General features: G+C 47.6%; 1 protein-coding gene across 2 annotated transcripts; it reads right to left on the reverse strand.

The window, feature by feature from the left end:
• Positions 1-2,972: 2,972 nt before the first annotated feature.
• On the reverse strand, positions 2,973-135,583 carry COL5A1 (collagen type V alpha 1 chain). 2 transcript variants are annotated; one of them, XM_058818444.1, is made up of 65 exons: positions 135,434-135,583; positions 109,776-109,943; positions 104,505-104,718; positions 103,770-103,932; positions 79,166-79,297; positions 77,253-77,399; positions 76,890-77,138; positions 73,915-74,067; positions 73,586-73,642; positions 69,789-69,830; positions 69,529-69,591; positions 65,234-65,308; positions 64,523-64,615; positions 61,477-61,533; positions 60,752-60,805; positions 60,062-60,115; positions 58,452-58,505; positions 57,367-57,420; positions 56,772-56,879; positions 52,791-52,844; positions 51,113-51,157; positions 50,038-50,091; positions 49,536-49,580; positions 48,302-48,355; positions 44,985-45,029; positions 43,722-43,775; positions 43,500-43,544; positions 42,799-42,852; positions 42,183-42,290; positions 41,709-41,762; positions 39,254-39,307; positions 35,256-35,300; positions 34,929-34,982; positions 33,908-33,952; positions 33,207-33,260; positions 32,662-32,715; positions 30,680-30,733; positions 29,217-29,324; positions 28,961-29,050; positions 28,561-28,614; positions 27,866-27,973; positions 26,632-26,739; positions 25,489-25,542; positions 24,782-24,835; positions 24,527-24,634; positions 23,663-23,716; positions 23,473-23,580; positions 23,289-23,342; positions 22,860-22,967; positions 21,829-21,882; positions 21,626-21,679; positions 20,783-20,836; positions 20,284-20,337; positions 19,512-19,619; positions 19,057-19,110; positions 18,907-18,960; positions 18,002-18,109; positions 17,499-17,552; positions 16,895-16,930; positions 16,086-16,139; positions 15,493-15,751; positions 14,993-15,105; positions 12,586-12,654; positions 8,053-8,286; positions 2,973-5,447 (listed from the first exon to the last, which is right to left on the reverse strand). In XM_058818444.1, exons 1-65 carry the CDS (start codon positions 135,531-135,533, stop codon positions 5,301-5,303), a joined length of 5,523 nt encoding a protein of 1,840 aa, XP_058674427.1. In that variant the 5' UTR covers positions 135,534-135,583; the 3' UTR covers positions 2,973-5,300. The 2 variants fall into 2 exon arrangements, with proteins under 2 accessions (XP_058674427.1, XP_058674425.1); XM_058818442.1 differs by lacking the exon at positions 12,586-12,654 and adding an exon at positions 12,710-12,778.
• Positions 135,584-212,535: the final 76,952 nt, after the last annotated feature.

Consider the following 212,535-nt stretch of genomic DNA (forward strand, 5'->3'; position numbering starts at 1 on the left):
TAAAAATAAAAAAAAGGGAATTGTCTGGCTGGAAAGCCAGGGCAGGTAATTTGCAGAGGCCCAGCTCCTGGGCAAGGTGTGAAGAGAGGAGACACATCTGACTTGCACTGCTTCAGCTTTTCTGGGCACTCTGTAGATTAATTTACAGGTGGTGCTGAACTGCCAGAAGCACCTCCAGCTCACTTGTTTTTCCTCACAGGAAGACATAAGACAATTTTTTGTGTTTTTTTTTTTTTTCCTTTTCCCAGAGCTGTGGGTCAGATCAATTCTCCTTTTTGCTTGAGACATTAATAAAAACAAACCCAAGCCAAATCCAGCCTGGCTGGGAGAAGATGCAGGACAAAAAGCAGCTGAAGGACAAGAATAGCTCCAGCTCCTTTGAATGCCACGAGAGCCTCGCTCTACCCAACAATTTGCATATTTTCTCCATGCTAATTCATGCACAATCCTCTCCCCTCCTCACTGCAGCCTCCCACTTGGTCCTGCTGTTTCTGTCTCTCCAGGAGAGCTCTGGTGGCACTCAGGCTGCTCCATCCTTTGTATAAAACACCCATTCACAGCTTCCCTTCTTGTTTGCCAAAACTCACCTAAACAGGGAGGGGATGCCCAGGATCTGCTCTCTAAATTTAACCAGTGCCAACGCTCCTTTTCTGGCCATTTTTATTTTTACCAGTCTGTTGTAAACACAGGGTTTGAGGAGATGGGGGAAGAACATCTCTTGGAGAGGCGACAGCAGCAGGAGCATCCCAACCAGAGCTGTGACATCCTGTGGAGAGCAGGAGCTGTGGTCCCAGTGTGTCCCTGAGGGGCACAGGGAGGGGGACAGGGCAGGGCTGTGATCCTGTCCCCTTCCCCAGCTCCCAGCAGGAACTGGGATGTGCTGGTTTGTGCTGGTGCAGCCTCAGGTCCAAGCCAGCTGTGTTTGGTGAGGGCCTCTGGTCTCTGTTCTCCATCCCACTCCTACAAATCATGTGGGATGGGCTCCTTTAGGGACAGCCAGCGCTCCACCTGTTAGATCACAAAATTCTTCAGGCTGTAAAAGACTTTGAGATGATGGAGGGCAACAGAAGCAAGGCAAGGGAATCCAAGTTAATAAGCAGGGAGTGACCGGTCACAGAGCAGCACGAGGGGCTGGGCCTCTTCCTCCAGAGCAGGGCTGAAAACCAGAGCAAAAAACAGTTCCCATGTCCCAGGCAGACAGCAAATCCCACCCCAGCCCCTGTTTCACACCTGGCAGCAGTGTGGGAAGCACATGGACACATCTTCCTGCAGAACCAACAGCGAGGGGAAAACTCTGCAGGTTTTACTGGCTCTCCTCACACAGCAGGGCACAAATCCCAGCCCAAAGGCACAAATCCCAGCCCAGGGCACTTAGAATAAAACCTCATGTGAAAAATGTGTATTTTGTGATTGGTTTTTCGCAAATATTACAATGAATATTATGTGTTGTGTTAGAAAGGGATGCTGTATTAATTCCCTTAAGCAGAGTGTTAAACACAGTTTTAGTTATAAAAAATGTTGAAATACAAACTGCGCTGCGTAGGCTACTTTTTCCAAAGAAAGGACTTGCACTGAGATAGCAGCCACAGGACACCTGAATCTTTCAGAGAAAAAGAATTTATTGCTCCATTATCAGAAGAAATGAACTTCCTGCCTCGAAGGCACTGCCCATGGAACTGGGGCTGATCTTCAATTTCCCTTTCAACCCACCCCAATCTGTGACTTGGGCTCTTTCTCTGAACACCTTTGAAGATCATCACAGACCTTCTGCATCCAGTGAGTGAAGGGAAGAAGCTTTTGGGACACAGAGCTTGGCTTGGCCACCACAGAGCTGGGCTGGTGGCCCCTGACCCACCTGCAGAGCTCCAGATGTCACCTCCTGAAGGTCCAACATCCCTTGGAGCAGCAGCAGCAAGCAAGGCTTGTTTGGAGAAGCTCCTGAGGACCAGAGTGACTCAGATCCAGTGGCAGCTACTGGTGGAGTTTCCCACAGTGAATTCCAGAGGATCCTGGAGTGAAACCTGCAGGAGAAGAAGAGGAGAGGATGAGCAAAGTGTCCCCTGTGGTGTTTCCTTCCACACAGCAAAGCGCTGGGGCCAAGAACGGGAAATTGGGGGTTGAGGAGCTCACCAAGAAGCTGGAATTTTTTTTTTTTCCTGAATTTGTCTTGGGATGAGAAGATCAATAAGAGAAAAACTCCTCTGGTGAAGTTTCTGCTGCTGTGAAGAAGGTGAAGAGCTGGTGGCTACACAATCTTCTCCTCCACATCCAACCAAAACCAGATTGGATTTTTGCACTGGAACTTCTTCTGAGAAGAAAGAAAAAACAACAAAGAAAATATTCCAGGCCTGGAATTCCTCCCCACGATGGGTTTGAGTCGTATTTTACAGTATTTCTTTACCTTTAAGCACTTGCACTGCAGCTCTGATGAACTTTCCAGGCTCCACAGGGCAGGGGGGTTCTGAGGAAATCCCGCTGCAATCAACTCCAAGAAGAGATTCAACATCACGGGGGTTTAGGTGGAAACAGTAAACTTGATTTATTGAAAAAAAAAATCTATTACATTTATTCCTTTATTACACAGGTTTAAAATATTTAAAAATAGCTCTTATGGGCATTACACTTAAATTTTATGACATGTTTATTGGACTTTGAAGAAATGTACAATACGGCATTTGACACTATATTTTAAAAAGGGCCTTATGTACTAAAAGTTTGGGGTTTTTTTTCCATAGGTTTTATTTTTCTTATCAACATTTGTTCAAGTCAATATATATTAAGGGGAAGAGGGAAATAAAATTACACAAAAAGAAGGTCTGCAAATACAAGTAGTAATTTTATTGCAATATACCGTAGCTAAGTGGTCTGGGGGGGATTGGAACAGTTGGGAGCTCAGTACAATTACAACACTGTGGAATTCAACAGAGGAAATTTTTATTCTTTTTTCTTTTTTTTTCTTCTTCTTCTTCAAGCAGAGAAATCAAAAGGAAAAAAAAAAAAAAAAAAAAAAAAAAGCTCCCTTGATGAGAAAATTGAGAAAATTGAGAACAGAATCCCATGACTTGGGCAGACACACACACAGGTGTGGACAAATATCAAAATATCAGAAATATCAGGATATGGCTTTGCTGGGATGTGCAACCTTTCCTGCCCTTCCCGCTGTTGCCAAGGTGACTGAGAAGCTGAATTCCTTATTTATTATCCTAAATTCCTTTTCACTGCTCTGCTGCCCAGAGTCTGCAGTTTTTAGGGTAGCACCTTTTGGGTTTTTTTTTTTTTTTTAATTCCCTAAAGTGGGAGAGAGAGCACAGGAGAAGAAGGGAGAGGGATGGACACAGCTCCTCCAGGCCCCAAAAGCACCCCTGGCATCGCCGCTCCCTCCCTCGGGTGCTGCTGCTCTCAATTTGGGCAGGAGGGGGGAAAAGACATCATATAAAGGCTTTTTTCACAGTAAATGTGATGTCTTTTCCTTGCTGGTGAAAAATCCCCCTTGAGCTGAACGCTCCGGGCCAAAGGATAATAATAATAATAACAATAATAATTTATAAAAACCCCACCTTGCAACGGCTATTTTCCAGCTGAGAGACCTGAAGAAGGAAAATGGGCAAGGAAGGGAAAATAAATGGGAAAAGAAGAGGGTGTCAGCACGTTGGGAGCCGTGGAAGGAATAAGAAAGAGTGGGAAGAGCAGGAAAATTGCAAATTCCCCGGATTGTTGGGCGGGCAGCACCCCCACGGCTTCAGGACACCCAACATCTACATAAATTAGCACCACAAACGTTCAGCCACTGAGGACAATCTGCTCTGCTTCCAACCAGGAAAAGACGTGGATATCCTTGGGAAAACCAAAAAATAATAATAATAAAAAAAAATTGTAAGGACATTTAATTTTTTTTTTTTTTTTACATGGGCGCATCTAAGGAAGGAGAGGAGCAGGATTTGGACAGAAGAGATAAGAAGGTGCCATGCATTTATCAGCAGCCAAAATCTGCCTGAAAGTGCCTAAAAAGCCAAGTGGGAGATTGGCCAGTGGCAGGGTATCCCCAGTGTTGTGTCAAAGTTATCAGATAGCACCACAGAGATATGTAAAAATAACTATAAAAAGCACCTTTTTTTTCCTTCTTTTTTTTTTTTTAGTTTTTTTTTTTATTTATTTTATTCTTGATATTCAGAGAGGACAAATGGATTTCCCCTGCCACTGGGATCTGCCACTGGGAACGGATTCAGGTTTAATTCTTATCATTTTAAAGGAATGCTGAAAGAAAAAAAGAAGAATTAATTTAAAAAATGGGTGGTTAAGCAAGTGAATGAGAAGGCAGAGACTCAATGCAGATCCTGCTTTTAGATTAGGGGATTTGTAGGGAATTTTGTTAAAAAAGTGGCTTTAATTTCCTCATTTGGAAAGGAATCATTCCAAAAGGCATCTGTGGCTCAGGGGGTTGGTTTGCACCTGATCCTGGGGGAAATTCCAAGGCTCCAGATCCCAGTTTGGGGCTGGGCAGAGGCACAAGTGGGGACAGGAGCTGCTGTCTTCATTCCCAGCTGGAAGCTTGGCTGGGATGGGGTGGCTTCAATACAGACAAGGTCACTTGCATGGTTTGAAGGCGGAAACATTCCAACATTTCAAATAAAATACGACACAAATATTTACTCACAAACATACAAAAATAGAAGCACCTTTAAGACAAGGCAAAGAGATGCCCAGCGTGACCTTGAGTCAGCGCTTTGGAAAACGCGGAGTGAGGCAAACTCAGCGGAGGAAACATGGAAAATTCTGGAATTGGCCATGCTGGAGCTGATCCAAACCTCGTGGAAGGCAACAAAACTCATCAGAGGAGCTTCAGATCCAGGACTGCCAGGACTTCAACATCGAGGAATTTCAAGTTTTTTCCATTTTTTTTTTTTTCCTTAGTAACAAACAGACGCTTCCTGGTGAGAAGAGGAAGAGGAGGAAGAGGAGGAGGAGTTTGCTGGAGGTGGGCTCAGCTCAGTGGCAGCAGCAGGGACAGGGCCAGGTCTCCGTGTGTGGCTGTTGGTCATGAGATTCCATATCCATCCTGGGCATGGCTGAGGGGGGCACAGAGGGGCTGGGGCAGAACCAGGGACACAACAAAATAGGTGGGGAGGAGGAGGGGAAAAAAAAATAATAACCCATCGCTGTCCAGTTTCAGACCGTGCACGTGAGGAGGAATTCTTTTTTTTCTCCGTTTTTTTTCCTTTTTTCTCTTTTTTTGTTTTTAATTAAATGGCGCAATGAGGTTACGAGGTTGCTCATTTGGAGACTAGGTTCAGGTGGCTCTTTTAGCCCAGGAAGCAAGCTGGTCCCACCTCGAATCCAAATTTCTGTGCCGCTTCTCCGAAGTCATTGAACATGATGTCGACTATGGGCACCTGCTCCACTTTGGGCGTGTTGATCTCCAGGATGGTTTTCTGGTAGCCCTTCCTTGCCTGGAATGAGGGAAAGAGGAGCTCTGAGGATGCCTCCAAGCCAACATCAGCACAACTGAATAATCACCACTCTGCTGGGAATGTGGGGGTGATTTTTGCTGGGAATTTTTGGACCCAAATCAGAGTCACCACCACCCAAATAAATTTATTTGCATGTTTAATACACTGAAAAACCCTTGGGAGATGCCCAGAGCTTGGAGCAGAAGCAGATCACGACATTCTAACTCTGGTCCAGCACATTTCCAAGCTACAATGGGAGCCTGGAAAAGTTTGGGCTGTGGAAAGATTGCTTTCCCTCCCCCAGGACACACCTGGCTTGTTGGGCAAATGGTAGCAATTTAATATGAATATATCAGTGAAAAGATCACATTTAAAGTTTGATAGAATTCACAAGGTGTTGCTGTCTTTTTATCATGCCTGGTGGCCACGGAGCTGTTTCCAAAATATAAATAATTATTAGAGGAGCAGAAGTACCCCCTGAGGGCATACAAAGCTGCACAAACAAGAGAATTTATGGAGCAGCTTTGGGTTCTACCTTTCCCTGTGATTTGTGTGGCTTGGGAGAACAGGCTGGAACACAGCTATGAGCAAGGGCTGGAAGTTCAGGAAAAACATATTCAAATTATGGGAAGAACATCAGCCCTGGCCTCAGCGGTGGCTCCACCACAGCAGGACCTCTGTGGCAACCCTGTGTGGGGCAGCCCAAACTCATCTCCACAGGGTAGGGCTCAATCCTGGAATAATTCAGGATGGAAAAGACCTTTAGGATCAAGTCCAACCATTAACCCAGCACAGCTGAGCCCAGCAATTGGATGGGTTGCAGTACTCACTCCCAAAAAAGACATAAAAGCACCTCTAAACTCCTGGTGGATTTCTCTAAATTCCTAACAGCCTTTTATGGGTCTAAGAGTCAGACTAAAAATCATCTTTAATGTCGAGAACCAATTGTAAACCCCAAACTCCTTTTAAGTAAATAGATAAATCTCAAATACCCTGCCTGTGCTTTGGGCAGCACGATCTGCCAGGGTAAAAGATCATTCCAATTTATCTGCCCAATAGGTGGAGGTTTTCAGGAGGCTCACCCCCTTTAAAATGTGCAATAGGTGCTCCTCCAGCAAGCCTGAGATTCAGGAAGAGAAGGGAGGAGAAGGCCCTTTTTCCCAAGGATGTTATGTCAGCAGGAGACACGAAAAACTTGAGGACAAACTTCTCCTGAGTGTTTCCAGAAGGGGGCTGGATGCCCTTTCCCTCTCCAGGAATGTGTTAAAAGTTCTAATCTGATTTTCCTCATTGCTCCATCAGTAAAAAAATCTGTTTGTGCCAGAACAGAAGCGTTTCAATCTCAAATTACACGAGGAGCTTTTTCTGTCAAACATCTCAATCTTTCTGTCCCGTGGGCTCCAAGTGCTGCAGTTCCAGAGGGTGGGAATTATTCATGTTTTTACACCAGCAAGCTGGGGCTCAAAATAAATGCATGCAACACCTGCTTTGCCAAATTTTTATCTCCTGAGGGCATAATTTTCAGAGTTTAAACCCAAATCAAGCATCCAAGAAGAGTTAGAATTAAAGGGAGGACGTGAGACACCTTGGGAAATTGTGGCTGTGCTTGTGCACCCCATGAGCAGCACAGCCAGAGCCCTCCTGGCGCTGCAAAAACAAAAATTCCAACCAAACCCTTCCTGCTTTGCCTCCCAGAATTCCTGAAAGCAGTTACAAAGATCTTTGTCAAACCCTGCAAATTCCCAACCCCAATTTTTAGAATTTCTGAAAGATCCTTATCAAACCTTGCAAATTTCCAACCTGAATTTTCAGAATTTCTGAAAGCAGTTAGAAAGATCTTTATCAAACCCTGCAAATTCCCAACCCAAATTTTCAGAATTTCTGAAGGCAGTTACAAAGATCCCTATCAAACCCTGCAAATTCCCAACCCGAATTTTCGAAAGAGAAGATCCTTATCAAACCCTGTAAATTTCCAACCCAATTTCCAACTCCAGTTTTCAGAATTCCTTAAAGCAGTTATAAAGATCCCTATCAAACCCTTCACATTTCCAACTCCAATTTTCAGAATTCCTGAAAGCAGTTACAAAGATCCTTATGAAACCCTGCAAATTCCCAACCCCAATTTTCAGAATTCCTGAAAGAAAAGATCCTTATGAAACCCTGCAAATTCCCAACCCCAATTTTCAGAATTCCTGAAAGCAGTTACAAAGATCTTTATCAAACCCTGCCCATTTCCAACCCAACCTGGCGCCATCGCTTGCCTCTTCCATGTGAGGAATTGGGTGAGAGCAAAACACCAGGGAGGCTTTTAAAAAAGCAAGCAGCACTTTCAGGCAGATAAATTGGATTAATCAGATTGATTTGACTCCTGGAGGTGCTGCAGCTTCCCTTGACTTCCAGCAGGATCGTGGATTCCCATGGAATAATTTATTTCCAACTTAGGGAAGAGCACGTTGGTGTCTCCTGTGCCAAGGACAACCCTCAAGCACTGAGAATTTGGGGGTGATCTGCTCTGGGGAAGGCAGTGCTGGCCAAGCAGGGGAGGGCACAGAGGTGTCCCCAAGGTGTCCCCAGGGTGTCCCCAGGGCCAGGAGCCCCCACGTACCGCGCAGCCGTCGAGGGCAGGTCGGATGTAGGGGTTGTTGTCGTAGGACATCTCCTCGTCGTTGGAGCCCAGGAAGCGGATGGCCTTGTCGTAGCTGTTGGTGGTGGCATCGTGCCAGGCCACTGACTGGTAGCAGTTGTAGGTGATGTTCTGGCGGGCCGAGGCGCTCAGCAGACGCAGGAAGGTCATCTGCACCACCCCGATGGGGTTCCCGTCAGAGTCCACGTAGGAGAGCTGGGAGAGGGGACAAGGGACAACACTGGGCAGTGAGGGACAGGGAGACACAGCTGGGGGCTCTGAGGGACACCAGGGTCACCAACACAGACTGCTCCGGAGGGACACCAGTGTCACCATAAACACTGCTCCTGAAGGACACCAGTGTCACCATGATATGCTCCTGAGGGACACCAGGGTCACCAACACAGACTGCTCCTGGGGGACAGCAGTGTCACCATGGATGCTGCTATTGAGGGGCACCAGTGTCACATAAACACTGCTCCTGAGGGACACCAGGGTCACCATGACATACTCCTCAGGGACATCAGTGTCACCAACACAGACACTGCTCCTGAGGGACACCAAGGTCATCGTGACATAGTTCTGAGGGACACCAGTGTCACCACAGACAATGCTCCTGAAGGACACCAGTGCCACCAACACGGACACTGCTCCTGAGGGACACCAGTGTCACCATGGATGCTGCTCCTGAGGGACACCAGTGTCACCACAGAGTTCCTGCTCTGCTCACTCAAGAACTTTTTGTTCTCCTGCTGGATGGGGTGAGGGTGTGAGCAAAAAATGAAATCTTAGGAGGGCAGGCAAAAATAGACAAGGGGAATTCAGCCCTGGCTGCAAGAGGGTGAGGATTTGGGGATATGTCTCAAGTTTAAGCCAATATTGAGTGTATTTCTCCAGTTTTTGAAGAGGAGAGAAGGTGAGTTTCTGTGAGGGTTCAGGGCTTTATTTTCCTGTCCTGCCTGACACAAATTTCTGACTGCTGGGGGTGTTTTGTTCTGCACACTCTGGGGTATTTTCCATTCATTTTTCCTGGAGTTTGAGCAATCCTGGCACTGCTGGTGATGACTGGGGGCTGCCCTGGTTGGAAAAGCTCAGCTCAGGTAAAGGGAAAATAGATTTGCTGCCTTGTTGTGAGCACAGATTGCAAATCCCAGTCTTGCACACTGGGATTTGCTCCATTCTGCCCACCAGGCTCCTTTTTCTCCCATGGAGGAGAATTTATTCCTACAAAAAAAAAAACAATTATCGAAACCCAATCCCAGCACTTGGGGGATTCAGGACTTTGTGGGACTTTCACAGCCCACAAAATGAGTTTTTGCAGGTATGAAGTGACTGTGCTTGAGGTGGCATCTCCAAACCATTGCCCTGGATGGACTGAGGGTTTCTTTAGAAACAACCAGGAACAAAACCCAGGCACCCAACGTGGATCTCCTCCAGGTGCCACCAACCCTCGAGTTGTGGTGCAGGCTGCAAACAGTAGAAGAGATTGGTTGATAACCACAAGAAAACACTGAATGGAAAGAGATAATCCAAATAAACAAAGATACCAACCGGTTTGTCAGGATGCTGCTGCACTGTCCTCCTGAGAGTTAAATGTGACTGACCAGGAGAGAGCCACGCATGCCAGGAGGAGCTACCAGAAAGCCACCAGCACGTGGAAGGAAGGGGACAAAAAATGCCAAGGATTTGTCACACACCCAGGGTGGCACTACTGAGCTGCAGGACCTTTTTTTATTCAGTTTTATTTCAAACCAGCGCTTGTTTTGCAGCCTGGATGCCTTTTAAGAGGTCTTTTGTTGTTCAGGCTGTGCAGATTTGGTGAAGCCCTGTCCCAGTTTTCCAGCTGGAGCCACTGGGAGCTGGTTTTGTGCACAATGTTTGGTCAGTTTGGGAAAATTCAACATTTTCCTTTTTTCTCTGTGCTGGGAGGTGTCATGTGGCTGAGAGGATGATGATGGGATGGGATGGGATGGGATGGGATGGGATGGGATGGGATGGGATGGGATGGGATGGGATGGGATGGGATGGGATGGGATGGGATGGGATGGGATGGGTGCAGACCTCGTTAGAGCTGCTGGGAGTTGTGTGTAACACACACAGAAAACATCTGCAAGCCTCTCATCCCTCTAAACACAGCTTGGCTGCATCCTGAGGAAAGGTAAGGAATTGGCTCCAAGGGCTCTGTAGAATTGATTAATGATGGTGTGGGAGCATCAAACCCAGCTGGTTTGGTTGTATTTCATATTTACTGCACCCCTCTCACTCCAGGTGTCTCCAGAAGAAAGGCAGCATCTGCCCAGCTGTGCAACCCCAGAATTTATAAAGAGATCCTGACAGCACTGGAAATCTTCCCCTCAGCTTTGGGGTTCCCCAAGGGTTCAGCCCCTCAAGACACCAGAACCTTCTCCATGGACTAACAGGAGCAGAGTTACACCCAGGGGTGTAACTCGAACTCCCTTTGATTCTGCCATTCCACACACAAATTTCAGCTGAGGCAACTGTCTCCTCAGTTTACCAATCTCATGGTTCCAGGCAAAACTGAGGCAAAATCAGAGCTAATCTTAAAATAAATAAATAAAGATATAAAGAAATAAACCTTTTATGGCCTGTGTGTTTGACTGTTTTGTGGGTCCTCCACATACTGGTGGCTTTTTTTATTTTTCCAAATAGAAAAAGCAGGACAGGTGAAGAAAAAAAAAAAAAAAAAAAAAAAAAGAAAAAAAAAAAAAGGCAGGAAAATGACAACACAAAAGGATGGAACAAAGAGCTCCAATAGCACCAGAAATGTTTTTATCTGGAAAAGAATAAGCCCTAAGCTCTAGGCTGGCAAGTGAGCCTCTAAGAGAGCTGGGAGAAGGAGAAGCAGGGGAGATGGAGAAGTGGAGGCACTTGGAACATTAACTGATGAAGTGCTCTGTAATTAAGCTATGAGTAGCTGCCCTCCAAGGAGCCAGGAGGCTGAAGCCTTGGCTCTGCAGCCTGATTTGGTGATGCAGAGAAGCCCCAGAAGCCGTGTCCTCCTCGAGGGCAGGAACAGAGCAAAATGTGTTTTAGTGGCGATGGAATGCGGCAAACGTGGGAAACAACCAGGGCTTGGGTTGTTTGCCCTTTAAGGTGGAAGTTGGGTCAGGAACCCCTGCCCTGGGGAGGGGACAACTCAGTGGGACACAGCAGAGCATCTCCTGGCCCTGGTTGTGTCCATGGAATATTTGCCTGTTCTCACATTCTCCTGGTTTGACTGAGCTCATGTGCATCCCACTGATTCTACAGGAACTGATGGGCCAGGGGACATTTCTGGGGCTGGAGATACAAATCTGACATCCCAGCACTGGGACTCTGTGCATGTCCTGTTACCAGATAAAAAAACAGAGCTTTTCCTGGTTTATGCCTTGTTTGACCTCAAAACAGCTCTTCCCCCATGAAAAAACAAAATCCTTAATTGTGACTCAGTTAAATTCCTTTCCACTAGGCTTGGCTGGAAATCTTCCTTTAAATAAATGACTTTGGTTCTCCCAAGCTCTGGGGTCAGCATGGGAGTTCCTAGAGTGGTTCATCTCCATATGGGGACAAAATTCACCCTATGGGGCAAACCTGTCCTGGAGAGGCCAGAGATGTGCAGATTCACCCCCTGACAGCTCAGGGCAGCATTTTAGGGATCTCTCAGCTCTGGGGGTAAGGCTGCACAGCAACAAGGGGACACCAAAAATGGGGACTGGGGAGGAGACAGCAACAGCTCTCCCTGTGGGATGGAGCATCCCCTGTGGAATGCAGTGTTCCCTGTGGGATGCAGCTCTCCCTGTGGGATGGAGCATTTCCTCAGGGATGGAGTGTTCCCTGTGGGATGCAGAACTCCCTGAGGGATGGAGCTCTCACTGTGGGATGGAGCTCTCCCTGAGGGATGCAGCTCTCCCTGAGGGATGCAGCTCTCCCTGTGGAATGCAGCTCTCCCTGAGGGATGCAGAACTCCCTGTGTGGGATGCAGAACTCCCTGAGGGATGGAGCTCTCCCTGAGGGATGCAGCTCTCCCTGAGGGATGCAGCTCTCCCTGTGGGATGCAGCTCTCCCTGTGGAATGCAGCTCTCCCTGAGGGATGCAGAACTCCCTGTGTGGGATGCAGAACTCCCTGAGGGATGCAGAACTCCCTGTGGGATGGAGCTCTCACTGTGGGATGCAGCTCTCCCTGAGGGATGCAGAGTTCCCTGTGGGATGCAGAGCTCCCTGAGGGATGAAGAACTCCTGCAGGGCTCTGTGCAGACAGAGCTGCTCCAGGGTCCCCAGGATGTCCCCAGGACACCCCCGTGTCCCCTTCTAACCCCGGGCAAAGCTCAGCTCCCCAGGCCCCAGTCAGGCAGACTGGAACAAAACCCCCCAGAGGCTTTGGGCTCTCTCTCAGAATTCCACCTTAAACACCTCCATGTGCCTGGCAGGGGGGTTAGTCCAGCATGCAGGGGCAGCAGCGTGGCCATACCAAAGCAGGTGCCGAGCTCTGATTCAGGGCCAGGGTTAGCCACTTACCAAGGACCCCCGCTTGTATTGACTATACCATGTGGAAGGCTGTTCTTTGGGCCAACGAGCCATTTTACTCTGTAAAATATGACAGGGGGTTAAAGGAAACAGCAAGCACCAGGATGCTTCTTACCAGTTTACCGCGCTTGAATTCACTGAACCACGAGCCTGGGGTTTCCTTGGGCCAGGAAGTAATTCTAGCCTAGTTTGTGGACAGCAAGGAGGGAAGAGAGAAAGAAAAAAAAAATATAATCAAAATTAAAAAGTTTACTTTCATTCCAGAGTCTGCATGTCTTATTGAAATTGTCCAACTTGCTTTAAAATGTTTTTTGTTTTAATTTTATACATCAGTAATGAGAGCAGAAGGTGGCTCTGAAGCAGAGAGATGGAGTGGTGCTGCTCTGGCACCAGCCTCCCTTGCTAAGGGCTGTCTCTGCCTCCTGGGAACTTGGGATGCAAATCCAGCAGTGGCAGGAAAATTAAAGGGAACGACAGAGAGGGAAAAAGGAAGCATGGATGGGAAAAGGTGCATTGATCTTCGTGTGGAGGCCAGCACTGGTGCTGGAGAAGCCTGGTGCCTCTCTAATGCCAAATCCAGGTGCTGTGGGGCTGGGAAAGGCAAAGGATGTGGTGAAGGAGAAGCCTCTGCCTGCCTGAGGTGCTGGACACACAGGATGGAGCTCCAGGTACCCACAGGGGTGACCTGGACAGGGAATCAGCCACCAGAGCATCCTTAAGGCAGCCCCAGCTCAGCAGCAGAGCCAGAGCACAAGGAAGGAGCGTGGCTGCTCCCTCATTTGTGCTGGAAACCTCTCCTAAAGCAGCAGCCCAGCTGCAGTGACTGGAGACTGCCCTGCCCTTTGCAGGATGGCAGCTGCAGAGCAAATCCCAGAGTTTGTGCTGGGGGAGGATGGGCTGAGAGGAGCTGTCACAGACATCTTTCTATGAAAATCCTTTCCTTAGGATTTTTCCTCCTGAGAAGCTGAGAGGCCTCAGGAACAAATGCAAACAATGGTTATCTGCTGCTGTGGAATGCAACAGGTGCATCTGTGATTGGTCTCATGTGGTTGTTTCTAATTAATGGCCAATCACAGCTGGCTCAGACAGAGTCTGGGACAGCTGCCTTTGTTATTCATTCTTTTCTATTCTTAGCTTAGCTAGCCTTCTGAGATGAAACCTTTTCTTCTATTCTTTTAGTATAGTTTTAATGTAATATATATAATAAAATAATAAATCAAGCCTTCTGAACATGGAGTCAGATCCTCATCTCTTCCCTCATCCTCAGATCCCTGTGAACACTGTCACAAGGAGCCTCAGCTGAAACTCTGCTGTGCCTCATCACAAACCCACCCAGGGCTGAGGTGGTGCCTGTTTGCATCCCTCTGGGTGGGAGAAGTTTTTTTCTTATGGATCCCAGCATGAAATTTGTATTTGAGGAGTGCTACAGCTCCACAGAGCCCCTCACTGAACCAGCACAGCAGGAGCTCAGGCTCCCTGCAAGATCATGGCCAGACTCTGCTTTTTGAGCTGTCAAATTTTGAGGAAAACCACAGCTCAGTGATGCAAAGCAAGAGGAAATCCATCTCCTCTTTAAACAGCCCCAAGAAAAACTCAGGCAGGATTTATGTGGCGTGTGCTTTGTGCTGTGCTGACACACATTTCTGGTGGATGAAACGCAGCAGGAGAACAGCTCAGCTTTGTCACAGCTGGAGCACAACTGTGACACTGGCACAGCTCCCCCCAGGCTGAATTGTTGTGTTTCTGCTTGGCCAGTGCCACAGCTGGTCCCCAGGCAGCAGGAAGAGCAGCTCTGCAAAACAGAGTGCAGGAATACAGGACAAAAATGATGGGTATGGCTGAGCTAAGAGCATCATTACACAAATCACTTCATCAACCTCGTGCAGCGGTGCCAGGCAGAGCTCCGAGCCTGCCTGCAATCATTTAGGATCATTTACCCACAAGGAACAGCAGGAAAAATGACAGGAGGGAAACATTTATCTGCCCTGACTGGAAACACAGGGAGGGGAGGGGAATCAGTGGTACTTGGGCATGCAGGGCTGTGGGAGGGAATGAGTTAAACAGAGCTCCCAATTCCTGCACCAACACACACCCCTGCCTTGGACAGCAAAGTCCAAAAAATTAAGGTTTTACCATTTATTATGGTATAATAAATTATACCATTTATTATTATTGCCTGGGAAACCATCAGAGGTTTGGCCCAAACCACAGTTTAAATCTGATTTTCTCTTTGTCAACACATTCCATGTTATTGTAGAAGGTAATGTTGTGTGACAAAAGAACATTCTGGATCTTTGATCCTTCCTTGCTGCTGCTCAATTGTCTGCCTATGAATAGTGATATCAGGAAATAATCTATCATAAGGATAGAGGGGAAAGCAAAGGTGGTGAGGACTTACTCCTTCAGATTTCTTATCAGGGAAGATGCAGGTCTCTCCACCAGCTGTGAAATTACAGTAAACTTTGAAAGAGTCCCTGGAACATCCTTGGTTGGGATCAACCCAGTATTCACCTGCATGAGGGGAGAGAAGGGAAGGAAGGATCAGCTCAGAGGGCACCTCAGCAACCTCCTCATCTGGGGTGTTTCCCCTCTCATGGGTCATTATTTATATGTAGTTATAAATAATAATTCTCATGGGTTATTATTTATAAGTAGTTTTTGAAAGCTGGTCATGCTCTGGTGCCAGCTGAAGATTTTCCATCCCATATCCCCATTTTTAGAACAGAACATTTCAGCTGGAAGGGTTGTCCAGTGATATCCAGTCCAGCTCTACATAATCCTTTTCCACCAGCCACATCCCCCATGGACTCCCCAAATTCCTGCTCTCCCACCCCTCACTTCTGTGTGAAGCTGCAAAACGCCCAGAATTCCCTCCACTCCCCCTTTCCTGGGACACACCATCAGGGAAATCAGGGTGGCAGAGCTGCAGGTCCTTGCAGGTGCGTGCTGGGTTGTGCTGAGTGCCCAGGGGATGCTTCATCTGCTCGATTTCCAGTTTCAAGGAGTTCAGGGAGCCAAAAATCTCCTCCATGCCATCAGCATAGTCCATGTAGTTGTCAGCATTGCCATCATCCAGCAGCTGGCTGGCATCAATGTTCCTCCTGGTCCTCTTGGCAGCTTGGATGGGCAGGGGCTGGATGACTTCTCCAGGAGGACCCTGATTTTTGGGGAAAAAAAAAATACAATTTCTCATTCCATTGGGAAAAGGACATGAGAGATGGACAAAGCAGCAACATCCCAAAATACACATTGGATGTGGAAAACAGCCATGGATGGTGCTGAGAAAACTTCTGGCTTCAACATTTTCCACCTTCCATTGTCCTCTTCCCATCAATAATTCCTCCCTTCCCATCCTTTCTCCCTCCAAGAGTTTCCAACCCATTGCTAGGATTGGAAAGGAATTTTTCCCCTGAGATGTTTTTGCTTCCCAAATTCCAGCCTCCATGAGGTCTGAACCTCATTTCATCCTTCACTTTATGGGTTCTACTTACAGGAGGCCCTGGGGGCCCAGGAAGACCTGATTCACCCTTGGGACCTGTGGGACCCTGGATGGAAAAACAAGGGAAAATCAGGGGTCACTCAGGAGAATTTATCACATCCCAAACATTATTTTAACTAATGAAACTTCATTTTTGTCCCTTCAGGCACACAAGAGGAGTCTCCCTGTATCCACATCCCCAGAAAATGATATTTTTGGTTATTTTTGGTGTTTAGGTGAAAGAAAAGATCAAACACCTGAAGTTACAGTCAGATTTTTCTTATGCTTCCTACAGAATGCATAAAATGCATAAAATCTTTAACTCTCCCAACCAACCCAACACTTCTGCAAGTCAAATAAAATCCTCAAATTAATAAAACATCGAATTCTGGATGTCTGGCAAAAAGACACTAAGAAGTTGCCCAAAAAGAGGCATTTTTAGCTGCCTGCACAGCAGGTCTGCACCACGAAGCTCCAGAGTCTCATTTCTCGCCGAGTTCTTCACTTTCCACCTTCCCACCTCCCGCTTTTCACGGGCTATTTTTAATCCCCTGCACCCTCCAGCAGCAGGAGAGTGCTTAGTCCTTTTCTCCTCAGGACTGAGCACTGGATTGCTCCTTGTGATCTCTGCTGCTCTGCTCTTCTGGGAAGTGCAGTTGTGGCACCCCAATTATCACTGCTGGGCTTAGGCAGCCTGCAAAGGCAGACTTTGCTAAGTCCTCTCTGCTAATTGCATTCATTTTGCTGATGAGGGGAGGCCCAGCATGTCCTGCATTCAATAAAAACCCCTCAGCCTCTTCCTTTAGCTGTGTCCATACTCACTGATGAACCTTTAGCACCTTTGGGACCAGGTGGACCCTGTGGAGAGAGAAATACAGAGAGGAGTCAGCTTATTTTCAAGCAGAGAGTTCAGAAAGGGAACTTTCAAAAAATTTTACTCCCTTTCTATTTCAATTTCCCCCATCCACTTCAGCTGGGTGTTGCTTTTATTTGCCAACAGACAAAAAGCTTTTGTGGCAGAGCTCCACACTCCTACTCCAATGGTGACTGGGGAAGCTACTGGGAGATTCCTGGAATGTGGGAATGTGTTCAAACATCCAGCTGGGCACCCCAGGGTAGCACAGGGCATCTGGGCATCCAAAAAATGATTAAAATCAGCAAAAAAGGGCGAGAAATCCCTATGGGATTGTGGATATTCTAAAAGAAAGGGGGAGGGAAACAAGGTAGGACGATTTCCCTGTGCCCATCTCCCACATCACTTCCAGCACTCCTAGAACTTATCCAAGGGTTTTTAAAGGGTTCAGAAAAAGAACCCCATTGTGGCCAACATCCTCCTACAGCCAGAGCTGTGCTGGGCACTCCTGGGAGCACCAAAGTGGCTCCTGAGGGCTCCCAAGGAATTCCAAGGTCGCTGGTTGTCACCTACCGGTAATCCTGGGGGCCCTGGAGGTCCAATGGGTCCAGAGGGACCTGTGATACCCTAAAAGATAACAAGAAAATAATATTAATCTGCAATTCTAGCTTAAAATTACACAGCCAACCCCTGCTCAGAGGTGAGCACCCAGTTTTGGGGAATTCCAGGTCAATCTGGAGCTTTGCCAGGTTTTCAGAGCATGGGCAAGGAATCCCTTATCTCATTTATGCTCACACTTTTAAAAATCAGCCCTTCAGATGAATATTTCATGGCACCATCCTTCCAAGTCTGTTCAACTCTTTCATAGGACCCTTGAGAATCTGCTTCCCACTAAAATGGGTCATTTTGGAGCAAATCCATGTTTCACACACAGAACAAACCAGATTAACACAGGAAATATCCCTCAAAAACTGCCAAGGATCTCGTGCCAGGGTTGCCCATCTCTGCTCTTCTGCACCTCCTCGAGGGTGCAATGCTCCAAAGGATGTTCCAGGAAGGTTTTAGGGAATATTTACCTGCTCTCCTTTGGGTCCTGCTGAGCCCTGGGGCCCTGGGAGGCCTCTGTCACCCTTTTCTCCCTGCTCTCCTGGTGGTCCAATGAGACCAATTAAACCTGGGTGGCCCTGGGGGAAAAGAGCAGATGTTAATTAGGATTTGTGACTGGAGAGAGCAAAGACATTTCTAGATCCAACCCCAAATGTCTGAGTGAGGTGAGAGGAGTTTGTAGCAATCCCTGACATGGGGAAGTGGCAGAGTGGACAAAAATAGGAGATTTTTACAGCAGAAAATGCTACAAATAGAGAAAGAACCTCTGCACTGGAGCAGCTACTCATTCCCTGGGGTTATAGAAATATATATAATATATATAATATATATAATATATATAATATATATATAATATATTATATATATTATACATATAATATATATAATATATTATATATATTATGTATAGAATATATAGAATATATATGATATATAGAATATATAGAATATAGAATATATATGATATATAACATATAACATATGACATATGATATATGATATACAATATACAATATACAATATACAATATACAATATAATATATAATATATAATATATAATATATTATATATTATATATTATATATTATATATTATATATTATATATTATATATTATATATTATATTATATTATATATATATGAGAGAAAAATTTATAGGGTGGAGAATCACCCCAAAAATGAGCCAGGGCTCTGCACCTCCACAGCTCAGCTCCTTGGGGCACACTCAGAGTGTTCCAGCTCATCTCTGCAGCTGTCACTGGGGCTGGTGACACTCCCCAGCCTTGTCCTGCCCACTGCAGGACCCCTGGGCAGTGCCATTTGTCCCCACACCCCAGCAGGGACCAGGCAATGGGATCCTGAGTGGATTCTCACCTTCTCCCCTTTAGGACCAGAGTCTCCTTTCAGACCAGGCAAACCCGGAGGGCCCTTTGGGACACAGGGGGAGAAAAAAGAGAGGATGAATTCATGTCACACTCATTGATGCAGCTCAAAACCTCCTGGAATTGGATGTTCTGGACGTACCATTGGGCCTGGAGGACCATCTGGGCCAGGGGATCCCGGGAGACCTTGTTCACCCTGAAAAAAAATGCAATTTCCTCATTCTCAGTGACAGCAGTGCTCCCAGCTGGGAATATTCTGATTATTCACCTGTGCCAGGGAATGTTTGTACTGGCTTTTCACAGGTGGCAAAAGCAAAAGGATTTCTGTTCCTTCCATGCTCAAATCTCTGCTGGAAAAGGGACTTTGTGGGTCAAGGAAAATCACTCCTGGTGAGTGGCTGAGGACCCAAGGTTCAAATGAAACATGTGGGAGATGATATTCACCATTCCATTACTCCCATGAAATCTTATGAAATCCCATGAAATGTTTTATCTGCTGTCAGGCATTCCAGCCTGGACAGAGCACTGGGAAATGCACCTTGCAGGCAGGTGGGACACAGGAACAAAGCTGAGCTTTCTCAGGCTGGGAATACTCACAACTGGGCCAGGGATCCCACGGAGGCCATCGGGGCCAGGCTTCCCTGGAGCACCTTGGGGACCAATGGGTCCAGTCTTCCCAGGAGGGCCTTCCAAACCAGCTTCCCCCTGGATGAAGAGGCAGGGGGTTCAATTTGTGTTGGGACATCAGAGGATTTTGTGACAGGGTGCCAGGATGTCATGGAGTGGATGCAGATCCATGCAAAGCACTGGAAATGAAACTTTCTGCTCCTTGATTTTCCTGCTGTTCCCTCCACCTCAGGCACTCTCCAAACTCCTTCAGTTTCCAGCCTTGCCTGAATTCCAGCAGGAGCCACCCTTTGGCTCTGAGCCCTCCTGGGTTCAGGGACACCCCTGCATCCACCCATCCTCCCTCCCCTGTGCTGCCACAAGGAGATCTGTAATTTCCCATCCCAGCTCCATTTCCCCAGCACTCCCACCCAAACAATCCCAGCCCATGAATGCTGTGTTTGCCCTGGGAAAGGACACGGGGCTCTGCACACCCCATTATTTACAACACATTATAATATGTGCTGCCAAATATAGCACTTGCATGCTCCAAACCAGGCAAAACATTCCCGTGACCTTAGCAAGCCCTAATTATCTCCACAGAGCTTGTTAAGGGCTGAAACATAAGCTCAGATTTGAGGCCAGTGGCCCCAAATCCAGGCTAATTTGTTGTAACATGCAGCAAAAATCAACTCCCTGCCTTGGCAGAGGGAGATCCTCTTGGACTAGCAAGGACACAAGTGAAATCCCATTCAGCTCTCACCTTGGCTCCTTTCTCTCCTTGCCTTCCTTCAGGACCAGCTGGACCAGGAGGGCCCTAAAGAAAGCCCAGAGTAGATGGGAAACACAATTAGATGTTGCTGATCTGTGAGGGTCTGTTGGAATTTGCAAAATTATGCTGCAGCCCCAGGGAAGGAGGCAAAATGGAGACAAATATCCCTGAAAAGCTTTTTAAATTAGCTCCTTGCTAAATGAATCCCTGGGTTCCGCCAGCAAGGCAGGAAGAGCAGCAGTACCTCATCCTTGGATTTTCTTTGGGCTGTTAAAAAAAAATCCATGGGATTTGCTTGGCAGCTTCCCATCAATTTCCAATGGCTGTGGATGGTGCATCATTTTATTTTTTTTTAATTATCACTTTTTTTTAATTATCACATGTTTTACACAGTATTTACACAGCATTTATTGTAGGCTTAGTAACAACACGAGTTTTTAAAAGTTAATGGAAGTGGTTTTGGGAAAATCTTCCTAAAAAACCAACTCACCCTTTTTCCAGGTGGTCCAGAGGGGCCTGGCTCTCCTGTGGGCCCAGGGGAACCCTGCAGGGAGAGAGGGGAGGGGAACAAGGCATGAGTGCCACACCTATGGATGGAGGGATGGATGAATGGATGGATGATGGATGGATGGATGATGGATGGATGGATGATGGATGGATGGATGGATGGATGGATGGATGATGGATGGATGATGGATGGATGGATGATGGATGGATGATGGATGGATGGATGGATGGATGGATGATGGATGGATGGATGGATGGATGATGGATGGATGATGGATGGATGGATGGATGGATGGATGGATGGATGGATGGATGGATGATGGATGGATGGATGGATGATGGATGGATGGGGGATGGATGGATGGATGGATGGATGGATGGATGATGGATGGATGATGGATGGATGGATGGATGGATGGATGGATGGATGATGGATGGATGATGGATGGATGGATGGATGGATGGATGGATGGATGGATGGATGATGGATGGATGGGGGATGGATGGATGGATGGATGGATGGATGGATGGATGATGGATGGATGGATGGATGGATGGATGATGGATGGATGGATGATGGATGGATGGATGGATGGATGGATGGATGGATGGATGGATGGATGATGGATGGATGGATGATGGATGGATGGATGGATGGATGGATGGATGGATGGATGGATGGATGGATGACACAGGAAGGAATGAGATCCTCAGTGGGCAATTCCTACTGGGAAATTCTGGTGGGAATGAGAGGCTCAGTGTCCCTGGAGCTGGCACAGAGCCATGGGCACTGTGGGGAACAGCTCTCATCTCTCCAGGTACTCACAGTCTGTCCAGGTTCACCATCATCACCTTTGTCACCAGGAGGACCATCTTGACCCTAAAAAGAAGGGAAAAAGGAAGAAGGAGATGTTTTTAGGGTGTGAATGGTGCTGAGCAGAGGAAATGCCACGGGAGCTGCTGGGAATGAGCAGCAGAGTTGAGTTTCACCACCCCAGGAGGAGGAAGCTCTGTGAGACCAACACTTACAGCTGGGCCAGGCTCTCCAGGAGGACCAGGGTCACCAGGGAAACCAACTGGACCCTGCAAAGAGAGAAGAATATTCCCAAATCAGGGATGTTGCACCTGGAGAGCACCAGTGACAACATGAGGAGCCACCCTATGGAGTAAAACCCCAATTTGTACAACCACAACCCCTCTTTGGAACTGCAGCGTTTTCACCCTGCTCCAGCCACTCCAGATCTGCATCCTGACCACCAGAGCTCCAGAGACAATGCTGGCACTTCCATCCCAGTTTGTCAGAAATCCTCAGGCTGAGTGACAGCAGAGTCCTCCAGCTTTGGGAACGTGAAGATTGGAAGGTTTTGCTTTTGCAAACGTGTGACATTTTGCACAGGAGGAGCCTCTCAGAGCATTTAATGACTGAACCACTTCAGCATTCCTCCCCATACAATGTCTGTCGGGTGCTTCACATGATTCCAGGAGCAGCCTGCAACCCATCACAGATATCCCAAATCCCATCTGTTCGGAGGGATGACTAAACTCCCCTGCCTCCTCTGCTTCTTTGTGCCATCTTGCCTTATCTCATCATCAATTTCAGGCATCAGAGGAGCCTGCAAGATAAACCCTGCGCCATTGTGCCCTGGTAAAATCAGCAGAGCTCCACTGGCTCCACCAGAGCTGTAGAATCAGCAGCAGGGAGCTGGGTGTGCAGGTACAGCTCCCAAACCCCATAAATCTCCCTGATCCTATTTTGGAAGCTCTGCTCTGGTGCAGAAGACCTTGGAAAGCCATAAACACAAAGTGACCCTACTGCAGCTCCTCTGATATTCCTGATAGCCTGCAGAAAGCCCTGATAATTCCAGTATTTCTGGGAAATGTGGTGCAGCAGGGTCTTTCCCTCATCAGCACCCTAAGGAATGGGGCTGAGATCATGGATCACCAGAGGAACAATTCCATGGCTAGGAAACGAGTTTAAATTTCCACAGATGTCTCTGGGAACATCTTTTCATGCAGAAATCTCTGCTGGCAAGGCAAGGAAAGATTGAGGGGGTACTTACAGGGCTGCCTTTGGGGCCATCATCACCTGGTGGGCCTTTGGGGCCAGGTGGACCAGCAGCACCAGAGGGACCTGCTTCCCCCTTTTCACCTCTTTCACCTTTAGGGCCCTGTAAAGGACAGAAAACTTTTATTATCAAGGAAAAAAAAACCCAAACACACTGATCTCTAATTATCCTTTAATCAATTCTGAGCAAAAGAAGCTCTATTTGTGTCTCCAAACACAAGGACATGATTTAACAGTCCCTTCCCACCAGGACTGAGTGGTGTTCATGGTGTTCAGCCGTGGGTAGCCCAGATTTGGTGACTAAACGTGATCCTATAAATATCCAGGAACGTGGCAATGTGTCATCAATCCCCAAATCCAGGACAGGGCTGGCTCAGTCCCTGCTGTCCCATCCCCATCCACATCTCTCCCATGGGGCACTCACCGGCAGGCCAACCTCTCCAGGGAGACCAGGCTCACCAGATTCCCCAGGTTCACCCTACACATGGGAAAAAAAAGGATGGAAATATTCACATTTCTGCAGGGGGATGAGTTTTCTGCTGGCACAGCAAAGGCTCTGCATGAGTGCTGCAGCAAACTCCTGCTTCAGGCTCCTCAGGGTGCTTTACCTTCTCTCCTACTGCACCAGGGTTTCCTATTCCTCCAGGAGGACCCTGTGGACCGTCTGCTCCTGGTGGCCCAGATGGACCTCTGGGTCCTGGTGGGCCTGGTGGGCCCTGAGAGAGAAGGAGGACAAATTTCAGGTGGGTTTCTCAGAGCAATGTCAGTGAGGAAATAAGAAATTTGGAAGCTCCTTACCATCTGCCCAACATCGCCCGTTTCTCCCTTCTCCCCTGGCGGTCCAGGCAGGCCCTGTGGAGGTGCAGAGGATGAATTTTAGCAGGGAACATCTCAGGTGAGCCCCAGCTCTCACCACCCTAAATGTAAGAGCCTGAATGAGAGATGTGGGACTCCAGGGGCTCTCCAAAATGCAGTTTATTGTATCCACGAGTTACAGCAGGCCAGGGTCATGGTGACAGAGCTGTGCCCACAGCTGTCAGCTCCAGCTGCAGGCAGGCCTGGAGACCCTGAGTTTGGGTTACAATGCATTATATAATTTTCTTTTGGCCATAATGCATTATATACTTTTCTTTTTGTTACAATGCATTATAGACTTTTCTTTGCTGAGCATCTTAATACAGTAGAACCAATCTATACCTTAACTTTTACCTATAGCCCATCATAACTACTATAATTACCACATTCATGTTACCGTTCTCCAGTCACTCAAAGTTAGTACATTACACTTTAAGCTAGAAGTTGTTTTTCAGTTTTCTTGCAGTGGAAGATTCTGAGACCTTTTTTCTATTTGCAACTTTGCTGCCTTGTTTGCCTGTGCTCTCTTCCTGCTTGGTAAAAACATTTTCTTGTTTGGGGTGGGTTTATCCTTTGCTCTAAGCCATAAAAACCCCTTCTAACTCACACACCCTTTGCCTCCTTGGTTATCCAGTGAGACTGGCTCAGAAATTCTTTTCTTCTATACCAAAACTTGCTTCCATCTCTATTCCTTCTTCATATTCTACATTCAAAAATCTTTCTGCTAAGCACACATATCTGTGAGACTTTCTTGTCAAACTTCCATCCTCCCCAACACCTAAACCCTCCCTGGATTCTGCAAATTACCTGCAAGCCCACAGGGCCAGGGGGACCAGGGAACCCTCGGGGTCCTTCATCACCTTTCTGACCAAAGAGGCCTTGCTGTCCTCGGGGCCCGGGCTCTCCATCAGCTCCCTGCAAGGACAGGCTCGGGTCAGCCCAGGACAGACGTGGGGACACAGCAACCCCACCCCACCTCCCCCTGCTCCTCCTGGGATCATCCCAGTGCTTCCCAGGAGGCTTTTTGGGGAAAAAATAAAAGGGATTTTTGCTAATACTCACAGCTGGACCAGGCTGACCAATTGGGCCCTGGGGACCAGTGGGGCCTGGGGGACCCTGTGACAAAAAAAGAAATGTCAGTGTTAGGAGCAGAGTGACAAGTTCACCAGGAAAAGGTGAATTCCTTCAATCCTCCATTAAAACTGCATTAATTCCCAAAAGAGAGATGGGGAACAGGGTCAGGTGTCCCTGGACACCCCAGCATTCCTCAGACTCCTCCAAACACATTTTTGCTGCAGCAAAGCAATGTCAGCACTCAGCCCTGACTCCTGGGTAACTCATGTTCCTCAGGCTCTGGGCAGCACCAACAGGGTGTGGAACTGGAATTACCACAGAATTACAGGATGGTTTGGGCTGAAAGTGACCTTTAAAAATCACCAGGTCCACCCCTCTGTCATGAGCATAGACATCTTCAACTAAACCAAAAAGGGAACTTCAGCCAAAGACCCAACTTTGATGGCAACATTGCTCATGTTTCACAGATATTTCCATGCTAAGTGGGTGATGTGGAAATATCTCAGTGTTCCTGGGAGCTGGAGGCTCCCACTTGAGGCTCTCACTCTTTTTTTTTTACATCATGTGGGTATTTGATGAAGCACAGAAGATGAATCAACATTAGAAAATGATATAAATTTAATTTCTATTTCCAGCAAGTCACACAATGAACCAGACTCAAGAGAGGCAGCTACAGCAGAGTCCCCATCACTCACCTGCTCCCCCTTGTCACCTTTGCTGCCCTTCTGCCCAGGCTCCCCGATCTCACCCTGCCAGGAGCAAAGGGACAACATTAATCCATCAATCCATCACCACTTCCACATCTCAGCAGCCCTGAGGGGCTGCAGCCTCACCCCAAATCCCACAGGGGCTGGATCGGTGAAGAATTCCAGAGATTTGGCCACTCCAGGTGCAACCAAACCCTTTTCCACCCTACAATTCCTCAGCTGCCACGCCATGCATGAAGCTGCATCCTGCAGACCCTTTGAGCAGCCACAGGGATTTGTCCCAGCTGATGTTTCCTGGGAATTCTCCACTCCAGAGGGGCTTAATGAGAGAAGAAATTAATTTGGAGAGGCTGAGCATCCATGAGCAGGCACCTGCTACAGGTTTGGGGGAGCCAATGCGGATTTCAGGGAATTTCTGCATCCTGCAGACCCTTTGAGTAGACATGAGGGATTTGCCCCAGCTGATGTTTCCTGGAATCCTCCACTTCAGAGAGGCTTAATGAGAGAGGGAATTAATTTGGAGAGGCTGGGCATTTGTGGGTAGGCACCTGCTACAGATTTGGGGGAAGCAACCTGGATTTCAGGGAATTTCTGCATCCTGCAGACCCTTTGAGCAGCCACAGGGATTTGTCCCAGTGTTTCCTGGGAATTCTCTGTGGGAGAATTCCCCCTGATGTTTCCTGGGGGGAATTCTCCCTGGGAGAATTCTCCCTGATGTTTCCTAGGAATTCTCCACTCCAGAGGGGCTTAATGAGAAAGGGAATTAATTTAGAGAGGCTTGGCATTCATGGGCAGGCACCTGCTACAGGTTTGGGGGAGCCAACGTAGATTTCAGGGAATTGTCCCAGCTGATGTTTCCCGGAATCCTCCACTCCAGAGGGGCTTAATGAGAGAGGGAATTAATTTGCAGAGGCTTGGCATCCATGGGCAGGCACCTTCTACAGATTTGGGGGAGCCAACCTGGATTTCAGGGAATTTTGTGGCTGGAAGATCACACAAGCCCCATCTGCTGCTGCTCATCCCACGGGACTGTGAGTTCCACAAAATGCCACCCAAGTGTGGGGTGCACCACGGTGGAAACGCTGCCCAGTTCGTGCCAGAGTGACCCCGGGCAGCAGGAGCTGTCCCCACCTTGTCTCCATCCTCTCCTGGAGGTCCAACAGGACCCGCGGGGCCCGGCAGTCCCACGGGGCCCTGGATGCCATCCCGGCCAGCCGGTCCTTGGGGACCCTTCTCCCCCTGGAAGCAGAAAAACAAACAAACAGGTCACACCCTCCAACCGAGCCATTACAGCCCATTAAGGTTTTATTCAGCTGCTAATGGCTCCTGGCTGGATGTGCAGGTACAGCAGAGCTGATATTTCATCTGTGCTCCTTGTCTGAAAGGAGACAAAACTTCTGTCTTGAGGGATAATGAAAAGAACAAGCAAATGTAAGCAGATCACAGCTGCAATTTCACTGCTACAGCAACGTAATCTGATTTAATCTGAACCCTCTGCCATCCCTGCCTGGATGACAAACAAGTAATTTTTACTCCCACCAGCCTGGTTTTGCTGATTCTGGTTCTGCTCCCTCCCTGGCTGCCGCCCAGCTCAGGGGGGTTCTCAGGAGGTCCATCCTAAGTTTCTGGACAAATAAAACCACCTGAAACGAATAAAACAATCTCTGTGTCAACATCTCCTTGTACTCCTTTGAGCAGGAGTTTTCAATCAAATTTGTTTGTTTACAGGAACTGAACAGTGAATATTTTCCAGTTTCCCCATCCATGATTGAATTGCATCTGAATCCTGGGTGCTCTCCTCTAAATAAATTAGATGCCACATAAATTGCCTATTCATCCCTGCCCTGAGTGACACATGCTGCAGGTACTCAGCAGGACAGATGTTCCTAAAACGGATTCACCAGGAAATTCTCCCCTCTGGATCAGCTGCTGGAGTTTCTAACAAAGCAGCAAGCATGGCTGATAAGCATTTCTGATTTCAAAGAGCCATCATCAGAGCAGCCTGACATCAGCAGTGCACCTCTGGCTGCTTCTGCTGATGGGGCTGGCTCAGCTCTCTGCCCACAGGCCTGGCCCTTGGCTGATTGTCACCAGGAGGTGACACAGGCTCTGGCACCTTTTGAGCCCCCAGGCATTCTCCTTGCCTGAGGACACACCAGTCCCTGGGGTCACAGCCATGCTTGACAGGGGTGGCACCTGAGCAGCTGACATCCAGTGGTTTGATGTGCTCAAGATGAGAAAATTCCTTCCTAGCTGAACTTTATATCCTTATTTTTTAATAATTTAAATCTCCACAAGCACTGGTTCCACGCTCAGCTCCCTGCTGCACACGTCCCCAACTGTTCATCTTCATGCTGGTACTTACTGGAGCTCCCTTTTCACCTGCAGGTCCTGGAGGTCCCTGAGGGCCAGGTCTGCCTGGCAATCCTATAGGGCCAGCTGATCCTGCAGGGCCACGTTCCCCTGGAGAGCCCTGTTGGGAGGAGGAGGAGGAAAGGAGCTTTAATTGCAGTATCAAGCTTCACCCATGCCCAGGCAGAGAGAAATCCAAGCTCTTCATCCATGGGATAACTGCCACATGAAGAGTTGGTACCACCAGCCTAAAGGGCCCTGCAGATTTTTTTTTTAATTAAAATCCCTGGAAGGGCTGGATTCTCCTCTGGATGGTGCAGATTGCTCAGCTCCTGGGGACACATAAACAGCCTGGAACAAGAGCATGAGCCACTTCACAGCCAGCAGGGAGGGTTGGATGATGAATGATTCCTTCCAGGAGGACAGCCCTGAGCAGGGATCTCAAGTGGAGAGAACTTCCAGAGGCAAAGCAGGTGGATTAGAAACAAAACCCTGGATGTTCTGAACCCCTGCAGCTCCCTCAGCCTGTCACGTACATCCACAGCTGACCCCACAAATGACTGAGCTGTTCCACGCAGGGCTTGTAAAATAAAGGAACATGCAGGGAGTCGTCAGGAAAATCAGGATAAAGCCTGGAGCTGTGACTAACCCTGGCCTGGCCCTGCCAAGCTTGTAAATGGTGCTGCCTGCAGGGACAGGGATACTCACGGCTGGGCCTGGAGGGCCTGGGGGACCTTCATTGCCTTTCAGCCCTGGAGAACCCTGGAGGAAGGAAAACAAAGTCAGCTGGGAATTCACAAACTGGAGCAACTGGGAATTCACAACTGAGGAAGCTGGGAATTCACAACTGGAGAAACTGGGAATTCACCACTGAAGCAGTTGGGAATTCACAACAGGAGTAACTGGGAATTCAACAGCTGGAGCAACTGGGAATTCACAACTGGAGTAACTGGGAATTCAACAACTGGAGCAGCTGGGAATTCACAACTAGGGTAGCTGGGAATTCACAACTGGAGAAGCCGAGAATTGACAACTGGAGCAGCTGGGAATTCACAACTGGAGCAGCTGGGAACTCAACAACTGGAGGGACCCAGCAGGTTCTACTCACAATGGGGCCAGGGAGGCCTCGTTCTCCAGGGAACCCTCTCAATCCAGGAGGACCATCCTTCCCTGGGAGGCCAGCAGGACCAGGATCCCCCTGCAAGGACAAGGAGAAAGAGCTGAGGATCTGCTCATTCCATGGAGGCCCAGCTCATCTCCTCAGCCTCCAGCTGGGACAAGGCAGGAGCTCCATCTCTTTTCTGAGTTATCCTCTCCACGTCCAGGGAGGGACAGGCAGCAAGGAGGTGAATTCCAGTCCCTACCTTGGTCCCTTCTTTTCCAGTGAGGCCAGGGAGGCCTTGTTCACCCGGGGGGCCTGGAGGGCCTGGGTGGCCTCGCTCACCCATGGGCCCAGTCTCACCAGTTGGGCCCTGGAAAAAACCAGTCAGAGAAAACGGGGTGGGTGTTGGCAGAACAGCTGAGGAAGGGAAAAGTGCAGGGTGGGATGGAAGAGGTGCCTTCAGTGCCACCAGAAATCCCTGGAGACATTCCCCCTCTGGCATCTGCTCTGGAAGTCTCCAACATCACTCACAGCAGACTGGAGGCACTGAGAACCTGTGAGTGAGCCCAGATTTCACCCAAATGAGATGTCACCACCACAACTATTATGCTTAGCTTTCCCTTTTTAATTGAAAACTTCCCAAGCACTCTCCAAGCCTGCTGATTCCTGCTCGGATGGGGCATAAATAATGCATGAGGCTCGCTCTGCCTGGCAATTACCGCCTGCCTCCTGCCCTCCGAGGGCACTCAGGGTGACAGATGTCACACAGGGCTCGTTTTTAGGAGGACAAAAGCCACATGCACAAAGCCACGGCGTCCCTGCCCCCTTGGTGGCTTTGGGGACAGGGCTGTAACTCATGTCCTGCTGCAGGGAGGGCGCTTAGAGCACGCAGAGCTCACTCAGCAGCCACAGATCACAGCAAGTGCACCCAGCAGAGCCCCACCAAATTGCCACCGAGCCTAATTTGCACTCGAGAAGACAGACACAGTCGTCAGGGGATTGCCCCTAATCAGGGAATTTACAAATCAGGGGCTTTATGGTGTCATTAAAGAGGACAAATTAATTGCTTTCTAATTAAGGAGCTGCTCCCCAGCAGCTCAAGGAAGAAGGCTCGACCCAAAGCCAGTCCTAAGCTCAGTGCAGGCTCACTGGAAATTGTGCTTGTTCGAGGTGACTGAAAGCAAACCAGCCCAGCCCTGACAGAACCTGGCAGCCCTGCAGATGAAAGAGGGATGATTTTCCTCACAGTGACATGGAAGAGCACTCTGGCATCACGTTTGCTCTGCCCTGACCAGCAGCAGCTGCTCAGCCCTTGGACATCTCATTTAACTCCCTGGCTGCTGCAGGTCTTTGAGCTGGGATGTGGTTTTTGAGATGTTTTGTGCTTTTCAGCTGGGTTGTGTTGTTTAGCTGGATCGTCTTTTTCAGCTGTTTTCTCACCCTACTCCGGTTTTACACCAGGGTGGTTGTGCTGAGCTCACAGGAACCACCTCATTTACGTTTTTCTAAACCCCATCCCAACCCCAGCTCACGGGAACCACCACATTTACATTTTTCCAAACCCCATCCCAACCCCTCAGCAAGGTGAGCTGGGGCCATGGAAGGGTTTCACACCTGCCTCAGGAATTTCAAAGCCACCTGCCAAGGCTTTGCCTTCCCTGGAAAAGGAGTCCCTGCTGCACAAGCAGTAAGGACCACAAGCAGGGGTGAGCATTTGCTTCTTACCTGAGGCCCTACAACACCAGGGGGGCCTGGAGGGCCAGTCTTGCCTTGGAAACCCTGTTAGAGAAAGGGAAAAGACAAAGAGGTGACATTTCTGTGAGGGTCACACTGCCACCAGCTGTTCCTCCCCCTGACCAGGGCGGGCACCAAATGAAAATGAAATAAAAAATCAAACAGAAAGTTGGAAAAATGTCCTTGTGCATTTAGAAAGGGTGAAACAGAGGAAGAAGAAGGGATTCTCAAAGCTCAGCCCTGCTGTTTGGATGGGGCTGCTGTGCTTTGGCCATTTATATGTATATCTATAAAAATCTGTTCCGCTCATAAAACCATGGAGGAAATGGCAATTAAAAACGCCATTAATGGCTATTAAATGGCTCTTAAAATCAGTGTGAATTTCTTCATGCTGAGCAACTCTTAAAAGCTGTTTCCCTTCTCCTGCTGCCCATTCTGGTGCTGGTTTAGGCTTGGTTCTGTCTCAGCTCAGCTCCCAGAAGCTCAGGAACAGCTTAACCCACAGGGGCTGAGTGAAGTTTTATCTCCTCCATCAACATTTGCTGAAAGGAAGCACAGCCCCGTTTGTCTGCAGAGGCTGATGAGCAGGGAAGTCTCCCTGACAGCTCCTTCCAATGGCATTTTGAAGAGTGACAACGAGCAACTCTCACCACTGCAATTGTTTGGCTCTCCCAGGCTACTCCTTAAAAAGCACATTAATTATGGTTGTTACTCCAGCCTGCTGACAAGCTTGAGGAATGGCATTTAGGGCGCACGGGCTATTCTCTGCTTGCCACAAAAGAGGATCAGATAAATCCCATGCCAACGCTAGCCTGTCATGCTTAAATAACTCCTCCATGCTATTCTGGCTGCCTGCAGATCAGAAAATGTCCTGTCACTGGTGGGGAAATGGCAAAATATCCTTGGGAAATGAAGGTGCAATTTAAACTCTTATCACAGACAAATATTTAGATCATTTCTGTGCAGGACTTTCCTTATTAACCTGAAGAAAGGGCTTTCCTTTTGTACTCTGAGCCTTGGGCACAGAGGCTTTAGAATTTGTCATGCTTTTTTTAGAGCCAATCTTTGCAAATCTAATATGGCCAAATATCTCAGCATGCCTGTTTGCTGCTGAATGGGAACTTCAATAAGGGGAAGTGTTTGACACAGAGATTTTAATCTTGCACAAAGATGCACTGCACTGACCAGGCTATTGATGTAGAAAGAGCATTTAATTCATTTTTTTGTTTGCTTCTCCCCTTGCATTTTGGCACTGTGAGGGGGGAAGGGACAAAAAGGGGACTTCTCCTGCCTGGGTGTGCAGGGGAAAGTGATCTCTGCAAGGTGGATGGCACAGGTTAACAGAGATTCTCTTTCCTAGGAGAGGCAAATTAAGGAAAACAATTAGGGAGAGCTTTTAGACCCCAAAATGATTAAAAGATCATTCCCCATTCACTCCTGCAGATCTGGAGGTTGATGCTTTTGATTGCAGTCTCAGAAGGTGATGACAGCAGGTGCTGTCAAAGCTCTCATTGCTCCCTGCACCTTGGATGTCATGGAAAACTCAAGGAAGACTCAATGTCAGGCTCTGGCAGGTGAAAACTCTTCACCTTTAAGTTAATCCCGACCTGAGGACTTGGCTCAAAAATACCTCAAATCCCCCTTGGTTTAAAACCAGCCTTGTGGCTTGTAAATAAACACCTGGTGCTGGGCTGAGCAGTGTTTGCACTGCCCTGCTTAGCAAATGCCAGGCAAGTTAATTAAATTGTCTGAAAAGCTGAGGGGGAAAATGCATCATGTGCAAAACCTTTTTAATGCTCATTTGCTGGGGAAGGCAGTGGGGAGAAATGGGCTGCTACCCACAGAGCCAGACCCTCAGGGACCCCAAACACCCCAACCTGGGGCTGCATCTCCCCAGCAACACAGGAGGCTTTGGAGAACCCAAAATGAGCCTCTGGAGTGATGTCCAGTCTAAAGTTTTTTTGGCTACTTACAGTTTCTCCTCTCTGTCCAGGGTGCCCAGGCAATCCATCCTTCCCAGGAGGACCCTGTGGGAGAAAAGCAGCATCACCAAGTGCTTGGCAATAAAACTGTGCCAAACGTTGAATCAGCCCTGTTTGAAACATCCCAGCAATTTCGCTGGGAAATGGAGCTGCAGACCCTAAAATCTGCACCCCTTTCCTCCTCACACCTCTCCCAAAGGATTCATCTCACAGGAGATGCTCAGGAAATCACTCCCAAATTATTTCTGAGGTCCCCTCAGTGTACAACAACTGCAGGGACAGCAGTGCTGTGCTGTCCTCCATGTCCACAGAGGGAAAATAAAGCACAGAACAGGCACAAAAGATCCCAGAGATCCTGAGTCAGTAGGAAATGAACATTTATAATCAGCTGCAATTGACTTGGCTATTTAAAATCTGAAACCATGGGGTTGTTAGCAGCATGTCTCAGTGATGCCTTTGCTTGGGAATTTGTCAGGGAATCAGCTCAGGCTGGGTGGGAAAGGCTGGATTATCCCTCTAGATTTTGAGTTACTTACAGGGGGCCCTTTTGGTCCAGGAAATCCAGTTGGTCCTTGAGGCCCTGGTGGTCCCTGGGATGAAAGACGAGGCAGAGAAGTTGGTTAAGGAATCTGCAACCCTTGATATGAAATATTACAAATATTACCTCTGTGTGAGCTGCAGGTAAGCACAAAGGCCTGGAATGGCAAATGCTGGGTGGTTGTGTAGAAAAAAATTACAAACAGAACAAAACCCAGTGGGGAAATAAAAACCAAACCAGAATTGAGGCTAAAATCATGAAAGTCTCATTGTTGGAGGATTTCCCACCTGATTGTGATGTGGAGAAAGCAGCAGGAGGTTCCAGAGAACCACATCCTCCAGAAAATGCTGGAATTCTGACACTGCAGTCACCCAGGGGTGATTTGTCCCTTCTCCCACAAGTGATGCTTCCACAGGACACCCAAAGTCCCCCCTGAGCCTTCCCTGGAGAGCTCAGACAGCACCTAAGGCCTGGAGGTGCTTAGGGGGCCTCTCTCCACACCAGCATCTTTCACCTTGCATTTCTAACCAGAATTTTCCTTTATTTTTCCTTTTGCTGAGCTGCACCCTGGCTCCTGCCCACTCCTCTCTGCTAACAGGGCACCCAGGAGGATCCACCTTGCCAAAAACCCCTCAAACCCTGCAATCCCAAATCCTCTGCCAGAGCCTGAGCCCTGCTGTGCCCCTCAGCTCATCTTACCCTTTCTCCAGGAGGACCAGGGGGGCCATCACCACCAGAGTTGCCCTTTTAGGAAGAAGGAAAACAAGAGAACATTTAAAAAATATCAAATTTAACATCACAGCTTCTGTATGCCAAGGCTTCAGATGGCACCAAGCCCACGGTGACACCACACCCCAGCAACTCCCCCAGGCCTCTCTAATAATAATAATTTTGTGGCAGGAACAGCAGCCAGTGACAAATGAGCAGCTGCTTGTTCCCCCCACATCCCCTGATAAAAATCCTGGGGAGATTGGGATATTTCCACCACACAGAGAGATAAATGCCACCTTGAAGAGGAGGGATTTATCCAAAATTCATGCCAACACAAAGCCCAGAGGTTTGTTTGTAAATAAAAGCTTTGTTTCCATCAAGCCTGGTGATCAGTGCTCAGGTAATCAGTCAATGCCTTGGGGCTGGTTTGGAGAGAAATCCCAAATTGGAAAAATCCCAATCCTGGCTCAGCAATGGGAAGGCAAAACTTGCTCCAAAAATGGCTCTCAGGGGGTTTAAACTCTATTTAAACCCCAAAAATGAGGGGCTGGGGAGGTTTAGGTTGTGTTGATGTTGGGGTTATGTTGGTCTCCAGTTTGAGAGAGCCCTCACAGTCCTGCTGGCTCCTGGGCCAGCACATTTCCACAAACTGGGACATCCTCTGCAGCTGGGTCATGGAGCTGGGAATGAGCCTCAGGAGGGCTCAGCTTTCCCAACCCCATGGAAAAGGAAAGGAGGGAGATGGGGGGTGATGGATCAGCTGCTCTCCACACCAGCACTGCCTGGGGCACCACCCAAAAGGCTCACACACAGCCCCAGGACCTCTCTGCTCCTCATCTGCCAGGAAAAACTCGCAGCAGCTTCACCTCCACCTCCTGATTCTTGTATTTATGTGAATTTACAGCCTTTGGGCAGGGCTGGACAGTGATCCCAGACACCATCTGTTCTCTGAGGGAATGAATCTCTCCAGGAGCAGCATCTGAAATCCCTTCAAATCCCCAGGCCTTACCTTAGGGCCAGGCTTTCCAGTGCTTCCCCTGGGGCCTCTTTCCCCACGTGGACCCTTGAAAAGACACAAAAATTACATTTGAGGCCTTTCTGAGCTGCCTGGAGTCAACAAATCATCCCAGCAGCAGCAAGGGCTGACAGGAAAATCATCAGAAAGATTTAAACCACATTCAGTGGAGACACCCAGCCCCAAATCTGTGTTCCCCTGGCTCAGCTGCAGCTGCTGAAGGCCAGATCCCCCCTCAGTGAGGACACAAAGCCCATCCCAGTGTCTCTTTGGCCAGGACAAGGTTTTGAAGGACACAAGGATGAAGAACTGGCTGCTCACCGTGGGACCACGCTGCCCCCTCAGACCTGGTTTGCCAGGGGTGCCCTGGAATGGAGAAGGAGAAGGGATTAGGAACCCACAGCAGAGCCTGTCACACACACACACAGCCTCAGGACCTCTCTGTTCTCATCTGCCATGAAAAACTCAGCAGCAGCCTCCTGATTCTTGTATTTATTTGGATTTATAGCACTTGGGCAGGTCCGGAGAGCGATCCCAGACAACATCTGCTCTCTGAGGGAATGAATCTCTTCAGGAGCAGCACCTGAAGTCCTTTCAAACCCCAAAATGCTTTCAAAGATGAGGCCACCCCCTCAGTATCCCAAAAACCCAGTGAAAACCTCTTTAACTCCACCACCCAACACCTGTAATCCCTTTTTCCCCACTGATCCCTGCTCCTGACATGGGGCAGGGTCCTCACCCCGTGCTCCAGGGGTTGCTGTGGGGTTTGGAAGGTGTGACACAGATTCCTGTGGGCTTTGGGAAGGTGTGACACAGATTCCAATTAGGCTGCCCTCAATATTTCCAAATCTTCCCCAACTCAGAGCTAAACAAGGAATTCCAGGCGTTGTTTGGCAGCAGCTCATGAGCTCTGACAGCTGCACTCGGCTCCCTGGGATAAACCCTGCCATGGAAAAGGCACAGCCTGCTGCAAATAAAGCTGGCAGCACATTAAGCTGAGCCTAAAAGCAGAGGAATGGCCTAAAAGCCCAGTTTGGGCTGGTGTCAAGTGGCCAAAACACCACAGAGAGGTTTGATTTTGCCCTGGGGTCCTGCAGGGTGCACCAATTGCCTCGAAAGGAAACCTTGATTCCTTGGGTGCTTAAAATATCCCTTTGCCATTTTCTGCCCCAAATCCATCACCTCAGAGTCTGCTCAGCTCTGACACTCATTAACCAGCAGAACATAAAACAGGAGCTGCAAAACTTTCCCATCAAAACTTTCCTGCAGCTGCTAAAATTAGTCTTGCTGAATCTTCCTTGCTCTTGCAGCTCCATTTATTAAAGCCTGCTGGCATTTTTGTTTTTTTTTTTTTTTATTTTTTAATTAATGACAAAATTCACTTTAAAATATTCCAGCTGGTTTTGCTGGAGCTCTGGGAGGCTAAATTGGGAGCAGGTGCGGAGGAGGGGGTGCTGCCTCCCCTCAGGTAGCCCCCCACAATTCTATTTTTAAGCCAAATTTCCCCCTGCTTATTGCTGTCATTAGTCATGCATTCATGTGCAGTTGCAAAGGATTTATATTCACTGTAAATATACACAGACCTGTATTTGTCAAACAAGGATTTTGACATGAAAGGCAGCTAAATTCAGATTATTTTCCAGGCACAGGCACACCAAGAAATAAGTTGGATTTGGGGAGCTCTGTCAAACTGGGCAAGCAGGGAAATCTATTGCTCCCTTCTAAAGGGAGAAAACAGCTCATAAAATAAGATTTATTATTCATGTTTAAGTATTGATTTCATGAGCAGGGCTTGAAAAGATGCTGAGCCCACCTGGAGCTGAGGAGGGGCTCTGGGGGGATTTAATGGGTCAGGATTCTCCAAAAGCACCGAACAGAGAACCAAAAGCTGCTTTGGGCTGCAAGGGACATTAAAGTTCAGCTCATTCCAAACATCCCCATGGGCAGGGACACCTTCCACCATTCCAGGCTGCCCCAAGCCCCATCCAAAGTCACTCCAGGCTCCTTTAAATAGATTTATTCCTTTAAATAGATTTATCTATTCTATTAGATTTTATAGATCTTTCCTGCAATTTCCCACCCAGTTCTGCAAGGCCACCACCAGTTCACCCCAAACCTTCTCTTGTCCAGCAATCCCAGTTCTCCCAGCTTTGTCCCACCCTCATCCTCTAATCATCTTCATCCCCTTTTCCATCCCCAATTTTACCTTTTCAGCCCTTTTTTGTACAACTGAACATCCACGAGCTGAAGTTTTGTGTTTGGGGATGTTCAGCACCTCAGCACTAAAATTCAGCTGCCTGTGCAGGTCCTGCCCTTCCACCTTTGATTTTCACCTTTTTTTTGAATTATTTAACAACTTGGGAAGATTCTCTGTGCTGCTGGAACATCAGGCTGAAAAACTGAGCTCCATTTCAGCAGAGAAATGTGGGATTTGCATGATTTTGGCCACACAAACCAGGGAATTGAAGAGCAAAATTGGGATATTGTGATAAAGAAAAGACAAACAAATGATTTGGGGTTTTTGCAGCTCCAAATTGAGTTATTCCACATTGAACTGCAGGGAAAAAAAATTAGAAATTTTATTTCTTGGCTCCATGTGAACACATTCATAAACCAAATAAATTGAGTGGTCTTAGGAGAAGGAGAGGAGATTTATCAAGTCTGACTCAACAAGGCTTAAATTAACATGAGGACTGGAGCAGAGTGACCCCAGCTCAGCCTATAATTCTGTGTATAATTGCTTTTCTCTTTTTTCAAATGGGATACTTGGGAGGAAAAAAAAATATAGATGGATAGCAAAGCTGTTACTGAAAATCAACATTTCTGCTAGTCTTAAATTTCCAAGCTGAGCTCCTGTTGCTAATGGAAAGATTTGTCCATGAAAATCTCTCTCTTCACTGATAAAGTGAATGCAGGTTGATTAATTTGGTATAAAATGGTAAAACCCATTGAAAAGGGAAAAAAAAAATTAAAAATTGGAATTACCATGAAACAAATCAATGTTTGAAAGGTTAAAAAGCCATTTTTAATTCCTGAAGTGAAGAAATGTGTGGCAAGCCAAGGGTGTAACTAAATATCCTCACTACCCCCATTAAAGGCACAGAGCTCATTGGGAATAAAAGTGAGGGAAGTGCTGATTTTTTGCCATTTCTTCTCCTCTCATGCCTTGGTTCTGAAGCTGGGCCCTTTCCCATCAGATCTGCTCCCTCCCCACCCCCTTTCAGGCTGGATAATGCCAAAATTCAACCCTAAACCCCCTCAGGGTTTGTTCGAAACCCAGCAATGCCCAGCTCCTGGTACCTTCCCCACTCCCTGGAAGGTTTCCCATCCCCTCCCAGCTGGGTTTGATTCCATCCCAGAATAGAATCATTCAGGGATGTGCAGGGATTCAAAGCAGAACATCCCTCCCCTGCTCTTCTACACCCCCCCAAAATCCAGCCCAGGGGTTTTACTGCTGGATATTTGAGAAGGAAGGGGGTAATTCTGAATTTCCTGCCCAGCCAGAGCAGAGGGAGGGATGGGGATGAGAATTTGTAGCTCCAAATGAAATGAAATGATAAAAAAAGGGGGGTGGATAGAACTCAAATTGCAGTGGTGGGATATTAATGCAGTGCAAAGTGATTTATATTTGCTGGGCTCCTCTCAAAGCTGCCTGTTAGAAGTCATTTCTATTTAAATGAGAGTAAAAAGGAAACTAATTCCACTTGCTGTCCTCACTCCCCCTTCTTGTCACTGTGACCGGAGCTGGTGCAGAAAATGACTTTGTTTGTATCTGAATCCTTTAATTCTAGCATGCTCTGCAGCAGATAAAAAATAAATCAGTATATTTAGACAATTCCCCACTCTGAGAGAAGGCTGTGGAGGTGGGGTGAGAGGCAGAGACAAGGCTGGGGGATGAAACCCCCTGATTTTCAGGGTGTCTCTGAATTTTGAGCAGCTTATTAAAAGCACTGAGAGTGTTCCCAGCCATGCATTTAGAATTTCAAGTCGGGTGAAAGATGGTTCTGGCTGCTTCTGAACAGACTCAGCCATCTCTAATAATTACTGTTAATTAAAGAGCTCTTTGTGCCCTGAGCAAAGTCTGAGCAAAGGATTCAGGTTCAGAGGAGCCTCTTAAAATATCCTGAGGGGGAAAATTCCCTGAATTTAATTGGGAATGTGCCATCCCCAGCATCCTCCTGTCCTGCAGCAGGAACCTCACCCTGGGATGAGCCTTTTTGGGCAATTCCTGAGTGGGAAAACCTCTGGAGCAAAGGAATGGTCCCCAAATCTGTTTGTAGAGGAAGAAATGAGTGAAGCAGTGAGGGTGCAGCTCTTACCCTTGTGCCTTTCTCTCCGTTGGCTCCTGGGAATCCTGGGAATCCAATGGAGCCCTTGGGGGGAGAGCAGAGAGGGAGGGAGAGGCTCAGGACACGCCTGGGGCAGCTCTGGGCATCCCCAGAGCTCCCAGCCCTTGTGCCCTGAGCCTCCCTCCAATGACAGCAAAACCAGCAGGGTGCCCTCCAAAATTCAGTTTTCTCAAAAAAAACCCCACCAAAACCAAATACCCATGGCTCATTAGCAGTCACTACAAAACTCTGAATTTTGGGGTGCCCTCTGACATTCAATTTTCTCCAAAAACAACACCAAAAGCAAATACCCATGGCTCATTAGCAGTCACTACAAAAAGCTGAATTTTGGGGTGAAATTCAATTTTCTCCAAAATTCAATTTTCTCCAAAAAAGCCACCAAAACCAAATACCCATGGCTCATTAGCAGTCACTACAAAAAGCTGAATTTTGGGGTGAAATTCAATTTTCTCCAAAATTCAATTTTCTCCAAAAAAGCCACCAAAACCAAATACCCATGGCTCATTAGCAGTCACTACAAAACCCCAAGCCCACGGTTGTGATGGGAGCCCAGGCAGGATTTTGGATTTTAGCTCTTAAGTCACTGAGGTGCACATGAAAATTTAACTCCTGGCTTGTTCCTGTCTGATGCCAACGCCTGGAGAATTGCTGCTGCTGCTTTTAAAATATGGATTAGTCCAAGAAAATGCAAAACAAAACCACCCCCCCAACCTTACTCCAGATATAAAATGGAAATTAAAAATAAACCAGCCCCACCACAAGCAGGAAACAATCTCTTGCAGATAATTCTGTCTCCAGAATAAAACAAGCTGGGTTTTTTTTTAAGCAGGGAACATGAATAGTAAAATACCATTCTTACAAAAAAAGTTAACAAAAACAGAAGTTCCCAAAGCCTCCAGGGCATGTGAAAACTGAGCTGGAGCCTGAGTCTATGGAGTGGAATTCAGAGTTTTAATTTAAAAAAATGCCTTGGAAATGGCCCGAATGGAGGTGGGTGTGGAGAGAAGCTACAAAGAATGTTTGCAAATATGCAAATGGCAGCTTTCTTTTCATTTCAGGGAGACCCTGAGTCATTAGCTATTCTCCTTAATTAATTAGATAATGCTATCTTGGAAGATAAAAACCCCAATCCAAGGAGAAGGACTGAAATGCCTTTCAGCAGCAGGAAAGCTCCCAGGAGCCTTCCCTGCACATCCCAGCCCTTCTGCAGCTCTTCCCACCACTTTGGGACCCAAGGCATGCCAGCCCCTGAATTCCAGCAGCTCAGGGCTGGCAGCTGTTTTTGTCCATCCCTATTTTTGTCCTGCATGAGTGGGAAGGAGGGACCTCACCCCACAAACGGGGGCTGAGCTGGGCTGTGTTCCTGGGCTCCTCATCCCATCATATCCCATCCAAAATTCCTCATCTCATTTCCATCCAAACCTCTTCATCCCATCCCAAACCTCCCCATCCTATCTCATCCAAACTTCCTCATCTTCCTCATCCCGTTTCCATCCAAATCTCCTCATCCCATCCCAAAACTCATCATCCCATCTAAACCTTATCATTCCGTCCCATGATCTCCTCATCCCATCCCATCCCATCCCTCCCCATCCCATCCAAATCTCCTTATACCATGCCATCTAAATTTCCTCATCCCATCCCAAATCTTTTCATCCCATCCCAAACTTCCCCATCCCATCCAAATCTCCTTATCCCATGCCAGACCTTCCCATCCCATCTCATCTCATCCAAACTTCCTCATCCCGTTTCCATCCAAACCTTCTCATCCCATCCAAACATTCTCATCCCATCCCATCTAAATCCCCTCACACCATTTCCATCCAAACCTCCTCATCCCATCCCATCCCATCCCATCCCATCCCATCCCATCCCATCCCATCCCATCCCATCCCATCCCATATCTCCTCATCCCATCCCAAACCTCCCCAGCTCATCCCATCCTATCCAAAGCTCCTTATCACAACCCAAACCTCCTCATCCCATCTCATCTAAATCTCCTCATCCCATTTCCATCCAAACCTCCTCATCCCATCCCATCTCATCCAAACTTCCCCATCCCATTCCAACCTTCTCATCCCATCTCATCCAAATCTTCTCATCCCATTTCCACCCAAATCTCCTCATCCCATCCTAGACCTCCTCATCCCATCCCATCCCATCCCATCCCATCCCATCCCATCCCATCCCATCCCATCCCATCCCATCCCATCCCATCCCATCCCATCCCATCCCAATATTCTCATCCCACCCCATCCCACCCAAATTTCATCTCATCCCATCCAATCCTGAACTTCCTCATCCCATCTCAAACCTCCCCATCTTGTCCCTTCCAAAGCCCTTCATCCCATCCCATCCCATCCCATCCCATCCCATCCCATCCCATCCCATCCCATCCCATCCCATCCCACCCCGTGCCCGTTACCTTGGGGCCCTGCCTGCCCGGGTACCCAGGCAGTCCTGGCACGCCGAGTTTTCCCTGGAAAAGAAGGAAAAGGGAGTGAGAGCCTCTGGGGCAGCAGGAAGGGGGGATGCCAGGGGCAGGGAGGAGCAGGGCAGGTGGAATTAAACTGTGAGGGAATCCCAGTGGGGAGATGCAGAGTGAGCACTGTAACTATGCTGGGAACCAGTTAAGAATGGCTGGGATTTTACTGGAATTTATTTAAATTAACATTTCCATTTCTCCACTTATTCCCCTCTGATATTTTTATTTAAAAATAACCCCAAAGAGACCAAAGCCTCAATGGGGCTGCCCTAAACCCACCTCCCTCAGGCCTCCCTTCACACAAAACTCCCACAGCTCCTCTTCCCCATTGTGCCCTAAAACTGCCCACACCCCTGAGACACCCAAAAATTGTGGGGTTTGGTGTAAAACACGGAATTCCCATCCTGGGCTCACCTTCTCTCCAGCAGGACCAAGAGGACCTGGATCTCCATTGGGGCCAGAGCGACCTTTGGGACCTTCGGGCCCATCCTCACCCCGAGGGCCAGGGGGGCCAATTTCCCCCTGTTAATTACCAGAGAAGCGTTAATTAGACAGGCAGGTCCTAGATCCTGGCTTTGCTGGCAGCAGATATTCCATGGAGCTGCTCTGGGAGAAAGCTGGGCTTCAGCAGGAGCCTCAGGGAGATGAAATTGTGGGTGTCACCAAAATCCCACAAAATTCAGGTGTTATCCACAAAATTCTCCCATCCACACTGGGAATATCTCCACCAAACCAGCCTCCATCCCTCTGATTGGAGCCCTTTCACCTTCCTTCCCTTTCGCCTTCACTGGATGTGCAAAGCAAGCCCTGGGAAGTGTTTGAGGGCTGAGCTGGGCAGCTGCAGGGTAATTATGGGAATTATTGGGAAATCTGAGCTGTTGACATGGATTGTGGCACTGCCAGCTGCAGCACAGGGGACAGCAGTGTCACTGTGTCACACAGGGAGCAGGAGACGGTTCCATGCTGGGAACAGCCTTTTCCTGGCTCACCAGGAGCTGCTGGACTGATCCCACAGGTCCCAGACTCTCACCCGGTCTCCTTTGATGCCCATGTCACCTTTGAAGCCAGGGAAACCATCTTCACCCTGAAAATGGAGAGAGGAAAAATCACCCAAGGTGTAGAGATGGGGAAAAAAAAAAGAATTAAAGTTTTTTAAGCGTCACTTGTTCAGGGAGGACAAACTGAGGTGCACACATTGCCTTTCCCAAGTCCTTGGAGTGCACAAGCACCACCCAAAACCCCAAAGAACTCCTACAGTGCCCCCAAAATATGCCCTGCATCCCATCCTGGCTGCAAGGCAGCACCACAAACAGCCCCAAGGTGAACAACAGGACCTTGGCAGCACTGGGAACCAATTATTTCTGAGGTAGAATTGGTTTTATTCTCGTGAAGGAGGTTTTGCACCTGCTCCCAGGCAGCCTCCAGGATGCCGCAATATTTCCTTCAGCCAGGAAGGTTTAATTGCAGATTAATCAATAATGCATCTCATCCTAAAGCTCATTCCCAGAGGCAGTGAAGACATTTCCCAGAAAGTTTTAAAGTTTGGGAGATCCCAAGCTCAAACTGCTGCTGAGTTTCTGGGGAGAGCAGGGATGAAGGAAAGGTGCTTAGTTCCCTTTTTTCCCCAAGAAAAACCCTTTGTGCAGGAGAAAACTTCCCAGGGAAGATCCAGTTGGATCCATCTACAAAAATGTTCAGAAATTACAGGAACAAAACCCAAACTGAACTCACCTTTTCCCCCTTGGTGCCTTTCAAGCCACGAACTCCATCTGCTCCCTTGAGAGAGAAACCAAGATGTTACCAGGGCAGGGGTAAAATTTAGAGAGAAGAAATGAAAAATCACCATTAATTATGGTGATTTCTGATTTCTGTGATGTTTAATTGTATCTCTGCAAGCTCCAGGCCAGGATGGAGAATTCCAGTGAGCTGGACATTGCTCCTGCATCTCCTTACCTTGACTCCACGGGGTCCTGGATAACCAATGGGGCCCTGAGGACCTGGGGGACCCTGAGGGGATGAAACGAAAACAAAGAAAAACACATCTTTGAAAACAAAGAAAAACACATCAAAAACCAACCCAAAGGTGCAGTGATGAGGAGAGGGTGTGGAAAACAAATTTCCTGTTTCCCACACGTGTAGGAATGGCAGCAGCACCTGAAAACAGCCCCCAAAAGCCCAAAATAATCCAAAATTGCCCCAAAACATCCCAGGGAGCTGCAGGAGCATCACCTGCAGCAGGTGGGGTGGCAAAGATCCATCCAACATGAAAGGGAGGATGAGGAGGGTCAGGATGGAAACAATTTGTTAGAAAGGGGATTTACACACAAGGTATGATTTGTGGTTTGGGTTGGACAAAACCAGGGAGGAGGAACATGTTCTGTACTGTAAGAATGTTCCACCCTGTTTCCAAAAATATAAATATAATTCTGGAAATAGATATAATTTATATAAATATATGTCAAATATATAAATAAATATAAAAATAGAAATATTATAAACATAAGTAAAAATATAAAATTATAAATATATATTATAAATATAAAATATATATTAATATATATTTATATAATAAATAAATAAAAATATATCATATTTAATATCTAATTTTTAAAAATATATTTAAATCAAACTTTGGTGATGATCACAGACAGGAGGGATCACCCCCAAACCATTTTGATTTCTCCAGAGGAAAGGTTGGAATTTTCAGCCTCCTGTGACACCAGGGGTACAAACCCAGCTGTGGTTGCGCCCAGCAGCACTCTTGGGCTGAACTCTGACTTTTGACAAGTGCAGTGCTGTCTGAGAGCCTGGCTGCACCAGGAATGCAGCTGGCAAATCTCCTGGACAGACAGACAGACAGACAGAGCAGTGCATAATTCAAAGGCTTTGGCCTCCGGCAATAATCTCAAATATATTGTTAAAGAGCAACTTGGAGGTGGAAGGGAGGAAAAAAAAATCTATTTTCTACATTGCCTGTGCCACAAAGGATATTTATTTGTGTCAGTCAAGAGCAAGCTTCCCTTCTCAGGTTGGGTTCTTGGTGTGGGCTGCTCTGCTGGCCAGGAGAGCTGGGAGCAGCTCACAGGGGACACCCAGAGATAAAATCTGGGCTCAGCTTTCAGATTTCAGCTGGGTTTGCTTCTCAGCACCTCTCCTGGCCATGCCTGTGGAGCTCCGTCTCCACCCAGGTGCCCTGAGGGATCTGTGGGCACCCACCTGACTGCCCTTCTCTCCAGGAGGACCTTCCTTGCCAGGGTGACCCTGTGGATAAAAGAAACGAGAATTTTGGGGTTTAGAATACATTGAATTGTGGAGTTTAGAGCACATTGAATTTTGGGGTTTAGAGCACATTTATGTTGGGGTTTAGAGCACATTGAATTTTGGGGTTTAGAGCACATTTATGTTGGGGTTTAGAGCACATTGAATTTTGGGGTTTAGAGCACATTTATGTTGGGGTTTAGAGCACATTGAATTTTGGGGGTTTGGAGCACATTTATGCTGGGGTTTAGAACACATTGAAATTTGGGGTTTAGAACACATTGAAATTTGGGGTTTAGAGCACATTGAATTTTGGGGTTTAGAGCACATTTATGTTGGGGTTTAGAGCACACTTATGTTGGAGTTTAGAGCACATTTAATGCTTTGGTAGCTGTGATTTATTTCTCAGAGAGCAGCTGCTCCCCAGCAAGCTCCTACTGCCACAATTGGCTTCCTGGAGCCACCTTGCTTTTCTCAAAGGGAAAAGAGCAGCATTTGCATCCTTGGTGCTTTTCCACCTGGTTATTTCTAATTTTCCCCTCCAGCACCTCCCAGCAGAGCAGCACGAAGCGTTCTGGAATATTCTCTGCACAGCAGAACACCTGGGGGAGTTCAGCAGGAAAGCAGCACGGGGATTTTGATCAGATAAACAGATAAAATCCTGGTGGCAGGAAATTGTGAAGGTCACAAGGTGCCCAGACTGGTCAGAGCCCCTCATTAAGTTCCTGATTTGTGGAGTCCAGAACCAGATCCCATGAGAAGTGCTCAGCTAACCTGCATCCCTGCCAGCCACAGACTGGCCAGCATTCCTCTTGGCATGTGATGCTGAATAATTCAGCATCCCAAAGTTCCCAACATGTTCTCATCACCTTTATGGCCTTTTTCTGGGGTGGAAGGCAGGGAAAAATCAAAGTGTGAATTGCCCCAGGTAGAGCTGGGAGGGTCAGGGAGAAATGGGGAATGCAGGAAAGAGGTTTTGAGTGGTTTCCCTACAGCTGGATGCAAAATGGAGCTGGAAAATGGGATGGAATATGGGATGGAAAATAACTTTTGATTTGGTGTGAAAAATTAATATTTTATGATTGGCTTTTTGCAAATATTCAAATGAATATTATATGTGTTGTGTTAGAAAGTAATGCTGCATTAATTCTCTTAAGTAGTGTGTTAAATATAGTTTTAGGTTATAACAAAATGTTAAAATAGAAATGATGCTATGTAGGATATATTTTTAAAGAAAGGACTGTCACTAAGATAGCAGCCACAGGACACCTGAATCTTTCAGAGAAAGATAATTTATTGCTCCATTATCAGAAGAAATGAACTTCTTCCTTGAAGGCGCTGTTAAGTTTATGAGGAAGAAGTTGACAGTGCCCAGACAGAATCCTGTGTTTGAATGGAATTTATGCATCATGTATGAGGTGTATGAATATGCAACAGGTTATTGTTTTTAAGGGTTAATTCACTGTTAACGTGGCTCCTTTTCCAGGCTTATTTTGCCCAGAAAAAGGTGGACCCAGACTGTCCATAACTCTTTGTTTCTACTGTCTCATATTGTCCTAATCCAAATTGTCCAAATTATTATTACTCTAATTGTATAACTATTTTTCTAACCATTTTATTACTATTAAACTTTTACAATTTTAAAAACAAGTGATTGGTGTTTTTTACGTTTGGCAATATCTGCAATATCAGTGACCCCTAGAAGGGTACTCACTGCACCCCTGGGTTTGTTCAGGATGATGGGGGCACACCCAGCTGCTCTAAAGCCATCCTGCACTTTCTGGTGTCTTCACTGAGCTCTCTCCTTTAAATTCACAATTTTCTACCCATATAACAAAGAAAATGATGAGCATTTTCCATCATCAGTTTCAGAAGGGAATGGCAGACAAGCCAGACTCCCTGAGTTTAATAAAGGAACAAGATGACAGCTGTCACTCCTCCAGCAACAAAACGGGGGAGAAAACTCAAATTTCAGTTTCTTCTGTGATTTTAATGGCACCAACAACACCAGGACACAAAGGATCCCTAAAACCACTCCTGCCTTCAGCTCCAGGATGAACCTGCAGCAGCATTTCCAAAGCTTTGGTCCAGCCTGCACTAAACCATCCCCATTTCCACTGTGCCCATCTCCTGAGATCACAAACTGATGAGCAGCTCTCCTAGAGAGGCCCTCAGGGATTTTCAGGGATTTTCCAAGACAGATTTCTATAAATAAAACCCTTTTTGTCCTTGGAAAGAGCAACCCAAGCCCACCTGTGGGAAAGGTCCCTGCCCATGCACAGCCACTCTGCAGCTCTTCCACAGCCTCCAGGCTGCTTAAAAATAGAATTTCTCCAGCAGAAGCTCCCTGGAGGCTGCTGCAGGAATTTCACATCAAAACCTACAGATTTAGAGATGTTCTGGGCTTTGCTGGAGCTGCTCTGTTGACTCAGCTAACAATTGTACGGATGTTCCAAGTGCCCTCTGTAGGAATGACAATCCCAGGCTGGGAAATGCAATTTTTCTTTTCTTTATTTTTAATTTTTTTTTTCTCCTCAGGCCGTGCTCTGCATTTACAGAATGAAACAATTTTTGCAGGGTTTTCTTTTCATTCTTAAATGAATGTCTCTCTGAGATGGGTAACAATGAGATGGGGTTGAAAGGATTGGTGATTGTTTTTTTTTGAGACTGATTTTGACAGCGAGGAGAAAAGGATGTTTAAAGTGGGATTAGAGAATGGAACATTGACAGGGAATTTCCACCTGTTCTTATCACCCCTGTGAAACCCAGGGCTGGGATGGGAATAAACATCCACAGAACACAGGGAAGGAGCAAGAAGAAGGAAAAGAGAGGCCTGAAAGGATGGTGAGAAGTACCTAGGGTGAGCAGAGCTGTGATGGAGCTTCCCAAACTGACCCCAGCCTCCAAGGAGGGTGAGCTGACCTTGCAGAATGTTTTTTGTATATTAAACTTTTTTTCTTCTAGATTAAACTTTTTTTTCTATATTAAACATTTTTTTCCATATTAAACTGTCTTTTCTTACATATTAAACCCCATTTCCATTCTACGCTCTCTTTATCTCCCTTTTAAAGTGCCTTCATTTCCATTTCAATAAAGTGCCCTTTATTTCCATTTTAAAGTGCCTTTATCCCAACCAAAAAAGCTTTTCTTGTTTTCACCCTTCCCATTCCCCCTCTTTGGAGCTGTGAGGGGCTCAGATCCCAACCTGGGCTCCCATTTCCAAGCCCAGGGTGGGGAGAAGCCCCAGGAGGAAGAGGAGGGAGAGCAGCACTTACCGGGGGCCCATCAGCACCAGGCATGCCAGGGAGACCAGGTTTGCCCAGAGGGCCCTAAAACCAAACACAAAATCAGTCAGAGCCTCCAGAGCATCAGAAGGGGAAAGTTCTTCTTTAAGTCCTGCAAGTTGTAGAGCTCTTGGAGGAAACTTTTCCTTTTTTAAATCCTGCTGTTTCCAGAGCTCATGGGGGAAATTCACCCCCTTTTAAAATCCTGCTGGTCCCACAGCTCTTGGCGGAAATTCATCCCCTTTAAATCCTGCTGGTCCCACAGTCCTTGGGGGAAATTTTCCTCCTTTAAACTCTGCAAGTTCTAGAGCTCTGGAAGGAAACTTTTCCCCTTTTAAACCCTGCTGGTCCCAGAGCTCTTGGGGGAAAGTTCTCCTCCTTTAAATCCTGCAGGTTCTGGAGATCTTGGAGGAAACTTTTCCTCCTTTAAATCCTGCAGGTCCCACAGCTCTTGAGGGAAATTTTCCTTCTTTAAATCCTGCAGGTCCTACAGCTCTTGGGGTAAATTCACCCCCTTTTAATCCTGCTGATCCTAGAGCTCCTGGGGGAAGTTTCTCCTCCTTTAAACCCTGCTGGTCCCAGAGCTCTTGGGGGAAAGTTCTCCTCCTTTAAATCCTGCTGGTCTTAAAGCTCTTGGGTGAAATTTTCCTCCTTTAAATCCCACTGGTTCCAGAGCTCTTGGGGTAAATTCACCCCCTTTTAATCCTTCTGATCCCAGAGCCCTTGGAGTAAAGTTCTTCCCTTTTAAATCTTGCTGGTCCCAGAGTTTTTGGAGGAACCTTTTCCCCCTTTAAACCCTGCTGATCCCAGAGCTCTTGGGGTAAGTTCACCCCCTTTAAACCCTGCTGGTCCAAGGCCAGCACCAGCCCCATGTCAACAGCCAGAAAATCAGAGGCAGAGGGAAAGGATCCATGGGCTCTCCCCATTATCATCCCACTCAGACTCCCAAAACCCACAGAAAAAAAATCAATTTTCAATCCTCTCCTCATGTTTTACCACAGGCTGCCTTCAAAATGTTTCTCCTCAGAGGGGAAATGAATGCAAATATGATGAATTAGAGGTAAACTGAGCTGGCCTGAGCTCTCCTCTGTCTGGAATGAGAGCATTAGACTTTCATGGCCACGGCTGAAAACAGATGTTGCACATGGGGCAAAGGAGCAGCTGAGGGAGCAAAAGGCAAATCCACAGCTGAGGGAGGGGAATCCAAAGCTGAATTTCAACTCACTTTCTCTCCTGGGGGACCGATGGCGCCTTGTGGACCTGGAAGACCCTGTGAAAAACCAAAAAAAAAAATAATTAAAATTTAGGACATTAAAGCAAGTTATTCCTTCCAAATGCATCTTGGCTCTGCATTATTTTAGTGCATTATTTCCCCAGCTCCATTCATTACCAAAATGTCTTGTGGGGGACAATAAAATGTCAGGGATGCTCTGAGGAGCAGGATTCCCTGAAAGCCATGGGAAAAGCCTGGAGATGTGCATTGTTCACCAGGAACTGCACAGGGAATGTTAAACATCCCACAGGATGGGATTTGCCCACCTGGAGCTGCTCTGGCTGTGCCACAGCCAGGTGAGAGCTGGGGGATCCCACTCTGGGAGGGTTGGAAGGGAGATTTGGGACTGGAAATGTTTCCTCAAGCCAAATCTCCCCAAATTCTGCTCCCCTTTCTGGTGCTGAATCCTCCCCCCTGTTTTTTCCCAGCTGTGGAGAAGGAGATTTGTCCTTACCTGAGCCCCTGGGTTGCCCTGCTGTCCTGGGGGCCCTGGCTCGCCCTGAGGGCCCTGTGGGGAGACACGGGCAGGTGGGAAAGGTGAGCTGGAAGCACAATTCCTGCATCTCCCGCCAGCTGTGTGCCTGCATTCCCACTGCTGGATACACCTGGGCTGGATCCACACCCTCCCACAGCTCCCTGAGCCCTCTCTGACCTTCCAAGAGCTCCTGAATCAGCTTTTCCCACTGGGAAAGGGAAGGGGGAAGTGATTTCCTTGCACATTCACTCTTCCCCAAGGATTTCCAGCCCAAAGGAGCTGAGCAAGGCTCTAACACCTCCTGGTCTGTGTAGCTGTGATATTTTCTGAAAAATCCCTTTGCCAGGATTTTTCTCCTGAGGAGCTGAGAAGCCTCAGAGGAAAAGAAAAACAATAATTATCTGCTGCTGTGGAATGCAACAGGTGCATCTTTGATTGGTCCATGTTGGTTGTTTTTAATTAATGACCAATCACAGTCAGCTAGCTCAGACTCTCTGAGAGTCACAAGATTTTGTTATCATTAATTTCTATTCCTTTCAAGCCTTCTGATGAAATCCTTTCTTCTATTTTTTTTAGTAGAGTTTTAATAGATCATTTTCTTTTAATATAAATAATAAAATAATAAATCAGCCTTCTGAATCATGGAGTCAAGATTCTCATCTCTTCTCTCATCCTGCGAATACCACCACAGGTCTGCATTTATTCTCAGGGAATCCATCCCATCCCATCCCATCCCATCCCATCCCATCCCATCCCATCCCATCCCATCCCATCCCAGTTTTTTCCCCTCTCTGTTTAATGTCTCTATTTTGATATTTATTAGCTCAGCACTCATCTTGAGGAAAATGTTTCATCTTTCATGGAGAAATAATGTGTCATTCCATCAGAAATTACAATAAATTAACATCCATTTGCTGCAGGAAGATGTTCCTGGTGCTTTGATAGGAATCTAGACCAGGCTAAAAAGCAATTAGCAAATGTAATCTAAGAGAATTTTGCATTTTGCCCTACAGAAAACCTGAACTGCCTGTAAAAATGTGCAGGGAGGACTTACCACATTCCCTTTGGGACCTGTTGGTCCATCCATGCCAGCCACACCCTTTGAAAGGATTTAAAAAACACAGCAGTAAGAAAATATCACGTTATTTCACACCACAAAAGCAGGGAAATTGCCATAAAAATACTAAAAATAAATCAATAATTCCTTTGGACCACGTGGAAAGGGAATAATTTCCTAAAGGTGTTTGGTAAAGCAGCAAATTCCATGAATCCAGGTAAATTTCTAAAGTAATTTTGGTGCTTTTCTCTTTGGTTTAACTAGTCTGGGAGGCACAGGCAGCATCAGGCTGAGGCAATCCTGGCTGGATTGCATCCCACAAGCATGGAATGGCAGAGGAAAAAGGGGAAAAATCCCTGACAGAGCTGTGCCAAAGCAAAATTCAGCTGGGACTGGCACTCCCTGAGCACCTTCACTGAGGGAGGAACATGGAGATGTCCCCCTGCCACCAGTTCAGAATCATGGGATTGTTCAGGTTGGAAAACAGCTCTAAAATCATCAAAAATCATCAAACCCAGCATGAACCCAGCATCCAGCCATGTCCCCAGGTGCCACATCCATGTGGGCTTTGAGCCCTTCCAGGGATGGGGACTCCACATTCCCTGGGCACTGCTTCACAACTCCTTCCAGGAAGAAATCTTTCCTAATCCCCACCCAATTTTCCTCTCATCCTGTCTCTTGTTGCTTGGCAAAAGAGCCTGATCCCCCTCCCCACAACCTCCTGCTTGTTGTAGAGAATGAGATTCCCCTGGCCTCCTTTTCTCCAGGATTGTCTTTTATTCTGTGGGGTGCAACATCCCATCCATGGGAGATGAGGCAGTTTGGGAGCAAACCCTGAATCCTCATTAAACCCCAGCAAACCCTGAATCCTCGTTAAACCCCCAGGAGCTCACAGCAAAGTTCTTCACATCCCAGGAGGGCTGAAAGGCCACAGAGTGTTCCCCATTAAGTGCTGACCCCTTGAGCTTTGGGATTGGGGTTTTAAGCTCTGGGATCCCAGAGCAGCAGAGATTTAGGGACAGCCCCTGCATCAGCACTTCCAGGGATGAGATCTGCTGGACAAAATCCCACATGCTGTGGACTGGAATATGAAGGAACTGCTTCAGAATAAGCACTGACCCCAGGAGCTTTGGGGTTGGGGTTTAAACTCTGGGATCCCAGAGCAGCAGATTCAGAGACAGCACTTCCAGGGATGAGATTTGCTAAATAAAATCCCACATGCTCTGGCCTGGAATATCAAGGAGTTGCTTCAGATTAAGCAGTGACCCTTTGAGCTTTAAGGTTTGGGATCCCAGAGCAGCAGAGATTCAGGGACAGCCTCTGCATCAGCACTTCCAGGGATGAGATCTGCTAGATAAAATCCCACATGCTCTGGCCTGGAATACGAAGGAGCTGCTCCAGAGCCCTGAGGCAGCAGTCAATAGCAAAGGCTCTGTGTTAATAACTCCCATCCCTCCCCTCCAGCCTGACAAGGAGTTCATATTTACTCAGGTGGGGCAAATCTGCCCTGCACGGACGTGACACCACTGAGGATGGGGGGAAATCAGAGCCACCAGCTCCTTTGGGGCTCCACTGCTTTTCACTGCCCAGATGTGGCCAATTCTGCAGCTGGAGGATCAGCTGGGATGGCTGAGGTTGGGATTTTGTCTGGAAGGCTCTGGAGCAGGGAACTCACCGGGGGCCCTGGGGGTCCTGGGGGTCCTTTGGGGCCTAAAAGTCCTCGGGGTCCCTGTGGGGGAAAAAACAGGGTGAGAATTCCCATGTGAGGATGAGCATCACACTGGACATGGACACAGCAGGGTTTTGGAAGGACCTTGCAGGGATTGTAGCAGCTTCCCTGAGCTACAAACTGGGAGAGAAATCCTGTGGGCAGAGAGCCTTCAGTAAATAAATATAAGATAATGGAATGGAATATAATGTAATGGAATATAATGGAATAGAATATAATGGAATAGAATATATAATATAATATAATATCATATAATATAATATCATATCATATCATATCATATATAATATCACATAACATAATATGATAATATTATTATATAACTATATAATATAACAATATTATTATAATATAATAATATAATTATAATTAATAAAAATTAATATCAATAATAATAATTATATAATAATGATATTAATGATATTGTTATTATTATTATTATTAGTAGTAGTAGTAGTAGTAGTAGTAGTAGTAGTATTAGTATTATTATTATTCTACAGGCATTTATTCCTTGGGTTGGAACAAATCCCCCTTGAAGCAATTAAAAAAAAAAATTAATTTAATCCTACTCCTGGATTACCCTGTAACCCACACTCTTTGCAGCCAAGTTATTCCATTCCTCATTCAAGCTCCTCTGTTGTTGCTGTGTTACCTGAGCACATAAATGCTTTTAAGAAGTTAATAAGCCATAAGTTATTGCTTGGACATGTGCTAAGGAGATAGCTGAGTTGATTAATCTTTCCCAGAAGTTAATCAGACATCTTGTCTATAATTTAGTTCCGGCGAGTCTGTAAATGCCAACCCTTCCTCTCTGCTCTGAACTGTGCCCAGCAATTGCCATCAATTAATCTAAGGCCACCACACACAACCAAATCAGGGGTTTTGGATGAAATGATAGAGAATGTTCTTCTCACAACAGAGGAAATGCATTCAGGGTGAAATCAGCAGCCACACAGAAATCTGCAGGCAGCAGGAGCAGTTTGCATTGCCAATAAAGTGAGAAATACTCAGTGTTAGGGGCAAAGTGCCTTTTCAGAGCATTTCATTGACAGCCTCTCTGTTTGTTGTTTTTTTTTTAGTGGGATTCTCCTTGAAAGCATTTCTGTGGCTTGGTCCAAAGGGTTTGTCCAAGCCCAGTGAGATCTCCTCCATCCTTCCTGACACCAGGAATTCCCAGCTCCTCCTCAGCTGCTCTGCAGCACGTGGGCTCCAAACACTGACAGAGAGCAGATTTAGGAACTTCTGTGCTCTGGCAGCAGGATATTGACCCCACTGAAGTCAGATAGAAAAGTCTCCCTAAGCTCAATCCTGCCAGGATTCCACCCTGAGGTTTATCAGGAGTCACTGGCACTGGTGACAGTGGTGGAGATGCCACTGCCCTGAGATAAAACTCTTTTCTTAATGGAATTTGCTATGAACACTCACAAAAAATGTATTGTATGTTTATTTACCACATCTAATTTCTACCCCAGCCTGATTAGCTCAATCCCAAAGCAGAGAGAAGGATACAGGCAGGAAAAATATGACATTAATCTGAGTTTCATATTTATATTTATGATATTTTTCTGAGCAAGCAATGAGATTTTATCTTCATTAAAAAAAATCAAACAAACTCCCACCTTTGTAGGAGTGAAAATAAGTGAAAATTATTAATGAAAATAAGCAAAGCAGAGTCGTTCCAGCACAGCCACTCTCAAATTGTTCATGTGGAGCTACAAGCTGAGCTCAATCCCCTGGAGGATCTCCGGGCAAAGCTGCCCCAGGAGATCTCCAGGGATTGAGCTCAGCTTGTAGCTCCACATGAACAATTTGAGAGTGGCTGTGCTGGAACGACTCTGCTTTGCTTATTTTCATTAATAATTTTCACTTATTTTCACTCCTACAAAGGTGGGAGTTTGTTTGATTTTTTTTAATGAAGATAAAATCTCATTGCTTGCTCAGAAAAATATCATAAATATAAATATGAAACTCAGATTAATGTCATATTTTCCTGCCTGTATCCTTCTCTCTGCTTTGGGATTGAGCTAATCAGGCTGGGGTAGAAATTAGATGTGGTAAATAAACATACAATACATTTTTTGTGAGTGTTCATAGCAAATTCCCATTAAGAAAAGAGTTTTATCTCAGGGCAGTGGCATCCTCCACCACTGTCACCAGTGCCAGGTCCCGAAACTGAATGGCAGGGCAGGGCTATAAACTGAATAACAAGTGGATGGGGTTTAGCCAAATCAGAGCTCCTCAGATGAACCAGAAGCAGCAGAAGTGCCACCCTGTAACCACACTCTGCAGCCAAGTCATTCCAGCTGGGAATTCATGAAGGATGACCTGGTAACACCAATGGATCATCCCAAAAATCCCTCCAGACTGAGGTTTTATCATGGACAACCCGCACAGCTCAGCAAGGCTGGCAGAGGTTTCCATAAATGCACATTTCTGAAGGCTTTGGGTCATCCAGCGGGAGGATTTCTGCTCTCCTGGTATTTTCCTTCCATTTCTGCCTCTCTCACCAGATCTAACCTGGCATTGCTGAAATCGGTGACATTGGAGCATCACATGGAATAAGGAAAACACGGCGGGAGAATTGGAATTCCTGCAAAGGGAATTGTTGGAAATCCCAGCCCAGCCCCTCCTGGAGCCTTTGGAGTGGAAGGAAAGGGATGGGAGCACTCACTGAGAGCTCACTTTAATCACAGCCCCTTCCACAATGAGGGGAACTCTGGGATTTGTATGGATGGAGCTCCTTCCCTGCCACGGAGGGAAGAAAATCTTCCTGATTGATGGGCAGCTTTAACTGCCTGCCCAAATATTCCACAGCCTCCTTTGTATGATGCAGAGAGGGCTGAGGAATTAAAATGAAATGTCACAGGGTTACTGGAATAGGAGCATCACATGGAATAAGGAAAACATGGTAGGGGAATTTCCTCCCTCCTCTCCCATATCTGCTGGGATAAAACCCCAAAATGATCAAATTGTGCTTCCCCTGGGTTATTTTTCACCCCAAACCTGAGGCTCCCCCTTAGGAAACCAACCCATTGGAAACCTTCCTCCAGTGCTCATCACTCCCTGCTCTGCTCCCTGTCCTGCCCTCTTGGAATTTTCTTTTTCCCTTTGGGATTCTGACTCTCCTCCTTCCCCCTCCAGCTTTGCTCTGCTCAACCTCAGAACCCCTTACAGCCACAATTAATTAACCAACCCTCCCCAGGCTGTGGAGAGTGATAATCTGAGCTTTGCAGAGACACCAAGAGCCCAAAGTGGGAAGAAAACACCATGGAAGGGGATGAGAGCTGGGAAATCCACACTGGCTCCTCAGGTTGAACCACACACCTGTGGCTTCAGCATTTTTCAGCTCTCCCCTTAAACCAGAGCTGGGATCACTCAGTCTGGGCTTTGCTAAACACCTTCTGGCTGAAGGAGAAGTGAACAATTCAATCTCTGATTCCTGCCTCTGTCTGGAATTTCTGCTCCCCAAATCTCACTGCAATCCTCTGGATTTCAGAAATTCAGAAGCCATCATTTCAGAAGCCATCCTTTCAGAAGCCAGCATTTCCTCTGGATTCCAGAAATTCAGAAGCCAGCATTTCCTCTGGATTTCAGAAATTCAGAAGCCATCCTTTCAGATGCCATAATTTCCTCTGGATTCCAGAAATTCAGATGCCATAATTTCCTCTGGATTCCAGAAATTCAGAAGCCATCATTTCCTCTGGATTTCAGAAATTCAGAAGCCATCATCTGCTCACTGTGAGCAATAATTTACTCCCTGTGCTATTTCCTTTTTCCTTTTAACCTGAGTTCTTTTTCCTTAAAACCTGACTTTCCTGACCAGATCTTTAAAGGCAAATTCTCCTTTCCACTTCAATTCCCATCTCCCTGCCCTGTTTCCCTCGCAGGGAAGGCTCAGGGACTGGGAGCTCCTGCCTGCTGCTGCACCTGCTCCTTGTTCCCAGGTTTTCCTTGGGAATTCCCAATCCCAGGCACACTTACCCTCTCCCCATCCTCTCCAGGGGCCCCTGGGGGGCCGTGGGGGCCTGGCTCTCCCTGCCAAAAAAAAGCAGAAAATGCTGCAGAGAAGGTGCAAACACTCTGGCAATGGAAACCACCAGGGAATGGGGATGAACCAAGGCATGGATTTGAATTTTCTGTCTGTGCTGGAGGTCCCTGTGCCCTCAGAGCTGCCACTCTCTCTGCTCCAGGGAGGGGAGGGACATCCTGCCAAAAAAAACCACTTTCCCCCATTTTTTCCTCCATTTTTAAATTATAAATTGCAATTTCAAGCAATTTCCACCCTGTCCAACAGCAGGTTTTGCCTCTTGCTTTGGGTTTTTAGATTGCATTGCATTAAGGTACTTTTTTCCACCCCATCACAAGTTGGAGCAGCCCCAGAAGGATCCTGCAGAGGGATTTTGCAGCTCCCTGGGATGTGAGGATGCTGTGACATCCCACAGGGTCCTTCATCCTCGCCTGTGCCTCATCCCAGTCCCTCCCAGCCTCCTCCTCCTCCTCCCACAAGAGGAAAAACACTCACCCTGTTTCCCTTCTCACCAGGCAAACCAGCCAAGCCATCAAAGCCTCGGTCACCCTGAAAGCAAAACCAGTTTAAAACACATTTTAAACCAGTTTTGAACCATTTCAAACACATTTCCAGCTGTATTTGAGCACCCTTCCTGTTTATTTCCTTTCTGTGTCGAGGAAGGATGAATTTTCTCCCTCAGACATTCAATCTTCACCTTCCATCAGACCAGGGATGATCTCAAAGTTATGGATTAAAACAAAGGAAAAAAACCAAAAAACCCTTCAAGTCTGTAGTGGTTTTGGTTTGTTAATTTGAGATTTTGCTAATTTTGAGATTTTTTTGCATGGTGTGTTAATGAGTGTGGTGTGTTAATTATTAGTGTATTTATTTTTTGTTGTGAGGTAAGATAAGCAGAAAGATAAAGTAGGTTTAAAACTTTAAAGGGTATAAAGAAAACTTTATTAACAGTAACTAAAAGAGAGAGTAATGACAATTAGGATAAAATTAGGGTAAAATTTGTTATTATCTCATGTAATTGTCATTTGGAGCTAAACTCTTCCCTCTTCCCCCAGCTGAAATGCTTTTCCATGTGGATTTCCAGCACAGCAGCTTCTTCCCTGCTTGATAATTCTGGCAGATCGCAGCAGAATGAAGGGATTTTGTCTCCAATAAAAAAAATTATAGTGGGGATTAAAATTCCTCACCATTTCCTCACCTGCTTAAGAGGTGGTTTTTGGTGCTTCTACTCTAGAGACTTCCCAGCCACTTGTTCTGTTTGTTTTTTCTAATTGGGATTCTGAAGTGTTTGTTCTACAACGGCAGCATATTTCATCCAGCAGTTTAAAAAAGTGGCATTAAAGAAAACCCCAAAAAACAGGAAAAGAAAAGGGAAAATTGCTATTCTGCCTTCCAGGAGTGTGGTTAACTTCCCTTCCTTAACCTCCACATTCCATGAAGACTTCTTGTCTTCACAGGAGCCTCTGGACCAGCTCACAACCTCATCCAACCAAGCTGGGCTCCTTCTCCGTGGGTCTCTCCGCTCAATCCTGCTGAAGAGAAGGTGCAAATTCCCAAAATCCATAAAAACCTGGCCCTACCTTTGGTCCTGTCTGGCCTGGCATCCCCCGGGCACCGTCACTGCCAGCTCGTCCCTGCAACACAGAACACCAAAGTCAAATCCAAAGGGTAACACAGAACCACAACAGGGTTTAGCTAAACCAGAGAGAGGGTTTATTTAACCCAGGCAGCTCCTCCTGGTGAGGGAAAAATCCCTGTTTTGTGTTTGAAACAACATCCTGGGGTCAATGAGAGGTGGGACATAAATGGCAGCAAAGCCACTTCCCTACATGGGCCATGGTCGTTGGTTTTATGTGAAAAAATAAAATCTCCCAGCACATTTGAAGAGATGCTAATGGTGATGGCTGCAAATTAAAATGAGAGTTTCTGTTTCCAGGAAGGCAGAAGTGGGTCACACACGAGACTTGCTGGTTCCTTCCTCTGGCAAGCTGAGTCATGGTGAGCCAGAGGGTGGCGTGAAATAAAAATCAGAATTAGGGGTGGAAACAGAGCAGGATTTACACCTGATCCATTCTTGGGACTGGGTTCTGCCAGGACCAGGGACTCCAAGCTAGTTTAAAGCATTTGTGCAGCTGCAACCCCAACACCAGGGAGCCAAAAAAAACCCAGGCTAAAAGAGTGGGATGAGCAGCTTTGAATTCCCCCCACACTGTTCGGATTTTAACTCCCATCCTTCTTTGTGCCCTCCCAGATTTTAACTCCCATCCTGGTTTCTGTCCTCTCAATTTTCAGTTCCCATCCTCATTTTCATCCTCCCAAACTTTAACTCTCTTCCTCCTCATGTGTGTCCTCACAGATTTCAACTCCCATTCCCATTCATGTCCCAAATTTTAACTCCCGTTCTCATTTGTGTCCTCCCAAATTTTAACTCTCATCCTGATTTCTGTCCTCCCAAACTTTAACTCTCCTCCTCATTTGTGTCCTCCCAAATTTCAACTCCCAAATTTGTGTCCTCCCGAATTTCACCTCCCATCCTTCTCTCCTCTGAGATTTTAACTCCTATCCTGGTGTCCTCTCAGATTTTAACTCCCATCCTTGTGCCCTCCCAGATTTAACTCCCACCCTGATTTGTACCCTCCCAAATTTTCACTCCGATCCTGGTTTCTGTCCTCCCAAATTTTAACTTTCCTCCTCATGTGTGTCCTCCTAGATTTCAACTCCCATTCTCATTTGTGTCCTAAATTTTAACTCCCATCCTGGTTTCTGTCCTCCCAAACTTTAACTCTACTCCTCATTCATGTCCTCCCAGATTTTAACTCCCATCCTTGTCAGATTTTAACTCTCATCCTGATTTCTGTCCTCCCAAATTTTAACTCTCCTCCCAAATTTCAACTCCCACCCTTCTCTCCTCTGAGATTTTAACTCCTATCCTGGTGTCCTCTCAGATTTCAACTCCCACCCTGATTTGCACCCTCCCAGATATTCCCTCTCATCCTGGTTTGTGTCCTCCCAGATTTTCCCTGCCATGCTGGTTTGTGTCCCCCAGGACACCCGAGCTCAGCCTGGCCGCTGCCGCCTCTTGCGCAACGCCCTCGGTGCAGAGGAATGGGAGGAATTGTTTGGCAGCAGGAGCAGTTTCCAGCAGGAATTGCAGCTCCTGCCTGCTCAGCACAGCTGCCAGGACACTCACCCTGCGGCCTGGCTTCCCTGCAGGACCGGGAGGACCTTGGATGCCTCGTGGACCCTGCAAGGAATCAAGGAGAGAGGAGGAAATGTCACCTCAAGGAGGAAATGTCACCTCAAGGGAGAAATGTCACCTCAAAACCCAGAGATCAGTGCCCACTTCAGGCCCTTCTGGGGCTTTCAGGGCCACCAGGGCTCCAAAATAAGTCCCTGGAGCAGAGCCTGTGGTTCCAAACACACAGGGAAGGCTCAGGGCTGAGCATCTCCAGGCAGGAATTGTAGGTGTTGATCTATGGGGAAGCTTTGGCAAGCAGGTGGTGGAGATGAATCCCATAAATCACTTCTCTTGCCATCAGAAAATGGGAACTTTCCCTCAATGCAGGATGTGAGGCTTGGAAGAACAATATCCTGAGCATTTGTGAATTCTCCACACTTCAAATTATCTTTTATGTACAAGACTCCTCCGTGGGTGTCCTTCCAGGAAGGAAGTTGCAGAGTTTTACACTGCTGGCTTCAAACCGTGTCCAGAGCCTGCACTCAGACACTTGGAGGGACATTTCCATGCCAAGCACGTGTTCCCACAGCCTCCTGCTCCCAGCTGGCACGGGGTGACTGAATCCCTGCTGCCCAACAGCCTCTCAGACAGGACTGGCTGCTCCAGCCTCGTTTCTCCAGCTCCCCCCAGTTCCACACTCACCTGAGGTCCCATTTCTCCAGCTTCTCCCTTCAGTCCTCCACTGCCTGGGGGTCCCTTTGGACAGAGAAGAGGATTTATTAGATTTTTGCTCCAAGAGAGCCAGAGAAGAAGATTCCACATTCAGGAAAAGCCATTCATGGATCCAGAGCCCACAAGGAGCTGGAGCTGCTGGGTTGGCTCCATCCTCACCAATTCCATCACTCCCCAGCTCCATTCCCTCATCTTCATCCTCACCAAATCCATTACTCCTCAGTTCCATGTCCCCAGTTCCATCTCCCAATTCCATCATTCACTAGTTCCATCTCCCCAGTTCCATCACCCAATTCCATCCCACCAATTCCATCCCCCAGTTCCATCCCTTATCATTTCCATCCCCCAGTTCCACCTCTCCAGTTCCATCCCCATTTCCATCCCCCCATTTCCATCCAACCATTTCCATCCCCCAGTTCTATCTCCCCAATTCCATCCCCCCAATATCATTATTCCCCATTTCCATTTCCCAATTCCATTATTCCCCATATCCATCCCCCCAATTCTACCCCAATTCCATCTCCCCAGTTCTATCTCCCAATTCCATCCCATCATTTCCACCCCCACAATTCCATCACCCCCCATTTCCATCCCCCAATTTCATCACTCCGCAGTTCCATCCCCCCCAATTCCATCACTCCCCATTTCCATCCCACCATCAGTCCCCATTTCCCTGCCCCATTTCCCTCACTCACCATTGGGCCCGGCCGCCCCGTCAGCCCCATGGGTCCCGCTGGTCCCCTCAGTGCCAGCTGCAACAGAAGGACAAACAGGGCTCACCTTGTGACAAAGCCACCACTGAGCCACAGCCACAGCTCCCTCCACACCCACAAAGCCCTGGAGCAACGTCCACATCCCCAGGGAATCACAGATTCCATCCCACCCACAATGGGCAAACAGCTTCTCCTGGCCCAGATTTGCTGTGCCCCATCCCTGGTGGGGTCCAAGGCCAGGCTGGGACACTTGGAGCCACCTGGGGTCATGGAAAGTGTCCCTGCCCATGGAAGGGCTTGGAATGAGATGGGCTTTAAGCTCCCTCCCACCCCAAAGCATTCTGTCATTCTATGAAAGCCCCTGGACTGTCCATGAATCTGCTGAGAGGACATAAATATTTATGGCCTCACTTCAATTCAAGAGAAATTTTTTTCTTTATTGTCCTGGTGGTTCAATTTTAGAGGAATTTTTCCCTTTTTTTTCTTTGGTTAACATGCTCCAAACTGTGCTCCAATTCAAACTGAACACAGGGGGCTTTTAGCTCCATAATTAAGGAGTCGTGTTAACCATGCATCAACCCAGTAATTTCCACGGTGGGAAATGGAGCTGGGCCATGCTTTAAAACATCCCTCAGACAATTTGTTCCCTCGTGACAATCCAACACTTCCAAAGAGTTGTAATTATCTGTGTACTCCAGTAATTAAAATCTACCCAGTGACTGAGCTTGGAAAGGCAGAAATATTGCACAAATGCTGGGTTCTGTGGCATCTTTTTACAACACCCCATTAAAAGGGAGATGCTGTGAACCACTGCTGGCTGCAACTACATTCAGTGCCTAATGAAAGACAAATTTTAAGAGGATAAATCAACCTAATAATGCAATTAACGGCAGTGATAATGAGAAAAACAAACCCAAAATAGGAAAAGGTTATGCTTGCTGCAGGACCCTCTTTTCCAATCCTGTAGTTCCATACAAAAATGACGTTTATTTCCCTTCCTGCATCATGGTTTTCAGCCAAAATGTTGAAGTTCATGAAAAAATTGATTTTTGTCCTTTCTAGAAATATTAAACTTTTCATCCATAGTCCAAAAGTTACCCAGGATTTATTTGAGTTTTAAATTTTTTTCCCCAAACATGAAAATTTAAATAAAAAGGGACTTTGAATGAGGGGAGGGAGACTATTTATTTTTTGGTAAATCACAATTTTCAGCAGGGAGAAGAAAAAATAAAAGAACAAAAGCAGAGAGCTGGAGAAAGGAGATGCTTCTCATGAAGCATTTCTCAGGTCAAACCCTCTATTTCCCAGGAAAATAAAATGCTGATGGAAAAACGCTGGGCAGGCTGGAAATTAAGACTGACACGGTAACACCAGGAACATAATCCAGGATATTATTGGCAGCACAAGGTTAATGGACAGGAAAATGCAGTGCCTGGGAGGATCAGGACTCTGCCTGAATCTGTAAAAAATCCAATCCAGCTCCTTTGGAAAAGGATGGAAAGCAGAAAACTCCCAGTTAAGGCAAACACCTCATTAAAAACCCACCAGGGGCAGGTGCCACCCATGGGGGGAGATCCCAATGGATTTTACCCCATATAAAGGTGAAATAAATTGAGTTTTTAGCTTATTTTAGCCCCAAAAAATCTATGTTAAAATCTGCAGACAGCTCAGAGCAACAAGGCAGCTCCAGCCACACATCCCAGCTGCAGCCAGATGTGGGCTCTGGAGCTGCCCCCAAATAAAACAGCCCCAAAGCTGTGTCCCTTTGGGAATTGCCACCCTAAAAAACGTTCTCCTTCATGGCAAGGGTGTGTTTGCAGCAGAACTGGGTCCCTTTGGGGCAAACAGAGCAGTTTGGGAACTGTGGGGTTCCCAATCTCTGCTTTTTAACCTCAGCACTCAGGAAAGCTCCCACAAGCACCAAGGGAGAGCAATTTCAGAGCTCCACTGGCTAAAAGTGAAGTTTGGTTTTGAAGAGATGAGTGCAGAGCCTTCCCCACTGAGGTGTCCATCCAGGCAGGGAGCAGGAGCTGTGCTGGGAATGTGCCAATCTTGTTTCACCAGAGAGCCAGGGATGATGATTTGGACATCAATCAATGAGGCCATCCGAGGAAAGAAACGTTCCAGGGATGGTCACCATGTATTCCCAAATAAATACATTAAATTAGAAATCTGCCTGGTGAGATTCTGGGAGCAGATTCTATATGTGACATTGGTTTCATTATGAGGATTTACTGGGGGGAAAAACATACAAAAATAAGAAAATGTTTTGAGCACAGCTGCTCATAGGGACCCTCAAAATACAAATATACAGGTCTGCCAGAGGTCTGCAAGAAATTAAAGCCAGCTTTCCATCAGCTGGTTGTAATTAAAACCCAAATCATGCAGGTGCAACCCAGTGACAGGTAAGAGGTTCCACCACCAATATTGGGGACTGTTGAGGATTTTTTGGAGGTTGAGGAGTTTTTGTAAGATAATGGCCACATTCAGCTCCAGATTTAACTCCCACCCTGATTTTTACCCTCCCAAATGTTCACAACCCAGCCTGCTTGTTGGGATAATGGACATATTCACAAACAATGGATAATGGACATGTTCAGAAATGGGGTCCGTATATCCTTGAGAAAGGTACAAGAAGAAGAATCATCAAGACTCAGCAGGTTTGTCAGCAAGTTTGAGAAAGTGAGAAAAAAAGAGAAGCCATGGATGGGCCAGACAACCACAGCAAGACGCGTGAAAAATTAAAAGATCCAATCAGCATTCTAATTTAGATGTGTGAACAGCTAGGATTAACCAATCATGTATTAGCTAGAGATGTGTGGACAGTAGACACTTATTATAAATACAGCTCTTTTGGGGATAATAAATCTGGCTTCAGTGGATCACATTGATCATGGTGTGATGTCCCATTCCCGATCCTCACACGGCGCAGGGGCCGAGCGTGGTCACAGAGGTGTGAGGGGTTCATTGTGCCATTGCAGGCGGCTGCAGAGAGCCGTGGCAGGCACTCCCAGCTGGCAGCACTCACCCTGGCCTGCTGCAGGATGGCCTGGGCCTGTGCCTCCTGTGCCGACACCATGGGTCCCTTGGAGCCGGCGTCGCCTCCGCCGCTGAAGCGGAACTGGGGGAACAAGGTGGGGACAAAGCAGGTCACAGCTCTGTCCCTGCAGCCTGAGCCTGAGCAGCTCCCTTCAGCATGACTGCCCTGAGCCCATCCCAGTCCATCCTAAACCCTAAACCTAAGCCCATCCCAACCCATCCCAGTCCATCCCAGCCAAGCACAGCCCATCCCATCCCATCCCATCCCATCCCATCCCATCCCATCCCATCCCATCCCATCCCATCCCATCCCATCCCATCCCATCCCATCCCATCCCATCCCATCCCATCCCATCCCATCCCATCCCAGTAACCCCTGGGCTTGTACTGTGCAGAGCCAGGATTTGGACTCAATAATCCTGGTGGGTCCCTTCCACCTTGGCATACTCCATGATTTTTATCATCATCCATCACTTCTGGAAATTTAAACCTGTCTGTGCTTTTGACTAATTAAGGAGCTCCAGTGCTTTGCAAAAAGTCAATTTAAAACAGGAACCATCCAAATCCATCTTTTCCCTCAAAGAAAATATGTCCTTGGGGTAAAGGGGATGGGAGATTTCTGCAGGAAGGGGCATCAAACAGCAGCAAAACCAAGAAGCCTGACTCATTTTAATCCCTTTTTAGTTCTGTTTGTACTCACAGGCAGCATAAGCATTGTCCCTGGTGGTCCTGGCAATCCATCTGCTCCTGGGAGACCTGGGCGTCCAGGTGGACCCTGAAAGAGGAAGAAATTAAAATAAACTTCTAAAATATCCTTTTGGTTCTGTGCATACACTAACAGCTGTGGTTATCTCAGGATATTGTCATGACATGGATTGAGTTGGTGGGAATCTCAATTTTTCTTCAATTTTCTGAATTCCCTCCTGTCCCATCCTGCCCCAGCTATTTCCAGGGTCTGCCTCGTGCACTTTTGGAGCAATCCAAGTCCCTGCCATGCTCCAAGATAACAGAATCAATGTTTAGAGTTGGATCTGTTAAAATCTATTAAGAAACCCAAAAATAGATGAAACTTCCAAACTCAGTGAGAGAGAAATGGAAGGAGATAAATTAATTCCTGCACGCGTTCAATCAGCCAGGTCGTTTTATTTTTCTCTTTTCTTTTTTTTTAATTTTTATTAGTTTAGTCCTTTGAGGCTCCTTGCATTGGAATGGAGTGATCCTGTCAGGGGCTGTAAATCAGCCCAAATCCATGGATCTCCACAGAGAGGAGGATCATTAACAGGCACTCAAACAACAAGTGGGCAGTCAAAGATCCATTGATGAAGCCATAAAAAGTCAAATATGGCAAATTTTCCCTGGTAAAAAGTTGAGGTTAACCCATATTTCCTCCTCATTCCAGTGATCCCATATGCAAATGAGGGTGACATCAATGTGTGTGGCTAATTGCAATTTTCACAGCTGTTTAAGGCAACAGGGATTTGACCACATCCCAGCAAGGCCAAAAAAGCCCCAATGCTCCTTTTGTGGCCAGCAGGTTGAGATTGAGAACTCGGCTACTTCTTTAGTTAGGAAACATCAACGATAAATCAATTTATAGGGAGCTGACTCTCTTGGAAGGGCAAGAAATGAATATTTTTGTAGTTCTTGCTCTTCTCAACCTGCCTGCAGTGTGTTCAGATCCAAAGAAAAAATGTAAATACAAATCTTGGGCATGGGGACACCAAAAGGCCAGGAAGTCCTAAGGCCACCCCACAAAGGAGGTGGATAAAGGTGGGAAAGACAAATAGACAACAAAGTGCCTAAAAACCAGAATATTTGAATAAAACAACCCAACAGAGCACCAAACCAAAGGATTTGGTGCTTTACCCTTGCCCCACACCCTTCCAGCAAGATCTCCCCACCCCACATCTCTCTGCTCCCCCTTGTTCCATGTCCAACTTCCCAATTCCCTCATTCCCTCCCCTTAAAACAAACCCAAACCACTCAGGCCGAGGTTCCCAGCAGGAATCAGAGCCCAGCCCTGGTGGGTGAGGAGCTGCCCCAGCCTGGCCAGGGCTGTGCTGTCCCCAGCAGGGCTGGCCCTTGTCCCAGCCCCACGAGGACAAGGCCTGCATTAACAACAAGGCCCCGCCATGACTGGCCTGGATTAACAACAATGCTGCTCCCAGGGCTGGAGCAGCAGGAAAACACCAGGGAAAATTCCAGCAGTGCCCAGGAGGGCTGCAGAACTCTCCAGAACATCCATTTCTCCAGGCAGGCTTGACATCCACAATTTGCTGAGCCTGGCCAACACCAGGGCCTTCAACCCCACTGAGATCCCACCCCAGACCCTTCTATTGGAGCAGAAATGGCACAAATCATTTAGGCCAGCCTCGTTTTGTATGATAAACCTTCTTTTCTCTCCCTCTCCTCCTAGAACTCCAGCCCTGCCTGTGATGGAGCAGGGCTGAGCTTGTTTATCTCTCCTGACAAGTGTTGATGCAGTGCTTTTATCCATAAATGCCTCTTTTTGTTTCAGGCTGGGTGGGGGAGGTCTTTTCCTGGTGGAATGGACCAGCACAGGGGGGTGAGCAATGAAACACAGGAAAATCAAACCCGTAAAGCACTTTGGAAATTTAAATTCATGAATGCCGGGAAGAAATGCAGCCTGCCAGGGGCTGGGTATAAATCTGTGTGCCTCTCCTTATGGAAATGGGGATTTGCTGAAATACAGCAGCCAGGCATGGATGGGGACTGCAACTTGCATTTGAAATGCAAACCCTGGGGTAACACTGCCATGGAAGGGTTAAACTGAAACCTGGGGGTGTCTGTGTAGGGTGCTGAGCCTCAGCATTCACCAAGTGTGCCTCTCTCCCTAGATGGTTGAAAACCAGAAAATTTTGGTCAGAAAATTACATAATAGGAGATGTTTATGGCAGTTTTGGGGGTCTCTGAGTTAAGGGAGCATTTGGAAAAAGCACAACCCTTGGAAGCACTCAGAAGCCAAATCAGGATTTTTAGTGATGCCTTTTAGGGATCCTGTTGCACTTTTGAGGTGCCAAACTGCTCAGGGGAGTGATTCCCTTGGGATTCAGTGACTGATGGCTTTGGAAGGTGAAGATATTTTGTGATGAGTCCCAGAGTACCCAGACACCCAAATTTCCAACCAAACTCGGGCTGGGTGAGGGAGCTGCAGTTTGCTCCAATGCTGCAGCTCACCCCCTTCCAAACAACACATTTTCCCACTTCCTTCCTCCCAGTATGGAGCCCCCATGGAACAGCTCCCTGCTCTCCTCAGTGCCATATTTCCTCCTTCCCACTGCTGCCTAAGTCATCCCAAAGCATCCTGAGCCCTCTGGAGCCTCCCACACCCAGGCTGCTCCTCCGCTCTGCTGCTGACACAAACTCCTCTCTGCCTCCTGATCGTGCAAGAAGCTTTAAATAAATAAAGCAAATAAAGCTCTTTCTTCTTTTTTTTTTTTTTTTTTTTTAACAATGAATAAACCAGAGCTAAATGAGTGTTGGCCAATATTAACAGAGCTGACTATTGTTGGGCTGTTAATTCATTGCACCTGCCTGAGAGCAGATAAAAAATCTCTTTATCAGATGCAGGCAGAGGGAATGTTCCTCACTGTACCCAGGGAAGGGTCATGTAAATTCATGAGCTACACTCTCAGGGTTAATAATAAACAAATTAAAAGAGGAGCTGCTCTAATTGAAAAGGAGGGTTTTAATATAGCTCCTGTGAGTTCATCACTTCTCTCTGCACCCTGTGCTGGGTTGCACTCTGCTCTGGACACTGCTGCAGCTGTCCTAGAATGCAAATTATTCCTCTCAGAGTGACTGCTGCTGCTTGGCTCTGCAGGGCTGTTCCAGAGGAGCTTGGCCAGCAAATATCTGCATCTGCCTGGACACATGACAGGAGGAGTGTCCCTGTCCCCAGGGCCAGCATCCAGCCTGCCAGGAATGCAGCAGGAGAAGGGAGAGCTGAGCATCGCAGGATGGAGACAGGGATGAGGCCACGGGGAAAACAGCACCCTGGGAATATTCAGAATTCAAATGAGGATTTTAAGGGTTCACCCTGGACCACTGAGAGTTGCAAACCAAGGCAGGGATGAGGCCACAGGGAAAACAGCACCCTGGGAATATTCAGAATTCAAATGAGGATTTTTAGGGCTTGCCCTTGACCACTGAGAAATGCAAACCAAGTCAGGCAGGGAAAAACAGCACCCTGGAAATATTCAAAATCCATACGAGGATTTTTAGGGGACCACTGAGAGATGCAGACCAAGAAAGGGATGAGGCCACAGGGAAAAACAGCACTCTGAAAATACTCAGAAGCCAAAAAAGGATTTTTGGAGCTTGCCCTGAACCACTGAGAGATGCAAACCAAGACAGGAATGAAGCTACAGGGGAAAACAGCACCCTGGAATTATTCAGAAGCAAATAAGGATTTTTACGGAATAAGGATTTTTACTGAGAGATGCAAACCACGCCCAGCTCACCCCTCTCTGTGAGTCCAGGCTGCAGAGCTCCCTGTGTGGGCACAGTGCAGGGCCACAAGGGTTAAGCCAGGCCCAGGAGCCCCCAGGGCTGAGCCTGGATTGATTTCTGAGCTGGCAGGCAGAGATGGATGGAGCTCAGGCAGGGCCCCTCGTCCTCAATCATGTCCCAGGCACCAGAAATGGGATTTGTGCTCCATCAGCAGCAGTGCAAAGCAGGGAGGGTCCTCCCAGCACTGCTCCAGGGGAAAAGGGGGAGTGCAGCAGCCCCAGGGACCAAGGAGGCAACAAAGAACCTGACCTAAAACAAAGGCAGTGCCCAGGCTGGGGACAGTGCCATGGGAATGCTCCAGCACCTGCCCTGCCCTGTATTCCCAACCCCTTTGGGAGCTGCTCTCAAAGATGAACGGGATTTTAACAGGATTTTAACAGGATTTTAAGGCTCCAGGGATACCCCACAGCCCCACCAACCCACCCAAACTCCAGCCAAGAGGAGAAAGCCACGGGCACTTACCCTCTCCCCTGGGTCACCCATCAAGCCCACGGGTCCAGTTGGTCCTGGAGGTCCTGGAAGGCCCTGGCAGAGAAAAGGGGGAGAAAAACCTAAGCCACAAAAGAAAATGTGTTATTATTTGTAGCAGATTTATACGAGCAGCAGGAAAAGCTCTCTGTTTATTTTTTGCACCACAAAATCCACCCCAAAGCTCTCTCTGTGCACGTGTATGGCAGATGGGAGCACCAGAGCCCAGGGAGCAGGGGGAAAATGCCACTTACTGCTGGGCCTTCAGGACCTGGGGGGCCTTCCACCAGCATTCCCTGAGCAAGAGGAAGGAAAAAAAGGATTAGACACATCCACAAAGTCATTTTGTCCACAGGGAAATGCCCAGTGCTTGAGCTGTTCTTAAATATTTCAGCTCTTGCTGCTGCATGGAGACATCCCAGAGCTGGAGGGTTTGCACTTCTTCTGGATGACCTCTCCCAGAGGTGCAGAGGATCATGGAAAAGCCAAATAATGTGTAATTAAATCCCAAATAATGTGTAATTAAATCCCAGCCCTTACTGCCAGCATCAGCCCCAGCACAGCATCACCTGCCCCAGCATCACCTTCCCCTTCTCCCTTTGCTCAGAGCCAGGGAAAAAGCAAATCCTGGACTTTGTCCAGCCCTGATGGTGCTGGAGCTTGAGGAAAAAAAGCTGTTCCTAGCCCTAAAGAGCTTAACAAAAAGTTAGCAATCAAGTTGCAAGGTGGTTTTAAAGTGATTTTTTCCAGCAGGCTGCACGCTGTGATTTCCTCTGTGAACGTAGGAAATCGCTGTGTGGGAAAAATTCTGGGATATTGTTACTGCAACCTCCTCAATCTAAATATTTTGTCATCACTTTAGATCAGATCTATCATGCACTCAGGAAAATTAAGGTTTGGGTTGTTTTTTTTTCCTCTCATGAGTATGTTAAAGTCGGAAAGAAACTCCCAATCCACCTGGAAATGTTTTTCAGGGGAATGGTTTGGGAAGAGCTCTGTCCCTTTTATCTCTGAGATAAAGCAGCTCAGGTGGAGTCAGCAATTCCCAGCTCACCTGTGGCAAACAGGGACATTTTTCCTAAGGGATGGAATCCTGTAAAAATCTGTGGATGAGCAGCAGGAGCTGCTTTGGGGTCACCCCAAACTGTTCTCAGGCTCTGGTGCCAAAATCCTCAGCTGACCCCACTCCAGCCGAGCTGAACGAATCTGAAATGTCTGCAGGAAAATCCAGGCATTCCTGCCCCAAAACCACACTCCCATAGCCCAGAGCAGCAAAAAATAACCCAAAGCAGCCTGCCATGACCCAGCCCTGCTACCATCAGGGGTTCTGCACCAAAAAATGCTCGGCCAGCTCCGTTCTCTGCCTTTCCTGGTGTCCACACTCATCACCACAGCATTTCAAATCTTGCAGCTGGATGTGAGGGGGGAAATTTCTGCTGCCACCGCAGGAGAGGCTCTGCAGCTCCTCACCAGGGAGGAATTCAGGTCATGGTCATGTCCCTTGCAGCTGCAGCCATGGAAATGTTGCACTGGGTGGGAATTAGGGGTGAGTTCCGCACGCCTGTCCTCAGGGAAAGCCCAGAGATCACAGCTCATGGACACCCCAAAATGATGGATTTTGGATGGATCTTCTTGAGATCTCAACATCTGGACACCCCAAATCCATCCTCCTTGAGATCTCAGCATATGGACAACCCAAAATCCATCCCAGGATACAGGCACTTCAAAATGATGGATTTTGGATGGATCTTCTTGAGATCCCAGCATATGGACACCCCAAAACCCATCCTTGTTGAGATCCCAGCATATGAACAACCCAAAATCCATCCTTGTTGGGATCTCAGCATATGAACAACCCAAAATCCATCCTTGTTGGGATCTCAGCATATGAACAACCCAAAATCCATTCTTGTTGAGCTCCCAGCATATGAACACCCCAAAATCCATCCTTTTTGGGACTAGTGGTGGCACACTCTGGTGTGACAGGTTCTAAACTAGTTATTAATCAGGGTGCAGAGAATCCCAGCCCACACAGGAGCTTTTTGGGGTCCTGCTGTGAGCACACACAGCACCAAGGCTCTGCTCCCCAGCACGCTCCTCCCAGGGAGAAGGGTCAGGGATAATTGGCCCATTTGGGATGCAAACATCCTTGGCATCTTCCCATATTTATCTGCTGGTTTATGTCGAGCTGGGGCTTGGGGACATCTGGAGATTGTCCTTGGCAGGAAACCTCCTGTGTTCCCATGGATGTTCATCAATGGGAACAATGGAAACGTGGCAGGGTTTAGGGACAGCACCAGTGGGGTGATCCCTTGAGGGGGGCAAGCCAACCGTGGATTTGGGATTGTCCCAGGGGAAAACAGGGTTCCACTTCAGACACCACCCACAAATGAAGCCAACATCCCAAAACCAGCCTGAAATCCTGCTGCAATTCAGAGGCGCTCAGCGAACCCTCCCTAAAGGGGAGCACCGGGGTCCCCCCAAAAGGACAGAGAGCTCTGACGAGGTGCCAGCAGCCTGGTGACGCCACAGCTGGGACATCTGGGATCCCTGCATCTCTCCTCTCCATCCCTCCTGCCCCTGCCCTGCCCCGCTGCCTCCAGCAAGTGTCAGCACAGAGCAAGGATTGAAGGACAGCTGGGTTTGAAAGGCAAGGAGTAAAAATCCACCAGAATCCAACTCTGTGCTTGGGTTTTATTTCCCTTCTCCTGCAGCTCCCATCAAAAAATGGAAAAAAAAAATAAAAATGAGCTAAAGAGCGCAGCAAATCTGATTTTCCCTGCTCAAGAGGAGCTGCACGGAGAGAGAGAAGGCAGCATTTGGTCTTGTTTACTTTCTGGCAAAAGCCATCCATGCTCCAGTGTTTTGAAATAGCAAAGGCGGCCAAATTCTTTCTGGATGATTAAACTTAACTATTTTGTTCGCTTTGTAGCTTTTCAGGCTGGGTTTGTGCCATCATCTTTGTGGGGTCTGGCTTCCCCCTTCCCACCCCTCTGATAAGGAAATCGCTGGCTCCTCCTTTTGTTTGCAGAGTGAGAGACCCAAAAAGGAAGAGGAGGAAGGAAAGGTCAGAAATGTTTTTGAAAGGGGGTTAAATTGGAGTTTTGAAGCCACGCTACTGCACCCCAGCACCTGCAGAAATTTCAGGTGAAAGAGGAAAAGGAGGAAAAATTAAAAGGGAAATAATGGCCTGAGGATGATGGGAAGTGCTGTGCTGGCCCCCTGCCAAGGAAAATGAGGTTAATTGAGCTGTGGGTGTGCAGCCAGCAGGAGCTCAGCCCACAGGGACAGGGATGGGGCAGGTGGGTGTGAGGAGCTGATCCCCAGTTCCAGCCTGGGAGGGGCAGGAATGGGGCACCTGGGCATCCTGGCATGCAGAGAGGGGAAAAAATGGGAATTTACCAAGAGCTTCTTGCTCTGCTAACAGGAACCCCTGAGCCAGCCCCACCACGAGGCTCCTTCCCCACCTTGGGGTGCTGTGTTGGGCACCCATAGCTTTTGCAGAATGCAGAGGGCACAGACAGCTTGGAATTGTTCTTTAGAAGGAAAATCAACGTCAAAATCAGGCCAGAAATACAAAGGAAAAGGGTCCTACACACAGTGGGACTGTGGAGCTGGTGCAGGAGCAAACCTCTCCACAGCTTTGTGCTGCAGGGATTTATTTTATATCCCTTTTATTCCCACAGGGATAAAATTATTCCCATTGGAGGCACAATTAAAGGCAGCCCCAAGCTGGGAGTTCAGGGCAGGATACAACCTGGATGCCCCCAAACTCCTGAGGGATGAGAGCTGCCCCTGCCCAACACTCCAGTCCCAGGTTTTGTTTTGCTAAACGAGAGATTTCATGGGAATTCTTGCACTTCCTCCACAATTTAGGTCACTCCTTGAAGCTTTAAAATGAAATTATATAATTGCAGTGGTTTAGATTCAATGAACAGGGAATTCTTTCAGGGGGAGTTTTCCTCCCAGCTGTTCCAATGAGAAAAAAATTGTCTGAACCTTTTCCAAGGGGGATAAAACCAACAAAACCCCAAACTCAGGTGTTCCTTACCGGCTCAATGATGGCAGGTTCCCCCTTCTGCCCCTTCTCACCTCGGGGGCCACCGATCTGTGGGACAAGGGAAACACAAACCAGACAGTCAGAGAGGACATTGCCATCATCATCATCACCATCATCACCAATCCCAGCAGGAACTGGAGATCCTGGCACAACCCTGCTGAGGTTCCTGCAGGAAACACCCAGGGCAGCTCCTCTTTGTTTAAATACAACTTTATAAATAGGTGGGTGAATCCTTTTTGTTGCACTAATTCTGCTCTAAATTACGGAAGGACCAACATTTTGAAGCAGAATGTTTCTGGATGGAGCAGAGAGCCTCTCACCCCTTCGTAGATGGTGTCCTGGTTGGCTGGCATGCCTGGGCCAATGTCAGGAGAGGCTGTCCGGTCGTAATAACTGTCATAATAATTCCCATCATATTCCTTTATGGTTTCCTCAGTGAAATCTTTATCCAGGTCATCCCCTCCTTGAGCAGCCTGGAGAGGAAAGAGCAGCAATGGGTCAGGCTGGAATTCTCTCCATGCTGGAATGTTAATTGTTGTTAGATTAAGGGAGTGATTTTTGCAAAATGAGGATGCTTTTTAATAAGACTGACAAGGGGAAAACCTGGGGAAAAGTTAAATTCTGGAATTTTTAAGTCTCCAGTGACTTCTCCAACAGCAGGAAGACAGATGGGAGAAGCTTCATGTCAAATACACACTCTGGCTTTCCTTGGGATTTCTTCACTGATCCCCAGTAAAACACTGTGAGTAGAAAAACTGGAGTGAGGAAAACACAACACGGCACAAAGCTCATGTCAGGAGCAAACTGCAAATGCCTGAAGGAAGAGGTAATGGAAGTTTCAGGCTCCAAATCCTCCTCATCTCTCCCAGCCGTGGTGCTGGAGACCCTGGATTATCAGGGCCAAGGAGTCCCACATCCGTTCCCAGATTTCAGATGCACACCAAACCCAGGATGTGTCACTGTCAGTGTCCAATTACACAGGAAATGTGGAGAAACCCCAGTTCACTTCTGTGGGAGCCTCCTGTTTGTTTAGTCTGGGATCCAATCTGCGCCTGGGCCCATCCAAGGAGCAGAAAGTTGTTCCAAATCTGATGCCTCAACCCCCGAATCCTCTCAGAATCCCTTCAGATGCCACGGAGCACAGCAAGGACATCCAGACAGGGCTCAGAATTTCCTTGCTGCTCTCCCAGCAACCTGGCAGGCTCAGCCCTTTGGCACCCCTGGCTCTGAGCAGCCCTGCAAAGAACAACATGTGCTGCTGAGGTTTATTTGGTTTCTTTCCTATCCAGGTAATGACCAAAATAGTCCAGAAATTGAATTCTTTCCAGTGCTTCCTAGAGAAATAGCTCCTCACTACTACGGATTCAAAGTCACTTCAGTGTCATCACAACTTCCAGACTTCTCTCTATGCCAAAACTGTTCAGGATTCATAAACATGAACTTCTGGGTCTAAATTCAGGAGGTTTTAAATTAAGATTAAGCCTAGAACTAAGGTACTCACCAGCCCACCTTCTCTTATCTCTGCAAACACCAACTAGCCTTGACAGAAATTATAGTTTGGCAATTATTTAATTAGAAAACTTGGAAAAGTCAGGATTATTTTTCATTTGGGCTGGTTCAAATGGATCTGTTGCTGTCACCCCCCTGCTTTTATCCTGGCTGAAATATTTCACCTGGTTTTGCACTTTGAAACCTTAAAACCTAATCTAAAGAAAATCTCATCTGCCTCAAAGGCTTTGAGGATAACAGCAAATTGCATGAAATGAATATCAGAAATGTCTGGTTTGATCTTTTAATTGAGGTCCTCAGGTCTATTTGCATGGAAAGATGATATTTGGAATAAGGGGGCAGTTCCCTGCCTGAGCTTTCCTCCTCTATTTCCTTTCCTTAACAACTAAAATGGCCCTTGAAGCCTTTTCTTCTCCCACTTTTTTATTTAAGGCCCCTCTATCCAATCTTTAATTTCTCTCTCTTAGAAATCCAAGCTTGGCCAAAGATTTCTGGCTCTTGGTCAGGAAATGGAAAACTTTCCCATCCATGGGTTCCCTCCTGTTGTCTCCCTCAATTCCTGGAGCCTTTTCCTTTTCTCCCTGTGCATAATTTTGGGCTCTCCAACCTCCTCCTGCACATTTTGGCTGGACTGGATCCCTGCCTGTCCTTGGATCTGCACCTGCCCCATTCCAGCTGCTCAGATCTTTGCTTGGACACTTTCCCTGACACCTTTTCCCTCAAATTTCCACCTCCAGGGATCCTGGCCAACCTTTGCTATCTCTTTTGCCAGCCTTGAATTGTGACTGCCCCACAACAAATAAAATCTCCGCGTGAGAAACTCTCCCCATAGCTTTTCCTGGGATTTGGAAGCTTTACAGAAACATGGAATAGTGTGGGCTGGAAGAACTTGAAAACTCGTCCAGCTCCAAACCCTTGCCATGGGCAGGGACATCTTCCACCAGAGCAGGTTGCTCAGAGAACAATTCCACATGATCCCACCCTTGATTGCCATGCTGCTGCTCCTGGATAATGAAGGATTTGCCCATTTAATGCCATTATTTCCTTGCTCTGTGAGCTCCACAGCTCCTAAAAAATTCATCTCAGTCTCACCAACATTCACCTATTTCAGCATCAACATAAAAAGCAACAACTGGGCAAATCCTAAGCACAGGAGGGTCTGGAGTGCAGCATTTCAGCTGGAGGATATTGAAGTGTGGGGAGGTAAAAGTTCAATTTTCCAGCAGAAAAAGCTGTGGGGTCTGGGCTGATCCCAGCTCTGAGCAGATCCATGCACACAATAAAGGAGTTGACTCCAGGTGGATGCAGCAGTTTTGGAACCAAGGCTTTGTCCCAGTGTTGAAATTGTTTTTAAAAAAAAAAACAAACTGAAAAACATAAAAATGCTTTTCAGTGGAAATGGCAAAATGAAAAATATTGATGTTGTGCAGCAAATCAACATTTTAAGGATTTATATTAATAACTTCGGGATAAAAGGCTTTTACTGAGATTTTAACAGCAATCCTCATTTCTCTTTTTGTCAGACAACCACTTCACCTGAGGAAATGCAGATGTCAATATGAGCAGCTTTTTCCAGTGGAATAATCCTTAACCAAATTCTAAATATCTGCATTCCCCACCCTGAAAAATGTGGAGCGAAAACATTTTCCAAGAAACTTCCTCTCCCTGCAGCTGCCTGAACCACTTATGGATTTACCATCTGGCTGCTCCCGTCTCCTTTGCTTCCAGGACTATGAAACAACAGAATTAATTAAAAAAAAATTTAAAATTAATGAATTAAAATTACATCAGTCTCATTGTAGGTGACGACAGTGCTCGTGGGGAGCTCAGCTTCCACTGCATTTTCAGTGAGGCCACCCTGGGGATCGATTTCCTCGTTGTAGTTGATGTCTTCATAGGGCATGGGAGTAAAATACTCCTCGTTGATGGTCTCGTAGTTGTACTCATCAACCAGGGGATCATCCACTGCTCCATCCTCCTTGGCCTGCTTCCCGGGGTTCCCTCTCTCAGGGGGCGCTGTGGGAGCTGGATTATCCTGTTAAATGTGGGAAATAAAGCACCACAATCAGAGGAACAAAACCATTCTGTCTCATCCTCCCCTCTCACAAAGGTTCAGCACCCACACCCCTGCCAGGACCTGCCTCAGTACCTGCTTGGTTTCGGGTTTCTCTCCAGCAGCCACTTCAGGAGGGCTGGGTTTGGTGGTGGGGCTTTCTGGTTTGACAGCTTCGTCCACGTCCTCGTAGTAGGGGTACTCGTAGTAGTAAGTGTCACCTTCTCCCTCCCCGTCCGTGTACTGCAGGGAGAGGAGGAGAAGCAGGGAATGAGGGGGGAGCACCCAGCGTGTCCCTACCAGCTCCTGTGGACATCACAGCTTCACACAGCGAGCTTAGGTGGGATATCTGGGAGGAATTCCTCCCTGGAATGGGTCACCCCGAGCAGCTGGGGCTGCTCCATCCCTGGAGGTGTCCAAGGGGATATCTGGGAGGAATTCCTCCCTGGAATGGGTCACCCACAGCAGCTGGGGCTGCTCCATCCCTGGAGGTGTCCAAGGGGATATCTGGGAGGAATTCCTCCCTGGAATGGGTCACCCACAGCAGCTGGGGCTGCTCCATCCCTGGAGGTGTCCAAGGCCAGGTTGGACGTGGAGCAACCTGGGATCATGGAGTGCGACCCTGCCCTGGCAAGGGCTGGAATCTGATAAGCTTTAAGATCCCTCCAACCCAAACCAGTGACTTTACGATATTTTTTCAACCTTGGATTGCTGAAACCTCCCAGACCTGCCACACCTGACCCCTTGAGAGGAGCAGAAAGCCCTCGAGCCCCGCGGCCGCTCCAGCACCATTTCTGCACTCACAACACCTCTGTGACTTTCCAGCCACCCCAGGCCTGCAGGCTGGAGGCCTTGGAGGAGCAGATCCTTGCAGCCTTGCCCACAAGGCGTCAGTCACTCGCTCTTCAGCAGCAAACCCAAACAAAGGCTGGTTCCAGGCGGGCACGGCCCCGCTCCTCGCCAGCCCAGCGCTCCCTGGCAGCCGGCGCGTGGAGGAGTTGTTCCTACATGGAGCAACACAGCCTTGGGACAAGCCAGCTCTTGTTGGGCTGCTGGCTCCAAAAGAGGAGTTTTATTTTCCTGCTGCCACAGATTTCCACCAAAGTGCTGTTTTGTTTGTCTTATTTATTGTTTCTGCAGAAGCGCTGGCGGAGCTTGCCTGGGGCTGTGCCTCGCCGTGAGCATCCTAAAGCCCTGCTTAGGTGCTGGATTAATTTAATCCCAAAGATAAACTGGCAGGGCTGATGGCATTACTGGTTCGTGGGGATTCCCTGACCCTGCAGGTCTGGGCTCAGCTGAAAGCAAATCAGCCCAAGAGGATGTCAGGATGCCAGACAGCAACTGCAGCGAGCTGAGACTTCTTTAAAAAGGGCAAAATTCAGGTGATGCTCATTAAATTCAGCCACACCCAGGCATTTCTGATTGGGCAGCAAACATACAAATGCATCCTGCACCAGCCTTTTTTATTGTTTTTCTTTTTTTAAGGAAAAGGCCTGTGGTGAACCCATCATACAAAAATTATTGGGCCCAGCAGCTCCTAGGGATGACTTGGGAGCATTTCTGCCAAAATGAGATTAAAAGGAAATCCAGGGGAAAAATGGCTCTCCCTCCTTTAACACCTGTTGTTTCACAGAATATTGAGTAAGAACTGTTTAATCCTTTTACAAGTCCAACAGCATAACGGGAAATTTAGAAACGGGTGCTGGTCTGGACAGGAGTGGAGCTGCCAGGGAAGGTCAATAATCCCCACTTGGCTCACGTTGTCTCTCCTGTGTTTCTGAGCTCCAAAAGGATGTTCCTTTCAGTCTCTGGAAATGGAAGGAGCTCAGAAAGAAAGAAAACTCCCAAGATCCAAACCCAGAACGTGCAAATCCTAAAAGCAATCCCTGTTTTGGACGTTGGAGACAAGTCGTGGGGATGCTGAGCGGGAGGAAGGAGCCACGTGTTTGAGAGGCTGAAATAAACCCAAATGTTGGTGGTTACACCCAAAACCATCCCCAGAGACTCACGTATTCATCCTGGTTGGGGTCCTGGGACTGGGGGGAGTCGGGGATGGCGGTGTCACAGTCGGGGCTGTAGTGCTCACAGTACTCCAGGGCCGCCCGCGGGTCCGCCACGATCAGGAGCTGCTGGATGTCACCCTGCAGGGAGAGGAGCACAGAGGGTCAGGGATGGGTGCTGCTGCTGGAGACACCAGCCTGAGGCTGCAATCAGAGCCAGGAACACAAAGAAATGGAAAGCAAAATATGTGGCAGGGCCATTTTCCTGACATGGGCACATCCCCTGGGATGAGCCAGGGGGAAAAGCTCCATGTCCAGGGAGCAGCTGCTTCTCTTGGGCTGCTTCACAAGGTGTGACCCCACTGTGCTTCATCCCCAGCCCCAAATCCACCTCCCCAGAAGACAAATCACCCAGTACCACAGCACTGACAGCCCCAAGAAAGCCAAGTGCAGGAAAAATAAAAACAAAAACTAAAGGTGTTCGTATCCCCTCCCAAATCAGCAATACAACAACTCCTTTCCACCTGGTCCTGTCCAGGATAAGGTTGGATTTACACCTCATGCAGAGTCACCCTGGCCAGCCCCAAAAGCTGCTTCTTGGCCTCAAAACTACTCTGCTTCTCCCACCCCACCAGCTGGTCTCACATCACCCCCTTTTTTTTTTGCATCTTTCCTTACCTCAATGTTCCACCCACAACAGACACAGCCAGAGATTAGAAATGCATCTGATAAACCCAGAAAAGAGCCAAAGGGAGGCTTTTTTATACTCAAACCCAGGTGCAGAGGAAGCTCATTAGGCACCAGGGCTGGTTGATGGAGCAGCTGCTCCCTGAATCCCGACACAGCCACAGCCAGAAGGTCAGAGCAGAAATTGCTCTGGAGTTTCCTAAAGAGCCACCACGCTGCTCAGCCACGGTGCCAAAATCCAGTTCATTCAGCAGACAGTTACATAAGACTTTACTACTTGGATGCTTAGAGCCGATACTTTAATTAGGGGAGGGAAAAAAAATCTTATTTAATAATAGACAAACATGGATAAAGCATCAGGGGGAGAAGCAGGAGCCTTACAGCAAAACTGGGAGGATGATTTGGGCAGTAATAGGAACCAGAAGCTCCGAAGGGAGCCTGGCCAGACTGGCAAACAGCCCTGTGGAAAAGGATATTTTTGAAATTTTGGGCCAATTCTGCCTTGGTGTGACTGGATCATGGATGTATCCCCCCAAAAAAGGGAATGCTGTTCACATTTTGGGCAGAGATCCACTGGGACAGGAGCAGCTCAGAGCTGCCTGGAGCTCCCTCCTCCCTTCCCAGGTTGTCTCTTCCCTCCCTGCAGCAGCTCAGGAACATCTGGGCACCTCTCAGACCTACCCCAGCCACCCTTCAAAGAGCATTCACTGAAGCTCATTAGTCATTGTTTCCAGCTAATAACCTTTACAAAATTAACAGAAATGTCTGCAAAGTGGGTTTCAATTTTCCATTTTTAAAACAAGAAACATCTTTTCTTTCCCTTTCCCTTTTCTTTTTTTTTTTTTTTTTTGTTAATATAAATCCAGCCCTGCCATTACTAATCCAGCTTTTTCTTTCACAATGTAACCACCAAAACTGGGCTTAGATTATTGGGGAAATAAAATACTCCAAGATTGAAATTTTTTATTTTTGTAGAACATTTCCTTTTTCCAAGCAGCTCTGGCCACCACCTGCCCATGGGACCCATGGGGAAATTGGGCCATGGTAGGACCCCCTGAGCTGGGGGTCCTGGGGGTGTTATGGGGTTACTCAGGCCATAAATTATAAAACCATCCCTGTCTGCAAAGGCACTCCAGAGCTCCAAACCTGTTCCTTTGGAATTCCCTCCAGCAGGGAATACCCAACCCAGCCAAGGCAATCTGTGGCTGATGTGAAAACCCTTCCAGCTGCTATTTCTGCCCCCAGCACCTCCCTGACACCTCAGCTAAGCCACTTGGGCCCTTCTCTCCCTCAGGTGCTTAAAGCTCCCAGTTTTCCATGGGAAGTGCCTGGCATTGTTGGGATAAGCTGAAATAAACCAGCCCCAAAGCAGACCTGGGACTTGTCTCCAAGAGGCAGGGGAGGCTGAAAAAGCTTTTTCTCCCTGATAAGGTTGGATTTACACCTCATGGAGAGCTGATAGGCTGCGTCCCATAAGTGAGCAGGGCTGGAGCTGCGTTTCCTCAAGGAACAGATAAAGCAAGGAAAGGCATCTTGGCTAAACACAGTGCCAAAGGTTAAGCAGAAGAGAATTTGCTAAAGCTGGGTTTGTTTTTAGTCTCAGCTGATGGCAGCTCCTGAGCTATGCATGGGGAACAAACCTTGATCCCAACTCTGCTTCCCTGCAGGAGCTTGGGCATGTTCAGCCTGGGAGAATATGGAAAAAAACCACCTGAAATCCCTGCAGAAAACTGAAGATCAACACACCCAAGGACAGCGTGGGCCCCACAGCTTGTGCTGGGTGAGAGGGGGAGGCTGAGCAGGGGAAGCTTCCTGCTCATTCTGGGTCAGGAACTTGGGGAAATCAGTGCATAACTGAATAAATCTGGGACGTGGGGAGCGCCAGGAAAAGGCATCAGACGGCTCCGTCAGAGCTCACCACGCTCCACAGACTGCTGCTTCCCCTCTCCTTTTCAAAACCAATCACCCTGCCCAGAGCTCATCCTTGCCTTGTTCCAGCCTGAAAAATGCAGGAGAACCAAGGCTGAACCAAGGCAAAACCCAGGAGAACCAATGCAAAACTCAGGAGAACCAAGGCTGAACCGATTCAAACCCAGGAGAACCAAGGCTGAACAATGAAAAATCCAGGAGAACCAAGGCTCAAATCATGCAAAATGCAGGAAAACCAAGGCTGAACCAGTGCAAAACCCAGGAGAACCAAGGCTCAAACAATGCAAAACCCAGGAGAACCAAGGCTGAACCAGTCCAAAACCCAGGAGAACCAATGCAAAACTCAGGAGAACCAAGGTTGAACCAATTCAAACCCAGGAGAACCAAGGCTGAACCAAGGCACAACCCAGGAGAACCAAGGCTGAACTGATTCAAAATTCAGGAGAACCAAGACTGAACTAAAGCAGAACCCTGGAGAACCAAGGCTGAATTGATTCAGAATCCAGGAGAACCAAGGCTGAACCAGTTCAAACCCAGGAGAACCAAATTAGGGACAACTGAGAGCCCAAACTGGGAGCACCCAAGGCCCAGCAGAGAGGCTGAGCAGCTCAGGGCAGGGGGAAGGAGCAGAGCTCAGCCCATTCATCTTTGTTTCACTCCCAGCAAGCACCCAGCACTGGGGGATACCCTGTGCTCACACTTGTAAAAAGCAGCCAGGAGTAAAAACCTTGTTAGCCAGATTCCCAGTCAATTGACCTCATCCCTCAGCAGCAAACAATAAAAGGGGCTAATTTAGGCTGCCATAAAAAGCCCCACTATCTGCACCTCACAAAAGCCGCACAAAGCTCTGCTGTCAAGAGCCCCATTTCTGGGATTTAAAAAGCAACGTTCAATGGAGCCAGCCGCGCTGGGAGGTTCGGGAGCCTTTTGTGTCCTCTCCAGTGTGCTGCTGCTAATAAATCGTGCCCAGGGATCCAGGGATCCTGCCTGGCAAAGGGGAGCCAGCCCTGCTCCCATTCCACCCTCCAGGGTCCGTTTGTTTCCCTGGTTTGGTCACAAATCAGCCCAAAATCTCCTGCCCAGCTGGATTTTTGCAGTGCTAACAAAGATCCTGTTAATCCATACACACAGATCTGTGTGGGACAGGGTTTTCCAAAAGAGACAACTGAAAAATGCACCAATAAAGTGGTTTGAAGGCCTGACCAGCCCAAAATCCCATGCCCAGCTGGATTTTTGCAGCTCTAACGAAGATCCCATTAATCCACATGCACAGTTCTGTGTGGGGACAGTTTTCCAAGAGGGACCACTGAAAAATGCACCAATATAGTGGTTAAAAGGCCTGAGCAGCCAAATCAAAGACTTGTTTTCAAGTAATGAGTTATTTCAGGCAGGGAGCAAGACAGAAACACTCTGGTGTTGCTTTGTGGAAGTCACCAGCAGCGTCCTCCAGCCACCCACACAGTGGGTAAAGTTCTTTTTTGGCCTGACAATGGGTTGGGCAAAAGGCTCAAGGAAGTTCTCCAGTGACTGCAGCACTTGGTAGCATCCAGAGGCTGAGCTCAGTTGTGTTTTGCTGGCTTAACAAAAAAAAAAAAAAAAATTCAAGTGGAGAGTAAAAAATTTCAAGTGGAGAATAAAAGATTCAATTTTTTTGCCTGCCAATAACCACAATTGTATAGATTAGGAGAGGCAGTGTTTAAAAAAAGGGATAAATCCCACTTTGGCCTTTATTCCTAAAACTTTTGGTGAAGAGGAAGAGGCAGGACAGCACATTTCTGAGCAGGACTGTGAGCTGTGAGGGTTTCATTTGCTCCACCAGACAGATGGAAGTGCTAACTGTCAGGACCAGTAAGATCTGCCTGACATTTATGGTAAAGCCATTTATGCCTGATGACTCATTTGCTTTATGGATTAAGTTCCATCAAAGCCAGTTTAACTCAACTCCCCAGCCAGCTCCCAGACAAGGCTGGAAAAGCTCTTTCTGGAGCATTTTTTAACACTTATTCTATATGCTTGCAAAAAAAATGTCACATCACTTCCAATGACATCAACTTCAGGAACTCAGAGGAATCGTTGTGGTTCAATGAAATAAAAAAAACCCAGCTGGAGAGGAGGATCAGAGTGACTTCATCTGGCACTGGCTCCCTAAATCCTGGGATTCTTCAGGGCTCCCACTGATCATTAACTGGACTCGGGTTAGGGCATCACCCCAAAACTCTGAGATTCAGCATCCCTAAGAGAAAATCCTGCAGGATTTTGGAAACTCCTGCATTTCAACTGGATAAACACAGGCCCAGGGTGAACACTGATAATGTAAAATTTTCCCAATTATTTGGAATCACTGAGGTTTATCCTGCCAAACTCCCTGACTCCATAACCCCAAACCCAGGCAGAGAAGGGCAGGAGTTCAGTGCAGCTCCAGGATGAAGTGGCAGCTCAAAAACCCCTAATCCCTGTCTTGGAGCCAGCCTGGCAGCCCTCAGATGTTCCACTTGATAAATCCTGTCACTGGCACTTCCCATGGATTCTCCCAGCCCAGCTCCAGCCTGGGGTGGTGTTGGAGACACCAGCAGGCCCAGGAATCACCACAGGGAAACCCCAAAATTCAGAGGGGCTGGAGGTGCTCAGAGCATCCCAGAGTCCCTCCTTTAATCACAGCAGCTCCAGAAAAGCAACAAAACTACAGTGAAGGGGTCAAAAAAGCCTCAGCATCCCCCAGTCCCTGTCCCCATGTCCTGAGCCCTCTCCTGGCCAGGCACAGACAGGAGTGACCCCACAGACAGAGCAGCTGGTGCCTGAAGAGCCTCCTTTGGGCACTGCAAAAAGGGAAGGTAATTGTTGAAAGTTTGGCTAAATAATAATAAATTTATAAAGGTAAAGCTTGACTCACACAGAGCCGTGACTCAGCTACACATTCCTGGTGGTTTGTGTAAACCCAGCTGGATGTTTGTGTCCCCATCCTGCTCACAGGGGCTGCAGGGCTGCTCTGGGGTTACCCCAAGAACAGCTCCTGCTGCTTTGGGCACTCAGACAGGAGCCTCTGCCCAGCCCTCTTTGGAAAAACAGGTTTGATTCCGCAGAGCAGGGAGAGAAGTGTCACCAGCACAAAATGTGGCACCAAATTCTCTCAAGGGATGGGAAAAATTTCTGTTTTTCACTGCATCTCTCTGTGGGGACTCCAGTGAAACTCTGGGATCTTGGCTGAGCCTGGGCTGGGGGTGCAGCACCGGGCTTAGGGTTTCACTGGGGTCCCCACAGAGAGATGAAGTGAAAAAGAGAAACTTTCCCCGGCCCTCCAGAGGATTTAGTGCCACATTTGTGCTGGTGAAACCCTGAGCCCAGTGCTGCACCCTCAGCCCAGGCTCAGCCAGGAGTATCCCTGATCCCTGATTGAGTTTCACTGGAGTTCCCACACAGAGATGCAGTGAAAAAGAGAAACTTTTCCCATCCCTTGAGAGGATTTGATGCCACATTTGAGCTGGTGAAACTCTGAGCCCAGTGCTGCACCCCCAGCCCCATCCCAGGCAGGACCGTCCCTGATTTTGGGCTTGCAGAGCATAAACTCTGCAATTATCACAGCCCACGAGCTCTTCCCCTGCCCACAGCAGCAAGAGGAGCATCAGCCCTCTGGCTGGGTGCTAATTAACCTCTCTGCTAATTGCCCAACCTTTGTGTTTTACAGTCCCAGGGAGGAAGGCAATTTTCCATGCTGTGAGGATCCCTGAATTCTCCGTTCCTCCTGCCTGCTGGGTTGGAAGAAACAAGGCAGGAAAATGTTGTCCCTTCCTTGTCCCCTCCAGGAGAACAAGGCTGAACCAGTGCAAAACCCAGGAGAACCAAGGCTGAACTGATTCAAAACCCACAGCACCTCTCCATGCTGTCCCCAACTCCCAGCCCTGCCCCAACACAAAACCAAATCCCATTTTTCCACCCCTAACTGCTGCATCCTTGGATCAGCCGCCTCGTGGCTGTTTAAAATTCAATTAAGACTCATGCCTTAAAATGAGGAGGTTTTTTGGAGTAAAGGGCTGCTTGCAGAGCCCACAGAACACTTCAGGTCTGTCTGTGTGTGCTATCCCAACTCCCAGCTCTGCCCTAACACAAAACCAAATTCTGTTTTTCCACCCCATAAGTGCTGCACCCTTGGATCAGCAGCCTCGTGGCTGTTGTTTAAAATTCAATTAATCAATTCAGTTCAATCCTGCCTTAAAATGAAGAGGATTTTTGGAGCAAAAGGCTGCTTGCAGAGCCCACAGAACACTTCAGGTCTGTCTGTGTGCTATCCCAAACCCAAGTGTGGAGCAGCTCAGCAAGGACTCCTCACTGGAAGGGAAGGACAAGCCATTCTCTGAGAGGGGAACAAAAGCCAGATGGCTTTGCTAATTCTGGAAAGCTCTCCTGAAGGTGCTGTCGCTCTGCCAACACCCAAATACCAGCCAAGGACTCCATGGCAGGGCAGGAGGCACCACCACAAGCTCCATTTCCAGGTGGACACTTCCCATCCCAATCCCAGATAACCCCAGAATCAATAACCCTAAAAAAACACAACCCTGAGCACCCCAGCAGTTCATTTTTCCAGTTTTTTTGTTTTTTTTTTTTTGGTTTTCCAAGCTAGAAAAGGCACTTTGGGAAGTTTTGGGAAGGGTACGGCATCCTTCAGCAGGGCTGGCAAGGACAGCCCCTCCATGGGGGGACAGAGCCAGGCTGCAGCTGGGATTTCCTGTAGAAAATTAAAGATTTAAGGTAGGGAACACAAGCAGGAAAAAGTGGAGAGAGGTTTGAATGTCCCGTCCCTGCATCCTGGGCCAGGCAGGGGATGTGTCCAGCTGTCCCCTGACTCATGTCTGGGGCTCCAAACCACCAGACGTGGGCTGTGTGCTCCCCTTCAGAGCACAAAAGTGGCTTTTTAGTGTTTTTTAAGTGTTTGCTGCAGGGAATTCCACCAGAGAGCAGGACCCACCCTGAGGAAAAATTATTCTGTGGCTTCTGGTTTTCCTCCTGGCTGACATTAGCCCTGAGAGCCTGGTGGCATCACCACTGCAGCCCTGTGGGGCCAAATATTGGCAAGGTTTGGGTTTTCACTTCCACTCTGCTTTCCCCGCTTCTCGCTTTCCTTTACCCCCCTGCTTTTCACTTCCCTTTTCCCCCTGCTTTTCACTTTCCTTTTTTCCAGGTCCTTCTTAAAACTGGATTTCTCTGCAGTTCACCTCAGTGGGATTGGGGAGATGCAGCCAGAGAAAAGCAGCCAAGCAGTGGGGACAGCAGGAAAGGGAAAAGGCAGCCAAGGTGCCTTAAAAAAACAACAAAGCTGCTAAAAAACACCTAGAGAGAGAGATAGCCTTAAATCAACAACCTGCTCAGCCACTCAGCTGGGCTATTTTTATATATTTATGTCTGTTGAACAAACCACAATTTATCTCCTGGGGTTTTTGGGTGCAAAACAATCAGTTCTGGCCACAGAAAGCAGGATGGGGCTGCAGGCCCAGTCTGGAAGGGTGGCTGGGCTGGGAGAGGGGCTGCTGGGACAAAAGGCCGCTTTATATTCCCTCCTTCCCTCCACCCTGGCCAAGCACTGTGTGCTAGCACAGGCAAAAAATCATTTGAGAGGCAAAAATAATAGGAGAGGCAAAAATAGGAGAGGTTTCTGCAGCTCTTTTGCAAAAAAAGGGGGAAAAATAATGGCACAGTTCAGGTTTTTGAAGGGCAAAGAATAGAAAGAAAGGGAAGAAGAAGCCCCTGCCAGTCCCACTTCTCTCCACCCCAATAAAGAGAGAACATCACAATAGGAAAATGAAACTCGAGAGCAAAGCCAGCCTTTACATTTGCAAAATGAGCAGTTTTAAACTTTTTCTTTTTTTAATTGTGTGCTCTGAGCAGATTGCCTGAGCCCCCCCAGCAGATCAGAAACACATGTGAGGAACCAGCAACCTGAACCACAGGTTTTTACTGAGCTGTAGTTCAGGTTTCATCCCATTGAAGTGAATATTTTCCCTCTGCAGCAGCAGCTGTGTGGTGGGTGACCCTCAGAGGGGCTTTGCAAATGTCCCCATGTGCAGCTGCCCCTGTTGGGTGTCCCTGGGTGCTGAAAATCCTCAGGGATCTCAGGGATGCCATCACTGCCTGATTGAGGTTCATTTTGGCTCTCTAATTCTGGATATTTGTCCTTGTGACACCTTCAGATGTCACCTTCAAGCAGTGCTGACTTCAACCAGCTCCTGCACTGAGAGAGGGAAAACACCCAGATTTGGGAGTTTTGGGGTAATTCTGGGGGATTTCTGTCACTCTGAGGGCAGGACTGGGGCTGGGTTCTGCCTGGGTTATAAACCCCACACTGGATCTGATTTGGATCTGATTAACCCATGCACAAACCAGGCTTGACTGGAAGAAAGAATTGCTCTGCTGGCTCAGTTCAGAGCTGCTGGCCAAAGCTGAACCTTCCATTTCAGGGGGAGAAGGGAAAAAAAAAAAAAAAAAAGGTAAAAACCCACCCAAAGTGCCTCAGTTTCCTTTGGCTGCTCCCAAACTGCCATGATCACAGCAAAGTGTTTCACCAGCTGCTCCCCCTGCCCAGTTTGGACTGAAAAAGGGGAAACTGGGTTCTAGGAAGAGCTGGAAGGAGAGAAAAGCAGCTTTGGGGTGTGCTGGGCACAGCCACAGGGAAGGGGATGCTGAGCTCAGAGCTGGGGTAGGTTCAGAGCTCTCCTTTGTGGGGTTTTATGGGGCCTCCAGTCCCACCCAGTTAATTTTTAACCCCTACAAGGAGCTCAGATTGGACTGGATCTTTCCCTACAAGAATCCTACTCAGAGCAAAGACTTGGAGTAAAGCTGTTGTAGGCATTTCCTAGAGGGAAGCATCTTCACCAAAGGAGCAAAAACCTTTTGTAAACCCAGTTTGCAGCTGCTCACCCCTAAATATTCACCTCATGGGCACCAGAAACCTGGGGGAGTGATTTCATCTGAAGCTTTAAATTCAGCCATGAGGAAGCTCTCTCTTCTCATGAATTCATCAGGATAACCCTGCATTTTTTTGGCTGCTTTCCCCCCAAAATCAAGCCCTGGGTGATCCCTGTGTGCAGCCCCAGGTGTGTGTCTGTCTGTCCCGATAATTCTTCTGTCTGATGGCTGATTTCAATCACTTCTGACAGGGCAAAGAGGCTCAGGATAATTAAACTGCTATAAATGTCATGGAAACAGACAGCTCAGGAAAAGAAACCATCCCAGAGCATTGACTGTGCTGAGCTCTCCTCTGATCAGACCAGACACACACCAACATCTCTTTAATGTCCCCAGCACCCCTTCCATGTCCCTACCAGCAGCTGAGGCAACCACAAAGCACAAATTAGAAGGGATCCAGGCCTGGCTAATCCCAGAGCATGTCTGAGCTTCCCAAATTCCCACAGCTGCTGGAAAAACATGGGCTGAGGCACCACAAAATAAGCACTTCTCCTTGCCTTTGTGCCTATCCATGGAAAGAAAAAAACGCCAATTCTCCTCAATTTTCCAGCCCCAAACAGATGGAGGAAGGAAGGGAGCATGTCCAGCTCTCAGCTAACAGATTCCAGCGGGATTTCAGCAGATCCAAGGGATTTTTTGGATACCTGTCAGCAGATCCAGGCTGGCACTGCCACCTCAGCTGAGCCTTTCCAGTGGCTGCTCCATCTGCTCAAGACACTTGGGATCATTCCTGCCCCTCCAAACTCTCCCTGGAGTTATTTTTTCAACACATTTGGGATCATTCCTGCCCTTCCAAACACTCCCTGGAGTTATTTTTTCCCCCTCTGTGACCACACAGCAGCCTGTGGCCCTCTGTGATTTCTGCCTTCAAACTCCTCATTTGGTGGCTCCCAAATCAGCATTTCTGTCCTTCTGCACACAAATTACAGCCCCAAGAATAGAGGCCCCACAACCACCACGTGCTGAGCTCTCACTGCTTTTCCATCCATCCTTTATGGTGTGGTCCCTGCACAGCTGGTTTTGCCTTCTCCCCCCTCCAGAGGATAAATTCCTAGTGGGAATTTAACTTTGAAAGGAATGCTTGAAAAGCTGCTCAAAACTGAGTTTTTAGGGTTGTGTTAATCAAGGCACCTTCCATCTGTTTATAATATTAAAGCCACCCCCTGAGTGGGACTTTATAGCAAGAGATCCCTCAAAATCCCCAAATCCATCCCTCAGATACCTCCCCAGAATTCAAACACGGAGGTTTTTTACCCTTTTTTGTAGTTATTCTCCATTCCAGAGCTTTAACAAACCACCAGTGTGAAAAACCCCCTCAGCAGCAGTTTTTCCAGCAGTTCCTTCCCATTATTTTCCAACAGGAGCTGATTTGGCTCAGGTACATTCACACGGAGTGGTTTTGTTCCCTAATTGAAGCATCAAGTCAGATTATGCTTCTGAAGCAGCAAATGAGACTATTCACCAAAAAAAATCTCTTTATCCTTGCTCAAAACATTTGCTTGCCTGGGTATGCTTATGAAGAATAACTCAGGGAGCTCCTAAAAATGGGATTTTGCAATTTTAGCCTCATCTTGACAGTCAGGAAATGAAATTTCCATGCAAGGACAAAGCAGTGGGACAGGGTGACACAGTGGTGTTGTCCCTGAGAGCCACCCTGAGTGTCCCATGTGCCAAGCAAGGCTCAATCCCATGGACAGCATCCCAAAAACCTCATTTGGACCCTCTGGAAAGCTGCATCAAATGATGGCCTGAACATTGTGGGAGGCATTTACATAAAGGAGGAGAGGGTCAGCCTGACCTTCAGTGTCCAGCGTGGAAATTTCAAATAAAAAATACAAAGAAAAAGAAAAGAAAAATCCCACAAAAGCCCAGCCCAGGCCTGTGCAAACTGAATGGGGCCAAATGAATGGCTGGCATTGTGTGCCCTGCCGTGCCAGCCCTGGAACTGGCACTGAATAAAGCTGGGATGGGGGAGAGGATGGGGCCAGGAGCAGTTCTGAAAGCATCCCCTGGTTTTGTGTGAGGGGTACCCCAAAGGACACCCACACTCAATACCCTGCCAGCCTCAAAAAGAGATTTTGCTCCATTTTCCTCATCCCACTCATTAGGGATCCCTGGAAAAAACCCAAGGCCCCATTTCCCCTTGTCCTCCACTGCTCTCTGAGCACCAGGTAGCCTGGGCTGTGCCACCACTCTGTGTCACCTTAGCAAGGTGAGATCCCCACAGCCTGGCTGCTGTCCCCATCTGAGCCATCCTGTTATCCAGGCTGTCCACAGAGTTTCCTTGGAGAGGAAGCTACAAAAACTCCCCTCAATTCCAAATTTGAGGCTGCCCAGCCTTCCCACAGCCCAGGCTGTGCCATCACTCTGTGTCACCTTACCAAGGTGACATCCCCACAGTCACTATCTGAGCCATCCTGTTATCCAGGCTGTCCACAGGAAACTGCAGAGTTTCCTTGGAGAAGAGGCACAGTCTGCAAAAACTCCACTTAATCTCAAATTTGAGGCTGTCCAGCTTCCCCTTGGCACAGCCTGAGGTGCCAAAAATCCCTTTTCCATCTGGCTCAGGTGCCACCACTCTTTGTCACCTCACCAAGGTGACAAGATTGCCACAGCCTGGCTGCTGTCCCCAGCTGAGCAGTGCCCTCTTACCCAGGCTGTCCACAAAAAAACTGCAGAATTTCCTTGGAGAGGAGGCACAGTCTGCAAAAACTCCCCTCAATCCCAAATTTGAGGCTGCCCAGCCTTCCCTTGGCACAGCCTGGGCTGTGCCACCACTCTGTGTCACTTAGCCAGGGTGACAACAGCCCCACAGCCTGGCTGCTGTCCCCATCTGAGCCATCCTGTTACCCAGGCTGTCCACAGAATTTCCTTGGAGAGGAGGCTACAAAACTCCCTCAATACCAATCCCAGGCTGCCCAGCTTCCCTTGGCTCCCCGTTCCTGCAGACCTGACCCCAATTCCCAGTTAATTCCCTCCACCACCCCACTGAGTGCTGCCTTTCCCCCACCCCAAATCCCATTCCCCTGCTGCCACCTCCTCACCCAGCCCTGCTCACACCATTCCAAGTTTCCCCTCTCCCCCAAATCAAATAATCAGCCAATAACCCATGGCTCTCCTGGAGGAGTTCTTGTTCCATGACATATGTGTGAACCATCAGGGATGGTTTAAAAACAGATTCCCCCTCATTACAAGCCCAGCACAAAGCTGCTCCTTTGTGTCTTCCCCCTCTGCACCGCTGCCTGGCTCTGGTTTCACGTTGATTTATTTCCCTTTCATCTCTGGAAAATTAGGAATTCTGCTGCCCACAGGAGGATGGATAGGCCAGTGGATCATGAGGAGGAAAATACAGAGTAAAGCTTTTGGATTGAGTTACTCATTTGAGAACTCACTGAGCTGAAGCAGAGGCACTTGCTCAGGTTTTAGTGTAAAAAAAGAGGCACAGAGTCTGCCTGGGAGGTGTTGATCCCAAAGATCCAGAGGGTTCCGTTCCCACCTCTGGCCACAGCAGGGAAAAAGAGGATTTGGGGAAGGTGGGGAACAGGAGAGGATGGAGGACCTGCTCCTCAGACAGGAAGGGAAGAAGCAGCAAAGAAATCCTGAGATCCCAGAATGGATTGGGGTGGAAGGGACCTTAAAGTGAGACAGTTCCACCTGGGCTCACTCCCAGTGCCAGTGTCACAGACACATTTTATGAAAAATCCTTTCCTGATGATTTTTCCTCCTGAGAAGCTGAGAGGCCTCAGGAACAAAATGTAAACAATGGTTATCTGCTGCTGTGGAATGCAACAGGTGCATCTGGGATTGGTCTCATGTGGTTGTTTCTAATTAATGGCCAATCACAGTCAGCTGGCTTGGACTCTCAGACACAAGATTTTGTTATCATTCCTTATTTTTTCTATTCTTAGCTAGCCTTCGGATGAAATCCTTTCTTCTATTCTTTTAGTATAGTTTTAATACAATATATATAATAAAATAATAAACCAGCCTTCTGAATCACGGAGCCAACATTCTCATCTCTTCCCTCATCCCCACACAAAGCACCACACCAGAGGGTTTTTGGATTCCAGAGCACATCAGGACCTCCAGTCCCAGCCCACAGGAGCCTCCTGAGCTACCCAAACTTGCTTTTACTCCATTTTTTTCCCCTCATAGCCAAATTAATGTGGAAGTGGAGCTGCTGTCTCCTCAGCCCCACAGACAGGATTTCCACCCCCAAGAGCCACCCTGAGCTTTCCTCCACACCAAGGTGGCTCAGGACCAAGGGGTTTTGTGTGCACAGAGCTCTTTAATCAGCACTTGGAACGTTTTCTGCCCCAGGAGGGGAACACAGAATCCAGGTTTTATGGATTAAAGGTAAAAGGGGGGAAAATAGACCTGGCTTCCAAAGTGATCTGGGGATAGAAATGGGATTACACCCCTCAGCTCGGGGAGATCTGCTGACACACACAGAAAATGCAACTCAACACCAAATTTTGGTTGGAAAAGGATTTTCCTGCATCTGGCTGGCAGCAATCAGCCAAGCATGGAGCAGGGACCTGCTGGACCACCCGAGGAGGAGGCTTTGTGCAGGTTCCTGCTGCTAATTCCCACCCCTGCTGGAAATTTGGCTGCTGGGGAAGGAGCTGGGAAGGGAAAGCTGAGCTGGTGTGCAAACATAGGTGTGACACCTCTCATCCACACACCTTCCTCCCTCCTTTTCCAGGAAACTCAAATGTGCCCTTTGTTAATGTTCACACCCCAAAGCATTTTTTCAATTGGGTTTTTTTTTCTTTTTTTGGCCACGAAAAATGGTTTGGGTTTCATTTATTCCATGCAGCATCTACCACCTGAAATTCAGCATTAAAAGAAAATAAAATTAAATCTTGCCTTGGGGTTGGACTTGGATGATCTTTGGAGAAAGCTGACCTTTCTGTGGTTTTTGAAGCATAAAACCTGCATAGTTCCATGAATAGCACCCCGAATTTTCATCTCAAGGATGGGAGCTGGGTTTGTGCACCCTGGGGCCTGAAAATCAGGTGGGAAATTCATCCCAGAAATGAGGTTCTCCAAAGCAAACCCATGAAGGAACAGGACTGGATGCAGTGGAGGCTGAGCATCCCCAGATCTTGGATTTCACCCTTCTGAGCATCCCTAGCCCTGATTTCACCTTTCTGAGCATCCCAGCTCAGATCTCACCCTTCTGAGCATCCCTAGCCTGGATTTCATAGTTCTGAACATCCCCAGCCCAGATTTCACCCTTGGATCTCACCATTCTGAGCATCCTCAGCCCAAATTTCACCATTCTGAGCATCAAGCTGACAGAAGGACAAACCAAACCTGCAGATAAATTTGCTCCTGTGAGGCACCAAAGCCTCAGGACAACCTTGCACTGTTTGCAGCCATTCCAGAGCAGGAGACGGCACCCAAAAGTCACTTTCAGCACTGATTTTCCCCTGTTTGTTCAAAGCTCTGTTTGTCTGAGCAGTTCTGACCTCCTGAACTCCAGCCAGCGCTGGCTGCGTGTGCAGAACAGCGAGCCCACGGTCAGGGATTTATTTTCCATGTTCTTGCAGGGGGATAGAAAACTCCCAGACACCCCAATCCCCATCCAACCCTTCTGGAGAAATCATTAGGAATCCCCTCTTCCAGCTCCCATCCCTGGGGGATGTGTTTATTGGGAACATTTCCATTCCAGCTCTGTCAGAGGGACGACTACACCTGCACACTGGGGATGGCTGCAGTGGGCTTGGATTTTCCTCTGGGTTTTGGCAGGCAGCCCAGACTGCCTCCAAAAAGGAAAAAAAAAGGGACTCGGAAAGACCTCACCATGTGTGAGGAACATGTGCTTCATTTGTTCAGGCCTCAGTGATGAGGGAAGGGGGTGAACACGGAGTCAGCCCAGAGGTTTTGAGGTTGGGGAGGGTTTTTACTCTGTCCTGCTCTCAGAAAAGTGGAAAAAGGCAGGAAAATAGCAAAAGAGATTGGAATTGCAGAGAAGCAGCAGCTTAAGCACCACCAGGCTGACAAGGACACAAACCCTGATCAGCCTCATCATCCTCTTCCTCCAGCTCATGAAGTTTGGCTCAGCTGAGCCTTTACTTCCTACAAATTCACTGCAACAATCAAAACCCATCATCCTTTTCTAAATAAAAAATTATTTTTCCTATTTACAGGCTGCAAAAAATTTAACTTTTATGGAAGTAGCACTAATTGGTGAATGACCTCCCACATAGAACAAGGTCCCCAAGTGAGCAGGGAAAGGGAACATGCACTGCTTTGGGCCAGGGCTCCCTGTCACGCTCTGCTCTCAAAAATCCCTTTTCCATCTTGCTCAGGGATGCTGCCAAAAACCTTCAGCTGGAAACTTCTCCCCCAAAGCACAAGGATTTGGCTTTTCCCCACTGCTCAAGCTGAGGAAAATCATCTTTCCCCAACACATCCATTTGCTGCTTCTTCCCAAATCCCTTTGTGGTTCTTTCCCTGCCCCTGAAACTCCATCCTGGTCCCTGCAGATCCACAGCAGCCCTGCAAACCTTGCAATGATGTCACTGGAGAGAGGAGCAGCTTTCCAGCATTACATCAGCCTGTCTGGCCTCAGCAATCAGCCTCCTGCTCCTCAGACTTTCCATGGAAGAAATTCATCCCCCTCCTCCCATCCAAGGAGGGGGGAAACAAACTGAAAATTGAGCCAGAAAAGAGAAATGACCCCGCACCTCGGAGCATCCATCACCCCAAACGAGCCTGGGGCTGCTGCCTGCCAGCACTGAAACACAAAAATCTGCCAGGGGGATGTCAGGAACAACCAGCCACAGCTCCCCAAATCCCACAGAGTCCCTGGAGGGGTGGAAATTGCTCCAAAGGATGAGTTTTGCCTCCCAGAGATCGCTCGGTTTTCCTGTGGTTTATTGCTCCTTTCTGCAGCCCAGGCCAGGGGAAGGGGACACGAGGCGCCTGTCCCCTCCAGGCCAGCAGGGATGGAGAGCCCTGCAGCATCCCAAAGTCATGGCAGAGTCAAATTTCCCCTCAGCATCCCCTGGGGAAATGCTCCTCCAAACCAGCTCCTCTGTGTGAGCCCCTGCTACCCAACCATCAGGCTGCAAACTGCTTCTTTGAGGGATAGTATCCAAAAAAATACTGATTTTCCACTGGCACATGCCAGTTACAGTGCCCAGGAGCAGCAGGGTGTCAGTGGTTCCTCAGACAGGGATGAGGTCCCACATCCTCCACCAGGAATTCCCAGAGCACATTAATCCTGGATTTTCAGGCCTAAGCGCCTCGTTTCCTCAGCATTTACCAACAAAACCCTCAACAGTGCCATCCTAGCCCAAAAACCACCCAAATCACCAAATTCCAGCCTGGTTTAGGGTGTGTGGAACATTAAAAATTCATCTTTTCCACCCCCAGTGGTTGTGGTGGTGGCACCTCCTAAAACCAGGCCTTAAATCTGGACAAGCTCTCAGATCACGCAGCTTCCTAAGGCTGATGTTTCACTTGGCACCCTGAAAAGATAAATGATAGACTGCAGGAGTGTTTGAAACATCAATAAAAGCACTTTTATGATCTGTTTGAACAATAAAGTGCTTTGTAAGCTATCAGAGGCCCGCAGGCATTCGATACCAGCAAACAGCACTAATTATCCACACATGCCAGCACAGTTGCTTTGACAGTTCATGAAATGGAATTTACCACTGACCAAACCAAAAAAACAAACAGCCCACGGAAAAACCAACCCAAAAAACCAACAAAAAAAGAAAAAAAAAGTGGATTTTGTCATCATGACTAACGAGGCTCCATCATTACAGGCAAGGCTGACCCAGTCACCAAGCTTGAGTGCAGGCCAGATGGCTGAACCTGCAATTACCCAGCGAATGGAGATGGAAAACAAGAGTTTCAGCAGAGTGTATGCAAACAATCCAGCTGATGTTTCCAGCCAGGCTCTCACTTTCCTCGCTGGCACCTGGCACCGAGGGGTCAGAGGAGCCAGCGCCACTCTGGGCTGGAAATGAAAGCCCAGAGTCACTTTTACAAGCTGGTTTGCAATTCTTATTCTGGCCCAGGTGCTGCCCTCCCTCCCTGATAAAACCAGATGACGTCCCTGGGCACCTGTGTAAGGTGATGCTGTGGCTGAGGTGTTGCCAAACGGGGCCAAATTTCACATTTTTGATCAGATGGACTGCATCGCTTGGACTGCTGCCCCAAAAACCTCCCTGTTCATTGCAAACCCATCCAGAGGCATAATCCTCAATAATTGCAGACATTTTCTAGGCAGCACTGCTCTCCTGGAAGAGCTCAGAGCTGTGATTTAATCCATATGCCTCAAGTGCACCATTTTAAAGAGGATCCTTTGGAAAAAAAAATTAAAAAAAAAATAAGGCAAAGCAGAAGGAATGACGAGAAAACCAGCAAGCAAATGGAGAATTACTAGGAGACTGACTGGGGAAAGCTACAGACATCTTCAATAAAGATCCCTAAATGCTGGCTCAGGAGGTTTTATTTTCCATCCTCTCACACTGTGATATATGGTGGTGGTGTAAAACATCCCCTCTTTGCACTCCCTGAAAGACTGCACAGCAAAGGAGGTGAAATCAGATTTGGCAGGGCCAGCAGAGCAGGCAGCCAGCTCTGTAAATTACCTGCTTTCAGCAGCCTGCCAAGGCAGGGGGAGAGAAATGGGAACATGGATCTGTGGTGCATCCTGACAGACAAATCCAGGTTAGTAAAAAACACTAATTTTTAAAAATGGGTTTTGAAGTTCAACGAAAACTTCATTAATCTGGGCTTTCTCTGCTCCTTCCTGAGCCCAGATCCTGCAGGATGTGCTGGGTCCAGCTCTGAGCTCATGGGGAGCTCTGGGGGTGCTGCTGCTTTGAAGATCCCACAATCCCAAGATTATTTAGGTGGGAAAATGGTCCAAGATTGACTCCAACCTGTGCCTGACCCCCACCTTGTCACAAACCCTGAGTGCCACATTTGGGTGTTTCCTGGGCACCTCCAGGGCTGGGAACTCCAAACCTCCCTGCTCAGCCCATTCCCAAGGCCTGACCACCCTTTCCAAATCCAGATTAGTAAAAATCACTAATTTTTAAAAATGTTTTTTGAAGTTGAATGAAAACTTCATCAATCTGGGCTTTCCCTGCTCCAGATCTTGCAGGATGTGCTGGGTCCAGCTCTGAGCTCATGGGGAGCTCTGGGGATGCTGCTGCTTTGAAGATATCAGAATTATTTAGATGGGAAAAGGCTCCAAGATTGACTCCAACCTGTGCCTGACCCCCACACCTTGTCACAAACCCTGAGTGCCACATTTGGGTGTTTTTTGGACACCTCCAGGGCTGGGGACTCCCAACCTCCCTGCTCAGCCCATTCCCAATGCCTGACCACCCTTTCCATGATGGAATTCCTCCTGAATGAGGGAATTTCTTGCTTCCCCTCTATCAGAAGTGTTTCCCCACACCTTGGCACTGCTGTTGATGTTTGCACAGGACCCTCCTGCCACCAGGAACAGCCAAGACAGAGGTGCTAAGGTAAAATTTGGTCTAAATGTGAATTAGAGGTGGATTTAGACCTGAAGAACTGACAAAGTCTAACTTGAATTAGCACCGAGTTCTCTGCAGCCCAGCACATCAGTCCTGAGAGGAGAGACAGAGTAAATCTCCTCCTGGAGTACACAGAGCTGTTTGATGTGTTAACAGCAGGTCTGCCTGCAAGAGGAGGCTCTGAAACTTCTCCATCCCCAAAACCAGCAAAAATCACCATAAAATTCACCCACATGTACAAAAATGTGCTTTTATTTCTACCCCTTCCACTAAAGCAAAAGCTTTTGATCCAACCTTACAAGCTCAGAGTAGAATAACCTACAAACCTCTGAAAATAAGAGATGCAAGAGCTGGACAGGGAAGGAGAACACCCTGATGAGAGTGAAATGAAACCTGGGATTATCAACCCTGGGGATAATCGGTTTTTTAAGTGTAAACAAGGCCCAAGATGAAAAGAGAGGTGGCATTTGAACCCCAGGGGCAGCTGAAGGGCCCCAATGTCTGGGCTGGGAGCATTGATGTGTCTGTCTGTCCTGCTTTGTCCTGGGCTGCCTTGGAGCTCTCAGCAGCCCTAAGAGCACCTCTGGCATCCTGCCCAGCCTCTCTGGCTCATCCCAAATTGCTTTCCCTCCATGTCTGATGGCTTGATTTCACTCGCGGGCTTCAGAAAAACAAACAAAACAAAAAAAAAAAAAATCACAAAGGAGGGGAGGAAATCAAAAGCAGCATCTTTCAGCACCCTCCAGGGTGCTGTGTCCCATCCCAGGACAGGCTTTGGCACAATTTTTTGTCAGCCCCTCCTGGCCACAGGTGCTGAGATCAGAGGAATTCAATTTTTTTTAGGTTTTACAGCACCAATCACACCACTGAGACACAGTTATGGCACTCAGCTGCACAAAATTAACTCCCCTTGTCTTCCAAAGGAGCCAAAAATGACCTTAAAAAGCAATATATTCATGCCCTGAGCTTTTCCACACATGGGAAAAGTCACTTCAGCCACTCCAGGCACTGCTGCAAACCAAGAGGGTCAAAACCCCACTTAACTTCTGGGACAAGGCTGCAAAATTTCACACAGATGAACCAACAAAAATTGGCAGCAAAAGCAGCCACTCGTTCCTAGGCTGTCCTTGGGTTTTGTCAAAACCTACTCAATTTTTCACCAATGTCCACACCATAATTTAATGATGCCAACTGCAGCTCTGGAGCCAGGGGCTGGACAAGACTTTTATCAGAACACCACAGCCCAAGGGTGGAAAATCAGGGGACAAAATGGGAAATGCAGCAGGAAAATGGAACATCAAGGTCTGAGCAAAGCTCGTTTTGCTCATCACTGGAGGAACACAGAGCAGGAAAACAGGGCTGGGCCCCTCCCTGCTGCAGAAAGCAAATTTCTCATTGGATTTCTTCCCTGAGATGCCTCCAAAGAGCCCCACAAAGGGGTTAAATCCAGCCCAGGAATGGAAATATTTCCCTGCCCCAGATTTGGGCAGCATTTTCCTCTCACAAAGATCCCCCAGCTATGGGTTATGGGATTCCCTCATTCCCTGCTGGGATCCAGGTGTGACAGACCATGGGCACAAAATGGGCATCACCAGGATGGTTTGGGAATTATTCCTGCCTTTCAGGCTGAAAATGCTTTTTTTTTCTGCAAAAGAGCCTTTCCCAAGCTTCTCCCTCTCTCTATTCCTACACTCAACTACCAGGACTTGGTCTCTAATTTATATTTAAAGGAAAGCAAATTAAAAGGAGTTTTTCCCTCCAAAACTGAGACACATTCACATGGCTTCACTCCCCCAAGTGCTGCTGCACCACAGGAACTGCAGCAGAGAGAGTTTATCCCCACCACAGGCTGGATTTTTGTCCTTTCCTCTCCCCCTGCAAAATAAAATTAAAAAATCCCTTTGCAGTCTCATCCCCTCAGCTTGAATCCTCCCAACCCTGCAAGAGCCCATGGTGCCATTCGTAAACTCCTGTTTACAACAAACCCAGCACAAAACTCAGCTTGTCCAACCTGGGCCCGGGACTTGGCCCCTTTTCAACCCTCCCCAGTCCCTCACAGAGACCCTCAGAGCCTCCCAGCTAATTGAATTTTAATGAGAGGAAGTCATTTTTCCACTGGAAGAATGTTTTGCTGGAGAAATATTTTGAAACTCCTCTAACCTTTCCTGCCAGGCTTTTTTAAAGTGTTTTTTTTTTTTTGTTGGTTTTTTTTTTGTTTTTTTTTTGCAGCAGAACACGAGTGAGGAAGTTCCCATCCAGGCTCTGAGCTGCTCCCCTCACAACCCCAGCATTTCAATAATTACAGATTCCAAAACAAAAAGTGTTTGGGGCTGGTTTGGTTTCAGTCCTGACAAGGAGGATATGAGTTCCCACTGCTTTACAGCTCCTGTGTGAGACAGAGCCAACCCCAGCCCTGTCTCCAATCCCACTCCCACCTCACTGGGTTCTTTTAATTTCCAGCAAAAGCGACAAACACATCAGAGCAGAAAACCTCTGTCCCGGTTTAGGGCAAATTTGGGAGAAAACAATACAAAAAAATACAAATACCAATATCATAACATCACCCTAGGACAACCTCCTGAGCTGGGGTTTGCAGATTGGGTGGGACAGCAGCAGCTTCATCTCCTGCATGCTCCAGAAACCCTCAGCTTTCCAGGAACACAGAAATTGAACCCTTTGTTCTGAGCCTGCACAGTTTCTGCTTAGCCTTGCAGAAAGGAGAAAGGAGGGGCCAAAGGAAATGGAGTTGCTGAGATATGAAGGAAATTAGGTTCTAGTCCACTGCCTTCAGAAAAGCTTCTTCCACCCCAGTTAAAGCTGCTGGTGGCTTCAGTGGTGCGTGAGGAGGCGACCAGAAAAAAGGATAAATATCAGAACTAGAGGGGGTTTATATCCATCTTGTGTTATATCAGTACATGTAAGACAAAGGAAAATAAGTATTTTCTAATGACCCAGTGCTCATTAGTGCCAGTAAGATCTTGTAGCTGCAGCTCACAGCCACAACAGGCAAGAGGCTCCTTTGTACCCCAAAACTGAGGAGGTCCTGATGCCTTGTGAAGGGTGACTTGGAACAGAGGCTGGGCAGAGCTGAATAATTAAGTAGGGATTTATTAAAAGGATCTCCTCAATGGATGTACCTTGGACAGCACAAGAGCTACACCCAAGATGAACCAAAATGGTCACAAAATGCACGACCAGTCATGGGGTCTGTCACTTTGATCAGTTCTACTCCATTTGCATATTGCAGTTAATTGTGATGCCTTGTGGTTCCTGATGCTTTTTTAGGTCACCACATGACCTAGAATAGAGGCTAGAAGGAATTAAAGAATAAAGCAGGGATTTATTAAAAGGGTCTCCTCAATGGATCCACCTTGGGCAGCACAAGAGCCCAGCCAGGGCTGCACCCAAGATGAACCAAAATGAACCCAAGGTGAACCAAAATGGCCCCAAAATGCACGACTGCTCACGGGGTCTCTCCCTTGGATCAGTTCTGCTCCATTTGCATCTTGCAGTTCATTGTCCAATTCCAGCTTTAGCCCAGGCAGTCCCACCCTGCTTGTTTTTCTCTCTCCAGCCCACGTTGTTTGTGCTCTTGGGCTGAGATTTGGATCATTTGTCCTTGGTCCCCAGCTGGAGCCAGAATTGTTTTGTCTCCCTGCTCTGTGCACAGAGCTCAGCATCCCCTAGTATTAAGCTCAGACCCACCACTAAAGCAGCACAGAATCTGAAAATATAAAAGCTAAACCTGAGGCATCAATCCCCACAGCCCCTTGGGATTTAAAGTTTTTTCAGCAAGGGAACTATGGCCATGGAAAGGGCTAAAAGAGGAGCAGGGAGCACCCATGAACACCTGGGTTCAGTTCCCTCCCTGGCAGAGGAATCAGGTGAGCCTTAAAAACCACCTGGGAACCCTGAAATTTCAGGGGCAGTTCTGGAAATCCTGTTACTTCACAAAATGCAAGTGCAGGTTTTTCATCCAGCCAGGATGTGACACCTAAGTCCTTCCAGTGGCTCTGCTGGACCTGAGCTGGAAAAGAACTCTCCAGTTTTATGTAACAAGTCAAAACCCAGCATCCAGAGCTGAAATATTTGGCAGAACGTCCAACACTCATGAAAGACACTCCAGTGCCCATTAAACCCAGGTTTTACTTTCCATTCTAATTGTTCAACTTCCCAGGGAAAAAACTCTTTAATTTAATACAATTTCAAGATGCAGGCCTCACTCTGTAACTGGGATTTTGGCAGATCTATCCAGCCCAGGCATTCCTGCTCTGTTTACAGCAGAGCAGCTCCCAGATGTTGGTAATGTTAAACAGACTGGAACCTTCCCTCTGAGTGACAGCAAAATGCAGGCAAGAACTGGCTTTGCTATGGCTCTGATTAGCCAGGGATAGGAGATATTCCCATCCTTTTGCTGGGCTAGGGAGGCCCAGGAGATCCAGCTCTTCCTCTAAATAAATTCCATAAAAATAAAGAGCTAGAGATCAACAAGGCTTGACTACACCTCACTGCACTTGGTGCTGGTTTTAGGAAGCAATTCCAGCTCACAAGAAAGATCAGGAATGGGATTCTCATCCCCAGGAAAGGCTCACAAGTGCAGCAGAGCACAAAAGTTGATTTTGCCAGGGAAATGCAGACATTAAAATGCTGCTGAACTATGGGAAAAAGCTTCTCCCATCTGTACCTTGTCTATAAATAATGCTCTGCCTCTCTGCTTCCATCACAGGGAACATCCCACCCCTCAGCAATTTGCTTTGCCTTTGGAAGCAGAGTGTGGGAGGTGACAACCAAGCCAACCAAGCTGTCAAGGAGAGTCCCCTCGTGTCATGGAGCAAAAGAGCCAAGCATCCATGGCCAATGAGTGGGAAAAGAGCAAATTCCTACAGCCCCAGGGTGAGTTGGGCCTTGGGAGGGAGTTGTTTCTCTCAGCCTTCATTCATTGCCCCTGCAAAAATCCCGGCAAAGGCATGAATGAAAACCTTGTGAGCCCTTCCCAGTTTAAATGTGCCAAAAGGTCCAAAAACCCAATGTAGAGATGCTCCAGGACCCCAGCAAGGGCTTGGAACAAAAGAATGGAGCAAAAGAACCAAGAATCCATGGTCAATGAGTGGAAAAAGAGCAAATTCAGCCCCAGGGTGAGCTGGGCCTTGGGAGGGAGCTGCTTCCCTCAGCCTTCACTCTCTGCCCCTGCAGTTCTAAATCCCAGCATGAGGATGAAGGAAAACCTTGTGAGCCCTTCCCAGCTTAAATGTGCCAAGAGCTCCAAAATCCCAGTGTAGAGATGGTCCAGGACCCCAGCAAGGGTTTGAAACCAGACAATCAGAGGAGCCCACTCCACCAAGGCCACCTGGGAAAACTGGGCCCACAGGTTTCATCGGCACTACAACAAGTCGAAATATAAACTTAAAATTCACAAACAACAGTGTTTTACTATGGGGAAAAAAAACCCAAAAAAATCAAAAACTGAGCTGGAAGTGTCTCATCATCCCCGTGGAACAGCTCCAGAGCTGCTCTTTGCCATGGCTCACCTCAAAGACCTCCTCATCCAATATCCTGGTGCCAAACACAATGATGCCGTTGACATCGATGATGGGGTGCTCGCTCCGGTCCAGGAACTTGGTGATTTTCTTTTTACAGTCCAGAACCAAGGTGACATTTTTCTTCTGCACACTCAGAGCCACCCGGTGCCACCTGTAAGGACACAGCCCACAGACGTGTCAGGCACTGCCCTGGGCTTTGCAGGACAAGGCAATGGTTGCACAAATAAAATGAACTTTCAGGAACTGATGCTCTCATGGAAATCCTCCCTGGGCAGAGCCTGAAGGGTTGGCTGGCAGGAGAAATGCTGATTGGCAGCTTTCATCCCTCCAAATCAGGCAGGAGAGGGCCAGCTCTGGCTTCAGCAGGAAGCAGGGATAAAACCACACTGCTGTCTCCCTTTTCCACCCTCTTTTTAAGCCCTGCACAAGCCTCAGCGTGGATTTTGCAAGACAAACTGATTTTTTTAAGGCCCTTCGCAGGAAAATCAGTGTTCCTATCCCCACAAGCAGCAGACAGCAGCACTGACTGCTCATTTACAATTCTTACAGATGTCAAATTAATCCACCAAAGGCCAAAATGACAGAGTGGGGCACCTGTCAGCTGCCAGGGGTGTGCAAATACATTTCTATAGGCACGATTCCCATTTTACACAACGTTCAACATGCTGGCACGGATACAAACAATGAACTGATTTTTTCCTTGGTGCACAAAATGTCACTTACTTGCCATCTGCTAGGTTAATGCCTCTAAAGAGAGGATAGTCTTCTGGGCCTGGCTTTCCTGTATGGTCTTCATACAGGAATACAGGAGATCTACCCAACTCCACACCAATTTGCTGGATCCCTTGCTCATTGTAAATTGAGATCAAGAAGGACTGACCTCCTTTCTTCGCTTTTACAGTGGTTAGAATGGAGAAGTCCTCTGGGAAGGGGGAAGCTGGAGTGGAAAAGCAAAGAGGTTAGTGAGGTTTCCTCGGAAATAATCCCTACATCAACAGCGCTGTTGTCTGAGGAGCCGTGGCTGGTTTGTCTCCAGATGTGTGCACATCAGCAGCCCTAAATGTTTATATAGGGCCAGCTGAAATGTGGATTTTCCCCAAATACTCTGGGGTGAAACCCCTGTGCTGGGAAAACAAAAGTTCTACAAAAGTAATTAGCTTAAATTTCTAATTTTTGCATGCAACCCTTCCAAAAGAAGCTCCCCTAAAGCTCTTTAGGACACAAGGCAAAAACTTTCATGGGGTGCTCCAAATGAATTTAAGTGATCAAAGGGACAGAGGAAATCAAGCATCAACACAATCTCAAATGGTTTTTCTTTAAGGGAGCAGAGAATTGCATCAGGATTTGTTCATTCCAGATGAGAACAGAAGATTTCGTGGTTTTGGCTTTCAGGGTTGCTGCAGACGCACAAAAAATATCTGAAAAATGAAATAAATCTGGCAATCAATGGAAAATGGAAATTTGTCTGCTTATTAAACAGCACCTCATTTCCTGACCTTTCCTCCTGTCAGGAAAGAGCTGTGTCTGATCACAGGTGATTTCTGTCTTTATTTCTGCAAGGTTTGGAGGAGCCATTAAAGCCATTAAACTCTGTCAGTACAGGGTCAATCTGCAAGGCCAGGCAAACACATTTAAAGATTCAATCTGAGCATCACCCTCTTGCAGAAACCCAAATTCCTCCCCCCTCTTTGGATTTCTCTGCTGTTCAGACTGAAATGAAAGAGCCCAAACTGAAAATCCTGGATGCACATCCCAAACAGGGCGGCTTGAAAACCACCAGGAGCATTCATAAAGAAGATGTCTTGATCAAATTATACACAGAAACCCCCCTGATGTGCATTTCAGAGTGTGGGGCTTGCAGGGAATCTCCCTTTGGAGCAAACCAAGGATTGCTTTGTACCCCAGCAGGGCAGGGCAGAGTGGGGCAGCCCCACCGTGGGGTTTGTGACACGTGTGGCACTGCTGGCACCCAGGGAACACAGGGATCCTGTTTAAACTGCAGATGTGCAGCCAAATAAACCACAAAAACCACCAAGCTCAGTGCCCAGAAGCTTCAAATAGATTTCCTTCACTAGTTTGGGTTTTTTCCTAGGGGTGTTTCACACAGGGAGGGGATGAGGAACGTGGCAGTGGGGAGTTCTTGGCACCACAGCAAAGCTGGAGCTCAAACACAGAACCCTGAGCTCATCTCCTGACTGGGAGGTGCTTTAATTTTTAGGTACAAAGTGTTTATGTATTTATTTAAGTATTTAGGAACAAAGTTTTAAATGTGTTTATCTGCCCACAGCAGGGAAGGGGACGAGGCAGGAGCTGCATCAAAACCAGAATTGCTGCAGACCAAAGGGAGAATTTCAGGGGGATAACTCAGGGTACCTATGGAGAAACACTTTGTACCAAGTTAATTCCCCTCACCTTGTGTAAATAACATTTGGGAAGCAGCAGAGTGACCTCCCAGTCAGGAATGAAATGCCATTAGATTCTGATTTATCCCCAGGACTCAGCCCCAGATATTTGGCCAAAGCAGCTCTGGTTTTGGTGCCTCCCTGAGCTTTATCTCCCTCCCCTGTGCACAAACCCTCCTGGAGGACTGAGCCAGGACCATACGCCTTCCTGGCTCCAATTACAGCCTACAGATTTGGGCCTTTTATGTAAAATAGTTCATGTCCAAAATTTCATTATGAACCCACAATACAGTACCTTTCAACTTGGACAAGCTGCCAACTCATTAAAAAGCTGCTTTTAATTTTTTTTTTCATGATTATCAAAATGTCTCCATGGTGATGCGAGTTTCTCAACCCAAATAATCATAATGGATGAATTATAGCTGACATTACTCTGTTACTGCTCTGCTGTCCTGGCAAAATAACAATGCCTGCACTGTCAGAGGCAGAAATGACCCGGGCTGCTGAACGAGGGATGAAAACACATCCCCACACACACCAATACTGATAAATACCCAGCCATAAATACACCAGGCACGGAGAAATTGACCCAAATCTCTCCAAAACAATGGAGACACCCCTCCAACAAAGGCTTTGGGTTGGATTCCTCCTCGTGGATTCGCTCCTCAAACGAGCTCACGCTGGGAGATGCTGCGCATCCATCGCTGGGGCTGGCTGGCATCCTCCTCCTCCCACCCCGTGGGCAAAGCCTCCCAAAACCACCCTGTGGGACCCCCCACAGCACGAGGGGGAGCCCCCAGTCCTGCTGAAGCTGCAGAGCTCCAGGATGGGCATGGCTGAATCCATGGGATGCTCCAGTGGATGAGCCAGGGTCAGCCTGAGCAGCTCCTTGCTTGAGCACAGTGCTGAAAGGGTCTTGTAGAACCTTGTGGTCTTCACAACAGGGCAAGTTTGGACCTTATTCCTGATCCAGGTGTGCCCAAACACAGCCTAAACCAGAGTCCTGCTCCTGAGACCTTCTCTTAATCCACGTGTACCTAAACATAGCCTAAACCAGAGTCCTGCTCCTGAGACCTTCATCCTAATCCAGGTGTACCTAAACACAGCCTAAACCAGTCCTGCTCCTGAGACCTTCTCTTAATCCACGTGTACCTAAACATAGCCTAAACCAGTCCTGCTCCTGAGACCTTCTCTTAATCCAGGTGTAGCCAAACAGAGCCCACACCAGAATCCTGCTCCTAAAACCTTCATTCTAATCCAGGGGTACCCAAGCAGAGCCTAAACCAGTCCTGCTCCTGGTCTGGGGCTGCAGAACAGGAGAAATCAGAAGAGCAGTGAGCTGATCCCATTCCTGACACAAACACAAGGAGAAAAGTGGCATTTCCTGAGCCTTTACACCTTTCCTCTTCAAAGCAAAGCTGGTTTCCAATGGTGTCACCAATTTCTGGCCTTTTCCTTCAGCTGAGGAGACTCTCAGCTGTGCAGTGACTTGTTTGTCTCAGGGGTGACTGTTCAGGCTCTAACAGATTTCTGAGAAAGCAAATGACAACTGCAAATTTGATGGAAGCACAACAATGACATTTTGCTGGCTGCCACTGGAACCCTTGCCTTTCTTGCTTCTTTTTCTCTTGTTTTCTTTCTGGAAAAGCACAGATTTTGTTGGGAAGCAGGACTTCTTCAGGGAGCCACAACAAAAAGCACCTCAGCAGATATTTTTTTTTCACTCTTTTGAGCATGAAAAAACAAGTTTTGTGTGTGTGTATATATATACACACACATACATCTTGCTTTGCTGGCTGGGGCAGCAGAATGCAAAGCCCATGAAATTACATCTTAGAAAAGCACCAGCTTCTAATTAGCAGGAAATATTCTGTGCAGAGCACGTTTGCCAAGGGTGCTGTGGAGCAGAGAGGGAAAGCTCTGCTCCAACCCACCCTCCTGGGGACACAAAAGCCCTAAAACCACATTGCCCTGGGACACTGCCCTGCAATTTCCTTGTTATCTTTATCCCCTCTCTCATCTAGGGGTGGCAGCTGAAGTCACATCTCGTTAAAGAGATGATGAAACATCCATGGATCTGCTGGAAATCACTGGAATTGCTTCACTTGGCCCTTCCCCATTTCCTGAGCAAGCAGCAGAGAGGCCTCAAGGACTCTGGAGTTTTCACAGTGGGATTGAGCTGCTTCAAACACCCCATGGGGGTCCAGGAGATGAAACGATGGAAAAGCTGCTCCATAACTGCATCCTGATCTTCTCATCCAAGGAAGATGCAAATCAAGAACTCAGTGAGGATGAGGATGTAAAAGCAATAAGGTATAAAAGAGACAACCAAGAGAATCTTCAACACTGAGCTCTTTCTTGAGACCAGGATTGAATTTTCTCCAGGGACCAGGACTCAGTTCTCCTTTGGGATCAGGATTCAGTTTTCTCCAGGACTCATTTCTCTCCAAGGATGAGGATTCAGTTTTCTCCAGGGATGAGGACTCTGTTTTCTTCAGGACTCATCTCTCTGTGCCTGTGTCCCCTATGTCAGACCTCCTGTGATCCAATCCCTCATTAAAAAATCATCCAGAACATTCCAGCCTTGTTTTTACCCCTCCAGTTCAGCGCCATTTGGTTTCTGTCACATCAAAGTGACCAGGCAGGACTACGCAGTTTTAAGGCATTTCAGGAACATGACAGGAAGGGACAGAAGGCACAGCCTGTCCAGCTGGGCACACAATGATTTTATCTGTGATCAGAAAGAACTTCCCTGCCCAGGACAGCAGTAAAGACAAATTTTGAGTCTGGTTTGCCCTTCTGCAGACATTTAAACCCAGTTTTAGGCCAGACTGAGCAGCTCCTTTGTAAGGGTAGCCCATGAAATGAAGCCCAGCCTGTCACACATTGCCCTCATCACATTCCTTTCCCTTCCCTTCCACTTTTCTCATCCAAGCCCTGCCATGCCCAACCCCAGCATTCCTCCTGTCACAGAGATCATTTATGAAAAATCCTTTTGCCAGGATTTTTTCTCCTGAGAATCTGAGAGGCCTCAGGAACAAAATGTAAACAATGGTTATCTGCTGCTGTGGAATGCAACAGGTGCATCTGGGATTGGTCTCATGTGGTTGTTTCTAATAAATGGCCAATCACAGTCAGCTGGCTTGGACTCTGTCCGAGACACAAACCTTTGTTATCATTCTTTGCTATTCTATTCTTAGCTGGCCTTCTGATGAAACCTTTTATTCTATTCTTTTGGTATATTTTTAATGTAATATGTATCATAAAATAATAAATCAGCCTTCTGAAACATGGAGTCAGATCCTCTTCTCTCATCCTAAGACCCCTGTGAACACCATCACACCTGAGCTCCTCTGCTCTGTCCCCACCCTGTAAGAGTGACAGAGGGGGAATTTTCCAGTGGCCAGTGCAGAGATGGCACTGGCCACCTCCTCTGCAGTGACAGCCACCACCTCGTGCAAACACTGGGATAAAAGGATATTAATTGATGGCTGGAAATCTGCAGCCCCTGAAACAGCAGAACCACTGCAAACACACTGGGGAAACGAAGGAATCAGACATTTCCATGGGGCAAATGCAAAGCTGGACTCACCAGGATACAGCTGCTTTGTTGGGGCACTGAGCTGAGCATCTTTTGTTACTCTGTAAGCAACGTCTGCTTCTTTTGAGGATCTTCTGCTTGTGCAAAACCCCGTGGTTTTTGTGATACCATCAGGTAAATTATGAAAATCTAACACCTTCAAGAGGTCTGCAGGTTCAGCTACAAAGAGAAAAGGAGAAAGAAGAATTAGGAGACAAACAGGGGTGGCACTGCTGGCCTCCAAATCAGGCAATTGTCACAACCTCAAACTCAGCTGAAATGTGCTTTCAACTCTCCTTCCCCCACTGTTCTTGAAGGCAAATTTTTAGAGGAAAAGATGCCTTAAACCCTTCTGATCCTTCAGGATATGTGCAATAAAAACAAGGATTTCATTTCAGTCCATTACACCTGTCAGTCACAGAGCTCAGCACAACACTGCAGGCCAGGGAAATGCTGTCTTCCCTCAATAATTATCCAAAGTTTCATTTCCCCATCCTAATTTTTGCTTTCCCCTCCTAAATCCATCTTCCCTGGCCAAGGGAATATAAGGAAAAGAATTAAATATTATTCTCCCCTCAAAAACAAACAAACAAACAAACAAACAAACAAAAAAACCAATATCAAACCAAACTGAACAACCCTAAACAAACCAAAACCCTACAGAAAACCCCAAGAACCCAATGGAAACGTTGCCCTGGAAATTCAGTGCAAGATGGGAGCTGCAGAGCACACTGCAAACCCCAGCCTCAGCCAGAAGTCATTAATCCAAGCCATATTTATGCCTCTAAGAATGATTTTTAACACCTTGAACACCCCCGAAGCTCTGCCATAAGTCACTGATGTGTTCCCTGTGCATATCTGTGCTCCCAGCGCCTGCAAAGTTACAAATTACAGGCAGCAGACCTCAGAACAAATCTCATTTTTCAAGGTCTTTAATTAAATTCCCATCCCACAGAGTTTGTCACTGGGTTAAGGAGGCTCATCAGGAACATTCCCAGTTCTCCCAGTGCAGGGAACTGGGCAGCACTGGATAAAAGGAAAAATCATGTTTTTAAACAGAGCAAGGTCTGGATTCCAGGGAATTCTAAATTGAGCTGGTCTAGGGAAGGTTCCAATGAGATGAGCTTGAAGGTCTCTCCCAACCCAAACCTGACAAAATCCAGGGGAATTCCTTCAACTTTTCGCCTTCCACCACCCTTCAAAATGGAAAAAAAATTCACTTGGAGACACAAATTTCTGTGCACAGCTGCCCTGTTGTTGTTTCAGCGCCCTGACTGAGACATTTGGGGTCTGCAGGAGGGGTGGGCAGCCTGGAATGGGAGAATTTTCTTCCGTATTCGGATTTGGAGCAGAAAGGACACCCCAAAACCCTTCAGGGGTTTATGGTGCAGCTCTCAGTCACGCTGGGGTTTGTGTGCCATAAAGTAAAGAATGAAAAAGCATTCCCAGCTCATTCCAGGTGCAACTTCCTCACCATTTACCAGGCTGGGGATTTGCAGCCCAGGGATGCAGATTTGCTGGAATGGTTTTTGTTGGATATGAACAAACCAGAAAATTGCCATTTATCTCCCAGCACATAAACCCAGTAAGGATCATTTCAGCAGTAGTGAAAACAATTTCAGGACACCTTGCACTGTCCCTGGGTGCTCCAAGCCCTGTCCAGCCTGGCCTTGGACACCTCCAGGGATGGGGAATCCAAAGTTTCTCTGATCAACCTGAGCCAGGGCCTCACTACCCTCACGCAGAAGCTGCTCCAGATTTTTAATGGGAAAAAAAGAAAAGTGTCACACAGAAGTTGTCCCATAAAAAACGTGTTTTCCACCCCAAGCCATGAGGGGTCAGAGCATGAGGAGGGACATGAGGAGCCCTTGGTGAACCCCAAATTTCAATCCCAACCTGCAAAAGCTACCCAAGGTCAGGGTCCCTCCAGGAAGAAGCAGAGAATCCCCAGGGCACAGGGACTGCTGTCCCAAATAAACCCTTCCCCTTCCAGCTTTACCAGCCTAAAAATCCTTTTCCAAGGTATTTTTAGCCCTAAATAAACACCCAATTATTGCCTTTGCAGGGCCCAGCCCTTTCCCTGTGCTCTGGGTTTCTCACTCCCCAGAGGTTGCCTTGAACATCAGGGCTTAAGTTTGGAATTAAAACCAAGAGGTATTTATATATTCTATCCTAATTTAGGGATATTCTATTATTCCTAGAGTTCCTGTGGCAGATCCAGAAGAAATAAAAGCAACTTTATTTGCTTTTATTATTTTATTTTATTCTTTTTTTTTCAGGACTCAAAGTTGCTTCCCCTCAATGATGCTTTTTTATGGAGCTGGGAGTCTCCTTTTCAGCCTCCTGGGATTTCAACAATTTTGACTCCTTATCTAAACACTTTTCACCACAGCTGACCTGAGAATAACTGACTAAAACAGGGTGGCAGAGGCTAAAATAAAACAGGGCCTAAAATAAGGATATCAGGCCCCAGCTGCATCCTTTGGATGGGCTTAACAGAGCCTCTTAAATTCTTCAGCATCCCAGCAGCCCAATAAAACACAATTATTTATTTGGGCAGAGAGAAAAGGCATTTTAAGGAGGAGAATTGAAGAATGTGAGCTGCAGGATTGTGGATATTGAAGGTTGTTCCTTAGGAAGGCGTTAAAAATAAAAAAAAAAAGTAAATTTAATTTAAAAAAAAATTTAAATTATTTTTCAATTTTAATTTTAAAAATTTAAAAAAAAAACTTAAAAATTTAATTTAATTTAAAATTTTAATTTAAATTTAAAAAAAGGAAATTAAAAAATAGAAAAGGCAGCTATGGAAAGGGTCAGAATCCATCTGCTCCTCCCAAGAGCTACCACAGAGCTGTGTCAATGCACACTGCTCCAGATTGCAGAATATTCCACCAGTGACTCATGATATCCCCTTATTTATTTATTTTTTTCTTTTAAAAAAAGCCCAAATAGTCCCAACTGGGAACAAAGGGAACCATTATGCAGAGTCAGATTGGAAGGATCCTACATCTAATCCCAAAAGGAAAAGAAAGAAACCCAGAACTGACATTGGAGCAGCTCACAGACTCCAAAGAATCAAATAATCCCTGTTCCTTTGTGCAGAAATCCTTTTTTATAATTTTTTTTTATTTTAAATAATCAATCATTTGGGTTTGTAACAAAGCCATGGTGTTAGCAGTTAACAGTGAGCAAAGAGCAAAGTTTTCCTTCATAGAATATCATTAAAATCTGCAAAATTTACAGATCCAATGCCCAAAAATCAGGAAAATGTCAAGGATTTGAGGGGGAAATCCCAGCCCTGTTCAAGGACAGCAGAAATCCTGCTTGTTTTAAGAGATTCGGGATTTTCAGCAGCACCCACCCTGGGGATTTCACCTTTTCCAAGGAGCTGTTCCATCCTATTGCACAAATCCTGGGAAAAAAAACATGAAAACCCCTCAGGGAACAGGGACAGGGGTTGGGGTGTCCTTAAAGGGTTTGGGGGTGCAAGGCACAAAACTTCCCTTTCCCTGCTCCTGGTTATTTGGGTTATTTCCACCAAATTTGTCCATTTTGGCCGGTTTTTCATGATTTCTTGGTTTAGAAAAAAGATGCTCCTTGTCCTTCTTGTCTCCTGTGTCCCACACCTCATCTTCCACCCCATCCTGATCCCATTTCTCCAGCACCTTCTGGAAAATGCTGGGAGGGAAAATAATCCTTTGCTGTGCTGCTTTCCTGGGCACAAAATTCCTTTTAAAACTGGTTTTGTGATCTTTTTGATACCCCTGAAGTGCTGAGAGATATTTTTTTTTATTTTATCCCACAAGGCAGAGCTCTCCAAGCTCCCCCCTGCACGCGGAGCAGGAATTTCTGGGTCACTGTGACATTTTGGGAAGTGCTCCAGCCCCAGTTTCCTTCCTGGCAGGAGCTTTGCCCTTTGAACCACTGAGGGTGGAATTTTGGGAGCTGTGAGAGCTCCAAACTCCCTCCCTCAGCAGATCCACAGTTGGATTTAGGAGCAGCTCCTTAAAACCAGCCAAAAGGGGTGAAATTTTTGTCTCACTCACCCCCAGGCTCTGGTTCTTTTACACAAAATCAGCTAAAAATCAGCCAAAAATCATTTCAAGGCCCCTGGATTGCCTCAGCCCTCAGGGAGCACCTGAGGATGTAAAACCAGAGAATTCCAAGAGCTGGAAATCACATCCAAGGATTCTGCCATGCTTCCCAAGGAAACCTCGGCACCTCTCTGGAGATGGATCATTGAGGTTTTCCAAGACTTTTGACAATGGGGGATGGCTCAGAACCCACTCAGGGCAGGTTTATTTGGGATATTAGGAATTAATTCTCCCCCTGGGGTCCCAGTGAGGCCTTTCCCAGTTTCCCTCCCCTGCCATGGGGTTCATTCCCAAGCACAGAACCTCCTGCACCTGAAGGTGGAAAAGGAAATTCCAGCCTTTTCTCTCTGCTCTGAAGAGTCCCAGCGTTCCCAGACAATCTGGCACTGGGACAGCAGCAGCATTTTCAAAGCAATTTGTAATAATCAACCACTTAAAGCCCTGCAAGGCTTAATTAGGGCCCAGGCTTGCAGCACATTAAAATCAACAAGAAGCTTTGCAACTGGTTTTAATGGGGGGCAGAGCAGCTATTCCTGCAAGGAAGCATCCAAAGCTGGCAGAATCTTCTGGAAAAGGGGAAGGAATAAAGGAGAGCTGGCCTAAGAGCGGCCTCCTCCTCAAGGCCTCCCTCAAAATTGAACAAATCCACCCCAAAATCAGCAGCTAAACTGAGATTTTCCCTGTAAAATCAAACCCCTCTGCGTTGTTTTATGTGGGTGAGGGTCACCCTGCATGCCAAGGGTGTCACTGGAATGGGAATTATTGCCCCAGGTTGGAGCCACCCCACACACTCAGGGCGGTGTCCAACACCCAGGAAACCCCAGCTCATGCCTGTGGGGGTTTATATGGAATTTAAATGGAATTTATACGGAGCCAGCAGCCTCCATGGGTGTCAGGGCACATTGGGAACAGAGTGAAAACAATTTTGGGGTTTTTCCCCCCCCTCCTGACCCAGTGGAAGCACAGCAGGATGCTCCAACCTTATAGGATAACCTAAACCACATCTCTCAGCACTTCGGGGGTATCAAAAAGAATCACCAAACCACTTTTAAATGGGATTTTGTGCCCAGGAAAACAGCACAGCAAAAGATTTTGTTCCCTCTTAGCATCTTCCAGCAGCACTCAGGGGAAGGTGCTGGAGAAATGGGACCAGGATGTACTGAAAGATGAGGTGTGAGACACAAGACCCAAGAAGGACAAGGAGCATCTTTTCTAAACCAAGAAATCTGGAAAAATCAGCCAAAATGCAGAAATTTGGTGTAAATAACCAGAATAAAGTCCTTTTTTCCAGCCTTCCCAGCCCTTTGCTGAGTGGATGAGCCAGCCCTGAGCTTAATTAAGCACATTAACACAAGCACCTGCAGAATTAGCATCACTTCCAGCCCGCTAAACCCCGGCTGAGCTCAGCCTGGCACATCCCATCACCACTTCAAAGGCAGCAAATCCCCCCCGGGCACTGCCCCACCCCAGGTAAAACCCGGCTGGGATGCTCCCAAAAACACAGAAATCCATTTTCATGCACCGCAGGTTTCGCAGTTGTCTGCAAAGTTAATGGGAGCAGGCAGAAGTAATTTCATTTTTAAATATTTCATTGGATGGTTTTTTAAAAAAAATCCCAACCTTGAATTATTTCCAGCCCTACTCTACGCTCCACTATTCTGACACGGGGAGAGAAATGTAAAACCAATTATTTCCTGCAGATGCTTAAACCAACCAGCTCTGTGCATTTAGTTATTTAGTTCATATCTGATTCTCCTTAAAAAAAAAAAAAAAAATACAGCCAGCAGGCAAATTTCAAATTAATACCTGCTTGACTTCATGAGGAGTGTTCCTGAAGCTTGTTTCCCAAAGTTTCCTCAGGAGCATTAATTCCTGAGTTTACATAACCCACACTGAGTTGCTGCTTTCAGGGGAAGAAAATGAGGAAAAAAAGCCCAGAATTGACTGAATTTCATCCCCAAGGAGCTGCAATGCCCTCAAGGGATGACTTTGAGGGCAGGGAGAAATTCACCACCCCAATTCCCCATTCTCAGTGATTTTCTCACTTCTAATCCACATTTATCCAGCAGGTCTTGCTCCCAATTAGGTGTTTAGATGGATTTTCATGTGAACATCACCAAGGAATGTTATTTTACTGTAGGCCAGTGGAGGATTTTATGATAATACAGAAGCTGGTGATCCCAAACAAGCTCATCCAAGCACAACATCCAGCTCCTATTCCTTTCCCTTTTAAAAAATTTATTATAAATCAAACACAAATACAAGGTGTATTTCCTCGCTCAGAAATGGCATTTTTTGGGGTTTTTGCATTAAAATCCCGGGATTCATCCCCTTGGTTCAGGGAGAGGGTTTGTTCCCATTAAATGAGCACATCCAGAGGGATTAGGAACTCCTGCCCAGCTTTGATAGAGCTTTGTGATCTCTGCTCCTCGGTCATTAGGGGAGAAAGGCAACCCCCAGCGGCATCTCCATTACAATCACAGCTAATTACTGAGCTAATTAGCCGGCTCCTCCCTCCCCATCCCACCTGCCGTGGGATAGGAACCACTTCATAGGGATAGAAACCTCTGCAGGGGAGACAAACCCAAACAGGGATTCAAGCTTCTCCATAGGATACAAACCCCCAAAATAGGGATTCAAACCTTCCAAACAGGGATCCAAACTTCTCCATGGGATACAAATTCCAAAACAGGGATCCAAACCCTCTATGGGGATAAAAACCCCTCAAAACATGGATCCAAACTTCTCTATGAGATCCAAACCCCAAAACAGGATCCAAACTTCTCCATGGGATACAAACCCTCTGTGGGGATCCAAACCCCCAAAACAGGGATCCAAATCCCCCCAAAACAGGGATCCAAACCCCTCCATGGGGATAAAAAAACCCCAAAACAGAGATCCAAACTTCTCCATGGGATCCAAATCCCCAAAATAGGGATTCAAACCTCTTCATGGGGATAAACCCTCCAAATCAGGGATCCAAACTTCTCCATGAGATACAAACCCCAAAACAGAGATCCAAACGTCTCCATGGGATCCAAACCCCCAAAACAAGGATCCAAACTTCTCCATGGTGATAAAACCCCCCCCCCCCCAAAATACAAATCCAAACTTCTCCATGGGGATAAAAATCCCCAAAACAGGGATCCAAAACCTCAAAACAGGGATCCAGACTTCTCAATGGGGATAAAAACCCCCCAAAACAGGGATCCAAACTTCTCCATGAGATACAAACCCCAAAACAGGGATCAAACGTCTCCATGGGGATAAAACCCCCCAAAATGGGGTACAAACTTCTCCATGGGATACAATCCCTCCATGGGGATAAAAACCCTTAAAACAGGGATCCAAACCCCTAAAATAGGGATCCAAACTTCTCCATGGGGATAAAAACCCCCAAAACAGGGATCCAAACCCCCAAAACAGGGATCTCAAGCCACCCCAAACCCCATCCCTCACACCCAATCCACGAGCTGATGGATCTCTGCTCACCAATATTCCTATAAAATACTGGCTCCATCTGCCTGGAAGCCACGATGGGGTTGCAAGGGGTGATTTTAGGAAATCTGGGTCACAGCTGCACGTTCCTTCCCCTCCCTTCTTTCTGATATTCCCCATTAAACTGGTTACAAGGTGACATTGGAAATATCTGCTGCATTTAAGAGCTGAGATGTCATTTCAGGTCTTCCATTCTCCACACAGGACTCAAACCCAAAGATAGCATCTCAAAAAATTGAAATATGCTCCTATAAAAAAAAAAGCCAACAAGAACTATCCAAGATCTTCATCCAAAAAAATTTCCCAGGACTCAACCCAAGGCTGGCCCAGACAAATATTTACAGAATTATTCACATGGGTTTGTTTGAAATAAAGAGCCTTTTATGATCATTACTTTGGCATCAAACATCTAATTAGGGGCCAATGAGAGTTATAAAAAATCTCTGAGCTCTCCTTGTCAGTGTTGCTGGGGCTGGAGAGATTTGTCTCAGCCTTGTTGCTCCCCTGGGAAAATAAATCCCAATGGGACTGGGCATGGGATGGAGCAGGGAGGGCTCAGAGAAATGGAAAAGTGATGGGAAAAGGGTCAGAAATGCCCACTCGTGGCTGGTTAAGGCTGAAACTCTGGAACTGGTATTTTTGGCTTCAACAAACCCCCTGGAACTGGCATTTTTGCCTTCAATAAAACCCCTGGAATTGGCATTTTTGGCTTCAACAAAAACCCCGGAACTGGCATTTTTTGCCTTCAACAAACACCCTGGAATTGGCATCTTTGGCCTCAACAAAACCCCTGGAATTGACATTTTTAGGCCCCTCTGCTTCTTTTGGGATGAGCCTTTCCTGCAGGGCACCCAAAGCAGACCTGGACTCTCAAGTCCCACACAAAATGTGACGAAATTCAGCAATCTGAGCAAATCTTCAACACCTAAATCCCTTCGTGCTGAGTCTCCAGAGAGGATTTCGCTTCCTGATGTTCCAGCCTCCAATCCCCATCACTGCTCCAGGTACTGGTTCCTAAATCCCCTCCAATCTCCTCAAATCCATTAAAAAAGGGATAAGACTCAACATTCCCATCACTGAGTTGATAAAACTCAACATTCCCATCACTGCTTCAGGTGGGGGTTCCTAAATCCCCTCCAATTTTCTGAAATCGATTAAAAAGGGGATTTTTTTCCTTTGGAATCTATTAAAAAAGATCTAAAACTCAACATTCCCATCACTGAGTTGATAAAACTCAACATTCCCATCATTGCTTCAGGTGCCCATTCCTCAATTACTCCAAATTTTTTTGAATCTATTAAAAAAGATATAAAAATCAACATTCCCATCATTCATTCAGGTGCTTGTTCCTCAATCACTCCCATTTTTTTGAATCTATTAAAAATATATAAAACTCAACATTCCCATCATTGCTTCAGATGCTTGTTCCTAAATCCCTTCCAATTTTTTTGGAATTTATTTTAAAAAAGATAAAACTCAATATTGCCTTGCAGGGAAGGACCAGTGACCACATTTTGATTTAATGTTGGTTTTTTGGTAACACTGAAGAGCCAGTTTGCCATCAACACCTGAATTCTCAAAAGGGAAACAAACAAAGCCCAGCTTTGGAAATAAATCTGCTTTTAGAGGGGAGGTTTTGTGCAGAATCTCCCACAGAACTCTTCCAGACCCTAAATCCTAAATATCACTGAGGAAGAACACATGGCTTTGCTTTCCAACAATCCCAATTTGCTCTGTATTAATTCCTTAATGAGGCTGGCAGAACCTGGCTCTAAGAGATTGGAAGCCACAGCTTCCAAAGAATAAAAATAAATAAAGAAATAAAAATAAATAAAAATAAATAAATAAAAATAAATCACATTTCTCTAAGAACACACACACACACAAAAATCACATTTCTCTAAGAGCACAGCACAAACCTATTCATTTTCAGGGTGCTGAGCAGTGAAATCACAGCACAGAGACACAAACAAGATCCAGCACAGCCACCTTGGGCACCTCCAGCATCAAAATCAGTGCCCCAAAGCCCCAGGGCTGAGAGATTTTGAATTCTGCAGCCCCACAGGAGATTTTTGGCTCCAAAGGATCAATTCCCACATGGCTGCTCTGAACAGATTGGGGTTGATTTGTTCTCTGCCCAGGTCTTGACTCCAGAGCAAGCAGAGCCCACCTCATTCTCACACTTGCAAAGGGTGCAAAAAAGCAGCAGGTTGGAAAGAGATGAGCAAAAAGCAGCAAAGAAACCAATACCTGACACAGAAGAGTAAAAAGCAGCACAGAAATCAATACCTGCCACATCCACCCCTTGTTCAGCTGCTCTCTCCACAGCACTGGGAGTTTACCTTGGCATTATCCCTCTAAATGCTTCAAAGGCTCCCAAAATCCCCTGTGGATTTCTTTTCCTCTGTTCTGATAAGCAGGGTGATAACACCAAGGGTCACAGGAGTCAGGGAGAGTGAAGGGAGAGCTCTGAGCAAGCAGCAGAGCTCTCCTTAATCACCCACGTTCCTCATTAAGGCTTAATTACACACCTGATTTATCAACCTAAAAATGGAGGTTTTCACACCCCAAAAGCATCAACACTTCCCCCCAAGCACCAGAACCAGCTCAGCTTCCCAGCCCAGCCCTGGGATGGCCACCAATGTCCCCATGGCCCTGGGACAGTTTTGGGGAGCAGACAAGGGGCAGGAATGTGCCAAAAAATGCCCCCCCAAAGCTGTTGTCACATCCAGAGCTGGCTATGCCAAGCTCACCTCCAGGTTTGCTCCTCCAGCACCCCAGAGTGGGGTTTGGCTTTGGAAAACACTGAGGGAAAACAGGATCCATGCGTTTCTCCTGTGGCAAGCACAGGCTGGCACCCAGAAAACAAAACATCACCCAGGGGAAGGAAAGAAGGACCAGAAATCCTTCCCAAAACTTCACCCAGGGGAAGGAAGGAGGACCAGAAAACCTTTCCTAAAACATCACCCAGGGAAAGGAGAGAAGGATCAGAATCCCTTCCTAAAGCATCACCCAGGAGAAGGAAAGAAGGATCAGAAACCCTTCCCAAAACATCACCCAGGGGAAGGAAAGAAGGATCAGAAACCCTTCCCAAAACATCACCCAGGGGAAGGAAAGAAGGACCAGAAAACCTTCCCAAAACTTCACCCAGGGGAAGGAAAGACGGATCAGAATCCCTTACCAAAACTTCACCCAGTGAAAGAAAGTAGGACCAGAAACTCTTCCCCAAACATCACCCAGGGAAAGGGATCAGAACCAAAATCCCTTCCCAAAACTTCACCCAGGAAAAGGAATCAGGACCAGAAACCCTTCCCAAAACATCACCCAGGGGAAGGAACCAGGACAACTGCAAGGCCCTTCCCAGGGAAGCTGCTGCATCCCTGCCTTGCACAGCTGGGATAAAATTATTTCCAAGATAAAATTCATATTTGACCCTCCAATCCATCCTTCCCTGCCAGACATTCCCTCCCTACCAAGCCAAATCCCATCTTTCCCCATTAACAGCTGCTCCATCCTGCTGCAAATCCCAATTTTGGGGTCACACTTTAGGGGTTGCCTTTGAGCTCCTGCTCTGGTTGTGGTGGAAAAAAAATCCCTCATTCCTTCCACTGGCTTGGATATTTGGGAGAAATGAGGGAAGGAGCACAATTTGGGAGAAATGAGGGAGAAATGAGGGAAGGAGTACAATTCCAGCATCTGGAAAAGCACAGGATGACATTTCCAACCTGTTGTAAACAGGGAGAAAAATTGTGGGTGATGTTTTTACCCTGCACACTGAGGAGTTAAAGGCACTGGGAAAGGAATGAGGGAAGGAAATATTTAGGATGCTGGAGACAAGGCAGATGCTGAGTTATCAGCATATTTTATCCTGTATTTCAGGAAGATTGATTCCTGCATGGAGCATTTTGATGTTCTCCTCATCACTAAATAAACAGCACATAAACAACTTAGTGCTGGGCTTAAAATTGATCTGGGTCCATTTTTCTGTGCCCTCATTTTGAACCCAGAGGGAAGGGAGATTTTCCATAGCTACAGGAAAAGAAATGTTGTCTTTATAATGCAAAGAGATCACTCAGAGTGATCCCTTCATGAGCATGCTGAGAGAGCAAGGAGAAGGGAGAAATCATCCTATAAAATACAACACCAGCTGCAGGCAGCACTCCAAATGGGAGAGTTTGGAACCTTTTTTCTGGTTACTTCTGCCCAAAACCACCAGGACATGGATGCAGAAAGGATCCAGCTGTAAACCCATCATTGCCATGCACAAAGAATTGAATAATTTCATATCAACCCCAGGATATTACCCCAGGTAATATAAAAATCGTATCAACCCCAGGATATTACCCCAGGTAATATAAAATAATATTTTATATTATTTTTGTAAAATATAAAAAACTAATAAAAAAAGTAATATAAACCCCAGGTCAAATTCAGCTCCAAAGCAGCTCCTGCCTCGCACCCATCCCTTAACTCTGGGTTATTTCACCTCCAGGCTTTCCCAGTGATTATTCCCAACCAGGCCTGAGTTCCCAGAAGAATTTCTCACATTTTCCTGTCTCAGTTGATGCTGCGCAGGCCTGCCCTACCTGTCTGCTCCAGCACTCCCTCCACTGCCATCCCTGGCTCAATAAAACAGGAAGGAAATTCCCCCCAAATTAATTTCTTTGGTCACTTTTGAGACTCAGCATCAGAAAACCCAAGTTCCGTTTCCCAGAAGCTCCCTCTCGTTTTTCACATCTATTTTTAGACTTTCCATTGACTAAAACTGAGTTTGGGCATTTTGCCACCATCAGAAAAAATCATCAACAAAGCCCCAAATCCCACCCTGGGTTTTTGAGCTGGAGCAAAGACTGGGGCAGATTTCACTTCCCCCAAAATCAGATTTTTCCATAAAAAGCTCCATCCAGGCCACCAGAATGGGGCAGCAGCAGAGGCTCAGCTGTTTGCAGGCTGGCAGGGACCGTGCTGCTAAAAGGAGTGAAATGTTTGTTCAGGGTTTGGGATTGGTGTCCCCAGGGCAAGGAGGGCCCCAGCCTGTCTGGCCAAGGCTTTGGAGAAGGGAGGGAAACCCTGCTGGGCTCTCAGCACCCCTCAGAGCATCTTTAACTCAGGCTCTGCCTCTCAGCATCCCAGGGTTTATTGGGGTGGGTTTTGATTCCCTTCAGCTGAGGAGCACAAAGTTCTTTATGGGCATTTCCACACCCAGACCAAGCTCTGGTTCCTATTTCACAGGAAAAATCTTGTTCCTATTTCACAGGAAAAATCTGGATCAGTTTGGTGTTATCCCCATTGCCATAAGAAATCCCACCCAGAACTGTAAAATCCTTGAAAAACTCCCAAAAACTCCCATGGGCAGCACAGAGAGGACTCCTGCAGAAATCCTAAATTTCCATGGCGTGCCAGCAAAGAGAGCAGCAGCAGGAGGAGATGAAGAAAGTTTTGTAATTTGGGAGTGATGCTGCCCTGCAGAACATCTTGAACTTGTGCTCTGTCACAGAGCATCCCAGGGATTATTGGGGTGGGTTTTGATTCCCTTCAGCTGAGGAGCACAAAGTTCTTTATGGGCATTTCCACACCCAGACCAAGCTCTGGTTCCCATTTCACAGGAAAAATCTGGATCAGTTTGGTGTTATCCCTGTTACCATAAGAAACTCCACTGTGTTTTCCTACCCTGAATCCCACCCAGAACTGTAAAATCCTGGAAAAATTCCCCAAAACTCCTGTGGGCAGCAAAGGCAGCACATCAAGAGCAGCAGCAGGAAGAGGTGAAGGAAGTTTTGTAATTTGGGAGTGATGCTGCCCTGCAGAAACAACACTCCTTTAATTTGTGTTGAAACTGGGCAGCACAGAGAGGATTCCTGCAGAAATCCCAAATTTCCATGGGGTGCCAGCACAGAGAGCAGCAGCAGGAGATGAAGGGAAGTTTTGTCATTCAGGAGTGATGCTGCTCTGCTTGTTCCCTCCCAAATCCCCAGACCAACAGAGGCTGCTCCCAGCCCTGGATCCACCCCAGCTCCACGTGGACCAGGGCAGTGCTGCAAGAGCCTGAGGCACAGCCAGGGAGCCAAAAATTCCCATTTCTGCCCAGCCAGGGGCCCTGGGCCAGGACAAAACTCAGGCTGAGCCTCAGAGGGTCAGAGCAGAGCCCTGGGGTGGATTTCAGACTCACTGAGGCTGGAAAAGATCTTAAGGATCAGAGTCCAAGTAGAGTTCCCAGCACAGAGAGCACAGCTGGGTTGGGAATTTGGGGATGAGGGATTCAGCATCCTTAGGTGTCACTGACATATTTTATGAAAATCCTTTTGCTGGGATTTTTTCTTTTGAGAAGCTGGAAAGTCTCAGCAAAGAAATGCAAACAATAATTATTTGATGGTTGTGGAATGTGGTTTGGAGATGGTTTATTAACAAGTGCATTTTTGATTGGTTTGATGTGAATTGTTTTTATCTAATGACTAATTATGGCTTAGTTGTGTTGAGATTGTGAGTAATTAGGAATTTTTATTATTCATTCTTTGCTAACCTTCTGATGTCTCCTTCCTGTTTCTTTAGTATAGTTCTAATATATCATTTTCTTATTATATAATATGAAATGATATATGATATTATATGAAGTTACATGATATAATAGTATAGTATATATAATATATATAATATATTATATATATGTTTTATATAATTTTATATATTATATATAATTGTATATAATTGTATATAATTATATATATTCTATATCATTATATATAATTATATTATATATTATATATTATATATTATATATTATATATTATATATTATATATTATATATTATATATTATATATTATATATTATATATTATATATTATTCATTACATATTATATATGATATATACTTTTTATATATAAATATATATATAAAATATATATACTTATATATTTATACATCTATATTTATATAAATATATATTTTTATATATTTATATTATGTCAAAGGCTCTGGAGCTCTTTCCTGGCTTTGCTCTTGTGTTTTAGGGCTGATCCTGCCCAGTCTTTCCCAGTTGCTGTGGGAATGTCTGGGCTTGGAGGAGCCTGTGCTCCTCCCTGCAGCCTCCCAGCTGCCTGATACAGCTCCTTCATTGCAGGGCACTGGGAAAAAATGGATTTTTGCAGAGCAGATATGGCCCTCATTGTTCTGCTCTTCTGCATCCTGCAGGGATTCAAGACTTGGAGGGAAAAAAATAAAAAATAAATAAAAATTAAAAAAAAAAAAAACAGAGCCAGTTTGGGTCTGTTGGCTCCTCCTCCCATCCCAGCTCCTGAGGTCAGCAGGGAAAGCATCCAAGAGCTGCAGAAAAGCCAGATTGTTTTAATTTAAACATTTGCAAGAGGCAGAGTGAGGGACTTTCTCCCCCCAAGTGCTCAGGACGTGCTGCTGTGCCTCTCCCCGTCCCGGCCAGCCCTGCTGAGAGAACATTCCTGCAGTTTTCCATCGCATCCCGAGTGCCAGAGGGAGAAACCCCCTTCCCTCTCAGCCCTGCTGCCTCTCCTGGAGCACAGACATGCAGGGATTGCCCTCCCTGTCCCCACAGAAAGGGAAGGATGGGAACATCAGGATGAGCTTTGGAAACCAGAGCTGATCCTTCCAGGAACCCCCCCGGGCAGCAGATCTGTGTTTGAGGCATGCACAGCCTCCTATTTTCCAATAAAAACCCTCCAAGGGGCATTTCCAGGGAGGTTTGGGCGCTGCTTCAAGGATTCTCCCATGGAATCACACCCCAGCTCTGCTCCAACCATCTCCAACCTCCCCATTCCTCAGCTGAAATCCTACAGTTCCACGAAATACCAGCACAATCCCAATGTTCCACCCCACAACCAGGCACAGCCCCATAAAATCAGCTCAAACCCTCGATCAGCTCTGCTCCCACCATCTCCCTGAGGGATTTCTCATCCCTCTGCTGAAATCCTAAATTTCCATGGAATACCAGCACAATCCCAATATTTCACCCCACAACCAGGCCCAGCTCCCCAAAATCAGCTCCAGCTCTCGGTCAGCTCTGCTCCCACCATCTCCCTGAGAAATCTCTGCAGAAATCCCAAATTTCCATGGAATACCAGCACATTTCCAATGTTTCACCTCCAGCCAGGTCTACTCCACAAAATCAGCCCCAGCCCTTGGTCAGCTCTGCTCCCACCATCATCTCTCTGCAGAAATCCCAAACTTCCATGGAATACCAGCACAATCCCAATGTTTCACCCCAAACCAGCCTCAGCCCCCCCCAAATCAGCTCCAGCCCTCGGTCAGCTCTGCTCCCACCACCTTCACCCCCTCATCCCTCAACAGAAATCCTAAATTTCCATGGAATATCAGTACAATCCAAATATTTCACCCCAAACCAGGCTCAGCCCCCCAAAATCAGCCCCAGCCCTCAATCAGCACCACTCCCCTCTCCCTCCCAGCCCACGATTCCATGACTCTGCTGCCTCCCCAGCAAACCAGTCCCAGTTCCCAGACATTTGATACCCACTGGAATTCTCGTGGAATTTTTGGCCACCTGGGATCAAAGCTGAAGTGGCAAAATTCATTTGCAAAGTTGTTTATGGAAATTAGCCCCCATCAGAGGGACGAGGAGCAGGGCTGGCTTTGGCTCCCTGCTGAAGGTGTGCTCTGAATGTGCACAATAAATCAGGATTCTGAAGCTTTCTCTCTTTTTCAGAGCAATATCTATTTCACACCAGCACGGTGATTTCAGAACTGAAAAATCTAATGGCTGGAAATCAAAAATTTCAATATTCCTCTGTACTTTTTCAGGGCTCAAATGATGCCAGAACCCCAAAGGAGAGCAGGGCAGTGTGCAGGGGGGTCTGTGGCAGCACACCACGATCCCAAATCACTGGGGCTGTTTCCTTGGCAGGACAGGGAACAGCAAGGAGCAAAATGGATAAACCCACAGGAGGGTTTAAAAAAGGAAACCCACAGGTACAGGAGCCCAGGATTTAAACCCCACCCTATTAAAAAAGCATTGACAAGCCCTGAATTCCTTCTGTGCCCTGCAATTCCAGCAGCAATCCAAGGGAAAAGCTGTGGCCATTCCCCTTGCCAGGGCTGTGCCAGTGCTTCCCCAGCTGTCTGGGGCTTCTTGGGGCAGGATTTGGGCAGGAAATTCAAAAAGTTTCATTTACAAGTGGGCGTGGGCATTAGCAGAGGGGAGGGCAGGGCAAGGGGCTGTGCTCAGGGTTTTCTGCTCCAGTCCTTCCTGGGATGCTGCAGGGAGAGATGGGGACCCCACCCCCCCCAAATCCCAGCAGAATTTCAGGGATAATCCTGGAATCACAATGGTTTGGGTCCTTAAAGCTCATCCAGAGACATCTTTCACTGTCCCAGGTCACTCCAAGCTGGCCTTGGACACTTCCAGGGATGCAGGAGCAGCCACAGCTGCTTTGGTCACCCTGAGCCAAGGCTGAAACATCCCCAAAGGGAACAATTCCTTCCCATTGTCCCCTGGCTGTTTAAATCCCTTCCCCCTTTTCTTTCCCTGTGTCCTCTCCTTCTCTTTCAGCTTGATGAACACTGGAATTATCTTACCTTCAATTTATATTTAATACATTTATTATTCAATTTATCTCTTAGACTAATTATTAACACATATTTGCCCAAATCTCCCTGTCAGCTGGCAGATCCCTGCCTGCATCCAGCTGTGCATCTGCAGCCAGGGCCATGGGAATCCTTTCAGAATTAAATAAAGCAAAAAGTGGTTCTGGGTTCAGCTGCTTCCAGGCCCAAATCCCTCTCCAAGAGCACCTTCACCCCACCTGGCTCTGAGAGCTGAGGAGAGGTGGTTCTGGATGAGCAGAAGGAATTTCCAGGTGGATCTGGAGGAGTTGTTTCCTTCTGGGTGCCACTGGCTGTACAGGAGAGCCAGAGCTGCCAGCCCTCCCCAGGGCAGGGGTTGGATTGCCAAGCCCAGTGAGGAGCCCAACTTCTCCAGAGCATCCCCTGAATGTTCCCAGAAACTTCTCCAGAGCATCCCCTGGATTTTCCCAACATGGAGCCCAACTTCTCCAGAGCATCCCCTGAATGTTCCCAGAAACTTCTCCAGAGCATCCCTGGATGTTCCCAACAGAGCCCAACTTCTCCAGAGCTTTCCCTGGATATTCTCAGAAACTTCTCCAGAACATCCCCTGATGTTCCAAGCAGAGCCCAACATCTCCAGAACATCCTCTGAATGTTGCCAGCAACTTCTCCAAATCATTCCCTGGATGTTCCAAACAGAGCCCAACTCCTCCAGAGCATCCCTGGATGTTCCAAACAGAGCCCAACTTCTCTAGAGCATCCCTTGGATGTTCCCAGTAACTTCTGCAGAGCATCCCCTGGATATTCCCAGCACAGAGCCCAGTTTCTCCAGAGCATCCCCTGGATGTTCCCAACATGGAGCCCAACTTCTCCAGAGCATCTCCTGGATGTTCCCAGCCCAGAGCCCAACTTCTCCAGAGCATCCCCTGGATTTCCCACTGCAGCTCCAGCTGCCAGAGCCCAGCTCCAGCCCAGAAGGGAGGTTTGGAGTGGATATTGGGAAGGAATTCCTGGGTTTTTAGCTGCTTGGACTCTCCAGCAGATCCCAGCCATGATTTCCTGTCGTTTTCCCTGGCACCAGCTGGAACACCTCGCCTGGAAGCTCCTTTTTCTCTCCTTTTTCCCATTTCTCCTGAGCAGAATGACACTTGTGTTCGCTGTGACTCATCTCCTTGACCTTTCTATTCACTTTTAATGGTGCAAGCTGGAAATAAGGGCACCCAAACAATGCTTGCATTATTCAGCTGGTGAACCACAGCCCTCGGAGCAGATCTCTCCCCTGCAGCACACAAGAGCACACACACAGTAGGTATCTCATTCCAGCACATCCAGGACGGGAAAAAAAATAAAATAAAATCCCACAAACTCACTGCTTAAGTCATATTTGAGAGCTGAATGAGCTGCAGCAAAAAAAAAAATCCAAGTGTAAAACTGCAGGAGGATGAGAGATCCTGGGAAACTGGAGCGGCATCTCCAGGAATTCGGCTGCAGTGAATTCTTACTCCAGTATTGTCTTGGAAACAAAGAAAAAAGGGGGTGGAGGGAGGAAAAGCAGAGGAGGAGAGGCCAGCCAGGCTCATGAGCTGGGCTGCTTGCTGAATTTCCTCAGCAGCTCCAGCTGACAGGCACAAGGAGCACAAAATCCGATTCCTAAATGTGACAGTGACGAGCAGGGACTCCCTCAGTGACCTCTCCTCTCCCACTCAGCTCCTTCCTGAGAGCTGAAAACTCCCCTCCTTTGCAAGCTGGAGCAGAAAGAGAAAGAAAAAAACAGTCCTGGATGCAGTTTGGTGAAAAGCTGAGCCCAGGAATCACTTTTTGCTTTATTTATTCTGAAAGGATTCCCATGGCCCTGGCTGCAGATGCACAGCTGGATGCAGGCAGGGATCTGCCAGCTGACAGGGAGATTTGGGCAAATATGTGTTAATAATTAGTCTAAGAGATAAATTGAATAATAAATGTATTAAATATAAATTGAAGGTAAGATAATTCCAGTGTTCCTTAAGCTAAAAGAGAAGGAAAGGCCACCAAACATCCAGCACACCCCTCTTGAAGAAAACAACTCCAAATTTCCTCTACAGATCTAATTCAAAATATTCTGAGAGTAGCCAACAGAACAGCACAGTGGTCTTGGTATAATCTGTAAAAATCCTGTCCAAATTGAAATACAAAATCCAAATAAGCTCCTGGATTTGATGGGTGAGGAGCACTGGGGATGCCCAAGGAAGAAAAGTGTTTTTAAAGTAAAAAACATTATTAAACTTGAAGTCCAGTTCATCACCATCCAGCACATCCCCTTCCACTTGCACCCCAAAAAGGGGATTTTTTTCCAGTAAATGTAAGGGGTTTTTTGTGGCTGCCCAAGTGATCTTCTGCTCTAAATTTCATTTCTAGATCTAGTTCAAAGGATTCTGAGAGTAGCCAACAGAACAGCATTGTGGCCTTGCTATAATCTGTAAAAAACCTGTCCAAATCAAAATACAAAATCCAAATAAGCTCTTGGATTTGTTGGGTGAGGGGCACTGGGGATGCCCATCAGGAAAAAAAAATATCCCAAGGAGGAAAACCATTTTTAAAATAGAAAGAATCCATCACCAACACAACCTGAGACACAGGGATGGAAAGAGAAACTCCTGGAGCTGCTTGAAAACCCAGATTTCATTGGCACATCTGCAATAAAATCCTGTTCAAGCATCCCCTCAGGGCCAGGCTCCCCACAGGGATGCAGGATCAGCCCCCAGGCCATGGGAAATCCTGGGCTGGGACAAAATCCACAGCAGAGCTCAGGGATGAGCCCTGATGCAGCTTTTCCACTCACCCATCCCCAAACTCTCCTTTTTCTCTCAGGCTCATTACACAAACTCAAAGAAAAACTCTGTTGCAAATACATTAATACAACTTTCCTCCTTTTAAAAAATGACATCTCATCATTGTGAGAGCTTCCAGATGATGTTAAGAATCCTCTTGGCTTCTGGAAAAAAAAAACCAAAAAAAACCAAACAAACAAAAAGAAAAAGAGCTCAGACTTGGAGCAACCGACCTCAAAAAATGCCTTTTGTGTAGTTCCTTCATTTATTTATTTTAGTTCTACAGATTTTCCAGACACGTCCACAGAGAAACCACGACATCATTTGGATGCTCCAGCCAGTGCTAGGCTGAATTTCAGGAGCCTTGGGACTTGCCAACAGTAACCAGTCCTTAATTATACCATGTTGCCAACCCAATTTTTTCCACATAACATTAGATTTCAACAAAATGTTTCCATTCTTTCATGTCTCAACCTTTTTTTAAAATTTTTTTTTGTTCCCCTGGTTTTGCTCATTCTTCCCATCCTTGGTGTTGCTTTGTTTCACACAAAGGTTTTCTTGTGTTTTGAAGGACTGAAAATTCAGTCCCAAACACATCAAATTTAGTAGGAAGAGTGAAATATTTGATATAAAGCGAGGCCAGGGTGGAAGTAAAGAAACTTCTCCAAAAGGAAGAAAGGAGGGAAAAGGAAAGGGAATTCACTTTATTTCCCAGAGAATTCCTCTCACTTTAACCAGCACTTCCCATTTAGCAAAATCTGGGTATTACAAACTGACACTCATGCCCAAACAATATTTGATACTCTGCCATACAATATTTTATACTCTTTATACAATATTTGATACTCTTTGTACAATATTTTATACTTTTCTCTACCAAGTGATCCATTTCCTAGAACATCCTGAGGATCAAACTCCAGCTAAACTCAGCATGCAAAAGGAGAGGTGGGTGAATAAAAACCAGAGGGGATGAAATTACAGATTTTATCCTGGTTTCCCCTGTCCTGGGGATGCTCACTTTAAAGTGAATTCCCATGAGAGCAGAGCACCAGCTCTAAATGGAGCTGCTCTGCCCAAAGAGTCTCAGAGCCCCTTCAAGTGTTGAAAACAAAATTTGGATAAGGGAATGGCTTTAAAGTGATGGAAGGAAGGTTTGAAGTGGATATTGGGAAGGAATTCTTGGCTGTGAGGGTGAGGAGGCCCTGGCACAGCTGTGGCTGCCCCTGGATCCTTGGAAGTGTCCAAGGCCAGGTTGGAAAGGGCCAGAAAGCCCCTAAATGTCTGTGAAAGCATTCCCAGCTCTTTGCTCCCTGCAGGTTTCCTCATTTCCAGAGGCACTGCCATCCATCCATCATCCATCCATCCATCCATTGTCCATCCATCCATCCATCATCCATCCATCATCCATCCATCCATCCATCATCCATCCATCCATCCATCATCCATACATCCATCCACCCATCCATCCATCCATCCATCCATAATCCATCCATCCATCCATCCATCCATCCATCATCCATCCATCCATCCATCATCCATCCATCCATCATCCATCCATCCATCCATCCATCCATCCCCCATCCATCCATCCATCCATCCATCATCCATCCATCCCCCATCCATCCATCCATCATCCATCCATCCATCCATCCATCCATCCATCCATCCATCATCCATCCATCCCCCATCCATCCATCCATCCATCCATCCATCCATCCATCATCCATCCATCCATCATCCATCCATCATCCATCCATCCATCCATCCATCCATCCATCATCCATCCATCATCCATCCATCCATCCATCCATCCATCCCCCATCCATCCATCCATCCATCCATCCATCATCCATCATCCATCCATCCATCCATCATCCATCCATCCATCCATCCATCCATCCATCCCCCATCCATCCATCCATCCATCCATCCATCCATCATCCATCATCCATCCATCCATCCATCCATCCATCATCCATCCATCCATCCATCATCCATCCATCCATCCATCCATCCATCCATCCATCCATCCATCCATCATCCATCCATCCATCATCCATCCATCCATTGTCCATCCATCCATCCATCCATCATCCATCCATCCATCCATCCATCCATCCATCCATCCATCCATCCACCACCAACTCCAGCAATCAGGACACAAAAAGTAATTACTGCAAGAATTAAGGCCCAATTTTAACTGCCCAGCAGATAAACCCTCTGGAGTGAAGAGCAGTTTCCTGGAAAGCACTCCCAGACTTTTCCCGAAGTCCAGACAAAACTCAAAACATCCCTAAATGCCACTGCTCACTGTCCCACAGCAATTCCTGCTGCTCCTCTGGCTCAGGGCAGCAATCAAACCTAACTCAAAGCAGGAGTGAAGCAGATCCTGCCCTGGGGACAGGGATGGACAGACAGCACCAGGAGCTGAGCACAGCTCAGGGCAGAGGGAAAGCAGCCAGGGGTGACAGGGACATCTCTGTGCCACTCAGGGCCTCTGGGACAGCCACAAAATGGGAAAAATGGAAAACCTCCTTCAGAATGAAAGCTGTGATTTGCTGAGGGTGCTTTGGGAATCTTTTCCAACCCCAGGAGTTCTGTGCTGACCCCTTGCTGCAGCCACACTCAGGGCAAAGAACCAAATTAACTCAAATTAAATCAGGGCTGTCCCACCTCCACACCTGCAGCACTCACAGGGGGGAGAGCAGATATTTGAGTCCTCCCAAATCTGAGAGACATCAGCACGAGCCCTGCAGCGCCGAAAACCTGAAAAATCCATCTCCAATTCCAGATCCTTAAGGGCAGGGACAGCACCCACTTAAAATAAGGCTTAGGGGACACAACAAACACTACAAACAACACCAAGGCAGTTTTTAAAATTTAAACTTGCCATTAAAACTTGTTTTGGTCAGAGCCAGGTGAGTCCTCACTGCTATCCCTGTGTGCGCACCAAAAATCAGTGACACCCTAGAGGGTTTTGCCTTAGAGATACCCCAAAGAGATTAAATGGGACTGGAAATGGGAATGAAATGGGAATGAACAGGGAATGGAAATGGGATTGGAAATGGGAATGAACAGGGAATGGAAATGGGATTGGAAATGGGAATGAAATGGGAATGGAAATGGGATTGGAAATGGGGTTTGGAATGGGAAAGAAATGGGATTGGAAGTGGGGTTGAGAATGGGGCTGGACTGGGATTGGAAATGGGATTTGGAATGGGATTCCTCCCATTCCCAAATTTAAAGAATTCCCTGAAATCAGGGAATGCTCAGCACAGAGTTTTCCTCCTGCCCCTGGAAGAACCAGACAAGACCTCTGCTATCCCCTCTGCTGTCCCCTGGCCAGGCTGGTCCCACAGCTTTTAAATTCCAAATTCCCATTGCAGCCTGGCAGTGCACTGACAGCACGATTCAGTTTTACAGGGGAAATTGGAACTGTCGCCCATTCCAAACCTATAAAGTCAGATTTCTTGTAAAACAATATCAACACTTTTGATTGGCAAAGTATTGAAATAAACCTGTCTTTTAACTGGCTGGATAAAGATTTTTTTAGCTCTTTTAGGTGGCTGGGGAAGGGCCAAGGTAACAGGATACAACCTAATTTCCAGCATTTTTATTTTAGTTTGGATCCTCATTACTCTTTGCCACTAAAGGAAATTGCTGCATCCAAAAAAGTTTCACCCAGAAACCCGATTTAGTTTTTACAGGGATTTGTAAGAGCAGAGAGGGGCTCCAGCTTTGTCTGTGGGTTTGATTTTGGGGTGACATCATCTGTGCAAATATGGGAAAATCTGAGCTGGATGGGCAGTGGTGGGAGGCAGCTCTGACATTGTTATTTCCCTGTTATTTGCTGGAAATCCTCTGTGCCAGGTGCCATCCCACAGATTACAGGGAAATTTCACCTCTCCACGCAGAGAAACCAACTATCCTGAAACTAAAACACTCTCTGAGCTGCAATAAAACCAGAGACAACGTGGAAAAAATTAAAAAAAAAAAATAAAAAAGCCATCAAGACCATTAGTCAATGCCATCAGCAGCCCCAGTCTGGCTCCTCCCTCACCCAAATGATTTGATGTCCTATTAGGCGGCTCATTAGGAAAACTCAAAGCCTTTCACCACAAGAGTCATTCCTCAGAGCTGCACGCTGGCCCCACAAAAGCTCCCAGCCATCCTCTGCCCCCAGAACTCCTTCCAAAGTCACCTGGGAACTCCCAAAAGCGATTTGGGATTGTCTGGAGGATAAACACAGGCAGGGAAATGCCTGGGGATGCTGTGAGAGTGTTAAAGCCTCAGCACAGGCATGAGTGAAAGAAACAAATTGTTGTTTTTCCTTTGGAACACAGCGGACTGGTGATAATTCAATTTCCAGCTGATACAAAGTACCCGAGCCTGACAAGAGGAGCTGGTGCCATTCCAGCTCTCCAACATCCCAATCCCAAACTCGGGGATCTCCCACTGGAAATTCTCCTGAATTTCCCTGCAGGGATGTTCAGGACATTTTATTCATTGAGTTTTTTCCACCCTGCTCAGCCTTAATGGAAGCATTCCTCCGACGCCCACCTCTTCTTCCTTAAGGTCATTTGGAGAGGCCAGAAATGAAAATAATTGGCAAATCCCGCTGCTCGACACAGAGAATCCCACTGCTAACACTCAAACAAACGCTGCAAAAAACACGGAATTGGGGCAGGGAAGCTGAATCCCAGACAGCCCAGCTCTTCAGGGCACTTCTCGGCTTCTCAAGTTACCCTGAAGAACTCCGAGTTTTAACTTTGCACATTTCAAAACTCGGCTGGGCCAAACAAATCCTGCCCTGAAATCCAACACAAACAGAGCTCGATGCCTCCGAGTGTCCACCACAAACCGGGCAAAAGCTCTGCAAACACCCAGAAAACTCCTCCAGCACCCCACAAAAGGATTATTCTGTGATTCCCTCCACCCTGGCATTCCCCAGAAGGCAGAAATTTGGGAAGCAGAGCTCTGGAAACACAAAACTGCACGGCCCCGGAGGGAAGCAGAAATGTGTTCAATCCCTTTTCTGCACGGAAAAAAAAAAAAAAAAAAAAAAAAGACATTCCAGTGGTTTTCTGTGCTGCTGCACATCTGGAGGCTCAGAGCTTCCTCCTGCTGCACTCAGCCCCGGTTTTGGGGGGAAACCCTACGGGATTGGGGTTGGGGAAGGGGCAGAGAGCTTTGGGGTCCCCGGGCTGCTCCAAAGCTTTTGTGTCCCGAGCTTTGATGTGCGGATTCCTGCGGGACAAAAAAACTTTCTGCTCCTCAAGGAGGAGGAGGAACTACGCAAGCCCGGAGGTTTCCAGGGGACTAAATATACATTCACATATATATCCACGGCGAGAGAGAAAGAGCCAGAGCCTCCACAAACTCATCCCCGAGTTTTCCCCCGGAAAAAGCAGCCCGGCAAGAGGCGGCTCTCGCTCCAAGGAAGGCGAATAAAGAATTGTTTTAAGTTTTTTCCCCTTTTACGGGCCCCCTGACAAATGGCATTCAGAGACTCGGGCAGCTAAAGGAGGTTGGGTGGATTTTGTTGGGTGGGTTTTTTTTTTTTTTTTCCTAATTTTTCTTTTTTTTTTTTTTTTTTTCCTTTTTGCTGGAATGCACAGGGAGGAAGGGAAGCCAAGAGGGTTTTGCCCCCGCACCGAATCCCCCCTTTTCCCACTCCCCCACGACCCCGCAGCTTTTGGGGGGGCTCGGGGACCCCCCTTACCTGCCCGGCCGAGGGACAGGGCACCCAAGAGCAGCAGCGCAGCGGGCACCGAGCAGCTCCGTATCCAACTGCGCCTTTTCCACCGCGTGTGCGTATCCATGCTCCCCCCCCCCAAAAAAAAAAAAAAAAAATACAATAAAAATCAACGGGGCACCAACTCGGGACAGCTCGAAAAAGGGAGGATGAAAACAAAAAAAAAAAAAGTTTAAAAAATTATTTTAAAAATACAAAAAAAAAATATTTTAAAAAGTACAAAAACTGCAATCCAAGCTGTCTCTAGAGCAGGCGCTGAGCCCCCCCGGCAGCCCCCCCCGGGGAGCAGCCCTTTATAAAGCCATGGGGCGGGCGGAGGGTGCGGGGGCTCCGCCGCGCTCCGCTCCGGCCCTGCCTCGCCGGCTCCTCCGCTCAACTTTTCCCTTCTCTCTCTCTCTCCCCACACCGCCCTTTTTTCCCCCCTTCTTTTAAACCCGGGGCAGGAGTTTGTCAATCTCGGAGCGGCGCAGCAAATCAGGGCCGGGCGGAGCGGCCCCCCCAGCGCCCGCCCCCGCCGTGTCCCGGCCCCCAAATCTGATTTTTTCTTTTCTTTTTCTTTTTTTTTCCCCCCCCCGCTGGAATAGCAGCAGACGGAGGGGTTTTTTTCCGCCTCTTGCCGTCTCTCCTCGCTTTTTTCCCTGAGTTTTTCGGGATGGGCCCTTGTTGGAGCAATGGAAACTCAGAGTTTTAGATTTTCTGTGCTGTCCCCCCCACCAAGGGAACGCTGAGGAGGAGAAAGCTTCCAAAATGGAATGATAGAACTGAGATGATGATTGTAAAGTTGGAGTAGAAGTGTGTAATATTGCATGGTAGAAAACTAAAAGTTTTAAAATATATATATATATATATATAGTGTATATAGAATCTAGTTTTAGAATATATAAATTTATAGAATATAGAAAAGTTACAGAATATAGAGAACTTAAAGTTATAGAATATAGTATAGAGATTATGATTATAAAGTTTGAGTAAAAGTGTGTAATATTGCATGGTAGAAAACTAAAAGTTTTAAAATATATATATATATATTGTGTATATAGAATCTAGTTTTAGAATATATAAATTTATAGAATATAGAAAAGTTACAGAATATAGAGAACTTAAAGTTATAGAATATAGTATAGAGATTATGATTATAAAGTTTGAGTAAAAGTGTGTAATATTGCATGGCAGAAAACTAAAAGTTTTAGAAAATATATGTTCTATATATAGAATATAAAGTTTTAGAATATGGTTTTAGAATATATAAGTTTATAGAATATAGAAAACTTAAAGTTATAGAATACAGAGAACTTAATGTTATAGAATATAGTATAGAGATTATGACTGCAAAGTTTCTATCACATGGTAGAAAATTTTATAAAGTTTTAGAATACATATATATTGTGTATATAGAATCTAGTTTTAGAATATATGTTTATAGAATAGAGAAAACCTAAAGTTATAGAATATAGAGAACTTAAAGTTATAAAATATAATATAGAGATTATGATTATAAAGTTTGAATAGAAGTGTGTAATATTGCGTGGTAAAAAACTTAGAGTTTTAGAATATATATATATTGTATATATAGAAGCTAGTTTTAGAATATATAAGTTTATAGAATACAGAAAACTTAAAGTTATACAATATAGGAAACTTAAAGTTATAGAATATACTATAGAGATTATGATTATAAAGTTCCTATCACATGGTAGAAAACTTTTTTAAAGTTTTAGAATACTTTTAGAATATAGTAGTTTATAGAATATCGAAAACTTAAAGTTATAGAACATAGTATAGAGATTATGATTATAAAGTTTGAGTAGAAGTGTGTAATATTACATGGTAGAAAACTTAAAGTTTTAGAATATATATATTCTATATATAGAATAAAAAGTTTCAGAATATATAAGTTTATAGAATATAGAAATCCTAAAGTTATAGAATATAGTGATATCTAAGTTTTGTTGTGGAAGTTTTAGGGTGAAAGCTGATTCTTCCTCTCCACCCTCTTCTTCATGAGTTGGCGTGATATTGTGTAATTGGATAGAAAATCCACATTGCAGCCACGAGTGGTTGGTTATTGGGTTAAAAGTAAAAAGAATTTAAGTGTCATTTCCTAATTAGACAGTTTATCCTTAAAAGACCTCGTAGAGAGAGAGAGAGAGAGAGACATGGCTCCAATTTTTAACTTGTTAGAAAGAAATGCTGTAGAACTCATGCTTTGTGAGCCTGTAATGTAGATAAAAACTAATAAACATCTGAATTACCATTTCACACATTTAATCCCGACTTTGGCAGAAAAAAAAAAAAACAACCAAAAAACAAAAAACAACTAAGAATCCACATCCCCACTGCTGCCTGGTGGCAGGGAATGGCTGGAGCAGGGGCAGGAGGGTGGGTGGGACAGCAGGGCAAGGTTTCACAGCCAGAAGGTGCCAGGGGATGGTGCCAGCCCCAAAGCTCAGGGACCCCTGCTCAGGGTGGGATTCGGGGTCAGGATTGGGCTGGATCCTTGGGGACCCTTCCAGCTCGGGATATCCTGTGATTCCATCTGATGGGGGAGTGGGAAGTGCGGGGATTTGGCACAAAAAGCAGCGTGTGCATGGGGTAAAAGGGCAGACAAGGAGGGGAAAGGGAAAGGGGTTCTCTTCACTGGATAGCGGGAGTTGGGGTGGCAAAATCCACATCTGGATGGACTTTGGGAAGGGATGAATGGAAATCCATCCACCTCTGGATGGATTTTGGGAAGGGATGGATGGATGGACCATGCAGGGACAGTGAAGGAGTTTGGGGTGGCTCATCCTGTCCCTGGTTTTGGCTGAGTGATGGAAGAACCTGGCACCACGATGAGTTTTAGCCATAAATCTTTCATCCATCCCATTTGGGGTTGAGATTTGGCGTTGGGATTTGGGGTTGGGATTTCAGATTGAGATTTGAAGGACAATGTCCCAAGCAGGGACAGTGAAAGAGTTTGGGGTGGCTCATCCTGTCCCTGGTTTTGGCTGAGTGATGGAAGAACCTGGCACCACAATGAGTTTTAGCCATAAATCTTTGACCTGGTGGACTGAGAGTTACTTGGATGGATAATCAACATCAAACACACCAAAGCCTTAAAGGACAGGAGGCCAAACCCCCCAGATCAAGAGAAAGGGATGCTCCCACTCCGCTCAGGGAAGGTTTCTGAAGGATTCAGTGGGAAGAGCTGCAGGAAATCCCTCCCTTTGCCTCTGAGACACCTTCGCCCTGCTCCCAGGCTCGCTGTGGAGCTGGAAAAGCTGGAGCTGAGCCCCAGCAGGGAGAGTTTTCCTGCTGGAAGAGCTTTCAGCAGTGGGGTGAGAGGCAGAGCTGCAGCCCCGGGGCAGGGCAGGCAGAGGCAGCGCCAGCACGTGTGGGTTCGGTGCCAGCGGCACTCCCGGGCACATCCAGGGATGAAAACCCCTGCAGGGCTGTCTGTGTGGGTACCCAGGTGAATCACACCGTGCTGCTTCTCCAGGAGGAGCCTGCAGGTGAGATCTGCCAGGGCAGCACCTGCACAGCCCTGCAGGCACCTGTGCTGAGCTCCACGGGTGGAGCCTGGGGCTGACACGGACTGTGCTCCCTCCTGCTCCAAAATATCCCAGGACTGACCCTGTTCATCCTCCCTCCTGCTCCAAAATATCCCAATATTGTGGGATTGACACCATTCATCTGATCTTCTGCTCTAAAATATCCCAATATCTCAGCATTGGCACTGTCCATCCTCCTGCTCCAAAATATCCCAATATCCCAGCATTGGCACTGTCCATCCTCTTTCCTGCTCCAAAATATCCCAGCATTGGCACTGTCCATCCTCCTGCTCCAAAATATCCCAGCATTGGCACTGTCCATCCTCCTGCTGCAAAATATCCCAATATCCCAGCATTGACACTGTCCATCCTCCTGCTCCAAAATATCCCAATATCCCAGCATTGACACTGTCCATCCTCCTGCTCCAAAATATCCCAATATCCCAGCATTGACACTGTCCATCCTCCTGCTTCAAAATATCCCAATATCCCAGCATTGGCACTGTCCATCCTCTTTCCTGCTCCAAAATACCCCAGTATTGTGACATTGGCACTGTTCATCCTACTTCCTGCTCCAGAATATCCCAGGATTGACACTGTCCTTCCTCCTGCTCCAAAATACCCCAATATTGTGGGATTGACTCCATCCGTCCATCCGCTCTTCTTCTCCAAAATATCCTAGGATTGACACTGTTTGTCCTTCTTCCTGCTCCAAAATATCCCAATATCCTGGGGTTGACATCATCTATCTTCTCTCCTGCTCCAAAATATCCCGGGATTGGCATTGTCCATCATTTCTCCTGCTCCAAAATATCCCAGTGTCCTGGGATTGACACAGTTCATCCTTCCTCCTGCTCCAAAATATCCCAATATCCCAGAATTGACACTGTTCATCTTCTCTCCTACTCCAAAATATCCCGGGATTGGCATTGTCCATCATTTCTCCTGCTCCAAAATATCCCTGTGTCAATCCCACATTGACAGCGTTCATCCTCCCTCCGGCTCCAGAATACCCCAATATTGTGGGATTGACTCCATCCATCCTCTCTCCTGCCCCAAATACCCCAATATTCCCACTGGGCCATCCCACAGGCTCCCAGTGGCTCCATGGAGCAGAATCTGTCCCACACATCCCATGGGGATCCTTTCTCTCCCCTCCATGTGTTCAGACTGTGAAATATCCCAAGAATTTGGGCTTGGGAGCAGGGTGGTGAAAGCACCAGCAGAGCCTGTGGGTTGCAAATCCTCTCCCTTGTCCCTTAGGCTTGGAATTTGGTGACCTTTAAGGTGCCTTTGGGCTGGAATTTGATGATCTTTAAGGTGCTTTTCAACCCAAATAATTCTCTAATCCCGTTATTCCAAATAATCCCTGATTATGGCACCAAGGGAATCAGGATTTCCCTGGGTGTCTGCTCACCTGGGAGGGATCCCATTTCTGCCCCAAATTCCAGGATTTTGGACCTCCCCCTCCCTGTGGGTTGCAAATCCCCTCCATTGTCCCTTGGGATTGGAATTTGATGATCTTTAGGGTGTTTTTCAACCCAAGTCATTCTCTAATCCCGTGATTCCAAATAATCCCTGATTATGACACCAAGGTCCCATATCTGCCCCAAATTCCAGGATTCTGGATCTTCCCCTCCCTGACTTCTGCCATACAAGAAATGGAGTGGAATTTGATTATGTTTAAGATGCCTTTGGGTTGGAATTTGATGATCTTTAAGGTGTTTTTCAACCCAAATCATTCTCTAATGCTGTGATTGCAGATAATCCCTGATTATGGCACCAAGGGAATCAGGATTTCCCTGGATGTCTGCTCCGCTTGGGGTTCCCATTTCTACCCCAAATTCCAGGATTCTGGACCTTCCCCTCCCTGATTTCTGCCATACAAGAAATGGAGTGGAATTTGATTATGTTTAAGATGCCTTTGGGTTGGAATTTGATGATCTTTAAGGTGTTTTTCAACCCAAATCATTCTCTAATGCTGTGATTCCAAATAACCCTTGATTGTGGCACCAAGGGAATCAGGATTTCCCTGGATGTCTGCTCATCTGGGGGTTCCCATTTCTGCCCCAAATTCCAGGACTTTGGACTTCCCCTCCCTGATTTCTGCCATACAAGCAGCTCAGAAACATCTGGGTTGTCTTCTCCAGCACTGAGAGAAAATCCCAAACCCTTGGACTCCCCTCCCAGCCATCCCCTGCCCTTGCAGAGGCACTCATACACAGGGAGGGAGTTCCTAAATCCCCAAAACATGGCAGACAAGGAAATTGAAGCAGTGAACTCCCACAGCTCCCTTTTCCCTGCTCCAGACTGACACCAAAACGCCCAAAGCTGGACCTGGATCAGATGCAGAGCAGAAAACCCGGCCCAGGAGCAGGAAATCTGAGTTCCCAGTTGCTTCCCAGGTGATCTGGGAGCTTGCACAGACCTGTTTGCTCCTCCTCGGCAGCAGCAGAAATGCAGAAATCAGCTCTGGTGGCAAACTGGAAAATTCCAGCAGGCACGTGCCAAGTGTGGGAGCCAAACCCGCAGTGGGAGAGGAGCAGATCAGGTGGAGGGAGATGCAGGAGGGGTCACAGGAGATGGCGGGGTGATGGCAAACCCAAAACCCAAATCCCAAATCCCAGCCCCAAATCCCAAATCCCAGCCCCAAATCTCAACCCCAAATCCCAGCCCCACATTCCAACCCCAAATCCCAAACCCCAACCCCAAATTCCAACCACAAACCCCAACCCAAATCCCAGCCCCAAATCCCAACCCCAAATCCCATCCTCAAATCTCAACCCCAAATCCCAAATCCCTACCCCGAATCCCAACGCCAAACCTCAATCCCAAATTCCAGCCCCAAATCCCAACCCCAAACCCCAAATCAAATCCCAACCTCAAATCTCAACCCCAAATCCCAACCCCCAAATCCCAGCCCCAAATCCCAAGCCCCAAACCCAAATCCAAAATCCCAGCCCTAAATCCTGACCCCAAACCCCAACCCCAAATTTTAAATCCCAACCCCAAATCCCAACCTCCAAACCCAAACCCCAAATCAAATCCCAACCTCAAATCTCAACCCCAAATCCCAACCCCCAACCCCAAATCTCAGCCCCAAACCCAACCCCAAATCCCAGCCCCAAACCCAAATCCAAAATCCCAGCCCCAAACCCAAATCCAAAATCCCAGCCCCAAACCCAAATCCAAAATCCCAGCCCCAAACTCCAACCCCAAATCCCAGCCCTAAATCCTGACCTCAAACTCCAACCCCAAATTCCAAATCCCAACCCCAAATCCCAACCCCAAAACCCCAATTCCAAATCCCAAATCAAATCCCAACCCAAACCCCAACCTCAAAACCCAACTCCAAACCCCAAATCCCAAACCCCAACCCCAAATCCCAAACCCCAAATCCCTCCAGCAGCACCCAGGGCTGTGTCTGAGCAGCCAAAGGAACCCAGCAGGGCTGGGGCCAAATTTCTTCTAGGAACAGAAGTTTATGGAAGTGTTTTCCTCCCCAAATGCATCCTGAGCCCAGCTGGGGCTGTTTGTGGGATGGAGGAGATGTTTGTGGGCTTTCAAAAGAAAGAAAAAGGCTTAAGGGATATAGGTAATGTAAAAAAAATAATAATTTGCATGCTATGAAATCATTAGCAGCGTTCAGCCATTGTTGTGTGGTTTGAAAGGATTGGGAGAAGTTTGCAGGAATTATTGATAACCAAACCACCAAATCATTGATAACCAAACCACAGCCAGATGAGGGGAAGAGGCTGAATTGAGGAATTAAAATGACCTGAGCTGTTGTGTAAATAATTAGGACAGGCAGCTGCTGTCAGGAATGATTTCCAATACCATTTATGAGGAGAACACATCTATAAAATCCACATTTTCCTTCCTCAGTCTTAATGCCAGCCTTTACTCCTGGAAAATTTATAAACATGATTGCATCTCTGCCATTAATTCAATTTTTATCAATTGTTCTGTGCCCAAATGAGATCACAACTCCCAATCCTGATTTATAATCCCACAACTGGAAAGGATTGCTCCCAAATTCAGCTTTAAAAAAATCGAGGATTTAGCCCTAAAGAGACATTTTGGATGGAGAGGCTTGGCAAAGGAAACTCTCCATTTATCCACAGAGGGAATTTCACATCTGGAATCCCAGAGCTCAGCACTGCCCCAGACTCAGAGCTCTGGGTGGTCTTTAATTTGAACAAGGAGCTCAGTGCATTATCCAGAGTTGTTCTCACCCATTCCCACCCTGCAGAGTGGCAGCATTTCCCCCAAAACCTTCCTGAAAACGCTGCTTTGAATCCCAAATCCACATTTTCGGAGGTGATGGGCAGCCCATCATCACCGACAGCAGAATGCCACAGCTTTTCAGGCAGAGCAGATAATTAATGCTTTAATTAGAACCCAGGCACGATGAAACATTCAGCAGGTACCTCCCAAACAGCAGGAATAAAAAGGAAAATTATTTCAAAAGTTAAATTTTCTTCCCAGAAAAACACAAACTCCCACCCCCCTGAGGCTGAGCACCTGCTGGGGCTTTGCAGGAGCTGGGCACCAATTCTCCCCAGTCCCAGCTGCTGCTCCAGTGGGAATTCAAATGGGAATTTTTGCCATGAGGTGGCACCAGGGCCAGCCCCATCCGTGGAAAGAGCAGCAGCACAAGGTGGGGTTTGTTTTTGTGCATGTTTGGGTGTTTCACAGCTCTGCTGAAGAGAGGAAATAGCTTTATAAAGGGAACAGACTTTCCACTCCTCCTCTTTTTCCAGCCTCGTTGCAGCTCCAGGGTGACGAGGCCAAGCCTTGGATGTGTTTGAGGCATCCCAAGCCGTGGAATTTGGGATGAATTGCTCTGTGAGGAGGCTGAACTCAGCTGCCCCTGCCCTGTGTGTGCCCAGGGCCAATCCCCATCCCTGGGCTGAGCTCCCCCTGCTCTGCAGGCAGGGGCTCAGGCTAAACCCAGATAATCTGTCTGGGCTGCAGAGATAATCCCTGGGGACACACAGAGTGTGTGTGAAACCAGGAGCTGCCCCTGCCCTCTGATCCCCACCAGGGCCAAGCACTGAAGAGGTTCCCAAAGTCCCCCTGGCCCCACAAGGGCTTCACTGAACACCACAAACTGCATTTTCCAGCCCCTGTTTGTTCATTATAATCATGGCTGAAGATTAAAGTCACAAATTTACAGAGCCAGCAGCAGCTCCAGAGGTTCAGCCTGAGTGCCTGATCCCAAAATTTTCCTCTACACCCCTGAGGTGTTCATTTTGGTTGATCAGAGATGTTAGCAGAGTGAGAAGAATGAGATGAGGAAGGGCAAGGCCTAGCTGGAATTAAATCTGGTCAAGAACAGCAAAAAGATCTTCTTCAAATACATGAACAACCAAAGAAAAACCTTTCCAAACCTTTCCAAGCCTTTCCAAACCTTTCCAAATCTTTCCAAACCTCCTTCCAAACCTCCTTCCAAACCTCCTTCCAAACCTTTCCAAACTATTCCAAACCTTTCCAAATCTTTCCAAACATTCCCAAATCTTTTCAAACATTCCCAAATCTTTTCAAACCTTTTCAAACCTTTCCAAATCTTTTCAAACGTTTCCAAACCTTTCCAAATCTTTCCAAACCTTTCCCCATTCAGAGACAAACCCAAAGCCTGGGCTTGCCTTAGACCTGTCCTAAACCCTCTGCTAAACTCAGCCTCTCCCTTCCCACAGAACAAAGCCAGCAGAGCCTTTGCCAGCTCATTCCAGCTCCCACCCCTCTGGTTCCCCATTTTTGGGTGTTTTTCCCCCTTTTCCTGCCTTTCCTGGACCTGTCCCCAGCTCCTTTTCCTCTGGCCAGGCTTCCCCCTGGCTCTGTGCTCATAAATCAGGAGGCCAGAGGGGTTTGTGTTTCACAGAGGCCACGGGGCTTCCACAAATTAGGTTTTGTTTGAACTGGAGGATCGTTTTTAGTAAACCAAACAAGCTCCTTGACCTGACTTGTACTGCAGCAGAAGGAGCCCAGAAAGAGCTCCTGGCTGCAGCGGGAAGGTATTTTGTTAAAAAAAAAAAAGTCAAAGTGAAACAGATTCTTGTGGCAGTGCTGAGGGAATGGAAGGTCTGAGGAGACACCCTCAGCTCAGACATTCTCCTGGGTCCAAGTGTGATCTCTGTGAGGGCTCTTTATCCAATCCTGGCAACCTTTAAATTGCCATTTTGCACTTTAAGATGCTTTGCTTGGTGTCATGTTTGGTCCCACTGAGCAGATTTTCCTCTCCTTTGGGTCCCAGCAGAATTATATGGGGTTTTTTATTATATTTTAGCCAGCTCAGATGCTCAACAGCTTTAATTTGGTTCCATCAAAGGCCATGAGGCTTCGGCTGTTTCTGCTCACAGCACCTCTGCCCATTCCTTCCTTTAAAAGCCAACTCTTCATCACCAACCATGACAGATTCCACTGCCAGGATGGCCATAAATCCCATTGCTAACTGGGCTTTCCCTCTCCAGCCCCACAGAGAACCCAATCCCTTTGCTGGAATTTTCCATCTGATCCATCCCCAGCTCCTGCAGAGCCCTCAGGACCCATCACTGCCAGTCCCATCCATGGGGCTCCACTCCTGCCATGTCCAACCCAACACCAGAAATTCTGGGACTCTTTCCCCCAGCTCTGTGCTCAGCTCTTCACTCCAGGGCTATTTTAGCACAAATCCCTTTTTTTTCTTTTTCTTTTCCTTTTTTTTTTTTTTTTTTTTAGGAGTTGTGTATTTTAAAAAGCCAGACGAGGAGCTCCAGCTGAAGGATTCAATTGACAAAGGTCAGCAGCAAACATGACTAATCCATTATGCTGTTAAACAACTCAACATGCAGGGGTTAATCAATGCTAGCCCAAGGTCTAATCCCTCTTTCTGCTAAATAACTCACTGAAAACAAACTCTGCCTGCTAATGTCCTGCAAAGGAAGATAAATGCACACCAGGCTCGAGGAGGTTCAGTTTTCAGAGCTCTCAGCTCCTCCAAAGCCTCACCACTGTCAGCCTGGCCAGATGTTATTCCCATCCTTGCAAGGAGAGGGATTAGGGGAAGGTTTGGTGGCATCCTGCCAGTTAAAAAAAAATAAAATATAAAATAATAATTCAGAGTGCTGGATTGCTCAAGCTGGGCTAGCAGGGCTGTCCTGCCCAGAGCCAGGGCTGTTCCCAGGGGATATTCCCAATTCCTGCACAGATTCCAGCCCCTTCCCTGTTTATAGCCCTGATTTGGGTTTTTCCAGGATGGCAATTTCACGCTACTCATAAATGTCCCTCTGCAAACTGGTGTATGTTGAGCATCTTAGCTGGCTGAAATATAATAAAAAATACCCATCTAATTCTGCTGCTGAGGCCAGGGACCCAAAGGAGAGGAAAAACTGCTCAGTGGGCCCGAACATGACACCAAGGAAAGTATCTTAAAGTGCAGAATGGCAATTTAAGGGCTGCCAGGAGGAATCCTTCCCCTCCTTGCTGAGTTTGTGCAGGAGCTGTGACAGATACCAAAATGCAGTCAGGGCAATCAGAGCTTTCTTGTGATGTCCTTCCTCTTGGAAGGGTTTGTCCCATGAGGATCAGCTGCAGGAGGATTTTTGGGGATCTCTGACAGCATTTCCCTGCCCAGGACAGAGCTCCTGGAACCGCCAACCCTGGCAAATCCTATTTGGCATCATGGCATGGAATCAGCCATGCCTCCTGATTTTCCTTGCTTTCCTCACACCTCTGGGATGGCATTTCCCCCTCCAAAGGGAGCAGGAGCTTTCCTTTGACATTTAAAGATGTTGGGAGCAGACTAATCCTGGTTTGGGCTCCACAGTATTGGAAACACAAACTTAATTTGTCTTTAATTCCTTCTGTGTCCCACCGATTTTAGGGCAGCCTCACAGAACTCCTTGGGATAAATGGCCTCACACAGAATTCCTGCAGCTTTTAACAAATCCCACAAGCAGGGATTGATTCCCTGGCTGCAGAGACTCAGGTGCCACATTTTCCTTTTTTTCCCTGGCCATGCTTCCACCACCAATAACTCAGGAAAGCCTTTGGGCCGTGCCCATCCCTGTGTTTGTTCCACCACTGCAGTAAAACAGCTTTTCCTCCAAACTCCTCACTGCTGCATCAACAGCCTCTTTATGCTTAGAGATGATGCTCAATCCCTGAGGAAAAAATGATTAAAACAAACCATTTTCTCAGCTGCTCCCACTGCAAAGGCCACTCAATTTCCAGAGAACTTCATTTTTCATCAGGACTCTTTCTCCTGCCTCTGCTCAGCACTGAGCAACCTGCACAAGGTTGGGTGCTGGGTTAAGCACCCAAAAACTTCACTCTCCTTCTATTCTGATTTTTAAAAATACATTCTTGTCTCTGAGTTAAGCACCCAAAAACCTCACTCTTTTTCTAATCTGATTTTTTTATACATCCTTGGGAATTTCAAAGTCCACAGAGTGGCTCCATGGGGAATTTTCTGCTTTTTTCCCTCTGAGCTCTGCAGCACCACCTCAAACAATTATATGTTACACATAAAATACATATATTTTATATATATTATATGTATAAGATATATAGTATACAATACATGTACATCATATAATATCTATTATTTATAATATATATAATGTATTTTATATTATATTATTGTATTGTATATATCTATTATATTGTATTATAATACAATATATTATATTGTATGTATCTATTATATATATACTATATATATAATTATAGATATAATTATATCTATAATACAATTATATATATATAATATATAATATATCCATTATATATAATAGAAATAATTATTATATAATAATATATTTACATATTATATTATATATAATATATAATATTATATAATATATTATAATACATATTATAGATATATATTATCTACATATATACATATTATACACATATGAATATATTATCTATAATACGTAGTGTAATTTGTATCCATAACAATCACTAAGCTTAATTAATACAAAGAAATAAAAACGAAATTTTTATAGCAAAATTACTTTAACATCACACATACAAAATCCATTTTAACATCTGTGAAAAGCCAATATTATAATATGTATCTATAATATGTAGTTATGTAATATATATTATATTATATTATATTATATTATATTATTTATTTATATTATATTATATTATATTATATTATATTATATTATATTATATTATATTATATTATATTATATTATATTATATTATATTATATTAGTGTCCATGCAGCAGGAAGCAGTCTAGCCTGGGAGAGAGCAGCAGACAGAGCAGGGACGGGATGAGAGCTGCCAGCAATGAGATGGGCAGAATTCCTGCCTGGAGCTGGCCGTGACAAAACAGGGAAAAATGGGTCTGGGTTTTCAGGAAAAACCATGAAAAGCTGGGGAAAAATGGTTCTGAGTTTTCAGGAAAACACAGGGAAAAGAGGCTTTGGGTTTCCATGAAAACCCTTGAAAAGCCAGGAAAAGTGGCTCTGGGTTTTCATGAAAAACACAGGGAAAAGCGGCTCTGAGTTTTCATGAAAAACACAGGGAAAAATGGCTCTGGATTTTCATGAAAAACCAGGGGAAAATGGCTCTGAGTTTCCAGGAAAACACAGAGAAAAGTGGCTCTGAGTTTTCATGAAAACCCATGAAAAGCCAGGGGAAAATGGCTCTGAGTTTTCATGAAAAACCAAGGAAAAGTGGCTCTAGGTTTTCATTAAAACCCATGAAAACCCAGGGAAAAGTAACTCATTGACTGAGCCACTGGCATGAGGAACAAACTGAAAGTATTTCCCATTTCTCCCACAGACTCTCAGTGAATCAGTCCCCGAAGCTGAGCAGCAGTTTCTGTGCTGGCTGCAGAAGTTCTGTTGAGAAAAGCCCTGAATTTGGGTATTTTGAGCTGCTGAACTGATTCAGAGCACAGATTTACACCTGGCCTCCCCTTCCCCAGCCAGCAGAGAGAAATGAGAATTTTCCACAGGGTTCAGTCCCAGAGAAGCAGAGCCTGCCAACCCCAAAGGAAGCAAACATGTCAAAATCGTTCTCAGACAGCTCTGAAAAATATCCTGCAAATCTTCCACCTGTGGCTTTTCACTTGATCCAATCCAAGGCAGGAAAATCTCAGAAGTGGCCTCCTTTCCTTTCCCTTTCCTTCCCCTTTCCTTTTCCTTTCCTTTCCTTTCCCTTTCCTTTCCCTTTCCTTTCCCTTTCCCTTTCCTTTCCCTTTCCTTTCCCTTTCCTTTCCCTTTCCTTTCCCTTTCCTTTCCTTTCTTTCCTTTCCTTTCCTTTCCTTTCCTTTCCTTTCCTTTCCTTTCCTTTCCTTTCCTTTCCTTTCCTTTCCTTTCCTTTCCTTTCCTTTCCTTTCCTTCCTTTCCCTTCCCTTTCCTTTCCCTTTCCCTTCCCTTTTCTCATCCAAGTCCTTCCATGCCCAATTCCAGCATTCCCCCTGCCACGGACACATTTTATGGAAAATAATTTCTTTAGGATTTTTCCTCCTGAGAAGCTGTGAGGCCTCAGGAACAAAATGTAAACAATGGTTATCTGCTGCTGTGGAATGCAACAGGTGCATCTGGGATTGGTCTCATGTGGTTGTTTCTAATTAATGGCCAATCACAGTCAGCTGGCCCGGACTCTCTGAGAGTCACAAGCTTTTGTTATTCATTCTTTCTTTCTCTATTCTTAGCTAGCCTTCTGATGAATCCTTTCTTCTATTCTTTTAGTATAGTTTTAATGTAATATATATCATAAAATAATAAATCAGCCTTCTGAAACACGGAGCCAGATCCTCGTCTCTCCCCTCCTCCTCAGACCCCAGTGAACACGGTCACAGATGTGGAGCTCTCCATGCCCACGGAGCTCCTCAGCAGCCCAGCAGAGCCTCAATCACTGATTTGCCCAGCTGGAATTGGGCTGCAAACCCTTCTGGAAAACCCCACCTTTTCTCCCAGCCCAGCCCTCCCAGTCCCATCCCTCATCCCCCAAGGCAGGCAGAGCCTTCCCAGCGCTGTGCTGGAGCCAAAAGGCAATTACCAGGGTGAGCTCGGCCTGGCAGCCCCTGCCATGGCAGCCTGTTAATATTATTGCTTCCAACAGCAGCTCTGTTGTTCCCCGAGGGCTCTGCTGGCACCAAAACCCTGGGGAGGAGGAGAAGAGCTGCTCTCCATAGCATCAACCCCATTAAAGCTCAGGAATATGAGCAGGAGATAATCTGTGGCCTTTGTTAGCGGCAGGAGGGGCTGAAAAGTCCAATTTTGATAATTCTGTGAGCATCCCTCCCCAGCAGTGCTGTCAAACAGCTTTTGTTGGGTACTTAGTACATCTTTGTTCCCAAAAAAAAGCAGGAATTTCTCCAGTGTCCCCCCTGCAGCAGCTTTTGGGGTGCAGCAGAAATTCAGAAACACTTCTGTGCCAGGGGAGCAGCAGCAACCCAACCCTTGCTGCCACAGACTCTGAAATAAATCAGATTTGTCGCCCTGGCACTGCCGCCGTCTCTTCCCAGGGTTTTGGAAGTGTCTCTTCCCTGGATTTAGTCTGGAAAAATCCCCACATTCAGAGGTGAGAGACAAGATTCCTGCCACACTTCAGGGGAAGGTGGAAAGACGAGGGGAGTGCCATAAAAAATGTTTTCCTCTCCGGAGCTTGTTAAAATCCTGCCTGAAAATTTGGAACTTCTGGAGAGCAGGCGGCATGAATATGGATTAAATAAAAAAAAATACAAATATTTCTGTTTCACATCTGCTGGAGAGCCAAACATGAGCATTTTCAGGATATTTAGGAAGGTTTAATTAAAATTTTTTTTCCCAAGGAAAAAACAGCACAGCACATCAGCCTCCTCCAAGAGCTGAATTACTCTTGGCTTTGCCATTTCCATCACTGATCCTTCCAGAGGTTTGACAACAGTGCAGCTCCAGCTGACAACACACAACAGAGAGAGCCAGGGCCAGGCTCAATCCCACCCTGAATCCACCCCATCCTCTCCCCTGCCTTCCAGAACAACCCAAGAGATTTGCATTTCTCACAGCTTTTGACTCAAGGAGAGGAAAAAAAGGGAAATTTTGCCTTGCCAAACACATCCTGCAGCTCCAAGGCACCATAATGAATCCAGCAGCCCTCTGAGATATCCTATGGAAAAAGCTGCAGCCCTCCAGGCTCTTGGACAAAGGTTCCTTTTTCCCCTTGTTAGGGCTGGGATGGACACAGGGAACAGCTGGGATGTTGTTTGGGTTTTTAACAAGAGCAATCCATTTCATGCAATGGGAAATTTATGAGCTGCTCAGCCCCAGGAATCGTTAAACTCAGGGACTCTGGGATGCAGAGGGATCTCAGGGATGGAAAATTTGCGTTCTCCAGGACGTGTGAGCAGCAAGGAAGAAACCCTGAACACCTCAGGGGTTGATGTTCCACCACCAGACTGGGGTGACATCCCAGTTGTGACCTGGAATATCCCAGTCCCAGCTGGGATCTGCATTTCTCCTGGGATTTTATTTCCCTGAACTACCTCCAGCAACACCAGCCTGGAGTGAAGCAGAGTAGGAATTTTCTGGAGTAAAAATCCATTTTGATTGAAGTAGAATGTACACCTTTAAGTAGAATGTACATCTTTAGGTGGAATCTTTAAGTATGTAGCTTGCTGTGTAGTCTGACTGCAAAAGCCTAAGCTCAGAAGAGAGATAAAGAGAAGAGAGACAGAAAGTAATAAAGACAAAGAGCAAGTCAACCTAACCTAAGAATTCTTTCTGATAAAGTATTAGCAGCAAATGTTACACAAAATTAATAAAAATGAATATGTAAGAACCCATTGTGAAATTGTATGCATATGCATTTGAGAAGATAAAATGAAACCTGAAGTTTCCAAAAATACACATGTCATTTTAAGAGAACGATTCCCACCTGTGTCCAGCGCTGTAATAAACACACCAGCTTTACAACTTTCACCAAAATTGTAGAGTTTTGTTTATATCAGCAAATCTGGAGTTTTGGGAATCAAAGCCTCAGCTCCAAGCCCAAATTCAGCTCAGAATTGTAAATCCAGGAGCAGAATTACTCCTAAACAGGGAAAAGCTGCCATGCTTGGGGTGCAGCAGAGCTTCCCAAGGCCTTGGGGATGGGGGAATGTGTCACAGGCATCTTTTATGGAAAATCCTTTCCTTAGGATTTTTCCTCCTGAGAAGCTGTGAGGCCTCAGGAACAAAATGCAAACAGTGGTTATCTGCTGCTGTGGAATGCAACAGGTGCATCTGGGATTGGTCTCATGTGGTTGTTTCTACTTAATGGCCAATCACAGTCAGCTGGCTCGGATTCTCTGAGAGCCACTTCTGATGAAACCTTTTATTCTATTCTTTTAGTATAGTTTTAATGTAATGTATATCATAAAATAATAAATGAAGCCTTCTGAAACATGGAGTCAGATCCTCATCTCTTCCCCCATCCAAGAACCCTGTGAGCACCATCAGATGAGCAGTGCCTCCCTCCCTTCCCCCTAAAAACAAACCCTGGAGAAACAAATCCCGTGGTAATGGTGCAAAAATGCAATACCTGGCATGGGGAAGGAGCTGCCAAGACACAGAGATTCAGAGATTGTAAATCCATGAGCAGAATTACCCCTAAAAGGGGAAAAGCTGCCGTGCTTGGGGTGCAGCAGAGCTTCCCAAGGCTTTGGGGATGAGGGATGAGCAGAGTCTCCCTCCCTTCCCCCTCAAAACAAACCCTGGAGACATAAATCCCGTGGTAATGGTGCAAAAATGCAATACCTGGCAATGAGAAGGAGCTGCCTGTGAGACAGAAAGCAGCCTGCTCAGAAATCCCAGGGCAGGAAATCCATCCCAGGAGGGAACAGACAGAGCTTTTGCTACTGTAAATAGACCTTTTCATTCTTCTGCAGGGTTTGGAGGCCAAAAGGCTGTCCCAGCCTGCTGGAAAGTGTAAGTCAGTGTCTCACTTGTGAACATTCAACAGGCAGGGCAGGACAGATGGATCCATTCTTGGAGGGAGCACATCCCAAAATCCCCACAGCCAGGGTGGAAAGAGCTGGCACTGAGGGAACAGAGCTCCAGGATGTGCCTCCCCTGGATAAACTCTCCAAGGTGACACATTTGCAGGCTGGGATGGGGATTAGAAATGGTTTTTCAAAGCCTGATGATGGCTTTTCCCTTTATTCCCAAAGCTGGGAGGTCTGTGTGCAGACTTCTCTCCTGGCACAGGGTTTGTCCTGGGCAGGAAATTATCTATTTTATAAATAAAATAAATATTTTATTTATTATAAAGGGTTAGCTTTATAATAACTCTCCCTCTGACCCTGCTGGGAGCCCACAAGGACTCCCCAAATATCCCCTAATAAAGGATGGGAACAGCTGGATAAGCTGCAGAGGTTTTGTCCTCAATCCTGCTCAGCCCAGCAGGATTTTGTGTCTCTGGTGTGACAAAAAAATAACAAAATTCCCAAAAATCATCCCCCTGTCTGCAGCCTGGGCCCAGCTCAGGCCTCAGGTGCAGACAGGGCTGGGGCTTGTCTGGTGCTTCCTCAGCTAAGGCAGGATTTCCATCCCATGCTTTAGCAAGGAAATGCCATTCCTGCTCATTCCAATTTGGGAGCAGCTAAATAAGAAGTAACTCGAGTGAGGATAATTGCTGGCTGGTAAATAGAGGAGGCAGAACCATTCCAGCCTTTACAAATTGAGCCCTTCATGGTTATTCAATGATGATTTTATGGGAGCTTCCCCATTTTCAGCTGGGTTTCGAGCAAAATTTTGGTCGAAACCTCCCCAGGAGAAGATCCAAGCACACCTTGATTTCAAAGTAGTTGGGAGGGTGTGAAATTCCTGCCAGGAGGAAAAGAACTGCCTGGGGTGGGATTAACTCTGACACAGCAGCACAGATCCCCCCAGCTTGGGGTGCTGGGGAAGGGTTTTGTTTATAGCCTGGAGAGATGGATAATAGAGAGGCAGCTTGGGCTGGTGGGAGTGGGAAATAAACCCCTGCAGTGGTGGGAAAGGTTTGGATGGAGCTGGGTCACCCAGAGCAGGAATTCCTGCCTGAGGATTTGGGATTGGTGGAGTCCAAAGTGGGGTCATGGAGCATTTCCATGTGTCAGTCAGTCCCGGTGAGATTCTGCCATGGGAGGAAAGATTCCTGTTTCCTGCAGCAATTAGGATTGCATTTTAATGTTTCTCCAGGTTGCAGCACCCAGAGAGCTCCTCCTGGCATTTTGTGCGCTCAGAATTAAATTTTTAGGGGAACTCCCCAACTCCCTGGGTGCCAGTCTGTGGCCATGAGTGTCCAGAATGGATTTGAGGAGGGGAAACTTGAGAAATCCCACCTCAGGACAAAACCTGTGTGTGGAATTTGACTCACCTAAAGTGAATTTCTTGTTCCTGTGGGACTCCTGTGCCAACCAACCCTGAAACACAATTGGAGCAGAAGGGGCTGTTCCAGCCAGCGACCCTAAAAAAATCAGTGACATCTAATTCACCTCTCCAGGAAGGCTTTTGGAAGCCTGGCATATGGAAGGGGCTGTAAAAATCCATCTCCTGCTCTATAACCCCTGTCAGTGCACCAGGTAATTGCCCATCAATATGCCAGGGTTTTACAGGGCAATTCCTTCTCCTGCACTCCAAGGAGCAGGCTGGGGAAGGAGAAAATATAAGAAAGTTTGTTTGTTGTTTTCTGGCTTATTTGAAGCTTTCCTTGAATTGGTGTTTTCTTGTTTTCCTCGTGTTTTTAAAGCCCCCTCTTGGCATCTTGGTACAATATTCAGCTTTGAAGGAGAAATGTGGCTGCTCTGGGGCTGAGGAGCTGCTGAAGGAATCAGGGACAGATGAAAAAACTACAACTGTGCTTCTTCAGAGGAAAAAAAGTTCCTTTTTTATGTGCTCAAGTGCACCAGCACAAGCAGGCAGTGCTAGATCCTGATTTTGATTAATAGTTGGCTGGAGATAATCTGCAACTATTGGGGATTAGGGAAACAGTTCTCCAACACGGAAACCTTGGAAGGGAAATCTGCCTGTGGGCCAAAAAAGCTCCAGCACCAGCCTAGGAGCAAAACAAGACAGGAAATATGCTGTGGTGAGAGCAGTGCTGGGACCTGTGGGGCTGGGGGGTGTCCATGGGCTTGGGAATGCTGAGATGAGGGAATTGAAGTTGGGAAGATCAGGTGGTGTCTCCTCGTGCTGTTCTAAGGGGATTTGAAATTATTTTATTCATATCAAAGGTAAAAAAAATCCCCAACAGTGCCCCCAGAGCCCCTGTGCTGCTGGAGGGGAACATGGGTACCTCCAGGTGATTCCAAATCCCACACAGAATCCATTAAACACAGCAGGAAAAGCTGCGGTGGGTTTGGTTCTCTGCATTCATCGTCAAAAGCTGTGACACTGAAAGCTGAACTGGGATCACTGGAAGATGAATTTTTTTGGGGAACTCCTAAAAAATGGGACGAACTGGGCCAAACTGAGTCTCTTGCTGTCCAAAACCCAAGTGGGAGCTGGTGCAGAGACCCCAAAGCCCCTGGGTTGAAAAACTCGTGACTCCTTCCAGTGTCCCAACACAGCTTGGCCATGATTGGCCATTAAGTCAAAACAATTCACATGAAACCAATGAAACAATCACCTGTTGGTAAACAATGTCCAAACCATTGGCAGAGGAAAGGCTGCTCCTGGTGCTGGGAGCTCTGGGAATACCCCAAAGACATTTTTACCTGGGGAAGCATCACCAGCCCCAGACCCTTCTTCCATCTTTTCCTCAGGAATTTTAGCAGAATTACCAATACCAGGATGCTGAGCCCAGTGATCCCAAGCGCTGCCCTGTCCCACACCCCGGATTCTCTGCTGAATTAATTCTGCAGCCCAGACCCCTCCTGCACTCCACCTGTGACATGTTTTCAGCACCAGTGGCCACTGGCAGGGGGGGTGGCAGTGCCCAGGCCCTGCTGGCACCGGGGGCAGGTGTGGGGAAGAAAAACTCCCCAAATGCAGCAGGTTCCTGCCTGTGCTGCTCCTCCCAGGGCTGTCAGGAGGCATTAACAGCAACACTCAGCTCCTGCTCTGCCTCCCAGCATCCTTCCAGCTCATTTGCATCTCTCAAGTGGATCTCAGACTGCTGCAATTACTTAGCAAAAAGAGAGGACACTAATTAAAAGGCTCGTTAATGGGGTTACTGCAAGCAGCACTCAGGCAGAGATCTCCCTTGGAGGCAGCAGGCACAGAACAAACAGGGAAGTGGCCTGGGAGTGCTGAGGTTGTCCCTGACCTTTCCAGGAAGGGATTTCTTGGTGGGGTTTGCCTGGTGAGATTTGGGATCCCCTGTGAGGTGCTGGTGACCCCAGGAACAAAGCTGTGAAATTCAATTACAGCTTCGTGCAGATCCTCAGTGCTGGAATTTGAAATATCAGCACCAAGCGCCTTAGGCTGGGGTAGATCCCCCTGCTTTGAGCTGGGAGCGTTGCTGGGTTGATCTACAGCCCAAGCTGGACCAGAGCCAGCAATCCAACCCCAGCTGCTGCCAGGGGAGGGACAAGGATCGCCCCAAACCCTGTGCTAAAACCCTGGGGAGATGGGGAAAAACACCACTGAAACATGGAGCAGCTCTGGAGAGGGAAGAAAAGGAAAAGGAAAAAGAAAAGGAAAAGGAAAAGGAAAAGGAAAAGGAAAAGGAAAAGGCAAGTTCTTCAGGAATTCTGCTGAGTGGAGGAGAGTCCTGGTGGCTGCAGTGGGAAAGGTGGGTGTGAAGAAAAGGCAAAAGAAAAGGAAAAGGACAAAGTAAAAGGCCAAAGAAGAGGAAAAAGAAGAGGGAAAAGGAACAAGAAGAGGGAAAAGAAGAGGAAAATGGAAAGGGAAATGAATAGGAAAAGAAAAGGGAAAATAAAAGGGAAAAGAAAAGGAAAAAGGAAAAGAAGAGGAAAAAGAAAAGGAAAAAGGAAAAAGAAAAGGGAAAAGGAAAAAGGAAAAAGAAAAGGGAAAAGGAAAAAGAAAAGGGAAAAGGAAAAAGGAAAAAGAAAAGGGAAAAGAAGAGGAAAAAGAAAAGCGAAAAGAAGAAGAAAAGGGAAAAGAAGGGGAAGAAGAAAAGGGAAAAGAAGAGGAAAAAGAAAAGTGAAAAGAAGAAGAAAAGGGAAAAGAAGAGGAAGAAAAGGGAAAAGAAGAGGAAAAAGAAAAGCGAAAAGAAGAAGAAAAGGGAAAAGAAGAGGAAGAAGAAAAAGGAAAAGAAGAGGGAAAAGAAGAGGAAAAAGAAAAGCGAAAAGAAGAAGAAAAGGGAAAAGAAGAGGAAGAAGAAAAAGGAAAAGAAGAGGGAAAAGAAGAGGAAAAAGAAAAGCGAAAAGAAGAAGAAAAGGGAAAAGAAGAGGAAGAAGAAAAGGGAAAAGAAGAGGAAGAAGAAAAGGGAAAAGAAGAGGGAAAAGAAGAGGAAAAAGAAAAGGGAAAAGAAAAGGGGAAAGGGAAAAGAAGAGGGAAAAGAAAAGGGGAAAGGGAAAAGAAAAGGAAAAAGGAAAGGGAAAAGGAAAAAGAAAAGGGAACAGAGGAGGGAAAAGGAAAGGGAAAAGGAAAAAGAAAAGGGAAAAGAAGAGGGAAAAGAAAAGGAAAAAGAAAAAAAAGAGGAAAAAGAAGAGGAAAAAGAAAAGGGAAAAGGAAAAAGAAGAGGGAAAAGAAAAGGAAAAAGAAGATAAAAAGAAAAGGAAAAGGAAAAAAGGAAAGGAAAAAGAAAAGTCCTTCATGAAGCTCTGCTGGGTGGAGGGGTCCTGGTGGCTGCAATGGGACAATGGGCATGAAGAAAGGAAAAAGAGAAGTCCTCCACGAAGTTGTGCTGCATGGAGGGGGTCCTGGTGGCTGCAGGGGACACTGGGCGGGCCCCGCTGCCCCAGGTGCCAGGGGATGGTCCCTCAGCGCAGGGACTTTGCACAGGGCCCCTGGAGGAGCGGGGCAGCAGCAGGAGCAGGCTGCAAGGGCTGTCAGGACACAGCTGGCCAAGGCCCCTGCGGGCTGACACATTTTCCATCCAGGAGGGCCAGGGTGCGCTGGCCAGACAGCGCTGCCTGCGCGGAGCTGGGGCGGAGGAGAAAATAGCCCCGAAGTTCAGGAGGAGGTCAAGCTTCTGGAGCTCTCTCTGGCATGGGCTGTCCAGTGGTGCCTCCAAGGGAGCCAGGAACATGTGCTGGAGCTTAAGTGGAGGAGACAAGCCCTAATCCTCCCAGCACCTGCAAAATCACACGGATATAAAAGCACATCCTCGCAAATGAGCTCTTTGCAGAGGTTTTTCCCGACCCTTTCTTGAGATCCCTCAAAGTTTGGTAGCTGGAAAAGGGAAAGGCAGGAGAGAAATAAAGCTTGCATGGGAAAAGAGAGAACAAGGATTTTCCTGACCCTTCCCAGGCATGATTTTGTCCTGTTAGATTTGGTTGGTGCTGCTATTTTTATTTGCATGGCTTCCAATTGCTTTCTCATTCATGAAAAACATGTGCTCCCTGCTCGGTTCAGGGAACAGGGGAAGTGGTGGGAGAAATCCATCAGCTCTGTGTGCTCCCATCCCTGCTGACAGCACAGGGGGGAGACGAGGCTGGGTCCCATGGGAACAAGGAGATGGAAAGAGAAAGAGGAAATTTGGGATGGTGGGGCTGGAGGAGGAGAAGCAGGAAAGTTGCCCTGAGACAGGAAGATCTTCAGGGACAGAGGCCCTTAATTACAGAGGAATCTGGGCCTCATTTGGTGTTAATTCAGCCCTGGGAGGAGGAAAAGCACGTCAAGAAAATGAAGGTGGCTTTTTGACACCTGCCCTGCAGGGAGGGTGGGGACCAGGGACAGGCAGGGACAGCTCAGAGATGGCAGCAGCCAGGAGGGTTCTGGGTGTCCCTGGAGCATTGGGGATTTGGGGAGGATTTGATTTTTGCATGGTCAGGAAAGTCCTCCTTGAGACACTCCAATCCCCTCGTGGTGTTTTCCCAGCCTGGCTTCCTCTGCACTTCACAACTGCAGCTCTGGACGTGCCAAACCTGAGTTTGTGAGGGGGAAAAATCCAGATTAAAAAACAAAGAGCTCACAGGGTCACCAACATGTCCTTGGCAGGAGGGTGAGCTGCCTGAACCCAGAGTTTCTGAACCCAGAGTTTCTGAATGCAGAGTTTCTGCCTCCATGGCTTCTAAAACCAGCAGGAGTGAGGGTGGAGCGGGATCATGGGATCCCACACTGGTTTGGGATAGAAAGGACCTTGAAATTTATCCCATTTCACCCCCTTCCATGGGCAGAGCCACCTTCCACTATCCCTGGTTGCTCCCAGCCCTGTCCAATCTGGCCTTGGACGCTTCCAGAGAGGAATTTCTTCCCAATAACCAATTTAAACCAGAGGAGATGTGAGACTCCCCATCTGGCCCAAGTGGTTTAGGATTAACCTAAAGGAGGAGTGCAGGGAGGGCTGGCTCTGAGGTTTCCACCTCTGTGCTGGACAGGGATGGTTGGAGAGCAGCTGCCAAGCCCTCAGATGGTGGCACTCTGTGGGTGACACTGGGGACATCCTTTGCCTCAGGGCCCAGCAGCTGCAGCTCCTGCAGCACCCAGGGCTGGGGAAAGCCCCGCTGCAGCCCAGCCCCAGCACTCTGAGGGACTCTGGGTCATGCCCAAAGCAAACATTGGAAGTTCCATGAAGGAAATCAGCCATGGAGAGTGATACGTGGATTTTTAAAGCTTGGATCTGTCAGGGCACTCAAAGAAAACAGCACAGAGTTGGTGTTTCATTGCCTCTGCTCCACTCTCTCTCCTCAGCACTTTATTGATTCACCAGGACTTTCTAAATGCAGTTAAAAGTGTTTTTAAATGTTTATGTTTGCAGTGCTTATGTTGATTAAGGAAAGGCTTCTTTTTAATATTGGCCTTTTCTTTCTCCTTCAGCTGGCAGGCAGCTCCCAGAAGCTTGTGCTGATTCTGATCAGATGCCTCAGACTTTCCACGCAGGACGCCAAATTAACATCTCTGCCTGCAGAAATGGCTGGGGATAAACACATGTATATCTAGGAAAAACAAATGCTAAGGGAAGGATACACAGAGCTGCGTGTGCAATAAAAATCCCTCTCTCCTTCTCCATCAGAGCCCTGCCAAAATGTGAGATGGGGAGCAGGAGGGGGGGAAATGGGAGGAGGAGGATGCAGATCTTCCCTCAGTGCCCAATTCTGAGTGCCCATGGTGATGCCAAGGGGTTGGGAAAGGAGAAACTCTTGAGCAGGGCAAGGGGAGGAGGAAAAAGTGGGATCAATAAAATGCATCTCCGTGAAGGCTGATACCACACTTCTGCTTTTCCAAGGCAATAAATAAGGGGAAAGCTCCCAGAGCAGTGGTTAAACCAGAGAGAATTGGCAGACAGCATTCCCAACATCTGCTCCCTCTACAAACATATGTCTGTGAAACACCAGCATTGCACGGGGCTCTCTGAAGGTCCCTGCTCAGGGAAGGGAGCTGGGAACTGCAGGGCAGGGTGGGATGGAGCCCACCCAGCTGCTCTGCACTCCTCTGTCCCTGGAAAAGGGCTGGGAAAGTCTCCAGGAGTGTGTCACGAGCTGCACCCAGGATGAGAGGTTGAACAGAGGTGAGCAAACACGGCTTGGTGAAATCTGTTTGTTCCCCCTCTTGTGGATTCTCCAGCAGCCTTTGGTGCCTCTCTGGCCTGGCACTTGCATTTATCATCCCCAAATCCTGCCTCTGATCTGGGCACTCCATAAGGGGCTCATTGAAGGTGTCCCCCTGTGCAGCCTCGTCCCAAATTTGTCACTGAGTGCCAAGCCAGACCCAGCAGGTGAGGATGGAAAGTCAGAAATTAGGCAGGAGTTTAGAAAGTCAGGAATTAGGCAGGAGTTTAGAGCTCTCCTCTTCCTCCTCCTCCTCACACACTGGCTCACCAGCATGTGATAAAACTGATGCACACTCAGGGAATGTTATTCATGCCAAGCTTGGCACCTGAAAGGGAATCTGAAAGGGAATCTGCCATGGGAATGTGGAGGGCACCAAGGAGACCTTGACTCAAGCAGCAAATCAGGAATGAGACAAAACTCAGCTGCAGACCCATAAGGGCTCTTGCTGAAGCTGCTTGACCACCTTTAACCTCCTGCTGAAAGAAAAACTGCCTGATTTGAGGGAAGGGCTCATCCCTCTCTCCCAGAGCTTTCTCCCTCTTCAAACTCCATCCTCAAAGCAGGTCTGGCTCTGGTGACACCCCATTTGTGTCATTCCCCAAATCCCAAAGGGACACTGCCTGCCCCTTGCTCAGATGCTCTCCATGGCACTGCCCTGTCCCTGCCATGTCCCCAGGGCTCGGGTCACGCCTTGGTCACATGCAGATGAGGAGCTCACAGTGTCCATGTGGCACCGTCCTCCCACGGCTTCAAAGCCAGCCCTGCATCCCCTTCCCTTCCCTTTGGAGCAGCAGGGACAAATTCCAGAGCTGAGGTTGCCATCTGGGCCCTGTCCATCTGATGAAACGCGAGGGCTGGACTTGAATTTTCCAATAGCTCAGAAACGTTTCCCTGAACTCTTTTTGCATTTAATAAAGGAGTTGTTGGTCATGTTCTGTATTCACAGCAATGCTTGCATAGGAGCAGCCTCTGCTTCCAGTTATTCTGGATTTCTAGAGGCCATTCCCCAATTTCTGCTGGTGGAAGGAGGAGATGGTCTGTCATTTTAATTGCTGTTTGAAATACCATCAAGGAAAGTGGGGTTTCTGTCTGGTTGAGAAGCTGAGCTGTTGGCAGATGTTTCCATAGGCCTCATTATAAATGCAAACAAAACCGAGTTTTTGCACTCAGAAATTTGCCAGGGGATGCAGGAGAAAGCAATAAAACCCTGTTAGGTGATTCACAGGGCAGCCACCCAGGAGACTGGAAAAATATATATTTACCATCTGGTGCAATCAGACGCCTTCCAAAATCATCCGAGCCTTCCCATTTTCCTCGGAAATACCTCCATGAGCAAGGGACAGAGGCATCCTTGGAGGCTGCCAGAGCAGGGCCAAATCAAGGACAAATTTGGAGGAACAAGTCTCTCCTTTCCCCTCCATTTTCTGTTTCTAATTTCCACTAATCATGTACATGTTATTTTTAATTTCTCCCGTGTCGGGATTCAGCCTGTTGTGAGGAAAAGGGCTGGTCCTTTCCCTCAGGGAATGAGGGCTCAGTCTGGGATGTGTTTTAGGGCACACTGGTGACCTTTTTGCCTTTTTTGGGGAGAAATCACGTCAATCCCTTTTGGGCACAGCAAAGTTCGTGGAATCCCAGAATGGTTTGGGTTGGGAGGGAATTTAAAGATCACCCAACTCCAACCGGTTCCATGGTCAGGGACAACTTCCACTATCCCAGGGTGCTCCAAGCCCTGTCCAGCCTGGCCTTGGACACTGCCAGAGATGAGACAGCCCCAGGAAATCTGGGCAACCTTTGCCCACCCTCACAGAGAAGGATTCTCCCCAAGATCCCATCTAACCCAAATCTCTGTCACTTTACAGCCTTTGAGGGCTCCTTCAGACCACCTGGTCCTCAGGCACTGCCATTCCCTTACTGCAGAACAATGATAGCTTAAAAACAAAGGGAAATCTCTCCCTTTTGAAGAGGCACAGCCATTTTTGAGTGGTTCTTGCACACTTGGAGCTGTTGGGAGCAGGAAGGTGAGGGTGGCCCCAGCAGCAGCAGCAGCAGCTGGGTGTGCAGGAGCAGATGTTCTGCACAGGAACGTGTCAGGGCCATCCCAGGAGGAACATCTGCTTTGAGCAGGGCTGGGATGATCCTGATTCGTGTGGACAGCACCTCCTGCTCCTCAGGGAAAGCTTCACTGCACCCAGAGCTGCTGGAGCAGAGCCAGGCCTGGAGCAGGTATGGGCAGAGCTGGGGGCTCCCAGCACATGGATGAAGGAATGTTCCTGCCAGGAAGCTTGCAAGGAGCACATTGTCCTAACAGGGATTCGTTTGGAGAGGGCTGCTCACCTTGGAGGACCCCAGGAGTGACAGGGAGCTGTGCTTTCCAACACCAGGGCCACACTGGATCTCCCTCTTCCAGTTGTCGCTTATATCCCACTGCTCAATTGTCCATTTTATCCCACTGCCAACTGTCCCTTTTATCCCATTGCCAACTGTCCATTTTATCCCACTGCCTAATTTTCCACTATATCCCACTCCCCAGTTGTCACTTACATCGCACCACCCAATTATATATTTTATCCCACTGCCCAATTGTCCATTTTATCCCTTTCCCCAATTGTCCATTTTATCTCTTTCCCCAATTATCCATTTTATCCCACTCCCCAGTTGTGATTTATATCCCTCTCCTCAATCTTCCATTTTATCCCACTCCCCAATTGTCCATTTTATCCCATTTCCCAATTGTCCCTTTTATCCCACACCCCAGTTATCACTATATCCCTCTCCCCAATTGTCCATTTTATCTCTTTCCCCAATTGTCCATTTTATCCCTTTCCCCACCTGTCCATTTTATCCCTTTCCCCAATTTTCACTATATTTCCACTCCCCAAATGTCCATTATATCCCATTCCTCAATTGTCCGTTTTACCCCTTTCCCCAATTATCCATTTTATCCCTCTCCCCACCTGTCCATTTTATCCCCTCCCAGCCCCATCAGCATTCCCAGCAGCACAGCACCAGCTGTGTCATCTGCTGAACACCCCAGTGCAGTGGCAGGACAGGTGACAAAAACCACACTGAGGTGCCTCAGCTCCCTTCCCACAGAGCCTCCTCCATCAGCCCTGCACTCTCCAAGCACCCAGACAGCATTCCTGAGCCTCATGGATGAAGGAAAAGCCTTTTCCAGAGGCTGTCTGCAGCCCAGATGCACTCAAGGGACAACTGGGCTCTTCTTTCCAGGAGCTCCTTTGATCTTGGACAGAGCTTTATTATTATTTCTCTTTTTTATTATTTTTTTTTTCAGTCTGCGTTGCCATCTCGGGGAGATGCACAAGACGTGGGACATTTGGTTATCATAAAACAATGGTTTAAATTAGCTGAGCCCTCCTGCCCCCTTTTCAGTCCCCTGGCCTGCCTGTCACAGATGTTGTTATGGCATCTGGGGCACACGTTGGGAGCTGAAGAGGCTCTTGGTTCCCTTCCCTTTCTGTGCTGTCCATGGAAAACATGCTGCTTTAATACAACCCAAATTAAAGTGTCACTCACTCAAAGCCCTCATCCCTATGGATGGATTTTTTGGGGGCAGAAGCCAGAGGAGGGTCACAGAAAATGGTGTTGTTTTGCTTTTTTTCCCTCTCCTCTCTCCCTTTTCCTTTCTTTTCCCCTCACTATTGGTGCCACGTCACAAAGGAGCTGGGAGAGGCTGCAAGATGGCTCCAAAAATGGGCAAAATGTGAGGAATTGCAGCTGGCCCACGTTCCCAAGGGCAGTGTGGAGCCCAGGGATGGAATGTGGGATGCCAGAACACCAGGACAGCTCCAGGACATCCCCATGCAGGGTGCCCATCCCTGGAAAGCAGCTGGCTGCCCTCATCCACTGGGTGTTATTTCTTGCAGAATCCACTTTTTTTTTTCCCTCCCTGTGTTTTTCTTGGCATTCAGGAACTCCCCTCTGCACCCCAGTGAGCAAACACTCCTATCAGTTATCCACAAGGCAGCTTCCTCTCCCTGCAAGTGAGGGCCGAGCTGCCACCAACCAAGCTCCAGATGTTTCTCCTCTCCCTTCCCTTCTCCCACATTCTGCTCCACTGCAGGAACAAGCTCAAGAGCTGCAGCTCTCAGATCCCAGCTCCTTCTGTGGAAGCACAGGCTGCAGATTCCTGGAGATGCACTTCCAGTCCTTTGGAGGAGGAGGAAACGCGTGGCAGGAAGGAGAGTGGATGAGGAGAGGAGATTCCTGAATTTCTGGTGGCTCTGCAGCACCTACGTGATGCAATCACCATTCCACAGGCACATTTTTAGACTGTGAGTCAGTTTTCATGGAAGTTTTGCAATCATCCCAGGAGCACGATGGATTTACAGCTGCTTCCCACCAGAACACAGGGAAGGACACTCCAGTTCTGTTAAGAAGAGCTGGAAATTATGCAGAGAGGGATTCTCACGACAAATTAAACTGGGAGGACAATTCTCCTTGTCTGTGGAAAATACATATTGGGTGTTTTTGCCTTGTTCCCTCAATCAAAGAAGCCCCAGACTCGAATTAGCATTTAGAATAAAATTGGAGATATCTGGATCCAGCCCTAGATTTAATTCCAGCCTGCTCTGAATGCAAACTGGATTTAATGATATTCCTTCTGAACACAGACACATGAGTCCTGCTCTAATTCCATCGGTTTGCTCTGGATTTCTGAGGGAAAACATTTATTAAAAGGGAAGTTTCATGCTTGCAACAGGAGAGCAAAGCACAGCAGAAGCTGCTGGTCTCTGCTTGGATGTAAAGAATTTAATGACATTATAGGATAAAATAAAAACATGGTCCTAAATTATTGCCTTGTGACTCTAATTAATTAAACACATCCTAATAAGTGTAGGGTTTGTGTAGTTCTTTCCTTGTTGGGCTACATAGAAAATGACTCTGTCCCCTCTGGTCCCTCATGATTTGGGGAGAAAAAGCCACCTGAGAAACCTATGGGAAGGGAAATAGGGATTAAAACTCCCACATCTTTCAGCAGAGCAGTGCCCCAGGCTGCACATCCCCTTCAAGAAATCCCAGTCCCTCTGTCCATGCCCTCATTTATCCCCTCCTTTAGGGCAGCCCACACAAATCCTGCTGCTTCTAGAGAAATAGAAATCTAGACCTTATTCCTAACAATTTGCTACTCCTGAACAACTTTGTGTGCTTATTTTTTTCCTAAAGGATGGAATTAGGGGTTCACTGCCCATTTTTAGGGCACTCAGCTATTTTGGAGCCAGGCTGGAAGGAGGAAATGTGACAATTCTAGCAAATAAAAGCAGAACCCCCAAAGCAATGGGCGTGTGTGCTGTGTTTAATCACATCCACACACAGGATGTCCAGGGAATGTTTGCATAGCTGGAGAAATCCAAGGCTTTTTCTAGGAAATCATCTCCTCAAGGCACCAGCGATATGAAAAAGCTCCAGAGGTTTTCTGACGTGGACTGTGCTGAACCTGAAGGCTGGATAAAAATGAAAAATTGAGCTTTAATGGCCCAGCAAAATCTGAAGTGACATCCAAGCTTTCCACAGCAGGAGAGGGAAACACCACATCCTTCAGAGGTGGGAGAGCAGAGAGGGATGACGTGTTTAGAGAAACATCCCCCAGGCTGGCTCCTTTCCAGCACATTACTCGCAGCACAGGAATGCCTTAAACAGCTCTTGGAAAATGTATGTTGGAACCTGGAGCTCCATATGTCCTGTGTCACCACCTTTGGGATGCATGGCTGACATCCCAAAAGGCACAGCAGGATTGGGAATGTGCTCACTGCTCATCCTGAGCACCCCCAGCCTCCTCCTGCCCCTCTGCGGTGTATTATCCCAAAATTCCCAGTGCAATCCCAACTGCTCTGCCCATGAGAATGTGCTCACTGCTTTTCCTGAGCATCCCCACCCTCCTCCTGTCCCTCTGGGGTGTTTTATCCCAAAATTCCCAATGCAATCCCACCTGCTCTGCCTGTGATGGCAGCAAGGCACGGGTGGGGATTTGTGCCTGAGGAAAACGTGCAGTTCATCAACTCTGTCCTAATCCTGCTGCAACAGGGAATAATTCAGGCTATTCCAACCAAACAGGGGAAGCAATGCCAGTGGAAGAGCTGAATTTAAGGAGCACAAACGCTGAAGGTGTTGTGGATGCAGAGTTGGGTTCCTGCAGTTGCGGCATCGCGAGCTCCAGCACCGGCACCTCGGGAATCTCGGAGTGAGGGTCCAGATTCCCTTTTCCCTGCTGGTCAAACCTGTTAAATAACAACCCCTTTGCCTCCGTGGCTTCTCTGCTTCATTGCTTCCAGGTACTGGCGGGGTCAGCTCAGGCCAGGCAAGTGGTGCTGGTTAAGAACTGGCGCAGTCGGAGCGGCCGGAGCGAGGGACAGCCAGACCCAGTTCCCGGTGGGAATGTGTCTGTCTGGGTCAGGGTGGGACCTGCTCACCCTGCCCTGCTGGGAGTTATTCCTCTTTCTTCTCTTCTTTTATTCCTCTTTCTCTGTGCTGAGGTTCCCTGGAGTGCTGGGAATGTCCAGAGCCAGCAGAAAAAACGGGTTTGTGTTTCTCCCAAGTCCATCCCATGGGATGGATCTGTTCTGGGGAGCGGGGTTCCCCACCAGCCAGCCAGGTTTTCATCCCAGATCCTGGGGAGAATTTGGACCTGGGGATTGGGACTTTATGATCTCAAATATCTTTTCCAACATTAATAATTCTATGATGTTGCTTCCTGTTATTAAACAAGAGCCTCATGTTGAGAAATCCCGGATAAAGTCAAGGAGATGCTTATCCAGGCAGTGAGATAAAAGTCCCTTCCGTGCTTACAGCTCCTGCAGTTATCTGGGGCTGCTGCAGAGCTCGAAAGAACTTCAAATAGACAGAATTACAGTCGCCTTTACAAGTTATTTTTCTGTTTCTTCACTGCAGAAATAAATCCCTTTGTTCTGTCAGATAAAAATGTGCCAAAAGAGACAGTCCTTAATACAAACTCAAACTGGCTGATTATTCCTTCAAATAAACAAAAAAGAGATGTTAGGAAAATAAATGGAGTTTTCTAAGGATAAATCTGAAGCTCTTGTGCTTTTCAGGTGGCAGCAGGGGGTCGTGGCCCTTTAGGGCACAGACTTTGCTTGGGGTGCCCAGCTCAGTGGGAATGGGGTGGGAGTGCTGACCCCCAGGACTGGATTTGGGGTCTGATTTCCCGATCAGGGGTGGATTAATCCTGACCCAGTGCCCAGAGCACGGAGCTGGGAATAGGTCAGGCTGTCTGCAGGAGCCTTTTGGCTGACGTGGCCGAAGGTCAGAGGTGGTGACATTAAAGCTGCCAGGAATTCTCCATCAGGGACTTCTTTATTTGTCAGCCCAAAGTAAAAATTCTGGCAGAAAATTTTGTCCTGTACCTCTGCTGCCTTTCTCCTTTATCATCCTTTATTTTTTCCCCTCATCACTGCAACAAAAAGCTCTTTCCAGGAAAAGAACAATGGAAAAATTATGGTGAAAGAAAAATGAAGGAAATTTTGTTTCCCCTCAGTGTCATGTTGGATTTGTGGCAGCAATTAAAGCCGCAATTCCCAAAGAACTTGTGGCATTACTTTCCAAGGATTTTAAGAGCCAAATTCCCTCAAAATCCTGAGAAAAGCATGGCCCAGGTGCCTGTGGAACAAGAGCTTTTCCCAGCTCTCCTGCCTTTCATGTCAGCTCAAGGGTTAAGGGAGTCTTTAACTTCTCTCCACCGGATTGAGCCTCAATTTTCCATTTCATCTCCATCCCCAGAACTCCTATTGATGGCAATATCCTGTTCGGGGCTTTTCCTTCCTTTTGATGTTTGATTTTCTCCTGCTGGCTGTGTGCTTGTACACAGAGGCTGATCAGAGGAGCTGACATTTATTTGAGCAGGGGACCAGAGGGGAGTGGGATGTTTTGTCTCGCTCAACACGCCCTGCTCAGGGGAGAGGAGGGAGCTGTCACCAGATCCCAGCTTGTCCCACATGGAATCTGCACTTCCTGGGCTGTTCATGGCAGGGAAGGGATCCTGAGGCAGGGCAGGGAGCTGGGGTGGGATGCCAGCCACGATGGCAATTGCTGGGCACTGAACACACTGTGGCCAGCTGGGGCTGCTCCCGTGGCAGGGCGGTGACAGCTGCAGACTGCCACGTTTCTTGGCTGCCTCCTGAAATCCTCCTTCCCTAAAAAACACCAGCATGGGCACTGCACATCCAGCTCGCAGCTGCTTCTGCTCCAAATGTTGTTTTGATGCCCCTTGGATGAGGATGAGAAGTTGCATTTGCTACGTGCTCTTCCTACAGATCGTTCCTGAATAAATAATGCTCCTTTCCCCATTGTAAAGGTGCAGCAAAATGCCATAAAAATACCTCACAAAGGCACAGCAAAATGCCATAAAAATACCTCACAAAATCAGTATTGGTGTTGGAGCACCTGAATGCCATGAGCTGCATCCAGGCAGAAAAAATTGGCCGTGAAAATCTTCCCTAAATTTTTTCATAGTTCTTGATAGAACTGTCGCCAACTCCAGGGCTTGGAATTCAAAATCTGGGTCCAGATTTCCTTTGGCAGTGACTTCTCCAACTTAGGATGGGCTGACACAACTGGGGAATGAAGGCATGGATTGAAGTCCGAGACAATTTGGCCTCTGCTCAGAATCCACAAGTTCAAGCCTTGTCTTTGCAAATAATTCCTAAAGGACACTGCTCGGGCTCCTTTCCTCTGAGCAAGGGTTGGGCTCTGGGAAAGGGCAGCTCCAGGAGCTCCTGCACCCACTGGGTGTTGGGTTTATTGCTGGAGGAGCTGACCCCACCTTCCCTGAGCACAGAGTGATTTAACAACCAGAAACTGCTCTGGTTTTTGGGAATAGCTCCGACCACAGAGAGCACCGTGGTTTTTCCGTGCCCTTCACCTCACCAGGAAAAAATGCAAACCCCACCAAGAACAACTGAGGTCTGCACTTTTCCTGATCCCCAGAGCATTTTGCCCAGTGTCTGGAATGTTTCTGATGTGGCATTTCCTACCATGCTGTGGTGCTGGCAGCTGCAGGAACCCGGCTGAGGAGCAGGGATGGTGGCACTGGGCAGGCTCCATCCATGAGGGAATTCTCCATTTCCCCAATGGCAAATGATCCTTGGGACAGGAGTAGGGGGACACAGCCCTGGAGGGCAGATCTGGCACCTTCAGGCACCCACTGAATAAAATATTTTAAATTTAAAATATTTTATAATTTTTTATTAAATTACCAGGCTTATCACTCCATCCTAAACTTTTCCTTGCTAAGCTCACACCAATACAATCAATAAGTCAACACATCTCCAAGGATTTGGGATGAATTTGGGATTCCCCAGCAGGAAACGGGGCAGATCAATAATAATTAGATCACTTTGAAACCAGTTACTTCTCTCTGGATCAGCACAGAACACTCTGCCCGTCACAGCAGACATGAAGAAAAGATGATGATAATGAAAATAATAATAATAATATTAATAACAATTGGTGAGATAATAAATTGCTATGCAAATCTGCCAGCCAGCAGGAAAGCATTTCCCTGGCCTCTCTCCATATTATAGGGTTTAATTAATACAATCTATGGACAAACATGTATTTTATTTCCAGAATGGGAGTTGTAATTTCCTGAGGCTTGGAAACCCAGATGGTTTTGAGTTTAGAATATATCAGGATTTGTTTTTAAAGAGTATTTCAGTAAAGGTTGGACAGAGAAGGGGGAGTGGGGTGTCTTTTATTTAGTTCAAAGTTTAATTTTTGTGCCTTCAGCTGAAGTTCAGAGCTTCCAATGGGAGCAGGACTAGGGAAGGGCTCAAATATGCAGACAGCCACAGGACAATAGCTGTGGGAAGCCTTGTCTGCCTTTGAAATGAGCTGTCATCCAAGGGACTGGGATGGTCCCAGGCTAGGAGAAGGCTGGGATGCTGACAGGGAAAGGGAGCAGGGATCATGGCCTTGGAAAGCCAGACACAGCTCCCAAAATAACCCTGGCCTTGTGGCACCAGCCTGGTGTGGCACTGGGAGGCTCCCCAGGCTGGCTTTGAATGATACCCTTGAGATGAAAGTTAGAGGGTGCCTGGGGTTACTCATCCCCAGGCAGAATAAAGATCTATTTCTTCTTTTTCCTTCTTTTTTCCCTGGGTTTCTCTGTCTTGGAAGGGCTGGAATTGTGACTCACATCTAAAGCACATTAAACCTTTCTCCATGGGCCTGTGGATGGAGGAATCATTAAGGGCTTGAAGACATCTCAGGCACAAAAGTCAGCACACACTGAGTCATTCCCTGCTCCTGAGCTCGGGATGAAAAGCACTTTGTGCTGTCTCCTTACCCCTCTTTCCCAGCCACTTTTGGAAAGCTTGGGATTCTCATTAAAGCTTTTGCAGTCCCACCACCTTCACAGAGCTCAGAAGCTTTATTCCAGATGTGCAGTGCCAGCCTCTTCCTGGTGCTGCTTCCACGCTCAGGGCATGGAGAACTTCTCAAAGAGAAAGAGCCACAAAGGCCAACTGAACAGAAGATTTGAAAAAGCACAGAATTCCTCATTTTTTCCTCTTATCCTGTCAGTTTTTTAATGCCATTGCTCAGGAGAGCAATTGCAAATCAGCTCTTCTACCAAGACCAAAAAGCTCTGATTTTCTCCTTCTAACCCTTTTAGGAAATAATATAAATTTAATTACATCTAAATTAATGTCTCACTTTATTTCCCTTTGTTTAGTTCACCAGATCAGAGAGCCACCATTCAATACACTGCTTTTTGCAGTGCTGAGCAAGCCCCAGCAGCCCCTGCCTGGCCAAATCAGGATCTCCTGCAGGAGAAATCGATTGTGGCAGAAGCAATTTCGTACCCAAACACTCCAGACCCTGCTTTTCTCTACACCTACTCACACACCACTGTTTGTTCTTCGTGGAGCCCAAAGAGGTTCAGCCAGATTAACCCTGGAGATCGGCAGCGCGGTTGAGAGGCCAATAATTGCAGAGTTTGTAACCAAAGCCAGGGCTGAGAGCTGCAGAACCACTCACCAGGATTGTCAGGGGATGGAAAACGCAGCCTCAACTCGGCTCTGCTCAACAGCTTTAAATAATGGGGCAATTAAGTGACTTAATTTCCCAATCAGAGCGAGTGCCGGTGAGAATTGCACTGGAGATGTGGCCTCAAAGTGTCCCCAGAGCAGGGTTTTTGTGCTGTCACACCCACCTGGAACACGGCTGATTGGGATCCTGATGCTTTTCCACAGGCAGAGTAAAATTCTCTTAGGCTGAGCCTAAACAATGTGTCCTGCCAGCAGCAGTTCAAGGCCAGGCTGCAAACTGGGCTTATCCTTAGGATGGCTGGGATTGGGAAAAGCTGAGCTCCAAGTGGAAAGGCTCAGCTGCCACATGGAGTCCCCTGGGGCATTAGCCCTGTGTGAAACCTTTCCCTTCAGAGGGTTGGGTGGATGCTGGGGAAGGAATTCCACAGGGAGCTGGAAGTTCTGGGCTCGGGGAGTTTTAAGCTACACAAATGGTCTGAAAGTTAACAGGGTCTTCTCTGTGGGAACAGCAACCCCCATCCTTCAAAAGTCATGAGATGGCTCCAAATATCCCATTTAATATCAGTGTTGCCTCACCTTGAAAACTTCCAGCTCCCAGCTCCAACCCTTCTATGATTCCATGACTAAATTCGACCTCAATGCTCCCATCTCTTCCCAGGAACTGACCCTCTTGCCCAGAAGGCTTTCATTAACAACCAGAAGAATTCCCCTCAGTTCTGCAAAATTCAAGGGCTGTCAGTTGCCATGAGATGGCTCCAAATATCCCATTTAATATCAGTGTTGTCTCACCTTGAAAACTTCCAGCTCCCAGCTCCAACCCTTCTATGATTCCATGACTAAATTCGACCTCAGTGCTCCCATCTCTTCCCAGGAACTGACCCTCTTGCCCAGAAGGCTTTCATTAACAACCAGAAGAATTCCCCTCAGTTCTGCAAAATTCAAGGGCTGTCAATTGCCATGAGATGGCTCCAAATATCCCATTTAATATCAGTGTTGTCCCACCTTGAAAACTTCCAGCTCCCAACTCCAACACTTCTATGATTCTATGATTAAATTCCACCTTTACAGGTCCCATTTGCTCTGGGAGCCACTGAGGGTCACCAGAAAATACCAAATATCCCAAGAGTGATGATGAATTGAGAAGTGGCCATGAGAACTCCATTCATCAGGATCAACTGATCAGATTTTGGCTGTCTAGACAGATTTTAATCAAGAGCTCATTCTTTTCCCTCCTGCTATTTAGCATGGAAGTGCCATGGCTGGAATCATCTTCCAAATGCAGGAGAGACCTCGTGGAATTGCAGGGAGGAATCACCACCATATCATTATCCTGCCTGGATAAAAATATCCCACACATCCACGCAGGCTTCAGTGGCCAGAGGGGCAGCAGCCACCAGCTCAAAGGGATCTTAATTTGGGGTAAGCAATCAGCTGGAATATTGTGGTTTTCACATCTCTGTTGTGGATTCCTGGCTGAGATTTGGGCTCCCATCTTCTGCTCTGAGGAAACATCTCAAAGTTCATTGGATGGGGTGGGACATTCCAGGTGAAGGAGGTGATGTGGTTTGGAGTGGGAATGAGCAGCAGCCATAAAACCACATGGAAAACATTGCCCAGAGAATTTGTGGCTGCCCTATCCCTGGAATTGTCCAAGGCCACGTTGGAGCAACCTGGGACAGTGGAAGGTGTCTCTGCCCAGAGGGTGGGATTGGATGAGTTTAAGGTTCCTCCCAACCCAAACCACTCCATGATCCCACAATTCCAGAGGTGGTTTTGGAGGCTGTTGTGTGCATGTCCATGCTCGGAGGTTGTTCCTGCTCCCTCCCAGGGACAGAAGGGAGGAGGATGTCCAGCAACTCCATTCCTGCTCCTCTTTCCAGCCAATGTCATCTTCCTCCTGCTCATGTTCAGCTCGGGAGCCTCAGACCATGAGCTCATTTGGCTTCTCGGAGCAGAGGCAGGAGCCAAAGAGAAAAAAGGGGGAAAAAAAAGGAAAGAAAACACAGAGCAAACAAGCTCCCTGTTTTCCAGGGCTGGGATGGCACCAGCTCCTTTTCCATCCAGTCCCTTTGGCACTGCAATCCTGTATTTTTTGGGATCACTCCCCGCTCCAAGTTTTCCGTTTGTGGCTCGCCACGCTCAGGACGCTTTTCATGCAGTCCTTGTCCCCTCTGCAGGACACAAAACTCAGAAATGGGAATATTGCAGCTCTGGGAGGCCTCTCCTGCCTCCATTCTCCAGAGGGATCACTTTGGGTGAGGTGGGAGAGCCTGGGAGTCTCCTCTAGCATCTCTTCCATGATGTGTGTAAAGAAGCCATAAAAGCTCCTTTCCAGTCCTTCCACTGCTTTTTCCTCTCTCTTCATATCCAGGAGCTTCTTCCAAATGCTCCAACCCCCAAAAAATCCTATGGGAAGGGAGAAGCTCCTGGGGAAATTATGCTGAAATAGCAAAGCCCAGAAAGAAACATTTTTTAATGAATTTTTTATGTGTGGTGGGGATTTTTTTGTGATTTTTATTTACCAAATACTGAATAAACCCAAAGCATTTCTATGGGAATATTAAAAAATATTTTCACCTTTCAGCATCAATCCCAACTCCAGCTTTTCATTCCAAATGAAACAGAGGAATGAAGGAATCTCCCAGGACAGGAAAACTTTACTCTTTTCTGCTCCTTCTCCCAAAACCTGCTAAACACCTTAACATAAAGTCAATTTTCTGAGGAACTGATAAGGGAGGGCTTTGGCCTCGCTGCAGGCCATTAGAACATGAGAACTTGCCAGATTTGGAGCACGCAGGATGTTTAATTCTCTCCTGGAACAGCTGTGATAAAAAATGGGACTGAGAAAAATAATTAATGATGATCCTGGTACCAAGGGAAGCTCCCAGTGGATTCCTGGACTCACCAGTGCCATGCCAGAGTTCTCTCTCTGCTGGTTCTATGAGATGGGCAAAATATAAAATTAATGTAGGTGAGGGAGAGGAAAATGATGAGAAACTCCAAAACCAGGGCTATTTTTGTGCCCTGAGGAATACACAAAAAAATATCATTTATTTCTCTCCCCAGACCAGGACATCTTCCCTCCTGTTTGCAAACCTCTCCAATCTCCCCCCAGGAACTGAGCCTCGTGCCCAGAAGGGTTTCATTAACAACCAGCAGAATTCTCCTCGGTTCTGCAAAATTTGAGAGCTGTCAGTTCCCAGCACTGGGAAAACATCAGGCTTCCCATGGCTCTTTGTTGTAGGATCATTGGAAGCCAATGGCCATTCATGAACTCCCAGAATTACAACATGACCCTTTTTATTTTATTTTTTTTTTTCCAGGATGGTTTAAGAAAAAGACAAAAAGGAAAAAGAGAAGAAAGGCTTTTAGCAGAGACATTTCAACAATTCCTTTAATGGCTACAGAAACAGGACCAAAATCAAGCAGGAGCTAGACGGAATTAGACTTTAGCCTAAAAGATCCCCCACATGTTGAATGATTTCCATGGGGACTTTTGGGCACACTTGGCCGGCACAATTCTTCAGAGTGTGTCCTTCAGGAGGGAGCAAATTCCTTCCCCTCCTGGCTGATGGGTTTTCCTCCTCCCTGAGGAACATCCATCATCAATGCTGGCTTTGGCAGTGGTTGGAACTGAGCAACCTGAGTGGAGAAGGCTGAAATGAACGAAAAAACACAGAAAAAATTATGAGTTTTAATTTTTAATTTAAAATAACCACATTTTAGGTGTGCTAGTAGGACTGGTGATAATTGGAAGCTCAAGGTAACAGAACTGGGAGGTTTTTGCCACCTTCATGCTCACACACCTGGCTGGGGCTAAGGCATCTGAAGGACATTGCAATTTTCCTAACCTAACCCTAAATCTAAACCTAACCCTAACCCCCACTCAACAGCTGAGAAAATGACACCAATAAAGGGCTGGGCTTGGCCTGTGGAACAGCCGAGGGAGATGGAGCAGAACTGAGCTAAAGATGCTCTGATTTATGTATTTGTGGGGCCTGCTCTGGGGTGGACCCTCTGTCTCCACTTTTCCTGTGGCTTGAACTGAGTGTCATTCTGGGTATGGTGAAAAAAAAGCAACATTTCTCAGTTGTAGCTGGGATTGCTGCTGGGAAAAGTGGCTCGTTTACTTCTGAGAGCTCAGCAGGAGCTGCAAGACCCCTGGGATATTCCAAATGGAAAAACATGTCAGTGCTGCCTCCCAAAAGGAGGAAGAACAAACTGCCAAGGCTGAAAGCACAGGCTGTTTCACTGCACCCAGAAGGTTCCTGTGTGTGTGTGATTGATTCTCCTGCACAGGCATTTCTCCATGTTTTTGTGGCTTTTAAGTAAAGGGAGAAAAAAGAGCCCAGGCTCAGTGTTGTGGAAGGATTTTCTGTCAGCTTTGTGGGGCTGCCTGAGATCCCTCTCCTGAGGGGTAAAACCCTGTGGTCCATGTGCAGCAGCAAAAGGATGGCAAAACAACCATGGAGCCTCCTGGAGACTTTGGGAGAGCTTTGGATTCCTCCTTGTGAGCTTCCATCAGGCCCTTTATTCGAGCTCTGTGGGTGTGGATGTGTGTTCTTTTGGGGTCTGAGCCAGCTGAACTCAGTGGGAGTCCTTTGAAAGTCCTCTCCTCTGCCCTGAGCAGGCCATGGACTGAGCTTGGACTGGAATCCTCCTGGGGCAGGATTTACTTGGAGGAATGTTCTGTGGAAGGAGCAGCTTTGCAGGGCCTGTTGATAGAAAGCCATTACTGAAGTCATAAATAAGAGCATTGGCACTGGCAGGGGTGAATGAAGTGAGGAGTGCATTAGGAGCAGGGGTCATCCAAAGCCAAAACCCAGGCAGGAAAGGCTTTTAACTCCCAGAAAACGCTCACATGCTCTCAGTCCTCCCAGAAACTTTGATTTACATTGCCTGGGCAGGCTGCTTGCAGTGTGATGTGGCAGGGGGGAGCAGAGGCTATGTGAGCACAGCAGTGCTGGAGTTTTGGGGGTTTTTTTTTGCACAGAAAGGTGAATATTAAAGTGTTGGAGCAGTCAGGGAAGTCCCCTTTTTGAGTGTGGTGGCAGCACCTTGGGGACAGGGCTCTTGTCCTGTGCAGGGCCCTTCAGCTGCTCTCACTGTTTGAGTGCTCTCCTGGCCTTCCCCTCACATCAGCCGTGCCAAAGCTTGAGTGGAACCAGCTGATAAAAGCTGGAAGTGTATCAAAGATGGGATTTGAGCACAGTAATTGAGGCCTCAGCTGCAGGCCAGAACCACCATCTGCTCAACGTGTCCCGGCCTGGTCCTGCCGCGGCGAGGCCGTGCACAGCATCCCTGAGCCCAAAATCCTCATTTTCCCCTACTCTGGGGAAGGATTCTGAGTTTTTATGGGTGTCAGGAACATTTCCCATGTTGCACAGTCTGTGGAAATAGCAAAACGTGGTCAGGGCACCAGAGGGATCCATCTGCTCAACGTGTCCCGGCCTGGTCCTGCCACGGCGAGGTTGTGCACAGCATCCCTGAGCCCAAAAGAGCCCAAAATCCTGATTTTCCCCTACTCTACAGAAAGATTTTGGGTTTTAATGGGTGTCAGAAACAGGAGAAGAAGCTCCCATGTTGCACAGCCTGTGGAAATAGCAGAACATGGTCATAGCACAAGAAGGATCCATCTGCTCAACGTGTCACAGCCTGGTCCTGCCGTGGCGAGGCCGTGCACAGCATCCCTGAGCCCAAAGGAGCCCAAAATCCTGATTTTCTTCTACTCTGGGGAAAGATTCTGGGTTTTTATGGGTGTCAGAAACATTTGCCATGTTGCACAGTCTGTGGAAATAGCAGAACCATGGTCAGGGCACCAGAGGGATCCATCTGCTCAACGTTTCCCAGCCTGGTCCTGCTGCGTCAAGGCCATGCACAGCATCTCTGAGCCCAAAATCCTGATTTTCACCTACTCTGGGGAAAGATTTTGGGTTTTTATGGGTGTCAGAAACAGGAGAAGGAGCTCCCATGTTGCACAGCCTGTGGAAATAGCAGAACATGGTCAGGGCACCAGAGGGATCCCTTTGTAAGGGGGAATTGGAGCTTGGATCTCCAGCTTGGCTTTGGAGGGAGGAGGAGAGGGCAGAAAAGCAGCTTGGAGGGATTCCAAGGGTGTGAACACAGAGAACTGAGGTGGAATATGTAGAATTGGACTTGCAGGTGTGACTGGGAGCACAGGAAACATAGGGAAGGTGCAGCACAAAGTGAGCAAGATCAGCCTCTGGCCCAGTCTCTTACTGTTGCCATGCAAAGCCAGAAAATAAAGATTTTTCATTTAGCTAACTGCTTCATTTATTTTGTTGAAGTGCCATTAAACATCACCACTTTTTTCCAGCTGGTTTTGGAACTTCCAGAACAATCGTACATGATTTTTGTACACCAGCCCTCTGCACAGCGCCATGAATCGTGCAGTTTTAGGAGTAGAACTAAATACAGATATTAAACCAGAGGATATGGGAAAATTACTGGTTTTTCCACAATAAATTGGCAAAAAGGCAGGATCTTTACGCTAAAAGATTTTAGTCTCCAACATGTGTGATTGTGGAATTTCATCTATTTTTCATCTTTGACTGCCCAAATCTCTGCTGGCGTAAAAAAGAACTCTCTGAGAACGGCTACACTTTATCTTAGCCCAGAGTTATTCCTTAAAAACCTCTGCATATTCTTACATCATGCCCTGGGAAGCTGTCACTAATTAGGGACAGATGAATCAATCCAGATAAAATTAAATCCTGGTTCAACTTTTGCCCCAGTTTCTCCTTTCCTGCCGCCCACAGGAGCCTGGAGTGCCTGACTTGTTCTCACGTCTTTGGTTGTGTTTGGTGACTGGAATTCTTTGGGAATACAGGAATGAGATGCTTTTTGTCTTATCTAAAAGAAAAGCTGTGCTTGTTTCAGAAAGAAACCTCAGACTCAACAAGCCTCAAGGGGAGGTGAATAGAAACCAAAGCTTTACTTTGCTTCAAAATAAAAAATCAATTTGCATTAATCAAAAACCTCTTAAGAGATTTGCAACGTGGTTTTTCCAGACTCAAGTTGCTTTGGAGGCAGAGATTCCCACTGGCTGGGTTGGAGTCTCTGCTGGCATCCATTTGAGGTGTCTAATCCAACAGATCTCCCACTGATATCCACCAAATCTCCCCTCTTGGAGGTTCCTCCATCAAACCAAATCACCTGCGGTCTAAGGAGCGTGTGCTTGTGGAATGACATCCAAGGGAAAGCTTGGCATGTCAGCAGAAGTGCATTTAGAGCTGATTTATGTCGGGTGTGCGAGTGGAAAATCACCTTCGCAGTGTTGGGATGGACACCAGCAGCTTTTCCCTCAGCCAGGCTGAACCCCAGGCTTCCTGAAATTCATTTATCACCGTGCTCCCAATCTCCTTGGGAACGAGCTGAGGGGAATTCTGCATTCCACAAACTTTCCTCTCCCACTGCTGCATTCAGGGAAGGCTCCAGTTACTTCCCTGACCAGGATTTACTTCTGAAATCCCTCAATCAAATATCCACAGGAACATTCCCTTTGGGACAGAAAGTTGAGGAGTTCTCCTGAACAGCCACTACAGGTGACAGCCCGTTGGCAAATCCCTTTTATAACGTGGTTTCCAACACCTTCATTTTTTAACAGGGAAAACATATTATTTTTCATAGAAAGCATATGTAAATCTCATTTCTGGGGTGTTTATTTTTTGCTAAAACATTTCTTTTGCTGTGCCATCCCCCTGGGAGTGTTTGCAGGCTGGGACAGAGAGGTGAGAGAAGGGTTCAGGAGGAGAACTTTGCTCTGTGTCCTGATGTATATGTGAACCAACACTTGTGTGATTTTCACAATCAGGATGACTCAAAAAATCAAAAGCTGAGATATTTCCTGTATAGGCATCATCCCTGCCCCTGCTTAGTGTGATAACATCTTGGGATGGGAGTCTGATCTTTTTTGGGGTCATTTTCCATTAAAATTTCCAGCTGAGAACGACATTAAATCCCCAATTTCTACCACTCCAGCCTCTGGGAAGAGGATCTATTGGAGATGTGCAGAGCCAGAGATGGTTCAGGGAGGTTTCTATTTCTCATCTTGTTTGCTGTTTGGGTTCTGATTTTAGTGCTGGGCCTCTCCCTCCTCTTCAAACGGGCTCTGCTTTTTGTAGGGAAAGCAAGAAGGCTTCAGCCACCACGAGCTGCAGCCAAATCTCCAAACAAATCTGTTTGAAGGTTCCTGGTCTGGGAGTGATTAATCCAAGGTGGAGGAGGGGAAAGAGAGAGAGAGAGAAAAAAAAGGGGGAAAATCAAGATAAGAAAACCCTTCTTGCAGGGATATTGCAATTATTCTGGGTTTAATTTATGAACTCTCTGGCCTCTTTGCAGCGTGTTCATCTCGGGTTTGCCTGCAGTGAACAACCTGCCTTTCAACAAGGCCAGGAGAAACTGAAGCTTGGGTCAGGCTGTCACAAATGTTTTCATTCTTCTGATGGCCTCAAAGACCAGCAGAAAATACCCAGTCCCCAGGCAGCCAAGAAGGAACAAGACACAATCTCCATGGGCCCAGGGCAACCAGAGATTAAACACCATCCTGGGGACAAGTCCAGCACGGGCTCTGGCTATGCATTAGGTCAATTAAAGTATTTCAAAACACCCTCCACAAAATATCTTGGCTTCCTCCTTGGTGAGTCAAGTGAAGAACACCAGGAGCACGCGGGAACGTGGCCACCACAACGGGGGGGGCCTTTAATTCATTCTGGGGATGCTTTTTTTGCATGGAATGCCTTCCATAAAAAGCAGAGCAGGGCTGGGATGAGCAGGCTGGGATGAGCAGTCTCCTATCAGGGCAAGGAACAACTTTCCCATGGCTGGAAGGAAGGAATCCAAGCTCCAGGTTCCAGCCATGCAGGAGAGGCTCAGTACCTGCACCTTCCCTCCCTCTGCTGGCACCAAGGATGAGGGAATCTGCACCAGGGATGAGGGAATTGGCACTGGGGATGAGGGAATTGCCATCAGGGATGAGGGAATTGGCACCAGGGATGTGGGAATCAGCACCAGGGATAAAGAAATCTGCACCAGGGATGAGGAAATCAGCACCAGGGATGAGGGAATCAGTGCTAGGCATGCAGGAATCAGCACCAGGGATGTGGGAATTGTGTCCCAGCCACTGCTAAAGCCATCAGAGGGGACAGTTCAGCACCAGGGCAGCTGTTCCATTCTCCTGTCTCAGATGCTGCTCATGCAGAGCTCAATTTTTCCATCCATCCCTCCAAGCTCTGCTCACTGTTTCAGGGTCTGACGCTCTGTCCCTGCTCTGAGCCCAATGTCAAAGCTCTGTTTTACAGAATATTGAGAAATGCTCCAGCCAGATTTTCTCCCTATGTAATTTTCTGGATTTGGAAGGATTTTGCTGCTGGGTGTTCTGTCACCAAGTCCTGGCATCCTGTGGTGATGCCATGGGCAGGAAGCAGATTGTTCCCAGCCAAGGACAGAGGATACAGGGATGATCACAAGTAGAGCCTGGAAGGTGGATTTTGTCAGGATCCTTGCACAGACTTCTGAAGAGGGAGGCTTTGGGGCCATCCCTACCACCCAGGGAGAATCTGTATGGAAAAGGAATGATTTCTTTTTCCTCCATCACTCTTAAAGCACTGGCAGCCCTCGGGGTGGTCCAGAGAGATGGGAACACACAGGGTTAAAAGCAGCCCTGGCTCCACAAAAACTGATTGCAAAACCCTTTTTGGCTCCAGTGAAGCAATTTTCCCACCACCCTCACCAGTTCTGCCTTCCCAGAAAGGTGAAGGACACGCTGGGGAGTTGCAGTCAGAGCCGTGCAAGGAATGCAGATGCTTTATTAGGAATCTGTGCCGGTGCTCCTGCAGCAGCCTCAGTCCTCCTGCAGCCCTGCCCTGCAGCTTTGTTCTTGAGAATCCTCTGGGGAGCTCATTTAAAAAGCAGGAATGCTCACCAAAATTCTGTCTCCTGTGAGCAGGGAAGTGGAAGGAAAAAGCAGGAGAGACCTTTGAGAAAGGCAAAGATCCATCGAGTCAGGGCACAGGGATTGTTTGCTGCAGCAAAGCCAGGATCTTACCTCTGGATTTGCTGCTGGCTCTGCCCCAACTCTCTCCAGAGAGCTCCAGTTGTCCTATTTTTGGTTTAGGCTGCAGGCTCTCCCTGCAAACCTGAGCTCAATTATTTGGGTACAGCAGGCTGGAAGTTGACCTGCAGGTGCAAAGAAAAATGTTAATAAACCAATTGTGTCTCTCCAGCAGAGAAACAGAAACAAAACCTGAATCAGGCACTGTGTGCCTGCGAAAAATTTTGCAGAGCAGAGGTGTTTGCAGAAGCGCTGGGAGTAATGTGAATGATTAAGAAATTAGAGTTGTCTTTGCTGAGACAACTTAGAAATAAATGCATAAATTAATGGGAGTTTGATGAGAAGGTTTTAATCATTTTTACAGACAGCTGTGCACAGACAGCAGCTCCTTTTTCTGACTGGGAAAAAAACTGTGTTAATTCAGATGTCAAGATGCCACTGAAGGGGAATCAGGGTGTGAGGGGAAGGCTCTGGGGAGTGAACACCTTTATTCAGGATGAATAAACCCCTTGGGTTAAAGAGATTTCTCTAATCCCCCTCTCTCATGGTGTAACTCCTCCGATGGTATCAGATCTTTGCTAGAACCAGCAATTTTTCCTACAATTACCCACCAGTTCCAGCCCATCTCCCTCTGAAATAACAGGCAGGGCATTCACATCAGATTCCAATCAGATGATAAGGGAATTTATTGTTGAGATGATCACTGCAGCCCTGGTGATGAATGGCCTAGGAAGGATTTTAGGACATTATTTCCCCGTGTTCCTTTTTGTGCCTGTGCCTGCAGGCCGGCTCCTCCACAGACTTTCAGGGTTATTTCTGCACAAGGATGGACATTTTTCTCCAGATTTTATTTCTCCTCCAGCTCTCCTTACTCAGAAAACAAGAGAAGGACAATTAAATCCATCACAGGGACGGTGCTTTTGATGGGGTTTGTTGTACTTGGCACCCTGTCAGCAGCAGGGCCTGCGATGAAAAAGGTGCACGTTTAAGGAGCTTTAATCATTGCTGAAGAGCTGTGTAGGGTGTTAAAAATGAGCTGCTCTGCTTCTGAAGCTGCTGAGGAGATGCAGTTTGAAGATGGGCTCCCTGCTGCTGCTCAGCTCCGAGATTTGGGTTGTTCTCTTTCCTAGAAATGAGCTCAGTGGTTTTATCTGAAGCTGTTTAATAGCAAAGGTGGATCAAAGGGGAAGATTCCCTGCTGCAGCCCAAGAAATTTGGCTGGTGGTAAAGCAGGTTATCATCTGAAAGGCTGGTCCAGCTCATGGTTCAGGTCAGGCTTTTTAATAACCCCAGGAGCCACTTTCCTTCACCCAGCCCAATTTAGACCAGTGACAGCAGCAAGAAGCAAAGCAGAGCCAGGGAAATCCCCAAATTGCTGCTTCTGCTGGAGAGGAAAAACAATCTGATGGCTTTTAGCAGCCCTGCAAAGCCTGAATACCTCAAGAAAGCCCCAGCAGATCTTCCCAGACAGTTTTTCTCTCCAGCCAAACTCTTCAGTGTCCTTTTCTCATTAAGGATCATCTGTTGGATCACTCTGAGGGAGCAGTGGGATGTCCAGAGCTGTCACTGTCTTCTCACAGCAGCCACTGCCAGTGATGCTGTCATGCTCCAAGGGAAGAAAACAGAGCTGAGAATGCAGATTTATGGTTTATTTGTACAGAAAACCCTGATATTTTAAAGATCTGGGGCAGTACCCTGATGGTGTCCTAACAAGGAAGGGCAGAGGGCACTTCCCAGGGTTTATAACCAGCTGGAAGTTTGAGCCCTGGCTGGTTTTCCCATTCCCAGAGATGCAGTCAGGGTTACCATGCCTTTATGTCATTAGAACCTGGGTGGATTTTTGGGTTTGGCCAGAGAAAGACAATTTCCCAATGGAAGTGCTGAGCTCTGTGTTTGGTTCAGCTGCCTGAAACACTGGATACTAAAATTTAGGGATCATCATTCTCCTCCAGCTGGGCCTCATCTCCAATATCTCACCCAGAGAAAAGTCCAAGGTGTTTAAAAGCAAGATGCTTTGCTAAATTTATAGAAATGCAGATTTTACTGTATCTAAAACTGACCAGGGAGCAAACGTTTGATCTGGGTTCAGCCTTTCCCCCACTTTATTGGAAGACAGTCACATTTGGGGCTCTGCAGTCTGGATCTAATACTCAGCACAGCATTAATAGATGTTGGAAAGGGTTGCTACAAGCTATTACTGAGGCAAAGTAAAAGAAATCAGATGTTTATGTACAATTATGCTTTTGTACAGGGCTGTGGCCAGGAGAGAGCAGAGACAGTGAAAAGGAAAAGTGCCTTTTCCCATTTGGAGATGGATGGATAAGGACAAGGACAGAAGGCACCAGGGCTCAGGTTTCCCTCCCATCCCTCTGGCAGAGCAGTGCAGGGAGTAAACAAACCCCAAATCTGCTGACTCTGCCTCAGGGAAGGCAAAAGGGATTTTGCTGTGGTGTCTCTGCTGAGTTTCCAGTCAGGAGTGGAAGTGCAGGCCCAGCTCTCACCCTGCCCACGGTGACATCCGTGTGCCACCCATGGCACAGGCAGCAGCCCCTGCTCTGCTCCCTGTTGGCTGCAGCAGCAATAAATCAATTTTCAGACACTTTGCTCTACTTCTACATCCACCCTCTGTCTCTGTAACCCACCTGCAGCCATGGAGATCTCCAGCAAAGCAGAGGAGCTTCATCTCCACCTCGATCCTGGGGCTGCAACATCTTCTGTGGCCACATGTCCCTGTGCCCACCTGGAGCAGCTCCATCAAATCCCCTCACAGAGGTTCCCCAGGCACTTGTGGTGCTGAGCCAGATCCCATCAGGGTGCTGGCCATTCCCAGTGTCCCTCATGGCACCCAAATTTAGGGACAGAGCCATCTGTGGCCCTTGGGAGCAGGACTTCTGTGTCACTGGGCAGAAAGGGAGAGGTGACCAGAAGAAGGAGACATCTCCAGAGCCTTGGGAGTCGCTGCCATTAATGACAATGATGAGGAAGATGTTCCCCATCTCTCCACTTGTCCCCAGGCTGGGGACGTCTCTTCACTTGTCAGGGGGGAGGAAGAGGGTCGAGGTGCTGTAGGATGTGTCTGTGGGGTGTTGATGGAACTCTGCTGCTTTTCCCAAGGATCAGCCCCTCTCCTCAGCTGCCTGCAGCTCCCTGGGGCTGTAGAAGGGGACAAGCCACCAGTAGAAAGGGACAAGCCACCAGCATAAAGGGACAAACTACCAGCAGAAAGGGACAAGCCACCAGCAGAAGAGGACATGTCACCAGCAGAAGGGGACAAGCCACCAATAGAAACATATAAGCCACCAGCAGAAGGGGACATGCCACCAGCAGAAGGGGACAAGCCACCAATAGAAACATACAAGCCACCAGCAGAAGGGGACATGCCACCAGCAGAAGGAGACAAGGCACCAGCAGAAAGGGACATGCCACCAGCAGAAGAGGACATGTCACCAGCAGAAGAGGACATGTCACCAGCAGAAAGGGACATGCCACCAGCAGAAACATAGAAGCCACCAGCAGAAACATAGAAGCCACCAGCAGAAAGGGACATGCCACCAGCAGAAAGGGGACATGTCTCCAGCAGAAAGGGGACATGTCTCCAGCAGCAAGGGACATTTCATGGCCTGCAGTTGCCCTCCCCACAGTCCCAGCTGTAAAAAACCCTGCCAGCATCCCCAGGCCAGTTCCCATCGCCAGCGGCCCGGCCATCCACGCAATCTGTGGGAGGATAAAGGCAGGCAGAGGGAGAAGGGGGAGAGATAAACAATTTCCTACACAGTTGTGGCTCAAGCCTGTCTTACAAGAAACACATGGTCCCTGACACAATATTTAGCTCTCCTGTAACATGGTCCATTTGGAGGCTGGTGGCTGTGTGGAGAGCTGTAGTAAAACATTCCTCACTGGTAACACACACACACACACAGAGAAAAACCCAACCTCAGGAGGAATGGTTGGGGTTAACTCCATAAAGGCTGGAGAAGGGGATGGCAGGGAGGTTCCTCTGCAGCAGGGATGTGCCTCAGCATCTCCTCAGGATGAGGAAAACCCAACTCCATTGGTTTGAGCAGCTTGTCCTGATGGGTGGTGGCCCCTTGGCTTTGCCCCATTAGACCCAGAGGAGAGGAGATTTTGGGGCTGGAAGTTTTCCTTCACTGCGCTGTTCTCTGCTCAGAAAACAGTCCCGGGGAGGATCGCTGTGTTAGGCCAAAAAAAAAAAAAGCCTTTTTTATTATTATTTTTATTCAACTTTTGTGCTCATTAGCTCAGGAACTTACAGTTGGAGTTGTCACTGGGCTCCTCCTGCCAACATCTTGCAGGGCTTCACGGGAGTTACATCATTTGGCCTCGGAGGAGCAGCTAAGTGGAAACACATTTGGGTTCGCTCGTGTTGCTCCGGCTCCTTTTCCCTCTCTCCCTGGATTCCCAGGGCAGAGCAGGAGGTCAGGCAGCTCTCAGTGCCCACAGAGCACAGGGACCCTTTGGGATCCCATCCCATGGGCATTGCACTCCCCAAACCATCCCAAATCCTCCTGCAGTTGGGCCAGATCTGCTCCAGTCCTGGATGAGAGTGTGAAAAGCTGAGTATTTAACTCACCCTGGCTCATCCCTTCTGCTTCCTTAGGTTTTCCCTCACATTTCTCCTGGAGCTGTGTCCTTCCCCTCCCAGTTTGCTCCAGGCCAGCAGTGTCCCCATGGCCGGCACTCTCTGTCCTTCCCACTCCTTCTCTTTCTGCTTTGCTTTGCCCAGACATTTTTGTTGTGGGATTGAAAACGCTCCCAACACCAGCCCAGTCCTGGCATCACCAAGGGCAAATCAGATCCCAGAGCAGGAAATTTGCTTGTGGTGTAGCCTGAAATTTTTCCTGACCATGGCGGAACCGTGTAGTGACAATTGTACCTAAATGGCTTCACTTGCTCCTCAATTCATTTACCAACAAAATTCCAAGGGTGGCTGACACCCAGCCTTGCCCACCAGAGCTCTGGATGTTGTGTGGTGCTGGCACTTTTCTAACCCCAAAGGCAAGGAGGGAGAGGATGATAAAGCAAAATGAAGGTCCCAGTTGCAGGCTGGAGTGGATTTTTAATTAGTTGCAGCCTGTGGGCTGGCAGCCACTCGTGCTCTACTGTGCCCAGGGAAGGGGACTTGGGGACTTTGGAACTTCCCCCCCAGTTTTGCGTGTCACTGCAATCCCAGCTGTTCCTCTCCCTCGTGCCCCAACGAGCTGCTGAGGAATAGCTCATTATTTATAAAAATAAAGCCAAGAAGCTGTCCCAGCAGAGGCCACCCCAGCGAGCTCCCTGCCACCCAGGCCATCAGCTCTCAGAAGGGAGCTGCTTTGGAGCAGCACACCCAGCCCCTCTCCCTGCTTCTGCCTCACACCACGACACCCACAGCAGCTTTTCCTCTGGGCTGGGGCCTCGCTGATGGGTTTGAATTAAATTCATGGTCATGGTTCATTTTTTTTTTTAATTTTTCTGTCCGTTAATGTTTAGTCATGAGGACTCAATTCCCTGTGAGAGCGCCCTGAGCGTGTCCTGCTCCTGGGAGGGTTTGTCCTGCAGGATGTGGTGCAGGGCTGCCTGCACTGACTCACGACCCTGGCAGCCCCGGGGAGCTGCTGGGGACAGGGGATCATCCTTTCATCCTTGGGAGGAGCAGCAGAATTCCGTGAACACCCCAGGGATACATCCCACAGCACCTCGACCCTGTTCCTCCCCCCTGATACAGCCTGGGGACAAGCGGAGAGATGGGGAGCATCTTCCTCGTGTTGTCATTAATGGCAACGATTCTCAAGGCTCCGGCGACCCCCAGGAGCCCCCTGAGCATCCCCGGGCGCGGCTCCGCTGCTCCGGGAGCTGGGAAAAGGCGGCCGTGAGCACCATCTAGTGATGCTGGCGGCGGGCCCGGGGCTGTCCCCTCAGCGGGGACCCCAGCGGCCACAAAAACCCCGCAGGAACCGGGCAGGGCTGGGCTGGGCTGGGTTTGGTACCAATGACAGCATCCAGGTCCTGTGATGGGTTGGGTACCGCTCTGCTGGGTGCTGTGCCTGGCATTCCACCCCTGGTACCACTCTGGGTGCTGTGCCTGGCATTCCACCCCTGGTACCACTCTGGGTGCTGTGCCTGGCATTCCACCCCCAGGGAGGGATGGGAGGAGTGCTGGTGATGCCCTGTGAAGGCTGACCTAGAAGAGAGGCTAGACAGAGCTAAAGAATAAAGTAGGGATTTATTAATAGGCCTCAATGAATCCACCTTGGGCAGCACAAAAAAATGGTCACAAAATGCACAACTGGTCATGAGGTCTCTCACTTTTATCAGTTCTGCTCCATTTGCATCTTGCAGTTCATTGTCCAATTCCAGCTTTAGCCCACGCAGTCCCATCCTTATTATTTTTTCTCCTCAGCCCACGGTGTTTGTGCTCTTGGCCTGAGATTTGGATCATTTGTCCTTGGTGCCCAGCTGGAGCAGGAATTGTTTTGTCTCCCTGCTCTGTGCACAGAGCTCACCATCCCCTCATACGAAGCCTAGACTTACACACTAAAGCAGCACAGAATCTGAAAAAATATAAAAACTAAACCCTGAGGCATCCCTAGCAGCAGGGAAATGAGGGAATCCTATCCCTGGGTAGATCCTGAGTGGTCCAAGCCCTCCAGATCAGCTCCAGCACTGCAGCTCTTCATCCATCCCTTCCCACTCCTCACACCAACCATTCCCAGAGTTCATCCAGGGCTTCCAGCACCCTTTTTGCAGCAGAGGATGGGGAACTCTGCAGGGTGCTGGAAATCCCTGCCCTGGAAGCACAGAGGGGGCAAATGGCAGCAAGGTCCTGCCTGGGCCTGTCAGGGGACACAATGGCATTTCCTAGGAAGGGCCTTGGTGTCACAGGTACTTTTCTTAATGATCCATTTTCCACCATTATTTGAATGTACAGAAATCTCAGGGTTTCTTTAAACAGTATTCATTTGAATCTTGTGAAAGTATGAGCTAAGAGAGTGGCAGGGTTCAAAAACTGGAAAAGCCAAGTCTGAGTTGTGCAGCAAATCTTGAATTTTAGGGATGAGTGGGAAAAGCACAAATCCACTCCATGAAAATTTTCAAGGTACTGAGGGAAAATGTGGCCTGTTACACATTGAAAGTAGAATGTTTAGAAGTCAGGGGTTTGCCTAAACCCTGCCTGGGAAAGGGATTTCTGATCCTGGGGCTTCTCCAGGCCCAGTTTTGTAGATCCACATTTTGAGCAATGCAGAGACACCACAACCCTGCTTTTCTCCCTCATGAGGAGCAGGGTTGTTGATTTATTTTGTTTTAAAGTCACGTCTTTAAATATAAACCTCCTGCTTTCTGCTACCAGCCCGGAATCAGAAATGATGCATTTCTCTAACAAAGCCTCGTTTGACAGGCTCTGAACTAACACAAAAAATTCACCACATTCCTGGGTTTCTTCCCCAATTCCAGCTGAGGACATGCCACACACCTTGTCCCACACACTAAAGCACACCAGGGGACAGGCAGGCAATCTGTAGATGGTGGCTATGGCATGGATCAGTGGAGTTAAAATAACAGGAAGCATTTGGGAAGGGATTTCCAGCCTCACTCTTCAGGGTTTAGGTGGATCTGTTGCTCCTAAAGACAAGGATGAGACTCAATAGGGGCAGCAACACAGAGCAGCAGAATCCGGCTGCTGCCAGAGACCCAGAGGGGCTTAAGGTCTCATTTAACCTGGGTTTCCTGTGTCACTGTGCTGAACACCAGCCCGTTTTTAGGGTGCATCTGATGCTTTCAGATGATGAGAGGTGAGGGCTTTGAAAGGACAGCTGCCCAATCCAGGGATTTCCACTTCCCAGGTGCTTTGGGGGCTGAGGAATGGCTCTGTTCAAGCCTGTGAAGGTGAAGGAAATGCCCCAGGGAGGCTCCCAGAGCTGCCAACTCCCCAAATCCTGAGCTGTGCTGTCAGCCCCCCTCCATCTCTCCCTTTAGGGATTTCTGCTTCCCAGGTGCTCTGGGGACAGTAGGGCTGGGGAATAGCTCTGTTCAAGCCTGTGAAGGTGAAGGGAATGTGCCAGTGAGGCTCCCAGAGCTGCCACTCCCCAAATCTGGAGCTGCGCTCCCTGTCAGCCCAGCTCCATCTCTCCCATTTTTTAAGGAATACACAGCCTGTTCCCAGACTGGGCTGAGGACCAGCTTTCCCTACATCCAGAGGCCCCCTGGCCCTTTCCTAGGTGAGCTCAGCAAGCACAAATGTCCTCCCTAAACAACGGCAGAGAGGAGACAGCTGGATGTGAGCACGCCGTCCTGCTGCAGGCTCCCTTTCCAGTGAGTCATAAAAGTTCCTTGGCAGCTGCCTCTGTGTGTCTCTAACTGGGATCAGGTTAGGGGCAGAGTCGAGAGCTGAGGATGGAAAATATGTGTTGAATTTACTCCTCTGTCCCACTGCTGATCCCAGGGCTTGGGAAGGCTCCTGCTGGAGCCCTCTGCCACACGCCAGCTCTGCCCTGAGCTCTCTGGGCTTGTTGTGCCTCCATCCTCTCCTGTGTGTCCTCCTGCATTCCCACCTGGATTGCAAGGCAGGCACTCAGCACAGCTCACATTGTCCAGGCCACAAAAAAACTGGAGGAATGAAACTTTTCCATCTTTTTTTTTTTTTGGTCTGAGCAGCAACAATAAGCAAAAATTCCCATTCTCTGCCTGCAGCACCTTCCTGTCTCTCTCTTAGGAGCCCTGACTGGTGCAAAGTGTGGTAACACCTCCAGATCTGTGCCAGCCTGGCTGGGTGTTGGAGCAGGGGATACTCCCACTGTCTCCTGACACTCACCTGCTCTGTGCTTATGGAAATGGGAGCTGGATGTGCACATCCCAGTGGGAAACACCCAGGGGGAAATGCTCCCAGTCCTCTCCAGGCTTTGTTTTACCTGGAGGAAGCACTGATGGAGGCACAGCTGGGATGTGGCTCCAGCCCAGCAGTCTCAGTGCTCACCCCAAACACCCACAGTGAGGATCAGCACAAAGCCCTTGGAAAGAGATTCCCAGGAAATGGATTTACTGAAATCCTGGAGGAAATGGAGCTCCTGGCACGGAGCAGAGCTGTGCTTTCCATAGATGGGTGGGAGGAAGAAAAGCCCCTCTAAGGAGCCTCTGCTCTCAAGGCAGAAAGCTGCACCCTGCTTTGAGCAGAGCCTGGAATAAGGAGGGGAAATCTCCCAAAACCATCAGGAGAAGCTGCCAGATCCCCTCTGCAGCCCTTCCCTTGTCACGGATCCGAGCCCTCAGCCCCAGCAGCAGCTGTCAGGCCCTGCTGGCTGTGTTTGCCTCCCATCCCACTCCCAGAAATGATAAAAGCAACTTGGGGAGCCCCCCTCAGCACCCAGAGCCACCAGGCCTGCAGCCAACAGAGCTGCTGCTTCTCCTGTTCTCAGCCATTCCTCTGCCTGAAGTGGACACTGAGAGAGGAAAAAGTGAGAAATGAGCATGGAGTGCTGGGCCTGCAGATGTGTGGGGCCTTCCTGCCAAAATCCCTGCTCGCTCCTTCCCCTCCATCCCAGCTTGAGGAAACCTTCCAGGGGCTCCTCGGGGTGTGAGGTCACATTTTCTGCTTTTTCTGCTGCAAATGGGGACGTGGCCAAGGCCAGGTTGGACAGGGCTTGGAGCAAGCTGGGATCATGGATCATCCCTGCCCATGGAATAGGATGAGTTTAAGATCTCTCCCAGTCCAAACCAGTCTGGGATTCTGTGCTGTGTCCACATAAATCCCATTTCTTGTGGCCAAGACCACAGAAGGAGCAGGAAAGGAACAGGAAAGGCTGATCCCAGCAGGGAGGATCCCTGTGGATGCTCCCTCTGGGGGATGTTTGCAGAGCTGATCCCACGCCTGCAGCCTCAACTCTCGAGTGTTATTTTTAAGCATCCTCCTCCTGGGGTGTGAAGAGATCACCAAAGGAACTCTGCCCTCACTCAGCTCACACTTTTCACCAAGAAAATAAATTTGGCTTCCCAGCAAAAAGCTGCAAAATTTTAAAAAAACCCCCAAAACCTCATCCTTTAAAGTAGAATTTTTCGCTGATTTTTGGCATTCAGATGAAAACTTCAAATCAAAAATATCGCTGCAGAAATCCTGAAGTGGTTATTTTGACAGAAAAGTTGGCGCTGCTAAAATTTCACATGGAAAAAAAATAAAATATTGAAGAGCCACCCCAGCAGTGCTGAGGCTCACAGGGCTCAATCAGCTCAGGGTTTCTTTGGAATGAGAGATTTTCCCTTTCCAAGAACAAGGACTGAAACAAAAGCAGGGAGGAGCTGTGGTTCCCTAATTTTAGGGCACTTTCTCCATGGGAACTCACTGCTGGAGTGGGATGTTGAGTAATGGGGACCACTGGGTTGATTTCTGATTTTCTCAGCAATTTTTTGAGCCCTAAATTCCTAAAATTACCTTTCCTACCCCAAAATTACCTTTCCTACCCCAAAACAACCCAAAGATGAGCCAGCCCTGCCACACCCAGCACCACACTCTGTCGGGAGCCACAAGAGGGCATTAGATTTGTATTTTTTCCCTATCCAAAGAAATCCAAGATATTTCCTCCATCCTACTCCATTTCCCAGTGCCCAGGTAGGACTGTGGGGATATTTAGTGAATCCTAAAGCCTTAATAGGGCAGCTTGGCTTCCTTTTCATTCCTGCAATTTGGCTTTTTGTTGCCTCTGTGGGAAAAGAGGAAAGGCAGGGAGTGGGAAAAGCAGAACATTTTGAAAATAATGAAAAAATCCACAAACAAACCCAAGCCACAACATTTCCAGTGCCTGCAGGAATGGAATGGACATGAAAGAAATTGAATAAATATTAAATCAACTTTTGGAAATGGTAAAAGAAGCAGGTTCAGGGGGCTTGCAGGGATTCCTCCTGAGCCTGGATTTCATGGAGATATTTCCAACTCTGACAGCAGCTCAGACCTGTCTGGTGTCACTCCAAAGTGTCCCCTTGTCCTTACCTGAGGTCATTCCTCCAGTGAAATAACATTTATAAGATCAGGACCACGTCCTGGGAGTTCCCTGCAAGTGTCAAGGGACATTTTTCAACCCTGAAGTGCCATTAGGCCTTGACCCCTTAATTAAGAAATCATTGAAAGCAGCTGCAAAGGGATCAGCAGAGGCCCTGGGTCTTCAAAGCTGAAGTTTTTCAGCAATATCAGCCCTGAAGCAGGTGAAGAAATCAATGCAGAGCCAGGTGTGCACACAGGACCGTGCCAGGCTGGTGGTCAGAAGAGGAAGGTGCTGATCAAAATGTCCCAGATGTGCAACCACAGAGGAGGGAGAACATTTGGTCTGCAAGGACCTAAAAAAAAAATTAAATAAATAAATTTAAAAATTCAAAACTTGGAGCAATTTAAGGACGATTTATTCCCTTTTTGTTCCGTGCTCTCCTGGGCCGCCTGACACATTTGGGATTCCAGGCAGACGTGTGAGGCAGAGAGAAACTTCCCAGGCCAGGAGGGAAATGCAGATGGAGCCAGCCCTGGCTTTGCTTTCCCAGCTAGAGCCGTGTCCCAGGGAAGTGTGGCACCAAATCCAAGGCACAGCTGGCCTGCATTTGGCTCGTGGTGGCCTCCCAGGGGGCAGACACAGCCCTGACCTGGTGTCCCCATGTGAGCCAAACCCTTCGTGGACTGGGGAAGCTGAGCATTGTCCCACTGAGCAAATCTCTTCATCCTCAGCCCCTGGAAGGTGGAACATCAGCCCCAGGAAGGTGGAATATCAGCCTCAGGAAGGAGAAACATCAGCTCTGTGGGCAGGGGGAACATCAGTCCCAAGAAGGAGGAACATGAGCCCCAGGAAGGAGGAAAATCAGCCCATGGAAGGTGGAACATCAACTCCTGCAAGGTGGAATATCAGCTCCTGGAAGGTGGAATATCAGCCATGTGGGCAGGAGGAACATCAGCCCATGGAAGGAGGAGCTCAGCCCAGGAAGCTGGAACATCAGCCATGTGGGCAGGAAGAGCTCAGCTCCTGGGAGGTGGACTATCAGCCCCAGGAAGGAGAAAAATCACCCTGGAAGGTGGAACATCAGCCCCAGGAAGGTGGAATGTCAGCCCTATGGGCAGGAGGAACATCAGTCCCAGGAAGGAGGAACATCAGCCCTGTGGCAGGAGGAATATCAGCTCCTGGAAGGTAGAATGTCAGACCTGTGGCAGGAGGAACATCATCCCTGTGTGCACGAGGAACCTCCCCCCAGGAAGGTGGAACATGAGCCCCAGGAAGGAGGAACATCAAGCTCAGGAAGGTGGAACATCAGCCCATGGCAGGAGGAGCTCAGCCCCAGCCATGTGCTCATGCCTGAGTGTCTGCAGGTGTCTGGGACAGGAACTGCTCCAAAGCCTCTCCAGCAGCAGTCCTGAAGCGCTGGGGAAGGGCTGCAGCTCTGTCTCCCCTCTCTGGGGGATTTGATGTTCTTCCAAGCCATGCTGAGGCTGCCAGGTTCTGCAGCTCCAGGGGAAGCAGCAACAACAACAACAACTCTCATTAATCACAGGAGCCTCGGGTTCCTGCTGCCACACATCCACTTCCCCAGCTGACAGCTCCATCCCAGGAAAAACCAGAGCATTCCAGCCCAGGAATACCTCCCACAGCAAAAATACCTCCCACAACACACCCACCTCAGCCAGGCCTGCATGGGGCTGAGGGAACTCACCCAGCATGGAAAATAAACTCCAAACATCCCAGCAGAGAGGGGACATCCTTGCCCAGCTCTCAGGTTTTGGTTGTTAATTCCTGAGATGTGCAGGATGTCTCTGTTTCTGAAGAACAAGTCTGGACTCTTCACTTTTTGGTCTTGAGGTTGTTTATTAATTCTTATCTATATAATTTTCTTTCTGCCCAGCCGAGATCTGCCCAGCAGGGCAGCCACAGGCACTCTGTGTGTTGTCCTTTTATACTACAAACTACCTATATCATATTTACACTTAATTCCCAATACCTATCACCTGTGTTAGACAGTGCACTTCTACTCTAAACCAATCCTGCAGAAAATGGAGAACAAGAAGAAGAAGAAGAAGAAAGGCTGGACATGCCCAGATTCCTCCATCTTGTCCCCATACCAAAAATCCTAAAATCTACATTTTCACCCTGTGATCATTCTGTTATTACGCCATTCAAACCTGTGTGACTTTCATGTCCTCATACAAAGCTGGTAACTTGTTCCAGGGGTCAAAATCAAATCCCCAGGTGTTCTGGGCTGTGTGCCAGGGTCTCTGAGACCCCCAATGGGGTCCTTGGCAACTCTGGACACCCAGAGGGATGCACTGAGTTCTGACACCCAGCATCTTCCCCTGATCCTTTCCTTTCCCAAATCCACCCTCAGCCCTTAAAACACATCAAGCACAGCACCCCTGGTGTGTTCTGTTCTCCTCTCCTCACTAATATGATTTATTCTGCAGGCCAGATAATAAGGCTGTTAATTCTTTGGCTCCTGCTGTGACCAGTTTAATGGAACATGACAAGAAAACAGCGTTTCTTTGGTGGGAGTAATTATTGGCTGACTTTAAGTCTTTACCTACAGCAATAGCTGTGAGAATAGCCCCATTAAAGGCAGGTGGGGACATTAAATCCTTGGAAATTGAGAGTGTTTTTTAAGCTGAAAGACAGCAGAAATGACCAGAGCTGGGACAGTCACCTTAGTGCAGATGAAATATTTTCCTGACGGCAGAGCAGCTTCCCTGGCTGTGGCAGAGGATCCATCCTGTGCAGGAGGGCATCAAGGATATCCATTTATTCCAATTTTTCAAGGAGGAGCTTGCCTGTGGGATGCACCCACCCTGACCATTAGGGAAAAAAAAAATCTTTATGTCACAGACATCTTTTCATGAAAAATCCTTTCCTTAGGATTTTTTCCTCCTGAGAAGCTGAGAGGCCTCAGGAACAAAATGCAAACAATGGTTATCTGCTGCTGTGGAATGCAACAGGTGCATCTGGGATTGGTCTCATGTGGTTGTTTCTAATTAATGGCCAATCACAGTCAGCTGGCTCGGACACAGAGCCCCCCCCACCCCCCCCACCCCCACCAGCCACAAAGTTTTGTTATCATTCTTTCTGATTCTATTCTATTCTTAGCCAGCCTTCTGATGAAACCTTTTCTTCTATTCTTTTAGTATAGTTTTAATGTAATATATATCATAAAATAATAAATCAGCCTTCTGAAACATGGAGTCAGATCTATGTCTCTTCCCTCATCCTAAGGGTTGTGAACACCGTCACATCTTTAATGGAAAAATAAATGGGGAGAGAAGGGGGAAAGACAATTAGGATGGAGGAGGTGTGTCGCCATATTTTCTAAAAAAATCCCTTTGCCAGGATTTTTCTCCTGAGAAGCTGAGAAGCCTCAGAGGAAAAGAAAAACAATTGTTATCTGCTGCTGTGGAATGCAACTGGTGCATCTTTGATTGGTGTGTGTTGGTTGTTTTTAATTAACGGTCAATCACAGTCAGCTGGCTCAGACTCTCTGAGAGTCACAAGATTTTCTTATCATTCCTTTCTATTCCTTGCTAACCTTCTGATGAAATTGTTTCTTCTATTCTTTTACTATAATTATAATATATCATTTTCTGTATAGTTACAATATATCACTTTCTTTTAATATAATATAAATCGTAAAATAAGAAATCAGCCTTCTGAAACACGGAGTCAAGATCCTCATCCCTTCCTTCATCCTGGGACCCTGTGAACACCCCACAGAGGTGTGAGAGCTTCAGGCAGACACAGCCCTGACCTCAAGGCTGCCTCAGACATGATTTCCCTCTGCTTTCCCTGCAGGACAGAGCTGGAAACTCCTCCTCAGGCAGGCTGAGTGGATGCAGCGTGCTGTCAGATCCCACTGGTTTATTGTGGTGGGCTTGCTCCCATTGCTAGGAGACGCCGTGTTGCTGTTGGCACCAGGGATGGATGGATGCTGGCTCTGCTGGAGCCCACATGTGCAGGGGAGGTGACTCACGAGAGCCGGATCCTGACTGTCAGACTGCCTCGAAAATGCTGGAGGAGAACATTCCCTTCTGCTGACACACAGCCATGGCAGCTCCTGACAGACAGCCCGGAGCCCCACGGGGACCTGAGCACCTGCAGGGCTCCCACATCCGTAGGGAAGAGCCCTGGAGGGGCTGTCCCATCCCTGGGAGCGCTCAAAGCCACCCTGGATGGGATTTTGAGCAACCTGGTCTAGTGGAAGATGTCCCTGCCCATTAGAACAAGATCTTTAAGGTCACTTCCAACCTAAATCCTCCAGAGCTGCAAGATTTCATCACAGCCCCTTTCCAGTGCTCAAAAAACCAGGGGATTTCCCTTTTTCCCTGGGGATCTTGCACTAAATATTGCCTGAACATCCCAGGATCAGCTGCTCTGGGTGCCCAGGCTGAACACAGGTTTTGCCATCGTTGTTGGTTTTTTGGATTACATCCCATTGTTGGTCACCTCCCCCAGCTCTTGGCACCCAAAATTGTGAGGTCCAAGCCCTTGCATGGGTGGAAAAAGCCACCCCTAAGGAGCCACGTCCCCATTGTCCCCAAGGACAGGGTCCAGGGCCAGCCCAGGGCTGGGCTGCAGCTCTGCAAGCGTGGAGGAGTTCAGGAGTTCAGCCCTGGCTGTGAAACTGCTCCAAGCTGCAGAATCAGCCTGGAAAAGCCACGTCCCAACCCTTGGCTGCTCTTGAAAGCCAAAATCCCAAGAGCAGATAAAAACCTCAGATCCAGCCTCCCTCCAGGAGGGTTTGCACTGAATTCAGCTCCGAGCTGACACCCAGCACCCCACAGCTCCCACCTCCTCTGTTTTAGTGAGGTTTTGTTCCAAAAATCAAAGAGCTGCAGGGGTATTTGCTATCACACACTGACCTGAATCCCAGGACTTTGTATCCCACTCCCCTCCTTTGCTCCCCAGTTTTCCACAGCTCCTGGAGGCACAGAGCAGCTACACAGGTCACTGTAGGTGCACAACACCCTCTGTTGTGCCTTACCTCTTGTCCCTGTCCTTAAAAAGCCCTGGACTGTCCCTAATCAGCCCCTCATGTGCCAGCTGGGTCCCTGGAGAGTAGGAAATCTGGCCTTCCAGCTTGCACAGATGTCCTGAAAGGAGAAAGGAAAAACTGTTCCTCAAAAGTGGCCCTTGGTGGGACAGCAATCCCAGTTTGCCCTGGTTTGTGGGGTGCCTCACTGGGGGTGCTCTGACACGGCTCCTGGGGGTGCTGGATGATGTCTGGCTGCATTTTGGGGTGCAGTTCCCTCTGCTCTGGGGGTGTGGGACCTGCTCTGGTCCCTGGAGTTCTTTCCAGGTCCATTCCCTGTCAGCTCAATCCCTTCCACAATCCAGAATTTTGAGACTTCCTCATTAGGATCAAGAAGAGAGAGTTGGTTTGTCTGTAAGACTGGTGTCTTTTTTGGGTTTCGGTTTTTTCCTCCAGCTCTTGGTTTGAGGGATGCAGCCACTCATCAGGCACACTCTGGGGCTGGTGTGGGCAGAGGCTCCAAAGTCAGGCTGGGATCTTTCGGGATGGGATGGGATGGGATGGGATGGGATGGGATGGGATGGGATGGGATGGGATGGGAATGGTAATGGTGTGGGATCCCTCTGTGGGCTCAGGTGCTGCACCCTGTGTGGTGGTGATCACAGGGGTCCCAGGACGAGGGGAGAGATGAGAATCTTGACTCCACGTTTCCGAAGGCTGATTGATTATTTTATGATATATATTATATTAAAAGAAAATGATATATTAAAACTTCACTAAAAGAATATCTGTTCTTTCGTGACAAAGAGCACAAGGGTTACAGCCACCCTCTCCCAGATTCCGTCACTCTGCCGTGTTCAGGCCATCCCTAAATTCCTGCAAACCCATTCTTGAGGCTGCCCCTCGCCTGCAGAGCCGCCAAACCTCCTCCCAAACCTCTCTGCCAAAGCTGGCTGAGGCCCAGAGGCCCCAGGGGAAGAGTTTGGAAGAAGTTCCAGGCAGAAATGCAGCCGGAGGAAGGCGGGAGCATCCCCAGAGCGCCCTGGCAGTGCCAGCAGAGCCAGCAGCGATGCCACACGCCCTGCCCTGCTCTGGGGCTGGGCACGGGGATGTTCACACGTGGCCTCAAGCTGCCATCTAGTGTTTTCCACATGGATCCTGCTGCCAGAGCCAGGGAAAAGCAGCCCAGAGCTGGGTTTGGCTGCAGGACTCTGAGAGCAGCAGGGCAGGAGGAGGGGCTGGCTCCCAGCACCAGGACGAGGTGATGGAATTGTCCAGATTGGATTTTAGCTCTGCTTGGGTTGGTGCCATACTCTGAGGAAACAGAGCATCCAGAGCTTTAAAGTGTTTATAAAAATCAGCAATTGAAAAACTGGCAGGATGAAGTCAGTCCAAACAAAAAAAAAGCCAGCTCTAATCACGGCAGGACGAGCTGGGATGGTGTCACATAAACAGGGAAGGGGTGGCCACAGGGCTTGTTGGGAGTCAGATGGAGCTGCCAAAGACAGCAATAAGGTTATTTCTTTTGTTTAGAAAAGAAAATAATTTTCTTTGAGGAAGAAATTTGAGAATTCCGAATTTGAGAATTCCAAATCTGAGAATTCCTTTTTGAATCTGAGAATTTTCAAATTGTCAATTGTCTGAAAATTTTGAGAATCTGAAAATTCAAATTCAAAAAAAATGGATTTGAATTGAATTTGAAATTCAATTCAATTTGTATTTCAAATTTTTTAATTCCTTTGAGAATCCCAGGGTTTGGCCCCAGTGACATCTCAGGGCGCATCCCCATGTCCTGCTGGAGCTGCCCTGGGCTGGGAGCAGGGACTGGAGGCACTGGGCAGAGGGGGCACCCCCAGCGCAGGGGTGGCACCAAATGCTCTGTGGACAAGCTGTGCCCACCTTCAGCCCCACCTGGGCTTCACCAGCCTAAGGAGCCCCAAGCCACAGCAGCTTTGGGCTGCCTTGCCCATCTCTGAGCTTCCTTTTGATAAATTAAATTCCCTCTCCAAACAGAGATGAGTTTGACAGCAGGTGCTGAATTTCTGGGCCCCTTTGGAGCTGCAGAGAGCTCAGCAGCCACAGTGGTTTGTTTGTTTTGCACACCAGGCACTGAAATCCAAGCCCTTCCCACCCAACAGAAGCTCCATTGATTCCCTGTCCATTCCCTGTCAGCTCAATCCCTTCCACAACCCAGAATTTTGAGACTTCCTCATTAGGGTCAAGAAGAGGGAGTTGATTGGACTTTTTTGGGTGTCTTTTTTGGGTTTAGGTTTTTTCCCTGAGCTCTTGATTTGGGAGATGCAGCCACTCATCAAGCAGACCTTGGGGTTGGTGTGGGCAGAAGCTCCAAAGTCAGGCTGGGATCTTTGGGATGGGATGGGATGGGATGGGATGGGATGGGATGGGATGGGATGGGATGGGATGGGATGGGATGGGATGGGATGGGATGGGATGGGATGGGATGGGATGGGATGGGATGTTCTGCCTGTGCTGTCCACCCTGGAACAGTGTGGGATCCCTCTGTGGGCTCAGATGCTGCACTCTGTGTGGTGGTGATCACAGGGGTCCCAGAAAGAGGGGAGACATGAGAATTTTGAATCCTTGTTTCAGAAGACTGATAGATTATTTTATATTTTATATTAATATTTATATTATATTAAAAGAAAATATATATATATTTATAAAATATAAATTACATATATAAAATAAAAATAAAAATAAAAATAAAAATAAAAATAAATTTTAAATTAAAATAAAGGTAAAGATTAAGATAAAATAAAAATAAAAATAATTAAAAATTAAAATATAAATCACATATATAAAATAAAAATAAAAATAAAATAAAAATAAAATAAAAATAAAAATTAAAATTTTTAAATTAAAATAAAGGTAAAGATTAAGATAAAATAAAAATAAAAATAATTAAAAATAAAATATAAATCACATATATAAAATAAAACTAAAATAAAAATAAAAATAATTAAATTTTAAAAATAAAAATAAATTTAAAAATAAAAATGGGACTGGCTTAAATTAAATGGCTCATCTCACTCTGACAAACTCAACTGCAAGAACCATGTGAGTTCAGCAAAAAAAAAAAAAAAAAAGCTGCTCCCTGCACAACACAAACACAAACAACCCCCGGAGCAGATGGGAGCAGCTGTCTGGGAAAATTGGTACTAATTGGTGCTTTGCAGGAGAATTCACAGCTCCTGGAGCAGGGAGAGCTCCCAGGAATGAGGGGAACAGCTCTGGTTTGGGAAGGAAAAGAGGCTGAGGGGGCTGAGTTGAACCCTAAAAGTGGCAATGATTTGAACCCTAAAAGTGGCAATGCCCAGGCACAAGGAGGCAGAAGAGCCTGGGGTGACCCAACAGCGCCATCACCACCCAGGTGCCTCTTGGTGGGAAGGTTTGACCAATTTGATCCCAGTGACACCTGGAACCAGGTCTGTTCTGGCAAATATTGGACAAATTCAAACCTTTCCTCTCCTGCCTTGCCCCAGCTGCAGAATGGAGACAATCCCATGGATCCCCAGGGAATGGCACAGCACAAGGATTGCAGAGTTCAAGCAGCTCTGAGCACAGGGTGGCATTGTTGGGGTGTCCCTTCCAGCTCAGGATGTTCCTTGATGCTCTGACTCTGTGATTTAGCCTAGAGGAGCCCTCAGCACATGGTTTCATGTCCCAGATCATCTTTAAACTGGATTAAAATACATTTCCAAAGTTTGGGACACAGCAATGCAAATTTCCCCATGGATTCACAGCAGTGCCAGTTTCCCCATGGATTCAGCACTTCCCAAACTGCCCAGACCGCCCAGTTTAAGGCAGACAGGTTAACTGGAAGCTGCCTGAGCACAGCAATTCTCATTGTAGCTAAACTGGGATTGACATCTCCTGCTCATCCCATTCACCAGCTTCCAAAAATTCATGGGCCCTGCTCAGTGTGAGCAGGAGGAGCCCAGCCTGGGATGTGTCTGAGCAGGGAGAAATCCATTCCCAGCACTGTCCAGGAGGGTTTTGGGGCTCGTGGCAGGCTCTGCTCCTCCTGCAAACCCCCCTGGCAGCTGCAGGGAGCCTGTGCCCAAACCTGCCCTTCCCAAACCTTCATTCAGCTCTCAGCACGCATGGATCTCTGCCCAGTTTGTGCCATTGTCCCCCAGACTCCGTGGTGGGACAGGAGGTGACATTTCCCAGCTCCTGTCACTCCTCAGGCTGAGCCAGGAGCTGAGAGTGAAAATCCTGGAGAGGTTCAGCCTCTCCAGCAGCATTTTCATGCTCGAGTGGAGTCACTGGAGCTCAGGAGAGGGAGATATTATGGCCTAATGCAAACAGCACTGAGAAGACTGAACATAATTAAGGCCCTAACGACAAATGTTGGACTTGGGTTTAAGCTGCCAAAAAAAATCTCCTTCCTACCATCCCTGCAGAGGGATAAAACGCTGAGCAAACCTGGGGGAAAGAGAGAGAAGATCATGCTTTTCATTTCCCAGACTGATTTATGCTCTCCAAACAGCCTCACATGCTGTCGCTGACAATTTCATGCTGAGTTGCTCCTGCTGCTCCCCTACCTACAGATGGGAAGGAGATTTGGTGTGCCTGCAAAAGGAGAGAGGGAATATTTCTCGTTGACAGCTTGTTTTCTTTGGTCAATGCATGGAAGGGTTTGAGTTCATTATTTCATGTCTAGGCTCAGTTCCCAGCCAGCAAAGGCAGAGCTGGAGATGGGGGGGTGAGACAGAAACCCAAATGCTTCTCCTAAATCTGCCCCAGCAAGTGAGCAAGATGTGCCTGGGGACATGGAAATGAGTTAATTGCTGTAATCCGAGTCCTGGAGAACGTTTTGATTGGGTTGCAAAGGGGAATTCAGGGCTTTAAAGCACTTTTGGAGCCAAAACCCCCGAGGTGCTGGGCACCCATGGGTGCTGTGCTGGGGCTGAGCCCCGAGGGAGGAGATCCAGGAGGGAGAGGATGAGGAGGAGGCACAGAAGCAGCTCTGGGATGGGGCTGAAGGGCACCTGCTGCTCCTAGGGCTGCTCAGGGAGCTCAGCCAGGCCTGGTGCAGTGCCCTCACCCTCACCTGCCCTGTGTCCATCCATGATTTAGGATTGGTTTTGGCACCAGCCAGGGAGGCTGGAGCTGTAACCTGAGCTGCAGGAGCACAGGGCATCAAGATCAGCACTGAAGGAATAACATTTCTTCATGTGGTGATCCAGAAAGCAAAGATGGGGTTTGGAGGGGGTTTGTGGGGTTGGGCACCTTCTGTTCAACACCCAGCTGGGACTCATGTGCTCAATAAAATTTCTGTGCTGTCTGTGTGACACAAAGGGTGTCTGTGTGCTCAGGGAGCTCAGCCAGGCCTGGGTGCAGTGCCCTCACCCTCACCTCACCTGCCTTGTGTCCATCCATGATTTAGGATTCGTTTTGGCTCCAGACAGGGAGGCTGGAGCTGTAACCTGAGCTGCAGCAGCACAGAGCAAGAGTCTGCATCAAGAATTGCACCGAAGGAATAACATTTCTTCATTTGGTGAGTCAGAAAGCAAAGATGGGGTTTGAGGGGTTGGGCACCTCCTGTTCAACACCCAACTGATAGAAACTGCTGGGACTCAGGTGCTCAATAAAATTTCAGTGCTGTCTGTGTGACAAAAAGGGTGCATGGACAGGAGAATCCCTTGCAAGGAGAAGCTGGAGAATATCTGAATTCTCATTTTCACTCCTGCCTCCCGCTGGGGGTCTGCAAAGAGCAAACAAAGCCTTTCTGAGAGCAGCCTGGGCAGGGTGCTTGGGGTGTACTGTCCAAAGGCCTGACCTGCATCTCCACAGACATGTCAGGGGATGCTCTTTGCTGCCACCACTGAAAAATCGTGTAGCAGGTTCAGGACATCACTCCTGAGCAGTGTAAACAGCTTGGAAAGGTCAGGGCAGGGAGAACACACATTGCCAGGGCAGCTGGGCTGGGAGAGGCTGCGTGGATGGAATGCAGAAATGGGAGCTCACAGAGCACTGTCACCTCAGCAGGACACAGCAGGGACAGGAGCCACAGGATCTAAGAAATTTGATCCTAGTGACACCTGGAACCAGGTCTGTTCTGGCAAATATTGGACAAATTCAAACCTTTCCTCTCCTGCCTTGCCCCAGCTGCAGAATGGAGACAATCCCATGGATCCCCAGGGAATGGCACAGCACAAGGATTGCAGAGTTCAAGGAGCTCTGAGCACAGGGTGGCATTGTTGGGGTGTCCCTTCCAGCTCAGGATGTTCCTTGATGCTCTGACTCTGTGATTTAGCCTAGAGGAGCCCTCAGCACATGGTTTCATGTCCCAGATCATCTTTAAACTGGATTAAAATACATTTCCAAAGTTTGGGACACAGCAACGCAAATTTCCCCATGGATTCACAGCAGTGCCAGTTTCCCCATGGATTCAGCACTTCCCAAACTGCCCAGACCGCCCAGTTTAAGGCAGACAGGTTAACTGGAAGCTGCCTGAGCACAGCAATTCTCATTGTAGCTAAACTGGGATTGACATCTCCTGCTCATCCCATTCACCAGCTTCCAAAAATTCATGGGCCCTGCTCAGTGTGAGCAAGAGGAGCCCAGCCTGGGCTGTGTCTGAGCAGGGAGAAATCCATTCCCAGCACTGTCCAGGAGGATTTTTGTCTGAGCAGGGAGAAATCCATTCCCAGTGCAGACCAGGAGGATTTTGGGGCCCGTGGCAGACCCAGAGAGCAGCAGCACAGAGGAGGAGATCATTTGGAGGGATCCAGGGGGCATTTCCCCTCTCCCACGGGATCAGCAAGACCCAATCAAGCACAGGGAAGCAATAAAGAAGAAATCCATCTGGACAACACCCTTCTTCTGATTCAGAATGGGAACTAAAATGCCAGAAAAGGAGATTTTTCTCTATTTTTTTTTTTTTTTTTTTTTTTGAGCAGCCAGTAGGGCCTTCATATTTTCCCACTGACATCATCCAGCATGGTTTGAATCTACAGTGACTGGTAAAGCCTCAAAGGCATAATTGCAGTTGTCTTAGGAAAGTGAAATCATATGGTGCTCCCAAGATCCCCTCCCCCTTTGCTTTCTTTCCTCTCCTTTCCTTTTCTTCCCCCTCTCCCCCTTTTAAATGTTTCTCGCTCAGCTTCCAGATGTTTCCTGAGGAAAAAAAAGGAGGAGAACGAGAGGCAGAGCGAGGCCCAGAGCAGGATGCTGGAGTGGAAAAGGCCACGTGGCAGCGGGAGCTCCGCAGGCAGGGGAGGGGAGGGCTGGGAGGAGCAGCCCGGGGCTGCTGGGACACGGAGATCCAAGGGGACAATCCCCTTACCGCATCCCAAACCCCATGGGAGGAGCAGCCCGGGGCTGCTGGGACACAGAGATCCAAGGGGACAATCCCCTTACCGCATCCCAAACCCCATGGGAGGAGCAGCCCGAGGGACAGAGATCGGGGGGCATCCCCTTATCCCATCCCAGCCCCCCGGGAGCTGCCCCAGCCTCTCCAGGGTTCAGGAAGGAGCTGAGCGAGGTGTGCTGGGCACAGAGCGTGCCCTGGGCACTGCCAGCCACTTCTGGGGAGTGCCAGAGCAGGGAAGGGATTTTGGCAACCCCGGGGATGCGGGATGAAGGATGGGGGATGGAGGATAAGGGATGCGGGAAAGGAGATGTGGGATGGGGGAAGTTGGGGTGCAGGATGGGGGATGGGGGATCCAGGAAGGGGGATGCGGGATGGGCAACGTAGGATGGAAGATATGGGATGAGGATGAGGGATGTGGGATGTGAGAAGGGGGAATTTGGGATGCAGGATGGGGGATGAGGGATGTGGGGGGATGAGGGATGTGGGGGGCGGGATACAGGATAAGGGATGTGGGATGAAGGATCTGGGAAGGGGGATGTGGGAAGAGGGAAGTTGGGATGCAGGGTGGGCAATGTGGGATGCAAGATATGGGATATGGGGTGAGGATGAGGGATGCAGGATAAGGGATGCAGGATGGGGGATGCGGGATTTGGGGGACGGGATGTGGGATGCAGGATGGGAGATGCAGGATAAAGGATGGAGGATGAAGGATGAGGGATGTGAGGAGGTGGGATGGGGAAGCTGGGGTGCAGGATGGGCAGTGTGGGATTTGAAATACAGGATATGGGATGAGGATGTGGGGGGCAGGATGCAGGATAAAGGATGCAGGATCCAGGATGTGGGATACGATAAGGGGGAAGTTAGGATGCAGGATCAGCAATGTGGGATCCAAGACATGGAATATGGGATGAGGGTGCAGGGGTGGGATGCAGGATAAGGGATGTGGGATGTGGGATGAGGGAAGTTGGGATGCAGGATGGGCAATGTTAGGATGCGACATACGGGATATGGGATGAGGATGAGGAGGGTGGGACGGGGGATGCAGGTTGTGAGATGCAGGATAAAGGATGGGGGATGTGAGGGGAAGGGATGGGGAAGTTGGGATGCAGGGTGAGCGTTGTGGGATGCAAGATACGGGATGAGGATGAGGGATATGAGCTAGGGGATGCAGATGCAGGGTTTGGGATATGAGATGAGGATGCAGGATGTGAGCCAGGGGATGCAGGATGCGGGATTTGGGATTTGAGGTGGGGACGCGGCTGCGGGATGCAGGATGCGGATGCGAGGGCGGTACCCAGGGCCGGCCGTTGCCATGGAGACGCTGGGGATGCGCGGGGCTCGGGCGCCACCCGGTGGGGGCGCGGGGACATCGCAGCCCCCAAAACCCCGAACCCCGGAACGGACCTGCGGGACCCCAGGGCGAGGGAACAAAAAAAAAAACCCTAGGAAACCCAAAAAAACCCCCACAAAACCCCGAGGGAACCCCAAAAACCCCAGACCCCACCGTTTGCAAGCCGGGCTTTCACAGCAGCCCCTTCCCCACCCGGTGCAAGAGCAGAGCAGCAGAATTGAGGAAATTCTTTCCTGCTCTTGACGTGCAGAGCCAGATTTAAAATCTTCCTTCCTCACATGATCCTGATGTCAGGTTAACAAGCCACAGGCTTCCCTCAAATCCATTTTAATGGGGGCAAGCTGGGACTTGTTGGGGCTAGGAAGGGAATTTGGAGATACATAACAAGATCTATTACCCATTTTTATTTTTTGAGGCATTTCTTGTAAAAATTTTAATAAAGGTAAATGATGCAATGACTTGGTAAATGATAAGACACTTGCCTTGTAAAAGTAGCTATGGTAGTTTGTATTTGATAACTGTTAGCAAAATGCAACTCAAAATATTAATTTTGAACAGCTAAAACAAATTTTTTCAGGATCTCGACTGCTCAATTCCACACATCATTTATGAGCTTTAATAATAATTTCAGCAATTAATTCAAAAAGAATTTTCAATCCATAAAAAGGTAAAAATAACTATTCTAAAATATGGAAAGGATCTTCCCACTTGGTCATTGGGAACTTCCTGAGGCTTCCTGAGAAACCTGTCCATCCCCTGCCTTCTGATCCTGCTTCCTATCCTCGTTTCCATAACTTATCCCTCTCAGATGATGCAAATCCTGAGAATGAAGCAGGCCCAGGGAGGTTCCCAAGTGGATGTGCTGGATTTTCCTTTCAGGTTGGGTTTTTTCCCATGGGAAAAAGGAAAATTATCTTTATTCAGCACAGAATCCTTGCACAGGCTCCTGGCTTCAAGGACAGTGAAACCAAAATGTGGGACAGGGGCTCTGTGCAGCACCAGGCACCAAAATGAAATCTCTCAGCAGAGGAGAGAGAATTTGGGGGGAAACCCACAGCTGGAATGGTAAAATCTCACCAGTGGGAAAGGACTGGGTGGGTATTAACAGGAGAGGAATGGCAAATTCCAGGAGAGGAATGGCAAATTCTGGAGCTCTCAAGCAGAAGCCAATCTGCAAACAGAGCAGGGGAGTTGTGTGTGTTTGGCTAAAATAAAGTGGAATATCCTGAGTGATGCAACAGAAAAAGAGCCGAGAGACAGAGCCATGGATTAGGAGGCTGCTCCTGTTCCATGGATTGTTCAGAGCAGGAAAAATGGGGGAAAAAACGAGACCAGGAAAAGTGATCGAGGTGAAGAGCTGGGTTTGGAGAGCAGGAGGGAGCTCTGGGAAAGGAGGAATTTCCTCATGGCTGGAGGGAACAGCCTGGGCTCGGTCATGTCCTGGGGGTGAGAGGAGGAGCGGGGGATGCTGAGCGCGCTGGGGGGAGCAGGAGAGCCGGAGCGAGGGAGGGAGAGAGCCGGGAGCGGCTCGGGGTGAGACAGACCCGGCACGGACACGGCCCGGCCTGGGCTTGGCTTCCCCCGGCCCGGGACAGGGGACAGGGGCGTGTCACCCCCTAAGGGACATGGATGGCTGTGTCACCCCCTAAGGGACATGGATGGCTGTGTCACCCCCTAAGGGACATGGGCGTGTGACCACCTAAGGGACATGGATGGCTGTGTCACCCCCTAAGGGACATGGCTATGTCACCCCCTAAGGGACATGGATGGCTGTGTCACCCCCTAAGGGACATGGCTATGTCACCCCCTAAGGGACATGGATGGCTGTGTCACCCCCCTAAGGGACAGGATTGTGTCGCCTCCTAAGGGACATGGCAGTGTCGCCCTCCTGAGGACAGGACTGTGTCACCCCCCTTAGGGGATATGGCTGTGTCACCCCACAAGGGACAGGATCGTGTTACCCCCTTAGGGGACATGGGTGTGTCACACCCCAAGGGGACAGGACCATGTCGCACCCCAAGGGGACGTGGCTGTGTCACCCCCCTAAGGGACAGGATTGTGTCATCCCCCAGGGGACAGGACCGTGTCACCCTTCAGGGGATGTGGCTGTGTGCCCCACAAGGGACATGGCCGTGTCACCCCATAAGGGACAGGACTGTGTCACCCCCATGGCTGTGTCACCCCCTAAAGGACAGGATCATGTCAGCCCCTAAGGGACACGGCTGTGTCACCCTCTCCAAGGGACAGGATCATGTCACACCCCAGGGGACAGGACAGTGTCACCTCCTAAAGGACAGGATCGTGTCACACCCCAAGGGACATGGCTGTGTCACCCCCATGGCTGTGTCACCCCCTAAAGGACATGGCCCTGTCACCCCCAGGGGACATTGTTGTGTCACTCCACAAGGAACAGAACCATGTCACCCTCTCAGGGGACATGGCCATGTCATGGCCCCCAAGGGACAGGACCATGTCACCCCCTAAGGGACATGGCCATGTCACACCCCAGGGCTCTCCCCTGTGCTCAGCTCCATTCCCCAAAGCCCCTGTGCTGATTTCTGCTCCCGCTGGGAGGTGCAGAGCTCCTCTGTCTGCCCTGTCCCCCCTCAGCCCCTCCAATCCTCACCCTCAGGTGTCCCCCCTGTCCCCAGTGTCCCTCGGTGTCCCTCAGGGATGGAAATGCTCCAGAGGGACAGACCTGCCCTGCCCAGACCCCTGAGCTGAGTTCATCTGCTCCCAGGCCTTGCTGTGCTGTCTCGGGCTCTTGGTTTTCTCCTCAGCACCCAGATTTTGGCTCTTCACAAACTCCACTTTCCTGAACCTCTATAAATAAATCCCATTCTGCGTGCTTGAGTTAACATTAGCCTAAAACCCACCCTCCTTCTAGCTCATGTCAGGCAAACAAGACAGCCTTGATAAGTGGAGAGAGTGATTTATAAAGGCACCATATGGGAGCTTGTCTCAGCATCATAATTGATTAGTGAGGTGCAGAAATATTGCTGCGGTGCAGACACCGAATCCCTCCGAGGTTCTGCTCCTCTGAGGGGCCTGGCACCCATTCCAGCACAAAAACCTCACCCTGGGGGCAGCCAGATTCCCTGAGGGGCTCCTCAGCCCTGTCCCACCTTTCAGAGATTCTGGAATCATCCACAGAGCTGGAGGATAGCAGGGCTGGGTGTGAGTGCAGCCATCCATCTGCCAAGCCCTTTCATTTGATTTGATTTGATTTTCTCCGTGCTCCAGGAAAAACTTCTGGCCTGGGATGTGTCTAGACACTGCAGGCAGGTCCCATGGCAGGAGCTGCCAGTGCTGACAGACACTCCCAGCAAACAGGGAGGGGAGCAAAACACCCTGGATTCCCTTTTCTCTGGGGAGGGGAGGAAAACACCCTGGATTCCCTTTTCCCCAGGGATCTGGGGAGGAAAACACCCTGGATTCCCTTTTCTCTGGGGAGGGGAGCAAAACACCCTGGATTCCCTTTTCCCCAAGGATGGGAAGAAAACACCCTGGATTCCCTTTTCCCCAGGGATAGAAGGAAAACACCCTGGATTCCCTTTTCCCCAGGGATCTGGGGAGGAAAACACCCTGGATTCCCTTTTCCCTGGGGAGGGGAGGAAAACACCCTGGATTCCCTTTTCCCCAGGGATTTGGGGCTCACTGAGAGCCTGAGCATCCCTCAGGGAACGTTGGGTTTGTCCTGCAGCTTGTGCTGAGTCCCAGCATGAGGCTCTGGGGTCTCTCAGTGCATCCAAAGGGTCCTCGTGGCCTCCCCGTGTCACTGGGCATGAAGGGACACATAAAACACTCAATTTAGAGCACGTGCCAAAAAGAAATCCCCATTTCCAGCAGCAGGCAGCACCCAGTGCCCATTAGCCAGGAGTTGTTGAGTTAATTAGAAATGTATATTTGATACCAGGGGCTGAGCGGGGCCCCGCACGCCGCCGAGGTTTAATAATTGATTTGTAATTTATTTGCCCATTAATTCTTCCCCTTTCAGAGGCCAGGCAGGAGCTGGTGCAGCTCGTCCATCACGCTGGGCAGCAGCAGCAGAGCAGCCCCTGCTCCCCCTGAGCTGTCGGGGGTGACAGACTGGAGCCTCGTGCTGCTGTAATTAGTTCCTGACTTCAGAGGCTTTTTATAGGGGCTGCGTGTGCCTCTCGAGGAAGATTAACAAAGGGTTCCTTTCCCATGGACTCAGGCCGTGTGTCAGCACGAGCCTGGCTCCAGAAGTTATTGATTCCCTCTCCAGAAGGTTTGCATTTCCAAGGTAAGTGATTTGGCTCTTACAGGCAGCGGGTCCCGGGGCTCCATCCATCAGCGGGGCTGACCAGCGGCAGGTTCAGCTTTAAACACAGCCTGCAACACTTTGCCACCACTGCTTGTGACAGGGAGAGGGGGTTCCAAGGTGCCCATTCCCAGTTAATCAGAGGGAAAACGTAATTACAGCCCCCCAGACCCCCACTCATTTCTGTCATCGGATCAGGGGTTCGCTCCTGTCTGCTCATTCCTTTTCTTTGCCACGTGTTCTCTGAAATGTCAGGGTTCTATCTGAAAATATTGTACCTGTATGTATTTCAAACCTGTATATTTCAAACCTGTATATTTCAAACATTTTCCAGGTGCCTGGAATGCCCCAAGGTCCTGGAAACCAGGGGCAGCCTGGATGGACCAGAGGACACCCACGAGCAGGGAAAACCCCAGCAGGGTGGGAAAGAGCCCTGACAACAACAGTTGGCAAGCAGGAAAATATTTTGAATAGTCTGGAAGAATATTTCCCAGAGGTGAAAATGCCATTTTTAATCAAGAAAATACAGCCCACACTCTGTGCCTGCCCAGTGCTCCCCTCTCATCTCAATCCTCTTCCTCCTCCACCTCTGGAAACCTCTGGCTGTCAGAACATGCCCTGAGAGAGGAACAAGGGTGGGAAAAGTGGGTTGGGATGGGGCAGGAATGCCAGCTGCCCACATGGGCAGGGTAGAGACAAGACAAAAGCCTCCAGGAGGGTTGGGAGGCCCAGGGATGGTTTTGGCAGGAGGGAAGGAGGCCACAGAACAAGCCAATCTTCATGTGTGAAATCCCACATGGAGCTGCTGCTATAAATAAGGCTGAGGGATTGATTGCCATAAATCACAGCCCTGCTGACACCCCAGAGCTCTCACAAGCAGCAGGGATGCTCGTGGGGCTGGTTCTGGTCCCTTGGCAGAGGCAGGAGAGGGATTACTCATTGCTTGTGTCTCCTGGATCCACCTCCTGCCTCCCCCACAGCAAGGGAAGGATGGATTTGATCTCCTCAGGAAAGAGTCAGTGACATCTCTGCATCATGGGCATCCCCAGATTTGCAGGATCAAGTCCTTGTGGTCCCAGGGAAAGCGATGCTTTCAGCTAGGTTACAGCTTGTTTAGGGTAGGGGGAAAAAAATCCAAATACTCTTCCTTTGAGGTTAAATCCATTATTTACACAGAGCTGTGGGATGGCCCTGTGTGCCCGTGTTGACAGGGGGTTTTGGTTGAGGGAAGAGACGAGGACCTGACTCCATGTTTCAGAAAGCTTGATTTATTATTTTATGATATATATTACATCAAAACTATACTAAAATAATAGAAGAAAGGATTTCATCAGAAGGTCAGCTAAGAATAGAAAAAGAAAGAGTGATAAAGGTTTGTGGCTTGACTCTCTGTCCGAGCCAGCTGACTGTGATTGGCCATTAATTAGAAACAACCAACATAGGCCAATCCCAGATGCACCTGTTGCATTCCACAGCAGCAGATAATCAATGTTTACATTTTGTTCCTGAGGTCTCTCAGCTTCTCAGGAGGAAAAACCCTAAGGAAAGGATTTTTCATAAGAGATGTCTGGGACAGCCCTGAGCTCTGGAGCAGATCAGAGGGGACACAGCTCTCACCCACAACAAAAGCACAGAGCAGGATCAGCCCAGGATCAGCTCTCACCTGCCTGGAATGACCTTGGGAGCTCAGACCCACCCAGGGCTCTCCCTAAACCTGGCCCAGTGGTGACAACCTGTCGCAGACATCTTTTATGGAAAATCCTTTCCTTAGGGTTTTTCCTCCTGAGAAGCTGTGAGGCCTCAGGAACAAAATGGAAACAATGGTTATCTGCTGCTGTGGAATGCAACAGGTGCATCTGGGATTGGCCTCATGTTGGATGTTTATTATTAATGGCCAGTCACAGCCCAGTTAGTTTGGACTCT

This window comes from Ammospiza caudacuta, chromosome 21 (genome assembly GCF_027887145.1).
Source record: "Ammospiza caudacuta isolate bAmmCau1 chromosome 21, bAmmCau1.pri, whole genome shotgun sequence".
Taxonomy (NCBI): domain Eukaryota; kingdom Metazoa; phylum Chordata; class Aves; order Passeriformes; family Passerellidae; genus Ammospiza; species Ammospiza caudacuta.

What these genes read in the sequence shown, in the direction of transcription:
- COL5A1 (XM_058818444.1), bottom strand. Translation starts at nt 135,533, where the DNA reads ATGGATACGCACACGCGGTGGAAAAGGCGCAGTTGGATACGGAGCTGC. An exon ending in CAGGTGAAAAGGGAGCTCCA is followed by an intron (nt 26,740 to 27,865) that starts GTAAGTACCAGC and finishes TTCTGCTTCCAG; the next exon opens with GGGGAGAAGGGTCCCCAAGG. An exon ending in CAGGAGAGGATGGAGACAAG is followed by an intron (nt 25,543 to 26,631) that starts GTGGGGACAGCT and finishes TGCTCCTGGCAG; the next exon opens with GGTGAGATCGGGGAGCCTGG.